We start from the raw sequence: 243,793 nt of genomic DNA on the forward strand, positions 1-243,793 counted from the left end.
CTCGGCGTGCCGAGCACCTTCTCAACAACTGACTTGACAGCCGGTGAATAGTAGCTTGTTTCTTGGGTTTCTGAAAACAATAAAAGCCCTCCTGCGTGTAAGAGCAGTACTGATTGATTTGTGAAGTGCCCGAGATGAGGGCGCCTTGTAGCTAGCCAGCCTGTGGGCCAGATCCTTCTCATGCTTACACCAGTCTAGCTCCTATGCAGCTACTCCTGACGTATAGCAGGGAAGAAAAATGGAAGAGAATCAGACTCCACACTCCTGCAGCAGTATACCAAAGTAAATAGCATAATATTTATTCATAATATATTCAGCATATGATGATGAAAACACAGAAAAATAAAGTGAGAAGGGAAGATATAGTCCCTGGAGTGAATTACTGACTGCTCTGAGCCAGGGAGCGAATAATTTAAGTGGGGAATTTCCTTGGCTTCCCCTCAAAATAAATCACGCAGGTAGAGCAAGGGAAACCAGCACTGTAAATTCCAAGCCAGGGAAGACGTAGCCTGCAAGCAGCAAAAACGGCATCGCTGTCTTTTCCAGCCTGAGATTGCTCCTGCATTTTGATGGGTTCAAGCCCGGCCTGTCTGTGGTCCTCATTCAAATGCCACATGAAGTGGTCTTTGGGGAACTGCATTAACCTAGATCCTTCCTTCCTTCCTTCATGCCTCTCTCTTCCGTAGGGTGTTTGCCTCTGTCTTCAGCTGTTTATTGTGATAGCTTTTGCTTCTTCCCATGGTGATTTTCCTTCCAGTCCTGTTGTACATCTCAGGCCAGGTCTTCAGAGACAGAAATTACACATAAACAGGTATAAGTGACGTGAAACTGGATCAAATCTGTAACAGGACAGAAGTTCAGTGCATGTAAACCACTTTCAAAATGGCTGAAACTGATTTAAGATAAATCTGGGTGATATAGCATCAGACTTAACTGATTTAAGTTAAATCAGTTTATTGAACGCCTGTGCTAGATCTCCATCAGATTCAAGTTAACTCACAATCCCCCAGCATCCCAGGATGCTTTGCAGCTCCCCTGCAAACCCCCCCTTGCAAGGTGGGTGGGCTAGCCTTGGCCCAAGCTGTCTGCTCCAACCGAGCAGGGAGGTGTGCTCTAGGACCCCCTGGCTTCTGACCTGGGCCACTGCAGGCATGTGGCTACATTTCTTGAATCAGAAGTGAATGTCTGTGCACTTGCTTATTGGTTCAATCTGCACATCTTAGACTAACCTGCAAAGATTGAATCGCTTCAGCCTCAGGCTCTTTGACTGTCTGTCCTTAACCTAGGCCATGTAAACCCATGTGTCCCCACTGAAATGCATGGTGCTTTACTGACGTAATACCAAGTAAGAATCTGGCAGACTGATTTGGGTTTGCACTGGTGCTTATGGATGGGCACGCAGAAGTGTGGAGACTAGAAGGAATCAACTATAGAGCTTCCTCCTTGCCTACAGAACCAAAACAGAGCTGGCAAAGAAAGTTGAAACGAGTCAGGTCTTCCTGGCACACAAGCCTCTTCAGTCCCACTTTGCAAAATGTTTATTTGGCCTGAAATTTCGGCTGGTGTATCTGCATTGCTTGGAAACACGTTCATTGCTGCTGGTTTCCTGCAGAACTCCTGGCTTGAGCAGGGGCTTCATGCTGCTTCAACTTTCACCAGTGCTCCCTCTGCCAAGACAAATAGACCTTAATCCAGTGATTCAGGCTGCAAGCAAAGCGCTTGCTTTCTACACAACAGACGTCCTACTGTTTTTCATACATATGGGAGAACATGAGTCTTCTCTAGCTTCCTCAAAAGTGAGGAACAGAAGCCCGTCTCAAAAAATGAGTTTGCCTATGTAAGCGTATACTACCCTGGGCTCTGGGATACCTGCATTCAAACTGACCCAGGTTTTTATCTTGGGTACCAGCACAAGTCCAGAGGAGCTATACTGAAATGAATGGAGATACTCCCAAATTTACACTGACGTGGCCTAGGTCAGAGTCTCTCCGGCTGTGTTTTTGGGGTACATCTTGTCTACACAGGAAGAATCCACCAAGCAACACACAGTGCTGTTATTTAATAAATGCTTCTCCAGTTCTTCAGTGCTTGTTTGTGTAGAAGCACCTCAGGATCTCAATTTAGGAGAGGGTTTCATTGTGCTAGGGGCTGTACGAAGGCAGTCCTGGCCCTATAGAGCACCTTTAAGATTAACTCAGCCGAGAGCTATTGCTGACCTGCAGAACAGATGACCTGTGCCACTGCAAAGCAAGCATTAATGATGGATTAATTCCTGCCGTGATTAAATATGCAATAGATATTTTGTTTCCCATTTAATGGATCTTAAAACAGCTTTCAGGTTATTGAACACTAGTTAATTATGGCTGCAGGAACACAACAGTTAATTAAAACATGGCAAATCTATAGTGTAAATGAACAGGATTTTTTTTTTGCAAGTCACATGCCAGGGTAGATTGTGGTCCCTCTCCTAAGTGTGTAAGTAGACTTCGGTGGCTAAGTGTGATTCTTTTCCACCTTGCTCAAGTTCCTGGGAAAACTCTTCATATAAAAAGTAGATAGGTCCTCCTCACTTTTTTTTGTGACTAAATTTTAAATGTCAGATGACATTGTCTTACAAAAGATGCATTAAGGGATTTTTCAGGGCATGAGCAGGATGGACTAGGATGGCACTTAGATGCCTAAGGCCACATGCCGTAGTGGAGAAGGAAGTTCTTGTAAGGAGCCCTGGCCTTCAGGCTGCTGGTCATCATAGCAGGCAACACGAGAGGAAATGTCTGCAGAAGGAGGAAGAAAGGGAAAGGTGTAAAGCTCTCCTTCTGCATGCGGTGTAGAAAGAAGGAGCCTGTGATCTGGCCTCTCATGCCAGTCTCTTTAAGGCTTTAGGCTAATTTTTTTCAGTGGTATTTTTTCATGTTCCTGTGTTGGCTTGTCAGGTACACGCTAAAAAAACGTTTTCTGGCTGGGATCTTTGTGACAATGGGCCAGATTCCTAGCTGATGTAAACTGAGAGTCTTGAATTACACCAGGGTCTGGTCAATGAATGCGTAGCTCATACTGGAGTATCTCAGCCGGTGACTCTACTGACCGAGGATACTTGGTGAAGTAATTGAGGGGGGCATTTCAACCAGCGATTGCATTTGAGGAATGGTTTCTTTGACACAAGCAGAAAAAGTGGCAGCGTTTCTGAGATCATCTGCTGGGGATTTTTCACCCAGCTGGAGCAACAGAAACCCAGCCTTTTCCTTAATTGCATCTGTTCAAATTCAATTGGTGGTGATTTGATATTAAATATGAAATTAGCAGAGAAGAAACTGCCAATGCCCAGGGGTATTTTTGTTTCTATATTAATGTGGCAAGAAAAGATGAAGCCAGCCTCTTGCATCGCACTGCAATTTGCAGCAAATTTTTCCAAAAAGGGCTGATCAATCATCATTCCAAATAAATCAAAATGCCACAGACTAAGCATGCTAATCCATTTTGAAAATCTGCATGAATCCCCTGATTAATATTTAATAACATGAAAGGATCACTTTCCTTCGTGGTGCCCTCTCCACTGTGTTTGGTAGCCAGGGCAACTCAAGGAGATGCCTTAGGGGGTGAGAGAAATCCTGGCTTTGACTAATTAGGGTGTTTCTCCCTGTATGCTTAGAAGATGGCAATTTAAAGAAATTAAAAAGTGGTGCAGAGTGAGTGCGTAGCATTTATGTCATTGCTCATTCAGAGGAATAATTGAGCTAAGCTCCCTGTACATGTGGGAGAGCTTTACTGCTGCTGTGGCATTCTCCTCTGCTGCAAGCCACTTCTCACCTTACCAATTAGGAGACCCCATGGCTGTCCTGAGAGTACAAATGTTGCCCTGTGGGGTCAGGCCAACTCTCAGGATCTCAATATTGCGCTGTTAGACAGGAGGGTGTGACACAATTGCACATATACAAACACACAAATCAATTAGGTGCATACACACGCACACTACCAGCTCTGGCACATGCATACCTACCACCAATTCAAGCACATACACTATACACCCCAAAAGTTAGACATAGATCACTAATTTGTATATCATGCACACAATGCCTTATATGTATATACACACACATACAACCCACCTACACATACACACAGGTAAGTTCCTAACCTGGATGGTACAGTGTGTGTGCGTGCTTGGGGTACCTGGGACACTTGGGGGAAGGTTCAGGTGAGAGAGAGAGAGTTAAAAGTGTAGGGAGTGAAAGTTGCCAGAACCGGTGGACTACAGAGAAACTGGCTGAGGAGCTGAGGCTTGGGTTTACTTAAGGTAGACTGGGGCTGGAAACTGAGGCAGACAGCTGAGATATTGGGAGGGAGGGCAGATAAGTGGTGGCAAGGAGGAGACAGCCAGGAAAGAAACTGAGGCAGAACCCTGGTTGCTCAGGGGAAAAGGAAAGGGCAGTGGGAATAAGACAGTGGCAAAGAAACAGGGGTTTGGCGGCAGAGAGGAGCTCAGGAGAGGTGCTGGAGGTGGCGGTGAGCCAGAAGCAGGAGAGGGAGAAATGACACAGAAGTTAGAGGGGTGAGGAGCAGAGATTGGAGCTGGGCCAAACCATAGTAAAGCAAAACCCAACTTAGGGGTCCAAATAACAGTTTTATTACACAGACAACACACTACACAGCCCCATTAAGTTATCGGTTCACACACACACACACACACACACACACACACACACATTCACAATGGCAGCAGGAGAAAGAGACTCAGTGGAAGGGTTGGAGTTCAGGTAGGGAAGAGAAGCAGAGTCCAAGTCCTTGGGTGAAGAGGGGGTGATAGCTACCTATCCAGGCTGGAAAGAGGTCCTTGCCCAGTAGATGTTGTCCAGAGGGGGGTCACCAGCAGGGCCCCCGGGTGGATAGGTGGTGTGGCATGGCACTGGTCCAGATGGAGAGGGGGTCCCATTGGGTCTGTCTTCACTGACCCTTTTTATAGGGGCAGACCTTGTGTGACCCTAGTGACAGGAGGCATGCCCAGGCAAGGGTCACCCTCTGGCGTACTGAGCATGTGTGCTCCATGCAGAGACATGCAGTTTCAGGTGTCTGTAATGGTGGGGTACAATGGTAGAGTTGCTGGTTCTGCAGGGTCTTTTGTCTTTCAAATGCTGGTCTTGTCTCTGTTCCTGGGTGAGGTCCACAGTTCCTGGATGAATCCATGTGAGGTGATGGCCCAGTCGTTACAGGCCATTCAGTAGAGGCCTGCTACCATTGTATTTCAATCATTTCCAATCACTCTCATTCATCTGGAATTAATTTACAAGGGAGGTGGGGTACGTGACTCCTACAGTTGCAACACAGGGGATACTCGGGCAGAGGACACAAGATGGAGACTTGACATATAAAATGGAAACTTGACATTACTTTGGTTCACTTACAAACACAGGCCTAAACCATACAATATCCATATGAAACAAAAATCAATATGAAAATGATAATACAATATACAACAGTAAGAATCAATACAAACCTAATAATAATATAATATAAAGCAGTGCATATCCAAAACCAAAAACTTGCTACCAAAATAAAAAATGTTAAAGCTTTTCCTAAGTCTGAACTTGCTTATGCTGGTCTATAGGGAATAGAAAGGGAGAGAAAGAAAAGCCAAAAATAATTGGGGAAGGGAAGGGAATGCATATCTATCTCATTTATATACACACACACATATATATGTGTGTGTGTATTAAAAAAGAAAAACGGTGGGTTTTGCTACACAAGCAGAGGTGAAACTCAACAGCTGCCACCATTAAATGCAACAGAGGTGTCAAGTGATGCCACAGTGTCAAGTCCATGCTTTGTGTCTTGGACAGGGGGGTTTGACCCTCCTAAGGTCTTTCGTGATTCTGTCCTCATGAAAAATGGAAGCCACCCTTTAAAGGCAAGGTAGTGGCATTGTGAAATGTTAAGTGAATTAGCTCTGGACTGAGTAGCGAACCCACGGTGTCTTCTGCAGCAAAACACCTGCAAAAGTGTGTGCTTGGCTTCTGGAACCAGAGAAGCTGTCCAGCAGCCAGCATGGCCAGGCTGCACAGCTTTCCCCATGTAAGCCCAACCCAAACATAAGCTTAAGGCACATGCCTACGTGAGACTTTAGCTCTCACAGATTGTGTCCATGCAGTTAACTTGCTGTCCCCAGAGGTAAATAGACTGCTCTAACTTTTATCTGAGCCTAATTTGCACAAAATGAACTTCTCCAACCAGGAGATCTTACAACACCTTTTGGCTCTCCTGTGAAATACGAATTTACATTTCCACCCAGGGCAAATGTTTACAGTCTTTGCACTCTCCTATGCCTGAGGAAGGGTATGTGCACCCAAAAGTTTACAAATAAAGATTTTTTTTTATTGCAAATATCTAGTTGTTCTAATACAAGATATTGCCTCTATCAAGAGTTCGGATGCCTTCCTGCTGTCTCCAGAGGCATTGCTCTCAAGCAGGTTGCACTTCTCCAAGCAGGCTGCTTCCTAAACAGAAATAAGGGAAATGGTTAGCAAGCTAACTGGCTTGTGGGCAGGCTAATTGGTAGTCATTCAGCAGTGTTAATGAGTCTGCCCCGTGTACTGCTTCCAGTTAAGAGGCAGCCTGCCTGGAACAGCACAGTCTGGTGATATTGTACCTAAGGGTGGTAAGGTGAGTTCACTGTGTAGATGCAGCTTGTCCTCTTTGAAGATCACTGTGGAGGCAAAGGCCTTGATTCAGCTGAGCACGTAAGAGAGAACTAACCCTTAGGCATGTGTTCACACTGCAGCCACAGCATCTCCTTCACTGGGGCTTTTTTAGTTAACTTTTTTTTTTAAGAACCCGATGGATCAATTTATTCTTGCATTTGCTGTGTTCTGAATCCAGCAGAGCTCCAGGTAAGCCAGGGGAGTTGTTCCAGCACTAGTGTACTGTGAAAGGAAGTGGACTTCTGCTTTTGTATTTTCCTATACTTACCTTTCCTCTTCCATAGTGTAAAAAACCAAAGCTAGACCAATCTCCCCATCTCAACAAAGTTTGCAGCTCAGGTTCTGAGTAACAGTAATACAGTAATAATAGCTTGGTTTTGGTTTTTTTATTCTTTGGGTGGGTCTGATGCTTCTCATCAGTAAGTCTCAAAGCACTTCATGGAGGAGGCTGGTTTCACTAGCCCTGTTGTATGGACAGGGAAACTAAAACAGGGAGAGAAACTTGTCAGAGGTCACCCAACGGCAGAGCCAGGAAGAGAAGTCTGGTGTCCTGACCCATCCACTTCTTTTTTTCCACCAAGCCCTGCTCTCTTTCCTCTCATTTCACAGCAGCTTTACCTTGTGCTGGCCCATTAATTGCACAGGAAGACCATTTAGGTTTTTTAAATTAAAATGATGGGCCACTTAATTTTGATTTTCTTTAAAGAAAGAAAATGGGACTCTGATTATACCATTATAAAGACAGACTACTTTGAAAATAACAATGCGGGAGTGGGTGAAATGGACTCAGCGTGATTTGCTATTTGCAATTTTGAGACTATAAAAAACCCTTCTGCTTTTATCATTATTTCAGCATAAGTTTTTAGTAAAGCATTAATCTTGCTTGTCAGTAATAACATGCAAATTAAACACCTGCTCTAGGATCTGTGAAGTTTTGTTCAGTCGGATGGTATTGACATGTTGGATATTGGGACTTTAATTCAGAAGCATGGTGCCATTTTCATTTATCTCTTCTAATGAAGAATGAAAGCATGAGCTGATACAGAGCTGCCCAGAGCAATGCAAATAAAAGTGAAGAACAATACTTAGGCTAGCCACTAAATTATATGTGACATCTCATTTAAAGATAAACAGCCCACAGGCAGATGTCCAAGTGTATTCTTAAATGTTCTTTTCCCCATGCTTAAGTGGTATTTCATGGTATTCTTAAATGTTCTTTTGAATTCTCATTTAACCAGCAATTTGGCAGCTTGGGTGCTGGTTGTGAGATGGAAGCCACCACGTCCAGAGAGGAAAAACCAAGGAACCAGAAGTAGAAGGAAGCTAGACCCAACGAGAACCGCCAGCAAATGTTGGCTTGTGTTTCCCTCTGCGTATGTGAGAAGGTAGGAGCCAAATTGGGTAGAAGGTAGCCAAGATGGGAAATGATGGAGCGCTGGTTCACACTACAGCTCACCTGCCCTCTCCCTGTAAAGTCTGGTTTCTGAGGGTCTAATGGGAAGTGTGGGGTGGAGGTCTAGGAGGACCCGTGCCTCTCCCACTCCCTGACCTCCTGTAGGTCCTTTTGCAAGTGATGGTGTCAACTCTTGTATTCCCCAGAACGAAATGCTCTGTAAAAGTCAGAGCTCCTAGAAATCCCCACTTCTGGTTGGAAAGTCTCACCCCCGAGTGGGGATTTGAGGACAGATGTTGGTGAGAGGGCCATCGTACTGTAGGAAAGGCTGTCCCCCACTGCTCTCCAGGGGCTGTCTGCCCTGTCCAGCGCAGATCTGCTTCACTGCGGTGATCTTGTTATAAGATCCACCAGAGTCTTCCGCGGATATCGGGATTCCCTCTCGTTAGCTGTCTCTGGCTGTGCAAATCCCCCCCCGATAGTACAGTCTGCAGGAGGCACAGCATTGTAACTGGACCCCGCGTGACTACTTCACTTTTGTAGAAAGTTTGGGTCATTGCAGAAAGACTTCTTAGGATATCCATATACTTAGGACCAAGTTGTGCTACTCTTACAAACCTCACATAGTGCCTTACTGTTTGAGCAGTCCCACAGGACTGCTCATGAGTTAAATTACCATACTGTGTGGGCAAGTTATCAAGATCTGGCTGTTGATGCATTTTACTCTGAAAACCAATATTGGTCTTGTACTAGTTGCTAGAGCAGACTTCTCTAGGATACAATTTTCTCTTTGCAATAGTGACGTCTCAGCTGACTGATTTATGCCCCTCTGTAATGAGTAAACATTTTGTGCCCAGAAACAGAGGCTTATAAATCAGCCCCCAAAATGAATTATGCAAATGTAATTTTTTTTTTAATATATTCCCTGAGAAGAACCTGCGGCAGTCTGACAATTTTGTATTTTTCTCACAGCCAGGATCTTGCCCTTTGCATTTTCATTTCAGAATAAGGTGTGAAGGGTTTGCTTTTTGGACTATTGTGCATCTGAGAGATCAAACAAATATTTGGACGGGTGGGGAATTAATCAAACACTGTCACTTCCCAGCGGTTTGCTGTGGGGGACTCTGTGCATCTTCTTTTTCACTAGCGACAGGTGAAGTATAACCTGCCAAAGGGTTGATGGCTCTCTGCAGACAGCCATGTTTGCTATCTATTGCAGGGGTGTCAAACTAACCTCCCCAGGTCTACTCTGAGCCGCGCAAGGGGAAACCCTGCCAAAGTCAGGCTGGTCCAGTCCGTGTAGCACTGTGATCCAACATCAATTCAGTTGTAGTTTAACTTGGCTTTTAAAGAAGCTTTAATTCTGGAGTGCGTCTGTGGTAAGGGCCACAGGAATAAATCCATGCAGAAGGCAGGAGTCTTCCTAACCCCTTTGAATATCTGAGTCTAAAATGTGGAGCCATATGAGAAATTAATTCTGTGTAGAAGGCAAACTCCAGGTATTAGTGAAAAATTCCCACCTAGCTTGCTTGCTTAGTGGATTTTAAAGGGATTTCTTCAATCGTACAAGTCTACAAACAGATCGCAGCTGGTCAGCATTCTTCACTGTCACTTATTACTCCCCAACTTGTTCCTCAAATGCCTCTTTGCTGCTACTTCTGCGATGTCGGGCACAATCGACACTGGAGCAGCATTGTTCTCAGCGCTTCCTGCCATGGGATACTTGGAATTCGGCACTCGAGCCATCACGTATTTCTTGTGCTTGTTCGGTCTTGATGTTGATCAAGAGAACAGTTGATGTCTTTACAACATTCCTAAGGCTCCCGCTCCCTGTTTTAAAGGAGAGTAGAGGCTGCTAGCGCTGAGACTTTTTTTAGTTTTGCGTCCCGTGATGTGACAGTACCCATAATAAAAAACTGGCTGGCTTCTCTAAGGCAGACGATAAAATCAGTCTTTGAATAAAGTGAATTTTAACTTTGTTTTGTATTAAATTTGCCTTTTTATATTCAAAATAAGAGCCAAAAAGCAATTTAAATGTTTCCTTTGCTATAAAATATTAAGCAGCATTTTTAGGTCTCCCTCCAGCCTGACTGCTTTACAGTCCGTTCTTGCAAATGGCATTGCACCGTGCCTCTGGCGCAGGGAGTTCTAATTAAGTTAGTGCGGGTGGAAGATGTGCAGTTGTCAGCCTCTCAGTTCTTTAATCCCAGCTGGCACCAGCCTCTCCGCACTGCCTTTCACCTTGCAGGGAAGACGGAGGCATTTTTACGATCACAAGTTCCTCTACGGAGTTAGCCATTAGACAACAGTGTATTAGAAACGGCACTAAAATTAACCCACATTGTCAGATGGCTCTTGGTTACTGTTGAAAAGAACCAAGTGCTAGTCTCTTCGGCACTTGTACTTGGCTGCTTTACAGCCTTTAATGCATTTATCCATATAGTACCTCAGGGACACAGAGGTGTATTGTGCTCTCTGGTTTACAAATGAGAATGGGATTAGGTGACTTGACCATGGCAACATAGGAAGTCTGTGGCAGACCAGGGAGCTGACCTCTAACTTTCTTGAGGTCTAGGTGAACTTATTAACCACTGATATCTAGCCTTTTTTCCCCCCCCCCACTTAACAGCTCTATTTCTTACTATCAGTCCGGTCCATGTGCTTGCCACCTGATATTAAAAATATTTTGTTTTGAAGATTTATCAGTCCTGTCGATAAAGGGTGTCAGACTTGTTATGAGCATAGGTCTGTCAGAGTCCCAGGAACATACCCTCAACTATGTCCAGTATTGGATCCCTCTCGGTGGGCAGGTTCAGTGCCGGACAAGACAACGTGAGCTTAGATTATTCCAAAGATGCTGGTCTCTGACTTCCGTGGCTCCAGCTCCTCTCACCAGAGGGACTATAAAAACACAAGCAGAATAACCTACACATTGAGGGGATTTGCTTCATAGTGTATGCCAGGACCCTCCCAGCCAGAAAATGAAGCCGTCGCCCCGTGGCTCATCCACCGCAAGATTCTGCTTGGGAAAACTTAGCTCTCGGTACAAGGTACAGTATAAAGAATTGAGCTTTGCGTGGTGACAAATTGGGGCCCCGACCCTGCAAATATGCTGGTCCTTGGCTCGCACTTGTCAAAACTCTGCACTAGCCAGCCACGTTTTAATTCAGTCTTAAACCAAAGCACCTTGAATGAAAAGAGAATTTTATAAACGTCGAGCTAAGGCAAGCTGCTGTCTCCAACTGCTTAAACCGGCATAATGGGATAGTGGAGGTGTCCTGTTACAGCAGGACATGAAAGAAAAATGGCAGGAGGGAATAGAGTCTTAATTTAAATAATGAGCTGCTCTTGCTGCATGACAGATGGTCATTTTCTCCAAAATGCAAAGCCTCTTTGGAGGGGTCAGATCACTTGTATAGACGTGGAATAATGAGAGTGAGGCATGGGCCCAACACATGCCGTGTTTTTTGCATTTCTGTAATGGTATTCCCAGCTGTCTCTTCTCTGTCTCTTATTTTGATCCTTTCCAAAGCCTTGTGCGAGTTAAACTTTGCTCTACCGAAGGAAGAAAGCAAACATGAACGGGAGCGTGTCTAATATTCCAACGGGCATTGCTGTGCCCCTTCAGTGTCTTCACTGGTTTAAAATAAGCTTGGTGATGATGCCAGAAAACATCTTCAGGCATGAATGTGCCTTTACATCCCCAGAGCTGGCTGCAGACCAGCTTCCAGTTATCTATACTCCAGTGGCGTCTCCTGGACTTAACATGTGGGAAGCCAGATGGGATGGCAAAGAATTCACTAATGGGGTAGGGCACCTTCCTACATGCTTCTCCACTCGCTGCATCCATTTTTAATTGTAAGCACCAAGGATTATGCATTTTAATACTGTGTTTTAACCCCCTAATTATCCTGTCCACGCAGATGACAGATGAAAGCATTTCCAGCACATGCAGTGGTGGGGTCTCTCCCTGCAGCTGGCTGAAGATCTCCCTGCTGCTTTGCAATCCCTTAGCGAGGGGTGGAGAGACGCTGCTCTGGAGTGGTAGCCGCCAGCTCAGCTGCTCCAGCAGACATGTCTCTGCTTCCCCCTGCTCTGTGAAACCTGATTCTGCTTGTTGCTATCCGTGCTGCGATTGCGAGGCCGTGTTAAAGAAGCCCTGTCTGCCTCGCGCCAAGAAACAGGGTAGAACAATGTCCTTGTGTTGGGGAAGTTGCTACCTCCTGCTACACAGCTGCAAGGTATTCTGTTAAGGCTTGTCTACACAAGGAAGTAAATCTGAATTAATGTTCAAAGTGGAGTAGTTAAGCTGCTTCAAACCCCTGCATGAATGCTTTTAGCTCATAGTTAAAGTGGCTTGGCTTTGATTTAGTCGACCTGAGATGCTAAATCAAAGTAAAGGCATTTAATTCTGAGTAACTGTGGCTACACAGGACTTGAAGGCAACTTAAACAGCCCACTTCAATCTCATCTTCTAGTTAATTAAGATTTAACTTTTTTCTAGGTGGCCCTGTATGGACAAGTCCTTATTTTTTGATCAACTTTTTCAAAGCTTGAGGGAGGAACCCTAGCCTTGACTCTCGGGCCAGAAAGGCAGAGACCATCTCTTCCTCTTCCCAACTGCTGGCCACATCTTCCATTGCTCTGTCCCTCACAGAGTTAATTATGCCAGTGCAAAGTGGGTGCGAACTATTTGACTTTGGTAACATCATGAGCACACAATAATGGCACAGACTGAAGGGCAGTGCAGAACTGAACCCAGAGATATGAAGATCAGCCATTGTCGGGGCTCTTGCTGAGTATGGGGTTAGACTTTCTTTTTTATCGTTGCTATTTTTAAACCATGCAAACTTGAGACTGCGTCAAACATTGGAGCAGTTTGAAAACTAATACAAGCAGCTTCCTCTATTCTCTGCGATTTAGGAAGCCGAGACACGCTTCTGTAAAATTCAGCGCGTTCTCCTAAATCCGTGCCGCATGCTCTTTAATCTCTGGGTAGCAATCTGTTAGAAAGAAGCCAGATCAATCAACACCAGCCTTTCACAGTGAATCAACAACTGGTGTCAAATTTTTGTCTGCTTCTGGTGCCAGAAAGAGGCTTGTTGCCACTTAAAATGAGAGAGTGCCTATCAGGCAGGGAAATCATTCATTTCCTGTGATGTGGTCTTAAATTACATATTCGCTGTCAGGTTTGGAAGATTAAAAACAAAGTGATCTTGTGACGCACACTTTTTTTTCTTTTAGTTAATTGCTTGTTAACGTACCCCACGTTTGATTGCCTGCTGTTTTGAGCGTTGCCCTGCTCAGACTGACATAGTAACAGAGACTGGGGTGCTGTAACACCTCTGACAGCACCTGACCCTTCTGCGCCCTGCAGGGTTTTAGAGCTTGTGGTAGAGGTGGTATCTTTTATTAGACCAACTAGATTGTCTATGGTCTAATAAGATAACACCTTTATCACGATTTCCGATTCCTTTTGCTTCTAGACCTAGGCGATTTTGTGCTTTGAATCTGCTTGAGCTAGATCATCTATTAGATTGAAGCACCAGAAAAGTCCCACTAAAGCACCCGACCTTCACAGACGCTGCAGAGCTGGGTTGAAGTAACGTGCTGCCTCCTCTGGGCACGCGCGGGGCTCAGCGCAGGAATGCGTCGAGTTTGAAGTGCCACTTTGTTTTGGGGTTTTTTTTGTTTTTCATGTCTGCAAGCTCCCACTGGCAAAAACCAAAGTCGGCACCTAAGGTTGTAGCAGAGGCTTCTCCTACTTCCCCATCACCCTGCCCGTCAGGACTGCGGGTGCAGGGCCAGGCTTCACAGCCAGGCTCTGCTTTGGGGAGCTCCACAGCTTCCAGAGGGAGATCCGTGTGGGCCAGAGACTTTCTTTCCTCTGGCACTTATTTCTCTCCTATTAGAAGACCTGCCATTGCTTTGATCTTTTCAGTTTAAAGGAGCTAGGGCAACCAAAACAATGATGGGGCAGATGCCCACAGTTCCTGGTGCCTGTTGGCTGTGGGTGCTCAGCCATCCAGCCCCAGGAACCCCAGTTAGTGGACTGACTCTCAAAGTGCAGTCCTCCGGTGGTGTGCAGCCATATTCGTTCTTCTCCAGCTTGTGTCCACTGTCACCGTTTATAAAAAACGTGCCTTTTTATGTACTGGCTTTTAGCAGGTTTAGCTGCTGCAAAGCAGTCAGAGAGACATTTTGCAGAGGCATCAGTCTGGAGGTGAAGGCATCTGCACGGTTGGGGGAGGAAGGTGAGAACAGTGACAGCCTGTAGCCTTGACAGGAGAGAGACTCATAGTAAAAGGAAAAAAGGTTTTTAAAGGTTAAGACTCTAAATTTAGACCCAGAGCTTGCTGACTTTTTGTAGGAGGTCAGCCGATGGGCCTGCATTGTCAGTCGCTGCAAAAAAAAAAAAAAAAAGGCATCTGGACTAAACCCTTGTTCTTCGCAGTGGGGAAGTCTTTCTGGGGCAGGACTACTGTTAATTATACGTATAGGCAGCGCCTGGCATAATGGGAGCTTTTAGATGCAGTATAAATATTTAAATAGTCAGGAGCATAACTAAGGTGGGGCAGGCAAGGCACAGCCCTGGGCACTGATTTAGAAGGGATGCTGTATGGCCCCTTCTCCCAGGAGCCTTTGCCATGGCAGCCCTCCCAGCAGCGTCTGGGATGGGGCATCATCCCAGGGGCAGCCCAGCCCCGCACCTGGGGGTCAGAGGGGGAAAAACCCAGACACCAGGAGGGGCTCCCAGGGAGCCCATGCTGATGCCTGTTTCTTCTTGGTGAGAAAAGACCTGCCCCACCACCTTAATGAGGAAAAACTACTTCCTTTCCTCCCTTCTTCCCACCGCCCACCCCCACCTCACTGTCCAGTGCTCAGCGTCCCCCCAGGCGCCGGAAGTGCTCTTTATGCCTCTAAACAGTCATAAAAATACCAACCTACTGATGTCTCATATGAGACATTCCCCCAGAGCCAGGCAAGCTCCCACATACCAAACAGTGTATGGCATATCCTTGTCTACAGTCCTCCTTTCACCTCCAGTATAAAGGGAAATCTTTATTTGTGCCCAAAGAATTGGAGACTAGAAAATGAGTATCAGTAAAATTACTCACTACAAGAACTAGTGCTGTGAAGGATAAAGAGTCTCTGGCATCGAGCCCTAACCGGGGGGATGCTGACATGCTTTCAGTTGTTAATAGGAGTCTCTCCTCAGTGCTGTAGCCTCCAGTTTATTCATTCCAATGGTATGATGATAATGTACTGGGGCATTCATAGCACAGACTGATGCTTTGTCTCCTGATACATTTTTTTTTTGGTTGCGCTAAAAATCTGCCCTGCAGCTCTCCAATTAATTAAATCCTGACAGTCGACTAGAATAGGAGAGGGGAATATCTTTTTGCCCTTTATATATGTTAGACAGACTCAAGAACATAGTGCCCCTAGGAAATGAACATGTTCCATTAGGCAAAATCAATAAGGCAGAAATCTCTATGAAGTTCTCCTATAATATTACAAATAGAGTAAAACCATGGTGCCTTGTGTGAATGATGGTTGTTCCAGCATCCAGGGTGGATGCTTACTGGGGACGCTATGCAATCAATAAAGCATATGGAACTTGTTTTGTAGCCCACTGCCTTTTATGTGATTAGTAGCAATTCGTTTTAATTATTTGGACTGTTATAACGAATCCTAATTTTTCCCATTTGTAACTATGCACTTTATGTATCTAAGAATCAGCCACTCCGTAAAATATTTGGTCTACCTTAAGTAAACCGCTCCTTATTTTTGCCCATTGCATTTTTCCCCTGTGTTGTGTCATTTTCTTGTTCTTATTAAGTTCAGCCTCAAGCCCCTCCAAAATGTGCTTAGAGCTTTTAATGGTTTGTAGCAGTAGCCCACGTTTCTCAGTCTCGCACATGCAGCGTCTTGGCTTCGCTTAGTCTTGCACATCCTTTGAGAGCTCTCTCCTAGGACGTGGATCCCTGCAGGGAAAGCAGCTGGCATGGCTGCGGCAGAATCTAAGAGTGACCCCGACAATCTGGCAGCGACAAAGACTGATGCCAATACAGTTCATAAGAGTCAGGTGGGGGTAAATCGGCCATTCAGTCGTATCTCTCTCTCAGGAGCCTGTTGCAGTGAAGCCTGACTAGGTGTGTGACTTGTTCATCTAGTTTCTTTTTTCACAGTGTAGAAACCTGAGGACTTCCTGCGGTGGTCTGTGCAGTTTGGTCTGATGCACCAGGAAGATCCATGTCTCCCCAGGAAATGGGGCCAGACAGAGGCATGGGTGAACTGGACAGAAGCGGGGTTTGAAAATGGTGAAAATTGTCATCATCTCTGGCGAAGGTGGGCCTGATACGAAAAGTTCACCCAGGGCCACCAGGAGCCTCGGTACGGTGCTGCCAGGACATGGATATTCATAACGTTAGGCCAGGTTCTACCATCCTCCCTTACGAAATGCACTCTCTATACCTACAACCCTCCTAAAACCAACAAGAATTCTCCTGTAGGAAAGTATAGCTCAATGGGAGCAGGTGATGAAGGCCCTGAGGACATATTTGTACCCATCCCCATAGCTGAGATCTTGTTTTTATGAGTATTAGTTGTACATGTCTATATAGCCTTATAGATAAATGGCAATGTGTCCATGAAAAGTGGCAGTAATGAGTATAGGAAATATCTATGGAGGGTGTATATGGCCTGATGAGAAGCTAGGAAGATGAGTGTTTGTGTTAATGGATGAATGTCGTACCCGCTCCTTTCTGTCTTTTATTTTACTTGGAGAGAATTAGCCCTGGTTGTGCATCTTGGCTTGAATTCAGGCATCCCAGGGTTTGGCTGGTGCTCTCCATGGCACGTAGCACTTGCAGATACCTTGACCATCACGGCATTGTCTCCAGCATAAGAGGACATCTACTTCTCTTGCACAGACCCTTGGCCTTGCAGAGCACCTCCCTCTACTGCCAGGGGATGGGGCAGATGCAGCCATGGAGCTGTTTTTTGCAGGGAGACGGACATTTATTTAGAAACTCTTCTCTTTGTGTTTACAGGGACATTCATAAATCCATCCAGAAACGGTTACAGCCCCCATCTGGGGTGGGAGACCAAGGCAAACTGGTTAGTGTTGGCAAAAGAGGGAGCGTGACTAGGATGCTGAGTTTGAAGTCTCTAACAACAGGGCTCCTATGGACAAAACTAGTTGAGCTGGCTTGGCAGTGGGCCTCTGCCAGAACAGAGAGGATCAACTTGTGTCTCCCTGCGCTGCGGGTGTACAGCCAGCCTCTTCTGTTTATCCCAAAACTGTTTATCCCAAAGCATAGGATAAAGGTGCATCTTGGATGAAGTCAAAATAAATTCATTTTTAAAAACAAAAATGGTCACCCAGTGCAATATTCGCAAATGTGGCGGATCGGTATAGCTCTGCTGAAGTCATTGGCCCTGTGCTGATTTGTATCGACTGAAGACGTGGTCTGTGAAGCTGAATATTCGTGCCACTTCGTTGGATCTCCGAGTAGGGCAGGAAAGGCAGAATTCTGCCTGGTTTTATTTTCCCTTTCTTTCGGTGTCATGCTAATGATCTGTGAAAGCAATGTCACAGGGACTTATTCTCTTGGGAAATACAGGGAGGCAAAATTTTGCTGGGAGATGATCCTCCTTATTAGTGCCGTCATTGCACGCAACTAGAGACCCCGTTGCTTCTCTGTTAGGTGGAGAGCCGCAGCCCCCAAACCTTTAGATGGCGAATGTTTAAGTCCATGATGGCGAGTGCTGTGGACCGTAGTGGAGCCGGGCAGTGCGGGAAGTTGCTCCCTCACTCCATGTTTGCCAGATTGGGGCCCAACTTACAGTTCCAGGAAACCTGTTTTTTGGGAATTCCTTTTTGTTTTTTAATCAGAGGGCCAAATGTTAATAATGTCCTTCTCCAGACTCAATAGCAACTGAGCTCCCAACTTCTAGGAAACCTTTAATCCCACCTTAAACACTTTCTGAGTATTTTCCAGGGATCTTCTCTTTCCTCTCCCACTCCAGGCTGCTAAATATTCTGTCTCTGGACCAATTTCCCCCCCCACACACACACTTTAATTTGTGTCCAATGTCCTATCATTTTCCTTTCCTTGATGACAGAACAGGGTCAAAGATGAAGTTCCTGCTCTCCAACAACCTCTCCACTTCCCCTGCCGTGGGGAGGCCTTGGGCTTAGCAGCAATATGGCTGAGAGAGCCTCTGTCTAACGGGGCAGGGGGAGTTAACATGAGAGGGAAGGTACAAATTCTGCTGGAAAAAGGTATCCGTTCTCTTTAACAAAGTAAAAATATAACCCTGCTGTGTTTAAGTGACTGAACAATCCCAAATCCTTTAGTTTAGAAACAAAGAGTAGTGCCTTGATCAGAACTGGCAGTGGGAATAAGGATTGCTGGTGCTGGGTACTAAGCTTTGCCACTAACCTACTTAACCCCACTCTGCCTCAGTTTATCTGTGCCTAAAATGGGGGTGATCACTCTTACAGAACTATGCATTAATATTTGGAGAGCACTTTTAGGTTTTTTAGATTAAAAAAAAAAAAGGCTCTGCTGACGCACGGAGCGCGCGGCAGGAAACGATGGATGCCTGCTCTTCCTCCGCTTACCTGGCTGAGTTTTGGAGCACTCCACTGGTTATGAGTCAACCCCATTTGATGAGCTGCAGCAGCATCTGCCCATGGTTTAGATTGCTTTATTGGGAATAGTAGAAATGGGGTCTGTGTGTAATACCTGGATGGATATTTTATTTTTTGTGCCGATACTTTTGCCTCCCAGGTCTGGCTAAGATCACCAAAAATATGCAATGGAGAGTGTATCCTTTGGTGTGCACTTGGAGATGATTATGGTTTGAGATCTCCTCCTTAATTTGCAAGCATTGAATGAATTAAGATGATATCACTCTACTTGACCTTGATATGGAAATCTGCCTTTTAGCTAATGTATGTAGGTCTCCTGGGTCAAATCCGAGTTTCTGTGGTGCAAAACCATGGGTAAGGCAATGATTGTGTCATGAGAGCTGACAGTGCCCTGCTTCCCAGCTTTGCTGTGAGCAAATAAAAATAAATCTCAGTCCTGTTCAACAACTAGCCACAGCCCTGTGGAAATGGTGGCTACGGCTCAGGAATAATTGTGTTGCAAACAAATACAGGCTGAACACATGGCAAACCTCAGCTCCACTGGGATAACATTAGTCCTGTCATTCTTGTAGCTCTCTCTGCTAACTATCGTGCAGCACATCAGTATTGGGAACTCCACGTTTTTTTTCCCTCCGCCCCCGGGGTCAGATACTTTGATAGCGTTGGAGATAAGTACGAGATTCGGTGAACAATGTTAGTGGTCTCGCTGCGGCGAGAAGAAAGATTCAAGCCCAGATTCTATTACTGTAGAAGTAAAATCCTTAATAATGCGCGTCCGGATTTCAATACAGAAACGTTGCACTGCTGTAGGATGAGGGGTTTTTTTTTTGTCAGGACAAAAGCAGGTGAAAGGGTTAAAGATGAAGCCAATACTTATTCCTTCATGGCATTATCTGTATGATTGCTTTTCATATCTTGTTTACTGTGGTTAGCAGAGCAGCTATAATATAGAGCGGTAGGTGCAATAAATCTTGTCATTGTGCACAGCACACTTTTCATCAGCTCAAGGAACTGCAAGGTAAGCACTTGGAGGCAATCTATGTAATTAGATATAAAGCCTAACAGCCAATAGATTTTGAAAGAAAATTATAACGCTGAAGATTATGTCGTGTCATAATTTTGGTATTGTGTTTATTAACTTATTTTAGCTCTAAAAAGGGCCACAAAGCTGGCTTCCGCCGATACGCAATCTGTCTGCTGATTGTAGTGCCAGTCTCTCAACAACTTAAAATGATCGGCAATTTAAAGAATGTTTCCCCTTTCACCCGAGATCTATCTAGATTTAAACTTTCAGCAGTTTTTTTCTTTAATAAAAAAAAAAGCTTCTCTGATGAGAATTCTATAATCCAATAAATCCCACCGAGTCCAGGAAATCACCTCTGCATTTACTTAAAAGAGCAGATCAATTTTATTTATTTCTCTGCCCTGTGAAAGGCAGACCTATGGCTGCAAAGCAAAACTCCACATATCAAAACCTCGGATCCAAGCACCAATACCCTTTGCTGTTGCTCTTCAAATCTTGAAGCACAAGCATGAGAGAAGCAGCTAAATTTACTGTCCAAATATGGCTTGATCATACAAGTGTCAAAATACAGGAGTTGGATTTTCTTCTTTCTTTTGGTAAGAGATGGTATGCCTCGTTGTTTAGGATTTTAAAAGTTAAAAGGCTTCAGGTCACTCCTGCATGTACAAATCTCCAGGCTGATGGATGATGAGCAGTTTTAGTGGTGGTATTTCTTGAAAACAGATGCTTGTATTGGACTAGGGCACCATAACAATTGGTTCGCGCTGGGAAGCGGCTGTCGGGTATTAGGGTGCTGTGCGCAGCGTGAAGCTACACTGCTTATTCACCAAGACATCCAGATCAGCTGGGTCTCGTTGGCTCTAAATCTGAAGAGTAAAAAGTCTGTGTTGGGCTTAATGGGGTCCACAATCAAAGGGTGAGATCTAGACCAGCCATTAGTCTTCATACAAATGGAGCGGAAAAGCACCTTGGGGCGTGTCCTGTGTATCTGGGGAGCTAAATAATGGTAGGGTGCTTCTTGCATCTCATCATTTGATTGCTGTTAATTTTCATTTCTTCGTGTCGTGTATGATATAAATAACAAAGAGTCTTTCCCCTAAGGGGTGGAAGGGAAAAAAACCAAATTTCAGTCTTGCACTGGATGAAATTCAGAGCTGATGGTCATGGGTGAAGCTCTCTTGCAGTCCATGGGATAATCCCTGCTTATATCAGCTCTCTCTGGCCAACTCTGTATGCCAGACAATATGCATTTGGGTTAAAAATGCAAAAAATTTGTTGTAGGAGAAGGGCCAATAAATGTAAAAGAAACACCATAGTAAAATGACGGCATATAGGTATGCAGTTCTAACAAAGCAGGTGACGTGGATCAGACTGACCACCACGTGCTTGCAAAACATCATGAAAAATCTGTGTATGAGAGCTTGAGCAGAAGCTGCGGTACATGGGAGTTTTCTTTTCGTGCTTACTTATGCCATTAGGGTGGTTTTCTGTGGTGTGTGACCTTCAGTCTGTGCTTATGGAAGAGTCTTTCCTGGCACTCCAGGAAGGTCAAATTTTCGCTGGGGTTTGGTCCTGCATATGGTACTGCTCCGGGGGAAGGTGGAACTAGCTTTTAACTGGACTCTCCTACCTGTGCCATCCTCAGCTGCTGTAGGTAGGAATGAAACGGGAGCTGGAGCTGAACCATTGGCACCAAAGCCCAGCCTCGTACAGCCCACTTCTAGTTTGGTTCTGAGCACTGTGACGATGAGGTACCACTGGTTGTTAAATCCCCCGTCCCTTTTTTGATTTCATTTTATTTTATTTTTTTTAGAGAGAGCCGGGTATGGACCTGCTCTTTGTGCCTTTGGTGATTCTCCTGCATCACTCTTAAGTTGGAGCTCAGCTGCTCACCAAACAATTGATGCATTAATTCCCAGAGCCTGGGAAATCGGTATGATGTGTAGGCTTAGTGCAAGACACTCTTTAACATGTCTGTCTTGTCTCTTATTTGCTAGGGGGATGTTTGGGATGAATATTTACTGTCGGCAATTTCATGCGCCTTTTGGAGTTACTGCCAGGTTCGAATATATTAACAGTATGGAAAACACGTTGAAGTTGGCGGTAAGCAATCGGTTGTCTGTCGTAGCAAACATAAAACCATCAGCAATACAAAGAGAGCCTGAGGGGACTGGAGATTTAGGAAACTGAGAAGGAGATGCAGATTTTTTTCATCTCCATGTCATTGCTTCAGATTCTGGCCTGGTCAGCAATGATTAGGGATGAGCAATGTCTCAAACTTTTTTTAGGCTTACAAAGTGTGTTCAAGTTCACAGGCCTGTTCCTATAATTTATAGGAGAAAATTAATTTTTGTGCCATAGACAGTTCCATTAAAACTGCTGTTTTGTTAAATCTCTGCTTGTTCAGGGGATGGAGCTACTTCCTACATCCCCCTGCCACAACTGGCGTGCCGTTTATGTGCTGTCCGCAGGGCAAACAATACCTGCGTGCCTAACTGTTTCTCCCACATCCCCTCTGCTCTTTGTCTGTCTCCTGCAAAGCAGAACACAAATTCAACCCTTTGACTTTTGAGGAAAACTTTCAAAGCAAGTGCTATAAGAGCTCCTATGGGAGCTGCTACCTCCCATAGAACTGGTCATGTCTTCACTTTGAGGGACCTGGGCTGATTTAGTCTGGAGAAGAGAAGACCCAGGGGGGATTGAAGAGCAGCCTTCACCTCCCTGCAGGGGGGTTCAAAGAGGATGGAGCTGGGCTGGTCTCAGTGGGGGCAGATGACAGAACAAGGAGCAATGGGCTCAAGTTGCAGCAAGGGAAACTGAGGTTGGGCATTAGGAAAAACTTTTTCATTAGGAGGATGGTGAAGCACTGGAACAGGTTACCCAGAGAGGTGGTAGAGGTTTTGAAGACCCAGCTAGAATAATCCTTGGCTGGGATGATCTACTTGGAGATGGTCCTCCTTTGAGCAGGAGGGTTGGGCTGGCAGACCTCCTAAGGTCCCTTTCCACCCGGATTAATATAACTTAGATTAATGCACCAAATTGATGTAAATTACTCTGCGTTTAAAGTGTTATGTTCAGAAATAGATGGACAGTGATAAAGTGAATTTCTTCCCATCCCACCAGCATAACTAGTAAACAGGCATTGTTCAGGGTACCTGATTAGAAATTTGAAGGCGTCTTAACATTTTTGAACAAAACAAAAAATCATGTATTTAATTAAAAACATAGAATTTATTACTCCTGCACAAGTCCCTGGCACCGAGGAGTGTCATAACCCTGGAGACTGTATGGATCAGTAGCTAGGGAGTTTACACTCTCCTTGAGAGATTCTTGCAGGATCTACTGAGTAACAGAAACAGTAGATTAGATCTTGCACAATTAAGTTGCTGAACAGTGCAAATTAAAAAAAAAACGAAAAGGAAATCTGTAACCCAAACAATGATTGAGTGTTGAGTAATTACGTTAGTTTATACATGGTGATAAGTGTGTCAAATGACAGAAATCCCTCTCTCAGATGCAGGGCAGGCAATACAGCAGAGCACAGTACGTTATCCAAGGTCTCATTCACAGTGCGCTTATCTGCAGAAAGGTCGTTGCTGCGATCAGAGGGTGGGAGTTAAGGACACCTTCCTGGAGAAATTTCAGCTGTGCAGCTATCCTCATAACCATGTTTTATTTTTGAAGTCAGAGATGCTTTCCCTCATGCAGAGATCTGGAGTGTCAGCATAATCCCAGACATCAGTGTTTTAAAGGATATGCATGCTGGTAAGGATCAAACCCCCCAGTTCCCTGCAGGGCCTACATTTTAGGTTAACATGGAGGTAGACAGTGGAACCGCGGCCTCATCCTTTCTATTCCTGTGTCCTTCTGACAAAGCATTTAGCAGAATTTGCAGATTTGTTGGAAACGAAGGCCATACCATGAGCACTTCTGCTGTAGCCTCAGACTTGTTACCTCTGGGCTGCCAGCCGTGGAGCCTGCACCACCCCAGCCCCTCTTGGCACGTGGAAGTCCATGAGAGTGCTTTTCACCGACAGGGTTTAGTTTTATTTATTTTTTTCCTCTTAATTGCTGTTACCGATCGGATCAATAGAGCTGAGCAACAGTCGCAGAGAACAAGTCTACTACCAGTGATTACAGTCATTTAAATGCAGCACGCTAACACCATGTAACCAGATTGCTTTGTTTGTCTGAGACTCTCCCAGGACCTCTTCTAGCCAGCTTTCAAAACCACCTTGCTTGTCCCTCTGCTTCTTCAGGTCTCACTGCCTTGTGTCCCCTCCAACTGCCTTGCTAGGACCACAGCTCTCCACCCTGCTGGTTAGATGATCCTCTCTGCCCCAGTCATCTCTCCGTTTCATTTCCAGTCTTTGTTGGAAACCTACTTCTCTGTCCTCTGACCTGATCTCCTCTCGGGTAGCAGAGGGTTCTGGGACAGCACTTGTATAATAGACACTGGAGGAAGAATTTAGACTTTCCTGATTAAGCGACTGGGTAAATTATTCCTAACGTGTAACGTAATTATGATCCAAACTGAAGGGGCAGGAAAAATGGCATCTGCTGTAGGTTAATTTGGACAAACTGTAGGAGACAAAGAGACTTATATGTTAACAGTTTCTGGGGAAGCCAGGATATTAAAAGGATGACTTTTTTTTTTCCTTCTCAGATGGTGCTTTTTCTGTCCTCCCTTGTTAAAGTGAAGTTTCCTTTCTCTTGATGCAATCACTATGACATCTTGCAATCTGTGCTGTGAAAGGAAGCCCCCTCCTTCCCCCTTCACCTACCCTCATCTCCAATATGGAAGATAGACCCCTGCAGTTATGATGGATGTCTCCCTCCATCTCTACTTGTTACAGCTGCCAGCGATGGCACTCAGCACAGGAGATGATACTATAAGTTGCAAATGCCTAATGGCCTTCCTTGTGGAGTGGGAGGAAAAGACGTGCACCCCTTCAAATACACGCACTTTCTCACTTGCATTTACTTCCCTGTGTGTGCAGTGTGCATTAAGCACAGAAGAGAAACTGTCCTCTGGAGAGCATTTACCTGGTGGTTATCATATTTTCCAGCTCATGATGGTCACTTCAGAGTCGTGCTCTGGGTCTGACTGTGTTCATAAACACGAAGGAATGGACCTCAGTGAATGAGTACAAGATGCAGGCCAGATGCTCCGTCGAAGTAGATCACCACTGAGGATGTAGCTCGCTCTGCTTCAGAAGCTTTGTTTGGGCGGATCTGGGGGGCGAGGTGTGCACTGGTGTACTTGCACACCCCTTGGGCTCCTGGTCCACACTGAGTTTAAAACCAACTTCCTGACAGTGGCAGCAGCATTTCCAGTTGGTTCATGCTGAGGAAGTCACTTGACTAAATGGTTTATCGTAATCTGCCCGACTCCTTCTAAACTCGTTGTTCCACAGGGGTTGTCTCTCTCTTCTTTTTAATGGTCTTGGTCCACCAGTCAAGCTAGCTTTTGTTCTGCAATTCTGCTGCCTGTTTGCTGCTCCTGTTTCACAGCCCTGAAGATTGCTTTTAACTCCTGCCACTGAAGTTGCGCGTGTTTCTGCTTCAATCTTCAACTGAACAATACAACCCTGGGCTCTTAGAGTATTAGCAAAGCATCTAATTTATTTTTAATTGGAGAAGAAAAATGTGTTTCATCTGTGATGATGCACGTCACCATCTGCACCCACCTTTTCAAGATGTTAGATCTGCCCATGGTTCAGAAAAATGTGCCTTAGAAAAGGAGGGGGACAAAGAGCTAGCCACGGTGCTAGGAAACTTCATCTACAACCGCAGAGTGCCAAAGAAGGAAGCAGGAAGCCGCATCTCCTGGAAAAGGGAAGCTGTTTGTTACTAGGGAACAAATTGCACCACTTAGCCTAGGGAAGTTGTGTCCTGTCAGGTGCAGAGCACCCTCTTCGCACGTTCTCACTTGTTTCCTGTTGGCTGTAAGGGAGTTGAGAGTCTTGGCACCTCCTAGGACCTGGCTCGACGGCAATAGGAACGGGGCTGCCTCTGTGTACCAGTACTGAGTATGCAACTCAGATGGGGAAGATTGCTTTTTCTCACTGAGCACTCAGCTCTTTGATTGGATTGAGTGACAAATTGGAGCAATCATTGTCTGTATTCAGGATAGACTGTGGAGCACGGGTCTGTAAACTGAACGCCTTGTTCATGTGAAAGGAGATGGATAAAGATTAATGGCTCCTTAGACGTTTGTTATTTCTCACTTATGTTTATCAAATAATAATAACCTGATACAAAATAGCGCAAGACTGGGAAGAGTCATCACAAATTTGCCTGGGATTACGTGAGAGCCGGTACAAGCTGTCGGGAGCAGCGCCGAGTGAACCTCCAGCAAAAAAAAAAAAGCAGTCTTAAGAGCATGGACGTGGTCCATGAATTCCTCCTGGCCTCACCAACCTGTTTGGGTTAAGAATAAAATAAGAAAAAGGAGAAGTTGAACTGTTTTGTCTCCATGGTCTGCAGTGGAACGTGTTGGTTTCCTCGTACAGAACAATTGCTTTGAAACTGCCTTCAAGTTCAGGTTTAAAAATGTTAATTTCAAGTCCAAGAAAATGTTCTGGTTGAACTCAATGTTTAAATGTTTTTGATCGATCAATACCTTTGGGGGAAAAAAATGCTGGTTTTGGCTGACCCCAAAGAGATTTCCCCTGCCCACCATCAAATTGCAGTGAATTATTGGCTGTAGTCCTGAGAGTAGTGATAGCAACCTTTCTTTCTTCTTTATTGGCATGACAGCCCTTTGACTGTGTGTGCTACAACCACTGACCATTGGGGACACTTTGACTTTTGCTGTCTCCGACAAACATCATAAAACTATTTTAGGCCAGTCCTTGGGAGGGCAATATTGCCACCAGACAGGGGTTACTATGATGATGGGTCCCAATGGGGGCCTGGCCCTCAGTGAGCGGCGGGTTGTCTACAGCATGCTCACTTCCCATGTTCAGAGTCAAGTTCACAAACTGATCCAGCAGCAGAGCCTCCCACTGGAAATACTAGGTTCTGGCACTCTACCCTCAGCCCAGATTGTCTTCTCAGCACTCATTTGTGCAATATCTTCACTACAGTTGCATCTGGAGCGGTGATTCTCAGGGTGCTCCGGCACCCCAGAGTGCTGAGAGAGCCTTTTAAGCGTGTTGTAGGGTAGTGGGCAATATTAGCACTGGTAGGTGTGCAAACACCTACGCGTGATTCATAAGATAAACCCAGAGATAGCGAATAAAAATCCGTAGTGCCAAAACCATTCTGACCTGCTGTGGGCTTTCTGATGTCTTTGCAATAAAAGAATAGGTCTGTTTTTTTGCAGTCAAGAAACAAATGCAAGCTGAAAGCTGGCATTTTCTACCAGATGCCCTGAGCCTCACGAGCGGCACCTCCAGTCTAGCAAGGTTGAAAACCACTGGTCCAGAAGGATGATCAGGATCAGGGCCTCATTTGGGGCTACGCTGTTTTGGACAGCACTCCGTTTTGTACAATACTAACACAGAGTTCCTGCCTCTAAAATATTACTGAATTAGTTACGTAATTATCCAAGTAATTTAGCGGGACAAGTTTAACAACAAGGAGCAGGTAGTATTTTTATAGCTATGGGATTTTGGCACTTTGGTTCCATTGCAACTGGTAAAGTGACCACTGGAAATTAATACCAGTTAGGCATTCGTTAGACTCCACAGCAAAGCCACACAGGGTACCAAATCATTCGTGCCTTGTTCTTTTGTCCTTTACACATAATGCGCTACTCCTAAATATGCAGCAGTGTTTCTTAGAGATGCAGTTGTGCAGCTGCCTTTGCATAGGGTAAAGTCCAGTGGACAAGACAGCACCGTGGAATTGCTTTTGCTGTGAATTTATAGAAAGCTTTGACCTTAATAAGAAGAATATCTCGGCTCTGCTCTCTCTGTTTGTGCTTTGCATAGCTCAGTGATGTTTCTAGCTCTCAGCCACGCTATTCCATTCCCGCATACGCTTCTAATAATCATGCGACTCAATGCTTCAGTCCCTTCTATATTTTCTCTCTTTTTCTCCTCCAAAGCTTCATATTCCTGGCAGTTGCAATAGGTCAGTCTCTCTGAGAGTTGATAGACATAACAATCATGAATTTCTGGCTATCTTCATCCATCGAAAACATGATCTTTTTTTTTCTTAGAGAAGCAGTTTTGTTGCTCTAGCTTAGGCAGCATTCACCTTTTGCTTGCCTGGGAAACGTGCTGTTTGCCCCCTGAAAGTGGTAGAGGGAGAAGCTCTCTGTAATGGGCCAACAGACAATAACTTATCAGCAAATATTCATTTAAATAACCCCTGCTTTTCCTTTCACTCTTCCTTCTTCCCCAGCCAGCTGTGATGTAAATAGTAGTTTGGCCTGAAAACCCATGCTGATCTGTATCACGTGGGTGATTAAAATGCCAAAAACTGCCAGGACCCATTAAGCCTTACACTCGCAGCTTTTTCCACTCACAGCTAAGGACTTGATTCTCTTTTATACTATGCCACTTAGAGGTTGAGTCGCTAACATCCGTATGTATGGGAGCTGCTTTTCCGCTCTTCACAGCTCTGCCCATGTATGAGGGGTAGGGCAAAGCCCTGAGCACTTATGCAGCTAATACCAAGTACATCCACTCTGCCGTTGCAGCTTGCTAGCTTGACATACCAGTAGGTAGCTGGAGTACTAACAGCCCTGTAGTCACGTGGACTGATGAAGCTCACCCCACTGCTGCTGTTGGGACCTGAGCTATCTAGTTAAAGCTAGTCACGCCACTTAGTGCAGTGTAGACATCCCCCTGCCTACCTGGCATAATGAAATATTGCAGCCTCGGGGCTTGTCTACCTGGGAGAAGTCTGGAAAGGTTAAGGAGGAAAAATTGAATGGGTGAAGTTAAAGTACTGCATGATAACCCTCCTCTCGTGCACAACTAAAATGACCTTTATTTCCTGTAGCCTTATCTACTTCTTGGAGGGATGGAGATCTTTAAGCAGCAGTGAAGGGAGTGGGGGTGCCTCTGGCATGTCCTCCACGCTTTTATTTCTGGGTTTGGAGGTGTGGAAGCAGTACAGGTGGCCAGGATGTGGGGGGTTTTCAGCACCCTCCTGAAGAATGGCACAGAGCCAGCTTAGGCATACCCTCACCCAGAGCTGCTCACCAAGGGGAGGCTGAGGTTGCCCTGCTTCATTACAGCCGAATAAAACAGTGACCACAGAATAAATGTTTGAGTAATGGCCTCGGAGGTGCCTGTTCTAGGCTCCAGCCGGTGCATGTGACGGGCATGCAAAGCAAGCCTGAAAACCCATGCTGATCTGCCCGTGCCCCTGAAATCATTACTGACACTTTTGGGTGGTTGGGTAGGTTGCATCTACCTCCAACCCAATTAAAACATGATCCGAGGTCAAGCAGATGGCTCTTGCTGTGAAAGGGTAGCTTTCATCCTGACCTTTGAATACCGTAATTGCTGTGGGTGCAGGTCAGATGCAAGGGAGAGATTCAGATCCTCAGGAGGTTTTGGCCATCTCTCTGCCGTGGACATCTTTGGGGTAACAAGAGAAACTGCAGCTCCTGGCACAAGTTGTAGCCCTCCACGGATGATCCAGCAGCTTGTTACTGCTGGTCTATGGCACAACACAGCCACCCCACTTCTTGCTCTGATCCCCTCCCACTCCAGTGTTACCCTATACTGTAACAGGCAGTAGAGAACCAGGTACCCTGGTTGTGTGCTTCCTGATGATTTCCTTTGCCTGGGGACCGCCCGCCCTCCCCTGCTCACTGTGCAGAGTGGTTAGAGCAGTGATCAGTTCTCTGCATTATATGGAGTATCACCGATATTTTTGTTCAATGTGCGGTTTAGTCGGTAAAACTATAAATGATTTTCCTTTGGCAGTTGTGGCTTTCTTGTTAAATGAGTGCCCATCAAATAGTACAACCTGTGGACCAGCAGCCACAGCCGCTAGCATAGTGCTACTAATATGGAGTACAAATATGCCTGCCTTTGGAATAGGGGCTAGAGGCCTGCCGCGTTTTCCTTGTAAATATTGGGGACTGATGTGAAGTTGCTGCCATCCAGGAATTCCCGACATAGAGTCTTTGAGCGCGCAGCCTTCTGCACATCCTCGGTTCAGTGAGATGTTGCTACAGGGTCCCACATGCAACCTCTGGCCAGGGATCAGCTTTGTTGCCTTCCTGAGGGGAGGAGACCTGGTCCAGAGGAGTTTCTCGGGGTAGGTCTGGCAGTACACCTTTCCTGGGAGCCTGCAGTGGGACGGCACGTGGGTCAGCATCCCAAGCGATGGCATCCAAGGGGGTCGGCTGCTGGGAGGTCCGGGCGGGCTGGTCGAGTCCATTCTGTTCAGCCCCCCTTGGCACTGTTACATGGCCAGCACCGGCTCTGGTAAGTACCTGCTTGCAGGTGTGCACGTCCTCTGTCGGTGCTGCTAGGAAGAAAACCTCCCTGGACCTCACTTGAGTGGCAATTTAACTAGAGGGAACAGCTGCTTGCTACTAGCATAAGCAGTGACTAATTGTACCTCCCTAATGTGCTGCGATTCTCCGTTAGCTGATGTTCTGTGGGTGCTCATTTCTTGTTAAATGAGCACCCATCAAATTATACAGCCTCTGGTCCAGCGACTGCAACTGCTAGCATAGTGTTTCTGATGTGGGAGTGCTAATGTGCCTGTTGTTGGGATAGGGCAGAGACCTTGGCCAGAAACCTGCTATGCTTTCTTGCTAGCAGCGCCCCTCACCTTTGGCCTTGCTCCTGTTCTTGAGAGAGCAGCCAGTCTCCATGGCCTCTTCAGGACTTCTCTTCTCACTGTGGAGACGGAGAGTGAAGCCAATGTCTAATGCCAATTTTGATGGCTCTTTGGATCATGAAAATACCTGTGCCCAAGAAACTGCTGTGAACTTCCCAGTTCATTTTTGCAGCAACCAAGTGGTTAACAATATTTGGTTATTTCTGACGTCAAATTTGCAAAAAGGCTCTGATTCTCCAGAGTGTGGAAATCACAGTATCAAACTGATTTTTACCTTCATCATCACCATAAGCAAGTTTTATTTATTTAGATTATATCACACACAAAAAACCTGTCTGGGAAAGTCCTGCCATGTTTCACCTGGCTGCGACCTGCGGTGTTGAACATTATAGTACACAAAACAGAGCAATACTTTTGCATCATCTGCACCTTCTGAAATGCTAACAAATGATAGCATTAATTTTGTCTGGTCCTGAAGTGCAAATATCACCTGACAGAATCAGATCTTCATGCCTTAGAGGTGGGAGACTGCATTTACATTTTCCCTTCTCTTTCTTGTTCTTTTTTTATTTGTTCAATGCTGGAGCAGGCCAAAATTTGGGATTTCTGACTTCTGGGAAACTGATACTTCAACATTGGTTTTGGTCCATATTGGAACAAAAAAGTTGAAGCACAGAAATTGTGAAAAAATTCAGTTCAGAAACTGGAAACATTTTTGTTTTGACATTTTAAATGAAACATTTCAACCATTGTGAAATCAAAATGCTCTCCTTCCATGTACTGGGCCTGTACAATGCTTCATTTTTGGCAGACTGCATCTCTTCGTAGCGGTGCCTTGTTTCATGGGAGCTGAAATACAGGCCCCTCGTGCGTTTTGTCAGCTTATATACTATCCCACACACTTATGTCTCTTTTCCCTCCTCAGTACAGTTCTGCTACTCCAGTGTTGTACCCAGAGAGTAAGCTTTTCCCATTGGCAGCAATCTGCAAAAAAGGTTTGGGAATGACAGTAACATCTGCTCAAGCAGATGTCCAAGTTTAAAAAAAAAATACCATGGAGAGGGAAAAGCTTTGGCTGTCCTGGCCATTTTCATTTCCCTATCTTCTTCCTACTGCCAACAGCTCCCTGACTTCCTTTTACAGATCTCTAATACTCAAGAAAACCATCTTGATTGCTTTTTAAATACTGATGGTCATGTTTGCAGACAGGACTCCTGGGCTCTCTTCTCTATTTGTCATTGGCTCTGTGGCCTTGGACAAAACTCTTACCTGTTAAGGGCCTCAAGTTGCCTGTCTTTAAAGTGCCTGTAATTATACCATTTCACAGGTGTACCATGGGTATCTTTGGATTGAAGCCAAGTGCAAGCTATTATTGCCTAAGCACATACTGCAAATTTTCTGCTAGGGCTCAACAGAGAGCACAACATCTTTTGTACTCGGTAAGTAAATAATTCCTTAAATACCGGCTTCATTAAGATCAATGACTGTACTAAAATGTTTTGAAGAGTTTGGGCAAAATGTTCAACAGTACCTGAAAAGTATTTCCAAAGGCGACCTGGGCACTTAAGAGTGAAACTGAGGTCCCTAAGGTCAGGATCCGCAGGTATGGAGGGACTAGGGGTGTGGGCCCTATTCGATTTGGATTCAGCCCGAATCAGGGACAGTGATTCAATTTGTCGATTCGGCTCACTGTCCCCGATTTTGATTTGGCCGAATCGAAATCTGAAGATTTGATGCTGATTCAGAGAATCAGCAATTCGAACATAGACACAGCTGTAAATGTTTTTTCTACATCCCTCCAGGTACCAGGCACAGCTTGTGAACGCTGCAATGCCAGGGCGGATGGAGTGTCCCACAGGAGTACGGGGGTGCTTCTGGTGGTACTTCTGTCCACTTTCAGGTCTGCTGCTGAGTGCGCTGGGGAGCCCCCCGTGCTCCTGTGGGACACTCCATGGGCCCCAGCATCGCAGCATTCACGAGCTGCCCGGCACCCAGAGGTATGTAGAAAACACATGTAAAGCTGTGTCTATGTCCGAATCACCGCATCTTTCTGAATCTCTCTGAATTGATTTGGAGGGTTCTGATTTGATTCGGAGAGATTCAAGGGTCCTCGGATTCGATTCGGATTTGGAGATTTGACTACCGAATTGGGCCGAATCTCTGCCGAATTGAATCAGGGTCCAAAGCTTCATACAGCCCCAGTAGGCACCTAATTCGTAATGATTTGAGGCTCTGGGTGGAAGTGCCTAAATCACTTCTTTGAAAAGGAAGCTTGGATGCCTACGTCACTTATGCACAGTTGACAGTTTTGCCCGATAGCTAATTGCCCTAATTTGTGCAACTGTAGCAACATCTCTAAAAGATTTTAACTTGTTCAGCATATTTGTTTTAAGGCCTATTGGAAGATTGCACTCCTAAACTTGAAATGTTCTTACTTTTGTGTACACTGCTGCCCTATTTAGGTTTTGGTTGGGGGACACTACCTGTTAAGGAGCACTTGGATGAGCCAGTTAGAACAGGGGTGGGCAATTATTTCAGGCAGAGGGCCGCTTACCGAGTTTTAGCAAGCCATTGAGGACCACAAGGGTAGCCCCGCGCCTTGATGGGTGCCCCACCCCCTGGTCACCATCTTGGGACCAGAAGTCCCACTCCCTAACCCCTGACCTTTGTCCCCAGAAGTGCCTCCCCTTACCCCCTGGAAGTATTTCTTTCAGCAAGGGGGGTTGCCATCTCGGAACCAGAAAAATACCAAATTATATTCTAAAAATCAAATGTGTACTACAACATTCATTAATTTCATTTCAAAAAATATTTTTGCCTTGATTTGCATGTGTTTGTGCAGTGTACATAGAGGTGATGGTATAATAGCTTAAAATGAAGTCTTACTCTTGTATATTGTGGGTGGGGGGGTATAGGTTTGTGGGGTGTGGGGGATGGTATGGCTGTGTGTGGGGCTTGTGGGGGGTGGATAGGCATGGGGATATGGATGTGTGGGGTGTGGGTGGGCATGGGGTTTGTGGGGAGCTGTGTGTGGGGAGAGAGTGGCTGGGGAGGGTTGTGGTGTGTGTGGAGGGGGAGGGTTTGCCCACAGCCCCCCACTCATGGCAGGCAGAGCCTCCTCCAGCACTCCTCCAATCCTGAGCTCCATGCTTCTGGCGCTGGGGCACTGGTGTGGGCCCCATGCTTCCACTCGCCACCACTTCTTCCTCCCATCTGCCAATGCTGGCCTTCTCATGCTGCTCCAGCGCCATGCCCCAGCCGCACAGCCAAGACCACAGGATACAGCAGGAACCGAACCAGCCCAGCCAGCACTGCCTGGAGCCAGGCGAGAATCTGCAGGCCGGACTGATTCCTTCTGAGTCCTGCAGCCTGGTGCTACATCTGGGAACCATGTGGTGCCAGAGCGGTAGGCAGGAAAGCAGGGAAATGGGAGTGGCACTGAGTAGGCACGCAGAGCACAGCAACAGCTGGGCAGGAGTGTGGGACCCACACTGGTGTGCCGGGGCCAGTGCTGGCGAGGGCCTAGGGTGGGGCACGGACTGGCAGGGGCTCTATGGAGCCAGGCTGGGCTGCACCAGGAGGAGAGGGGGGAACCGGCCCAGCTCCATAGAGCCCCTGCCAGACTGGGCCCTGTGCTCCTGCTGCACTGCTCTGGGCCCCCACTGGCACCGGTCCCGGCTCACCGGCATGTGCTCCCACCCAACTGTTGCTACACTTCATGCACCTGCTCACTGCCACTCTCCCCTGCTTTCTGCAGCCATTTCCCTGCTCCCCGGTGCCCGCCCGCCAGCCAGCTGTTCCAGCACCATGTGGTTCCTGGCTCCAACACCTGGACTGCAGGAGCCAGCCTGGCCCTGAGGACTGGGGTGATCGCCTGTGGTCCTCCTGCCTCCTTTCCTTCCCCCTTCTTATCTGAAGTTCCCTCTGGGGCAGGGAAGCAGGAACAGCCACAGGGTCCCGAGCCAAAAGCGTCTGCTAGACACAGGCTTCTGCTGTGCCTGAAGCTGCTGCTTCGGCTGCTTAGTCCTGCCACTGGCTCCCCCTCTATCCTACTGCTGCTGGCTCCTGTCATCTTTGAGGGGCAGCCAAGGGCAGATAAATATTAATTTTCTAAGTTTTTTTAGGGGCCCCATGAGCTGAATAGAATGGCCTGTGGCCCACAGGCCATATTTTGGCTACCCTGAGTTAGAAGCTGGTGTGTTGTGCAGAGGCTTGGGTTACCCCGAGCCATGACTGTACCATCTCTCTGCCAAGCCCAGAACTGCTGCAGACAAACTGCTTCCACTTGTGCTATTCCACTAGTGTCCAAACCCACCATTAGGCAGTGTAGATGGGTTAGAGGGGTCCCAAATGTGCACTACAGTGCATCACTGCTGGGGCAGGGGCAGGTCAAGCAGGCATAAGTGGGTGATGCTTCTTGTTCAGTAGATATAGATTTGGCCTTTGAGCACAGACCTCCTTGGCTCTGAATGATCACTGAACACCACACCAGCACCTTCTGCAGTAAGAGTCAGCGAAGTGATTTACAGGCTCAAAAGGCTTCATACTAGCTACAGCACTCCCCTCTCCTATGCCTCTACCTGATGGGCTCTGTGGCAGGGTGAGTGCCTGGCTATCTATTATAGCAGCTTTGCTGCTGCTGGGTGCTATAACAGCAACTTGAACTAGCTGGTGTGGGTGAACATGTCAGAAAAACCTTTGTAAAAATATAGAATGATTCCTCCTAAGGCTGAGAGAAGGCATGAAGATGTAAGACGTGCATGTCATCTGCCAAGCTGAACAGCCCAGTAGAGAAACTTTAAAGTAGGACTGCTCTTCGTATCCTCGGAACAGGTTCGTTTTCTGTTAACGTGTTTGTAACTTCAAAGGAGTGAAGTGAGAGGTTTTTCCAGAGCCTGGGCTTTGTTCATCTTATCCGATGCTCATAAATTATCAACAAACAGTCTCTGCTATCGAGTTGGTAAGGGGGATGGGGTAATTATGTTTGCGGTTGAAAATGAGAGTTGTCAATTTTAATTAGGCAAAGCTGAGGGCACAGGGAATTTTTAATGTTATTACCTGAACTCCTGACTTCGGAGAGAAAAGTAATTGTCAATGAAAAATGAATCACAGCCAGGTAAGGCATGCAGGCAATGGCATTCATTTTTCTCCTATTTAGCTTCTCTTTGTGGTGCATTTGCTGAATGACTGGTCCAGTTGGCAATGGGATTGCTTTTAATGTTGGAGAGACAAAATAGGTGGGCGCATATAAGCTATGAGCTGGGACTTTAGGGATTAATCAGCTTTAACAAACCCAGGAAAGAACCGTTTAGTTGTAAAAAGCACTTTAGGCCGGGAAGAGATTGTGAGCAGGAAATTCAGAGTAATAAGGAGTAGCATCCAGTCCTGCACACCTGTATGTGCGGTGACTAAAGCCGTACGTGTGAGGCTGCAGGAGCAGGCATCCTGAGCTAATTTCTGGGAGGCTGATCTGAACGTTTCTTCCTTCATTCCTGCTGAGCCCACGGCTGTGCGCGCTTTGCAAACTAAAGCAAGGTTGTACCGTGGCAATCTCCCCTTGACCCAGCGGCCGCTTTGCTGTGCAAGGAGCTGATCCAGGACTGAATCTGACACAGTGACACATTTCCTCCCCTGTTTCCAGTTGCTGCAGTGGGAGTGATTTACTTATTTGCTGTAGTGGGAGCATCAGGCCTTTCACGGAGCTGCTGCAGTAGATGAGCAGGGAATTTGAAACCAGTGCTCTTCCCTGCCCTGCTGCGTGTGCTCGCAGGAGGGGAGGCACTGGGAAAGCATCCCTTGTCCCAGGACTGTCTGACTTCTAAGCAGCTAGGGGCTGCACCAGTGTGGGCCACGGGCCTTCAGCTGTATCATGCGGGCACACCCCACTTGCAGCACCCCTGCTGGGGGCTTCCCTGGCACTGCCGGCTATGCCGTGCCATGCTGCTCTGCCCTTTCCCACCCCATCTCCTGCGGTGGAGGAGGAAGAGGGAGCCCAGAGCCCCCCACAGCTGCTATTGCAGGCAGAGTGATGGCGGAGAAAAGTGGCCTGAAGAATACGTGTTGACCCCTTCAGAGCTGCGTGTGGCCCTCAAGCCACCAGTTGGACAGTCCTGCCTTTCCCCTTCCTCTGGTGCAGGGGGGCTGGACTCGATGATCTCCTGAGGTCCCTTCCAGCCTCACAATCTATGAATCTACAGTTACAGCAGGAGATAATTAGAGTCCAGATAAAATAATTCCAAAATTCAATTATTTCTGTGCCTGGGTGAGTAAGGACAATGGCCATCTTGTCCTTTGCATCTCCTCCAGCTGCTGTCCGTGGGACAGAACAACTCTTTGACATCAGTAGCAGCAGAAGCAGGGCTGTGGTCACTACGGATGTCTGGGCTTTAATCAAACTGATCCATTACAGCCATTTCCAGGAAGAATAGATCGTCTTTTAAGTCAGCAGGTTAATGAGGTGTTGTCTTCTCGTTACTTACTTTGTTTAATTCCCATACTTTTCTATTTGATTGTATGGGATCTTGTGAATATTTTTACTGTCTTTGCCTCTCCTGATTACTTCAATGATTAAACACATTAATACCAAGAAGGACATGCAAAATGAAGGTTAAATCTTTAACAGGCCAAATTCATTCCAACTGTAGTTCTTCCACCATTAATGGAATTGCACCAGACATGAATTTAGTCCAGCATATACATTTTTGACAGAAAGAATTTTTGGCTTAAGAGAGAAAAATTACAGCTCCGGCTCTGCCTGGAACTGAAGAAGCTCGATCCAAAATACAGTGACAACAGTGGCAAGACTCCCACTGACTTCAAAGGGCTTTAAATCGGGCCCCAAATAAGCATGTTGTAGCAAATGAACTTCTGTCCTCTAATACAATTTTATATCAGTAAAGCCACAGACAAGTATTTGGCAGCAGCAGTTGTTATATTAAATCATAAAAAATAATCCCAAAGTGCAATTACTTTTTTAATACCATGCGCTTTCAGTAGGGTAGGAATATGCTAAATCTCTGATCGTAAATACTTCTTGTCACTGAACTGCTGCTAGTAGGGAAGGTCAGGTCAGTTGTAGCAAATTAAAACATATAGGAGCAGATTTACTACAATGCTCCACTCTGATAATGGAAAGTAGTCATAAACTTGGATTAGTTGGTAAATTAAACCAGGTTCACAATTGCATTACAGTGCCAGAGCAGCCTAAAGCAATCTCAAGTACCAGCCTGTCAGGCACATAAAGATCTGGGTCTGATCTCACCCAGAGCAGTGGAAATAATTCCCCTGGAATTAGCTGAGCTCCAGGCCAGGCCTGTACGGATCCATTTCCAAGGATTCATCAGGTCCCTAAAGCTCGGTATGATCCCTTGGTGATCGTGTGTTCGGTGCTCCAGTTTCAGCTCATCGCTAAAGTGCCTGCCTCATAGGTAAAGGCTCCTTCTTTCAGCCGTGAAGGTTATTGGTCCAGTCCCCAGCGCGGCCAAAACACCGGAGCACCCAAGCAACCTCCTCGTGCCGAGTCTTCAGGAAGTTGGACCGAAGAGTTCAAAATTCATTGCCGCACACAATCTGAAGATAGGGCAGGAGCCAAAAGCTGCATTCCCAAATTTTCTACCCACTGAGACTTCAACAGAAGCGTAGAGCTCTTTCATAATTTTGAAGTTTGAGTTGAAAACCCCTTCTGCAAGTCTAAAGGCTGAATATTCTTCTTGGTCTAGGAGTAACATTTTCCTTGTCATCCAAGGGACCGAGATATCAATAGGATTGTGTGAATCTATAGCAGGGCGGGCAATTATTTTGGGCAGAGGGCTGCTTACTGAGTTTTGGCAAACCATCGAGGGCCATACGACAGGCAGCCAGGGGCAGATAAATATTAATTTTCTAAATTTTTAAGAGACCCCGCGGGCTGGACAGAATGGCCTGGTGGGCCGCATCTGGGCCGCGAGCTGCATTTTGCCCACCGTTGATCTGTAGCAAGGGCAGTACGGCCAGGAGTGTTAACACTTTATCGTCTTTGGTGTGGCACCAGTTTACATTAATAGACCTCGGAGCCTCACCTTCTAGCACAAATACGCGTTTCCCTCACTACTGCTCACTTGATTTACAAGTACAACTGAACCCTGATAAATGAGCAAATATGCATATCAAAGCCATCTCAAACAACGGTTAGCTGCTGTGAAGCTTGTTAAGTGTGCTAAGTTCTGACTGGCGTCTTAACTGCTCTGTCACTCAAAAAGCCCTTTAAAAAAAGTGCATATCTGAGTTGCCCTCTTAGGTGAGGTTCAGATCTGAATTTTTTCCTCGTTATGCTTATGCAATTGATTGTGCCTACTGGTTTTGTGTATGCAAAGCACCATGGAAACAGGACACCCCCCTGCTTTCATTTACAAGTGTAAAACGAGGTTAGGAAGCAGCGGTTTGGGGCTGAAACAGTTTGGCACTTCATTATGTGGGTTTTGTTTGGCTGTTAGGCTGACGCACAGTGGTGGGGGAAGAGATTGAGGCAATGCTCCCGCGTGGGAAGCACACGCAGGGTCAAGGCATATCTGCAGTCCAGCTCGGTGACTCTTCCAGGACCGTCTCTCCAGATGTTGGGAGGGGATTACGGGCCTTCTCTCACACCACTGGCATAAATCGTCATCACTATTGATTCCAGTTCACAGCAGCGTGTGCATGTGTGTTATATGATTTTATAGTGCTGTTGTTATGTGTATTGCCATAGGGTCAATGGTCCATAGCCCTGGGCCGCGAGCCCACCGTGCGCTAAGTGTGATACGAATGCAGAACCAGAAGATGGGAGCTTGAGCAGTCGCGCTCGGTGGTGTAAAGCTGCAGATTAAACATCCATGTAAGGCCAGATCCTCACTGTCCGCAGGTTAGGAGCACTTGGTGCGGCTATGCCGGTTACAGGAGCAAAGCATCTGGCCGATTAATGAATTTACTCTGCACTGACAGCCGGAGGACATGGCCTTGTAAATTGTTTGCAGTCCACAATTATTTTCTCCCAGGAAAATTCTTAGTTCAGGTCTGCTTCCTCATGGAGAAGGCTCTCGACCTCTGGAGGGCAAAACAAATAACAGCCTTCCTGCATGCCCCAGCAGAGAGTTATAAACCGCTACATTAGCTTTTGGCCGCAGATGGAAAAAAAGGGACAGTAATTAAGGGATACTCGATGAGTACGGAAGAAGGCGGCAGACAAACATTTTTCAGCTCCTCTCCTCTGCCTCCAACAGGTTATGGAAATACCAGAGCATGCTTTAATTAACAGCTTCATTAAACAGTGCTCCAATTTTAACTTTGCCTATGAAATGGTTGGCTTAATGCCTTTAAATCGTGGTGTATGAGAGGGATGAGCAAGGAGACTCCTACACCCAGGCTGCTGGCAAAAATGAACAGAAAGCAAAGGAGGCAAGTGTGAGCTGAGCGATGCAGTCTAGTGGAGGGCGCGCTGGCCTGGGCGATGAGCAGCCTGATTCAAGTCCCTGCAAGAGGTTTGGGGCAAATCTCTTCCCTTCTCAAAAGTCTTTTTTTGGGTCTGTGGAATGGGTATAATGGTACGGGACATGTTTGTAAAGTTGTTTGAGGGCTGTGACAGAAAGGTGCTAGGGATTATCATTTTGCTGGAGAGAAGATGCCTATTCAGACACAGGATCCATCTTGATGATCCTTATTTCACCGAGTACCCTTACGGTAGTTGTATTGAGTGTTTGAGGGTCATAAGTACTGCAGGCCAGGGCAGGGCTGGTCCTAACATGGCAGTGAGGGAACATAAGGGGATCGCCCCGGCCTGCATGACTTCTGCATGAGAGCTGGAGCAGCCAGATCCTCGATGTCTGGCTTTCCTCCAACCCTGGCCAGCAGCAAGGGAGTAAGTAAGTCATCTCATCCTGGTAAAAGATCATAACAGATCGCTGCCATGCGGCGCAGAATCCAGCCCTCCAGACGGATCCGGACTCGGTGAATCGCAGTGCGATTCCCTCCAGGTTTCAGGCAAGCGAAGGCAGCACCCAGCTTCCTCGGCAATATTTGAAAAATGAAAACGAGCCACAAATTGAGGCTGCCTTGTTTTTGTACTCGCAGAAACGCCTTGCGGTACCTTTTTGTTAGGCGCATTTAATGGACTCCAAGGACATGGTATAAAACCCCCTCTAAAAAGCTATGTCTAATACCTCCGAACAAAGAGCTTTGGTAAAACAAAATTAAGGGTCTGACCTCAATTCACAAAGTACAATGCAGCGTGTTTCTTTCTGAACCTTTCATAGGAGCGACAAAGGCTCGATAGCAGGCGGTGCGCGCAAGGACGGTGTTGTGGTTGTGATGGGTGGTGGTGTTCGCGGGAGGCTCCCCAGACAGTGAATCACTACCTTTGCTAAGAAACCTTTCTTGGCTGCAGCCTCCAGAAGGCTTTCCGGTCCTGGTTATAGCCTGCTGCTATTTTCCTCTCTCCTGTCCGTTTGCATTTGTAGGACCTGACCTACTTTTTGCCATTTGTGGCACAAAAAAACTTCCCACGTTTTCTGATGTACAAAAAGCTTTTAAATGACAGGGAAACCTACTTTAAATGCAAAGACTGTGGCCAGGGCAAACACTTTTTGGGAGGACAGGGTTGCAGATGCTAGTTGATAGATATGCTGCACTTCCATTGCCCCCCTTTCCCCCTGCTGCTGGTCTGCTGAGTCTCTCTAGACTCCCACTTCTTCCAAGCAGGCCTGAACTATTGCCCTATTGTTTGTACAGTGCCTGGTGCAGCAGGGTCCTGGTTTTGGTTGGTCCCTTTACATTTGCTGGGTGCACATAAAAAAGACCCCTTGCCCACATGCATCCTGCAGCCAAACCTATCTCAGCACACAAGAAGGCGTAGCTGTTGCAGAGATATTAGTCATGGTTGTACAATTGCTTATTTAGCCCTATATAGTTTTGGCTCTCTGTTCAAAAGCCATGTACTTGAGATTTCTAGATGGAGAGTTTAGTCTCAGAGCAAAAGGGCAGAGAGAGACTGACTTCCCTTGACAGCACCGTGTGAGATCCTGCACCCAACACTGCAGTGTTGTCAGACCTTTCACTTTTTCCACCAGCAACAATCCTACAATCAACGCCCCCCCCCCCCCCCCCCCCCCCCCCCCCCCCGACCACTTTCTGAAAGAAACAGCTTTTCTGAACCAGGGAGGAGGAAAGCAAGATACTTGGATAGCTTTGGAGTAATTGCACTCCAGCATCAATGAAACGCTAATGTGCATTATTTCCACTTAAACATTTTTTCAAAAGGTATGGTAGCTCCCTGGGATGCTCTTACAAAACAGCAGGCCATAAACAAGGACTTTCTCTGAGCAGTCTGGACTGGAAGCTAAATTAAATACATTAAATTAACTGTCAAAATAATCTTGCAGGACTTGATGAGCCTGAAGATTAAATGGCATGTTATTTCTTCAGCATTTTTTTTATCTCAGCACAAAGGGATTTACTGTAGATTTCAAAATCCATATTTTAGATGAATTGCAAATAGTCCCTTGTAGATTCAGCCCACATGAAAAGGATTATTACACAAGACAATCCCTTTGTCTGAGGAAATGTAGGTTAAACAATGGAAATGTAAATACATATAAAGGTTTTACGGTGGATTCTGCAATATATGTGTCTCCTTTCTCTTTCAAAGTTAACACTACAGCTGCCTGTGCTATTAAAGGACCCAGATATGCATTATAAAGCAGAGGATCATTTCTTTCTGCTGTTGTCAGTAACTGTTTGGGCTGAAACGGTTCAAATGTAAGTTTTAAGTAGCCTCTGCTTTGGTTTTTCCCTATCTTTGGCCTAGTTCTTGCTCAGATTTCTGCAGTGCTGCTTGTGATGGTTTGGAGGAGGGAGAGGATCATGCTCACTTCGCTGCTCATCTCTTCATAGCAAAGATGAAATCTTTCTTTGATTGACTTTGAACTTCAGACCACTTCAATGATGACATGAAATGAAGCAAAGGTTTATTGTTCTTACCTGCACCTCTTCAGGATAAGTCCATCGTTGTGTAAATATAAATTAGATTTACATCTGATCAACATGAGCATAAAATTAAGATGTGGAGCCAAGTGTTTAATTCTGTGTCCTGGATCAAAATGCCCCGCTATAACATGGGTGCAAAAGATGTGCTTGCGTTCTGAACGGGCTGGTAAAAGTTGCCGACTTGGTAGATGCACAGATGCGGTGGGAACAAGACAAAAGAGCTACAGGGGGGATTTTAGGAGATCCATTGTGGGGTCACCATCTAGCAGCCTAACGCCAGGCCAGGATCAGTGCCTCTGTCAGTGCGATGCACGCTCAAAAGGTGTCGTAGTACTGCGTGATAGCAAGTACGTCTGGGCTGGAGGTGGAGAGCAGTGCCAGTGCCTGAGAGAGGAAGGGTGCTGCACAGGCTACTGAGGTACAAATGCTGAAGCATGAGAAATGCAGCCTTGATATCGGGTTTCTTAGCCGCTGGGCAGTTAAGTCTCATCTGGAGCGCTGTTTGGGGATAGGCATGGGTGATGTGTCTAATTTTCTGTAACTAAAGGAAAAGAGCAGCAAGAAGAAAAGGGAGGCAGAGCTCCAGAAGTAGTTCCCGGGTGTCTCAATATTCATGCCCAATGTAGAAAGCACTGTTAATTGGAGGCATCCAAGGAAGAGACACCCCTGTCTATCAGCAAAGGCGACAGACTGACATCTCCTGTTTTGCGTGACCACTTGTGATCTCGAGCGCGCAGGCTAACGTGGTAAACTAGTTCTGACAATCCCTGTACATGAACTCGACGTTTTTTGATGTGTGAGAAGGGGTGTATCGCAGTGCAGGTAAATGCTCCGCTCCTCCATGGACAAAGAGCAAAGAGAAGTTTTCGCCGCTTCTTGTTTAGATAAAGAGAAACCACAGCGGAAGAAGAAGGAGCCTTTCCACAGTGCTTGTCCTGCGGGAGCGCTTACGGGATCCAGAGCACACTGCGCTAGGCACCCCGTGCACACGAAGAGAAGGTAGTCTTTGGCTCAGAGACTTACACACTAGATCAGGGCTGCCAAGCTTACTCGGCCCTGTGGCCTGGACCTGAACCATGGGGCTTCTCACGGGCCAAGGGACCCATCTCCGGCAACGGGGCAATATCTTGGTGCGGCCGATGGAGCTGCTGCATTGACATGGCTCTGGAGCCCTTTGAGCTGCCAATTTGAGCTGCCAGCAACAACTAGAGATGCCAAATTCAGTAGTGGGCAAAGTGGTACACGGGGGAGGGCAGTCCTGTGGGCAACCAGTCCCAGTCTAAGCTACAGGTGGCAACTCCTCTGCCTCTCAGATGAATGCTTTTCTTTACGTAGCAGAGCTCTTAGAGTCTGGACCGTGCAGAAAACGGGCATGACCATTCAATCAAGCACAAAGCAGTGTCTTTAGTTAGTATTCCTAGTTTCAGGTGCACTAAATGACCTCGTTAGCAGGGGGCATGATGATAATCCTGCCTTGAGCAGAGGGCTGGACTAGAGGACACCTTTGGGGTCCCTTCTATTCCTGTTCTTCTATGATGCTAAGCCCGTAGGGTTATTGTTTGGTGATGACACCGTGGCTTAACTGAAAGTAATTGGTGGTCTAGTTCCTAGCAGGCCAGCATCGCATCACGGGTCACAGCGCAGACAAGGTAATTCCCTTGCTCTGCTTTTCGAAGGAAACGTGTGTGAAAGCAGCAGGCACTGAGTGCCTGCATCTATTTTGACTGGGAATATCTTGTCTTAAAAGTGCCAAGCCAGAATGCAATGCATCATTGTACTTGGCATATTCATGGGCTTGAGTCAGCCTGTTGTTTTGAATTCATTATGACCACTGTGGTTTTGGTCAGAACTGCCCAGTTCCACGTTCCCTTTTCGGTGATTGATATTGTATTACTCGAGGTGAGAGGTACTTGCCTATGGACCTAGTTAACAGTCTCTTGCAGTGCTAATAGCCAGAAACAAAGAAAAAAGTGAAGGGTGAAAGAAAGAAGACAAGAAGAAACTCTAAAAAGGCGAGATAAATAATGTAAGCAGCATCTCCTGTGATCATCTCACTCTGTCTAAGATCAATAGGAATATCAGAACGAAGCCAGGAGGATGGCTTGGAGCCCAGACCTTTGCAATACTGACAGTATTCATAGCCCACATCATAGTTTACTGCACAAATGCTTTCCCTGTATACCGCAGCCTTCCTTGGCTAGACAATGTAAAAAATCTGTTTTCAGAATAAATACTCTTCTTAGGCTTTTGCTAGCAGGGGGAGAAGGAGTAACCCTTCGCTGTCACTGAAAGAGCAAAGATGATGCTGGCTCTTAGATCAGACTTAAAATGACACCTTTGAATGCTTGTGTGAAGGGCAGCCTGGACTTGCCTTGCCCCTTGACTGGATGTGTACTGCATAGTCTATTGCAGTGGCTTCAACCTGTGGTCCATGGGCCCATGGGGGTCCACAGACTGTCAAAGAGGTCCGCGAAAGATGACTACAATCCATTGGAAGTGCATGAATGGCAGCAGAAGTACTATTTATACTTAGCGATAGAGAGAGCGTGCTCGCCTTAGGGATTTACAATGATTATTGCATAGAGTAATGTGTCTGGACCTCCTCTTCTGACTTCGCTGAGTGGTTCATGTCCCCAGAGTTGCTGTATTCCAGAGTTCGTCCAGAGCCCCATTCACAAGCCAGTCGTTTATGTGTGACGGGAAGTTCAGCGCTCACATCTGATAATGCTATTCCAGCCCAATCTGCCTCAGTTTAAACAGGAGTCTTTGATTAGGGAGAGCCTTGCAGCACGGTCTCTCATTTCTATGCAACATTGACATTTTAATATTGTTTCAACTGTAAAAGGATTATTGCAGCTGTGTGAAGTTCCCTGCCAGGTCCTCCCCCAGTATCAAAGCCATTCTCGCTGCTCCCAGCTTGGATTACCCCAGTAGGTGAAGTCACTGGGCGTTCCCAACCTGTTTCATGCACTTCCAGAAGCAAGAAGGACTTCATTCTTGAAATGTGGTCTTTCGTTGCTGTTGCTGGCTTAAAACCTTTCCAGTTCCTGTCTCAAGACGTACAGAAATAACAGTTCTTTGTCTTGCTACTTATTGCACAGTGGGCGGCATTGAAGGTTAACATGATTTATCATCTAAAGAGCCCCCAAATGTAAACAGTGCATGGGATGAGAGAGCCCCTTAAAGCGAGACTTTTGGCAGAAGATTAAAGTCCAGAAATGATCTTGGGTGCTGATTTGGTGCAGGGATTAGAGTGAAAGCCGTCCAGCTAAGGTACTTTGTTCTCTTTTGGGTGGCGTCATTAGAGGACTTTGGGAAAGGTTAATGGATTTCATTGAACCTCAGTTATTCCAGCTGGAAGCTGGGTTACAAGAAAAGCCCCAGCAGAAAACATGTACTGCAACTAACCTTAGCGGTCCAGGGTAAATAAAAGGGTGCAGCGGGGGGGAAATGCTTTTCATTTGTCTGAGCAGCTGCTGCACTTGCTGAATCTTTCCCTTCATCATTTTATAAAGACAAATTGGCCAAGTGACTTTAAATACCTAATGTGATATTTAAAGTTTAAATATATTTAAAATGCATGTGTCTCTGCATTGAGCTATTAAATGCTGCACTTTGATGGTGCTATCAAAAGGGTTACGAATATGAAGAGAGGAAGCCCAAGGCAGATCTCCGTACTCTGAAACCCCATTGAGTATCCTTGGAGATCTAGACTCCTCTTTCGAGACATGCAAAAAAGACATGTGGTGAACTAAGGGGCAGGGGACCTGAACATTTCTATGTTATGAAGTATGCCTGCTATGTCATTTCATTCTCCCAGTTTCTGCCCCAACATTTCTAGTCGTGAGATGATAAGAGCTGTAAAGATGTGTTTTGATAAGCTGCTGGAGATGCAGACTCGGTACAGACTTACGTGCGCAGAACGTCTTATAGCCTAGAGTCTTGCAAGGGAAACGGCCTCAGGTAAAAAGCAGAAAGAAACCGCTGCTTTAGCACTTACGATCTGTAAATGGGATTACATGACACAGTTGTCCTTGATAGCAGAGGCTGGATTTATTTATTCAGGTGGTCCCTCTCATCCTTGCATTCGTACCTGGGGATCTCCATGGGACTTGCTGGGTTTGTAAGTGATAGCATGCATGCACGTGCGACTGAAGACCATTAGCTTCATTTTGCAGTGTGCAGGGAGGGTGAATACTGACCTCCGAGAAGGCGTTGTCCAAAGTCAGTGACAGAGCTGAGAATAGAGACCAGATCCCCTGGCTCAAAGGCCTCCATCCCAGCCACTGTCACACGCAGCAGCCCCCAGTGTGACAGTGGGTTGACACTGTGTGCTTGGTACAAGGATTGACACCTGTATGGTTGGTATTCTTGGGTGATGCTATGTTTGCTTGGTGCTTAGCCCCAAAAGCAAGCTCATTCCTTAATTAAGGCTTTGCTGATTTCTTTCCTGATTTATGGTTCTCCCATTTAGATAATTCTCATCATATCCAGTCACCGTGGCACTGCAGGCTTTTACAAATGCAATCCAACGGATGAATAAATAATAATAAGCTCATGCTGAAAAGCATTCAGGAAGCACTTTTATGGGAACTAATTTATTGTACTTTATTATTTAGTGAGCCAATATGTAAACTTGTCTAACACAACAATAGATTAGCTAAAGCACTTACTGTCTATGAGTTTTCATTTGTCCTTCCTGAAAACTCTGGATATGTTTTTTGCAGGGGATGGGACCCGAGGAAAACCAGGCTGTTTTAAATAAGAAAGCATATAGGTAATTTTCAAATGTTTGTAGGGTCAAGTCATATGGAAATGGCTGAACCACCACGTGTTGTGTGGAGTGGCTGTAACTAAGGATTCAACCCCTGCTAATTGTTGTGCATTTTGAAACTGTAGAAATGCTTCGGCAAGAGGCAATGCAATAATGCACATGGCTGATATCACCATAGGTGACAACTCGCAAGTACAGTGCTGTAAATTGGCATCCAAGGAGTTCCTTAAAAGTGAACGTTACTAGTACATATGATTCCTCCTTAGGCGAGTGATCGTTAAAGGAATAGCCTGTATTTAGTAACAGCTGTGCTTCTTTCTCTTATGACAATGTGCAATACCAAATTTAAACATCTGATCAGAGAAACCTATCACAAGTCTACTGTGGACCCTAAAAAATAGGAAAACTGAAACAGTTCAGCTGTCGTTCCTTCAAGAGCAAGTCAGTCCTCCATTGCATTGACAGTGGGGCAATAACAGGCTCCTGGTAGTTTTAGGGAAACTACTGTTTTAACTGACACTAAGACTTTTCCATTTTGCCTACTGTGAACCTTGTTTTAGATGACCAATGTTTAATTATACTTTATAAAAGATAAGGACTATAGGTCTCGTATATATGTAAAAACAGGTGCCTGTAACAGTGATCTCTTCCGACAGAAATGCTGCATGTGTGTTCAGTTCCTGGATAATTAAAATGATTAAGATCCCAGTACCATCCAGTACTGGATGATACTAACTAATGGTATGTTTGTGACAATATCAGACTAGTTTAATAGGTCGGTATTCCCAACAGTATCTGAAAAGGAAAACATACCTCCAGTAACATATTATCCAATGTGGCTTTTTTCCCCCTCTTTAAGATTGTTTAGGATGATTTACTAGCTGGGCAAAAGAAATGGCTCAAAATACTTAAGTTTCCAATCCTGCAGAAACATTTGTATGTACTTGAAACCAATGGGACAACTCAATGCATTGGGTTAGGTATGTACAAAAGTCTCTTTGCAGGATCAGAAATATTATGCAAGACTCTGAATATTGGGTGTCTTTATGCCAAGTTGAGTACCCAAAAACTGAGGCTTGCAAAATCTTTCTAAAAATCATATGCTGTATGAACAGAGGAAAAAAACATAAATTGAAAGACATCTATCATATACAGGGAGGCTGTGAAAGCTGAACATATTGTACACTCGAGCTATTTTATTTGTGTAGTGATTTGTTTAGCCATCATTCGTCTGGGGTTTTTTCTACCCACTCAAATTTCTGAATGTGTTGAAAATGACACTAGTTTTATTGCAAAGCTTTGCATGGTTATATGGAAATTAGATTCTCCATTACTTGGAGAGAGCACAACATGTAAGGAATTTATTGATACATTTAAAGACTTGAAGGGTTTTCAGTTTAATGTTAGATCCCTTTGAAAAAAAACTAAGGCATTTATTTAGTTCATCCAAAATAATATGCATAGAGCCAGTAATCTGTATCTGGTAGGTTATTAAAGGTAGATCCAGAATTACTGGAAAGAAGAAATTTGAGGAGGAAATAACAACCTAATGAGAATGACGTGTCAGTGTGAGTGATTATGGTAATGGGATACTTGAGAAGGCAGATGAATGGGTGGGGTTGGCCACTGTGTCGAGCACGTACAGAAAGCACATAGGCTGCTTTTAAGAGATGGAATGATAAGCGGTCCTCAACATTGCTGGTATCCTTGTGGTTCACTGGGATGTAGCAAAGAGATAAAACACAATCAAATAAAATAGTCTATTCTGTGCATTATGAAGAGCTGGCTGCAATTAATTTCCACTTTTGATGTTAACGCAAAGCAGCATGGTGTAGGATCACGCTGTGTGGGGAAGTTCACTGGAGTAGGTGAAGAACATACTCCAGGAAAACACGGTGTCAGTGCATGGGAATTCAGTCTTTCCCAAAGTCTTTCACTGGTCCCAAAGTGCCACCTGTGACTGTCACACATCTTTCCGTAACAATGCAATTAGTATGTGTGCGTGGGTGTGCTTGTGTGTGTGTGTGCGCGCGCGCACATGTGCAGGCGATATACAGGCAATGGTGTTCTGATATATCCTGCTAAGGTTTTGAAAACCTGTGCCTTCCTTACCGAATATAAAATGGCTTCTTTTATTTCTGCCAGTCATGAAGAGCTAGTCTGTTGTATGAGTGGTTTTAATGTATTTTTTAATTCAGCTGATTAACTTAACTTTTTAAAATAATCAACCACCCACTTTCAGTCCCTAAAGTTGAGGCTGTATATCTGCATCCCTCTAACTCACCTGCCAAGATGGTTGATCCCCACTGTGCCACAAATTAGCCCTACACCCTGCCTAAGTGCCACTCACTCCAATCCCCTTCCCCTGCCGGATCTGCTGCTCTACTTTCTGCTCCCGGCTCTGTGCTTCCTGCCTGATCTGCTGCTCTGCTTCCCGTTTCCTTCGCTGTGCATCAATGTCCCTCAGTGCAAATAATTTTCTGGAAGGGTTTTCATTGCTTGACTTAAAATGACCCTCCTGAGGGTTTTCCTGAACTGCTATTAACAGTATCAGAGCCATAATGAGTGGGGTTTATGCCTGGGCAAATCCCGTGGGAGAGAGTAGAGGGAGGTGCCATTGAGCACAGGACAGCTGGGGGTCCTGAAAGTGGGAGGGGGTGGGAAAAGGGGGGAGGCAGGAGTTTTACCTATGCCAGGGAATCAAAAATAGTCCCTGGCTGCTGCTGCCACAGCCGCAGCATGGTATGCCCACCCCAGGTGCTGCTCTCACAGCTGCGGTGTGCTGTCTTCGGACCTCGCTGCTGCTGCAAGAGCAATGCCCTGGGGCTGCTTTTGCTGTGGGGGCATGGACTCTGCAGGGCAGGGGGGGCAGTTCTGGTGCCCCTACTAAGTTGGCACCCAGGTCTGGTGTCCCAAGTAGCGCTACTGAGCAGTACATTGGAAGACGGTTTCTTCAGCACTGGAAAAGGACTAGGGTCAAAAGACTACAATACCGGGACACTGGTACTTTTTAATCTTAAATTCTCCATTTAAAGTGCTTTGGAGATGGGCCTGAAATGCCCTTTGTTGGCTAACCACAAACATAATTGTGGGACCTTTCGGCATAGCTAAAGTTCTGCAATTGTGTCCCCTCGTGGAGGTAAGCAGACAGCCTTGCTAAGCACCTTTGGAAGAAGGTATCAGCTCATGAAACACATCGTACCAGGCTGTTTTCATGGAGACATTTGGCTGCCATTTCATTATGTCATTGCTTATCTAACCATTGTGCCCATTTCCAAGACCAACTTAGCTAGATATCAAGGCTGAACCTCCAGTGTTACCCAGATGTTTGGAAGACCTGTTTGTGGGCATAAGGGAAGTTAAAATAGATGGCATGAGACAAGTATAGAAAAGATCGTGTCTATTAAAGCTGCTAGTGTTTTGTGAACAGATATTTCCCTTCCTGTTTGTTTTCTTGTTTCACAGTCCAAGAAGCTCAAAGCTGTCGCATGGGCCATTATATCTGCTTTCTTCTTGTGTCTGCTTCCCTTCCTCATTTAGAGCACCATGCCTTTGTGTATCAAATGCATCCTTAAAAATACCTGTGCTAACAGTTTGCCGATTTAACGGTAAAATCAGGTACCATTTGCAGCCATTTAAGCCCATCCAATGTTGGGTGTAAAAGCTGCCCCATCACAATGGCACAGCACAGTCAAGAACCAGGCTGGAGAGCTTCTTTGTGCTTCTGAAAATTGCCTGGTATAAATAATGGAGCCATTTATTTGGCTTTCAACAGCCCTCTGTTGGGGAGCTTCCCAAACAAAATTAACATCCTTAAATCCAAAAATCAATTCCGCTCCCAGATCTCCCCATGATTAAGTGCCACTTTCTTATTTTATTTAATCCTCTTTGGAAACATCAAGAGCTGCTGTAAACAGAGAAGCCACGTTTATTTTCAGGCACTTCGCATTCATCACACTCCTGTACTTATGGAAACATAAAGGGAAGATTTATCCTCTCAATACTGTGAAACCCATTTAGAATATACCTGCTGAGAGAAAACACAGGCATCCAACATACAAATCAAATGCAATCCATGAAACTCTAAGATACCTCCAACTCTTTCTCTAGAATACAAGCTGCCATGGAGGCTGCCGTTCCCAGCATGTCATGGCCCACCTGGAGCTCCTTGTACCAACGTGGAGGATGGCACATTGGGACGATTCATTGCTGCAGGCTAAACCGTGATGGGCAAGAGCATCATGACCACAGTCCCCTCCACTTTCATAAAACCAAAAATAGTTACAGCTGGCAGGCTTCTGGGAAGCTATCGTCGTGGCCTTCAGGCAACCAAAGTGTGGATGGGGGGTGGAACAGCTGCTGGTGCATAAGAATAGGGGACCCTTCATGCATACAGATGTGGGGTGCATGGTCAATACAGATATGAGTATTTTTATCGTCTCTGAAACAAAATTAAATGAACAACAGGAGAAAGCTGCCACAGGAGAACGTTACCAGTGTACGTTCATCAGGGAGAAAATGTCTTTTGCAGCCAAATAAAATTTGTGAAGGTGCAGAACAAAAGCATTTGTACACCGCGCTCACTACAAAGATGCTCTCTTCCACAGAAGTCCAATCGAATGTTTCACCTGGTGAATGAATATATTAGCAGCACACTGTGGTAATACCCAATAAGATGGGATTTATCATACTTACGATGATTCTCACAGGACTGTGGAAAGCCACAAATGGAGGGCTCCACAGATAGTGATAAGCATTTAATGCTGAATTAGTGCCGCATTTACAGTAAGACCTAGGAAACAGCCATCTCCATATACTTAGATGTTTGTGATGGCTCCCACGAGGTACGCCAATATTGTTCCCCAACTTCCCATTCTGGTATGGTTGGGTTATTACTTCCCAGAATAGTGCAGTATTCGGATACGCATGAAACTACAACTGAGAGTCAACAGGAGGTTCCTTGTCAGAGCAAAAACCGTGTTGCTTAGTAGCTACAACAGAGACCGAGACCTAGCAAGAGCAGTGTTCATTAGACTTTTATTGCCATGTCTGAAGGACCATTATGGCTAGTGCCATCAAAACCACACTGCTTCCTGTGCTTCACATTTCTCTTACTTTAAAGACCCAGTACTGACACGGTAAAATCTTCTGAAAACTTAGAGAACGCTAATTGCCAAAGGCTAAAATGTGACTTGCCATCTGCTAGGAGCAAAGGGTAGCAAAGGAAGGCCAGCATAATATAGACAAACCAGTTTTTGTTCCCATTCTCCTTAAGCCTCTAGAGCTGGTGGAAAAGTCACTGGCTGTGTTGCAAGGACAACCATTTGGCTACAACCCTATGTGTCCAGGCGTGGAAACCCTGCAGTGCTTTCTTCCCTCCATTGTTGCTATCCATGATGTAGGTAATTGGTGCAAAGGAGCATGGAAAAAATTTCTGCTTTCGCTGATGCTCTAGCACATAAACCAGCCCAGGGCTGGCCCCCATGAGCCTTACCGGAGAGTACAGCTGTGGTTAGAAAAAGCTGAATGATGGGCTGATCCAAAGCCCATTGAGGTCAATGGACATCTTTCCGTTGGGTCCAGGAAAAGGTTTTGGGGTCCAGGAGAAGGAGGGAAGAATAGACAGCCAGGACGAAAGACATCGACTGCGGGACAAGCCTTGGGAGGCGTTTGTGGAACGAACAGGAACTGGTGGAGGGTTTTCAGTCTCGGATAAGGTGTTCCTGTTGCAGGTATTCCAGGTAAGGGTCTACGGTGGGGTCTAAGATGTACAGCGCAGAACTTGGAGCCAGGTGGGCTGGGGACTGTAGTGACCTGAAGCATCTTTCCCCTCTCTCAGGGAGTTAGCCAGCCATAGACTGGAGAGCCCCAAGGGCCTCTTTAGTTTACTGCAGCCTCCTTGGGCTTCTCTACAGAAGGGCTGCCCGCTTACCTTTACCGTACTGGGGTTGGGCTACGTCCTTCCTATCCCAGCACGCTCCCTGTGTCCGAGCTTACCCAGCAGTGCTGGAAGAGAGACTCATCACTGTCCTCGGCGGCACCCGTGTCAGGAGAATCTTTCCCAAATTGGATTAAGGGGATTATCTGGGTGATGGACCAGACATAAGGAGCTCACCCCACATCCGAACTGACGAGGGCTATGAATTTACTTGAAATGCAGAAGTCCTTCATGCTGTATTCCTCCCCTGTTCTGCGACGGATGGTTGATGCGCAGCTAAAGTCTGCTGGGGACAGCTCTGCTTCCCGCTTCTCCTCTTCTTGTCCTTTGCTGCTACTCATTAGACAATGGCAGGATTTTTTTATTTTAGGATTTTCTATTGAGGTAAGGAGATATGGTTGCCTAAGTCCTGTTGAACTCCACTGGGAACTGGGCATGTAATTCCTGGAGGCTTTCTAGAAAATCCCATCCTTAACTTTCTAAGGAGGAAAGATGCACACACACCAGCCCAGCCTCTGGCGTCTTTACTATTCATTCCCTCCAGGAAGAACAACTGCAGAGGCTTCCTCAGCCTGACGAAGGCCTTTCAAACCCGAGAGCTTGCTAAACATTTTTTTCCAACTATTTAAGTTGGTCTAATAAAAGAGATGAGATTCACCCAAAGAACCTTGTCTGCCTAAGGAGGAAAGATGTGGTTTTTTTGTTTTAAAAGCCTGTCCCTGGAGACTCGAGAGCAGAGGCCTGAGCAAACCTTTCAGGAAAGCAAGGGGGGAGAGGGCATAGGTGGAGAGAGCACCAAAGGGGTGCGGGTCCTGAGCAGGAGGGAGGTGCCGCAGGAGTCTTACCTGTGGCAGGGACACAAAACCAGTCCCTGGCTGCTGCTCCTGCTCCTGCTCCTGCTCCTGCTGCTGGTGCTGGTGCTGGTGCCGCTGTCGTGTGGTCTGCCTGACCCAGATGTTGCTTTTACAGCGGCAGGGGGTCTGTGAAGCCGGCTGCTGCTGCAAGAGCAATGCTGGGGGGCTAATTTTGCTACCTCTGCACGGGCTTTTGCATCCCTCCTGAGTTGGTGCAGGGGGCTGGTTCCCCACTCGTGCACCTCTCATCCTGCTGCTGCACGAGAGGATGTGTCCTGGTGAAATGCACGGGGCTCGCTGCTGCTGAAGGCGGGATATTGCTGTAGAGTTAATTATTTCGAGCAAACTCAGTTAAACGGAGCTCTGGCAAATTTTCGTCAGCCAGTATTGTTGGCCAGTATTGTTACAGCGCTCCCAGAGGAGCAGTCGGCTCTGATGGCGTGATCTAGACTCTGTTAGACTTCAGGGAAGAGAAGAGACCCGTTTTCCTGAGCGGACTTCAGAAGCTGAGGGATCGTTTTAGGTCTTGCTAATCTGACAGCTCCTTCCTCGGCTACAATTTTTCAGGATAAACAAGTATTGGAGGAGGAGATTGATTCATATTCTCGAGAGTTAATTATGGGACCAATGTCGATGAACTGGGCCGACGCTACAATCTATAAGGACTTTTTAAAATGTATTTATCGTAATACATATTCTGTTATCGATCACAGCAGTCGTCAGCATGCAGGACGTTTGTTCTCTATTGATTCATTTAGATACGTTAACGATGCATGTACTCTAAATTGCGCTGCAAGCACCATTTTTCCCCATTATCTGAGATTTCCCTAATTTTTCTCTTATCACAGTAATTTGCATGGAAATGCTGGGTTTTTTTACAATATAAAATATGGAAGCAGATAAAAAATGTCTTAGGATCTAACTGCTCGGATCAGAATAACAAGCATGCTGTTTTGATTCATGGGCCAAAAAAATACATCCCAAGGCTTCTTTCTAGCCTGCTGACAAAATATATAATTAGTCCTGTGCCAGCCTGGAACCACACATTGCTCACAGCACAATGCAGTGATCCAGTCTTGCCTAACAAAGTTACTGGATCAGCCTTCTGTAGGATGTAGCAAATCATTATTCTTCTAGCAAATATTGTAACTGCAGCCTTTGCACTGAGGTCTTTGGGGAATCCAGTAAGTAACTGCGTCTAAATTCAATTATAACTTAGCATTAATTTGTGCCTGCTCCTTACAGAGCACGTCCTTGCACAGCATGGGGTGATGAAGTGAGAGTCTGCTCATGAAAGCTTGTGGTATATACACATGTGTATATGTATGTGTATATAGTATATGTGCACGTGTGTGTGTATCTATGTATATTATATATATATAGATATATATAATGTGTGTGTGTGCATGTGTGTATACATATATATATATAATGTTTGTGTTTGTGCATGGAGAGGGAGACTAAGGCCTGGGTCTCCAGGGGTGCATCAACATGATGACGACAGAGTAATTTACCCTAGATTGTGCTCCACAATATAGATGGGGCATCTACCTGACCAGCTCTCCGAAACGGTGCCTGGCTGTAAGGTTGTTGGGGGAGGCTGGTTTTCATTGAGCACGTGGCTGCCCTGGGATGAAGCTGAGTTAGGCGATGGACATGTTTTATTCAACATAGTAATGCTACTATATGTTTGTCATGGGGGGCACGGTTAGGGATGTTTCTTTTTATGACTGCCTGCTAAATATCGCTTTTGTTCCTAAGGGGCAGGAGATGAACTTTATTGTAATAAAAGCTATAAATAGGGATAAATCCCAGATAAATAGGAATCAAATAAGAGGGATTTCTATGGGAGCCCCTTTGAAGAGCAAGAGAGCTTTATTTAAGTAACTAAAACTGGTTTTGGATGCCTTATTTCAGGCCCCTGTGTTTGAAAACACTCTAGGCCTCTGCTTCCCTGTCCATACACTGAGGACAATGCCGTCCTTGCCCGTGTGGTACTCTTGCAAGTCCAACTGAGAATCAGATTGGCCCAAAAGCAGAGAAAACGTCCAGTGTGACCTGTGTGCCTAAGCTCCTGGAGACACTTTAGAAACCCCCCTCCCCTTGAATGTCTGCTGGGGACATTAGGATTCTCAGTGGAAGGTGCTGCATAGGCTCCAATCATTCATATTACTGTGTGGCTCCTGTATCTGAAAGACAAAGGTGGTCTTTAAATGCCGCTTGAAAATGGAAATCTCCCCTGGAGAGACCTGCCTTGTGTTTCCAGGAGTCCAGCATTCACAGTTATCGGAGGGAGTCTTTTGTTCGTGTTTCATTTTTCTTACTGAGATTGAAAGAAAACCTCCCAGAGGACTGCGGTTGCTGTCGTGCTTGTGCTTTAATTCTGCATGTGTGCGCTGCCCTGTAGCTCCAGCGAATGTGTTGCTGTCGATAAAATAGTGAGGATCAGCGTGGTGTTGAAAACCAAGTCATCTGCTGTCTCAGTTTTAGCCAGGCTAATTGCTCCATAGCGCAGCAAGATGCACCCGATGTTTCGAAGAGGTTTGCCACTGGCATTGGACCCTCTGCTCCGGATTTCTAGAGCTAAATGTGACCACGCTTGGCTCCTCCTTATAGCTCTTAAACATACCCAGCCAGTCTTTTAGGCTGACACTGCTCAGTCTCCTCTGACAGCAGCACTCAGTAAGGTGCGACGCTTTGTCACCTGACTAATAGTCCAGCACCACTGTCAGCTACTCTGTTTCTCTCCCTGTTCTTCATCCTTTTGCTCATGACTTCCCAGAGGATGCTATATAAGGTGCAATAGGCATCCATAAAACAAGGGGAAAGCATCTCATTCGGTGCTTGTTTTGTTTTTCCCCTCTTCTGTGATGATGTTGTTTTAGGCTTTTATGATGCTCCATTGCAACCCGAATATTTCTTAGCTCTCAGGTAAAAAGTGACCTGTCGGTTAAGTTAATGCTGAATGTTCCCATTGCCAATGTTTTGTTTCAAAGTAGGTTGGGCAGGAGATGAGGCAAAAGTGGGTTATTTGCACTCAGGTTGCTCTAGGACACAGGGGAGTACTCTACTGGGGTACCCTCTTCCTGCCAATGCTGGGAATTCATGCTGCGTTGGTCTTTTTTGGCTTTCCACTTATGGGCTAAGTACAGACAGTACAGACAGTCAAAAAGCTCAAATTGATTCCGTCTCGGCAGGTTAGTCTAAGCTGCAAAGATTGAACCAATAAGCAAATGAACAGATGTTCATTTTTGATTCAGGAAATGCAGCTACATGCCTGCAGCTGGAAGGTGCTACAGCACAGCTCTCTGGCATGTAGCAAACATGGGTTGTGTGTTTGCTTCCTGTTCCTGCTGCCCCTGAAGTCTCTGGGATTTGCAGTCCAGACTCACAGTATCAGGACTCTGCAGGGTTGCTTATCACTTCCTCTTCCTGCTTCCAGGTGCCTCTGGGATTTGCAGTCCACAGTCGCAGCCAGCACTAAGCAAGCAGGGCAGGGCAGCTCCATACTTGAGAGAAGAGAATCTTCACCCTCTCCTTAGCCTCAGACCCCAGCGGGGGTTTGCCGGGGGGGAGGGGGGGAGTGAACAAGGCAGTGAGACTAGTGAGCCAGCCCTAGCTCTCACTTCTCCAACTAGAGAGCAGAGGGGCAGGGCCATCCCTGTTCTCTGGGGCAGACGGCACAGCCTGCATGCTGGGATGCTGGGGGACTCTGATTTAACTTAAACCAGGAAGGGGTCTGGGACAGTAGTTTCATAAACCGGTTTGACCTAAATCAGTTCAGTCTGATACTACATTCGACCAGGTTTATCTTAAACCAGGTTCAACCATTTTGAAACTGGTTTATGTGCACTGACCTTCTATCCTGTTACAGGTTAAACCAGTTTCTGATCACTTAAACCGGTTTATGTGTAACTTCTGTCCTTAGCCAGGATGAATTGCACCCTTGGAGTATAGGGAATGAGGAAAGAAGTGTCTCAAGATGGAGGCTCAGCCTTTTTATTATTTCAGATGTAGCCCTTGGGCACAATCAAGGGACGATATCATGTTGTCTGAGCAAGGCTTGAACTTTTGTCCCAAACTCTTCACAGAATGTTATGATATACGATCTGAGTTCGATTAGCATGTATTTATGATTACATACTGCGTTCTGTGATAGTGGCAGACAAAAGAGTTTCTCTTGTTTTAATGCATGTAGAAAGAGGCTTGGGGATAAATAGTGAGGCTAATCGAATTTACTCCTGGAAAATACTTTCCACTCTTCCTACCTAGGTTAATTACCCAGACAAATTATATGTTGTGTCAGCAGGCTAGAAAGAAGAAAAATTAGCCTGATCTTGGGGTTGTTCCTCCTGTGAGTTTTCTGTTGCACTTGCTGGGCGCTCAGCACTTTTGCAATACTAGCCCAGCAACTCCAAGTGGGATGTACGTGCCCAGATTCTCCAAAGGGTCTGGCATTTAGGGTACTGAGCTCTTCTGAAGGAGATACTGCGTACGGGAAGACACTCGGGTGTGAAAGACAAATGACTCTTAGACTCTGCCTCCTTATTCCTTTTAGCCCATCATTGCCTGTAAGGGGTGGGGTATCACTTTTTAAAAAGGGGATACTTTATACCTTAGATTAGAAGCTGTATGAAGGCCAATCTCTTGGCCTCTTTTTCAATAATCCTAAATTAAATCTCTAACCGTAGCTGCTGAGTCCTCATCTATATATTACAAAGCGTCTTTTACCTTGATTTGGCTCCCCTGGAGCTGCTCGTGACTTACATTGATGTCAGAAGAGGACTAGGCCATAGCACCTGGACTTTGAGGCTAACTGCAGACACTCAAAAAGCCTAGGTTGAATTGATTCAGTCTTCACAGGTCAGTCTAAGCTGTGTAGATTGAACTGATAAGTCAGTGAACAGACATTCACTTTTGATTCTGGAAATGTAGCCACATGCCTGCAGTGGCCCAGGTCAGAAGCTGGAGGTGGGGGTGGTCTAGAGCATGCTCTCTGCTTGGCTGGAGCAGACAGCTTGGGCCAAGGCTAGCCCACCCACCCTGCGAGGGGGATGACGGAGGAGCTGCAAAGCCTCCTGGGATGCTGGGGGACTGTGAGTTAATTTGCATCCGGAGGGGATCTGGGACAGAAGTTCAATAAACTGATTTAACCTAAATCAGTTCAGTCTGATACTACATCATCCAGGTTTATCTGAAACCTGGTTTGGCCTTTTTGAAAGTGGTTTATGTGCACTGAACTTCTGTGGTGTTGTAGATTTGAACCAGTTCCCAATCACTTCTACTGGTTTATGTTTAAATTCTGTCCGTAGCCTGGGTGTTGGGGGAGGGGAAAGAGATGAGCGAGGAGGAGCAAACTTTTCCCCGTACACAGTGTGGCATGGTGTGTTTTATTTGCCCCAGGAAATTGCTTCAATCCAGTTCTAGAACAACCCAGGGTAGTGGCTAAACTAAGTCTGTACATCCAGGTCCCTCTTAGACAATCCTTTTCTGAGCGCTGTGTCTAGAGTTAAGAACAGGGCTCAGTCTCGCTGAGCAGAGGTTTTTCTCTGCTTTCAGGAGCTCCAGTGATACGACAGCCAGAAAGATACCATGTCTAACACTCTCTCAACAGGTCCCTTCCTTGCAGAGCTGTAGGGGCGATACTCTGCTCGTGAACCATTTACCCCCTTATGAAGAGGGAGGAGGAATAATGACTTCCTCATTAGCATACTCGTTCCACAGTGGTGGTGCAAAGCAAGCCAAAGCAATGACCTGGACTTGTGCAACTTCACACACTAGTAGCAGGCCTGGTCTTGAACTGTATAGTCCTGGTCTGATTCCTCCACTGGGGGCTGTGTCCCAGTCACAAAACAAGTTGGAATTAGCATTTGTGCAGCGCCAGGCATTTTGTATAGTGTTCTAAAAATACCGTGCCTCTATGCAGCCATTAGACTGGTTAAACATTGAAATGTCAAAATATCAGTAGATCACCCGGGGTCAAAATGTCTCTGCTGAAGAAGCAGCCAAACAGTATAAATTGAGGCATTTGTTGCACCTTCAAAGTGTGGCTTATTAGGCCTTCCATGTGGCCTGATCTCACTTACATGAGTGCAAGTTTACTGACTTACGATTTACACTAGCATCAGTAAGAAAATAAACAGGCTCTTGGCTTCTGATAATTGCATTTTGTAAAAGACTCCAGCCAGCCCAATTACCATCTTGTCTATTATGTTTCCAATTATTAGACACTTGTGTAGTGCAAGAAGGAATCGTATTACCCCTTAATAAGAGCCAGTCCCAATAAAGTAATCCCTGTTTCAATACATTATAAATGTCTTGCCGTGCTGCTTGCTATTACTGTGCCTTTTTGTCATGGAAAATGACTGTATGCCGTATTACCAACCATTGAGCTGTTGCACAGTTACAGCATTATAGCTTCCACTAAAAGCAGAAGTGACAGTTGAGGTGGGAGAACAGTTTCCATTATCACAGCCTGATTCCAGGTGCTTGCAACTAGCCTTGGGGTGAAAATCATCTCCAAGCGAACAATAGCAATTGCAGAAGTGAGAACTCTGCCTTCTGCAGTCACTTTACTGAGGAGCTGACTGAAGTCTGACTTCTAATAAACACAGATAATAAAAAAAAATAGCAAAGGAAGCATTGCAAACTGTTAATTCAACATTTAAATCTGTGCAATGGCAATTAATTAGGAAATGTTAAAGCCACAACAGCTTCAGAGCTAAAGACAGAGTGGATTTGCTGCTGCTTGCTGTCTCTGAGACTGGATGTCTTCCTACAAAAATATTTCTGAGCTCAACAAAAGTTATAGACTCAGTGCAGGAGTGAGTTGGTGATGTCCGGTGGCCTGTGCTAGGCAGGAAGTTGGACTCAACGATCATCAATTTAACAGATACTAAGCTCAGAAAAGGCCATCGATCTTCCATGTATATTTTATGGCATATCTTAAACCTAACAATTGCCTTGTTAAAAACACTTGCCAGGAGAGACAGGGATAGGAATTACATGAAGAAAAGCAATAAGGGAAGGGGAAGAGTGAGCGAGGTAGCAGGGGATAAAGGCGCACGAGGAAGGTGTCCTCGTGTCGCCACTGGACGGGGATTTGAGATCTGGGTTCATTTCCCAGCTCTTCTGAAGTTTGGTTGTCTGACCTTGGGCGGGTCTCCTCATCTCTGTTTCAGTTCTTCATCTGTAAAATGAGGTGCTAATCCTTCTTTACCCCAGGATATATTTAGTGTCTGTGAGGGACTTGCATCCTACAATTTCTGTTGTCTTGTTACTCTAAGCTCCATTTTGTTGGGGCATTAAAAAGTCTCTTTTCTGAGCCTAGCAGGGGTCTGTCAGATTTTTTCAATGTTCATATTACAGGGAGGAGAACGTGTCCCCTGAAGGGAAAAAATGTCTCCACTGATATAATCTTGCCTGGTTCAGAACAGGCTCTGGTAGCAGAGCTGCAGTGAAATGGTCGGTAGTCCAGCCTGCTTGAAATGTAGTGTCTGTATTGCTCTTTTAATAAAGGCCTAATTTTTTAAGCTGTCTTGTTGGGCAAGTTGATCCAATGTAATTGGAATCTTGCTGATCCAACGTGTCGTTTGCACTGTCGTGTATTAAATTTTCATGTGCTAAAATGACATTCGGCTTTATTGTCTTGGCATTTATAACTGGAAGATGCTTGTCATTCAGGACACTCGGAGGCTTTGGTCCTGGTCCTGCTATGAGCAGCGTGTGGGCTGATCTCTGCATTTCTATGAAACCAGTAGAGATCTGATCGGGAGCTGGGACACACCAACCTGTATGTAACTCCTTGTGGCTCGGGGCCTTGTTTGACTGGGCGTTTGTCACGAGAACCAGGCAGTTGCAGGAAACGGGTCCATCTCTTCTTTTCCCTTGAGTTTTCATTGCTGTCACGTTTCAGACGAATGCGCCTTTCCTGTACTTCGACTGTCAGCCTTCATGGCCGGCAGAACCAGGGGGTCATTGTTCCCGATGTCATTGCATCCAAAACTGTGCAGATTTAAATACAGACAAAACCATGAGAAAACTCCATCGTGGAAGACTTAAGCCAACAGTCCTGAGAGCACTTCTCTCACTGACATCCCTGCTATGGAGCCAAACCCAAAGGCCCTTTTTGTCACTAAGTCATAGCCCCCTTTGTGGAGACCGCCGAGTCTGCTTTTCAAGAGATGGGTTCAATGGCTAAGGCATTTGTCAATGATTCAGGGCACCCAGCTCTCTTCCTTCCTTTGCTCTGTATCCTTCCCTATTCTTCCTGTGTCACTGTTTCTCCTCTTTAGGGCAGGGACCATTTCATGTTGTGTGTGCAGCACCTAGCACACTGGGGCCTATTGCACGTGCTGTAACAAAAATAGCAGTAATTGTCTCAGAGACTTTTAATTGGCCTCGTCAGAGGTTTTCCACCCTTGCTTTTAATTCCAAATCTTACTTGCTGTCTCTCTCATTTCAGTTCTTGGCTGATGCCGGGAGTATTCAGGTAGTCTTAGTTCCTTCTCGCACAGGAAGGCAGCACATAACCTACTCTAAAAAACGTAAGTAGGACCTGAGCGCCCCATAAATCTGGTGCTGGCCTTGAACACCTGTGAGGCGAGTGTCTCCCATGGGGTCCAGCCCATTTAATGGTCTGAGACTAGTCACCCTCATGCACAGTCGGGGGATATTATTGTGCCATCTGAACAAGGCCCACACTCTTATCCAACACTCCCTACACAATTCAACACACCTAAAATCTGGATTGTACTTGCACGCAGTTAAGATTGCAAGCCATACCCTGCAGTGGTAGCAGCAGACATAATTTCCCCTGTTCCAGTGTATTCAAAAAGAGGGTCAGCGATAAATAACCAAGCCAAGTCAACTATTCCAGCAATATATTTTTTTCTACTCTTACATTTGCTTTCTACTCACGATGGTAATACCTGGTCTTGGTGATCTTGTCACATCTGTGATATTTCCTTTGTTCTTCCTGCACCAGAGATGGAAAATGCTCAGTTCCCAGCAACATTTCTTGCTAAAAACCCAGATTTTTAAGAAAGATTTCACATCCAGCCCACTGACCTGTTTTGGAAATCTGGATACTTAAATTGGTGCCAAAGTAGAGATCTCTTGAAACTTCTGGTTCTGAGGCCCAGTCCCATGCAATGTCTATGGGTATGTCATCTTGCTTGGATGAAATTTATCCTTTGCAGAAGGCTCATTGACCTGTATGCCACTTAAAGACAGGGCTAGAGAAATAGTGATTAGGCCCTTTGCCAAAGGGTGAATCTTATTTTTAATTACAACAAGCCATCTAGGTCATTTAACACAAACTAGAAAGCCCCTGTCCTTAACTAACTCCATGGAGGACAAACTCTCAGCTCCTGTTAAATTGGCATAGCACCACTGAAGTCAGTTTAGCCCATCATGTTGAGTCACCTCTTAATTTTGGGCCCATTGCAGAATGTGAAAATTAAAATGCGATTCCCAGGCTACATAATTGCAGAATCCCCATCATTACTACAAAGCGTAAATTAAGAGCAAAGAAGCTAAAATTGCTTTTCACTCCTGGAAGTATTTCAATTGCCTCATTGAAGAGTTAGATTTTTTTAAAGCTAAATAGTGTTTTTATGCTAATGTTCAATGTGTAATTGACTGTTGTACGTGCCGTGTTTATTGATACACGCTTTCCAGTGCTGTAGCTATCCTGATGTCACTTGGTCACACATTAAATAATGTCCTGCTACTGTACTTTGGGTAAAAAGAACAGATTTGAAGTGGGTCAACTGACAGAGGAAGAGACGGTGTGAGACTTCAGCCTAGAAGCTAGCTTCAGGCAATGCAGATCAGTAGGAGACAGAACAGTAGCAGATGGTCTTTGTTTGATTAGTCAAATTAAAACCTAAATGCAAAAACATAGGTTAAATTAAATAAAACCAGGTTCAAATTTAAATGGTTTCCCTGTTCCCCTCCTTTTGTTAATCTAAGATAACCAAAAGTTGAAAGATTGATTGCTGCCCTGACAAATAGCCAGCTGGCTGGACTCTTAGAAAGGCACCTTAGGGTATTATAAACCCTTTGATGAGAAATCTCTTATTTTCCCTTAATTTTTAAACTCTCCTGGGACACATACTCTTCTCTTGCACCTGTGCATTCTCTGGAAAGGCAATGGGACAGCCCTGCTGTAACTGAAGGGACAATTTGGATTCATGTATATTATTTTTTTTGCAATATTGTCAGAATTAGATATGTTGGAGGAAATGCAGCACATGATGGAGAATAGGTATGGCTTCAGCCCTCCTGCTAAGTGTATGATCCTGGATTTGCAGCAGTGAAGTTGAGCTCTGAATCTAGTCTTCAGAACAGACTCCGATTCAGAGCTAAAGTCTGTCCTAGTTTGGCACTGAAAAGGACCTGAAAAATTGCTCTATAGGCAGAGATGGCTTTTTCCTCATATGGGATGGAGGCATCTCGGTCACCTTTCTGCTTTGACACACATCCTATGCAAGTGGGGCATGATGGGCTCAGCAGGGACATGATGGGCTAGGAAATGTCCAAGGAGAGGAAAGGTAGGACCACAGTACGCTGACTCCACTCACTCTCTAACAAATGGAGTGGTCTTTAGGGCTAAGGACAGATAGTCAAAAAGCCCAAGGCTGAATTGTTTCAGTCTTTGCAGATTAGTCTAAAATGTGTAGATTGAACCAATAGGCAAGTGAACAGACATTCACTTTTGATTCTGGAAATGCAGCCTCATGCCTGAAGTGGTCAAGGCCAGAAACTGGAGGGGGCATTAGAGCACACCTTCCTGCTGGGCTGTAGCAGACAGCTTGGGCCAAGGCTAGCCTGCCCACCTTGCAAGGGGGGGGCTTGCAAGGGAGGTTCAAAGCATCCTGGGATGCTGGGGGACTGTGAGTTAACTTGAGCCATGGGGCTCTTTAGCCTGGAAAAGCGCAGGCTCAGGGGTGATCTGATGGCCACCTATAAGTTTCCCAGGGGTGACCACCAGGATCTGGGGGAACGTCTGTTCACCACAGCGCCCCAAGGGATGACGAGGTCGAACGGTCACAAACTCCTGCAAGACCGTTTCAGGCTGGACATAAGGAAGAATTTCTTTCCTGTCCGAGCCCCCAAGGTCTGGAGCAGTCTGCCAGCGGAGGTGGTTCAAGCACCTACATTGAACACCTTCAAGAGTAAATTGGATGCTTATCTTGCCGGGATCCTATGACCCCAGCTGACTTCCTGCCCTTCAGGCAGGAGGCTGGACTCGATGATTTTCTGAGGTCCCTTCCAGCCCTAATGTCTATGAAATCTATTAAATCTGTGAATCCGGAGGGGATCTAGGACAGAAGTTTAATAAACCTATTTAACCTAAATCAGTTAAGTCTGAAACTACATCCATCCAGATTTATCTTGAACCAGTTTGGCCATTTTGAAAGTGGTTTATGTGCACTGAACTTCTGTTGGGTTTCCGGTCTGATTTGAGCCGGTTTCTAATCACGTATACCAGTTTGTGTGTAATTTCTGTCCCTAGCCCAAGGGACGGCTATAGCCAGCATCACTCAGACTATCGCCTAGGCTATTTCAGCCCCAGAAGTTCTGATCCTGAGGGAGTTGGCCAAGTAGTTTGCTCACCCACTTCTCTTGCTGACACCACTGAGGATTTTGAGCTTAAAACACAATTTCACTTGTAAAGGGGCACATCAACACGTGTCTCTATGGCGCTTTTGTTACTGTGTCGTGATTTAGTACGTACTTTTGGAAGTACTAAATCACGGCACAGTAACAGCTCGTTCTGTGCTGTGCGTGGTATGCACAGTTATTTTTAGCGACTACTTTGCCATAGCATCGCACTATAGCGGTGGAGTGCGCCATGATAGCAAAGTAGCTGCTACTCACGCGTAGACATGTGTGGATGCTACATCGCCATAGTGCACCGCTACGGTGTTGTAGCATCACGTGTAGACGCCTCAGGTATAAATCAGGCCTTGGTTCCCCAGGCCTATGAGACGGCTTGATTCATGTTTTTAAATCTCACGTAGTATTTCTTGTGACAAGAACTGGGAATATACAACATCGTCTTTAGCTTGGGTTGCTTATGCCTCAAATAACTTAAGATGCCGACCAGTGTGGAAGAACAAACTCCAGACTGGAATTAAAACAGGCTATTGATCACAGCTCCAATTGGGTCTGAGCCAAGAGCGAAATGATTCATTTGACACAAATTAATCTATGCAAATTTACACATTGATTTAATGAAGAGACAGACCTACAATAGTTTCATTATTTCTCAGGTTTTCAATTAGATTGAAGTCAGTAGCTGGCTACCATCACAGCCGCTGAGTTTTGCTAAAAGGTTATTTGATGAATATTTATGATTTCAGGACTTGGAGCTGCAGCTGGGCTTAATAGCAAATATGATACTTTTTAAGTGTATGCAAATGATTGTTCAAATACCCTAATATAGTGATTGATTTACCTTTATTTTATCTTGACTGCTTTATCTTTAATCTCAGTTATTACCCTAGCGTTCCGGCCTGAGATAAATGACTTGCTAAGGGGTAAGTGACTGTTTTATTTTATTGCAAACACTTTCTTCATTATTTTGTGGCCATTTCAGTGTGAGAAGTGAGGCTCTGAGCAGCTGGAAATCTGACAAACCTCACCCACAGAATGGAAAAAGATAAATAAAAATCAGACAGAACCAGACAAGCCTAATGTTGCCCTGGAAAAGTGACACTGCTGGTGCAGTCCCCTGAGATGGAAAGGCCTCCTTCTCCTCTCTGACGCAGCTCCAGTGGTGTTCATTTTTATGGGCAGCACTTGAGTACAGCGTGTACTTAGTTTTAAGCATGTGCTTCCATCCCGTTGACTTCAGTGGACTTCAAGCATGGTGTTTCGAGCTATACATATGCTTAGGCACTGTCCTTACTAGGCATCCTTTCTGCATTGATGCCATACGGCCTTATCCAGCTTCCACTGAAGCTAGTGACAGTCTGGCATTTGCTGTCAGTTGGAGTTGCATCAAGCTCTTCTAGTGATTTAAATGAGAGCAGAATCTGGCCCAACACATTTCATTTGTTCCATTTAGTTATTTTACGTTTCCCTTGTTCCAGGGATTCGTAGCAAAAATCCAACCTGCTGAACATGCCTGATGGCCTGTAAATGAAAATTAAAACAGTCTTAAAATTGATGCACAGCACAGCACAGCAGGGCTCACAGCTGGTCTTTTAGGATTATTAGTCATCCTATTTCACACAACTTGGGGCATCCTCTTGCTTTTATCTGTTAGGAGCACTGGGTCTCTTGCATATCCAGTATTCCAGTGTTTCAGGTGAAGTTTGGCAATGAAGACTTCAATCCCATTTCTTACTAACCCAATGTTAAGGGAGATACTTTCTCTTTCAAATGACGCCTGGCTTTTTCCCTACGTGCTTATCTAGTCATCCATGGAAAATCTTGATTTTGACAACCCAGGACACATCCACCCTCCCTCTCCAGCCAATTCCCCATATTGTTTGGAGACTTCTCTCTGTATCTTCCAGCCTGCTTGCTCTAGGGACGCACACTTCCAGATGGGCTGGATCTGATTTGGAAAATAGTTGCATCTGAAAAGGCAAAGGTCCTGAAACATGCTGGCTGCCCTCCCTTGGCCTTTCAATTCCATTCTATAGACAAAGTGCTGGAAACTTATTCACTGGAACAAATTGATTTTATGCCAAATTAAAACAGGAACAGCAGCAAGAAGTGACTGCTTTATTTCAAAGGACAGTGCTGCTGACTCTTTTCTGCTTTTCTCTTTTCTCTTCTGTTCCACATATGTTCTTGTACTGCCCTTTTGGTCCTCCCTAAGCCACATACCAAGTGTGCTAAAAGTAAGGTATCTAACACTTGTCTGGTGCAGTTCGTTCTCTCTCTGTCTCTTTTGGAGAAGCTTTGTGTGCATCATGAAGAGTTTTGCTGTGGTAGGGTTATCTTTTGGCTTTAAGCATCTGTGCGATGCCTGTTGCAGAAGGCGGGCTGGCGATACGCACCTAGTGCGTGGAGCAAAATCGGGGAGCTTTGTGATGCTCCAAGTTCCCGGGGGATTTTAGTTTATTCCACAGTCTTAGACCACCCCCTGTACAGAGGGGCTCGATTGTTACCTTTGATCTTGCGGTGGGGTTTTCCCTGGAGGAAGTGAGGGAAGAATATGGTTTTGTCACCACACCACTTTGCAGCGGTGTATGGGATTGCCCAAAGTAAAAGGCAACGAGGGATCACACACCGCCTGTTGTTCCTTCAGATCCTGTTGTCTAGTTGGTAATACTGAAATCCAAGGAATCCGACAGAGTTGTGACCAGCTGCTGGAGACGGTGATCCTACGGTCAGAGCCAAACCCAAACTGGTACAATACGCACCTTTGCCTAGTCCCCTCGGTACACAGGTTGCACCAAGTTAGACTCTCTTTGATTCACACCCATGCACTGAGCTACAATTGCACTTCTTCGGGCATCTCTGCAGGGCTGATTCAGTGCATCTGAGCTGGTGAATTTTTACACGCTGAGGGGCTGCAAGAGTGGGATGCAGCAGGGAAAGCGAGCGGGAATCTTGGCAAGAAAGCATCAGTTTAAGTAGGAATAAGAACGAATGGCTCCACTTGCTCTCCAGGCACTTGCCGTGAAAATTGAGAGGATGTACCTAGCTTACATATTATATGATAGCCCCTGAGCACGGTAATGTCAGAAGGGTACGGAGACAGGTTTGCTTCTTCCATTGCAGTCCATGTCTCCTGCGTTGAAGGAGCGTGTGCAGGGTGGAGCAGACAGGTTGTCATCCCTGTGTGGGAAGGGCCTTGGCATCAGGGTGAGGTTGCGTGGACAAGAAGCTACTTGGATGTACATTGGTAAAAAGCTTCCACCCATTTCTCTGGAAGGTGCTTGGAGACCCCCTTTCATCTTGAGCTACTGGGGCAGGGAATCTCTGAGCCGTACAAAGCCACCGATGTGGGAGAGTTTTCTAAGTTGCTCATACTTAGGGACCTACCTTAGCCGCGGCGAGAAAAAGGGTTTTTCAGGGCCAACTGGCAGCGCACAGAGCCATTTTGCAGTGGCTCTGCTCCTCGCCGCTGATCAGCCGGGGGGCCCCGGCAGCCCTGCCCCTTGCTGCTGATCGGTGGAGGGCACCTGCCCTCAGGCCATGTCACTGCCACTTTTTTTTTGGTTTTGGCTGATGTTGCAGGAAATCGTGGCCGATGCCAGATTTCCTGGTGCTTGCAGCGATCGTGGACTGCGCTGTTTTTTGCGGTTTCCGTGAGCTGGGGCCAACTCCTTAGTAGGAGCAAGGAGTCAGTCTGTTTTCGGAGGCTCGCAATTTGCTCCCAGCGTGTTTGCATCATCTCTCCGTGATTTAAGTTTCTAATCCCTTCCTGCCTATTCATCCTCCCCTTTGTTGGACCATGCCCTCCATGAACTTTCCTCCAGAAAGGGAGGTTGCGTTCAGTACGCGGAGCCAGAGTCCTGGAGCTGTCGAACTCGAGGTGCTTAACGGTGCCTCCGTGCGACGGTGAGCCCTTGCATGGAACTGGAAAGCTTGTCACATGCCTCATTGGGTTCCTAAAAATTGCACTTAGCCAAGGCAGCACTGACGGATGGCCACAGGGCCCAGGGGCAGGAGAGGAAACTGCAAAACTCAATGGGAATTAATTGGCTGAAGTAACCGCCTAAAGCCCACATCTGGGTGGCATAACATGCATCAGCCCCTGCCAGTGCTGCTGCTTCAGTTCAGAAATGGGGTGCTGCCTTGCCCCAGACTGATCCTGGAGCTTCTGCTCTCTCCTTTCACGTCCCAGAGGAATTGTCTGTAATTGGGACAAGTCCAGCCTACCAAACAGCGAGACATTTGCTTAAACTTTCTTCCCAGGATTAAGTAAACAGCATTGTGATTCCAGGTCTGCATGGCATGGTGCAGCGGAGGTGTAGAGCGGCCTCTTCTTTTAAGGCTCCTAAGGGATGAACTTCTCCCGTTCCTAGCACTACGATACCCCCCAGTGCTTTGCTTAATGCCTAGTCCTGGCTGCAAAGCAGCCCACTGTGTTGGGGAGGTCCCCACCTCCAGTAGAGGAGCACGATCTCCTAATTGATGCTGAGCTTCAAGATCACTCAGTGTGTTGTCTCCCAATATTAGGGCGTTCAACAATACTGCAAATAAACCTTGGAGAAGAATCAATAATGGCTACCCACGCAGCATTGATTTACACGGTGTTGCGAAGGAAAACTCCTCTAACAAATGGAAAGGGAATTTTGAAGAGTTTTGTCTGGATGCAAATGTTCCCCATGTGAAAGGACAATAAGGCAGAGGGGAGAAAGAGTTGGAAATACAAAACCCCGAAGGGGGAAGGTATATTCATGCGGCACTGGTGCGCACGCGTGCGTGTGTGTGCACCGAAATACAATTTTTAGCCTGTGAACAAAAAGCAAGGCAGTGGGATGCTGCCTCAGCGTGTGGCTTAAAACCGTATCTGAAGATGTATCAGACATGCACAAGGACAATAGAAAATAAAGTTAGCAACAAGGCTTCGGGCTTACTGTTTTCTTTGGGAACGGCACTTGGAGAGAGCAATGTAGTTAAACAAAGAAGGGGCCCATGACCCGCAGCACTTTGCTGAGCCTGCATTAGATGGATGCCTTAAATCTATGCATATATCGAAAGCCTCAGTCAGACAGTTACAGTGACAAAATACTAGCCTTTCAGCTGAAAGGCCGGCAATGAAATTCCCTGCTTGATGCCTGCAGGGGACATGTGCCAAGACCCCCTGAGCTGGAGAGTCTGATGAATGGGAGGGATATGCAGGAAGAATAATTACTGCAAAGACTGGGGATGGGCAGCGCTGGGAGTTTCGGGCCATGGAAACAACGTGTTGGTGTCAGGGTAACACGTCAGATCCTGCAATGATCCAGAGACCGTGGGGCTGCAGGCCGTAGCTGCCTCTCTGGGTTTCTGTATAGGAAAAACATTGCTTGTCAAGACCAGAAACAGAAAAAAAAAATCTTGTTAGGAGTTGTATTAAGTCCCAGCAATGATGGTGGGTGTGGCAGCTGCCCTTCATGGGGGAGAAATGTAAGAGTCAGTTAATCTCCTTTCTGAACCCAGGTGCCTGGAAGAAGAGCAGTCTCCTGCCGCAATAAAATGCATGTGGGTGGAGGGATTTTGCTTTGGGAAGATGCATCTCCCTGTAAAAGAGAGGCTGAAAGCTCAGATATGTCAGAGGAGAAAACAGCCCATCAGACATAGCCACAAAAGCCTGGGGAGAGTGGCCTTGTGAGAAATGATCATCCTTCCTTTGCTAGAAAGGGGCTCGGAGGGGTGAGCAGAGGGACTGTTCCTGTTGTGGGTACTCTGTCGGCTGAGACGTCTTCCCTTGTTTGAGACGCTAGACTTTGTCTCTAGTTTTCCCTCCTTGTTGGAATAATCTGCAAGAGCCTGGATTTTGGCTCACTGCTCAGGGCAAAAATGTCACATTCTTACCTGGTGCAAAGGGGCCTCGCTTTGTTGGCCTGGACGCTATCTGATGTATGCCAGTTGTGCTAGGCACAGTGCCCGTCTGTCAAAGGTGCGACTGGCAGAAAGAAAAAGAAGTCCTCCAGCTTCCTGCTGGAGGTGAACTGAGCAGCACGTGAAACCGCTCTGAGTCTACTGCTGGGTATATCAAGTCCTGCACTTTTCTACCCCATTACTTCTACTGTAAAACAGCTACCATTTGAGGACTCTGAATTCAAGCCTGTAAAATGCTTTTCCATCTTTTACAGATCCCATCAAACTGATTCGTAGCTTCAAGAAACAAGGGTGGTGGTTTGTAGCTTTGAAGTAGGTATCATGCAGTCTTCTTCACTACCGTGCTTGACATAATGGGGGTGGGAGGTGGCAGCCTTCACGTGCCCGCTCGGTGACCAGACATCTATCAGTGATCTCCCGGTCTTTCAGAGCAGCAGCCCGATGGCTCTTTGCAGGGCAAGCAACATGCGTTGACATAATGGAGTTGTCCCCGATCGTTGTGCGGCGAGATCAAAACTAAGCTAATCGCGCAGATGCTCAACTCGTTCAAACTTTTCAATAGCAACTGTTGATTTCAAGGGTACTAACAGAGACGGGCCCAAGTCCTAGAGCCTGGATGCAGGCCTGAACTTTCGCCTCGACTCCTGATTCCAGCCATTCCCTGCTGCCGAGTGAGGGTGGTCCTCCCAGGCTGAAGCACCACTAAGTCCCTAGGCCTGCTCTATGCCACCTACCAATTCTTCCTCACTAGGATTAAATAGAAGGTCCCTCAAAATCAGGACCTTTCGTATTTGCAGGGCATCATTGTAGCTTTTTGATTCATGGCATAGTGCAGTTCTTCCTGGAAGAAAGCATGTTATTTAAATATCTCAGGGGCTGCATGTGTGTGGTCTGCCACCTCTGATCTGCTGAGCAGGTAGCTACCCTGCTATTCACTCGTATAAAATCAACACCTGAGCATCTTGGACTCTAATACCCGCTTCAGTCCCTTACATGTGCGTTGTATAGCCAAATTATCTTCCAGTTACCAGAGAAACACAACATGTTTACAAGGCATCTCTCCAGGCACAGGTGGAGAGAATGAATCTGCATGTTCCTTGCTTTCTCGTTAACCTGTGTCTTGTGTTTGAGGATTGCATATTCCAGCCACCATCTCATTTTTGCATTTAAAAAAAAGCTGGAATTTCTCCGGCGAGGAGTGCAGCTTCACCAGGAATAACTGCTGTGCAGCGGCCTGTCTTCCAGATTTGACACAAGACGTTTCAGCCCTCGTGTCCTGGAGCTTCGCTCACAGCCCCGGTAAATGCAATACTTAAAATAGAACGGTTGTGTGTGCGCATCAATCCAGACTAATTATATTTATAGGCTCTTGCAGCTCTGGGCATGCGTGAGGGCACGAGGCTGGCACAGAAAAGCAGAGTGAAATGCCAAGAAGGCTTTTATACTTGCAGACACATGGTGGGGGGCACAGGACCTTTCTGCTATGAGCTGTAATGTGTGTTTCTAGGAAACAGGGTTTATATGGCACTGTCCTCTCCCTCCGTTCAGGGCCTGGAGACCCTCCGTCCCGTTGCAGTCCATTTGGAGAATGCATTTAGGAACTGAAGGAGGAGGCCTTCCTTTATCATGCCCCTTCATGTTCATTATGTTCCTAGTTAGGATAATCCATGGTCATACATATGCCTGCAAGACTTCCCCAACCTATCTCCTTCTAAACCCTTAGCACTAAGAGAACCGGGGCCCAGATCACAAAGGGCATTCATATATTTGCTCCAGAGGTGGGGTGGAGAGGCACTTTAATTAGAGTGGCTCTGAGATGTGCTGTAATTAAAGCACCCAGAGCATCACGTGTATCGGCGTCCCTGTGTTGAACCATAGCAGTAGGGGTGCTTTAACAAAAGCTCATCAAATGAATTTTAGTTAAAGCACCCCTGCCATTTTTTTCAGCTCAGGGTTGCCATGTTTTTCAGTGCACTGGAGCCTGCTGGAGCATGGTAATTGCCACGCTCCAGCAGACTTGATTAATCGAGTCTGCTCTGATGCACTGTAATTACAGCATGTCGGAGCAGCCTTGCTGCACGTGTATAGGCCCCCATGGGTATCAGCGGGAATTAGGCACCTGCTTGCTTGACCCCGGTGACGGGGAAGCACTGTCCTCTGTTGCACAGATGAGACCAAGTGACCCGCCCAAAGCCCTTGCCTGAGTTGGGAATTTGATGGTGTCCCAAAGCGGTGCTCCATCCACTCGAGTGACCTTCCTGCCCCGGAGGGTGAGGGGGGCATAACAGTCCTTACGGGAACGCCGTACCGCGAGGATTGTTCTGCACTGGCAGGGTCCTCCTCTGCCCAGCCACCTTGGCTTTCTGCTGCCTTGGTAATACGTAACAGCTATAGCGAGGCTTTATATCTGACCCTTTGCCTTCCAAGAATGTCAGGAATATAAACCAGGAGACAGAGGGAAGGGAATTGCTGACAGCACTGGGCACTTGAGTTGGAGGTGGGTCTCTGAAATACTTCAGTGCTAAGCAACAGGCAAAGGTTTTGACAGCGTAGGAGAGATGGAGGATGCCAGATCCTTCCATGCTGCACGCTGACGTATGTTGAGGCCTGGGTTGTGTTGTTACCTGACCGTGCGATGGCCCCGAGTTGCTCCAGACTGGGTTTCAGACTTTCAGCGTGAAGTGACATTCTTCCAGTTGTCTAATTAACGTGGCTTCATTTTGATCATGCTCTCTGTGGATAATTCATGCTGGCCTACTCTGAAGGGCGAGGGAAATGCACGTCCTCGTTCTGCGTAGAGAGAGAGAAGGGCAAAGGGGGAAATTAGATGCGCTTTGAATGGCGCTGCTTAACACAGCATCCTAACTAGAGCATTTGCACAGTTCAGTACTCAAAGGTCGGTCTGTCGTCTTCTTAAACGTTCAGCTGTTTTGACATTTTTGTAAGTTGCCCTCCTACGCCACCAAGGGAAGAGTGGAAGGGGATTTCGTTCTCCGTTTGTTTCTAATTAAAGACAAATTGATTTTATGGCCATTGTTCCGCACCCTGAGTGCTCCCGTTGTCTATTCTTCTGGGATACGGCTGAGATCCCCAAGGCCTGTGGTGCCAGGCTCAGTACAAAGATGGTCCATCAACCAAAGCTTATAGTCAGAAGCCCCAACCTGTTCCAGTACACGCTTAGATTGATGCACTGTGAGTAGTCACACTTGAATTTGGGGGATTAATGACTGCATCATGTCTGTAAGCTGTTGCAGTGACTGGGATCTAAGTAATCTGAGAGCATCTCCATGGTGCAAGGCAGTGCTGTGCAGACGTACCACTTCTGGTTCTGGAGCAAACTCGGGTATCTTTGCATGGCTCTGTCTTGCATATGCTAAAGTGATTTCTTTTTTTTGAGAAGGGGAGCCTGATCCATGCACAACGACATCGGCCCCAGTCTCCCCAGTGTGCTCCATCCTTCTGTGCAGAGAGACCCCTCTGAAAACGGTGCTTCTTCCTGTCACTCTAAGACAGCGGTAGCAGGTTGGGGTGCTGACCCTACACTGCATCTCCATGTGCAGAGTCCTACCCCAAGTCAGTTGGGCTCTGCACATGTGCAAGACTCTGATTATGAGGGTCTCATTTCTGCATCAGGTCCTCAGCTTGCCACGGTCTGCACAAACCCTCTGCCAGAGCAAACATTCGCTGCCAGCTCCGAGTGGTATTTTGTATTTTATTGTCCTGTGATTGGCTGAATGCCAAGCATTTTCATTCAATCAGAGCAGCAAACTTACCTGACCTCGGGGCTGCACAGAGCACAATGAGTTAGCATCATCCTAGACATTCCTAGCAAGCAAACTGCATATTCATTTCTGTGCATAATTTGGGGACAAAAATTACTAGGTGCAGCATTAATCATTTTCCTGGCATGCCCTTCACCATTACTTCCCATCAACCTCTTTAGGCTGGAAGCTGTTGTTTGCTCAGTGAGAAGGGCAAGAAGTTGATCTGTAATTATGAATAGTGGGAGGGGGGGCTAGGTAAAACGACAGGGAGCAAACAATGGAAGCCATCGCTCAGCCTCAACAAGAGGTTTCTTTTACTCCTCTTGGAATTGTTAATTTAAAATTGTCCAAATGGGAAGGTGGGTGGTAACATTTGACAGCATGCAGGAAGCTCTCCTTTCCACCAAGAAAGAGACCCTTCTCTTGCATGCCTGTCCACCCGTGTCCGCTCTCTGTCCATGTCTTCCCTGGAAAGGAAGCAGTGAAGACATCCTGGGGGCACCCAAAGCACAGTGCTGAAGACTTGGGTTCCTGGGTTCAAGTGCAGCGGCTCGGGGCACCTTCTGGTTCTCTTTGCCACCCCGTTTGGGGGTTAACATGCCCATGGGAGTGAGTGGATGGGGCTTATTTCCTTATTGTGACTGAGCCCTCTGCTGCCATTGCATGGACGTAGCCACCGAGGCAAGCTCCATTTGTGATGACCGCTGTGTGCTTGTCATGCACCTGCGTTACTCACAAGCGCTCAATTCCTTTTGGCCCAGAGAAAGGGATCCGCGTGCTGCCTATAAATACATGCCAAAGAGGCAGAGGAGATATTTAAGTGAAGGGGCAACACTGGTACAAGAACGAATGAAGTTAAACTGGGAGAGAATAAAATGAAACTGGTTTCAAAACACCAGGGCCTGGATCAGCAGGGATGGTGGTGGCAAAACCCCTAATTCCTGCTACAAAAGTCGCTGCGCCCATTGTACGTAGTTGGAACCGGTAGGTGCCGGCGTCTCAAAAACCTGGCCCTAAAACCTTCTAGTTTTCTAATTAGGCAATAATAATGTCTGTCTGTCTTTGTGCAGACCTCCTTGATGTGCGCAAACCCATCCTGTGTTCAGTCACCTCTGCGGAAAGGGACACCTCTCTTGGTAATGATTTGTCTCACTGAGGCACCATCATTTCCATGGGTGCAGAAACAACTGTGGCATTCAGAAATGTTTCAGGGGAAAAGGTTGACCTCCTAGCATCAAGAAACAAACTCTCATATATGAACTGAGCTGCTGATCTGTGCGGTCCAGTTGTAAGGCAGGAGACTATCTCTGACGAAGGGATGGGATGAGAAACCAAGATTAGGCATTTATCTTTCTCTTCGTTATGCAGGTGCTGCGTAAACGCTGTAGGATCTTGGAACAGGATGGGGCTTAACAGTGCAGCTGCAATACAAATGATGAATTAAAAAGAGCAAGTAAGAAGAAGGAATGAAAACCTAAGTAAGTAGCTGGGTTGCATTGCATTACTAACCTGCATGAGATGAGGAATTAAGGAAAAGCCATTTTCATGCAAACAGAAGCATGGCTAGTTTTCCTACTGAGCACATACGCACATGTATTCAGGACCAAATACAGTAACACTAATTCTTATGAAGCAGCATGTACTTGTGCAAAAAGTCCTACTTGCATCTTTACGGGAAATCAGAGAATAAGAAAGCGACTTTTAGCAAATTGCTGGACTCCAGGCTCGATAGGCAAGTTTAAACCATTCAGTCACCAGTGATTTCATGAAACCCCATTTTAACAGTTGCATGAAACCCCTGCAGGGAGATTGTGATGGAATGGGCGGTGAAAAGGGGCTCTTGGAGCGTGGCAAATCTTATCTTGGAAACAAGGAGAAGAGAAGCACATGCCTACCACGCATGCGTTCCCAAATTGTGGACGCACCTCTCCCTTGGCTCTCGGAGATCGCTGGTGAGTAATGCACCGAGAAACAAAGAAAAGAAATCTTCCACAAAACTGTAGTGTCAGATTTGGGAGCATATTATACATTACCTTCAGTGAGCTCCATATTGGGCCCTGTTGATGAATGCTTATTCACAATCTTTGTCCCACTGACTTCTGTGGGATCACTTCTATGAGTAACTACCTACCAAGATGAGGATGGGATCCATAGCAAACAACTGGGTAAGTACTCGTCAGGCTAATCTCTATGCTGTCCCTAGTTATCATTCGTTTCCTGTTGTAAATTCATCTGAAGGGCATGATTTCCATTTAGACTACATGGTAGAAACAGGTCAAACATGAGGGATTCATTTTTTCCCCTGACTGGGAACCTGACATATCATATAGTTCAGTTCTTGTGAATTATCTAACTAGACACATCGCTCTTTGAGAGCAGAGAATTAGGAACTATTTCAACCAAGAGGCAGGCAGGTGTATTCAAACACAGAGCGACATGACCAAGCTCTTCCTTGGTATCCTTACAGGGAAAAATTAAATTAATGGGGAAAGCATTACTTGTTTGACTGTTAGTGTGGGAATTATTACTAATTGCAAGAGTAATTCCCTGATAATGATGCTGTAATGATTCCTCCTATTACAAGCTGTAAGGCTGTCATTACTGCATTACTCAAACACAAATCTATGGGGGAACGCAGTAGGGTGAACAGTGATTGAAAGTTTCACATTAAAGTAATTACCCTCAATCTTAAATTTAAAAATGTGCCTGATGTGTAGCTAATGTTCCCTGGATTTTGTAAAGCTCTTCTTCCACAAATATAATTCTCTTATCTGTATTAAGCTATGGCCATTTTTTGTACACTAGTTGACTGTTCACAGCAGGCGTAAGAGTGATAGTCGGGGATAAAACTGTTTTAGCAGTTACTACAGCAGTGGTCAACTAAAAAGAAGCCACAAATTTATCTAGAAAGTTGTGCAGGAAAAGATGTACTGCTCTTTCATCAGGGATCCTGCATTTCAGTTATCTCTTGTGCTTAGAGTTGCAGCTTTGCAGTTGAAGCGTACTACAGCAGTGTAAGAAATGTTCCCGGCTACATGCCATAGACCTTCACAGAAGCAGTCTTTTATTCTTGGTTTTGCTTTTCCAAGGCAGTAGCCAGGAAGGGGAAGGTCAGTGATTACAGCTGGGGAATCAGTCGAGGCAGCAGGGTGGTAGGCAGACTTCCTGCCCAGTCTTGGGCAAACCCGTGGACTGCAAGACGGAAGAATTTGTGCCAGAAAAGTTGTTAAGCGGGTAGGCTAGATGATAATGCATCATATCCCACAAAGCTGCACTCATTCCAATTCTCCCAGGGGTGAACAGAGTCCCTTTAGTCAGACATTTTACCAAGTTTCCGCCTTGTTGGTTCCAAATTGATAGATTCCTACTTTTTAAGGCCAGGCAAAAACATTAGCTCATGTAAGGTTAAGCTGACCTCTTCTATAACCAGTTTTTCCTGCAGTGCACCACCATGAGAAAATGACATGCAAGTCCCTTTCCCAATGGCTTTTATCTCCAGAGTCAGAGGCAATGACCAGGGATCGACCAGAGGCAGTGACCAGGGAGGACCATTTATATGCCCTCCCTTTGACTTGTCCTTGATTATTGAATGTCTGGACAGAAATTTTCTAATGGACATCTGCTCTGACATGTGCCACCTAGTTGAATACCCATGACATTGGATTGTTTGTGCCTAGTACCTGCAATTTTTAAGAGGTGGCTTTTTTAGGATGGTGTGAGCAGAAGGGAAACATCAAATCTAATCTCAGGCTGGTCTTAAAGATCCAGGCTCATGTGAAGGACTGATCCGTTGGTTTTCCTCAGAAACTTTTTGAAATCTAAGATTTTTCCTTGGATTGCAGTCCCACACTCCTTCAGTGGTATTTTTGCCTGAGACCTTGGCTCTTGAAATACTCCTCTAGATGTGATCCCTGTCGTGACTGTGAGTTTGATTTGCGGTCTCCCACTGAAACCAGTTGTTCAAAGGAGGATCATTGTTGCTGTTGTTGGCGGTACATCAGGAACTTGGGCAGCTCTGACACTTTATGAAATTAATGGCAGTTCTGGCCACACACGGACTGGATGATGAAAAGGGGGCAAAGCAGCCAGGGTTACTGGGGCACTATGCATAGGTACCTCTTCCAGGGGTCTCTTGCATGTGTATTAACAACCTTTTATAGGAGCAGAGCATTTGCTGCCGTGGATCCCCTGCTTTACCTGGGGTAGGTGCGGGTGTTGGGTTGTGTTGTGTTGTGTTAGGGTTGACAGCAATTTTGCATAGTTTAGATGATGGATCTGCAGAAGATGGTTTGTATAAGGATGATCCTGCCTCGGGAAGGGGTTGGACCAGATGCCCTCTGGAGAGGTCCCTTCCAGCCCTACCTCGCTATGATTCACTGTGAAAATCCTGGGGTGTCAAGTGCTCCCAGAGTACTCCCTGGGTTTGTGTGAGCTAATTGCAACCCCCCACACTCTGCTGAATTGGTATGCCCAACCTATTAATTTGCCCAGAAATCACAATATACCATGGCACTTTGGTAAAGTACCAGGAAAGCATTTATTACAAGGAATTAAAAATGATAGAAAAAAAGCAGAAGTGATCAAATGCCTTGACAGCAGAGTACGGTAAAACAAAACAGACAAAATCCTTCCCCTACATTCAGGCTACCATCTCGTTCTGATAAAAATGCCTGCAAAAATCTCCCGGAGTCAACCTCCCCAGCGTCACAGCTAGCTCTCTCAACCAGGGGCCTCCATTTCTCCTCTCTACACAGGGAGCCCCCTCTTTTGCCACCCCCGAATGGTCCCTTCATGTTTCCTTTATCTAAAAGAAAATTATATGCTTCGCAAAAAAAAATTTATGGTATTGGAGATAACTCAGAGAAAAACACACAATCGATGGTTGCTGATCTGCTCAAGACAGCGTATTTTTTTTTTATATATGGTCTTATTTCTGCTTGGAATTTATTGCCTGAGGCAAGGTGGTGGCTTCTGCAGTATTATTCCTAACAATTGTGCCATGCATTTATTTTCTCATTAGCATCTATTTTCTATTGTATATTTTGAACAAAGGTAACCTTGGAGGGGAAACACATTCCTCCCTGTCAGGAAGAGCTTGTGATGCTGTTTCAAAGATGCATGCATGATTGAGCAGCAATACATCACAAGGAGCATTGCGAAGAAGGTAATTCTCTGTGGGCTATAGTAGAAGAAAAAGTCTAATTTCTTTTTTCTTTGGCTTAATGTACTCTCTGACTATGGGGGGGGCGTTAATTTATGTATGTTGTGACAAGCGCTCTCAGATATCGAGCAGACTGCTCGCCAACTTCTACCTATCATTCTCCAAAACAGCAAAGATTCAACAATTTGTGTTTTCTAGGCTTTGATAAAAATGATATCCTTTTTAGATGAGAGTCATTGCTGTTGTGGGAAATCAATGTTCAGCAAACATCCACCTGATATTAGCAGTGCATGAGAGCAGTTTGGGATGCTAAGGTTAAATTTCCCATTGAGACATCCATTATGTGCTATCGCATGCCACATGTTTTGTAAGATTTCATAGACATCAGGGCTGGAAGGGACCTGAGGAGATCATCGAGTCCAGCCCCCTGCCCAAAGGGCAGGAAGTCAGCTGGGGTCATAGGATCCCAGCAAGATAAGCATCCAATTTGCTCTTGAAGGTGTTCAATGTAGGTGCTTGAACCACCTCCGCTGGCAGGCTGTTCCAGACCTTGGGGGCTCGGACAGTAAAGAAATTCTTCCTTATGTCCAGCCTGAAACGGTCTTGCAGGAGTTTGTGACCGTTCGACCTCGTCATCCCTTGGGGCGCTCTGGTGAACAGACGTTCCCCCAGATCCTGGTGGGCACCCCTGATAAACTTATAGGTGGCCATCAGATCACCCCTGAGCCTGCGCTTTTCCAGGCTAAAGAGTCCCATGGCTCTCAGCCTGTCATCAAAACGTCTGTTTTCCTGACCTCTGATCATGCGCGTGGCTCTCCTCTGGACTCTCTCAAGCTTCTCCACATCCTTTTTGAATTGTGGAGCCCAAAACTGGACGCAGTACTCCAGCTGTGGCCTCACCAGGGCCGAGTACAAGGGGAGAATGACGTCCCAGGATTTGCTCAAGACGCATCTATGGATGCAAGTCAGCGTTTTGGTCGCTTTACTAGCCGCAGCATCGCATTGCAGGCTCATGGTTCATCGTGTGGTCAATGATGACCCCCAAGTCTCTTTCTTCTGTAGTGCTATCCAACGTAGCACTGCCGAGCCTATAAGGAAGCTGCAGGTTTTTCCTCCCAAGGTGGAGAACCTTGCACTTTTCAGTGTTAAACACCATCAGGTTCTTGTCCGCCCACTTGCTGAGCCTGTCCAGGTCAGCCTGGATCACCCGCCTATCTTCTGGCATGGATGCTTTGCCCCAAAGTATGGTGTCATCTGCGAACTTGGCCAGTCCACTCCTGACTCCAATGTCCACATCATTAATGAAGATGTTGAACAATACGGGTCCCAGGACAGAGCCTTGAGGGACCCCACTGGTCACAGGGCACCACAATGAGTGACTGCTATCAGTTACAACCCTCTGGGTCCGACCACGGAGCCAGTTTCCCAGCCAGCGGATCGTGATGGACCCAAGGCCACAACTGGCCAGTTTGGCCAAGAGGTGATCATGGGATACCAGATCAAAGGCTTTTTTGAAGTCAAGATATATGACATCAATCTCTTCTCCCTTGTCCAGGTGATAGGTCACCTGGTCATAGAAGGAAATGAGATTGGTCAGGCAAGACCTACCAGCAACAAACCCATGCTGGCAATCCCTCAGGATGTAGGGATAGATGTGGCCTTCAAGCTCTCCCTTGAAGAGCTTGGAGGCCACATCTACACCATCCCTGGACCATTCAAAGGAGTGCCACAGTGAAGGATGGTGCATCTGATGCAACGTAGATACCTTATTAGCATGCCCAGCATTGCTTTTGGGTGGCTACACATCCATCTCGGTTTAGGCACACTACAGCGGTGATGTAGACAGGCCCTTGGTATCTCACCCTCTGTGGGAAGCAGATGAGGTTCATCTAACTCTGCAGAAGTAGGCAGGCAAGAGAAGGAAGCGTGGGTAGTCTCATGATTAAATACCGCACCAGGACTTGGAAGAAATAGCTTCAGTTCCCAACTCTGCTACCGACTTCCTGTGACCCTAGGCAAGTCAGTTAATGACCGGTGCCTCCATTTGTCACTTGTGCATTGAAAACAATGTTTTCTGTCTGCAACTCTTTGCCGCCTTGTCTGCCTACACTGCAGGTTTTCTGCGACAGGGACTGTTTCTTGGTTACTGCATATGGGTGCACCAATTTGTCCACCAATGTTTGGATAGTGTTTGTAAAGCACGTAGCTCAACAGGGCTCCAGTGCCAGTTGAATCCTCTCAGGGCTACTGTAGGACAGATAATCAGTTGTAACCAGGGCTTGATGAACACATTAGTGGGCCCTAGGCAAACAAACTTGTGGCCCTCTTCTTTTTTTTTTTCACTCAATAATTATAATATGTAAAATAAGCACAACTGGGCCCCTTCCTCACTTGGGGCCCTAGGCATGTGCCTAGTTTGCCTATGCGTTAATCCGGCCCTGGTTGTAATGTGTCCATTACCAAAGCAGAACTTGGCAGGAGAGCTGGATTTAGACTTGCAGGGGATCCTTACTCCTAGTCCCACAGCTGGGAATAATTGGCAGTCTGTATCCACCCGACACATCACCGGATAATACAGGACCAGCCCCGCTCTTAATTTTGACCAGGTCTGTGAAGAATGGGCCATGCTTAATAGCTTCATACTGGAAACAAAGCAACACGTCACAGCCACTGAATCTGCGAGGGGCACAGTGAGCAGGTGTGAAGAAGGAAGCGGATGGAGCTGGAATTTGGCCAGCAGTGGGGGCATTAATACCCTTGTCTTATGAGAAATGCTTTGAGACCTTCAGGGGCTGCATTTCATGTGAAAGTGCTCACCTCCAGCCGCACAGAGATCCCGCATCGTAGTCAGTACTGATCTGGAGGCGAAAGTGATACCTATGATTTATCACCGCTCCTTGTAGTGCATTTTTCTGATGTCTGAGAGAGGAAAGGGAATGGATGTAGCAAAGGCTTTCTCTTTGTCTGGTCTCTGTCTAGGCCAGTGAACCACCAGGCTCCAATGCTGCATCTAACCTGCCTCCATGTGCAGCCCGTGAGCATCCCTTGTCCCCACTCGGCGCATGGCCCGGCCCGAAGTGAGGCTGGTTTAGTGCAGCTCTGTGCGCGTGCCCGCAAACACGTCTGAGGCTGTGGACCTGAGTGTGGCTCGGGAGTGCGAGCATAGAGCTGCACTCGACTGGCTACTCTGATTAACCTCTAGGTTTCACACGTCCTAAGCAGCAGCAAGGGGACACGCTGTGCTTCTCTGCGGCGCACCCGGGCTTGCTTTGGAGGCAATGCGTAGACTTACTCCAGCATGCTGGGGTCTCAGAGTCATAAGCACACACTTCAGTGGAAGTTGTGGGCATTCAGCACTGTGCAGGACTGGCTCTTAAAGTGCAGACCTGTCTCAGGAGCATGACTGTGCCCAGTCGGTATTACAGTAGCCACCTTGTAGCACCAGACGCGGTGCAAACACATAACAAAAAGACGGTTCCTATCTAAAGAGCTTTAGTTCGGAAAAGCAACCGTCATAGCTGGATGTCATCAAATGCCATCTGTCTGTTTTACTCTTCTAAAACTTGGTAGGTTTTTTCTCTAATGTATAAACTGTAATTTATGTGGAAGCATCTTAAAGCTGTCTGTAATGATGAAAGGTGATGAATCACTTAGGATAAGTATGGTTAGCATAGTAGCACAATTAAACAACTTCATTCAAGAATTCTGACAGGAGACTTTCAAGATTTTAAATTGTAACATGAATCTATGCATGGCTTGGAAAAGAATTAGCTTGCAAAGCAGGCAGATAGTTAAACTGCATTACAGGCACTTTATTATGTAAATGATCATAGGATCATACGGAAGAAAGGCTAGACGGGACCTCACAAGGTCCTCCAATCCTTGCTGGAGATCCCTTTCCCTCCAAACAAAATCTCTTCCAGCTGCCGTATTCATACTTTAAAAATTGTATTATTCAGTTCAGATGGACTTTCACAATAGAGGTAAGTGGAGGGAGAAAATTAAAGTGTACCAAAAAAAGAGCGTGCTTGCCCAGCATTTCAGAGACCTGCAATTTTGAAAAATCTTCCTGTGTGTTTGTATTTTAGGAATAGATCGCTCCACTGGCAATGATCCAGCTGCTCCATTCGGTCCTACATTGACATTGGAACCGCAGTTATGCGGGACACCAGCCCATTTGCACTGAAGTGAATGAATCCACATTAGTGTTGGATTTGGTGCACAACTGAATACAAAGAAATAAGAGGGAACAAGAGAGAAAGTGGGTCGGCTGATGAGGATGATGATGGTCAAAAACTCTGAGGTCAAGAGAAAGGAATGAGCTTTGGCGCAGTAGAAGGTAGCATTGTGACATACATACGAAGGGGTAGGGTTTTTTTCCCAATCCAGCTGTGGCCAGTAGATGGTAGAAATTAGGTAAAACCCTTATTAGATGGTAATTTGGGGCAGCTCCCGGGACTTAACCCCTGGATTGTCTGCACGATAACACCTTTAAGTGGCTTAAAGTGCTCGTTATGTGGCTCAAAGTTACGCCACTCCAAGGCTGGATTATCTCTTGATCTGCGCAACCCAGCTCCTAGTCCATTAAGGTGTGGCCACTCCCTATGGATGTGCCACTCAAGTTGAAGTCCTCCAGTATCCCCGGCTGCAGTGGCCCCCTCCCCACCCTCCTGTCCTGTGGGCTCTCATGCTGCCAGCTGCTTAGTGCATCAGCCCAGGGACTGGTACTGCAGCTTTTCTGTTTCCCGCAGCCTCCAGCCCCCGGTGCAGGAACAGCGACCCAGGGCACCTTTCCTCACCAGCCATGAGCCTGTCTGGGCAGACAGCCACCACTGGACCCCATGCCTGCCTCCCTCCTCTGCCAAGCCCTGGGGAGCAGAAAAGAGTGCTGCCCCGGAGAGCCCCCAGACCCAGCCAGATTGTGGCAAGCCCCAGGTGCCAGCAGCACCCTGCTGGGCCAGGGAGCACCACGGAGGGGTGGAGGCAGGGTGGATATGGGGCCGAGCCAAGGGGGGAGGAGAGGAAGGGGAGCAGCTGAGCCTCCCTCAGGCAGGACACAGGTCCAGTAGGGTGGCCATTGGTCCTGTTTTATACCAGACTGGCGTGTTTTTAAACCCTTTGTCCCCTGTCTATTTCTAAATGAGGAGTGGACTGCAAAAAGTCCTGTTTTTCAGTTCATTGGTGGGTAAGCATGTCAATCATTTGTCATAATGATTCTATTGGCTGTGCCTAGAGGTAGAGCAGTGCACAGCCCGGAGGAGCAGGCTTCCAAGCCAGCCAGGGAGAGAGGGAGGTGGCCTTTTTTGTGGTGGCCCCGCCCCTTGCTGCTGACTGGCTGAGGAGGTGGCGGCTCCACCCCTTACCTCTGATTGGCTGAGGGCACGAGGGTGGTTGTCCCCCCTCACCAAAGGGGGGTGTCCTGTATTCTGGAGATGGGTCAGTGGCCACCACAATGCCCAGGCTTGTGAGATCGAACCCGGAGCATGTGAGTGCCGGGAGGGCAGCGACCCCCCCTGCTGCCCCCCAAAAAACCCCTCAGCCTCACTCTTGAGAGACCCCATGGGCGACTGGTGCCTCCCGAGTCTGGGAGGGCAGAGATCGCCAGCCGGGGGGTGGGCCCTCCGTGGCCAATCGCCGAGCCAGTGGCGACACCGGAAGTGCACTTCCAGTTTTGCAGCTGGTGCTTCCAGGGGGTGCACCGTCGATCTTAGGGGGTGCATGTGCACCCATGTGCACCCCCTACGTGTCACCAGTGAGAGATCCCCATCATCTTCCTCCCCTTCCAGCGGTCTAGGACGCTGCTGCAAAGGATGGGCGAAGCTTAGAGAAGCATAGAGAAGCAGGGTTGGAAGGAACCTCCCCGGTCACCAGGCCTCTAGTGGGAAGTCCCACGGTGCAGGTGGGGCACAGTCAGAGAAGGTTTCTAGGGCTAGGTGTGACTGCTCCGGACTCCAAGATAGCACTAAGCCGATCAATATTTGTGTGGCTCAAATTATAACATGTAACATTCGACACGTTACAGGATCTTTTTAATAGTTAGCATGCGTGGGAAGAAGTAGTATAGAACCAGTTTCAGACATTCAAATATGCATTTGCAGATTATTCAGATGTTTTAAGGCTCACTGTCTCCCTCCAAGACCTTTCAGTGCCGTCGTGCCGAACTCAAGAGTGCCAGTCTTCAGTGCTCGTTCTCTTCCTTACAAGTGGCCTTCACCACTAGCAGCCAACAGACCTTGGGGAACGGAGCAGGCCGGCAGGCAAGAATCTAGTGAGATTTGTAGTTGTGCAAAATGACTGTCTATCAGGTCTATGAGCCCTAAGAAAGTCTGTCACAAGGTCTAAACTTCTTTGAAAACTGTCATCTGCCAAAAGTGACAGGTCAGGATGCGTTGGTTGGTTTTCTTCTGCTTGTACAGTGGTCCAGGCCGAGACGTGCCATCGTCATTCTTTGCCATTACGCTAGTCAAGCCAGGGTCCCTCTCTGCTTCTCTTGCACTGACACCAAGCACCACAGTGATCAAACTAACTCATCTTGTTATAGGATTAGGAAGGTTAAACCTGACATTTAGTGGCTCTCTGAATGCTGGCGATTCATAGCTGTCAGACGCCAAATCCTCCAGAGTGAATTCAGTAATTTGTATTTGTGTTGACCATCAAATCAATCACGCAAAGCAATAAATTTGGAGAGTAAAAAAAATTCTCAGCTAGAGTAAATGTTTCCTTTTATCTCTTAGGCCTTAAAAGTTATTTTGTCCCCTTAAACAGGAACCCTTTCAAAGGAGTTTGTTGCAATCACACGTTTAAGTCAGAGAGGAAGAAGAGCATGTTGAAGGCATATTTTACATTGCTTCCTGAAAGCATCCTACAAAAAGCGAAACTAGCCAAATCAGGCCAACGTATTGTAATGAAGTGCTCCCTCCGTAGTAACTCATTTCTGTTGTTTGAGCATAAGTGTAGTGTGCATGAACACAACATGATGGCACACATGTCCCGGAGTGGTTTAACTCTCATTTAAAGTCCAACCACCATTTTTAAAAGACGAAAGTGTGAGCAAAAAAAGCAGAATTTCTTTGGCTTTCTACCTACACAGTGAAGGCTTCATAGCATGGACTCCCCATGGTGGGAACTCCTGATGCGCCCTGGATTTAAGAAGTAAATCCTTCCCTTTCCTTTGGTTTGGCATGGATTAACTGGTTTAATGAATGATAACTAACTTAACCTCTTTCTCCCACCTTAGTAAAGATGCATAACGTGCATTTTCTCACTGTGCTCCTAGAGATGGTTTCTAATCCCCGCTGATTCCTAAGGAGTGCCAAGTGTGCTTTGCTGGACCATTTGAAATTCAAAAGTTCAGCCACGGTTTGCAATACTGATGTAAAGATGGGTTGCCTGAACTAGTACACCCTTTCCGTAAAAATCTGAGATACAGATTGGTTGTCATTAGAGATTAGCTCAATGCAGCTGCAACTCTGTGCTGTTTGTAACCTACATCGTGCTCCAATTCAGTCTACTCCTAATTATTGCAAACAGCAATGGAAAAGAGGGCGACTTGTTAGCTGAAGGCTGCAAGGTTTAATTCAGGATGAGTTTGGTCCCTTTCCTCTTGGAACAAGACCCTGTACTAAGGATGATTTGTTTGTGTGCACTGAACTGTGTATGACATCTCCTTGCCCAACCACCTAAACAATCAAAGTCTTCTGAATGCATTGTAGTTGCAAGTGCTCCTTGTGATTCATCCTACCTCCTCACTTGTTCATCAACTGCATATTTCTAGACCATTTACATTTATGCCTTCGTTCAAATGATTTTATGGTCAAGACGTGCATCTCGGCTCCAGCAGAAAAGCACAAGCCTTGTTTCCTTTTATTTACGTTGGACCCATCACGGCTTTTTCCAGCTGTGCCATCACTTGTTAGGTGCATTTTACCTGCCGTGCTCTTATCCTGCATCAAAGATGTACATGGGATACAGAGAAGATACAGGACATGCACTGGCATATCCTGGGGCCAAATCCTCTGCTTAGACTGCATCCAGGGTTCGTCTTTGTTCTGACAGGAGCCGTGTGTGCACATCCCTCGGGGAGGACTTTGGCTTCAGCGAGCGGAGGCGTTTTCAAGTACGGGCAGTGGAATCACCGGTGGTACAAATGAGACAAGCAGCTGTTGTCAAAGGGGCTTTTCTTATTCCATAGTACAAGACTTACCTAATAAAGTAGGCATTCCTAGTAATATGCTACTTTTTAGTACCTAGCCCATATCTATCTCCAGGCTCTATCATGGATGAATACAGACAGTTTCTGCCTTTAAAGAGTTTGTAGTCAGTGCTGGCTGGATGGAAGTCCTTTGCGGAGGGTGGTATTGAATTTGATTTTTGAAAAGTCAATCCTCATCCTTTAACTATCAGACTGTCCTTTGTCTCTGTCACTTGGTATGTTCTCATTTAGGCTCGCTTACTGATACCCAAGACCTGATCAGAGGGAAGCTCTGAAATGACTGCAGTGCTGGTAAATTATTAATATTAATCACTCTAAGCAAAGTCTCATTGCTTTAGAAGGATGGGCAAGAAAAGTACTTTTCAAAGGAATAAAGTTTGCATCAGTTCAGCTGCTCAATCACCAGGCTTCGGGGAATAATTTTCCATGAAAGCTTCTTTGACTCAGAGTAAGAGTCCTTCACCTATAATTTGCTAATGAATTTCAACTCAAGTGCAGTTATAAAATGTAAGAGTTTGACTAGGGAATGGATTGAAAGTAATCATTTTCCTTCTTCCTCTTCCGTCTCTTGGCACTTGTTAAAAAGCGTTTGAAGGCAGCAAAGTGTTGTGAGGCTGAAAGCTTGTTAAAAGAGCAAAGGGGCTGCAGTTTGAGGAGCCAGGCAAAGAAGAAAGTGAGGCAGGAATCTGAAGAAAGCTCCTTTCTGAAGAAGATGAAAAGTATTTTGATATGAAAAAAAAAATCTGCTCTCAGATGGATCCCCCCCACCCCCTACTTTGAAATCAAATGGGCTGGGGAAAAAATTTGTTTGACTTCATCTCACTAGCATCTGTCTCCATCTACGCTCTAAATCCAAAGGTAGTTTAAATGATACCCAGGCCAGTTTAAAATGAACTGGTTTGCATGCTAGTGGTCATGGAGCTGCAGCCGCATGAAGGTGCAGGTTGCAAACCTAGCCAAGGACCCTGGGTAGCACCAGAGCAGCTGCCCCACCTTGGACACGCTCCGCTGCCAGTCCTCCAAGCTCATGTGTTCAACACAGGCTCTGATATAGCTATACAACCTGCATCAAACATTTTATACTGCAATGTCAATCTCTCTTTGTGGAGCAGGACAAATGACGGTTGAACATACTGTTACAAAGCTAAGTTTTAGATCTGGCTTAGGGTAGAGTCTGTAGTCAGGGGCTTGTTCAAACGGGATCCAGACAACCATGTGCCTACGATCTCAATTGTGTGCCGATTGCCTGGGATGTTCTCTGCAAACGCTGACGATTTTGCCACAGATCCTCTCTCCTCCCTTCTTGCAGAAGGCAGCTAGAATGACGGAAAAGCAATTTCAGTGCCAGGGAGCCCTGAGAGTTTCTTAATCCCATGTGTCCTGGTTTTAGATCTGGCTAGAGGATGGGGGATGGTCTGGTGGTTGGTCTTCAAGTGATATACAAAGGTTCAATAATGACTTGAATAGAAGAAACATTTTTGTTTAAATGTTGAGATAAGTGACCTGGGAAGATCTTCCACATGCATAGTTTTCATTATTCTACAAGCGTAGCCTTCATTAGTTCTTCTATGAGGATTTATCAATAAGGGGCTAGGTCTGCTCCGTTAGCTTGGAAAACAGATGTGAAAAATAGGTTCAAGGATAAAGATGGTGGGTTTATTTCCTCCATTTTTGAAGGGCAATAGTTAACTTCTAATAAACCCTGCCTTGCCTGTTAGCAAGTACCAGATCATAAATCTGAGCATGCATAATCACACAAATTTCAGCTTGAAGCACAACATTGCCATTCATTTTCCACTATCCTCCGTTTTAAAAAGTTTCGGCCACCTGCTTGGGGGAAGAAGCTATGAGACAATGCAACTTAGGTGAGTGAGCCCACTTCACAAGCACTGGGCAATGAATAGTTAAGTGAAGAGTTCTTGATTTGAAGAGTTATTACTCGTTGACTGAAATTTGTGTGCATGGAAAATTAAAATATTTGGGAAAATGGATGCATTCATAAGAACCAGAACTGGTTTGTGAACAGAAAAAGATGCTAAATTCTTTGAATAACTTATCTGTAGTCAGTGATTCATCCAGTTCTGGTAGCAGTATTTGCATGAAAATGGCATTAAATAAAAAAACACAAAGCAAAACAAAGCAGCTTCTGCTCTTATTCTTCAACTCTTGTTAGGAATCTTTAGAGCCATATTCTGCCATTGTGACTGATATTTAATACTTTGAATCACAAACAGTCTTGTTGCTTGCTGTTGCTGAGACTGCAGGTGTGAAATAAGAAGATATAACACAGTATAAATACGAAAGAAGAGAGGTTACCAGGTAGCATCTTGCTCTAAAACATCTGTCGTTGCATTTGCCTAGTTCTACTTGCTGCTTGGCAGGGAGGGTGAATTTGTGCCATATATCTTCAGAAGCGTGCAACCGGGACCCACAATGCATGGTCCGAGGGCATATTGTGGTGATCTGGAAGCCTGTAGCTGGTGTATCATTTTAATGGCAAGGCTAAGGACAAAGATCAACTGCAGGTTTTCACCGCCGATCATCCCAAGACAACAAGCAATTTCTATTCCTCTGTCAAGGAGGATGGAAATACAAGCAATTGCTGCAGCTTGGAGCATCTGGTTTTTCATTCTAAAATGACAGGGCCAGGCTCACCATACTTGGCAAAGAGCCTTGCCCTTTGTGTCATATGAAGCGTAGCAAGCACGGCTTGTGCTGCCATTTGCCTGTGGATCGAAACGCTCGGGTTGCACGTAGGAGCTCAGCTGGGGGGTTCTAGCTCATGCTGGTGCTGCATTACAACAGTCCTCTGCTGCTCCATCCATGACGTCTCTCCTTTCAGCTCATCCTGCGTTTCAAACTTCATTTGTTTCCCCAGAGGTAGGGAGTCTGGCACAGTTAATTAGGAATAGGATTCAGCTATCTCGCACTGTCACCTTGGCTAAATCCGCAGTCCACGTGAGTGCCATTTGGCTTTTTGGTTATAAAGTACTTCAAAACATTAGCAATGGTAGGCTGTGTAGAGGCTAGATGTGACCTGGGCTCCTAGGAAGATCATGGTGTAGTCCTCAGTGCTGCAAAGGCGACATTGCATGTGCAAAGGTGCATGTGACTCATGGTACTTACTGCATGTTACATCTTCTTGGGGGAATGGAAGCAAAATACATCCGGATTTAATGTAATTAAGTTGTTTCCTTTGGTTGTGGAGCAGTTTTTAAAAAGGGTTGATAGCCCTTGGATGGGACTCATGGATGACTAAGTGCATATCTTACATGTAAAACCTATTGTGCCAATGGTAAATGTGCTAACCTAACACCAAAGAGACGGACCTGTTCTACCACTGCCATCCTGCGTGACCTTGAGCAAGTTGCCTAGTCCGCCTTGGTGGACCCCATGGAGGACGCATACGTATTGTGAGTCCAGTCTGTTTCTTTGTCATCCGCAGTTCCCTATCACCAACATCGCATTGGTGTGATGGACACGAGATGAATGAAGGATGCTACAAAGCAAAGTTTCATTGTAGAACAGCAGTGAGAAAATCCTTTTACAAATGTGCTGTGTTCAGAGGAAAACATTTCAAAGGAAGCTTTTATTGGGCCTTGTGCTGTATTTGCATTTTCTTCTATTTTTTATTTTGTACTTGTTTGTGACAAACCTGTCTACTTTTAACAGTGTTGTGCCTGAGCACATGGCACTCGTGGACATGCCTGGACCCCACAGCAGCTGTGGTTTAGGGAAGGGCTAGTCCATTTATGGGTGAGCTATGTCTACACTACAGAACTGGGAGTGGCGCAAGGAGGTATGATGCCTGACCAACCTATCTGTGCCAGCAAAAGCTCCTAGTGGTTTGTGCGGAGATGGGAGAAAGGCCTGGAAAGCTAGGAGTTGCATCCAAACTCAAAGCATTTTCCCTAGACAGTATGTTTGTCTGCTTGTACCAGTAAAGAGACATGGCCTGGGCCACTGCGTGAAACGGCTTGTCCTGAGTCACGCAGAGGTTCAGCGGCTGCGTCAGGAAATGAGCCTGAGAGCTCCTAAGTCCCAGTCCAGGGCTTTAAATGCAGGATCTACCATCTTCAAATGGAGGCAGGACAGGAGCCCTCTGAATGAGAAGCTTTGAAGCAAATATTTAGAGACATCTGCCTATAGAGTTCAGAGTCTGTAATAATTGTGAGAGAGATGCTCAGATAGAGAGTTTGGAAGCTATCAAATGATACTGGGGTTTAAAGACCCTGATGCCTCCGAGGAATTTATAAGGGAAGCACTAATGACAGTTTCCCCCCAAAAAGCAAGCCTGTTGAGGGTCAGCTTCTTCACAGCACAAGCCCTGTTAGAAGGCATGGCCTTGCAGAAAGCAAATTGTAGGAATGGGGAAGAATATTCCCTTTGGGTAAAACTTGCCTTTAAATACTCCTGATTCCACCATTGGCTAGAGAGAGAGTAAAGTTTACAGGTGTGGGGCACTGTGGATCCCGTGGAGCTGAATGGGGACTTATATGGTGCAAGAGAACGCAGAGGGAGCGAGACCCTAACTTCTTGTGCACCTCCTTGATTCACAAACACCTGAAAATATGCAAAAATGGCCTCTGGTTCCTCCCTGTAAAGGAAAACTAGTCCAGAAGAGCTGGAAGGAGGAGATGCTGGGTGTCAAAAAATCTTGGTCACTTGTCTTATAGAACCATTCCTGGTCAAATTGCCAAAAAATCCAACTTGATTATATGTTGGTGTTGCACTTGCAGGTTAAAACTGGCACCACCTGGCATAAAAATCGGTTGTAAATTTCCAGGTAGAAAAAAGTCTGTTCAGATCATCTAGCTGCCCTATAACATGGGACATGTGCTTGCACAGAGACTTCTGCCTCATGCCCTTAACTTCTGACTGTACATCCATCTGAAAGATAAGCTCGAGGCCCAACACTTATTTAAAAACTTCAAGTAATACAGAACCCTTTCTGCCTTTATGTAAATTGTTCTAAGAAGTACTTACCCTGGCTCTTAAAAATGTGTGTGATGCAGTTAACATTCCTAGGTCACTTAGACACATTTGAAAAACCCTTTTTTCCAACTACTCAGTTGGCCTAATAAAACATAGCACATCTGCTCAAAGCACCTTGCCTGCCCATGAAGGAGGCTTTTGTATGCCGTTCTGAGCACCCAGTGTAAGGATCTGTCTTCCCCAGGTAGGTGCTGCTGTTTGAAAATTGGCTTCCTGTCACTGAAGGGTGTTCTCTTCGCTTGGACAATGGAAGGCTTGCACTCCCAGCCATGTCTTTTCTTTAATGCTCTTCACGTAATTGCTATAATATTCAACATGCAAAAGTGTGTATTTGTGGGAATAATCTGACTACTTCTGCTACTGACTATTGCTACTACTGCTACCATAGTGCTGGTCAGCGTACAAGTAAAAGCATTTTCGAATGTAAATGAAATGCATCTCCAAAAAGGTTTTGTTTTTTGTTTGTTTTTTTTTTTTAAAAAAAAGTCATGGATTTTAAACACTGCTTTGTTGCAAAACTCTTTGGCTTTGTTTTCCAGCTCGTTAAAAATCCCCAATCCTGAGTTTGCCTAGTCCCAAAGGACAATGCAAAACCTATAGGGTTTTAATGAAGCTGTAGCAGTGTCAGGAGCGTCTCAAATATTTTCCCAGCATTGTTTTGCGTCCTTGTGGCTCTGGGGAACATAGTCTGCACAGCACACGATTAAGCATTATCATCATGATTTCAGATGCAGTAATAATTCATTTTCCACCGTGCACATTGATCTCATTGAATGAACTATAAACTGCATCCTGGAACTGACCCAAGGAAGGAGCCCATAAACTAGCAATAACTATTGTGTACATTTTTTTCATACATTGCTTATATGCTTAATAGAGCCAAACAAACCCACAAACTGGCATTATAATCCTGGTATAATCATGGGAACATGGTAAAGAAGAGCTTGTTCCATTACTCTGAGGTGTTGTCTTTTATGCAGACTGTCCAGGGATGGCTTTGCACAAGATCATAATGATATGCAGTGGGACACTGAATGCATGGAGTATTAGGTTTGCCTGGAAGCACCATTTTTAATTTCAGGGCAAATTGATCTCTGTGTTGGATTAATTTATTTCATCATGAGGCTTGCATGGATAATAGTTGCTCTTTGTCAATAAAATAACATATATAAAACAACCCCCTCCCCCCCTTCGAGTCATATGGCTGCCTATAGACATGCTTATTCACATTGTAATTAGAATGCATTGGAGCAGACTCGCTTAATACCATATCACCTCATTGACACATGTTAATCCTCACCACATTTCAAAATGGCCACAGGGCGCTTTAATTAAACCTCATTGAATGAGCTTCAGTTAAAGCACCCCTGCAGCCATTTTGAAACATGGGGGGGAGGGGGGGTAGTATACATGACAGTGAGCTGTTTTAGTTAGAGTGGCTGTCTGGGAACCACCCTAATTAAAACACTACCCCCCCTCAAGCCCCCATCTCTGAGCATGTGTATAGGCAGCCAATAAGAGCAGTGTTTCCCAATGGTGGGAGTAACTTGGGATGGGTCCTGGGGCAGGGGAGGCGAGTGGAGTAGTGGATGTCAGTAGAGGTTCATGGTTTTTTAATCTTGGCTGCAAAGCTCATCTGGGGAAACATGCCCTGTTGTTGTCACACTCGCGTTGCATCCTTCCCCACGGTAGCTGCAATGGCTGCTGCAACGTCCTCTACTTGAATATTATAAGTGGCCTCCGCAGCCTATAATCCCCAGTCACAAAATGGGAGGCTCAGCCCCCTGTTTCTCAAATGTGGTAGAGTGTTTTCGTTTTCCGCTTTAATTAAATTTGTCCTATAATAGCAATACTTTAATTGCTCCTTGGTTTTCCTCAGGCACAATCCAATTCCCTTTGGCCTCCTAGTTTACCCACACACTAATTGGGTTATTGCCTTGTAAAACAGAGAAGCAATGATTTTGCTTAAACCTTATCACAGGCAATTAATAAGTAAGGCAGGGATTTTTTAAGGAGCCTAAGGAAGAGAGGTGCCAGTTCCCACAATTCCCAAAGAGACTTGGGCACCTACCTTAAAACCTATTTGAAAAATCCCAACCCACTTCAATAAAACAATAGTTCTGTGCTGTATTTCAAGCATTTCAGAATCTGTCCTTTTTATCTCGAATTCCTGATCCTGCAGCCTTCCATCTGGTAAAACTTCCTTTGACTTAATCTGGTAAAATTTCTTTTGATTGCCTCATAGTTTCATAGTTTCATAGTTTGTAGGGTCGGAAGGGACCTGAGCAGATCATCTAGTCCGACCCCCTGCCAGGGCAGGAAAGAGTACTGGGGTCAAATGACCCCGGCAAGGTGTTCATCCAGCCTCCTCTTAAAGCCCCCCAGGGTAGGAGCCTGCACCACTTCTCTTGGAAGTTGGCTCACCGCCCCGACGGTGAAGTCGCGCCTCCTGATATCTAACCTAACCCTACCCTCTGCCAGCTTGTGACCATTATTCCTGGTCACTCCTGGCGGTGCTTGGGGAAACAGTGACTTCCCCAGTGCCTGCTGATCCCCCCTGACTAGTTTATAACAGGCCACTAGATCCCCCCTCAGCCTTCTCTTATGGAGGCTGAACATAGATTTCATAGACATTAGGGCTGGAAGGGACCTCGGGAGATCATCAAGTCCAGCCCCCTGCCCAAAGGGCAGGAAGTCAGCTGGGGCCATAGGATCCCAGCAAGATAAGCATCCAATTTACTCTTGAAGGTGTTCAATGTAGGTGCTTGAACCACCTCCGCTGGCAGACTGCTCCAGACCTTGGGGGCTCGGCCAGTAAAGAAATTCTTCCTTATGTCCAGCCTGAAACGGTGTTGCAGGAGTTTGTGACCGTTCGACCTCGTCATCCCTTGGGGCGCTCTGGTGAACAGACGTTCCCCCAGATCCTGGTGGTCACCCCTGAGAAACTTACAGGTGGCCATCAGGTCACCCCTGAGCCTGCGCTTTTCCAGGCTAAAGAGTCCCATGGCTCTCAGCCTGTCGTCGTAAGGTCTGTTTTCCTGACCTCTGATCATGCGCGTGGCTCTCCTCTGGACTCTCTCAAGCTTCTCCACGTCCTTTTTGAATTGTGGAGCCCAAAACTGGACGCAGTACTCCAGCTGCGGCCTCACCAAGGCCGAGTACAAGGGGAGAATGACGTCCCAGGATTTGCTCGAGAAGCATCTATGGATGCAAGCCAGCATTTTGGTCGCTTTACTAGCCGCAGCATCGCATTGCAGGCTCATGTTCATCTTGTGGTCAATGATGACCCCCAAGTCTTTTTCTTCTGTAGTGCTAACCAACGTAGCACTGCCAAGCCTATAAGGGTGCTGCAGGTTTTTCCTCCCAAGGTGGAGGTCCCGCAGCCTCTCCTTGTAGGGCCTGCCCTGTTGCCCCCTGATCATACAAGTGGCCTCCTCTGGACCCTCTCCATGCTGTCGACATCCCTCTTGAAGTGCGGTGTCCAGAACTGGACGCAGTACTCCAGCTGCAGCCTGACCAGTGCCGCATAGAGGGGGAGGATCACCTCCTTGGACCTGTTCGAGATGCATCTGCGGATGCATGCCAAGGTGCGGTTGGCCTTCCTGACCGCATCCCCACACTGCCGGCCCATGTTCATCTTGGAGTCAATGATGACCCCCGGATCCCTTTCCGCCTCCGTGCTGATAAGAGGGGAGTTCCTCAACTTGTAGGTATGGTGCCGGTTGTTCCTCCCGAGGTGCATCACCTTGCACTTGCCTCGATTAAGGACTGAAAGATCAAAGCCTTTGAAGTGCAATCTATAGCATCAAAGTATGAAGGACGTGAAGATGAGGACTTATGGGGCTGGTAACAGGACATGGAGATTTTCTCCTTTAGGTCTCCAGTCCAGGTCAGTAATTACTTAATGCCTCTTTCATCTAGCTCCTACTGGGCCGGTATCGCCATCTCGAAGGAGGGCCATGTCTGCTAACTCTGGTTAGCATCCTTACTAACCAGAGCCTGGCAATCATGTGGCATAGACGCTGCACTGCATGATTCACTCTTGGAGTTGATCCCTTCTGATCTAGGTTTGCAGCACAGAGGAAACCTACTATTGCTAATGGCTGTGGGTGCACCAAAGACAGTCTCCAGAGTGGTTGGTCCATCACTTGTTATATTCTCAGGAGGGCTTTCGGTCAGTTGTATCAATGAGCGTTGTGTAGTTCTTATAGCATTTCCATCTCTGTCACTTCAGAAGCTCTTGGAAGTTGGGATGACATCCTCTTCGTTTCTGTTGCTGTGGAAACTGCTAGGGAGCAGGGTAAGCTATAACTTTTGCATGACCATCCATACGAGTGAAAGGCTTAGCCTCATTAGTCCGTTTTATCAGTAAAGGCTCTGGAGCATATAACAAACATGCAATTAGTTTGACAGAACTGTGACTTCAATTCAAGGTGACCCTGTAAGAAAGGACGGTTCCAGCCAGGATGCTGACATTGTCTTTGGGCAAATTGCCCGACAGTGTTGGGAAATGTGTGTGTTCAAAGGAAAACGTGACACATTTCAAAGCACAGATAATCACGTTATTGCTCCGTCATGGCTGCGGATACAGCATGGGACCCTGCCAGGGTATATTGCCAATAATGGAGTCAAAATAAAGCTTGAAAGACCCATTGTAGTCAAATTCCTCTTTTAAAACCCGTATCTAATTAGGTTTGAAAATATTGTTTACATCTTAAAATTCTCTTGTTTAGCCTTACAACGGCCATAACGTTTTACATTCGAATATGGAAAGTAAATCCTCCATGCAAATCTCGAGTTATTCAGCTCTGAAAAGTTCAGATTATATCAGCGACATCAAGCTCATTTGGGACTCATTAATTCAGAAACAGCTTAGTTTTGTAACGTCCTTCCTTCTTGTGCCCTGGATCTTCCAGGAGCACTGGTGAACAGGTCGGATTGAATAAAGTCTGATAGCAAAAAAGGCAACCAGGGTAAAAAGAGAAAATCCCTGGCACAGAGGCACTGGTAGACTGTCAATAACATCTCAAGAAGCAGATATTTCCATTGCAGTTCCACTCCTTTATCCCATCAACCCGTCGAACCTACCCTTTCAGCATGATCTTGGATCTCACTCCAGTTACTTCACATGCAAAATAGCCCCCAGGCCCCTTTTCCTGTTGAGAAGTGGTGCTTGGCCAATGCCGTGAGTAGAAGAGCTTCTCAAGTTGTCAAGGGGTTTTAGTAAATCCTTCTTCCCACCTAAATATCATAGAAAAAGACCTTCTTGACGTCCTTGGATGTTTAGCATTCAGGGCCATGCCCCTCGGCCTGTGTGCTGTGCCGATGACTTTCCAGCAAAAGGCAAACGTTTGTGGCCGCATGCAGAGGACACCACAGCTTGTCAGCAACTGGGCAGAATCCTGTAGGGTCCATGTTGAGCTGCACTGGACTTCCTCAGAGATACTGGCCTGACCCCAAATGCACGATTGAGAAGAAAGACCCCAGTGTACCTCGGGTACCTTCCAGGAAATGGGTAAGGTAAGTCCCTAGTGGATAAATGTCAAGCCCCGAAGGAGTGTCCTAAACCCATAAGAAAGAAGCACATGTTGTTACCAAGGAGTGCCTGGTCGTACCCGCCGTTGCTATTTGATAGGCAGCTGTTTTACGCTGGCAACAGGTCACAGGGCCCCGAAACGCCTCCCTACCATGCAAGACCAACTTGCTGAGCTCATTTTCAGTTGAAAGCAGGGCAAGACGACAGCACAAAAACACAGGAAGGGAAATGCCGCACGAAAAACACCTCCCCACTCTCCTATGAAGAGGGGGAGATGGTTTCCACAGAAATTCTCTTGCTGTTATTTAGAAGAGGGAGGTCTGTGATGGGGGAGCAAGGAAAGAGCTGACTTCAAGACCACCCACTGTTTTATCAGGACGGAAATGCTCTTGGGGTTATAGATAAAAGGAGCAAAGCAGTCGAGAAGGTTGTTTGGCTGGAAGCCAGCTAGCTCAAGGACCAAACACATCACTGGGAAGGCCATCCAGCCCTCAGAGCCTGAAGTTATAGGGCAGCTTCAAAGGACAACTTGGACTTGGAGACTGATGAAGAATTATATGTCAGTAAGGACTTTATAAATTGACCCCAGGTAAGGGACTGTCAGGTCAGGTACCATGTGTTTGGTGTGAGGAGGTGGAAGTCACTGCCCTCCCAGTCATCTCCCAACAGTTCCTCGTGTGAGAGCTTACAGCACTGAGCAGCGATAGCAACTTCGCCACGTCCGTGCCCACGCGGGGAGTGTGCGTGTTGAGCCAAACTCTTTCTATAGGGTTTTTGTAGCATATGACTCAACGGGCATAAAAATGAAACTGCATGATCAAAGGGTGAATGCTAATGATAAGAAAATGAAGCTGTTGGTTGTCTTTTCATACCAGCCACGGAGTGATAATCTCGTCCTACCCACATCCTATTTGTACAGTGGCAATGATCGATTTCCTGTGTACTACATGGGAGGAAATGTGAAAAGCACATAGCTGGCACATGCTTTGTACTCTCACTTCCCATAAACCATACGGTGAGTAATGTTGACAAGGATCATTTTGCACCCTTAAATACTGTAGGTATCGTAATAGCTGTGAAAAAGCACCTGGATTTATAGGCCATGTTTGAAGTTTTCTACTTGAAAAGGCAGATTAGAAAAAAATGATGAGATGTGTATTACTGTAGAATAAGTGAAGTAATAGGGATTTCTGTAATTTGTAGTTTATTTTATGTACGCTCCCAAAGTTCATGCTTCAGGGCATCAGCTTGTCTCTAATCATTAGGAGGAGGCTCGTCTGGAGTATAAAATATTCTGCATAACTTCCTCTGAAGCATCTGGTACAGTCTGCTTCTGGGGACAGGACACTGGGCCAGTTGGACCATAGGCCAGTCTCCAATTCCTCTCTCGGAAGAGAAACAAGCATGCAAACTAAAAAAAGCTCTTTTTCCTGAGCTATTTGCTAGAATCCCTCTAACCTTTCAGAAACTTGAATGAAGCATTTTAGTGGAGTTTTGGCGACATAGTGGTGAAACCTACCCGGGTGCTGCACGCAGGGCATGGCAACCTCCTGTACTGCGCCATACTCTACTACTTCCAAAAGGAAGTACTATAGTATGGCGCTATAGCAATGTCGCCGTACAGAAATGTGGAGAAGTGCCCATGGAATAGGTAGAACAGCTTATTCTCGGCTAGAGTTTCCTGTTCTTCCCATGTACACATTTTTCTAATATGGTGAACTAAATCATGATAGAAGGTCAGCCTGATCTGCCTTGAAGGTGAGGTGCAGAAGTTTCTTACTTGGGAATTTGGAGGTATTTCATACTGCTGGGCCCTAAAACATGACCTAGGGAGGTGCTAGTCCTTTAAGCCAAGGCTGAGAGTCTTTCTAAAAGATGGACCCTCACTCGCACAGAAGTTACGGTGTTCATGCAAAAATTGTTGAGTGAGGATCTTTGGTCTCTGCTACGCAGGTGATTGGATGTTTTTTTGTAAAAGCCCCATCTGGTATATTGCTGCTAGACTTTGGTGTTCTCCATTTCCAAGAAGTAATTCCTACACTGAATGAAAAAGACCATTTAGTGAAATACAATATGTTGCTCTAAAGAACATGTGGCCTTTGCCATCAGGTATATCGTTATGAAAACTTACTTAGTTTTCCTTTCTTTCTGGTGGACCATCTGGAGCAATTCCGTGCTGTCACTTAAACCAGACTATACCTAAAGCAACAATATTGAATTAAATGGATTTCTGCCTTTATAACAAGAAGTAAAATGTTATTGTTGACTATACTGTAACACTTGATTTGAGGTTTTGCCCCTGTTGCTCCACAAATTAGAGTGAACAAGTGTAAGCGTCAACTTTCTTTCCTTGGGGAAAACTTTCCAGCTGTTTAATTTAAAAGGAAAGTGTTGTTGAGATTTTCTGTATAGTGTCTCTCTCAAAGAGAAGGAAATGACTTTCAGCATCACAGTATGGTGTTAAGATATTACCAGTTTTACAGGTCCAGCCATGGCTTGGGATTTGAGCTCCTTTTTTTTACATGGTTCCTTGTATTTGCATCCAGGGTTTGGATTCATTGCATTATTAGGTGCAGTAAAAGGATTATCACTGCACTGTTGGCCACAAGGTTTTGGGTTGCTACATACATTGGAAATTGGCTAAACATCTGGTCAAGCTGTGCGTCACAATGAACCTTGGTGCAGCATTGCGTGAATGCAGCTGCGCTGTTTCCGATTCCCAAGGTTGCGTCCAGACCAGCAGCATGATAGCTATGTTGCCCAGAGTCTCTAGCTGCCCCCACGCTGAGTTTACAGTTCAGGTCAATAGTAAAATAGCATGTGGATGCAACAGAGGAGTGGTTGGGACTAGCAAGGAAAGAGGAAATAGTAATGCGGCAGGTGGCTGGGAGTACGCTGCTGCTTGCTCTCTTCACTTGCACGTGTTGTTTTTTATAAGCTGGTAATCTCCTGCTGGCACCGTAGCAGAGGGGGGTGTTGGAAGGTGGATAACGCCTCCTCCTGTGCCCAAGGAGCAGTGTGCAAGGAGGCACGCGAGCTTTCCCCACTGCACAGCGCCTTTATCCAAAAGTCGGCGGTCGTGCTAAACTCAGTCGTTTCTTTTCTGTACCTTCGTAAAGTGAAGTCTGTTCCCTCTTTATAGCTTTCTTTGTAAGGCAAAGAAAGACTCTTTAACCCTGAGAGAGCCATTTCACGGGAGCCTCTGCAACTCCCACGTACCCAGGCCTGACTCTGGACGTGTCACCTTCACAGGCCAGATCCCGAGCTGGATTGTGCTGGTACAATCACCTTTTTTGTGTTCCAGTTGTGCACAAAGGGGACGCGAAGTTCGAAGCAGCTCTGTGCTGTGGAGCCAGCAAAACCATGGTCCTCATAAGGTGGTGGGGTCAAGGTTTCCACTCCCCTTTTATGTTTTCAGTTTAACCTGTTTTCTATTAGCAAGGCAGTGTCTTAGCATCTCCTAGAGCATTGTTTCTCAACCTGTGGTATGTGAGACACAGGCCGGGGGTACGCGGGTACCCCGACACTCTCTTTCTCTCACCCCTTCCTCCTCTCAAAACTATGGCAAAAGATTTGGTGCACTGCACGTTGCGTGGCACTTTAAATTCCCCAGGAATAATTTGGTTTGCCGCGCAAAGCCCTCCTAGCTTTGGCCAACCCTTGGTTGGTCCAGTCCTCCTAGCTTTGGCCAACATCACCTCTGGCCCAGGTACATACTTGAGTTGTGCATCCCTGGTGTAAAAGGTGGTGACCTTACCCACACCAGATCAGACATCTGTCATATCACGGCCTTGTACACCCAGCCCTTCTTCCAGCATGTGGCACATATGTCTGTAAATGTAAAGTCCCCTGGAAAATTGAGTGTTGGGGTACTTAGTCAAATGTTCAGAAGTTAGGGGGTACTTGCTGCTTAAAAGGTTGAGGAACACTGTCCTAGAGGGGCTCAGTACACTTTGCTCCCATCTGAAGGTACTTTTTCATCTTCTTCCAAAACTGCGGTGGTATCCAGCCTGATCCAAGAAGCATCCCTTTCATGCTGAATCAACAACTCTAATTAAGCATGATGACAAAATATGAGGACTTCTATGTAATTATGGCAACTACACCATCTGCCTCTAATTAAGCTGCCAAAACATTTGGTCTAAAATGGCATAATGATTAAAAAAAGAGAGAGAGCGCCAACATTTTGGCAGCTCAACAGGAGGCTGGCTTTCCCCACATAATTAACATTAACAAAGAGTCGTTAATCTGATTTCTGATTAATAGACTACTTAATCTTGCAGCCCTTTGACAAGGCTGAGCTACCTTCTGTTTTAGTGTCTGCCAAAGAAGCTGGGACATGGGACAGTTGTGGGCATATTATTTATATGAAAAATATTAGTTTTGTCGTACTACTGCCATTATTCCCCACTGTTGTCCTGAAGGCTGAATTCTTAGGGCACGATTAACTTTTAAAACTTCTCATTAAAGGGGCAGCCATCATAGAGGCTAATTTTCAGCTCTTCTGGTCTTTGTGCAGAGAAATCACTGACAAAACCGGTGAAGAAATTTCACCAAATTTCCACCAGAACTTAGCCGCATGCATTACGCACCAGATTCTCGGCTGATGTGAATCAGGAAAGGATCAGCGACTGCAGTGAAGCCATGCTGATTTGCAGGGCTGATGGGCTGACCCCCCTCTGCTTCCAGGGTTGGATTTAATAACAAAAGAGAAAAGGAAAGTCTGTCCCAACTCCAAAGCAAACTCACTAATTGTTTGGGACCTGTGTGGCCTTTTGGTGATGGACTTGTTAATGTAACCTGGCATGTTAAATCAGACATAATCAAAACTGTAAAGAGAGCCAAGCATACCAATAGTACAGATGGCTGGCGGATAATGGAAGTAGCTATGGTTGAGTGAAGAATTGGAACTGCTGCTCAAAGCCGGTTAACATGTGGGAGTAAATTCCCCCAAGTCCTCACAGTAGTGCCAGGATGCAAACAGGTAACTGCCGCTTGAGTGCCAAGCTCTCAAAGTGATGGCTTGGGCTGCATGAGCTTTAAGCACATGGTTCTTCAGCAGCTTGTTGTGTCTTGTATGGCCGGCTGCTTCATTTCCTCCTGCTCTGGGTAGCTAATAGTATCCACACCTGTGCAAAGTGTATTCGGGTGCTACCGGATAGGAATTGTCCACTAAGGCTGGCTCTAGCGCTCTGCCCCTATGTTACGTTCTGCGTGAGGTTCAATGATCCTTGGTGACAGGAGGTGGAGAAGACACTAACGCTGGAGGCCCGGGGCATCCCACGCAATGTTGCATGGATGTGGCTGAGCTGGTACCTGGTGAGAGCACGTAGGATGCAGCAGCCTGGGATAGACGGGCACCAGCAAGGATGGTCAGAGGTATCTCTCCGCTTGCAGAGTTTAGTGGTGGGGAGCAGATATGTAGGGAGTGGGAGAAGGGCTGTTTATCCCAGGAAGGAGGGGAGGAGATGGAAGAGCTTTCTTTCACAGAAATAAAGCCCCTGAGGGGAGGGTGGGAGACACCCTCCACTTACAGCTGCTTTGTCCTGTTTCCTCCAAGAATAAATTTACCAGCTGCTCCAGCCCCTTCCCACCTGACCCCTCGCCCCCCAAAACACTCCACCGTCTACCCCAAGACCTAGCAATTTCCTCTCTCCCCTCTTCCATGCCTGGGCCCCATTTCCCCTTCCAGGGTTCATTATAAACAGCCCTTGCTTTCCTGATCAGTTTATCTTTATCCCTCCAGTCCCTCAAGCATCATATACCACGACCCTTTCCCTTCCTTCTCAAAGTCCCCATTCTCCACCCCTGGCCCCCTTTTTGGTTTCCCCATCCTCTAAGACTTTCTCTTATGCCTGCTTGACTCCAGGCTATAAACCTCCCCATCCCCCAGATGTTTCCTCTGGTGGCAGTAGGGGGTTGCCATTCTCAGTCTATTTTCCCTGTCATCAGCATTTTCTAGCTTGCTGATCATTTTTTTCACCAAAATCAATCCCCTTCTTACCACTGATGCCACAGAGCTCTCCCGGAAAGTCTGAAAGCGATTGGATGCAGTGCTCCAGATTTTGCCGGGGGGTTTCTGTATGGCATGCGACCGGTTGCACAGAGGGCGTCTTTTCACTTGCCCAAGAAGAGCGAATAATACTGCGAGCGTTGTGCAGGCGCGCAGGGGTCGTAGCACTCTCTTCATTAATGTGCACATGTACTTGAGCTGCCTGAAAATTAGCTAACTGAAGGGATATTGCCATTGAAAAAAAATGCTGATCTCAGTGAATTAAGATGATTCAGGGGAATGCATTGATTTTTGTCAAGGTTCTCTTCACGCCAGAAAATCATGCTTTCTTCTAACCTTTTTCTCTTGTACTACCAGAATTGAAATCTGAGAGTCAAAACCTGTGATAAGGCTGTTTTAGGAATTATTTAAAAAAAAAAAAAATTTCGTGGTCAATTTTCAAATTTCAAATTTTCGCTCTGCAACGGAAAGAAAGGCAACGTGTTGGATCTCTCAAGGAGTAGAAACACCAGGTTTTCAGCCAGCTCTGATGCTGTAGCAGTCTCATATTGGTCTTGCAACTTTGCATTTGTGCACCGTTAAAGATAACTCTGTTCATTCAAAGGAATCGGTTTCATGGTTCAAAGCATAAAAAAAAAAATCGCTTTGCAAGAGGAGATGGCCCTTCATGGGTGATGCTGGATGGGGGTCTTTTGCATGTAAGAGAATGCTTCCAGGCTGTATTTCCCCTCTCCTATCACGCAGGACTTTCTGATAGCACTCACGAAATCCCCCTCCTAAGTAAACAGCCTTTTTGTCCTTGTTCTCAGCCTTTCCTTTCCTCATGCACTGTTCCATTTATGAGTCACATTTGTTATCTCAGACTCCCTTTGTGCAATGATAGGTACATTATGGTGTAAACCTTAATGGATTTTCTAAATACAAACCTGAATCGGGTGGTTAGTATCTGCTTCCTAGTAGGTCACGGTGCACTGTAAGAAGTAATTTTCAGATCCCTCCTATTACTGACCTCTGAGTCACGGACTATATCTTCAAAGACAATAAATGTTAAATGTGCAACTACACCGTAGTGAAATGAGAGGAGGGTCACAGGGCTAGTTTCATAGCAATAAAGTGCAGGGATCAAAATACTGATGTAGGTAAGAACTGCATAGCCCTGGATAAGCCAACTAGATTATTAAATTACTCATCGTCTTCAAGCAGAATGAGGAATGCTTGGATCTTGAGTCAGTCTAGAAACAGGTCAAAACTTCTCTCTTACCCTCCAAAACAGCAACAAATTAAAATGACCCTATCCCAGCAACACACCGAGCAGGCAAAAGAAAATGTCTGCGCCTCTCCCTTTGCCCCTCTGGCTGGTTTTATTAAATATGTGGGTTTTTGGTGCAGCGGTCAGAAAATCTAAGTGTACTCCTAAGTGTGCTTTGTAGGCTTTATTCTCTTAAAGGCTGATCCAAGAGCTAAACAAATAAGCTCCTTACCCAGAACGAGCGCGTTGATTAGGGTTGGTTTAATGTTTTGCCATGATTAAAGTACGTGCTGCTGAGTAGATGGGGGTGGGGGGGAGTACATTTTATTTCCTGAGCTGCTAATTTTAGTTAGCTACTCCCAAATTGTTCTATTTCTTTCCTTTAAAAACCACTAAAAGCTGAATTGATCAGATCTTTGATATTAAGCTTTTATTGAAGAAAGTGGGTTTTGAAAATAAGCCAAATGTTACCGGCAGATTTTGTTGCTGTTATTATTATTGTTAAAACCTCGGTTAGACCATTTTGAAGCTCACTTGACAAGAACAGCATTCTGCAAATTTGAAGTGATCTGGAAAAGATTTTTTTTTAAGAACTGGGCCTGTTGCTGTTTTAGTCTGTATATTTTAAAAGGTACTTTTTTGAATCTTTAGCTTGATATCTATAAAGCTGTGTCACGTACAAAAATGGGATAAGACACCAAACAAAGATGCTTATGCTGAAAAAAAACCCTAAAGATACGCTGAAACATGGTGTCAACGGGGCCTGTGAAGTATCAGCAGGAGTGTCAACTCCGGTCTTCCTTGACCTTTCCTGAGACGCTTCTTGTGCATCTCAGAGCACAGATGTTAATGCTTGCATTTTAATGGCACATTTTTTTTTAAGGGTAATTTAACTAATTGGAGTTCAGTGTTAGGAAGAGCAATCATAAAACAGAGCTATGGACAATGAGACTAAGCATGCCTTCTCAGCTGCTCAGATTTCTTGCGCGTGGCTCCTGGGATATTGTACTGATGGAAGAGCTATGAAATCAATTTTTTTATGGTAGATGGGATATGCTTTCTAGTGTGGAAACAAGCAGGGGAAATGCATTCTTGGAAATCTAAACCTTCCAGGCTTTCTTTACATATTATGAAGCGGCACAAGAAAGATAATGCTTTCTCCCCCAAGTCTTTTGGAAGTCACCCTCGCGTGTACCTCTTCTTGTGATATACCTTGAAAATAGGCTCTTTTTCTTTTTTAATCCCAGGATCTCAAAGTTCTGTACAAACTTCATTCATTAAACAGTCAGAGTATGTTTTATTGTATGCAGCAAAGGGAAAACAAATCCAGACTGATTTAAAAACGGCATGTGGCACATTAGGAAATGCTATACTCTTGTTAGCACGTGAACCCTGATAGGCACCAACGAGGTGCAGGAAAACCATTTATTAGCAAAGAGTTTTTGTCTGATCCTATGCTTGGATCACTCTTTGCAAATGCTAATTTCAAATGAAAAATGGCTACAATGTAGAAATTCAGCGCAGGTAGACAGGTTTCCAGGTTCTCATTGATGAATCCATTTAGAGGGCCTGTAACAAGATGCATAAAAATTATCTGCCTTGGCTTCTTAGGGCCGTATGTCTTAATAGTCATGTGGTCAGGTCAGGATTGAAAACCTGCTACTGCTGTGACCATAGTGGTATGACCTGTCCTGGTCAACACCGGGTGCTGGGTGGTGGTTAATTAACCTGGTAACCTCAGGAAGCTTTGGGCAAATGAGCGCCTGAGGAGTGTAGTGGAGCCCTTCATGGAGGAAGTGCTACCAAAAGATGGATGAACGTAATCGCTCACTGATTTTGCCAATGGCACCCGCACAGGGCAAGTTGGGTTCTTCAGCCATGGCTTGCAACCAGTCTAGGAGTGGAGCCCCAAAAGGCTGGCAGGTGGGAGACCTCCTCTGGACTGGCAACTCCTGCAGTGTAGCTGGTTCCCAACTTATCGACTCCCGCCTTCCTTTGGACCTGTTTCTGGACTGAACCCAGCATAGCCAAGAGGGAAACGCTGATACATGGGCAAAGCAGCATCCCCATATCGACCGACCGTCCAGGCTGTTGCAGCCGCAATGCCATAGGCTGCAATAGCCACCGTCTTTTGCAGATGGAAGGATCCCAATCAATCATGTGAAGAAAATTCAGTGCCTACCACCTGTTCCCATTGCACAGATATGTAATTCTGGGGCACAGAAAGGTTAAGTGCCTAGCCTGGGGTCTCATGCAAAGCTACACAGCAGAGGTGAATGGGGCATACAGTCTGCGCCCCCACGGTGCCACAGCAGAGCTGTTGTTGTTCCAGCTCCTACAGTTGGGTGGGAAAAGGTTTCATAGTTTCATAGTCAGTAGGGTCGGAAGGGACCTGCACAGATCATCAAGTCTGGCCCCCTGCCATGGCAGGGAAGAGTCCTGTGGTCAAACGACCCCAGCAAGGTGATTGTCTAGCCTCCTCTTGAAGACTTCATCTTGGCATCAGTGATGACTCCAAGGTCCTTTTCTGTCTCTGCCCTGACGAGAAGGGAGTTCCCAGCCTGTAGGTACGGTGCCGGTTCTTCCTCCCCAGGTGCAGCACCTTGCACTTGTTGGTGTTGAATCCCATCTTGTTCTCATCAGCCCACCTCTGTAACCTGTCTAGGTCTGATTGCAGCCTATTCCTCCCTTCTAGCGTGCCCACATCCCCCCACATATTGGTGTCATCAGCAAATTTGAACAGGGTGCTTTTTACCCCCTTGTCCAAGTCACTGATGACTTGCAACGGCATCTAACATTTGATCTAGCCTGTATGACTGGAAAATTCATGTGGTGTCTGTCCCGCATGACTTGCCATCTGAGTAACTTGTTTTGCCATTTATCACTGCCAAAATGTTTGTTGTTCTGCCTCAGTCACTTGGTTCACCACTTGTTTGACTCCCTGTATAATTAATTTTGCCAGGCAATTGACTCTTTGTATAATTACCTTTGCCAGCCACTTTGTTCTCTGCATATTAATCATGTCCAGCCTGACTCATAGCAGGTCTAGCTAGTACCATTCAGTACCAGCAACACATGCTAGCCTGCCTATATAAGCATCTACCCTTGCTGCACTCTTCTGGTGCGGCAATGGGACATCTGGAACAGAAGCTAATGTAGACATGGGCTTGCTGTTGCTGCAGGCGTAACCAGTCAACCTCTCTCTTCGCTCACCTCATTCTCTAATGCTGTCAGCAGCAGCATCCGCCCTTGCACTCAACATTGTCATCACGGGGTTACCTTTACATTTTTCTTTGCCCCACTTGTTTCTACCAAAGCACTCCTGCTGATCTAGAGTTTTCTTCTCATGTTTTAGATATCTATATTTTTACATCAATTTAAATGAGTCTTCATGTGAAACTCTACTTTGTCTGTTTTTACACCCCGGGCCCAAGTACCTTGGGTATCCCTCATTCACGTTAATGCTCAGCCTGGGAACACAGTGTGGCACAAATCAATTTAATAGAAAATGAAGGTTGGACGGGACCTCGGGAGGTCACATCTAGTCCAGCCCCCTGCTCAAAGCAGGACCAGCCCCAACTACATCATCCCAGCCAGGGCTTTGTCGAGCTGGGCCTTAAAAACTTCCACGGATGGAGACTGCGCCACCTCTCTGGGGAGCCTGTTCCAGTGCTTCACCGCCCTCCTAGGGAGAAAGTTTTTCCTAATATCCAGCCTAAATTTCCCTTGCTGCAACTGGGGACCATTGCTGCCATCTGAAAAGGATCAGTCAGTTCCACAAAGCATGGGCAGAGGTTTCTGCTATAAGTCGACTCGGCGAGAGCACCAGAAGGAGCAAGAAGTGAACCCAAGAACTCAGACACTTGAGACTTAAGACAACGAGGTGTAATGACTTTGGAAGCTATTGTGTTAGGGTTTTTTTCTAGTAAGCAAAGTGACTATCTCTGCAGGGCCAGCAGAGAGAGAAGGGAGATGCTGGAGGATGATACTATTGCCCCCAGAGGTACGTGGATGCTAGTCGATTGGCAGCTAGAATGAGGGGGCAGGAGCTTGCATTTGGCAGTCAGCTGGAAGCTGCCCTTCCGGAGACCTATGAGAGATGTAAGAGGAAGAGAATGGGAAAAACAGACATCTCAGGAATCTCTTGGCTAAATATGAAGTGTACTTGGTAGCTGTGTTGGTCTGAGACAAGAAGACCTACAAAAAACTAGAACCCTTTGTTCTAAAATGATACCTTTTATTTAGACCCACTGGGAAATTGCAAGAAAATTGTCCTTTTCTTGCCTAGAAATGAGCTTTGCTGGCTAATGGGACATTGGATGTGGGAGGTATTAAATGTACCTGAGAATGACACTAATTTTTATGTTCTTCTCTCTATCTGCCGATCAAAGGCAGTGTTACCCATTGCCTGGACTGGCATCTTAGGATATTAAATAAACCACAGCGCCTGTGACACAGTAGAAGAAAGTGAATTCAACTCTTCTGGGAGAGACTACAGCATAGAGCGAGCCAGTAATAGCTTGGAGAGCGCTCCTCTTTTTTCAAGTTCTGTATTTCACAGCCACCTCCTACATGCAGATAACAATGTTTACTATCACTTTGTAAGTATAATTCGCTGGCTAACTAAATCAGAAAGTAATAGAGTGAAGCTGTCTGTTCTGCTCCTCTTTGCTGCTGCATTTATCCCTCACCCTGCGGGAGTTCAATAAGGGAGGAAATAAAAGGGATTATAAATGGATAGATACACCTGTTGGCGAAGGTAAAATAAAGCATCAAACATAAGTCTTACTTCTCCTTAGGGTTGCCTCACTGGCTCTTGCACAGCTCTAGTTACTATTTTGCATTTCACAGGAAATTCCAGAGTTTCAAGACGTATTTTAATTCTGTATTGGAGGAAAAGCAAAGTAGCTTGATGTTTCCAGCAAAAATTAAGTCCTTGCAAAAGAACTTCTTTTTGGGGTCTGCTGACGTGTGTGTGTGTGTGTGTGTGTGTGTGTTTAAAATTTTTTTGTTTGAAAGAGAGACAATGGGACAATTTTAAAAGCAAATAGAGTGCCGAACATCCTGTGATATCTGCTGTTGGCCTGTTCAGCTGTGAACCAACGACCTCCCTTCTAAGTAATTATTAGGGCAATCATTTCTTCTTTTTGGCCTCTATAGCCCTGTCTCAGATCTCCCATGCAATAAGCAATGGATTTGGGCTCTTCTTCTCCTTTTCCCTTATCACAACCAGTGTCATCAACCTTCATATCACATCACAAATCTTGCAGTATTTGTCCATTTTTTCCCCATTTTCCTGAGAGCCCCAGCTCCCCAAGTCATGCCACTCTGTGAGAATCGTGGCTTTCATTTAAAAAGAGAAGTGAGAGAAAGTCAGGCTGCAGGAGACGAGGGCAGGGTGTAACCAAAAAGGCTGCATGCCAAGAATTGATTGCATCCAGGTTGTACAACAGGTGTGGTGCAGCTCTCTGCCCTCCTTGCACAACAAGGAAGTAAGCTATCAGCTGTGGTCTAGGAATTTCCCTTTTCCAAGGCAAAGAAAATAGTTGCTGCTTTCAAAGCAAAATCTCCATGTCCCACTGCCCAAGACAAGAATAAACCTTTTTTATGAACTGTTTGGTTGTATTTCATAGAGCTCCCTGCTGAATGGACGTGCAGGGAGGTGCTCAGGTGAAGGATCTGATATGCATCAGAAAGGGAAGCAGAGGCACCAAGACAGAAACTGGAGTATCAGTGATTGCAGAGGTGGGTGGGAGTCTTGCACTTGGATGGGACAAAGGTGGCGTGTGGTGGCGTTTCATGGACTGGCACTCCCGAGTCATGGCCCTGAATGGGAGGAGGAATAGACAGAAATGAAGGTGAGACATATGAGCTCAAACATTGCTCCCTTGGTAAGGAGTCTGGGTTATGAGACTCCCTGCTGCAGGTGCCAGCGAATTTTGACTCTTTCACAATGCAGCAGAAGTCCCATCTCTTTTCAAAAGCTTTCCCATAGTAGCAACGAACTCCCAGGAGTGAAGGGAAAGTACGAGGCAATCATGAAGAAAATAGGGTTAAAAGGAGGAGGAGGTTGGGAAGGAGAGAACGGGAAAATGATGTGCGTTAGATCTTGTTGGCTTTCTGACACCTTTTTGTTCGGCTCCGCTCTAGTAACGAGCGTTGTAAATGGGAAGGGGCTGAGATGGGGATGAATAGGACATGCATTGATTTTCTGTTAAAACTATCTCCCTCCTTTTTGAGTACCAGGATTATGGAGTTGATCTTTCAAATTGTGCTCCAGTAAAAAAAAGAAGGTGTTCATAAAGGAACACGGCAAAGGAATCGTACGTATTCAATTCCAAGGGGCAGACAGTGCTGCCATGCTGGTGCTGAAGTCAAAGTCCTTTCCGCTTTCAGTTGCTGTGTGTAAGTGCCTGCTTTCCAGAAACAGAAACCACTTAGGAAATGTCTTTGGCCTCTGGGGGCCACGTGACGCGGTCACCAGTCCGAGTGGACGTCTCCGTTTTCCAGACCAGTCTTTGCACAGCTGGGCAGCAGCCGCATGCTAGTCCTCTGCGCATAGTTCTTCTTGTCGTGTTTCTCTGGGCAGTAGCTGCTCTCTGAGCTCATAAGTGTGAAACGAATGTGCGTTTACCTCATTTGAACTGGTTAAAACTAAAACAAATTGTCACCTTCCAGTGTGGGCTGGAATGGAAAATAGGATGTGCCCCACCGCACGCTCACCCCCGCACACGTGTGCACACGCTCCCTCTGCCACATTGCTAGATTAAATGCCAGCCAATCAAAGTGTTAGTTCATCTCAAGCTGCACTAATAAGGGATTTGACCTTATGTGAATCGTTGCCATTCAGCAAGATCTCAGTGTGCGCTTGGACCCAATTTACAAAATGCATCTTTGCTATTTCAAACCTGGCTTCATATTTGCTGCTAGATACTTTAGAGGGGTATCTCCGGGAGGGTCGCCTGACTCAGCATCCATTACCATTATAGGTTAAGCACTTGATCGTTATTTCATATTTCCCTTCCTGCCAATGGTGATCATATAATTGCAATGGATTATTTCCTTTCCTTCACATTAAATGTGATCTGCCCATGTCAGCTCTGTGTAATGGTTCCTGCATTGGCAATACACTTCTGCTTTTAAGATCTCAAACTGAAAGTGTGCTGTGGTGACTCCCATTGAAATATTTATATTCCTACTTTTAAAACAAGAATTATAGAGTCTCCCTTCATGGTCCATAGCTAGTTAGAGAATCAAGGTAAGGATAATGTTAAATCTGCAGTTAGCAAATCTAAATTACTTTTTGCCTTGCGTGCTATTTGCCTTTGGCATTGCACTTCACCAGTCCCCGGGACATGAATCCTGATTTCTTTTGTGGTCTTATGGACAGGCGGCATTTTTGCTGTAGAGCTCAGCTGCTCTGAATCCACAAAGTCGTCAATGGAGTTATGCTGCTTTACACCAATGGGAAATACCTCTGTTGATTGTTCTGCCAGGAGAAAATCCTTTTTTCCTCCATAAATCCAATTAAAAGCCTCCTTCTGTTGTAACAAAGCACCTGACCTTCAAGCAGCCCTGCCAGTCTTCTTCCCCCTGTTAAGCGTTTGCATTTAGAGGTTTCTTCCTCTCTTAGGAACGCAAACTTTGGGAGCTGGATGCGGGCCTGATACAGGAGGAGGACCCTTCAGCAAGGGAACATTTATCATTCGGGGTTAGAGCTTACTGCCTCATCATGAATTAAATACATCTTTATGGTTCTCTTATAGCTCTCACCTGATTAAGTAGCGGATCCCACGTTTCACCAAGTCTATCTTTATCTTCTCGACTAATGACTGCCTGTCTGAAATGGTCTCATTTACATCCGTTTCCATCCGCTGTGACTCAGGTTGGTTCTTCAAGCTGTAGTTACACCCGTGAAACAGAGCCAGCTTTGGCCCAATCCCTTGCCAATTTATCTCCATTATCTACCTACGGACAGCACATCACCAAACCTCATATTCTGTCACAGAAGCACTCCCTGCAGCTCCTAATCAGCATGGAGCAGGAGCTGAAATGAAACATTTAAGGATAGCAAGTTCCTCCATAGCAGGCTCTCCAATTAACTGCTAATTTGCGTTCCTTATCAACAAATTAGGTTGCTGTAAAAACTTTCTGCACTTGTACTGCCTCTTGAATGGCAGAACAATATTTGGTGCTGTCACCTTGTTAGAAGGCTGGCAAGGGAAGAGACGTGCTCGTTCCAAATATCTGCTGAAGTCAGGAATGTTTTGCAGATGTTTTTAATCTCTAATGAGTGACTCTGCTGGCATTATTCCTTTGAAACCAATGGGATTGCACCAATAGATAATTTGGCCCGTAATCCTGATTAGGTGGCATAATCATCCGTTCCATAAATAGGAGACGCAAAGAAACAAGGTACCAAATAAAGGCCTGCAGCAAATCCCTCTGGCTAATTGAGCTGCAACAGCGTGTAGAAACCAGGGCCATATTACATGTGGGTACAACGTCACACACGCTGGGCAGCTCCTGTCCCGAAGAGCTCATGATCTGAGAGCCGGGACCGCAGGTGAATACAAGAAACAGGAAGGGGAAGAATTGGATGAGCGGGTCGATACTGAGAAGCACGCCCACGGCCTCAACACCCCCAAGGGGCTTTTCGTATTGTGACCGTGATGGCAAAGGGGGAACATCAAGCACTGAAGCGCAGTTAAGCACGTTTTAAATGCTTTGCTGAATCGGTGCCTCATCACTGTCCCCAACCGCGTTTAATCCTAGACCAGACTGGGTTTTGCAAAGCGACCCTACGACTCGCAGATGAGAGCGCCGCGGGGGCTCAGTTGTCTCCGTCACCCGTGTTCCCGGGAGGTCACAACTTGGGGACGTCGTGTTCGGCCAGAGGGACTGAAGCTCCCTTCTGTCCTGCGATTTCCAACTTGGATTCAAGCGTCTCGACACGAATGCCAGCGGTCGGTGATGTCAGAGATTCCTTCTCGAGAAAACATTCTCCGGACAGCGAGATTGTCAGGAAACGCAGCCCCTCGCTCTTGATGCCAGTATTTATTGTAAGTACCCTGACTGAAGTCTTTTGTGTAGCGGGCTGAGAAACTTGTTGTCGCCTGTCTCCGCCGTGTCCTCGTCTGAGCTGAGAGAGAAACTGGAATCTGGTCTGCGACCAAACAGTCCATCGTGGAACAAGAGAGCTTTCTCAGAGAGAGGAGGGATGAAAATAGCATTGGTTTTCATGGTAGCTTTGTCAAAATAACGATCAACAAAGAGCCATTTGGTGTTACAAGGCTGTGGTTTCTCCCAGATGCCAGGTTAGCATTCACGTGTCCTGAAAAGTGCCCTCCATGGTCACAGCAAACTGTGACCTTCTCTGCATCCATATGAACGTGGCAGTCATTCTTCTCCCAGGGAAAGGCACCCTGCCTCCTGGGTCTGGCCACGGCAGTGGGAGGTCTGAGACCCCTGCCGACACAGACCAAAGCTATTTCCATCCGTACTTCATGATAAAGGTCTCGTATGCTGAGATGGAGCGTTTCATTACAGTCCAGATCTCCATTTCTCCCCAGGCTCGGGCAAGGACACTGTTGAGACGGAGACGGCAATGAGCTTCTCAGAGCACCGTGCAAAAAACCCATCAGTCGGGGTATTTACCATAAATAGAGGCATCACGCGTGGGGGGCTCAATTTGGGCTCAGCCTGGTCTAGCCCGGCACTGCCCTGTTTCTCAGGACCTGTCTTGCTTGAACGGGCAAGCACCTTATCTGCTACCTGAAGGAGCAAAGTCCTTGCAGTTGCCCAGCTCCTTCGGTCATATGAAAACAAACACACCGTACCACGGTGCAGCAACCTGTGCGAGGCTTCAATATAGGTGACCGAGCATTTGCAATTTAGGCGCCTTGTGCATGAACAGGAAAACACATTAAACCTAAAAACCGTCCCTAAAAAAGAAAGAGAAAAAGTCAATGGGCAAGCTTGGCCAACATAGAGGTAATTATACTGAAATCCTATTACCTCGCTCTCTCCCTGTGTGGGTTCCCTCTTATCCCGCCCCCTGGTAGGACCTTGATCCCATGCACGTGTTCAAGTCAGAGAAGCCCACCTGCATGGAGCAGCTACGCAGTAGGGACGCAACCTTGCTATGCTAAAAAGCAGGAGGCCTGGTAGAGCAAGAGGTCCTGACTGGGAGAAGGGCTGTAGGCCCGATGGGGTTGTGTATGAAAGACATGGGTGATTCTTGCAGAGGGAAGGAATATGGAGATGGTTTTGCAAATCTGGAATATTTTACCCAGGGAACATTACGTGTCTCATTGACTGTGACTTTCAATTGTTGATGGATCCCCTTGTTAAAAATTTGGCAGGACATCACTGTAAGTATCCATCTAATTAGTAAAGAATATATCAGACCTATTTTTCAATGTCCTCTCCTCTTTGCTCCCGGGTACAATTATAGTTGCTGAGTTTGATCTATGGACTCCTGACATGGTCTGTTAATGGCTGTCTCAGAGCTCGCTTCTCGCCCTTCGTGACATCACAGCAGTGAAGATGAAATGGGCACCGTCGCTGTGAGACTGGGACGCGGGCAGTGCCAGGCAGAGTTGGCGGTGCAGGGTCCTGCATGGAATTCATTCTCCGTCTTGGCCCAACTGAGAGCAAGGGCCACAGTGTAAAGCCCAGCGTTTTCCTTCCTCCTTTGCCTCAGGAGGAGGAGGAAGATGCCCTGAAGTAATGTAGAAGGAGCTTCATCAAACTTTCAGGGGTCAGACTATTCTGACCTACAAAGAAAGTCTGGACAGGTCCTGTGATGGAGCCCAGCTTACACATTCATAAAACAAACGTAATACTGTAACTTGATGTGCCACAAAGGGAAAAACAGTCTTTGTTTTTCAGAGAATGGCAGAGGGATTAATCCAGCTCTTCTTCCTGGCCCTGCCTCATGGAGAAGCCATAAGGGCAGGGGGGCCAGTCTGCATTAGCTTCTTCCTTGGCAGCTCATGGGGGGCATTGCAGAGAAGAGGCACCAAGTACTACTAATGCATAGATTCTCCCATTTTCTTCTTGTATCTCACAGGGAAGCAGGGGGAGAAGGGAAGTGTGTGTCTACGATATGGAGAAGAACAGTGTTGTCTCAGAGATGTGCAGCTCTGTAGAACTGAGCTATGCTAATCCCACCAAGCCCTGCTTTTAAAATGTAAAACTAAAAAACTAGCTAGAGAGCAATGCTGATGTTGTGCTTCCTATTTTATTTCTGTCTCCCAGGTATGTAATTCTGAAACATTTTTGATGAGGCACATGGAGAAGCATGCACCAAGACCCTCAGCTTCACAATTCGATGCCTGCATTGCAGATGCATACACGCATACATACACATACACACACATGTATATATGTATGTGTATATATGTACGTATGTGTATGTACATACATACACACATGTATATGTGTGCGTGTGTGTGTATATATATATATGTAGAGAGAGAGAGTCGGGACTATAGCTAAGAGATGCCTGAACTCATCTCAGGAGGGATATATGCTCACTTTCCCCCTTGACCCCGTACTTTGTGATTGCCCTTCAACAACTGGTAGTTAAGTTCTGTCCCCTGCGAGGATCTGCAGTAACTAGTCTGCAAGTCAGAGAAGGTCTATGAAAAAAAATTAAATCTGGGCAGCTCGTGGGTGACACCCAAACAGCAGTATTGCCTGTAGCCATTGCATTCCCACTCTATAGGGAGGAATGCATGGTGAATTCCCATTGTTGGCCACTGTGTCTCTGCAAATCCCCTCTTATGATAACAGTGTGGTCTAATGCACAACAGTCTGGACTCCATGGATTCTCTTAATCTTTCTGTGTGTCTTCATTCACTCCATGGATGAGGCTAGCATTGCTGTTGCTTCCTGCTGTGCGATTCCTTGTCTCTGGCGGCCAGGATTTCTCCACTGGGTAAGGAAAAGGAGAGAAGTAGACAAGTATAAGGGTGGGAAGAGAGATCAGAGGATGGAAGGAAAGGGGAATGTGAGACCAAGAGACCCTTTTAATTCTTGCAAAAAAAGAAAAAGAAGAACGTTTCCATTTTTCACAATCTTCAACTTTTGTTTGAAATGTAACGATTCCAGGTTTTGCAGCAATGTGTTCTGCTTGGGGAAATGTCACCTGAAAAGAAAGCACTTCATTTCACTGCTGAGATTCTGCAGTTGTCTCGATGGTGACGCGACAGCTCGGTAGCTGACTTCAAGTACACCAATTACAGTAAATTCAGTTTGGTAAGTTTACACTTAATTTGAACAAACTAAGAGCAGATACAAATTAATGCATAACAGATGAGTTACACGAAGCACTCATAGATAATGCGATGATGTATGTCATGATGTTTCCTGAACGTATTAATGTGTCAGAGTGCACACGTTCAGTCCATCAATCACAGTGCGCAGCCCAGAAGCATACCACATTCATTATGCGAGCTTCAACACACTGTTAACAGTTCATACAACGACGGCTGTTTAAAAACCGATCAGAACGCGGAAAGGTTTGACCATTTGCTTGCTTACTGTACCAGTCTGCTAACAGTATTTTCTTTCTGCAAGAAATTCTTCTTGCTCCCCAGCTGAGTGAACTGAATGTCAAGCAACTGAAGATCTTTGGACCTACGTAGATGCTTTATGCAACTGAATGGTCATGAATGAGACTGGATAAGTGCCTCCTCTACAAAAAAAAAAAAAAAAAGTCCTTTTTTTTTCTTCTTTCAATAGTAACTTTTTAAAAGAGGATCTAAAAGAAAAGGAAACAAATAAGAACAAAATCTGACCAACATGTTACATCCATTTATAGAAGTCTGAAGTTAAAGCAAGTTTCCCTGCCACCTGCTTCCAGAAGAATACATGAGAAAACTCATAGCACCTTTTAAGGGGTAGCTCAATAAGTTGGTATTCAGGTAGATAAGACCTGACAAAATTCACTCTCAAGTGCTCCGGCTACTTCCTAAAGTAATCTCTGAACCAGTAGTTATCTTCAGCAATTCACGGAGGACAAGTGAGGGATCGGGGGAGTGGGGAAGGCAAGCTTAGTACATCTCAGAGACCCCAGGGAACTAAACCAAATTACTAAACAATCCGTCTTGGTGCAGCAGAATGACTAGATGATCCCTTGTGATCCTTGTCAGGCTTATATTTCTATGATAATGATCGGCCAGAGTAGAAGAGAGACCAAATGAAAGTATGTGTGGGAACTGTAGGTGTCTTGTGTCTTATCCATATGCTTATCAAGGCCAGAGTGACTTTTTCTAGCCCATGGTGTACGTGTGAAATGCTCGTCTCAGGGCACAGGTGTCTTCTTGTTAACAGCAGTATACGTGGTGGACTTCCTGCGAGTGAGATTTGTGCTCTATTCAGTCTTCAGGGGGTTACAATCACTGTTATTTAAAATGAAAGAAAGTACAAGAACACTGATGACTGGGATGAGTGTGCCACTATGAGACACAACAGCTGTAGTGACTCGTGCAGCCCTTGATGTAAAGCAGATCAGCCAGGAGACACTGGTGAAGGCAGCCTTGCTTCCTGGGTCACTTCTGGACAGCTCAGTCTTCATTTGCAGAATTTCTGCAGCCAGATGCACCGTTGCAGGCCGTGCCCGTCTCCTATGCTGCTATTTGCAAAGGGTCGTGCAAGGGCTGCCTGCAGCTCTCTTATGCACTATCGTGTGCAGGGAGAATTCTCCTTGGTTCAAGTTTTTTATGGTCCGGTACGTCCAAGAGCAGCAGGACTTGGGGAGGATGCGAAATGCAAGTCCTTTGCCAGCTGCTGGAGACTGAGAGTACTATAGCTGTTAAAGTTAGACAAGAAGTGTGTCCCTTTTACGACTACCGAGCCCCGGACAACAGCGTGCGGAAACCACAACCAGCAGTTATTCTCCGTGAAACACACTTGTGGGATCAGTTCCTTCCTAAGCAGGTGCCACGACACCACCACCGCTCGCTGCCACCCTTGTCCCCAGTCTCCAAAGAGAAACCGGTCGCATGTGGAGACTCTGAACAACCATTGGCAGTGTCCCCCCCGACTCAGGGTGCGGGCAGACTGATGAAGCAGCCTGGGGCACTGTTTCACGGGTGGCCTTTCCTCTTGCCACAGGTCAGTCCCCAGGGCTGTCGAGATGGTCCCTGTTCCCCGGTGCTATCCCCCCTTGAAATATTGCCTCTTGTGGGCAGATGCCGCAACCTCCTGACTTGCACAACTGAAGTGCACCTAAAACCATAAATAAAACCTGCTCGTTTTCCCGTGCCCTCGGGTACCAGGTCTCTGGCTGTTGAGCTGAGCTCTAACCCGCGGGGGTGGGTGAACGGGACCGAGGGGCAAGGAGACCTGAGGACAATCCCTCCCCTGCACACACACCTGTCCCGTGCACACTGCCTTCTGTGTGCGTGTGTGTATGTACGTGCGTGTCTATTGTACCTGTCCCTGCAAAGTGCCTTGTGTGTGCAAGTGTGTGTGTGTGTGTGCATCTGTCGTACCCTTGCACAGAGTTTTGTGCGTGTCTGTCACCTCCCCTTGCAAAGTGCCTTGTGTGTATGTGTGTGCATGTGCCTCTTGCACCTGTCCCTTACAAACTGCCTTGTGTGTGTACGTCTATCACACCTGCCCCTTGCCAAGTGCCGTGAGCGTGTGTGCGCCTGCGTGTCCCTCGGCTTGCTCCTGGCCTTGAAGCGTGCCCCGGGCGTGTGACCCTCGCCCCTGTCCTTGCAAAGCCCTGTGTGCCCCCCGCCCCTCCCCCGCCGCCTGCGTCGGGGGGGTGTCTGTGCCCGCCTTGCACCTGTCCCTTGAGCAGAGCGCCGTGTGCCGGTGCGTGTGCAAGCGCGCCCCGCCCCGCCCTTGCACACGTGTGTGTGTGTGTGTGTGTGTGTGTGTGTCGGCGGGCGGGGCGGGGCGGGGCGGGGCTCCCCCGCCTCCTCTCTCCCTCCCGCCCGCCCGCGCGGGAGGCGGCGGCGGCGGCGGCTCCGCTCGGGGCGCGGGCGATGGAGCGCGGCGGCGGCGGCGGCGGTTGCTGAGGCGGCGGCTGAGGCGCGGGGTGAGCGCGGGCGGGCGGCGCGCGGGGCCGGGAAAGTTGGCGCGCGGGGCCGGGGCCCGAGGCGGCACCCGGCGGCGGGCCCGTCCTGCCCGGCCTCGTGCTCTGCGCGGCAGTGCCCCCCGCAGCCTCCAGCTGCCGGGGCCGCTCGAAGGCCCCTTGTGCGTGGCAGGGGCCTCAGGGGCCAGGAGCGGGTTTCATTCCCGGGCGCAGCGCAGCAGCTTGCCGGGCCTGACCCATGCCCGCTTCCCCCCCAAAAGCCCAGGGTGCAGGTGCCTCCGCTCCAGCCCTGGCACTTGTTTCAGGCGAAGACCCGGCCCAGACCGTGTCCGTCGCAGCGTCCTCTCGGGCGAGCGAGACTGGCCCTGGGGGGACAGGCAAAGGTGTGGGAAGGATGCGCCGCTGGGGGGCAGACGCACCTGGCCGCGTGGCACTAGGGTGATTTCAGGTGAGGGCTGTGGAAGAGGCTCAAGGCGCTGTTGGCGTTTGCAAGCGTCCAAACTGCGCTGGTTGCGAGGGCGCGACAGTCCGGCGCTGGTTGCGTGGCTCGAACCCTGTGTGTCCGGCTGCATGTCCCTCTGAACTGCGAAATGCTCCCAGCCTCCGGATTCGCCTTGATCCTGTACGTTTCTGGGGCTCTGAAGAAACTCTCCCGCTCCACGGTGTCAACGATGCACTGGCTGCATGGATGGTGTCTGTCGTACTAATTAGCGCAACACGGGAACAGCTGCAGTGGCCCCCGCCAGTGATCGGTTCAATGCCGTGTACTCCTGATTGACACGACATAGCCACGGATGTAATGTCGCCCGGCGTGAGACATCTAATTGGCGTAGCGGTGCTTCAGAGAGGCCCTGGCATAAGGCGTCTGCTCGGGAACCAGAGGTGCGCGGGGGCCATTTCTACCTGCTCTGTATTTCTCTAACTCATTTCAAGTCTGTGCGGGTTTAAGCCACTTGATGTTAATTCAGTACATACAGTCTTTGTAGTGCCGCTGTCTGAAACGGTGGATGGGAGATACTTGCAGACATGCTTTCTGTGCCGAGTGGTTTTTATTGAGTACTAAAATTGGAAAAGTGCATTGCAGGGAAGAAAGCTCCCAGGCAGGTGTGTGGCGTAGTGAGTATTTTCTTCCCTTTAGTGGCATTGGGGGATATGTATTTTGGGCCAGATACTTGCATTTATGTTGCTGTAAATCTGTAGTGACTGTGATTGTCTGGGAATTGCTCTGGATTTACTGGGTGTAACAGAGGAAAATCTGACTAGTTCAGCCACGCTGTCTTACTCCCAGTACAATGTGAGAGGTCTGGTTAGGCAGTCTCTATTCAGGCAGGATTCCCATTGATTGCAAATTATACGCGTAGGCTCAAATTGTTGAAGAATTCACGCTCCCGCGGTCCAGGTGCCCCGGGTCGCCTCTCTTTAACACAAAAGGAGGTGTTGTGTGTTCATGGTGCATCTCCACTTGCCAAGACCCTTTGGAGGGTGTTCATTTTGAATGGCACCTGCACAGTGGAAAGGGTTTGTTGGTTTGCTTGCCAGGTGCTGGATGGGGGAGAGCGTCGAGGGTATTCATTCTTGACGCTCCGGCTTCATGGAGGTTACGAGAAGAAGAACTATAGCAATGTGGGAAGTTGGGGACAACTGCACATGGGTTGTGCACTTTATAATGTGGTCCATGAGAGCCATGCTGCTGGAGAGGCGGTGGGCACGGTGGGAGGGAGCCACGGATACAGCACCCGTGTGAAGGGAGGGGAATCCCAAACGGATTGCCTTGGCCCTTTGCTGTTGTCTGGGACTGGCGTAGACACCTGAATTTCATACAGGTTCAGCACTTCTCCCTGCGGCTTGTCCCATCTTCCAGAGGAGGATGAAGAGGAGCATCATCTTGGAGATTTCTTTTCTGAAGTCCTGGCTGAGGGCTTCACCAAGGGAGGGGTGATCTGCTTTGAAATGATGAACATTTTCTCTTGTATTGCAGTATAGTATTTTCTTAATTCTTTTCAGTGGGAGAGAGACACACAACAAGGGTGGAGGAAATACAGCGTCCTCTTTTTTACTGAGGCGTCAGCTTGTCTTTGAGCTTTTGTAGCCTTTTAGGATGATGCCATTTCACATCCCCCTCTCCCCCCCACTCGCTTTTCCATTTATAGCAGCTCCGGATCGGAGAGTATTTTTCCGGGAGCCTGCTGTCCTCCTAAAGCACACTCTCCAAGAGTCTTAATCTGATGAGGAAAAGGAGGATCATTTCCCAGTTTAGCTCTCGCTGGGTCTGAGTGACACGGCTCCCCCTTTATTAGGTTAAAAGCAGCAGGCGATGCTGAGGGATAGCACATCCTATCAAAGACCCATTAGTTGAGGTGGGGGAAAGAAAACATTTTTATTGTGCCATCAGGCCAGCCTTCCCTAATGAGACTCAGCTGAAAGGATTTAGAGTGGTGGGTAATCAAATTTAGGGCCGGTCATATTAAAGGAAGGGTTTGGGGTTATTTTAAACACATCCTTAGAAATAATTAGCAGCCCTATTTAGAGTCTGGGGTAATTTTGCCTGGTAAGTGTGATTCATGCTTCTCACATCAGCGACTCAGTGCTGTGGGTAATCTGGATAATGTTTACAGATCTGTTGCAGCAGCCGGGCTCTGGGTAGTGGTCGCGCAGCTGCCTTGGGCTTTGCTTGCTGTATATGAGCTTGTTTGACAGTTTTGAAAATCATTCCTGGAAGCCGGCGATTCATTTAGACTAAAGGTGCTTATCTGACAAGCAGCACATCTGCCCTGCAGCTGCAGCATCGCAGCGCCTTCCCCGAGCCGGCATGGGCAGGAGCAGTGTAGACGGGGCAGCGCACAGCTCAGCATGGGCTCGTTTTTTCTCAGGCAGGTTTGGCATGCCACACTGAGCTCGCCGCAGTGCTGATGTACTCGTTAGGCATTTCTGCACGGCCTTGGTACCAAGCAAAGGGAGCGGGGCAAGCCGAGCTCGCTACGCACGCTGCCTCCCCAAACGGGAGCGGTGTCCCTGCTGTAGCGTGGCACTGGATATGGGCCAGTGAACTCTCCCGCTTGGACTAAGGGACTTCTGTTATGGGTAGAGATCTGCTTAAGTCGCAGTGAGACAAAGGGATCTTTGCAGCCAGTTCACGGTGTGCAGAGCTGATTTCGCGGGCATTTCTGATTGGCAGAGAGGCTTTGATGGGAGGAGGGGGCAGCTGCCCTTCATGCTGTGCTGCCCCACCGGCCAGTGCTTTCCCCTCCCGGCAGCAAGGATCGCTGGCTTCCACTGGGGAGGCAGCATTGTATCGTATTTTATTTTATTGTTGTTGATTTTTGCGGGCTATCCCAGATTTCGCAGTTTCTGCAAAATCCAGAAAACCGTGTATTAAGTAGGTCCCTAGCGATGGGCTGTAGTTTATGTGCAGTGCCTCGCCGTGTTGCTCCCTGGCACAGTCCCAGGTCCTCCGAAAACTAATCGGCCAGCTGGGAGGCTGATCGGAGGCACGAGGAAGGACATCGTCACCCGTTGCACATGGAACTCCTTGCCACAAGATGTCACGGAGACCAAGTGTAGCAGGATCCAAAAAAAGGCCCAAGACGAACTAGAGAGAGATCTGTTAATATTCAGTAATAAACAGGAGCTGTGAAGGGGCTCTCGGACCCCCTTACACAGGGTTGAAGCCCATCCCTAACACTGCTTGGGGAGGGGCTTCCCTCCTTCCACGTTGTGGGAAGGCAAATTGAGTCTATAATTGCTAACAGCACCTGTTGGGAGGCATGTGGACTTACCCCCATTGGTGACTGGATGGAGGAGTAGATGCAGAATGGCAATGCCTGTCTTCTTTTAAAGGAGTTTTTCCTGCTGCTCAAACTAGCGAGGGATGTTTCATAGCTCCCAGCATGATGGGCAAATTAAATCTGCATCGTGAGGTTCCTTGGGGACTTCACTGCGATGTCTAGTCCATTCCTGTCTTGGGACAAGGGACCTCGATTTGTATAATAATACTATAAATATCACCTTGCCACCTGTGGTGGAACATGTTGTTGGAGTCAAGTCACCCCAGAGCTTCTCTTGCACCCGTGGACTGCTTTTGGGATGCAGAAATGTCGCGGGCTAGGAACATTGTGATGACGCAGCGTTAACCCGTATACCTGCCGAGGAAAGATGGGCTTTCCCTTGTGCTTCCGTACAGGTTTGCTGCCTCCTATAGAGAGTTCACGTGTTTAGTTCTGCAAAATGCTCAGCGCTCTGGTTCTGATCCAGCATCAAAGCACATGCATAATATTAAACATGTGAGTAATACTGTGTACCCTCCATGGAAAGCAATAAGCCTATGAACTTCTGCCCATCCTGGCTTTTATTGTGGACCAATGCAGTTGCAGTCCCTGATACAGACTGATACGGTTGCAGTCCCTGATACAGGGTTTCCCAGCTCCAGAGCAAGGTAAAGTGGGAAGGGTTTTGCTCCTGCGTTCTGCTGCAGGTGTAAGGTAGGTCCCTGGAGATCAGACATAGCAGAGCTCAGCTCAGCCATGCCCCCCAGACCGTGCTATACCTGGAGGACATGCCTCTGCTTGGAAGTCAGCTCTGGGTATAGCAGCAGTTGTATGCTGGCAGAGACTTCCCCTGCACAAAGGGCATCCTCAGAGGCCATCCCTGCCTGGGTTAGGTGCACTTCGTGCTGCTTGCAGAGTGGACTGTGAAGCTGGCCCTGGTTTTCTATGTCTATATTAGGCACTTACGAGACGGAGCGTGTGTGTGTGTGCGCATGCACATGCGTGTTAAGGGTTGATAAGCAAAGCAGAGTTGTTTTCCAGTTCTCCATTCACCTAATGGCATTTGTGGCTCCGAGTTGCCTCTCGGCATGGTTCTTCTCTGCTTTATTTCAGCACATTCCAGGGATGTATGCAAAGAGAATGGCTGGCTGAACTCTGAACACCAAAGAATTTGCTTGCATTGTTCATGCATTGCAGTCCTCGTACTTAGCATTTAGAGCGTGACAGGCATGGCGCCTGCGCCCATCGCCAACGGGTTGCCCGCCCTTTCTCCTTCAGGGTCATAGCTTTTAGGTCCTTGACGCTGCTCAGCTGATCCTGGAATGCTAGGAAGCTATTGTGGCCAGAAGTGCCTTTCTCTGTCGGCATTTGACATGCAGATTATAACGAGGGCAAGTCTCGGAGTTTTCTGATGTTTTCTGTTGGAAAGTGCTGATTAGACCAAACCAAAGTGTTTCGCAGGAATGAATTGATTTGGGTGACATTCCTGATAGTAAATTATAAAACCCTTGCATTCTGATGGGGCTGAAACAATTTGTTTTGACTTTTTAGGTGACGTTATAAATTACGTTCTAAATAACTGTGGAGAAGTCGATATACAAAACGATGACATTGAAATGAAATGTTGCAACCCTATCAAAGAGGGGGATTTCAGAATTTAGCCTTTCGTAACAAATACCAACTTTTCTGTTTTTTCTCCTCTGAATTGGAGTGAAACTAGATTTTAACATCTTGGGTTTTCTCGTGACGCCTTGGCGTAATGACTTACTTCCCAAATGAATGCTGACTGCCATGCTACATAGCATGGACATAGAATGACAGCCTTCCACCTCTTCTTGCTCTCCTTTGCTCTCTAATATAGAGCCTGCACCCATCTAAATTAACACTCCAGTTATGCAAATGACCCAATCATTGCATATTGCTTTCATTGCCACCTATTAGATGATAAACTCCATCAGCTAATGGCACTTTTGGGGGCAGCGGGAGGGGGGTTGTGTGTGTCATTACTGCTTCTGTGCTCCTGGCATTTATGGGTAGACATGTTAGTAATTCATACTCTTCTTATTTTCCATCTTTTTCCTTCAAATAAGAAGCCCTTTCATCTTTTGACTCATTTTTTCAGAAGCAGATATCAGAATCTTTTGGACTGACAAGAGCCATTCCTGCCTCCTCCATTGCCGTCTTACAAGCTCCAAATAATTTCCCTGACTAATTAGGTCCTTTCCCATTTGGCAAACATCGATTTATTTATTTATTTATTGCCTCTTCCGCTGCCTCCTCCTTAGGCACACGTGAAATTTTAGCATTTACTTTCAGTTTATCTTTTTGGTTATGCCTCAGCAGCTCAATGATGTTGGCAAGGAAAACAGTATTTCTTCATTAGCTGGTGCTGTATACAGCCTATTTCAGGAGATGCTCGAAATACTGAATTTGTGATTCTTATGGTGGTCCAAACCAGGGGGAAAAGATGTGCTGAAAGTCACAGAAGAGTTGAGCTTTATGTGTGCTCCTAAAGACATTTTTGTAAGGGAGCCAAAAGTAGCGATTATTGTTGTGATGGGTCTTAAGATGTCTTCAGATTCTTGCTCTCCCCCTCTCTCTTTCTTAAATTAGATATGCAGGAGTCTATTTTAGCTCTGATTGCATCAGTTGGAAAGTCCCTGAGCAAATGACAGTAAATGTATCCACAACATTTGCAGAATATCTCCCGTTCTTCCTCAAATTATGCCACTTACAGGCAGTCCTATTCTCTGTAAGGATATATTAGACTTAATGCATCTGCAGTGCCTTCTAAAATGCAGACCCTTTAGGCTTAACTTGTAATCTTCATAATCATATGGACTCTTGCTGCACGTTTCCCAAAAGCGTTGGGCTAGGGCTGTGTGTTTTTGGTATTACTTAACTATAAAATCGATCGAGGTGCAAGAAACGTCTCTGACATGTGCCAGGAGCTGATATCCATTCTGATCAGGTTCCCCAGCTCTTGGCACTGGCGCACTCTGTATCGGAGCGTGATCATTAAGTGTGATTACTCTGTTTTGACCTATTTAAAAGTCTCTGACTGCAAAATTCCAAGATTCTGATTTAAGCTATAAAACAGATTATTAACGTGTCATCATTCGCACACTTCACGGCTCATTTCCCGATTACAACAGTTTTGAATGTGAACACATATTCTGTTTTAATGCATATGTGTTTGTATAGCTGTGATAGAGTGTAAACCTTGCGGTCGGGAGTTTTGGGGGGCAAACATCCCTGTGACTCTATCTTACACGAATCAAAGTGGGTGGAAGAGAAATCTGTAGGTGCAGGCTACTGTCAGGTTCCCCAGTGCTGCAGATTAAAGCCCTGGTGCTTCCTTAGGTAGCTGTAAGCTGCACATAGAGAAAGGAATGTACATATGGATGGATGTACATAAGGAGTTTCCTTCTAGGTCTTCAGTGTAGGGACTTTGCTCACGTCTTGGCCTGGTGCCCTTTGGAGGTATATAAATACTAGGATGTGGAACCAATCTCCTCATGCTACTGGTCTGTGTGGGACTCCTGTTGATATCACGGATGGTTTTGTAGTCAGTTGGGTAGCAGGACTGGGAGGCCAGATCCACCTCTTCTTCCTTTGGAGTCTTAAATACAATAGAAGTGCCACAGTGCGGTTTGTAAGATGGAAAAGATAGTGAGGAGGGCATGCTGCCTACCTTTTGAGCGATAGCCTGAGGAGCAACGTGCTGGAGCATTTTTCTACTCTGCAGTAGGGAGAGGAGTCTTAGGGGAGAAGACAGATGTGTGACCAGTGACCCATGTCAGCATGGCTCCCCTGGCCAAAAACCCTGGAGTCGCAGCATCTGATGAAGTGAACTTGGCTTCACGAAAACTTGTGTTCTTTGTATATATGGTAGTGAAGAGTGACTCTGTAGCCATGAAGGTCCAGAAATGATATGAGAGGCAATGATTTCAAACTGTGTAATTGGGATAAAGTTGCACAAGCTTTCAAATGCAAGACAGTCTTCATCAGTACTTGCATCCATCCGGTCTTGCATTCAAAAGCTTGTTTTAACTCTATCCCAAAGACATAGTTGGTCCAATAAAAGATACTGCCCTAAGAAATCCTTCCCTCTCCTTGCCTAATATATATATATATATATATATATATATATATATATATATATATATATATATATATGTGTGTACATGTATATGCATGTGTATGTGTGTGTATATATAATATCTTATTTAGTTAGTCTATAAAGGTGCATATCTATCCTGCCTTCTGTCTCTGTTACAGCCATGCTGGCACTCTGAGGCTTATAGGGAAAAACCTTCAAGGAAGCTACCTGCCCAAAGGGCAGACCAAGCATCAAAGGTAATGCATGGATGCATTAAACAGCATTTAGGAGCTTCAGAAAATCTTGGTCTTCTGAGGTATTCCTCTTAAGCCTGTGTCGCTCAGTGATAACTTGATTAAAAGATACTAATGCAATCTTTCTAATGCCAGATACAGGGTATTTCCTTATTTCATTTCTAGAACGACTAACTAATTATAAGACTAACCAAAGTTTTTTGTAAGATATGATTACATAATATGTATATACAGTGAGGAAGTCATCATCATCTTATTTTCAATTTTGTTTTTATCAATATTGCACATTAAATGGCCAATGCATGTAATCGTCTACCTACAGTACACTCTGTTTATACACTGCAGTGCTACAGTATGTATTTTAAATAGCCTTTTTAACAATAAAGGTCCATTTAATGATGTCCAGAACCTGTCAACAAGGGACAGATCTCACGAGTCCATTAGCGATCCCTGTGGATGAAAATAACTTGGATCTTTTTTCCACGGACAATTTTTGTGGTGGTGTTTTTTCTATGAATGCCGTGCTTGTTAGGTAATTTAAAGGGGGGAATAAGTTGCAAACTGATATGCTTGGAGAGCTTGGTAGAGTTTACCGCATTGTCATATAAGTTAGTATGAATATTCAAAAGTGTGGACTCCACTGTAAAAATGTTCATGTTTCAAAGGCAGTTGTTACAAAATGTCACCGATTGCTTCAGTCGGATGGAGCTGTCTCTTAGGATGTAACCGTGTTGTTGAGAGCTAGCAGTTCTTGTGTTATAGCCTAAAAATGGGATTGTAAATGAAATGGTAGTATGACCAAGGGCAATCTGTATTGTAGGAGTGCCCTAGATGAAACACAAATCTAGCAACCATTTGGAGAATAGGTCCATGTAATAAACAGCCTAATTCAGTATATTATTTTAATATAGAAATGAAGTAGTCAACATGGTGAAGTATGCTGTGGACCCCATTTTCCTTTTACCTCAATTTTATACCCTTGGGGCTGCATCAGCTTTACGACAGATGCTTCTGAATTGCACCTGTGTGAATGAGAAAAGACCTGAGCCTGTAGGTGAGAACTGAATCCTAAACCAACAGCATATTCAAAGCTTTCTGACCTTTGAATGGAGTGTTACTGTAAGATGAACTATAATGGGGTAATTGGCTTGGATTTTATATTTTCCATGGCTAGGTACTAAGATCTATTCCAAAGGACCTACAGCTTTGCCCAGCTTCCATTAAATATAATGGGAGTCTTTCCGTTGTTAATGGGAGTTGGCTCAGGCATTAAAATCCAATTTCAGCAGAGATACCAGCAAGCACTAAAGGCTTGATCCAAAGCCCTTTTACAACTGATCAATCAGGAAAAATATTATCAATGCATCAACAACCCTAGCAGGGATGAGAGCAGGAACGCAAACACTATAGCTTTGTGGGGCTCTTTTTCTTGCAAGGTCTCTGAACTCTTGTTAGATCAGTGTAAATTGGAGAAAGCCCAGTAACTCACATCATAGGAGTGGACTGAATTTACACTAGCAGCACTGAGAATCTGGCCTCCTGTGCTCTGATCAATGAAAACAGTAATCCCCTTTCTCTGCTCCCCAACAAATAACCCTTTGAATGCTCGGGTATAACACCACAAAGCTTCACTGAGCACCACTGATTTCAAGGTTATTTCTAAAGCACTTTAAAATAGCATCTTCTTTCTAACAGTTCCAGGTAATAATACCTGGGCTTCATTTTTACTAAGCTTAATTTTCATGCACTCTGTTCCTTACCCTTGCCACGTATCAGTACCTGTGCCCTTCTCATCTAGAGACACTTTCCAGTGGCACGTAGTGAAAAGCACAGCCCCTCTTGTACAGCAATGTTCACATACATTTGGGGAGTTTAAAAGAAGAATCCTAAGGTGCTGGCTCAAGAACCACTGCGATTCGGATGTTTTCACAGGGTTCATTGAAAGGAAAAAAAAAAAAGCCACGTGGCAAGTGATTTTTATGAGCACATGCAGCGAGTGGTGTGCTGAGGGTGTCAAGTGGCTGGGATCAGGGAAACGCATGATGACGGCTTTGTGAAAGATGATACGCATTATAAGGAGCAAATGGTGCACTTCAGATGACAAATGGATCAGCGTAGGTGCAGCTGGGTTATGCCAGTGGTTTGAGAGTGAATGTACCATTGAGCAGCTTGATGTCGGGGTTTTGAAACATTGCCAGTCATAAAAATGTAGTTGTGCTTTACAGCCAGGAAGTGATGGGAAGCAATTAGGGAGGCAAGTCAGTATAAACACTTACTCTGGGTTGAGCCTGGTCCCATTTCAATCAGTGGGCAATTTCCATTGGGAGGAGACGCAGGATATCAACTTGCCAGGCTTTAAATCTGAAAGTTTCCAAGTTGACTTCTGTCATGACCGCAAAGGGAATGTTATGGCTTCTGAGGTTCCTGGCATGGCCCCGGTGACCAGAGGAAATTATTGAGATGCTTTCAGTGCCTCCCCAGAAAGGTCCTACAGGACAATATTTTCTCATCCTCACTTATGCTTTTCTTGTGCATGTGAAGCCGCCTTCCAGTTCATAAGCATTGGTGTGACATTTAAAGCCCACATTCGCCTGCTCCATTTCTTCTGTGCTTCCACAGTGTGTGAGCAGTGATGCCACCGTGGAGGCCGCCTGGCCGAGTCGTGCCAGTGCCAGGGGTCTGCTGGACAGCTGGTGTGTCGACACAATGACTATTTAGTAAGTAGTGTGCTTTGCCGTTGTTGCTTCTGGCCATTGGACTCACTGGACTCCAGCACTGAGGTGTTGGTTTCTTGCCCTACCAGGTCATGCAAAATTACACTTTAAGTCTCACATTGATCTCATGATGGTTTTGCTTTTTCTCACTTGGTTTTGAATCTGAATCATGGACATCTTGTCTGATCAGCTAGGACTTAATTCTCTGTGGTTATCAGTGGTTCCTAAGGTATCAGCAACTAAAATCATGATAAAGCCAATGGAATAAAGTTAGCACAATGGTAATCAGAAAGACATGACTTCTGTGTCTGAAAACCTACTATCTTCCGGGGCTGGAAGCGTGTTGGCATATTAGTACAAGGACTGACTTCTTAAAGCATTAGGCCTGCACCAGTAAGCAGAAACAATTGCTTCCTAAAGAAGTGCTCAATGTAGAAATATAAAAAAAACTTCAAGAAGATATCTTTCAGGTCATGAGAACTGCAGAAAAGCCATTTCACAATTTGGATGTGCTTTCTAAATAATGTGTGTGGGTTAAGCACCTGTATCTTCCCATGTATCACTGAAAAATTAGACTGTGTTGAGTGACTGGTTTAAAGAGCTACATTTAAGGGACAAATAGATGGAAATTTGTTGAGAGAAACCATTCTTGCCTTTTTTTTTTTTTGTTTGGAAAGATCACTGAAATCCGAGTTCCCAAGTTAAGGTAGCAAACCCCTCATATCCATATCCCTTTTTCAAAGGCAGAAGAAGAGGCAATCAGTAAAGTCATCCTTTCAGCAAAAGGATTCCTTACCATTTATAAAGAAACTAAATAAAGAGCTATGGCCAAATTCCCTGCACTCCAGGGCTGTGTGGTGGGGGGCTGAACTATGCCACGCTTGTTGTTTGCGCAGACCCACGTCTTGCATCACCACTTGAAAAGTGCGGCACTTCCATATGAATGACATAAAACCATTGACCTAACAAGAGCAAACACGGCGTTTGAGGGGAGCGTTATCAGGCAAACAGGAGAGAAAAGCAAACATTGCCAAGTGTGTGCTGGAGCGGGAGCTGTAAGTCCACTTGTTTTTCAGTCCTTATAGTATCTCTGCTAGGGCTCAATGCTTAGATCGATGTGCCAATAACTGCACACTCCTACCAGGCCTCCGAACAGGAGTATTGGGAATCAAGACAGAGAAGAACCTAAGAAATTGCACGTTCAGGAACTTTTTAAGGGCCTGATGCTTTCCACTGTAGCCTGCCTGCCTGCGTGGGTCCCGTTCTCGGTGACGGTGTCACCAGGTTCCCAAAGGGGCAAACCAAGGCACCTCTTTAAGGGCGGGGAGCGGTGAGGTTTTTGGGTGGGCATCAGTGTGCCTAGGACTGCCCTGACCGCCGAGGGAAAGCAGAAGAGGATACGCATCCTCTCTCCACCACGTGAGGTGGCCTCCTCTCCCCATCCAAAAAACCAGGGGGTATGTGACAGTACTGTCGGTACTCCCTTCGCACTCCCTGCTGGTCCCAAAACCTTCACTGTGTGTTTTCTTGAAATCGGTGCCTGTAGTAAAATCAATCACGTTGTGATTGCCAGCCATGGGGTTGCCTGGGAGGGTTTTCAGTAGGGATTTCTGCAATACAGTCTCACCAACCTGCTTACCTCAAAACAGCCCCTTTCTTGCCTTTCTGGCTTGTGTCAGTGTTGTGGAGGAAATCCAGAGGTTGAAGCCCTGTTTTCCTGGCAGTGCTCTACCCCCTCTGCCTCCCCTGCATTTTTATTTTTATTTCTCCAAAGCTATTTCCATTGCCTGGTGTTGAAATTGGGGTCTGAAAAAGCACTGTCCTTCAGGCCAGACCTGGAGCAGCCTGGGGTGTGTCTGAACATGCACATGCATGTGCATGTGCACCCCCCCTCCCCCCATCCTGCAGCCCAGGGGTCACTGCTGTTGATTTGTACCACTGACAGCCGGAGAGGGACTTGCTTCTTGTTAATGAATATTGAACTCCTCCCGTCTGGTGGCAAGTCACAGCCTGCTCTACAAATGAGCAGCTTTGTGACTGGCAGAGCTGCCGACAGCAGGACAGCTTGCGGATTCATTATTCATTCACATCCGCCGTCCATGCCGCTCTCTGAACTGCTCGCTCCTAATCATTCAACAGTTGGTGTCACTCAATATCATTACTTGGGGGTTTGGGGTTTTTTCAATATCTTCTGTTGAGTTCTGGGGTTTTTGGGGTTTTTTTCTTCTTTTACAAAGCGCAGAGTCTCTTATCATGGTTGGCAGCTTTGCTCTGACTGTACACATTGTATTTATGACATGTCAATATTCTGCTATGAAAGGAATCGAAGTAATAAATTAAAGCGTAGTTCAATCCTCAAATGCAACCCTGTTTAGAGCGTGGCTTTCCGATACGTCGTAAGCGTCTCATGAAAGGGTAATTCTCATATGTTTGGTTCATTTTGATGGGTTATAGTAAAATGATGCTGATGTTTCAAGGAGGGGGTAAAGCAAACATGCCCTGTCTCTTTCAATACGGAGCGAGAGCCCAGGATCTTACGTTTGTCTCTCTCAGACCATTGTATCGTGAGTTGTGGGTGTCTTTAAAGTGTCCAGTCACCACTGCAGCTAGATAAAAAAAAAAAAAGCCTTATCTATGCTTTTAACTAGCCACCTGGGGAAAGGCGTTTTTGTTGAAATGGCACAATGTGAATCAGGGATGCTCTGTATTTTTAACGGGATTCAGAAACAAGTAACAGTCCTAATTTCTGGCACTCATATTTCTCCGACATCATAAGGGCAAGGCTAGCATGCCTACGAATGGTTTTCCAAACAGGCTGCAGGTGATTTCTATTTTAGAAACCACTGACAGAATAACAGTCTGCTTCCCAAAAAGGTTGCGTGGGAAGGTGGAGGTATAAGGTCTACTGGCCAGGACTATTTTGGTTCTCTTATCCCTCTGCCTGTGGCGACTGATTTCTTTCCAAGGTGCCGTGAAAGTGAGAATAGCTTTGTGAGAGCGATTGTAAATCGGTCTTTGTTAAATGCCCAGGGGCTTGATTCGCTGTTACACCTCTCCGATAGGTGTAAAATGTAGTGGAAGATCAGGCTCTAGGTATACCTTCAGCCATCCTCTGCCTGTGACAGATTCATTTTCCACCAGTCTTTTCAGCAAGATGCCCAAGTCCGTGTATCTCTGCATTATAAGGCTGGTGATGGAGTAAGTGAAGCCAGGCATGGAATTGGAAACTAGTTCTCTTCCCAATTTCTACCTGGAGGGTGCCTGTTGTGAGAAATAGAGGGTGGTGTTTGTCACGGCGATTCCAGTTGCTGTTTCCTACTGTGGTTTTGGATGGCTGTGCTGATAACCAGGTAGCAATGCCCAAGGCGGTGTGAGATGCACTGATTATTCGGATATCATGCCTAAAGATCCCATCTAAACTAGCCCAACAGTCATGTTTAAACAGGCTTCTCTGTACCAGGGGTTTTGTTGCTCTTGTAGACAGGGAAAAAAGCTTAGTTGCTGTTATAAACAGGTCAGGGAATCCTATTCTAACACCAGCAGATAAGAAGGTTAAAGAATGGCTCTTAAAGGTAGATGTGACATGGTTTCTCCCCACCTTCTCCATAAAGAAAAAAGAACTGCTATAACATTAATGTATGCCAGTAATGTTTCAGCATGGTTGTTCTTGTAACATAGATGGCACCACAGGGAAAAGGAAGATGGCTTTGGAAAGAGACTCTAAAACTCAGATGTATCCTATTTTGGTCCTTTAGGATGAGGAGGGACAGTTGTGCCTACTCCGAAATGCAAAGCCTTTGAACTGAGAAAAGCACACTTAAATTCCAAATTGGATTTCCTTCAAACACCTATTTAAAAAGGCAGCATATTAGAGGAGGAAGAAAATGGACTTGAGGGGTATTCACTTTTGCATTAATGTATAGGCAGAGGGGTATAGCTTTGGCCTTCTGGCAGGAAGAGGGAATTGAGAAGGGAGAAAACCCAGAGAAAATATTCTAAGGGATATATAATGACACTTCTTCTTGAAGTTCAAGAGCGGAAGGTTCTGATGAGTATTGCCTTTTGGTTTGATGGGATGGATCTATTCCTCCAGGCCATCTCTTTCTGTCTCTTGATGGGGAACAGGGAGGAGATCAGCATGGGACAAAGGCCAAAAAGAATGAGAGAAGCAAAATAATAATTTTGCAGCCTGAAAATGAGGTTGACTCAGTGCTGTATAAACTCACATTTCTGACGTGGATAATTTACCATAATGAAAGTACAAGTGCAGGGCTGCTATGAGGGATGGCATTGAAACTGGATCCAAACAGAGCTGTGTCCTTCATAAGGAAGGAGAGCGTGGCTGACAAGCATGATAATCATTACATTAGATGATGAGGATCTTTATCATTGCATTTCAATAGTGCCTAGAGTTTCCCAATAAGAAACAAGCCCTCATTGAGTTAAGAAGCATGCAGATAACTGACACCTTGACACTGTTGTAATCTTCCTTTACCCCATATATATGGGAAACAGGCACGTGACATATAGTACTGCACTCTCCACTCTGGGGTAAACCTACCCCTGAGATAGCCAGGAGTAACTGTACACCAGTATAAACTGCAGCAGCAGACGGGTCGTGTGCCCACAGCTCTAGGCAGTCCCATCTCAGGTGGGCTAGACTAGAGGCATGTATCCAGAGGTCTGTGGGAGGCAGGAGGGGATGGTGCTCAGGGCAGGCAAGGGTAAATCCAAAGGAGTGCAGCGGTACGATTGTGCCACCTCTTCAGGTCATGCCATGGGAGCAGCAGGTGGGACTTTTTTAAGTCCCCAAAGCATTTCAGAATCCACCAGTCTCGGCATGACCTCCTTTCCCCTCCGTGCTCAGTGGCACTTCCCTTCCTCTTCCATCCCCCCCCCTACTGCTCGCTGCTGCCACTGTCCCTGGCTGCCCCAGGGCTTGGGGACCTCCAGAATTACTCCTGCCCCACTCCAGTGGGCCAGTCGGGGCTCGGCTCTGGACAGAAAAAGCAGCAGTGTTGGCAGGCAAGTTCCCCCTTCCTTCTTGGCCTCCCTGGGTAGCACATACAGTGAGGGGGAGCCCACCCATCACCAGTGCTGTCCCCGGCCGAGCCCAGCTCCCCATGCAACTGCTCCCTGCAGCTCCAGCTGGAGCAGACGGGAGCAGCTGGATCAGCGACAGCAATGTGCAGATCTTTTCTTCCCATGCTCAGAGGTATAAACAGAGAGGGCAAGGCAGGGAGTGGGAGGGGAGGAGATGGGAGGTGCTCCTGACAATGGAGGGGAAAGGAGGGGGTGCTGAGAGTGGGGGGAGGGATTCTTGCCCAATTTGGGGGCATAAAGAAAGGCCCTAATTGCTGTTCCCACAGCATGGTCTGCCTGCCCCAGAACATCTATTCCAGAGTAGTTATATCAGTATAAACCCTTACGTACATAGTCTCCTCTTCCAGAGCAAGAGGGCTTTTTCTGAATTGGTTCAATCCCCTTTGGAAGTGGAAGCCTCTACGCAGCTGCACAGGCAGTGTGCTCACTTCTCAAACCTCATTAATTAACAGGTACATAGTTAAGTGGGCTCCTTTGTGTGTTCAGCACTGCGCCGGCTCTCGATGAAACAAGGCTCCTTGCTTGGATCGTGCTTGGATCTGACAGCAGCATTGTACGCAGAGACAGAGAGCTCTTCACCTTTGCTTTGACTTTGTGGCACGGCATCCAAAATTACAGTTGAAGCCGCTACACGCAGACCTGTGCTTTCCGTCAGGGAGCCTCTACTGTGCCTTTCTCTCATTTGATGTAATATCTTACGTGATGGAAAAACTGAAGCAGTTCGTTTCCGTGCACGGCCCCTGCCTCTTCCAAATAGGCATGAGATGAATCTGGCTGCCAGTCTGCAGAGCTGCTGCCCATGCTGAGGGCTCTGCTGCGCTGCTCGCCTGCCCTTGCCAACCCCAGGTGAATCCTCCCCCGTGGCAGCCCCATCTTTTGCTCTGTGCCTGGTGTCATTTCCAGGTCTCTACCTTTCTCCCTTTCAGCATGTTGAATATTGCCTCGGGTGCCATAATTGCCACCACCGTCCCCAGGAACATGGCTCTGCATGTGAACTACCCTTGTGGGACCGCGTTTTGCAATAGCCTGTTCAGAAGCAAATTTAACCAGAGGGCAGAATAAAAAGTGAGTCCGAGCCTTGCTCGGCAATGCACTGAACTATGCGCTCAGTCTGAGCAGCTGAGCAGGCCCGCTGACAGCTGCGTGTCAAAGCACGCGCGTAAATGGGTTGCTGAACAGGGGCCTCTGTGCAGGTGCAAGCAATTAAAAAAGGGGTTGGGCAGCCATCCTGCGTGTGAGAGATGGAAGCAACCTGGAGGATCGAAAGAAGATGGATGGGAGTTATGTGCCTTCATTTTGTTTTTAAAAAAATGTACATTTCTCACCCTTGAGGTTGCAAGCAGGAACCAGGAAATCTCAAAAATCTCAAGGGGGCACAGAAAAAGAACCTAAAATCTATGAGTGGTTGATTTCTTTTTTTTCCTTTTAGTTTCATCATTTTTAGGCCAATCTCATGATTTGCTCTGAGGCTGGCCTACAGCTTTTGAGGGCTGATGACTGGCCATACTGTGCCCACGGCCTGGAAAATCTTCTGCCCATGCGTAGACTGGAGGGACATTTCCAAGGACGGGGCCAAGTTTGGTGTATTTGTAATAGGCATTGCAGTTAAACTGCCTTTTTTTTTTGTTTCTGCAAAGTACTTACAATTATTCCCAGCTTCTCTCATCCCTTAATGCCATAAACCGTCTTTAATGGAGCTCTCGGGATTCCACAGCTATACAGCACATAAAAATTACATTTACTATCCGGAGAGCTGCTCTGTTTTTGGAGGCAAAACCATGTTTTCCTTCAACTCTGTCTTTTGTGCTTAGGCATTAGTGCTCGAGGCAGAGCCTTTCATTAAAGATTTATGTAAAGCAGGGGCTGTTCTCTGAGGCAGGAAGATAAAGTTATGCTTCGGCATGCTAATGCTGAGTGGAGCCGAAGCATTTTGTTCAACATGCATAATGCAGCACAGGTTGGCACAGCCCAGGGTTTCATCTAGGAGAAGGGGATGTACACCACCATCTTCGCTGGCGTTTCTTAACCTTTACGTTCATTCACATTTACTCCTACAAGACAGGAGGAAATGTTGACAACGAATGATTATTCACACACATACGAGGATGGCCCGGCGGGGGCAGGGGGAGGATGCTACATAGTACAGAAATGCCTGTGAGTACCCAGGAGACAGATGGGATGCAAGAAACCAAGCGGAGGTGCTGGCTCTCGTTCCAGGGATGATAATTACCACCGTGGGCAGAGTGTGATCATGGAATGAGTCCTGTGCCCCTTTCCATCCATCCTGGTTGAAGAGCACCGGTAGGAAGGGGAGGTCAGTCCTGACTGATCGTAGCAGAGTAGGAAGGGGAGGTCAATCCCGACCGATTATTTGAAGACCACGCTACCTTATAAACCACTGCATTACACAGTAGTAGACAGCATTCCCATTTTCTGTCTTTAATGAGTACCATCTGGTATACTTTGTACAGGGCTTCTGGTTTGGGAATCCATAGAGCTACTTACCAAGTACGGAAATGCATGTAAATCCATGTACAGTACCTTGGAGCATAGAAAGACATGTAATTTTAATGCATGTTATCCGAGCGCAGTGGCAGCTTTTGTATCGCGAGTAGGAAGACCTGACCTTTAAAAGTGCACTCGCATTCAGCGTATGGCACTGGGTAAAGATCATGTTGTCTCTCATTCGAAGCAGGTTGTGCGATGCCTGGGGAACCTCCACTGGCAGAAGTAAATAGAGATTTAACAGCATGTGGAGCTTCCCCCAGGCCTGTTAATTGCATACATTAACCTGCGCATACCTTCGCAGCAGCGTGTATTTGCTTCCTGTGACAGAGCACCCTACTGGTCTCTGATCTGCTTGTAATGTTTCTTATCAGCACACAAAGCTCCTGCTCCCAGTCATTGTGCCCACTTCCCATTGTTCATGCATATTGGCTAATTTATCACTGAGCTGCTTGTTTGAATATGAAGACATCACAGGTAATACGGAAATGCCGTTAGTATTAACCTATAATTTGCATAGGTTTAGTATTAACCTATACATTTACATACTAACTCATACAGTGAAACACTTTGACGAACTCAAACCAGGATACGATTTCAACACTGACCAACTTAAACAATGGTGGTGGTCGTAGTTTACTTGCTGATACCTCTGCTTTCCTATTAGATAGTCAGTATTGTTGAAGTGTGGACCGTAGTCCATCAACTTCTGTGAACATCTGGATATTCTCTGGATGCTCCGTGTAGGGACCTGTGCTTTTAGTGTAGGAGGATCCGAGTCCTGTCTGAATTGCTGGTCCACAAAGTTCCTGCAACCATAGCATCAAAATAATGGGACAGCACAGAAGTCCTACTTGGCCATGTATATATTCCAGTTTTAATAAACTAACTAGTTGCCATCTGGAACCGTTCAAAGGGAAACAAAATGTGGAGATGTGGATGGAAGAGCAAACCTCGGATAGCAACAGCACTAGAAATATAGGGTGAACTGCCTTGCGCAGGAAGGAGGAGGAGATTTTGCTTCATGTGCACACAGTGACTGCAGGGAGCAAACTGAAGAGCAAGCATAAGAGTCAGAGTCATAAGAGAGCCAGCCTAAGGGGCCGGAGCCCGAGTGGTCCCCAGCAGCCTGAAAAGACATTTTTCCTGGCAGGGAAAAGAAAACAGTAGCAGTGTATCTGTGTCAGTTTTGTACCTGCCTGGGGAAAACCGTGATTGATTGTCTGGTTTTGCTGTAGAAGCCTAGGACCTCCTGGCTGTATTTGTCTTGCTTTCTCCACCCACAGTAGCGAAGTAATGGAGCAGATTGTGAAAATCACTGCTGTCATCTAAGGTTTGTCAATACCTGTTAGCAGAGCACACGTTAGCAAGGCTCAAACCCATGCCCTTTTGATGTTAGTCAGCAGCAGTGCCAACTGGTTTTGGGTTTTTGTTTTTTTTATAAGAACATCTATCTGGAGGAACCGGTATAGCTGACTGCTCACCCTGCGCGTGCCAGAGGCATTGTCAGAAACAAGCTGCCGGCTCCGAGAAGGCACAGCCGAGGATATTTGCATGCACATGCCGGTGCAAACTGGGGAAAGGCCAGTTGGCTGCTGGGTGATTAAAGAGACACGAGAGCAATCCTGACAAGAATGGAAGGCTGTCTTTTCAGTCGAGCGTGCATTTTGCCATGGGACTCGAAGCATCGAAATTCAGCTCTTCGTCTAGCTAAAGAAAACCCGACCTCAGCCCATGGCCTTTGGCAGAAGGCACGGTCTAGGGAAGCTCAGAAGTGCTAGCCTCGGCTTTGCTTCTTCACGGAGGAAGGCAGGTAACCATCAGCTTCCACCTGTTTATAGCGATTCAGTACAACTGGCAATGGAAACTGCTGAGATATGCTTTAGGCAACCTGGGGTCCAGAAATAACATGTTGGCAGCGATAAGTTGGTGCTTTCCAGCTGCTTCAGAGGACAGAGGCGCCTGGAGATAAATCTATCGAGGAGGGATCCGAATCAGCTCGGGCCTGCACACCACACTTTTTTGAGCTTATTTATGACCTTGCGTTGAGGAAACGGGACTGAGAAATGTCTAGTACTTTCAACACAAGTCAGCACAATTTAATGCCCCACTTGCTTTGCAGGTCTTCTTGGGTTAATGCCAGGAGGCTTATTATGAGAACAAAGTTAATATACATCATGGGTAGTAAATGGTTTTTTCCCTGGACAACTGCAATTAAATTGAAAACAAGATTAATTCGTATTCTTCTGTTTCACTCCCTCAGGCCGCAACGTATTTTATATCCCTAAATACTTTTTCTAGCAGGCATAAAAATAATGTAGGGCTACCTGGCTTACCCAGGGAGAAGGCTAACTTGGACATCTTCATTTTTCACAGGCGTGTGGACAGATCCAGAGGGGAGTCTGTCTCCATGCCTGCAGCGGTGTAACGTGAACGCCCCCAATCTAGCTCAGGCAGCCATGGTAGCATTTTTACCCAGGATCATTTATTTTGCTGTGAAGCACAGATTCTTACCTGAGTCTTCAGACATGTGAGCCGAGTCATACAAGAGGGGTACAAGACAAAGCCCTAATTTATGGCAGTTGTGCCGGGAAGCTTTTCTAGCCTTTCATAGGCATCATGACCTCCAGCCTGATCCAAGCCTTTTTGTGGTGGGTTTTTTTCCCTGCACAGGCAGTGAGTGGGGTCCCCGCAGAGCATCTGTGTGGCAGAGTGAGAAGCGGGGCCTGGTGAAGGATGGACGCTACTCTTATCGTCCCAGGTCCCTTCGCAAGCACGGGGAGCTTGGCTGGCCATGTAAGAACTCATTTATCTCCTCAGGGGAAGGTATTGGACAAGAAGCAAAGTGACCAGGACCTGAGCCTGCTGGAAGATCGTAGGGAATGGGAACTGGTGCTTTGTAAGGAAAAGGAGAAAGCGGGGAGATAGGCAGGAGCGAGGGGGGAAGGGGCTGGTTGGGTTTAGTAGCGATCCCTGCACTAACAACCCGCAGGAGCGGGTGAGAGTGAGGATGAATTCTTCCCAAACGCAAGTGCCGTGAAGCAGTGAATGCCCTGGGGAGTGAGGGGGGAGAACAAGAAACTGGGAGTAGGATGCAAGTCTGAACTGGTGAATGGGACAGAGCCTGGGAGTGAAACATGTGTTTGCACATGTCTGTGTGCTTCTGCATTTTAGTTGCCCAAAAAGAAATGGCCTGCCGTTGGCTAGGACAAGCCACTTCCAAAATCTAACAAAACTGAAGCGTGGGGAAGGGGGGAGCTGAGACCATGGCGAATCTGCCGTCCAATGGAGCAGGCGTTACTGCTCATGTTGGACAGGTCCTTCTCCTTGAGGAAATTGGCCTTGGGCAAAAGAGGCAGAAAAACTCATCTCAGCTTGGGAAGAAGGGTGTAGATGATGGGCCCTGGGTTGACACGAATGTTTTGTGCCATTGGACTTTATTTCTGTTGCGTTCCTGAGCCTCACTCAGTCACTGCAGCGCTCTTAGCGAGCAAATTGTCCGCTCTGTTTGGCTGGCCTTGATCACACTAGCCGGTCAAATGTCCAGTATGCTTAAGAGACCAGCTGGGCACATTTGCTACCTGGGATGGACATTTGCATCGAGCAAGCTAGTTGTTTGCATTGCACTGCATATATCCCAAGCCTAGAAGTTTGGAGATGCTAGGATAGGTGGTTTGATAAATGCAAGTATTGTCAATAGACCTCTGGTATGTAGAGATGACAGCTTCATTCATAATCATGGAGCTAGTAGAATCTGTTCTGAAAAATGTGCGTCTCCACATACATGTAGTATTTGTCCTTAGTATTTAGCAAAGCTTTACCAGGTGTCTGCAGTATAACGAAGCATGGCAGTTTCTCTTTAAGAGGAATAAAACCCCCTACTGTAAGGTAATAGGATGAACTCCCAGAAAGTAGATAAATTAAAGAGAACTTTGAAACAAATCCCAAAAGGTACCTTGAGGGATCTTGCAGTAAAATACCCTTGCCTACTTGCTTTCAATTTATGAACAAACAAGTTCATCCATGATTGATTGTCTGCCCCAGGTGTACATAACAAGGCAATTAAGAAAAAGGCGCAGTCAATGCAATATGAGTTTTACCTCCTTTTATTTATTTCACTGAAGTCGTGTACATTTTCTCCAATGCCAGCCTGCCCTAGCTTGCAGCTAATTATTGGGAGAACTGCAAATCTTCTATTAAAACTGGAGCTTCTGTAGAATAGCGTTCTCATGAAAGGCCCCCAGCATCGCTCAGCGTAACTCCTCATGCTAAGCGTCTGAAATAAAGGCGCCATGACAAATACAGGCCTGTGAATTCTGTGCGCCAGAGGAAATGATGATTTTTGATGCTGGGCTCTGGTCTTGGTTTTGGAGAGAGGGTAACTAAAGTGTTTGATGGTGCGTGCTAGAAATTTAGCTATGGCTATAAATCCAAGTCTAGCCCAGGTTCCTAGAAACCATGGCAGTGTATTTGGGTAACTCTACAGTCACCCAAATTTAAATTAGTCTGTGACCTCTGTTTCCTGGCCTGCATAGGACATTAGGGCTGGAAGGGACCTCACAAGGTCATCGGGCCCAGCCGCCTGCCCAAGGGGCAGGAAGACTGCTGGGGTCAAATAATCCCAGCAAGGTAAGCATCCAAGTGTTTCTTGAAAGAGTCCAGAGTAGGTGCTTGCGCCACTTCTGGGGGCAGTTTGTTCCGGGCCTTGGGGACTCGGATGGCAAAGAAGTTTTTCCTTATGTCCGGCCTAAAACAATCTTCCTGGAGTTTGTGACTGTTGGACCTTTTCTTCCTTTGGAGTGCCCTGATGTGCAGACCTTCTCCCAGTTCCTGGTACACACCCCTGCCTTGCAAATCACCCTCCCCAGTACTGGTTTGTGCATTGGATGTTAGACTCTGGAACAGGGATGAGAAGTGCTGACTGAAGCTCTTCCACATGCCTACTAAAAATGAGAACCCATTGCTTCCTGTTCTGTATGTAACTATAAATGTCTGATGTCTTAGGTTATGAATTTGGCTGAGCTAGTCACCCTTTAACTGTTCAAAAAAAAAAAAGACAAGGAGGCAATTGAAGCAATAAATGTAAATAGCAGGCAACTCTAATTAATGATGTAGATAATATCCGATTCACTGGGGATGTGTTTGACTTAATGAAGAAACAAGCTTTTAGTCCTTGTGGCTTGGTGCCATTGCCTTGTACTTCGTATAGTCATTCACATCTGCGTATTGGAAGTCGGTTGTTCACAGCCTTTTTAGAGTCGAGGCGCACCCTCAGAAAATGCCAGCTCTTAGTTTTTGCTCACTTTTTGCCTATTGAAAATAGCAGTTTTTCGGTTGGAAAGAACTCAGGAAGACTGGAACAGAGCAGAATGATTTTTACGCTACGGATTCCTGCTTGAAATCTCTGGGTTCATCATATTTGCACACCTCACAATGCTAACAATATGGTGTAGCACCCTAGATAGGATCTCAAGGCACCCCAAGGTGCCGCAGCACCCTGGTTGAGAATCACTGTTCTCAGTATTTAGGAGAGTGAGCCTTTGCTGCATCCGATTCCTTTGTGTAATGGAAGGATCAAACCATCCTTTCCTCTACTTGAACTGTTAAAAATCTTAAAAAGCTTACATTATTCAATTCTTCCGGCTAGTAAACAACCCCAAGCATTATGTAATTTGTAGGTAGATTGTAATATGAATAAAATGACCTGCCACTTGCCAAAGAGAGAATGAATGTTCATATTTTTTTGGATATTTTACTAGAGAAGATATTACACCTTAAATTGGATTTTTAATAAGCTACATAATTCCTGTGAAAATGTAATCAATTTGATTGAGTTGTATCAAGAGGAGACTTCATATAGGATTTACTCTGCGTTTAAGATTGCTCCACAAATACAGCAGAGCTTTAGAATAAATGAGGGCACCGGCATTAGAGGTGTGATATCCTGCTTCAGAAGAGACCTTGCCTGTTGGAGCTGGCAGCCCATCCTGCAAACACCATGCTTGTCCAGGAGTCGCTAAATTGGTGTTGGCACAGTAAGCTGGAACGACTCAGCTCTTATGTTATATTGTGTCAAATATAAGTTTCCAGTCACCTAATAAATAGCAGTGTGTTACAACTCCCAAGTGGGAGCGCTGTTGTATGTCTACATATAGCAATGCAGAAAACTGAAACCTCTGCTTTCAGGAAGGGCTTGATGAGAGGGCACAGCGTATGTGGAAGGGAGAGGAGAGGTGGGGAGTGGAGCCTGAAAGTTGTTTTATCGCAGGCCTCTCTCGTCCCGATTCACATGCCTTGCAAGGCCTCTATCGGATCTGTGCTCTGGCAACGATCAGCATTTTGCAGAGATGCAGAGTTTTGACGGACAGCTTGGCCTGAAACTATTTTTCCAATCTACAGGAGCAGGACTTGATTCACGGCACATTGACCTCGGTGGGCTTTGGAGGGGAATCCTTATTCATTGCTTGGTAGACCTGGGACAAAGGAAACACGTTCAAATGATTTTTCTATTGGAATAAATTGGAATTAGCTATAAAAGCAGATAGACATTGTCCTCTTGCTCAGGCCCTGACTCCGTGAAGCATGGTGATATATGTTCCCATAGACCATCTAGTGACGGTGTGCTCACGTTATCAGTTTATCACAAAGCTCTGCAAATTATCCCGACCCTTTGAATGATTGCTCACCTGCTTGCTGCTCACTCGTCCATTCCTGCTGGGTTTACTTCTAGCATTACAAACCTACTGGTGGCGTTTGGATTCCCAATGGTTTGGGGGTTTTTTTTGATAAAAAGAGCTTTAAAACCGTATTTCATGGAAATGTTTCCATATGGCTGTCAAGAAAAGCTAGGCAACAAATCAAACACTCATGCCTATCACTGTGCCCCAACTCAAAAGCCCAGGTCGTACTTATTCCAACGCTGAAAATTGCGTCCTGCAGTAGCCTGTGGGAAATCTCTCAGGATGAAATTTGATGCATGCGACTTTAGCAGGCTGATAAAGCGGAGTTGTCAAAAATCAAACTGTTGGCAATAAGTAAATTAAGTGCCATATTTAAGGCTTGTAGGCCCAAACAATATGATGCAAACTTCAGGCTGCTCTGAATGATGACTGGGTGTTTGACTAGGATGAGGCTAATCCAGAATCTTTACTGAAGGATAACTGCATAATAGGCCGTATTCACCCTGGTGACTTAGTGCAGTTACTATAATTATAACCTACAATTACTTTCTAGTCCAAATGATGAGCACAATCTAGGTGTCATTGTGTGTGGACAGCACATAGCACAATGTGTTCTGATGGGTTTTTAAAAATTGAAATGCAGTACATTTTTATTCTAAAAATAATTGAGTTTAAGATTAAATTTCAAATGATGACAGTTTATCTTGAGGCCTAACATGACTGTAATCTATTACAATTGTTCACATTAAAGCAGTACTATTTAAGCTGTGCATATGTGCTGCCAAATTTTTAAAAAGTCAAACCACTGAACTGGTGGGCTGAGCATCTGGAGCCAGAATTTGCAGAAGTAAATAAACCAGCTTGCAGCAGCTGTAGCTTTCTCTGCAGGTGCAGAGAGAGTATTTGCTTCTGTTCAGTTCACTTTATTAATTAGCTCATTCAGAGTTAAGAAACTGCTTAGGAATCAAGAAAAAAAGGCAAGTGTGTTTCTCCTCTTCCAGTCTATGAATTAAAACTAAGAGGCTGAGAGAGTTCTAAAATCTTGCAAAAGGTGATTACCGGAACCAAATAGTTTAATTAATTACACATACTCCTTTATTTAATAAATATCCAATCAAGTTGAATCCCCTACTCAGATGTTAAAGGCAGAGGTCGGTCATCGTTAACCAATCCTATCCTGGGCCTTAAATTTGTCACTTAAATTTATTTAAGTTGTTGATTTGTAAGGGTCATTACTGTGCTGGGAAGGGTCCCTCTAGGTTGACTGCTCTGTCTTTTACTTTAGTATTGCTAAAACAGGACTTGTTTAGGAACCCCATTCTCCAATAGTCTCAAAACAAGGACAAGGTAAGTCTACCTTCTCCTCCAGTACTATTCGTGCCCTATGGACGTGCCTAATCCACGATTGTGACATTTTAAAAAATTCAACTTGATCATTTTATTCTGAATATCTGGTGCAGGCATCTACACCAAAAGCTGTTTGATTGCCACTGTATACATTTGCTGCTGACGCTGTTAACCTTGCACATAGAGGGAGACCTTCTGAAAAGGAGCACTTGCTTTGCCCATTTGTCAGTATGTTTTAGAAATAGTTGGTTTTAATTGCAAGCTCTTCTGATAAACTCTTTTTTCATGTATATCTGGCACATTTAACTCGGTTCTGTTTTAAAATGCTGGGGGGGGGTTGCATTGTAATTGGATTTCAGTAGCCTTCTGAAAACAGCTTGCCACTAATCTTCTAGTAAATAAGAAGTGCCCTTCATCATTTTCTGAGAGAGATTTTTCTAAAATAAACATTGTTTTAATTTGCATAATTGTGTGTTAAATGTGCACCTCGCACATCTTACTGGGTAGCAAAAAAGTACCAGTACAAAGTAAAATGCATCACTTCCTACCAGTGAGAATTAGTACTTCTTTAAGAAAAGAAAAAGTATTAATGTAACGCAAAATTTAAAATTGGTTATTTAAGGTAAGGTTTAATGCCACTGGATTAATGATTAACATCAGTGATTTAAATCTATTCAAGCCAGTTTTCAGCCCAGAGCTCTAGCCATTTGTTTCGATGCTGTGGGGCAGCTTAAGAAACAAGGACTGACTCTTTAGGCAGCTTTGGCATCGGTGGGGTGGTCAGATCGGGCAAAGGACAGGTAGACTGGTGTCTGGTCTGCATATTCCCGGTGATGGTTTGACCGGATCACCTGATACTGCCGATAGATTTTGGTCAAAATCAGAGAGAGACCTAATCCTTATGGGACTCTTCAAGTGAAGTGAAGGTGCGGCTCCCCATCACTCTTAGTTGCATGCTGTCTTCCAGGAAACATTTTACCGTGTTCCCCTAGACTACTACTACCCGTTTCGGGCAAGATGGCAGTAACTTGTAGGTGGCAGGTTTGGGTGCTGCAAGAAGATCCCGGAGAATGAGAAGGGTTGTGCGTCCTGTACACATCGATAGCACCAGATCGCCCATCCCTGCCGCTGTTTTGCTCTGGCCTGCATCCAGGATGCTGTGCCAAGGATATTATTAGCATCAGCTGTGCTATATTTTCTGCTATACCTGATTCTTGTATTGCGTCTCTTAAGGCTTTCTCCAGTCCAGGCTGAAAAAACTCAAGTGCTGAGGATTTCATCACATTCTCAGGGAAAGGACTTATTTAATACGGGTGTGTGGTCCCGACTGGTATTTTAATTGGGTATTGTAACTTAGTATGTATTGACTATTTTGACATAGCAGTGTGCCCCTAAAACGCACGGCGACATTATAAGTTATTGTTGCAAAATGATCCCTGTGGATTTGCATTAATGCTGTCATGATGACAGTGTCCTTTAAGTCACAAGATCCTCTAAGTCACACATTTTAATGGAGGCCGTTCAATAATTGAAAACAGCCTGCTTTCAAACTCTTGTCCTCACGTTCCAAGCCAGCTTGCCAAATTATCAGAAGATAACTCATTTTAAAGACTGACTTGAGATGCTGCTATTTAAAATGGGCTTGTATTGGACTTGGCAATAGTAGGCAACTGTCGATCCTCTGCCTCATTGTGCGCATGTAAAGGTCTAGTCAGATGCTTGATGAATCCATTTGTGGCTGACACGCCCAAGTTGAGAGCGACACAGCTTGTTACAAGTTTCATCGATCCGTGTGCTGTCCGAGTTGGAGTCCAAGTTTACAGTACACCGCTTTTCTATTTCTTGCTTTGCTTGCATCGTCTGGATCAAAGCTGCTTCGCGTTGAGCTGCACCAAGCACCAGATGTTCCCTCCGTTTCGGATGGGATTCTGCGCGCTCCTCCCAGCTTCCTACGTTGACGTGGAATGACGTCATATCATTTTTTGCACACATTGTGGTACCGCCATAGAGGGAGACCCCATTTTCTAGAGCCGTCTCGAATCTCACTATACAAAATATTCTTGGGGATACGGTGTTCTGCCATAAGTGACAACAAAAAGTTCACACCTGGTCCCTTAACATTCAAGCTTAAGTGATTTGAAACAAATGTGGCTCTTCACTTGTTCTGGTAAAGGTTGTGAATTTCCCTTAAGTTTCTTTCTTTCCTTCTTTTTTTTTTTTAAAAAAAGAGAGGCTTTTCATGACGCGTAAACGTGTAGAAGACCCGATCCATATTTGCATCATTTGCGCTGATATTCCAGTGGCTTGTGGTCACTTTAAAAAAATGTTGTACAGCAGCAACACCTCCGAACGGAAGAGTTACAGCAGCATTTGAAGATAAATTAGAATTTGTCTGGGGACCAGCTACTCATGCTTCTTCTCTGCACTGATTTGACTTCCTTGCTTTGCTTTCTGGACTGATGGTGGCTGCTAGTGCAATTATAATGCCCACTGTGATAGTGTCGCCATTCTTCTCCTGGATGTCAAGGCCTAAAGGGGCTTTAAAACTATTTTTGCCCTTTATTCTGTGTTAGCGCTGCCTTGGGAGCAAGAGGTTTCTTGTCTCCTGTGATGAACGTGTAACACTGGAAAGAAATGAGCTATGTATTTAGCTACAGTGTTGTGATTTAATAGAAAACTGCATTGCCTTTTGGAGTAATATTGAAAAAACAAAGTTAACCTAAACAGCAATCTGGTTTTTAGGCTACTAAAAATGATTTCTACTTAATAAGGTCTGATTCTCACCCAGTTTCTCATGGTGAATAGTACTCTGAGTTGTCTCATACACTTCACTGCAGCTACTCAAGGAGTATGCTGCTGAGCATGAGGACAACAGTTTGGCTCATTTCCCCAGATAGTTAAGGACTGGATAAGATCAGAAAAATTACTAGAACTGGAGCTTTCTTATTGTCTCTCTTTCTCCTCTCTTTGTGCTCAGTGTGCTGTTTGGGGGGACCTACATGATTTGATTGCTGCAATGCTGATATAGCTATGGAAGAGCAAGCTGTATTTTAATCAGCCTCATGAATCGTCAAAAAAATTTGCCAGCGTAGGTTTGGTTACTGAATCCTCATTGTTGCTGATGTTTGATGTATGAAGTCAAGAGAACATAACATGGTATTCAGCTCTGAGGCTAGACTTGGGATGCTGACGGTCAGGAAGACCTTGGTTTTGACTTTTAATTTAAATTTTAATATGGCAGTCGTCGAGGGAGAACAAGTATGTCACACCATGATGCCGTTCTCACAGAGGCACTTTTCCATCGGTGCCTGCAGCTCAGCAAAAAATGGGGTCTGAATACAAAGGCTCCTTTAAAATTATTGGAGGTCTGCTCTTTGGAAGCAGGCCGAGACTAACATGTTAGCGAAATGCAGATAGTGAAACTACTCATCCAGGAAAACTCCTGCCGTAACTTGCTTGCAAATCAAAAGTGTCATTGAACTGTCTGGAAAAGGTGAAAACTTATCAAAGATTTTCGGAGAAGAAAGAGAGAGCGATTGTAGGGTTGTAGAGATTATGGAAATGAGACAACACAGCACAAACGTGTAGCCTAATATAGATCTGAAACGAGAAGCTCCTGGTGTTTTTGTAGGTGGGCAGTAAATGATAGTTGACCAAGTTCAGGATAGTCTTTTGACTGGCTTTTCGTGGCTTGCCATTGTAACATAAAAAGTAATTTTAGTAAAGCAGAGGATTTTGGGATTTCTCAGGTGTATTCCCCATGCCCCTCCCTCCCCCAGCCCCCCATCTTAACAAGTGACTCTGCTTCTGGAAGAAAGCGTACTGTAGTTTTGTGACTGTTGGTAATTTGGGCCACCTATCTAAAGTAAGACTTTTTCCCAAGCAGTTAATTATGCAGCATCTTTGTGGCTATCCAGTGTGCTAAAAAAAATCAGTAATGTGCAAAAAGAAAAGAAAGGTTTCTAACAGCAGCACGTCAGAAATTGTGTGACAATGAAAGAGTACATTGATCACTACCCTTGATTGACGTGTCTTGTTTAGATAACTTACAGAGGTTGAATGCTTTATTTCCTGCTTATTTCTGGGATTGGTCAAGGTGGAAGATCCTGTGGGATTTGCCAAAATCAGGATGACACAATCCAGGCCAATAATGTAATGTTTAATAGAACCGTTTCTTGTAATGGATATTTGTACCATAGAGCTGCTGCAGGCTATAGAGACACCCAAGCTAACTTTAAATGAGCTAGCTTGGGTATCAGAAGTAGCTTGGCTGCAGTAGCATTGAGTGCTGTTTGGGCTTATTTATCCTGTCACTTGTCGGGCAATTAAGCCTGCACTAAGCTCCGTATTGTAGCAAACAGGTTACATCCAGCACCTTAGCTAGTTCCTTTAGTTAGCTTCTCTAGACTACAAGGTGGACTGCAGGGCAGTCTGCAGAATCAGTATATCCAGTAAGACCTTACAAAAGTAGCTGCTGAAAGTTGCCACCTTTTGGGGTAGAAAATGCCAGCTGGTTAATAGTCTGTGGCAACATTATAGAACAGTTTAGGGCAGAAAGAAAACATGATTATTAAATTGACTGGAATCTAAAGAGAAGACAGTGGTGGGAACAGGTCATGTGTAGCAGTGCACGGTTTGTGCCTCCACTTCAAGAACATCAGGCAGGCTGTGGGGAATTTAGGCCCAAACAGGTGGTCACCTGACTGCAGACAGCTGCCTGATTGGAGGAGGCCTGGGCAGGGAGTGTATAAGCCCAGACTCTGGGAGCAGGGCCCGCAGTTGCATCTGGGGAGCTGTAGGAGCAACATCCATCAGCCTGAAGACTGCAGCTCCCAGAACACCGGGAGGCTTGGGTAGGAACTGTGGGGATGGAGGAGGTTTCTTCTGGTCTTGGGAAAGACCTGAAACTGCACCCTGCTGGGGTTGGTTAGTGTGGTGGGGCAGTCTCCAGACAATGCTACACGTGTGCCATTCCGGTGAGGCGGGGGCGCCATAAAGCCTCAGCCTCCACTGCCTTCTGGGTCACCCCATAGTGGGGGAAGGCTTGGGAACAAGGTCCACCAGGAGGGAGCTGAGGCCTAAGGGATGAAAGACCCAGACAGTGAGTGTGTGACCCAGTAAGGGGGCAGGGTGAGTGTGTGGCCCAGAGATGGGTCAGAGCACGGTCCAGTGAGGGGCCGGGGGAGTGGTCCAGTAAGGCTCCAAGGTCCACCTAGAGGGATCTGAGGCCTGTGTGGGCCAGAGGCCGAATGAAGCCCAATGAGGGGTCAGGGGAGTAGCAGTGGATTTAGATGCTATCGGTGAGGCATGGGACACAGTGTAGGGATGGTTTGGAGCCATGTAATTGGGCTAGAACACCAGGGCCAGAAATGGGCAGCCTCCTACATTTTTACATCAATTCATTTGACATCAAATGCATGACAGGTGAGAGCAGGTAGACTGCCTTAAATGGGGGGGAGGGGACTTCGACCTCTTAGGGTGCCCAGGGATTCCCACCCCCGTGCCAGACCAGGGTACATGGGCCTGCACCTATACTCTTGCAAAATTGCCATGGGATTGTTATTAGTTGTAAACTGAGTGAGATCCTGAAAGAAATGGAAGATTTGCTGTCAAGTACAGTGGGGCCAGGTTTCATCCTTGGTTTAGGTCTCATTGGACGTGCAGTGTTCCAGGGTTTGCTAATGTCGGGAAGGAGGTTGGATAGGCAAAGAGAAGTGCTACAATTCCAGCCTTGGTTCCTGTATTTCCCCGGTAGATAGAGCTCTTGGTGGTATGGCTGCCAGGCCACCCAAGGCTGCAAATGAGGTTTTATAACATTAGCACATCACGTCTGCTGCATTTGTTAAATTGGTCACTGCAGCATCCGTATATAATTACATACATTGAAACACTGTGAAGAACTGCTCCAGACTGTCTAATCCCAGATTCTGTTCAATCATGTTTCCATGATACTTTGGCAGATTTTCTTTTAAGCACTGAATCACAGTCGTAAAGATAGAAGGGCCTACTGGATGACCCCCTGAGGTCCAACCCCCGCTCAAGGCAGGAACATTTGTCTAAGCCATCCCCGACAAGAGTTTGTCTAAACTGCTCTTAAAATTTGCCAGTGGGGGATTCCACTGCTTCTTTAGGCAGTCAGTTCCAGCCCCCCGTGGTTAGAAGGTGCTTTCTAATATTCACCCTAAATTTCACTTATTGTTATTTAAGCCCACTATTTCTTGGTCTCTCCCCTCTAGACACAGACCACTGTTGATCACCACCTTCTTAAAACGCATGAAAGGTGGTTTTAAAGAAAGTTATCAAATACTAGAGGCCAAATACCCATTTTTCTCTTCCCCAGACTGATTAATCACAGTTCGTCTGACCATTCCTTGTGTGTCATACTTTCTAGACATCGACTTCAGTTTCTTTCTGTTTGCTCTTAAAATCTACCCAGCTCAGCTGGGCTGCATGAGACATTCCCTGATTATTTCGAGTGGCGATTGCGGTCCATGGAGTCTCCAAAAACAGGTTGTTTCTCTGAGCCCTGGGAGAGTACACTGAAAACAGAAAAGCTTCCATCGGAAATGATTTCATGGCACAAGCTGTTCAAATTGGTGTTGTTTAGCAAATAGCTGCCAAGCTGAATCCTAGGAAGATTGTGTTTTCACATACAAAGAAATTATCAGTTTTACAGATAAGCATATTTTCATAGGCTGCACTTGGCTGTTACATATTCCACTGAATTTTCTTGATATGCAAATGATATGTAACAGCCATACTGTGGTTATTCCCTATGAGCTGATATCCCTGGAGAGCTGTTGATTATCTTACCATGAGCTTTCGCTCTTCCTTTCTCTCCTCTGGGGAACTGGCAAGTATTCTTTTCATCAGGAATTTCTAGTTGGTTAGCTCCCTAGTTTTCTTTGAAATGGAGTCCCTTGTTACTTTTGTGTATGTTCAGGGAAATCCTCACTACGAAATATCAGTACCATTCAAGAGTCCAGAGAAAAGTTGGAAAAAGAAGTGTTTGAAATTATGCATGAGAAGAGAAGCATGCCAGATCTTCAAGTGCCCTCCTGAAGGCTGAAATAAGTTGCAAGAAAGCAAAATCACTGCTCATGGACATGTGTCATTTTAATACTTGGTAAGGTATTTATCCATAGGGATATTAAGCCTTTATTACAGTGATCAACAACCTGTTTCCTTTAGTGCTGTTCCCTATTTATTCTTTCTGTTATCAGATTTTTATGCCAGCAGGCCCATCACTACCATTTTAGAGGACTTTCCAGGGAAGATCTAGTCTGCATCTCCCCTATAGCCTTCCTTCTGACATCTTCTGCCCAGGAAAAGCACGTGTCTGCAATATGGTCTGAATTTATGAAGGCAAGGTCAAAGAAATGCATGGATGCTTGGATGAAAAAGCAAATAGGAATAGTCATTAACAGAAGGATAGCACCTAGCTCCTGCATAATAAATGGAGAATGTGCTTTGCAGAAGTACATACACAGTGCATACATATGTACTGCCATAGTAAATGGAGAATTAACTTTGTCATTAGCGTACATTGAAATCAAAAGGCCACTATTTGCACACATTTATTCATCTCCCTTTGAAGCAGGGAATAGACCCAATTCTCAGTAGATCGATTAAATAACAATTTGAACAAATAAATGTTTCAAGGAGAATCTTATCACTGCCTCTGGTACTAGTGCTTTTGAAGAATTTGGGGATATCATGAACTTTGCAAGTGCTTATGTGAGCAATTTTTTCATGTCCCCAGAGCCATGTTCTAACACGTACTTTGAATGGCACCTCACTCCACGAAGCGTTGTACTGATTTCAGTGGGAAAGCATCTTGCTCTTCAAGAGCAAGCTGATCCGAATCTAGCCCTACTTGTGTGTCTGCGTATCGGGCGCTAACGTGGGCACGTGTACAAATCCAAGTTGCTTTGCAAGAACGAAGAGTCTGAAAGGAGGGACAGGCTCTGCTTCCTTAGACACCATAACCACGTGTGTGCACGGAGGATTGGACTTTGGTCAGTCGTGCCTTTGAAGTGCCGACATTCAGCTTGTGCATTCGTGGGTGCGAGATCCGGCCTTTAGAAGAACGACCGAGGTTGAGAGCCTACAATTTCACTACACCATATTTAACTACAAGGTAATCATTTGGCTGTTAATTTGAGTTCTTCATCGAGCGGTTCAAGCCCCAGACAAGGGAGCAGAATGGATTCGGATTCATGTTGTTGTTCATGGTCTATTTTAGGAAAAAAACAATTGTCCAAGAAACAAGCAGAATGAGCAAGCACAGTACTATATGCGGGTCCTAGGCATCAATAAAGCTTTACCCTTGCACTGTATTTTTTTTGATAGCACTCTGCTTTGTTTAGGATGTGTTGTGGTGGATGGAGGCTGGAGGACTAGTAAGTCATTCTTCCTACACGCAGGCACACACGCTATCTATAAACTGGTTCTCCTACAGACTGGGAAGGGAGAATAATGAGAGCGCATTGTTTGCTTTAAAAAAAAAAAAAATAGCTGGCATAAAACAGTGACTGGGGACTAGATTGCTCTTGTACTTAGATCAGTTAAATGTCATCATGCTTTCTGGATCACATTCCCTAGTATGAATTTTGAGTGATTTCACAGCATCTCTTAAGGAGCACTTAAAAAAACAAGCTAGTATGGTATGAATGAAGACTGCGTGGGAAATATCTTTGTGGTATGCTCACACAGCCTGAATAGCTCCGGTCTCTCCCTGTTAACTGGACTTGTCCTTTACAGAAATTGGCTGAAGATAACCCACACCATGACTGCTGGGAGAGTTATGAGGTCAACAGTTACAGGTCGAGATTTAGTTCATCCTGTTTATACTCTGGAACAGATTCATTCCTGGTTTTCACGCCACTGAAGTTACGGCAGGGAGGACTTTGGCCCATCATCACCATCTCTTGTCAGGTTCGTTTCACCAGGGTCGCTGAGATCAAGGAGGGCTGGTGCTTTTCCAACTCAGAAGGGGTTTTTGTAAGGGGCTGCGGGGGTAGTGAGAATAGCCATATGTCAGAGCTAGTGTTGATACAGCTTTTAGAGGTGGTCTTAATCCCCGTGTTTTGAGGCTCACACCAGAGCAGGCACTGAGGCTGGTTTTAGGAGTCAGACGCAGTGACACCTGCCTTCTCGGGTGTGTCGTGATACCGAGCAAAGGATGGGTGTTGGGCGCCCCTTCTGGAACATCGTGCAAAAGTGGCTCGTCTGGTTTGTTTCTGCTAGCTCCATACCTCACTCTTTTTAGAGAGGAGCTGCGTGGGGACCATAAGAGTCTGGTATGAGTTAAGAGGCTGACCGGTGCTAGGCTGGGCAAAGACCCAAGAGTCATAGGCTGAGTCCCTGAATGCACTCCAACCCCGCTGCACCTTGTGGGGAAAACCCAACCTGGATTCAGAGGTGGAAGTCTTCCAAAAGTGAGACTGTTCACAGCACGTTCACTTTGGATGAATCTACCCTAGATTTACTTCACAATAAACTTGTTCTGTAAGCTGCTGTCTGAAGTAGGAGCTAGAATAGGACAAAGGATGGGTGTTGGACGCCCCTTCTGGAACATCGTGCAAAAGTGGCTCGTCTGGTTTGGTACTAGCTTGTTTTTTTAAGTGCTCCTTAAGAGATGCTGTGAAATCATTCAAAATTCGTACTAGGGAATGTGATCCAGAAAGCCACATGGTTATGGTGTCTAAGGAAACATGTTCATGAAGCCACTGTTTTATGCCACAAACCAGATGAGCTAGAATAGGACCTGGCTGTACGTGGCAGAGGAGTCGGCTTGCATTGAACTAATGGCTGCTCTGAGGTGAATTGGGCAGTGCTAACATGCACCGGAGTCATTTTCTCCAAAGTAAACTTGCTGCTGGCTTCTTCAGAAGCCCCATTTATACCGGAGAGCAGTGTTCCCTTTGAAGGAAACCCTGTGCATTGTGTCTGCTACACTTTTCCAGATTAATCTCAATGTACTCTGTGGCTACATCCCCACATGTGGGCATGTGCGGTTTGTGGCTCCGCAAACCGCACGTATGGAACGTTAAAATGTAAATTTGCAGCGCAGGGCACAACATTAGGGCAAAATTTACTACTAGGATTTCCCAGTAGCAACCCTCCTCCCCTCTTCCCCTCCCCCCCCCCCCCAAAAAAAAAAAAAAAAAAGGTGGTATGGCACGCTACAATAGCGCGTGCCGGAACAAGTAGCGGCTTGGTCCTCCAGGGAGACTCTCTGGTTGCTGACTCTCTGGACGTGCCCCGGCTGCTCCAGCATGCCAGAAGAAGCTGGGCAGGGGCGGTTTGCCCAAAGCAGGACACCGTGTCCCACAACAAAGTGGACATGCAGGGTTGTGCAGGCGTGCTCCCCGCATGTGTGGACACGTGTAGGGATAAACACGGCATGTGTCCACTTCCAAAAGTAGTTAATGTGGTTTTGACTTGGACCCACTTCCAGTTGGTCATATATTGTTGAATAATGGTGCTACCAGTGGAGGAAGCTGTCATTGTTTGGGCTGCAATTAAGATTTCCTGCTTTTGAGGTTAGTGGCTTATTTTTCAGTTAAAGGCTTGCTACATTATCTTAAATGCCAGCAGAAGAGCCTCGAACTCGTGTGGGCTGAGCATATTACAGAAGTAAGGCTTTGAAAGCTGTGATTGCAGATGACGTTACTCTTGCTAGCTGTTCCTCAGAAGAGCAGCGAGTTAGCGCCTGCCTTCCTCCCCGATGCATGGAGGCATGCCACGATAACAGGTGGCTGCATTGAAAACCGCTGCAGATGGCACTCCAGAAGGCTACATATGACCAGAAGCTCAGGAGCATATTTTTGTTACAGAGACGATCCATACGGCATCCCTACAGCAAAGAGAAACTTCTCTCCCATTTGAACTGATCTGGGGAACAAGAAAAGAAAACAAATGCTGCTGGCTGGGGCAGGGTCTGATGGCGTAGACTCAAGAGTTGCCTTTTGGCACTGTCATTCGTGCATGGAGGGAGCCAAGATGAGAATTTGCAGCTCAGTTTTGGCCTAGGCCAGGGCACCCATGTGTTCTCGAGCTTGAGCATTGGTTGCAGAGCCAACACAGCAGAGTCCTCCCAGATTGCCTGCTGCTCTGCTCATGTGCATTTGACCAGGTCCCTTAACCTCTTGGTTCTCCTACCTGTAAAAATGTCCTGTGAAGTGTGGTGACAGCTGAGAAGGAGATGACATGATTTCCCAGCAATGAAATAAGTGCCCTGGGCTGCTGTTCTATCCATCTCCCTAACCTAAGACAATCTACATCTACCCATGCAAATAAATTCAGTGGGGCTGCTGACCTGATGAGCAAATCCTGATCAGAGTCCATAAATCCAAAGGATTCCTCGAGCCCCCCAGACTTGCAGAAATGAAGATGTATATGACACTCGTGCTAATCCGGTAGCTGTTCATTACTAATTGCAGGATGGCATAATTAACAATAGGGCACATTGTACCTCCCAGTGTCTGTGCTGCTCTTCCACGGCTATTGATGTTTGCAGGTTGTAGGGTTGAACTTTCTTCCTTGGATAGAATAATTTAGAAATCTTTTCAACTAACTACAAATAGCTTTTTTTTTTTTGCTCTGTAAAGTGTGTCTTTTGTCTTCCCACATGCCTATTGGGATGTTTGAATGGAGAGAGCGTATGTGTGTGTGTGTGTACAGGTATGCATGCGTGCCATACCTCTGCACGTGCAGGCACACGTGTATTTAAATATGATGCTTTTTTTTTTTTTAATCTCTCTGCCAGATCCCAGGAGACCTATTTACAAATGCTTGCCAAGGTCTTTGGTGTGTGTGTGTGCGCGACTAAGACAGGTAACAGTAGGTGCTAATAAATGAAAGAACTGAGTGAAATGTTGTGACATGCAACTCTCTGAGCAACCCGCAGAGCCATGACAGAATCATCAAACCAAGCTGAAAGTAATCAGCGGGGACTGATAAAGCTGCACTTGTAATTATTTGTTTGATATACAGCTTTCTTTTCTCCTTCCGCATAAATAGTAGAATTGCTTTGCTTAGTGTGGGACAGGTTTGGGGTCCTTCTTGTCAGGGCCTGTGTATCTGGGATGACATGAGAATAAGGACCTAGGACTACAATTTTTGTTTAATTTATGGGCTTTCACTGGTAATTCTTAAAGTTTCAGGTTGAGCCAGCCTTCATTTACATGCGTGACATCGGCACGGATCCGAAGCTGATGGCGTTCAGGGGCAAGGGGGCCTACTCAGTGTCTAGGTTATACCTATGTTGGCTGAATAAGGCGCGTGTATTTGTGCCCCATCCATAGTATCATAGTAGCTAGAGTCGGAAGGGACCTAGGTAGATCATCTAGTCCGTTCCCCTGCCTTGGCAGGAAAGAGCACCGGGGTCAGATGACCCCGGCAAGGTGCTTATCTAACTTCCTTTTAAAAATCCCCAGGCTAGGAGCCTGCACCACTTCCCCTGGAAGCCGGTTCCAGGCCCTAGCCGCCCTGACTGTGAAGTAGCGCCTCCTAATATCTAATCTAAACTTACCCTCCGCCAGCTTGTGACCTTTATTCCTGGTCACTCCTGGCAGCGCACGGGGGAACAGGGACTCCCCCAATACCCGCTGATCCCCCCTGACCAGTTTGTAGCACGCCACAAGGTCCCCCCTTAACCTTCTCTTGTGGAGGCTAAACAGGTTCAGGTCCCGTAGCCTCTCCTCATAAGGCCTGCCCTGCTGACCCCTGATCATACGAGTGGCCCTCCTCTGGACTCTTTCCATATCGTCCACGTCCCTCTTGAAGTGTGGCGCCCAGAACTGGACGCAGTACTCCAGCTGCGGCCTGACCAGTGCCGCATAGAAGGGGAGGATCACCTCCCTGGACCTGCTCGAGATGCATCTGTGGATGCATGACAGGGTACGGTTGGCCTTCTTGACTGCCTCCCCACACTGCCGGCCCATGTTCATCGTGGAGTCAATGACGACTCCAAGATCCTTTTCCGTCTCCGTGCTGGCAAGAGGGGAGTTCCCCAACCTGTAAGTGTGGTGCCGGTTCTTCCTCCCCATGTGCAACACCTTGCACTTATCAGTGTTAAACCCCATCCTATTCTCATCCGCCCACCGTTGCAACCTGTCAAGGTCAGCTTGTAGCCTATTGCACCCTTCTAGTGCACCCACATCCCCCCACATCTTAGTGTCATCAGCAAACTTGAACAGGGTGCTTTCTACCCCCTCATCCAAGTCACTGATGAAGATGTTGAACAGTGCGGGCCCGAGGACCGAGCCCTGCGGAACCCCACTGCCCACGTCCTTCCAGGTCGAGAAGAACCCATCCACTACCACCCTCTGGGTGCGGCCCTCTAACCAGTTGGCGACCCATTTGACCGTGTGGGCATCGACACCACAGTCTCCCAGCTTTTTGATGAGGACAGGGTGAGAGACAGTGTCGAAAGCCTTCCGGAAGTCCAGAAAGACTACATCCACAGCAACCCCTGCGTCTAATGATTTGGTGACCTGATCGTAAAATGCCACCAGGTTGGTCTGACAAGACCTGCCACTGATGAACCCACGTTGGTTGCCCCTGAGCATGCATTCCCCTGCAAGGCCCTCCTGGATGTGTGCCAGGAGAATTTTTTCAAAGAGCTTACCCGGGATTGAGGTAAGACTAACTGGCCTGTAATTTCCCGGGTCCTCTTTTTTTCCCTTTTTGAAGATAGGGACCACATTGGCCCTCTTCCAGTCCTCCGGCACCTCGCCAGAGCACCACGGGTGCTCATAGAGCCGCGCCAGGGGTCCCGCAATGACCTCGGCCAGTTCCTGTAGAACCCTAGGGTGAAGATCGTCCGGACCAGCGGACTTGAACACATCCAGCCTCTCCAGAAGTACCCTAACTAGCTCCTCGCTAACCCCTGGCCTAGGCGTGTCTCTCCCGGGGCCCGAGGGGGGCCCAGCAGGGAGGTGGCTGAACTGGTCCCTACTTAGGAAGACAGAGGCAAAGAAATCGTTAAATATGTTAGCTTTGTCATCTGGCGTGATGACTAAGTTGCCCATCGTGTCCTGCAGGGGCCCCACATTACCCGGGACCCTCTTTTTACCCCCTATGTATTTGAAGAAGGACTTCTTATTGTCCCCAATCCGGGAAGCTAGTCCTATCTCCATCTCTGCCTTGGCCTTCCTGACTGCCCCCCTACATCCTCGGGCGACTGTAACATAGTCCTTCTTGGTGATGACCCCATCTCTCCATTGGGTGTATGCCTCCCTTTTAGCAAGGAGACATTCCCGGATGCTCTTAGTGAGCCATGGGGGTTTATGTGCCCTCCTGCTCCCTTTGACCCTTGTTGGGATTACCTCCCTTTGGGCATGGAGGATCGTCTCCTTAAGGAGCAACCACTCCCCTTCGACATCTGATTCCCTTCCCCTCTGGGTCCTCAGCGCTTCCCCAACGATCCTCCTTAGCTTGTTGAAGTCAGCCCTCCTAAAGTCTAGGGCTGTTGCCTTGCTGCAGCCCTTTGCCACCTTACGCTGGATGGTGAATTCCAGCAAGCGATGATCACTGTCTCCCAGGTGGCCCATCACCCGCAGCCCCCTCACCAGGTCATCACCCGTGGCCAGCACCAGGTCCAACAAGGCGTCTCCCCTGGTGGGGCTGTGCACCTCCTGGGTTAGATGGAGGTCCTGCACTCTGGCTAAGAACCGACGTGAGTGATCAGACTTGGCTGACTGCTCCTCCCAACAGATGATCCAGTCCATGCTGGCCATGCACTTGACCTGACCTCAAGCACATTGCTCTCCGGGGCAGCTCCAGCTCCACTCCACTCCAGGGCGACTTGGCCCCACCAAATTCAGGGAAGTTCCCCTGCTATAACTCCAACCCAAGGGCCTGGTTCATTTTTGCTTCACGTGGCCACTTTCACATGGTACAAACTGCTGCCGCTCATACCCACTTTGCTTTGGTCCAGGTGGAAGGGGGTCGAAAGCCTGGTGTCAAAGATGAACACCGAGGATAAACTAACAAGGGCAAATCCCAAGCAAAATGAGAAGAAACTCCTTACCAGCTAAGACTGGAGCTTAACTAGGAGGGGGATTTGGAGGTGGAGAGAGAATTTGTCACTCCAGTAAAGTAATATCTATTGGGCTGTTAAACCATGAATGGCCCAGCTGTGCTCAGGGACATGTGTGATATGAGGCATTTCTGTCCCTGTAAGTGAACGATGCTGTTAAGACTTGGATACATCTTTTCTATCATCATCTATTTCCTATGAATCGGCACAGATTCCAACTGCAAATGTTCAAATAATAAAACAATAGGACTGGACACGTTCACGATCCCCCTTTTTCTTTTTAAAAACACCCATACACACTTTTTAATTCAGTTGAGTTTTTTAATGGATGGTGCAAGCTGCAGGGTACTGAATGGAGAAATGTCAGAGCAACAGCAAATCCAGTGATTTTCTTGGCAGAGGGAAGCTGCTGAAGGCTATAGGTGCGTCATACACATTTATTGAGTGTATGGAATACACTTCTAAAATCCACGTGCTGGATTTAAGGGCAATAGGGATGACTGAAATCCAAGAAAATATTGTTGCACAAGTCACAAGATGATTTTGATATAGAGCTATTTTTCATCCTTAAATCCCTTTATTAAAATATTCTTCCACAATTCTAATAAGCCACTGTGTGTTAGTTCAACATAATGTCATCCCCGTTTTCATTAGTGTGATGATCATATAGATTCAAAGTTAGGGTTGGGAGGGACCTCAGGAGGTCACATCGAGTCCAACCCCCTGCTCAAAACAGGACCAGCCCCAACTACATCGTTCCAGCCAAGGCTTTGTATAGCTGGGTTTTGAAAACGTCCAAGAATGGAGAGTCCACCACCTCCCTGGGTCACCTGGTCCAGTGCTTTATTACCCTCCTGGTGAGAGAGTTTTTCCTAATATCTAACCTCAACCTTCCTTGCTGCAACTTGAGCCCATTGCTCCTTGTTCTGTCATCTTCTACCACTGAGAACAGCCCAGCTCCGTCCTCTTTTGGACCCCCTTCCAGGTAGTTGAAGGCTGCTATTAAATCCTCTCTGTCTCCTCTTCTCTAAACTAAATAAGCCCAGCTCTCTTGGTCTTTCCTCACACGTCCTGTCCCCCAGCCCCTGAACCATTTTCAATGCCCTCCACTCGACTCTTTTCAACTTGTCCATATCCTTTCACTGGAGGAGAGGGGCAGAACTGGACTCCAGATGTGGCCTCCCCAGTGCTGAATAGAGGAGAAGAATTGCTGCCCTTTACCTGCTGGCACCACTCCTGCCAATGCAGCCCAGGATGCCTCAGTTAGCCTTCTCGGTGCCAAGGGCACACTGCTGGCTCCTGTTCAGATATTGTCCACTGTTACCCCCAGGCCCTTTTCTGCAGAGCTGTTGCCCAGCCAGTCCCCAGGCTGTAGTAGTGCATGGGATTGTTGTCCTAAGCACAGGACGTTGCTCTTGTTCTTGTTGAACCTTATGAGATTTCTTTTGGCCCAGTCCTCCAATTTGTCTAGGTCCCTCTGAATCCTGACCCTGCCCTCCAGTGTATCCACTACTCCCATCAGCGTGGCATCATCTGCAACTTGCTGAGGGTGTGCTCTGCCATCTTCCAGGTCATTGATGAAGATATTGAACAAAACCGGGCCAGGACTGACCATGGGGCACTCTACTTGATACTGGCTGCCAACTAGACATTGAGCCATTGATTACTACTCTCTGAGCCTGAGACTCCAGCCAGTTTTCTATCCACCTTACAGTCCATTCACCCAGCCCGGTACTTCTTTAGCTTGCCTGCGAGAATGTTGTTGCAGACCATATTAAAAGCCTTGTTAAAATCAAGGTATACCACATCCACCGGTCTCCCTGCATCCACAGAGCAGTCACCTCGTTGAAGAAGGCAATCAGGTTGGTCAGGCATGACTTGCCCCTGGTGAATCCATGCCGACTGCTCCTGATCACCTTTTATTCCTCCAAGTGATTAGAAATGGATTCCTGGAGGATCTGCTCCAGGATTTTTCCAGGGACTGAGGTGAGGCTGACCAGTCTGTAGTTCCCTGGATCCTCCTTTTTCCTTTTCTTAAATATGAGCACTATGCTTGCCCTTTTCCAATCATCCAGGACCCCTCCTGCTCTCCATGAGTTTTCAAAGATGATAGCAAGTAGCTAATCACATCAGCCAAATCCCTCATCACCCTTGGGTGCATCCCATCCAGCCCCATGGACTTGTACATGTCCACCTTTTCTGAATAGTCCCTAACCTGTTCTTTCACCACTGTTGGCTGCTCCCCTCCTCCCCAAAATGTGGTGCCCGGTGCAGTAGTCTGGGAGCTGACCTCGCCTGTGAAGACAGAGGCAAAAAAGGCATTAAGCTCTTCAGCCTTTTCTGCATCCTCTGTCACCAGGTTGCCTTCCCCATTCAAGAAGGGACCCACACTTTCCCTGATCATCCTCTTACTACTGACATACTTGTAGAAACCCTTCTTGTTACCCTTCACATCCCTTGCTAGCTGCAACTCCAGTTGTGCTTTGGCCTTCCTGACTTCATCCCTGCGCACCCAAGCAATGCTCTTGTATTCTTTCCGACTTATTTGTGAGGTTTCTTTTGGGTGGGTTGTCCAAAATCTATTGAAGTCCATTGAATTCTTCTCATTGACTTCAGTGGTTCTTGAATGGGGTCTTTAGCTTATACATTCCTTGGATCCGGGTCTATCTGTGAGTCTTATGGCATGGTTTTGGCACTTAGTGAATCACATACAATTTTTAAAGTCTGATATGTTTCTATTCTATTCACCATTATTTCAGATGCACCAAAAATAGTTTTGTATATAATCTGTGACTCTTTGCCAGGTATTTTAGAATGGCAGGGAACTGTAAGAGGTGAAGAAGTAAGGTTTGAGAAGAAGATGCATTGAAGACAGTAAGTTGCCCAACTCTCATTGGTAACAGGGTAACTTGTAGTATGCAGCAGAGATATCTGATGGATTGGTACCTTTTTTAGTATTCCTGTAACCATAGTAGTAGTAATTTTGTCACAATATACAGCGGGGCCCTGTCCACTTTTCCTCAGACATGCCAAAGCTGTTGTTGAGAGTAGCATGGGATCACGTTACCAATTTATAGACCTCAGGGGCTGGATTCTGATCCTGCCCCTGGTGATAATCCTAAAAATGTCTGTCCACAGAGACTTGAGTTTGAATTAATCTGATGAGGAGCAAATTTAGTCCCAGGCTGCGAGAGAAGCTTTGTACCCGATGTGAATTCAGACAGAGTGGTTTTTCAGTGATTACACTTCATGGCTTTGGTTCATTCTTATTCCAAATGATGGCATTTTAAGATGAATGATGTGTTTGCTGCTCTGCTTGTTATTGAAGGGCTTTTATTATTGCTGATGTTACATGAAAAGGCAAGTTATTAGAAAAAATGTGGCGCTAACAAATTGAAGCCCCCGGGGAACTGTTGCCTGGATGGGATTTTGATTGGAATTCAATTTAATTGGCCATAAATCTTCCCATTTCTGATTTACATTCTGCTTGGGACTGTCTACCAAATTCATGCTAATCAGTTTTTCGTTTTTCCCCATCAAACAAAATTTACAGACATGAGCGTAAACAAAACCGTTCCCCCAACAAGGTGACTTTGTCCTTGCATGCAGCATACCGGTAATTGAGTTAGCGCCACCTCCTCGCCTATAAATCGGGCCTCTTTCAATAGCAACCTTATCATCAGATTTTTAGGTAATTGGTAGGCCTCATTGGTTTTCCAGAGTAATATTTTGATTGCAAAATATCTGACACAAAGCTGAAATACAGCAGCAGCTATGATTGTGCTCGTCATCATTTCGTTGACCTGCTAGAACAAATGCTGCTGTTTCGATACTGACTTCCAGTGTAGGAGCAGGAAGCAAAAATAGGCTTTGTCTTTTCACGGCAACATCATGGGCCAAAGGGAGTCAAAGCCCCTTGAAATCATGGGAGAGACTCGCACTGATTTCTGGGGGTTTGGGATGAAATGTCCAGGTCAGGAAGGGAAAGGCCAGCGGGCAGTTACTGCTGGTAACATTGCACACGCGTGAGTCAGGGTCTTTGGGAAAGAGGGTCCGCAGATGGGAGCAGGGGCGTCCCCCCTCTGCCATGCCTGCACCGTACCCGTTGGGGACCTGGAAGTCGGTGCAATAGCCCTTTGCTTGGGTCTGTGCTGTAACAGATACGCGAGCTGGGAGCTCCTGGGTTACGTGTCTTGACTAAAGCTGGTTAAATGTTTTCTGTCAACTTTCTAGTGGAAAAATGCCTGCTCTGGACAGAAAAATGTTGGTGTCTTTCTTTGAGAAACGGAAGGCCTGAACATCACACATTTTTTTTTCAATTGACTTGCGTCCACATTGTGTCATGGGCCTCAGGATTCATGGCTTTATATCCTCATTCCCTTGTCTCTGGGCTGATGGACTGCTCCCGCTCTCCAAGAGTGAGACCATCCAAGGAGCAAGATTGAAACTCCAGCTCCCATGAAGCACCAGGCTGATATTTCTGGATTGAAACATTGGTTTTGGCCAAAATAGTTTGGTTTCCATTTTTTTTTTTGCCAAAAAAATACATTTTCCAAATATGAAAGACAGCTCAAGAGCTCAGCCCTTAGGAGTAAGTCCCCCTTCAGGTTGATGGATCTTGTCCAGTTGACAGTATATCCCACCCAAATTCTTATAGTGGTCTTCTCACTTTTATTACCCAAGTCCAATTTTGTACCACAGATGTGTGTCTTGTTATCAGTGTCAGTGGCCAAGTGGAAACTCAGAACAGCACGACTAAAGGCATACGTCTTGTGATTTTTTGGGGGGCGTCTGATGCTCAGACACCTTTTCTGGCATCTTAGATTTGATGCCCTAAATTTGAGTCACCCCAAATCACCTGCTATGCTTGTAAAATCTGGGTCACGGACATCTCTGTTGCATTGCAGCATCCAGTCTACGTGAGGAATGAGCAGGAGCACAGGGAGGATCCTACGTACTACTGAATTGAATCACTTATTTATACTTAGAATTTTGCAATCACATTTTCCCACCTTCTCATTCCCCCAGTGCTTATCCCTTGCGATTACTGTGCGTTTGTACTTGCATGGCTTCATTATATCCCTCATTTAAACATCCCCGGTGTTAGCGGGATTGACAGGTTGAGTTTTGTGCAATTTTACAACTTCACGGACTGTAAATTGAATGTTTTATGGCCTGTTGAAAAAGGTGAAAAGAAAGCAACATCTGCCACCAGCTTCCTAATTACATCAGCATCAAATACATAATGATGTTCTTAACACCACCCACATGCACTGAAAAATCATTTATAACCCCAGCCCTGACAGCCAGAAAGTTAGTGCAGTATGGGACTTACTGTCCTCCGGCTTCCTAAAACACCAGTGATCTCTCCCTCTCAATCTCCCCTGTTCCCCTCCTGCTAAAACCATGGGAGAAAGATCGGGATGTTTATGACTTAATAACTGTGAATGTGTTTCTCTGCAAAAATGAATAGCTTTACAAAGGCACGAAATTAGTGTGGAAAATGTACCTCCCAGAAAGTAGCCGGTGATAGGTAGGGTCCCCCTGGCTCTCCTGTTTTTGTTACTTGTGTAATAGTGGTGATCTCAACTGAGATCACGGCCCCTTTGGGCTAAGTGGTATGCAAACACAGAGCAAGAGACTGTCCTCGCTCCGAAGAGATTACAGTCCAAACCAGACAAAGGGGGAAAGAAAAGGGAATGGTGTTATCTCCACCTTGCAGAAGAGACGCGGAAGGATGGAGCAAGTAAGCGCCTTGCTCACAGCAGTGGAGGTCTGTGCCAGGGCAGGGAGCGGATGCCAATTTTTGCCATCTCAGCCCAGGATGTCAACCAGCAGGTTTTGCTCTTCTATTCCTTTCTCTTAATCTGTTGCTGACTCTTGCATGCAGTGGATTGTGAGAAGGGTGAATTGCTCCGGCACAACCAAGCTGCATCCTTCCACCGTCACTTATATAGAGCTGGATTTGCACGGAGACCTGAACCGGCTCCATTAGTCAAGTGGCTCCGAGGCCCAGCAGCTCCTCTGGCAGACGTGCAGTCATGAAATAATGATGTGGTGAAGCTTTCCTAGATAAGCAAGCTCGATCCCAGCATGCCATTAGCACAAAGCCTAGAGCTTTAGAGACCTTGGCTTGGAGAATGAGGAAGAAGATGAAAGTGCTGCTCTGAGCTGGAGTTTTTATGGCATCCTCAAAACGGAGCTTCCCCAGTCCTTCCTACTCTATCGTCCCTCCAAGGAGAGCCTAGACATCAGCTACGTGTAGCATTGCGCAGTAAGCGTGCCCAAATCCTCAGGTCTTTACTTACTGAGCTTTCAAACGAATGCCCATTCCTGTGGGGGGCTTACACCAGGAAAGAATGAGGTTGAACCCCTGGATTCACCCCCCGCAGTTTAAACGCGTCACCTTTATCAAAAACAAAAAGCTTTGATCATGTCGACCATTATGGCATGGAGCCCTGCCCTGTTTAAGCTTTTCCCTGAGACAATATAGATACCATATCGGAAATGTGGGCATCTCGGCGTGGCTTTCCTAGCTCTCCAGAGTGCGGCGCGGAGGAGCAGCAAGCCGTCGTTGTTAGCCCAAAGGGGTTGGACTCTCATGCTGTGGCTCTCGTATCCAGAGCATCCTGAAAGCACTTCGAGTGCCCGAGGGAGTGGGTGGGCCGTGGTCACGGTGGCGATGATTAGCCACCCTGCCATCTTCAGTAACTCGGAGCAGGGTAAGGGCAGCTAAAATGCATCTGTGGAGAGGAGCAAGTCAGACTTCAAGGAAGAAAGGCAGCAAGGAAAGAGGTGACAAGATGGGAATAAATCCTACGGAAAGGTAAGCACTGACCAGACAAGATAGCGCTTTCCTAGCTTTTGGAGCAGTCCCAGTATTATTCCCTCCACCCTGCGTGGACACACGCAACCGCTGCTTCACAGTGCAATGGGAGAAAGCAGATTAGGCGGGCGGTGGATTTGTTTGAATGCTTGCAACAGGCCTTCACCATAAAGACCCAGCTGATTACCAATAAACACTTGGAGAGGGAAGCGCTGTAAATCCAGAACGTTAATACTGGCCTATTAATCTGATGCTTACAGGCCCCTAAACACTGCTCCTCGCAAACAGGCATGATTACTCAGACAAAAGCAGCACACGCTTCATGTTAAAATGCCTGGTGTCTTCAGCCAGCGTTGCTGAGAGGTCTTGCTGCCAAACACTGCTTGCTAACAGAGGAAGAGTCCTGGCACGAGCTGTTGCCTTCGAGCAGTCTGTCAAGTTCAGGACAAAGGATGGTCCCACCAAAATAAGCCTTGGCTGGGTGACCTGTTCTGCTCTGTTTCTACCAAACACCAGTTGCTAAACCCTGCAGGCGAAGCAATGACAGCGCCAGCCCTGTGGGATGACTAGAGATACTGTAGGCTGGCACTCGGCAGTCTTGTCTCCTCTTCCTCGCTGCGGCATTAGCTCACAGCGTGACCCAGCCACTTCCTTGCTTCCTTTTCTCATTTCATCATTAATCTGCGTCTTCTTACACTGGGAGCTTCTAGGGGCAGAGCCTGCCCTGACTGTCCATAAACTTGCACCCTGCTGCAGTGAAATAAAATAGATGGCAGGAGGATCGGAGGTGAACCTGCACAGGATTTTCTGTGCTCTGTGCAGATCCCTGTAGCTGATCTGCACTTTGTCGGCTTATACCCTGCTGCTCTCGGGCTTTGCTGGTGCGGTCCTGGCCCAACAGAGCGGGCAGCTGGGAGACCGAAGGGAGCGGAAGATCCCGTCTCTTAGCCCCGGGGGCAATTGCATACGAGCAAACCCTTTCACTCGGCTCTTCCCAAAGGTCGCGTTGTGCAGCCACGGCAGCTGGTTGGTGCGATCGAGTGGACTGGAAAAAGCATCCCATCAAAAAAAGTCATCCAAAAATGCTGAATTGTCAAAAGTGAGGATGTTCCTGGGAACATCATGGTTTTGATAGACTTTTTTGGATTACATTTCCATCAGTGTCAGGTGGGAATTGAGAGGGAAGTCACTGCCCAGGCCAGAACAGCAAGGACCCTTGGAGCTGCGGCATTCAGTGGGGATGTGGGATACTCAGGATCAAGTCGATGCTCTGCCTGGTGGTTAGAGCACTCCTGGGACATGGAAGCATGGCAGAGCCAGACTCGACTCTGGGACCCTGGACCCTGCAGGCTCTTGTTAATTCTGCAGAGGGGTGGGTTTCTTTCTCGCTCTTGTGGGAAAACCAGTCAGAAGGGCGTCTGTTGAAGCACAAACGTTGCAATCCTTGAAATTTGTGGCCAGGAAAAGCAATTTCCCACCAGCTCTACTTGGCGCATGATGCTGACTTTCCTCCTTGCTTCTCCCCGGGAGAGATGGAACAGATGGAAGGGAGAGATGAATTCAAGATCAGAAGTAAACAGCATGATTAGCTTTTTGATACGAGGATGAAACACTTATCACATCAAAGCCGGCAAAAATAGATTAAACGCTTCTCTCGTATTACTTATTGTGTCCGCGTTAGCTGGAGTGGCCACAGGGGCAGTTTTACAGCAGCTCCTGGAGCCCGTAAGGACTGGACCTAGTAAGGTGCTGTCTGGCTCTTTCTACCCTGGGTCGTGTGACTGGTGCCGAGAAGTAAAGTAGCAGTTCGTACGTCAGGACCATTTGAAATGCTCTGCGGCTGTGTAGTAGGAGAGAGCGTCCATGCAGGGGGAAGGAGACCAGTCTCCCTGATGAGGTCCCAGCTGTGAAGCCTTAGCGGCTTCTTCTCCAGTACCCGCTCTGCTCACTCTCCTCCTAGGTTGAAAGATATTTTGGTGCCTAAAGATGCATTGAGGTGCTGAAAGGGATTTTTTTTTTTTCTAAGCACCTGAAGTTTCAACTCTAAGTCAGTGGGAGGTGAGTGCCCAGCTTGCTTGGGCACTTCTGCAAGTCCTGGAGGTGCCTGTCCATCTTCAGATGCTTAAAGACCACTGGAAATCTGGTTCATTGTATCCACCTAATACAAGGAGGTTTGAAGTTAGTCCCCTTGCTCACAGGCGTGTGTGTGCTAAGTTCCTTTCACCCCTGCTTAACACACAACCTTGGACACTGACTTTGGCAGCCTTAGCCTGCAACCCGGACCTGGTAAGGTGGTATCTGACTCCTGCTGCCCTGGGTCGTGTGACTGGTGCCAGCAAGTAAAGTCGCAGACCGAGGCTTTGTCTCCGGTGCCTGGTTTCTGCTACCAGAGTGAACACACAGCCAAGTGCTTCTGGAAATGCAGTCTTGCTTCTGCCAGCACCTTTTGACTCCACGCGCCATGATGGGCACGGGGCGAGGGGCACTTCTGGGAAGTGCCCGCTGCTGCTGGGGTGGTAGCAGACAACAGACAGCTTACGAGCGCTCACACGCCTCCTGCCCGCTGCTGGACATCCGCAGAAGCTTTCCATCGGTCAGAGAGGAGGTGCAAGTCTGCCAGCAGGGAGGAGGGGTTCTCTTGCTCCGGGCAAAAACATGTGCCCAGAAACTCAACCCTGCTGGATACCCGCTGTCTGGTACGAGCACTGTTAGACTGACCCCGAGCAAGCCACGAGTAGAAACGTTCTGTGCAAGGGGCTGACCACGAGCGTTGCAGCTGCTAGTGCACAGGCCTGTGCACGCCTTTTGGCATTTGATGGGAAGTCCTCCTTCCTGCCCACCGAACGCTATCACGCAGGCTGTCTGGCACAGCACCAGTCAGAGTTTTAGTTCTTTCTGGCGCAATGGATCAAATCCTCAAATCCTTCCTTTGGCCTCTGCTGAATCCCGAGGTGGGTAAAACGTCTCTCTGTGAGTTTTTACAAAAAGAAAACACATAATTTCTTTTTAGCATTGTGTCATTTATTACACATCGGAGACTTCTAAAGCCTCGCACAGTAGAAATCATTGAGTTGGAATATCATGCTGACCCAGTTGGGAAAGCCAAAAAGCAGTGTATTGACGTAATTCTCCTGTTTCTCTTTTACATAGCTTAGTTAATTTTTAAATGGCTGTAATATAGTGAAACAAAGTCATAGAAGAACGACAATATAAAAGCTATAGAGTTTAATGAATATGTAAGACAGGAAGGGAGGGAAAAGAGCAAGAGGAATAAAAGAACAGTTATGTCAGCTATCTTTGTTATGAATATAATATTGAAATGGTCACCCTTTTTCTGCAGTGGAAATATGCTATTTAGGGTTGTAATATATGCAGTGTAAGTTTTCAGGTCCGGCAAGCTGCATTTTGATTATCTAATATAAGTGTCTTTGAAGAGTGGATATTGCCTGAGCTTTGCATCTCATTATCCTTGGCCGACTATATCATAGCTCCCATTTAAAAATCTTAAATAAGCACAGCAGGACGCAGCAGAGTCTGTTGCTGCTTGCATGTCTGGAGGTCACTGGTTTACTGAGCTGTAAACTAGGTAATGGCACAAAAAGAGCTTTCTTGATTAGCACCAGTTGTATCGGCCAGATTTGTCCGCTGCCCTGTGCCCTTGTCTGCTCAGTTTTTCCTCCTATGAAGTGGATACAACGCACCGGAAGTGTCATTTGACGCTCCCTCTGCATTGGTGTAGAGGCACAAAGCCTGAGATCTGGCCTGTTTGTTCCAGGATATGCCCTGTTCAGGAGCCTGCTGGTCCGACTGTCCCCGATGCAAGGGCTGCCGAAGATGCTATTGTATTTCCTCTCTCCCCTAGGGTGCTTTCAGAAACCCCCACCAAAAGAAAAGGATCTTTGCCTGGACTTTCTTAAGGAGCATGTCAATGGTTTGAACGCTGGAATATGCTGGATCTCTCGTGCCTTTTCTTTCTGGGGGAATGCTTCCACTTGCCCAGACCACCTGCCAATAACCCCCTCGATGCCCACCAGCAACAAGGGGGCTGGAGAGGTAGATGTATTTAACTGCCATCGCTCCTTCTAGAGCACTTAGCAATGGCCTTTTTCAGTTTTGGGCCTTTGTGCCGAGTAGCCCGGGCTGGTCGGGCACTAAGGAGGTTTGTGGCCTAGCACGGTTGTGTAAAGATACAGCCAGGTAGATTGTGGTAACATTTGCAAGGTTTGAAGTTAAAAAGGAAGCCTTCACCTTCTCACCTGACATCAGCGTATCACAGTAGCGTATGCAGGGGATGGGACAAGATTGCAACGCATGGAGAAAAAGGCGCGGGCTCCCATTATTAACATCCATCACCGCAGACAAATATCCCTTGGTTTTTTGTGTTCGGTGCACTTAGTGTTTTCATTTTCTGTATTATGGTGATTGATCGCATAAGTCCATGCACAGCTTCTTCCAGAAACAGAGCTGCATTAAAGGGGATCCGTCTTTGCACATAGTTCAAAAGGACAGCAAGAACAGTTTGACTTTCGGTTGCAGCTTCGTAAAGAGCCGGCGTGCAGCACGCTGCCTTCCTGCTTAACATATTACTGTCCTTGTTGGAATGAACTTCAGTCCAGGGCTCGATGGTGCAAAAGCTTTACTTTTCACTCAAGTTTCTTAGTCTGGTCCAGTCGTCCTTCACTATATGCAAGACTCTCTGCCGGCATGATGGTGCTCACCGGGATTTGAACTCGAGACCTTCCATACTGCAGCACGAGCCTCTTTCCCAGCAGCGTCTTAAGTTGGGAGTTGTACGAGGCTATTATCTGCCTGTGAAGCGACTCCCGTGGAGGCCGTGAGCGTCTGCCAGTGGATTTTTGGAGTCTGATTCAGCAGAGCATGGTGGGAGGTGGAATTTTTTATTTCTTACCGAAAGCAGCACCGATGACAGCTGCACATGCCCTGCTTATTTAGCTTGAAAAACCCCAGTGATTTTTGGAAGTAGCATACATTGCATTGTTCCCCAAATTTCCCTCATAATGAGACGCAGAGGTTCAGGCAGCAGCCTCTTCAGACGTATTACTGTTGGATAATAAAAATGGTGCTGACAATGAGGAATTACACGGCACAAATTATATCCCTGAAATCTGTATTTTGCATTGATGCAAGAAAATGTCCTATAAATTTACAGCTTTTTAACTCTATTCCTGGCTCAGGCAACACGATAGTCAGGAGATTTATTTTGCGATCTATATGAACATGTAATCTTTCTTGGGATTATTGCCATAGAAACAAGAGGTAACAGAGAGAGTGTTAGAAATAACAAATGGGATTTGGCAGTCTTTTCTCCATTTAATGCCTGGGGTCTGAACAGGGTACAAAAAGCAGCAATTATTTGCTATTGGAGCCTTATTAACAAGCACATCTGCACACTCTTTAAAATTAGAGGCTGCAGCTCCCATTCGTACAAGAGTGACATGTATGCAATTACCTTAACAGAGATTTTGTTCTTAAAAATAAAATAAAAGGGCCCCTGCAGTCTATTTTGGTTTTCTGTCAAAGCTGGATTTTTGTTTTTAAGCCGTGGGCTGCCAATATTAACAGTGTCGGCAGACCTCTTTGGATGGGGGGAGAGTCCTCCGTATCCAGGCTGCATGCATCCTGAGCAGCGTACCCGTCTTTGAAGGGTGAAGTAATGAGACCTTTGATGATAAAGCCGAGTCTCCCGTGGCGCTTGGGTTCAGCTCATAGCCGCTTTCATGTGTTCATGCAGGCGTCTTGATCTGTGGCCTGGAGGAGCTCTCCGAATTGGCAAGACTTAAGCAATAGTGTAAGCTGGGGGGAATGTGAGGGTTGTGACAGGGTGAGGGACACGCGCTAAACGCCAGCTTTGTAGTCACAAAAGTGTCCTGTTGTACGGGCAGCAAAAGCAGAGCTCGCTAGCGCGTTGCCCTGGAGGTCACGAAATGGGAGCGCAGGCAATGGATGTGCAGGGCCGGGTTGCAGGCAGCAGCATGTAAGGTGTGGGGCAGCAAAACCCTGTGCAGGGGAGGGCGGACGGACAGCAGGAGGGAGACAGGCCAGAAGCCTCTCTTCCCCCGTGAACAGATGAGCGAGCATGTCTCTGCATGAGCACGCAGCCCTGGCAGGGCTCGCTCTGCTTTGCAGCCTTGCGTGCTTCCACGTGGGAGGTCTGGGGCCGGAGGCTGCAGGACGCGGCTCGTTCGTCAGTCGGCGAGAGATTACGCTTTCAGCAAGAGCTGGAGCCTTGGCTGACCTGAGGCTTGGAAAATGCCTCTCTCTTGAACTCCTAGTGCTCGTCCCAGCTTAAACCTCCCAGATGCGAGTGGGCCAGTGTCTTGTCTGATGTACCTGTTGCCCCCCTCCCCCTGCTGGGAGCAGAGCAGTGTCTGCAGGTGATTTCGGGGCCAGCTGGATGCGTGTTGCAGCCCGAAGTCGAACCATCCTCTATATCCACAAGTCAGACCGAAATGATTGGGCTGACGGGGTAAACGCTAAAAGCAGCCCGTAAATCCCAGCACGAGCGGCTGCTGCAACAGAGACAGCAGGAGTGCAGCTAATGCCTGGGCTTTCAAGGCCTGGGGTCTGAAATCGTGCACTTGGGTTCCCACGTAGACATCTAACTACGTAGCTTGGTAGTCAATGTTCGGAGCGCCCAGTGGCTCATACCACGGTCAGCGGGTGCTGAGCACCTGCTAAAATGAGAAGATTTATTGAAGCGTGCTTGTATAGTGCTAGGAGACCAGTTTCAGGCTCCGGGGATTAACAGGCTCTGCCAAAAAAAATTACTGATGTTCTTGGCTTTTTCGCGCTTTTCTATTATTCCTTCTGTCTCCTTTGTCCTTCCTCTGGTTCTCTTGCTGCCTTCTCCTTTCCAAGTCCCACGCACGGCCACCCTCCCAGCACCCGTTCCCGTCTTTCCTCCTCCTCGACTCTCACTATTCCCATATTCTTCCTTCTCCTTCTCCTTCTCCTCTCTCCGCAATCCCTCGCGCCCCCTCCCTCATCTCCTGGGAGGCACGGGATCTTCAGCCTGGGTCCCGAGCCACAGCTGAAACCCACCCTCTGTCTCCCGGCCTGTGCTTCAGTTATAGCTCCATGGGTATGGTGGTGCCTGCTTCAAGGGGCTCGTGGATTCAGGTCTGTGGCTTCCACATTGTCCTGAGAAGCTGCTACGCGTCAAGGCCAAGCGTGTCCTCTGTGCGGCAATCTCCCGGGCCAGGAGCAGGATGGAGGTGGGAGAATGCTGCTTCTGTTACTCTCTCTGGCAGGGGTGCCATGGGCAGCTGCTTTCCTCCTCCAGAAACAAGTCTCCTGTTTTCTTGCAGCAGGTTTCCCAGAGCAGGGGTGGTCAAGAGGCAGCACTGCGTGTCAGTGAGGGCATTGCATAGCCAAGATGGCTCGCTTGTCCTACAAACGGGAAGTCCTGCTTGTGGTCTGTCTTAACCACCAGGTTGTTCCTGTGCCCCAGGGGTTCGGGGCCTCTGAGCTGTCTCCTGAAAGGTACCTCTTTCTCTTGCAGGAAGGCATGCCCCAGACGCTGAGCTCAACCAGCATGTTTGCTCCCTGCGCCTTCAGTCCCCATCTACACTCGTCGAAAGAAGATGACCAAGGTGGACTGATCTTCCAGGATGGAAACCTCACCTCAGCCTCTCTAGACGCTTTAATCCAGCATCTCATACCTACTGCTGATTACTACCCAGAAGTAAGCAGGGTTTCAGCTTAGCTTTGATGAATTGGGGCACTTTATGCCAAAATGCAAATGTGCCCATTTAAGAAGTAAGAGGGATCATTTGAAAACTGATATAGTTCAAGTTTGGTAAATCGATGCCTTGCTTTAAATGTCGTCGCGCTGCTCTGGTAATTGTTCCCATGCAAGAGCCTCCAGTTCGGGATCCGCTGCCTGGTTAAATAAGACAACAGGAAATAAAATGCTGGTGATGAGGAGTTTGCAGTTTAGCAGGCAGGGGGACACTTAAAAATAGCAGTACATCCCAGAGAGGCTTAGTTGTTGGCTGAAGCAAAATAGCTTTGAATCTGAACTAGCAGTAAACGAGCTGAACTTCAGAGGCTGCTATGATCACCCAGACCGCTCTGTGTGCGTGCAGCTTTCCCTGAGTGAACATCGAGCCACGGCTTATGGCAGCTCATAATGTGCCTAGGATATCCCAGCCACACTCGTAGAGCTTCTGCACATGAGCACAAACCCTGATCTTTGTTTCACCGGTGTAAATGCAGAATAACTCTACTGACAGAATGAGAATCAAATCCAAGAGGTCAAATTCTCCTCTTACACTCACGCAGCCCTTTTGACTTTGGTGGATTTGCCATGTCTCAGTGGAATTGAGGGCAGAGTTTGATGGGAAGACTTTTAAGTGTTAATGTGTCCCAGTGCAATGGCCTGTATTATGAAGTAGCAAAGAGGGTGACTGAATTTGGGGCAGTTTAAGGGCCCAGGAAAGGTATCAATGCAGAATGCTCAGTGAGTCTTAAATTAGCAAGAGCTCATTTTCTGATCAGCTGAAAATAAATGATAAAAAAGAAAGGAGAAAAGCAATAAAAAATAGGTAATGGCCAAATTAGACTGTCAGATTTGTTAGTAGGCAGTGTGTGGGATGTGAAAGATTTTACTTGCTCTTCGGGGGCAGGAGTGAGTCTGTGGGAAGGAGTCTGAAGGTTAGGACACAAAATGACTTTGCATGCTATTTAAAGATTCACCCTGGACATTCATGCATATATTTCAAACTCCCTGGAAAAATACCTTTTGAATAAACATTTATTCTGTGGACCTGACATTTCAAAGCTGCAGTGACTTTTAGGTCTGTGTATGACTTTCCTAGGGCCTGTGAGTAGAACTGCTCACAAGGAAAAATGTGTGTTCACGTGTTTATAATTTAATAAGTGCAACATCATCTTCTGCTTGTGAACCTCCAGGTAGACACGCCGGGGCCCCTTGGGCAGCCAGAAATCAATCAATCCGGCGTCAGTGTTTACAGATGTGCTGTACCCACGTGTGTGTAAGCTCAAGGCGAGTGAGTGCCTAAATGCCTGTGTCCCTTTATAAATGGGGGAGCAGAAGCAGCTGTATCTTGTAAGAAGGGCAGGTCTAGAGATAACATTCAAGGCATTTCCTGGCAAATGTTGCATGCTCTCCAGCCCTCTGAGAATAGGTTTGCCTCTTTGGCTCCGCAGAAGGCCTACATCTTCACATTCCTGCTGAGCTCAAGACTCTTCATTGAACCTCACGAACTTCTGTCCCGGGTTTGCCACAAGTGCATCGAGCAGCAGCGCCTTGATGACCCCGTGCTGGATAAGGTGAGTTGTATTGCACTGGGAAGGCTCAAAGCCCTTGCAAGGGGCTGCAAGGGCAGGGCTGATGGAGAGCGTTGCTGGGGTTGTCCTGAACACATCTGTGTTCACCTCTTCTCTGTCTGTACAAAACCGTTCCCAGAAAGGTTCTGGTCGTCCCTGGGAACCTGGCATAATTGCATCCTACTAATGTCATTGCTATCCAAGGGCAGAGCTCCAGGTGCTAGTCACTCCAAATCCTCTTCTAACTTCCCTTTCCCCCATCTCAGTCTTCCCAGGTGATTTCCCTTCTCACTTATTTAAGGCTCTGATCAAGCCTCCCAGCTGCAAGAAGGGAGGATTTAAACCTCACGCTGCCGATTGCAGTTGTCAGCCCACCTCGCTCCTTCCCATTTGTACTTAATGTGTCTGCCCTTTTGCTGTCTTGCTTCTGGTACGGTATGTAACAATTCCCTTCGGCCTTACCTGTCACTGTGAACTCCACGTAATAGCATGCAACTACCTATTAACCTCCCCTTGTCCGTACTGACGGATCGTTCCTGTGTAGCAGTGCCGGGAAGCGTTGCTTCCTCTGCCACACAAGGAATTGTGTTCCCCGCCTTGGCCCTGGGTCCCCTGCACAGCCCTGGTTGGGCAGCATCCCCAGGCCTAGCCCCTGCCCCACTCCCTCCCTCACCACGGGTGCCTCAATCTGTCCCCCCCAACCCCATTGACCTACCTGCAGGCAGCTGGGGGAGCTGCTCTCCACTGCTGCTGTGGCTGTATTCCTGGCCAAGTGCATGTGTGCACACACGTATAAATGTGGTCCCCCCGTGTCCGACTCCCTGCAGGCCCTTGTAACTGCCAGCCTGCAAGGGGGACCCTGCCAAGTCCCACATTTTTCTGCAGTGAACGGAAAACCCGGATCCTGCGCAATACTGAGAAACCAGGACAAATGCTGTCCTGGCCGCATGCAGCCTGGGACTGGATGTTCTCATTTCAGGACTGCCTCTCCCCAAGGCGGGCCAGGGCCCTTGGGCCCCCATGTACTCTGCACCTATGCGTGATGCCCTAGTTCTGTCCCAGCTGGTGTATCCTCTCGTGATTGCTAAGCATGGTGACGCGGAGAAGATCGTGCATCGGTCTTGTCATATTCTTGTTACTGAAGTATCTGACTTATAAAACTGTTGTCAGTAGCAAGGCCTGTTCCTTCCACGCTCAGGGTTGAACAGACCTGAAGCCAGCTAAGTCTCAGGTTATGTGCCAGATGCCTTTTTAATGAACATTTATTCTACAGACCTGACATTTCAAAGCTGCGGTGACTTTTAGGTCTGTGTATGACTTTCCTAGGGCTTGGCAGTGTAACTGCTCACAAGGAAAGATGTGTGTTCATGTGTTTATAATTTAATAAGTGCAACATCATCTTCTGCTTGTGAACCTCCAGGTAGACATGCCGGGGCCCCTTGGGCAGCCATAAATAAATCCGGTGTCACTGGATTCAGGAAGAGCACAAAACAACTGCAGAAGGGTGTTTGTACCCAAAAGCTTGCAAAAGAGGAATTTTCCAACTATTTTGTTGGTCTAATAAAAGAGATGAGAATTACCCAAAGAACCTTGTCTGCCATGGTTGGGCTAAGCTTTTAAACACTGGAAAGCCCTCCTCGTGCGCATCCTTTCTACCCAGACTCAGCAGCATTCGATGCCTTGAATCGTGTCCCGTGACGGCACGCAATTCCCTCCTCCAGTGCATAAACTGAAATTCGCGCGGCTGGATAAAAAGACCCTCCCCGCTTGCAGTCCCAGCAGAGCCTTTTCCTTAGGAGCCACCTGCAATGTCCGAGCATGTGCTTGGGGCAGGCTGGCACTAGCTATTTTTAGAGCTGTGGTACTTTGAAACCTGTTGTTGGTGGAAAGCTGAACTATGCATTTTAACCGACTTTGTTGAAAAGCAGGGAGCTGTGGAGCAGAACGGTATCATTTTTCTTGATTACAGGGTGCTCGTTAGCTACGGGTTGGAGGATACACCAGGAAGCTGCTTATTTTCATCTGCATTTTCTGTAAATAAAAATGCCATTGTTTGCTGGTGTTTTGGAGTGATTTGCCCTGCCTTCCTCCCCCCGCTTGTCGTTCCTCCCTTGGACAATGGAAAATGAGCACTTTGGAAGAAGCATAAACTGGGCATGCATTGAGTTACGTACTGCTGCACAGAGAAGGGTCTGCCCCACATTCTCCTCGCCATCCCACAACATCTCCAGACTTATTCAACACTTGCATAAGGAGAAGAAGGCAGTATAATCAGTAGTCAGCGTTGGGGGAGGGACGTTACTAACATGGCTCACTTCTATGTCTGTTCTTCCCCGCAGGATTGCAGACAGTGTCCACTAAGTGGTAGATCCTGCCTGCCAGAAAGCAAAGCAGCAAGAGAGTCCTCTCCTTGCTGCCCAAGAAAGATTTAGTTTGCAACCAGTAACCAATGGAAGTGTGCACAGGACTTGAACAGGAGGAAGATTGTCTGTTTTGGATTGGACAAGGCCAAATCTTTTAAACAAGGGCAGCAAAGTCGCCCCAACAAAATGTGTCCCTCTACTCAGAAACAGGCAATTGAGTGTGCAAAATGCATGCATCTGAATGTACAACAGCACACAGGCACTCTGAGTTTGCTTGCAGAAACATGCCATTTGTGCCCAGGTGATTTGTTTGCAGGTGTGCCGATTCTGCGGACATGACCTTAAATGCCTTCTTTAGAAATTTGGCCCCAACTGCCAGCCAGGCATTCTTCATGACTTTGCCGAATGGATTTTCAGCCCATCTTTAGCTGTCTTGTTTCTGTTTCAGGCCCGGATCAGAAAATTTGGACCCAAAATCCTGCAGCTGTTGACAGAGTGGACAGAAACATTCCCCTATGATTTCCAGGAAGAGCAGATGATTGGCCACTTGAAAGACATGATTGACAGGATTGCTCCCTGTGACGAGGTGAGGCTGCTGGTGTTTCGAGGTGCTGAAGAATGCTATGCTCAACCAGTTTTCCTTTTTCCCTATTATGTTTTATACAATGGGTCCCCGTCCTATTGCTGAACCCTTTCATGAGTGAACCCAGGTTTCATGAATGAAAGCCATCATAGTTCCACCGAAAGCGACAGTGGTCATCTTGGTGCTGATATGGCTGTAGTATTTGGGTAACTTGGATCATTACTAAGTCTTACTCCCCTCTTTCCTCCACCTCCCCATGCCTGTCTGCAGAAGGGAAATGTTCTCTTTTGCAGATGAGGAGGTGAGGCACAGAGCGGGTGCCATGATTTTCCCATGGTTTAGGCCAAAGCCTGGGGAATGAAACCCCCGACCCCCACTGAGGCTCCGAGTCCAGTGTGCTAAACCCCCGTACCCAAGCAGTGATGGATGCAACCTGCCAGTGGGGTAACTGTAGCCTATGTAGGGCAGGACAAGTAGCCAGATTCCTCTCAGTTTTAGAGAGAAGTCCTGGCTTGATTGAAGATACAGAAGTAATGCTGCTTATCCTGGAAAAGATACCCTCCAAGGGCATTTGCAGTGCTCTCTGTCTCCTGACATGAAGCCTCACTTTCCCAGTTCATCCCCGCCTCTCCTCATCCTTGTTTCCTTGCATTCTCTTCCACCTGCATCCCTCATTTTCTATCCTTGCTGTTTTCCTTCTGGTCCCTCCCAGCTGCCCCCGAAAACTGCCCTTTCACTCCCCCTCCGGTCACTAGCAAGCCCTATAGGGGCCGGACTCAGTCCAGTGTGAAACAGTCTTCACAGATCTCATCTCTGAGTGTTGTGGAGGCAGGATCCAGAAGCTGAACAGACCCCGAACATCGCATTCAAAGCCTGGCTTGACTAATACCCCTGGGATTCATGTTAAAGACCTCGAGAGCAATGGGCCAGAACATTAGCTCATTTTGTATCCCGTTAACTTTTGGCCATAAACACTAAGGCTGGGGATGAAGGCGTCAGGGACTGACAGTGTTTTAGGCATCCTGTGTCATAGGGTGGCTTTGGGGAGAGTTTAAACACTGAAAAATTAGCTGTGGGTTTCTCCGAGGGGCTCTGCTGGATGTGACAAAATTAGGATGGCATCTGCTGTCATTTTTCCCGGGCCGGATTCATCCCTGAGTTACACCAGCAGAGGCTGGGATGAACCAGGGCACAAAACGTGCATTTTAAGCCCCTCTTGTGGTAGAGGCAGGTAGGCAAGAAGCAACATGACCACTGGACCTCCTGGCCCAGGAGAGACCTAGTGCCCAGGAAAGGACCCTGAGTATTAACGTGCTCTGGCGCTGGTGCCGCCTCCACACTGACTCACTACATTCCCCAGTGAATTAAGGAATAGTCCTGTGATGACAGCTGTCAAAGTGCCACGTGCACATTCAGTCTTGCACAGCTACAGGCCCCACGCTTCCTCTCTGCCCCGTCGTGGGCCCATTGTGTTCCCTCCGCATCTATCAAATGCCACCAGGAGAAGTCATGTGTGAAGAATGTAGGGGCAGGCTCTTTCTTGGCCCCTGTGAAGTCCCTTGCAGGCACTGCTGTTCACCAAACACTGCTCCTCTTGAGCTTCATCGCTTCCATATCACTCGCGCGACGTCACCAGCACTGCCGTGCTAATTGCAAAACTGTAGGTATTCAGCGCGATGCCCTGACTGTGGCTGGCTGTTGAAATGAAGGGGAGTCATGCTCTGAGGTCCACTTCTCTGTGGCTGTAAGTGTTAATTGCGTGACCAAACCTCTGCATCGCACTGAATATTCATCAAATATGTCAAGTGAAGAGGTCCTCACAGAGTCGGATGCTGGCTGCGAACAGAGGCAGCATTGATTTTGGGATTGCATCTGCAAATAGAAGTTGTTTTCTTACGTGGTGTTTCCAACGAGCTGCAACTGCATGCACTCCTGGGACAAAACTTACAACAGAAAAAGTAATGTCCTTTACAAATGGTGCATCATAGACCCTGGAATATGTACAAGAGTGACAGGCGATACAACAGCAGTGTCTCAGCAGAAAGCTGTGTCTCGTAGCTTATTTATACTCCATGATCGCACTGGTTGCCTCTTGGCCTTAAAATATGTTTACTCTTTGTGCACCCAAGTAGGAAAGCAGGAGTGGATGGGATGTTAGCGGGACGTATATTCAGATTCAGCCTTTGGGAACACGGAGGTATTAAAAATAGCACGAAGCCCATGAAGATAATAAAGAGAAGGGCAGATAGTGCACTGCAAGTCTCTAATTACTTGTGGGTTAGCCACGGGTCATGAAAGAATCCTGTTTCCATTGACGACGTCAAGGCTCAGCCTGGGTTTGAGGCCACAGATGTGTGTAATCCAGTAGGAAAAAAAATAATTGGCACGATTGAAGCGGAAAGGAAGTGAGCCGGGACCCACCCATCCACATGAAAAACGAGAGAAATGGAAGCAGCTGCGATCGGGCTGGGCTGGCACAGCTGCTGGCGTGGTGATCATGGGCAACAGGCTGGCATTGCGGCGCCGGGGTTTGGCTGGCCAGGCAGGGCGGCCAACATAAAATAATGCAGGGAGAAAGGGCAGGAGGGCTCTGTGGGATTGCTGGGTGGGGCTGTGCTGCAGCAGAACAAGACAAGAGGGCCACGCTGACTTTGCTGCCCTGCAGTGGCTGTGGACTGGTCCTCTGGGTCGGGAATGCTGTGGGTAGGGGGACAGGGATTTTCCCCTCGGTTCTGGCCTCCAGATAGGCACAGTACATCTTCCACAGCAGTTCTTCTCCCCCTGGGGTAGAAGTCAGTGCTAGAGTCACAAATCACTACCTGACAGCCGGGAGGGGAGTCTCTGGCCCTGGCACCCCCATTCATCCCAGCAGCCTCCTGCCTCCAACCCCACAGGCTTTGGGAAACCAGATGAGGCTGAGCAGTATAGGGGTGATCAATAAGTTCATCAGGGTGCTCACCAGGATCTGGGGGAACGTCTGCTCACCAGAGCACCCCAAGGGGTGACAAGGTTGAACGGTCACAAACTCCTCCGTGACGTTTCAGGCTGGACATAAGGCTGTCCGAGCCCCCAAGGTTTGCAATAGACTGCCACCAGAGGTGGTTCAAGCACCTACATTGAACGCCTTCAAGACACATTTGGATGCTTATCTTGCTGGGATCCTACGACCCCAGCTGAGTTCCTGCCCCAGGGCGGAGGGCTGGACTCGATGATCCTCCGGGGTCCCTTCCAGCCCTGATGTCTATGAATCTATGTGGTGAAGCCACTGCTGCACTGGGTTGGCCATTACTGTTGTCAGTGGTTGTATGTATTGCGGTCACATCTGGATGACCACATCCAAAGAGGGTCCCTGCCACAAAAGCTCAGTTTGATCCTAAGATTGTAAGTTGGTAGAAAACAAGGCAACAGGTGGATGCAACCACATGGCGAACATCAGAAGCAGCGTGCGGTTGACCTCCAGAGTAGTCCTGCATATCCCAGTAGTTGTGGCTTGACAAGGGATGGATGACGAGAAGAAAATAATTGGTGTTGGCAAGTGTCCTTTAACGGCAGTCCGGGTCCTGTGCTTTACCAAGCGCTTGTCAGAAGTGGCCACCAGGCCTCTGGCACTTCTGACCTCAGAAAGAAATAACCAAATAGCCTCCCCGCTTGCAGGTCCGGTTTGTATGGAGTAGGAGCTGCACGACCCTTGTCCTTTCCAGTGGAAAAGATGCATCTAAAATCCAGGCTGCTCTCGTGTGGGGAAGAGCATTGTGTGGGGATTGCGATGTTGTACTGTGCAGCTCCCCTGAGAGTTGTGCCTCTCTGACCAAGGGAAGGAAGAGAGCTCTTAGTTCAGGGGGTGAAGAGCTTCCTCTGCCTTCCTGCTGGCTGAGCCAGAAGGGTCCTTGGCACCTCTGGGATTACCTGAAGCCAGATAATCTGTGCTTGCAGCAGAAGGAACAGGAGACCGCAAGCACAGGGGAGTTACCAACGCAAATAAGAAACCTAATTCAAGATAGCTACTTTATTTTAAGCCGCTGCACTGGAGAAGAGCTCAAATGCTTGAGATCAGTCTTCTGCATACAAAGCAACTGCTTATTTGCCAGGTGCTGCTGGGATGTCTGATACATACAGCAAGCGCTCAGGATTCAACCTCCGAGCACCTGCAGCTCCCATTGCCTTTGCTGGGTCCTCTGAGGGAACTCAGTGCATCTTTGGATCAGGCTCAAAGAGTTGTTCTTCAAATATTAATATGAGCTGTAATTGCAATAGCTTATGCCAGAGCAGAAGCAATAATTAATTTAGGAGGAACTCATCTCCTGCACGTGCAAATTTCCTTTGTGAGGAACAGCAGTTGGGCTGCATGAGTTGCTTGGGGAAAGGTTGCCACTGTTGTGAATCTCGGAGGCTACTGCTGGGGAAGAGGCATTTGGTCCAGGCTGCCTAGGGCAATATTAATTTCCCCAGCGGTATATTCTTCTGCCCTTGGCCAGCAGTTTGCAAAGGCTCTGAGCTGTGCTTAGCAAGGTATGCATTATTGCTGAGAAGCATTTCTTGCCAACTGCTGTGATTTGCACTTAGGGAAGTTTTTCAGGCAAAACTTTGAACTTTTGAGCAACCTGCTGGGGTCTGCCATCTTCTGAAGAGCTTTCCTGGGTGAAACTTAACTCTTTTGCGTAACCACTAAGCAAGAGCGCTCTTCTTCTGCCTGTTAGTGATGTAGAAGGGGGCAGCGTGCGAGCTGGTGTGGAGCTTTCAGAGCATCATTTTGCAATGAGATAATTGCTAGCAGATGGGCCTAGAAGAACAGTGCATCTAATTGAAGGTGCTATTTTCATTTGCTGGCCACAATTTAAACAAGGCAGGGAATACCTCTGTAATGGGAAAAGTCAATAAAACTGCTTTAAAATACATGGAAATGCTTCTTGGAGGATGTGCTCAGCAAAATGAGTCTTTTCAAAGCGCTTCTTGGAGAATTTCACTTTATAAATAATTCTGCTTCTGTATGTTTGGTGTTTCTCTTAGTACTCTTCAGTATGTAGTAGGTTTATGTGCATCTTTGTTTCCCCTGGCCTGTGTTAGATGCATGTGAAACGTTCACCAGGAAGTCAAGTGAAGCTGGATATTTAGACCAAAGTTTGCCAAAAGGGTTGATAATGCTCTTGAATCATTCAGGAAATCTTGGGCTGATTTTTGGTCTTGCATCCGAACAATGAAGAATGTTGTCACTCCACAGATAAGACTCACTGAAACGTTACATGGAAATGTGGGGTCTGGATTTTAAAACTGTTTGTAAAAACGGTCTACTTTGGGTAGAAAATGGAGATTTCTTTCTTTGCTCAAGAAAAAAGAAACTTCCTCAATCCCCAACGTATTTTAGCGAACCCCCCCCTCCCCCCCCCCCAAAAAAAAAACTGAAATATTTTGGAATTTTGACAGTATTTTTTGGTATAATAATTTTTATTGGGGGGGAAAAAATCAATGTTTTTCCCACGATAAAAAATCAGTGTGACGGGATTTGTTCATAGGGATGCTCAGCCACAGCTGAAACATGAAAACCAGCATGGATGCAAACCAAAGATACTGCTGACTGGTTTAGATCTAGCCCAAAAGCTAGGAAACTCTGTTCGAAGAATGACCCACGTGAATCGAGTCTGGTGATTTCTCTTGTGTCCGAGTCAATGAGGCGTAGATGAAAGCTGAACCATGTATCTGCTTTCATAGCAATCGCTGTAATGACAGAGAGCAAATCCTGTTCCTCTCCCCCTCGGTGCAGCCCTGCTGAAGTGACGTGCAGAGGAGGTGGAGTTTGGCCCAGCACCTCATTTCTTCTGGTAGGAAAGCCAAAGCTGCAGAAGGAATAATGGAAGCAGCACATGTGGCATTGAAGTGACCGTGATGAAACCAGGGTGGATGTCAGCATCTTTTTTAAATCTGTGAATTCATGGGAGAAACCCAGGTTTGGGACACAGCTGGGCATGCCACATATTGAGGGAAGCATGGGGTCCCACTCCTCATGATCTGGGCATGTAGCACGGGAGTGTCACCAACACAAACCACTGATCAGTCCTCTTCCAAGAGACAGTTGCTGCAGCGTGTGTCCCTACCGTCTGCCAGAGGCTTTCCTAACATTTCAGGTAATGTTGCTGTGAAGCTGAAAAGAAGCTGCCATGCGCTACATAAGCTCCCAAGTCATTCGTGTGCAGTGATTCCCGTAGCCGGCCATCTGCAGAATTGAACCTAGGGCCCATGTCTACAAACACGAGCTTCTAAAATACCAGAGCTCAGGAGGCAGCAACAGACTCGCACTTCTATATCCAGTGTAGCCGGTGGGAGGAGACAGAGTCATTGCTTGGTTGGCTTGAGTTGCATACTGATTTGTAATCATTCCTATTAATGATACCACAGGGCTAAATCGCATCCATTTGAATGAGAGTTAAGGAGTTTTCCTCTTTGCTAGCAGTAAGACTACCTGTGCTGAGAAGTATAGTTGCTAGTGCACCCTGCTGCAACCAGCATTCCCAAATAACTGTGGCTTATCTACTCCCTGCCTTGCTTGGCTAAAACAGACAGTGCCGTGGGCAGCAAACCCCGCACACACAGCTCAGCAAGGTGAGCGTGTGTGCAGCACTGATCTGCCCGCTTAGAGGATGCAAGACTTCAAGCCACCCCATGCACATGACCTGCTGAAGGTTTCTTAGCCACCGCTGTGGATTTGGCCCAAGCATTAATTCACAGGGCCCTAAAATGTTGCCCTGCATTGTGGGTAGGTTTTATTAAATAGAAATCTCTGCTTACTGAGGCCTTTTCCCCGTCTCCCAGTTGTCAGTTTTATGACATTAGCATCTGCCTATCGTGAAAGGTGACAAGAGCACTTCAGCCTGTTCCTTGGGACTTGTTGCTCCTGTTACCAAGTGGAATCCAATTCCAAAGTCAGCCACGGCTGCTCGGTGATGATGGTGCCTCCTGCGCGTGCCACAATGACTGGGATACTCGATAGGCTCCACTTCACAGAAACCAGCATCTTGTACAGTAAATGGTCCCAGCCCCACAGTGCTCTTACCCCTGGCAGGGCCCGCTGCTTGAAAGCCCCGGCATGCTACAGCAGGGTGCAAGGCAGACAGATGGAGGGAAGTGCAAGTACTAGGGGCCAAGCTCATTATTGCAAACATCACTAATATGTACAGCCACTCAATCAAAATTAAAGAGTTGGGACCAGAACCAGCTCCAAGGCACATTAGTATAAATGTCGAGCAACTTGCTGGAGGAGCTGTATCTCTCCTTCCTAATCTCTTCGGTCTGGCCCTGGCAGAGCTCGTTTAGTGCTGGTCCGCGGGTTGGGCTGGCGCAGCGTGGAGCCGGTTTCTGTGGTGCGGAGCCAAGGGTGGACCTGTAATTATGTCAGCCAGTCATTCCAAAACGAACGTGTCAAGAATAAGGTGGTAGGTAACCTGTCGGTGGCTTGGGGATGTTTTGGACTAGAAAAGTGCAGTCAAACGCTCCGTTGTGGAGTCCTGGAGGGTTGCGTAGGTTCATCTTCTGCTCGGCTCTGTTTTTCTCCAGGCCTATTGGAAAAAGATGAATCAGCTTTTGCAAACCCTGGATCAGAAGCTTGCAACCCTTAGCCCTGGGCAGGACAGCATAGTCAAGATCAGCGCGGCTGTCTCTGACAAGCTGGTTGCTTTTAAAAGTAAACCCCCCTCAATTCAGAGAGAAATCCTGAGTGTCTGCAGCGACCCCTACACGCTGGCTCAACAGCTGACGCATGTGGAATTGGTAAGTAGAGCTGCCGTCCAGCTTCTGCATTCAGAGGTAATATTTGACCGGCCTGGCACCTGCTGCAGTTGAACACCACTAAAATGCACACGCTATTTGGGAGACTCTGAGCTTTGCAGGAGGAGGCATGGTTCAGCGGATCAAAGCAAATGACAGAATCAGGGTAGGTGCCATGATGTTGTGGTCTGACAGGGCAGGTCCTTTAGCATCTTTGCCTGCCCTGGCTGGTTCATCTGTGAAGTGAGGGTGTTTCCTTGCTTGATGCGGGGGTCACAAGGTTTAGTTCATTCACACCTGGAGAAAGCTGAAAGCCCCTCAAACAGGAGGTGATGGGGAACGGCTGACTTCTGCTCTTGGTTGTGTTTGATACTGAAAATTTCTCAGTTCTCATCCAAGGCTGATGCAGGAGGCGTTTCCGTGCCTTGATCCTTTTCTGTCTGTGGTTTCACAGGCCTGAAATGTGAGCTCTGGCCGCGCTCACACACAAGTCTTGGTTGTTTTCCCCCCTCTTGATGTAGTCAGCTCCCAAGCCAGTGTTTAACTCTCGCTCTCTCTTGTGGCTGTAGCGGTGGGGTCTTCCCCAGCATGGGGCGATCAGCCTTTTCTCCTAGCCAGCGACCCCTATGCACGTGGACACCACATGTCCTTGACTGCAAAGATGTGGTGACCTGCGTACACCACTACTCTACCCTGCTCCGTCTGTTTTCACTCTGGAAGCCCGTGGTGGAGGTACGCTCACTTAGCCTCTCTGAGCACGTGACTAGGACTTCGAGCTTTCGACAGCTTGAAGTGAACAGCATTACAGACTAGAGAAGCGTTTTGTGGCAGGGGCTTGTTTGTTTTTTCCCACCCCATGGGAGAGCGTCACCCTAAGAGAAGTAAGGCCCCTTCTAACTGGATTGCAGTCTGCAAATTGCAATGCATTGGAGCAACCTGGGGCCTTCACTCCACTTCACCACCAGCATTGTTCCACTGCACCAGAAGGGGTTAGATACCAGTTTCCTATTGAAAAGCCATTAGGATTCAGGGCCCAACTTAATACCCGCTTGAAAATGCCACCCATAACACACAGTAGTACCCAGCTGCTGTGTACTGCTGCTTATCAACAGATCTCCGTGTGCTTGATCCTGCATCCTCAGGATTATCCCCATTTTATAGATGTGAAAACTAAGGCATGGACCTGCAATGTGACTTGCCCATGGTCACTACGAAGGCTGAGCTGAGAACGGAAGGTGGCTCCCCAGGTTTCCAGTTTGGGGCACTATCTGGTAGGCCACAGCGGCATAATCGTATTTCCCCCTCTAGCAACCAGAAGTCATTGCTCTTGTTTACAGAAACACATAACTAATGTTCTCTCCTGCTTCTGTCTTTTGAACCAAATTGTGCCCTGGGGGTACGTGAGGAAGTCAGTGGGAGTTACACGAGTGTCTGAGTTCAAAACATGGCCCCTCGGGCTCTGTTCAGTAAGTAATAGATTCGCTTGCCTTGGTAGTATCCAGCACAACTTAATTGTGATGCTGATGCAAACTGTTGTAAACTATCGTGCCTCACTTCTAGTGAGGCATCATGGTCTAGTGCACTTGAGATCCTTTGATAGACATCAAATCCCAGGGAGGCAGTTTTGGGTGCAGAGGGAAGCAGCTCCCTCCAGTGTACAAGGGGAAGCTCTGTTAGCTGTGTAAGGCATGAGGACGAGTCATGTACCATGAAAATTCGTTTGAGAAACACTGTGCAGGTCAGCCAAATGCATACCGCTCATATCAAGCAGACCTTTCCTTAAAGGTTACAGCTCACAGCCTCTGGTCTCCTGTCAGGGCAGCTGATTGTTCAGGAAATGGAGCTGAGATCCTGCGGGGGTAGGATCACAAACACTAGTTTCTTTTTAACATGCAACTCCTCTTGGGATTTGCTTGTGATGTGGAAAAATATGGTAGCTGTCCCGCTAGCCAGTGGCGATCAACACGTTGCAGGTGTGCTCAGGGACCAGCAATTGGCATCCTAGTCCCTTAGACAGTGGGGAGCTGAGCCCATTACTTTGTGATATCTAAGCACTTGCACCTTCAACACCAGACTTCCCCTGTGCACAGACAGCGAGCAGCCCTGGAGCCCAGCTGACCACTACTCCTTTTCAACCCGGGCAGGGCTGGGACAGTGATACTGTTGGGCCCTCGCGTGTCACTGCTCATTGGTAGATCCACAAACCCTGTTATCCCTCTTCACAACACAGGGCATGGAGATAGTGGGCACACCTACACAAGACGCTACGTCTCACGTGATGCGCTACTGCACAGTAGTAGCAAGCTAAAGCAAGTACTAAATATCTGCACGCTACCAACTGCACGGTCAGGGGCACATGTGGACGTACCCACCGAGAGAGAGTGTGGCTAGGCCAGGGTTATAAAGTAGATCGGTGAAAGCCAAGAAAAGCCTCCAGGTCTCCTGACCCCCAGCCTGGTGCCTTCTCGACTGGAGCAGGATGCCTTCTCTTTGAGAGGATTTCTGTTGGAGTGAAAAGCTACCTGCATAGCATTTCATTAATCCCTGGTTAAGCTGACAACAAAAAACTTGACTAGCAACTCTAAAATCTGACAAAGCTGATAATAAGGAGTCTAGGTGCGTATTTTCATTCTCACTCTCTTTCCCCTCCAAAGGAAAGGCTGAGTCGCATTGGGCCTGAAGAATTTGTGCAGGCATTTGTGCATAAAGATCCTCTGGATGGGACCAAGGTAGGATGTGGCAAATGTTTCCTGCAATTGCTTTCTTCCAGATGGATGTTTGCGGTGAGATGAGGCACAAAGCTAACAGTGAGTGTGGTACAAGAGCCATTGCAAAGGTGCTGGGTGCACTAACATTTTCATGCAGTGAAGATAAGCTGATGGTTGAGCTTTCTCACTGGCAGGGCATTGCCTTGGATTTCTGTCTTGCTGAAAATGTTCACACCTGAGACTGGCCACCCATTGAACCCACTAAAGGCTTTGTGTAGACTACCTTTGTGCCACCCCAAGAGGACAAATCCAGTTCTCTTAGGTGACTAGGCCTGATCCTATTTCACTGTCTTGAGTCCTGGAATAGCTAGTGCCTACTTCTATAGGTCGCCATCATTTTAGCTTTCAGTTTGAGCCATGAAAAGCTGTGTGGAGGAGGAGGAAGACCCACCTCGCGTTACCCCTAGTAATGTTTCCTCTTATCAGGGCAGTTGGTTTATGGATGTGCAGAACCATCTGTTTGCAATGTTGAAGGCGTGAAGGTTTTGTATGTAACGTTGCCTAACGTGTGCCCAGACCCAGAATGGGCCTGTTACAAATCAGTGTGTAAATCATCTGTAGCTTCCCATTACATAACATCTTTAATTTCTAAGGCTCCTAAATGGGATCAGGACCTTAGAACTAGGCCCAAAGCCCATCCAGCCAATGGGAGTCTTCCTGCTGGCTCCCGTCAGCTTGGGTGCAAAGCCTCAACGGGTGCAAAGCCTCAACAGGAGTGATGTCGCAACACATTTTGAATTCTTTTTATATATTCCCCCCAAACAGAGATGAGAGCAAATCCTGCCCTGAGGATGTGTCCTTCCTACTGAATTCATAAGCATTACCGTCTTTGACACTGGAAAGAGCAAGAGAAAATCTGTTGGCCAGAGCCTGTGCATTGTAATAGTTTCTGATGCAGAAACAATATAGACAAATAAAAGTGGGGGAGCGTGGCCCCCTTCCGCTTTCACTGCAAAATTCCCCTGGCTTTCATCTGGTTTTATTGGGACAAAGCCATGGCTTCAAAGCCCATGAGCACTAATAGCATCCTTTGTAAAAGAGCTTTGATGTTGAAGGGTTGTTGGAGCTCTCTGAGAGCTCCATGTGCTGCAAGTAAAAGAGCCCTGCAAAAATATGTATATATACTGAGGAAGGTGCTGCCTTGGGCTTACAAGGAGCTTAGAGACTGTTTTAATGGGAAAGGCTTTTGCTTGTTGGGAAAATAACTTCTGTTATCTAAATGAGGTTGGATAACAAAGGCAAACCTGGAGCTAGTCATACTTTATTCCAGACCCTTGGGGCAAGGTGGGGAGCAAGGGGAGGGTCTTTCCTGTTCTTGCTAACTTTTCTAATTTTCCAGCCTTTCTGGGAGTTGTGCCGCCACATGGTGGAGTGGGGGGTGGCGGGGTGGAATTTAGGCCTGATATTAATCTTCTGAGGGGCAGTTTCTGTTCATAATTCATGACAGCACATTGCCTTTCTGTCAAGTCCCTCAACCTCCATGGATTACAGTGGGAGTCCAGGTGCTCGGCATTTCCTGGTTCAGGCCCTAAACATTAGGGGTAGCTAAAGACCAACTCTTTTTTACTTTGTAGGGCTGCTGCTTGTTTTAGCATTTTCTGCCTCCCCCAGCAGGGCTGTTTGTTTTGCCGAGCCCAACTGAGAAGTTGAGCTGAACCAGCCCCTTACCCAGTGGAAGTACCAGCATAGACTAAGAAGGATGGGAAGAAAGTCCCATGCCTAGTGCAGGGCTGAATTTGGCCTCCCATCTTTTCAGATATGGTTCTCAGAATCTCAAAATCAGTTGCTGTTATGGACTTAATCCTTCAGTCATTCTGCAGGCACTGCTCCTGTTGACTCCATGGATGACTTGAAGCACAGTTTGTCCATAGGTAGAGTGTAGGAGAGTGGGATTTGCAAAACTAGAGGGGCTGGATGCAAGCTTCATTTGAGGGTGTCAATGTGTGGACAGCATCTGAACACCGAACTTTCTTTAGGCACCACTGAAAATCCCAGCGCAAGTCTAAGGTCAGCAGGTTCCACCCTAGGGGCTGGCCATTCTGCTCTCTGCTTTAGGGGATTGCCAAAGAATTGGGAGACTGTGACCAAAATACAAACTAAGATATCAGCAACCTACCTTTTTCCTGCATTAGAGCCACCAAATTGAAACAGAAAGCCTGTGGAAGAACAGCAAGATACAAAGAGTAATTAAGGATGAGAAGCAAATCCAAAGCAACATCAGGTACAGAGGGCAGGAGCGATTCCAGAATAAAGACTAGAGAGAGTGTGAGAGTAATGGCAGAGGCGGGAAACCCAAGGATGTTGACTCCAGAGGTCACAGTAAATCAGAGATGTTTCAACCTAAGACAGGAGCATAGCGGTCATTGTGATGCATGCTCTTTAAACACTTCTTTAAACACTGATACAGTGCGTTTTGTGCTGGAGTCCATTGCTCCTGGGCGCTGCATTTGAACATGTGCTTGGGACCGCAAGTTGAGCCAGGTCAGAGCAGCTCCAGTTGGCAGGGGGCCCTGGGGGTCAGCCTGCCAGCCCAGGACTACTCCGACTCTGCTCACTGTGATGCAGAGGGGCCGGCTGGGGCATGAGGGGGCTCCAGTGTGGGGCTAACCAGCAGGTACACCCTGCCCTGAAGCACCCCTGTGCCCCAGCCAGCCAAGTTAGCGTCTACACGTGCGTTGCTGCTCACTAAAAAAACTCCACAGCAGGATAGTAGTTGTATGTACAAGTACTAACCTGCGGCAGAGTTTATTAATTTATTGTGGCCTAATAGGGCCGCATGTGTAAACACTAAGATGTTAACTGCACAGCTAATTAGGCAGCTCCACATTAAACATCTTGTGTAGATGCACCGGGAACAGCTCTAAGATACACCAGCTCCGGTAGTCTGTGGGGTCCAGCAGAGAACCATATTGCCCATCTGTCCTTTTCCCTCCTGCATAGCTGCTTGCTAAAGGTGAAGCCTAGGAAGAGCCCCATACCACATACAGCCGTCTGCTCCTGATCCCACACCAATGGTGCAGTTTACACCCAGCCATGCACCAAGGTAACAGCATTGAGTTACAAACGCTGAGGGGGTACACCTGTCCCCAAACCGTAAATATGTTCTCATTGACTTCTTATAATTAATTAACAACAACACTTTGATTAGCAGCCATGTTCAGCAAAATGTTGTTTTAAAATTAAAATATGCGATTTGTTGCGAAGCTGCCCGATGTGATTTGTTCCTAGCCCAGAGGTGGGTATGCTCAGAGGGTTCTCGACAAAGGGCCCAATTTTTCAGAGACTTGTTACGGTGACCACAGAAGTAAAAGCAATGTGTGTAAGCAGTTTTTACAGGCTTCTGCCACTGACTGACTGGGGATTTCTCTTTTAAAAGATGGCTTTTCATTTTTTTTTTCTTCTGTTGATTTGCTGTTTATAATCTTCTTTTAAAACAAAGAGATTTATTCTGCAGAAATTCTTTGCAATGCTAACAGCAATGCACTTTTTGCTTCTATAAAACCTTACCCACCCACAGCTGTAAATCAGCATTTCTCTAGGCTTATGCCTCTTGAGCCTTAGATAGTTGCTCAGCTTACATGGTATCATGATTTATTTTCCCGTAGATAAGCTCTGCCTGTTTACTCTCTTAATGATATTTGCCTAAGGTTTCACTGGGATGGGAAATTATCACCTTTTAATAAAATGAAAATTCAGTATCACTGATTCCCTCTAGTGGATGCTAATAGATGTGTAAATACATTAGGGAAGCAGATAGCCACAAGCCCTAGATTGGAGGTCCTCAAAATTCATCAAAGTTGGAACTTTTAAAGGAGGTTTGAATTGTGGAAACCCCAGGGACACCTTCTCAGCTCAGGTAAACTAACTCCACTGAAGTCAATGGAGCTGTGATGATCACTGATACCAGTCAACAATCTGTCCCCACACCTATTACCCTGCGCTGTCAAACCCCGGGAAGGGATTTATTGTAAGACATCTTGTCACTGAAGTTTGCCTTGTATCTGAGTGACCTGTTTCAAAGCAACCTATGAGACAGAATCAGGTCAGCCAGGAAAATACTATCCCAAAGGAAAGAAAGAAACAATCTATTTTTCCAAAAAGAAGCAAGTGCAACTGCCTTCTGTTGTAGTTGCCATCCTTTTTCTTAACCACATTAGCAATTCTTTCATCCAGGAAAATGCCATGGGCAATCGCTTCTGCTAAACTACAGTAAGTCATTGAGTCAAAGAGATGCACTGAATGTGTTAGGGAATATTGTGCTTGTCTTGTATTTCCATGCATATTGTTGCTCTTTGAATATTGCAGTAGTCAATCAGGCTGTTAATATTCCAGGGAACAAAGATCAACATAAATTGCACTGGTGAACATTTGCTATAGGCAAAACGGGGCTGTTCTTCATACGCTGCTTTGACTTGTATAAACTGACAGACAGAGTCAGACCCCACCTACTCACCCACTGACATCTGTAACTTCATCCGTAACGCAAAGTCCACTGTGCGTGTGAGAAGGGGAGATTTGTGACAAAATTATATGAAAAATAATCGCCCTTTGGTAGCACGTATCTTAAAGCTGACACACCTCTGTGAAATACACTGATATGACATTCTCTGTTGGGGGTTTTTTTTCTCTCAGACTTGTTTCAGTGAACAGAAGAAGACTAATAACCTAGAGGCCTATGTGAAATGGTTCAATAGACTCTGCTATCTGGTAGCAACAGAAATTTGCATGGTAAGTGAAACGTGATTGATGTGCCAGTGAGAGACGGGACATTAATAAACAAACCTTGAGATTTAATTTTCATGACCCAACTAAATCTCTTACATAGGTTTTAATGATATTATCCTCATAGGTACACGACGGGAAATGACAAACATTACCAAACTGAGCTTTAGGGGGGAAGCCGCATTTTATTGCTGCAGACTGTGCAGAGCAGGGAGCTGTGAAATGATGGGCTCTGCTGGGGGAAATAATCTTATTGGATGAGTCAGTCTGGGGGTTTATTTTTCCTCTCCAAAATATTACAGTGGAGAATTAGAAGTAGAGAGATCCTTGTACTATCGGTCTTCCCAATGCTGTGAATCCATTCCTCAAGTCCAAATGGGCCTGCTCCCATCTCTCCTTTGCCATAAACTAAAAACTATGAAAACAGGTAGCTCAGGGAGGTAAGAGAAATGAGGGCTGCTCCAAACTTGCCTTGTCCCTTCCCCATGCCATCTCTCTCAGCCTCCAGCCCTTCCCACTCCAGCCCTATTTCCTCCTCCATGCCACTCGCCTTGTTTGAATTCCCTCCGCTCTCACCCCTCTACCTGGACTCCTCTCTCTTCTCTTTCGGCTCATTCCCCACTCGATACAAGCACAGCCTAGTGTCCTTCGTTCTTAAACACCCCCCCTCCACGTCTTTGACCTTTCCAGTTAGGCTGAATACTGGCCTGTCTCCCTTCTCCCTTCACCTCACACCTCGTTGAATGTTCTGCCTTGTGTCCCGGATCCCCTCCTGCACTCCACTTTACTAAACCTCCTATTTCCTCCTAGCCTGGTTTCAGATCTGCTCTATTCATACCCTCCGAGATCCCCCTTCTGCCCGTAGATCTGTAGACCAGGCACCCTTCCCTGTAATCTCAGCTTGTGTGAACCTGTCTTCACTGGGTTCGTCTTCCAGGCCTTTGGCCATTCCTGTTGCATCTCCTTCCATCACATTCACTGTCTGTGAAGATCCCACGGGGACATCTGCTAACACCTTTCTTCTTCCGCCTCTATGATGCATCTCAGATCAACCTCATCCCAAATGACCAGGGGCAGTATGAAAGTGCCCTAAGCTCCAAGACTCGCTGTTGTCATTATGTCCCTGTTGGCACCCATCATAGGGCTCTTAGACATGTTGCTCATGTCTCTACATCTAGATATGTTTGGATTCTGTAAATGTAAGAAATGTTTTACCTGCTTTAAAAATGTAATACGAAGACTAGGAACAGTAAGTGGATATGGAATCTCTAAGTTCCTACGCTCAAGTTTGCTAATGACTGCTCAAGTTTGCTATAGTCTGCTCAAGTTTGCTCAATAAAGTCTGCTCAAGTTTGCTAATGACTCCATATTGTAGCCATTTGGTGGTGGTTTGGTGACCCATCTGAAAAGAACATGGGGGTCTGAGTTCATGCAGTTATAAACTGCAGCTGCCACCCAAATGATTCAGGGGAGCACGCTACTAAAAGTAGCCAAAGAAAGGCCACACCAGATGAGAATGTGGTTGACTGGCTCATGCTGGGATGTTCTCCTATGTGGAGGCAGATGCAGGTGCTCAGGTCACGATGGCTGTGGCATAAAACTTGGATAGAGGAGAGTGAAGGAAGCAGTAAGCATAAGCAAGCATATATTTTGGGGAAGCTTCTATCCCTTTGATTGGTGCCATACTGCAGCTGTGCATTAAGGAAGAAATTCACCACCCTGAGTGATTACTTTGGAGATTTCTATTGGCAATACATTTCCCTTTGCAGGAAACAGTTTTTTTAAATGGATGATGATGTCATGTAAGGGATGAAACCCTGGCCTCAGTGAAGTCTGTGGTAACATTTTTATTGACTTCAGTGTGGTCAAGAGTTCACCCATGGCATTGGGTATTTTTGTATATATTTGATGGCTTTAGAGCCATTTGGAAAGACTCTCCCTGTAGTCAAAAATCTTCTGGAGTCTGGCGCTCTATCTCAGTCCTAGCGCAGTGGTTGAGTGTGCCTTAACATGCAGCAGCTTTTGTCATCATCTGCAGAGAAAGCTTCGATGCTGGAGACTGGAAGGCAAAAATGTCCATTAGTCTCAACAGGATTAGGAAGTGGTTGGGGCTTTCTAGAATCTGCTGAGTGAGCTGGAAATGTCGTTTTCCCCAAGCAGGGCACAAGTAGTATTTTGTGTGTGCTTCCCTTACCCTATTTTGTTTCCATGGTTTTCAGCCTGCAAAAAAGAAGCAGCGAGCACAAGTCATAGAGTTTTTCATTGACGTCGCCCGAGAGTGCTTTAACATCGGGAACTTCAATTCCCTCATGGCAATCATCTGTAAGTAAATACTTCGATGTGGCTATTTTGGCTTCATACAGTGGATGTGAAAAGAGCACCTGACTCTTAACTCTCTCCTTCCTTCCTCATAGCTGGGATGAACATGAGCCCAGTTTCAAGGCTAAAGAAGACCTGGTCAAAAGTGAAAACAGCTAAATTTTTCATTCTTGAGGTAAAAAAAAAAGAGAAGTTTCACTATTCCTGTTTGTTTTTGGACTTGATGGTTGTTGAATGTTCACAGCAAACATGTTCTTGCATGATTTATGAAGCGGAAGCTCTTTATAGACCAGGAGTGAAGTTCTGGCTGGTGATGCACTTGTACAAAAAGCCGCTGTCCTGGCCCTGAGGAATTGAAACACCCCAATTGTACTACTACAGGAAAAGAGAGGCCTGAGTCATTCCTGCACAGGGCACTCATCAGATGACAGCGTTGTGTGGCTTGGATGGAGTTTGTCAAAACACGGGCATGTTTTGCATTAAATCCCTTACAGGGGACTGATGAAGCCTGATGCTTTTCTAAACAAGCCAATGGTAAAACCTCCCACTGATTTCAGTGGTGCACAAGCATTGCCATGGTGCACGGGGTACTGCTCCCCAGCAAACTCCTCCACATCAAAGAGGAGTAAGAAAGGCACCCTGGACCGCTTAGCTGACATAAGGTGCTGTTTTATTAGGACACAACTGTACGCTCTTGCAGATGATCCATCCTGATGCCAGCCAGAATTTGGCCTTATATAAGCCGTGATTACAGTGCCTTTTTTAGCAAGAGTTTGGCTTGATATCTACAGCATATTGGCAGTAATGCTGTGATATTTTCCCAGTATACAACATTATTCTAGTTCTTCAAATGAATTTGTAATAAGATTTCATATAAACACTGACAATACAAACCACCTAGATTGATACAAAGAGATCAGTAGCCAACACTGAGGATGTTGGGTGTCATTATTTGTGTTCTGAGGATGTAGGCCAGGCTCCTGACAAGGACCTCAAGATTGTCATCCAAGAATCTCACTTGGGTTTTATATTGAGAAGACTGATGGGATTTGGGGGGTGTGAATGAGTCCTCTTGTATTACAGTAATACCTGTGAACCTCACTATTATGTCTTAACACCTTGATAAATAAGCTTCAAACCAAACTTCTTGAAAAGAAAATGAGGATGAGTTGGGCATTCCCAGATTCCTATCATATTGACATCTTCAGTGTTAAAAATTAGTTTTATATCCTGACAAGATAAAAAAGAATCCAAGTGTTTTCTGATCTAATACATAGAAATTGTCTCGTTTTGTGTCTAGCATCAGATGGACCCTACCGGGAATTTCTATAACTACAGAACTGCGTTGCGAGGGGCTGCCCATCGATCCCTCACTGCACACAGCAACAGGGAGAAGGTAGGTCCACCATCTTGGACAGATTCATGTATTTCTACGTGGTTGAGGAAAATTTAAAGCTGAGAGTTAAAACGCTGGTGTAGCCAAGATGTGTGCCACTTCAGGTGAACTGCCTTGGCCCATTGCAGCACCAGCACAAAGTCAGTGCACCACTAGAATTGAAAAACGGCGCTTAAGTGAATCTGAACCACTCCATGCATTTTTTCCTGAACTCCTGCCCAGAAAGGAGGGACTTTATTGTTGCATGCATCTCTCTACCTCTTGAAAATCCACATGGGGCTCCTCTGCATGGGGAAACAGACTGGCTTTGAAGCAGAGTAATTATTCTGGAATAAAGTCGCTTTTATTCTGGAACAAAATTTCCATGCAGAGTTTTCCATGCTGGCACTGGCATGTCGGTAGTGGAATGGCTGTCCTGCTCTAACTATGCCAATCATCTTCTTCGTGAAGGCGATGCCTGAAGGCGTAATTACTGACCTGAACTACAGAGTTGTAGTGTTGCTGCAGCTGTAACAGCCCAGGAAATGTCTGAGGACACAGGGCCACCTTGAGGGTTTGGCCTCCTAGGAGTCATCACTTTTGCAGGGAGAAGATGCCACTGAAATCAGTGTTGTGGTGTCCCTGTGGTGATGAGATTTGGCAGCACTGGGCAATGGCAGTGACAAGGAGGCACAGTTTCCTGGGCACAGCAAAGCCAAGATAAAGTAGATGTTGCATCCCCAAACACAATGAGGTGCTGAATTTTAGTTCACTAGGAAAACTAACCCAGAATCTAATCTTGAACAAGAGTAAATCTGATGCAAGACCCCTGGCCTTAGTAGTCAAGTGGGTTTTGTAAGGAGCTGGGGTGAGAACCTGGTCCCCAGGCTGCCTCTGCTGCAAGAGGAATACGTGGAGTGGTTTTGAAAATCCCCTGCTGTGGAAGGAGGTGATGAATTGCATGTTAGTGAGGCGCAAAGAAATTCCTTTAACAAACTCTCATATCGTTCAGCTAGAGCCTGTCATTGTGCAGGGCTTCTGCAATCTGTTGTTTTTGTGACGACTGCTCAGACTCGAGCCTGCTGCTGTTTTACCTGAGCTTGTTTCCTGTGGAAGTTGCCCATCTCTGTCACATCTGTAACTATAACTGCTTCACTGTTTAAAACCAAGGACAAGGAGGTTGGTATATTGACAGGCATCTATTACATGAGGAGAAACCCATGTTATTCTGTTTCTTCTGTATTAGCTGAACAAGTATTTATGCTAAGGTTTAGTGGCTAATCATTGCTGGGAATAGATGCATAGCACATTCTTCAAACTCCAGGATTTGAAGATTTTGTACCTTATTATAAGCCAGCTCCCTGATCATTTGTTTAATTTTCTTGCCACTGAGTTAGGACCATCCCTGAATTCAGGAGACTGGCTGCAACAGGTGAAAGTCCATAAAAGTGACTGCTGCGCATGGAAAATGTGACCTTTTTTTTCCAGTTTTATTTAGCAGACGTACCTCTTGGAGCCACAGAAAAATACTGATTTCCAAATTGAACCATATTTATATTTTTTTCCTTCCAAATTCAGTCAGTCCTTCCAAATTTACCAAACAAAAGAGGGCAGGGGGTGATGTTTCCTACATCTATTCTCTAATTTAAATCTAGAAATTCTGCTTTGCCCTGGCACCAAGAATAAGACGTGCCAGAGCACTCAACTGAAATAGCTTCAATAACCACATTGTTTTTCTCCGAGCTCCATTGTTTTTCTCTGAGCATTTAAGGATGGGTCACTTAAATGCCATTTGAGCTGGACTCTGCTCACAGCCATGTTCAGCACCTGGTTCTTTGCCACACCTAAACAAGCGGCTGGTCCAAACATGGTGCAGATTAGAGCTGCAAGACTTGGACTGTGTGGGACCATGCATGAGTTGGGGGTAAATTGGGTAATTAATCCCATGTGTCCATTCCATCCTCCTGTCCTGGGACTGGGGGCTTCCTACACAGGAAATCATAAAGCAGAACCCCATTTTTCCATCCACCTTCTGCTGCCGCAGGAAGACCCCAGAAAGTGTAGACAGATGCCAAGACAGTGGTCTTTGGTGTTGGCAACTACAGCCCGCCTGACAGCTGGCAACTCTTGGGCATGAGGGTATGCCCTGTCAACAGAGGGGCCGAGTGGGGGTGTGCTCCAGCACCTCTTTTTGTGGCAGTGGCAGAAGGCAGGTAGTACAGAGGAGCCAAGAAGCAGGGCCTGGCCCTGGGGAGCGAGGGGTCAGGTGGGATGCAGCAGGTGGCTGAAACAAGCCAGGTGGGGTTGTAGCTGGGGAGTGAGGCCACAATACAAGAAAGAGGGTTTGGCATGCAAGCAGTCATCACCTGCTTAAGCGGTGTCAGTTTTGCAGTCATCAGGGCAGAGGCAGGCTGCTGGGAAGGATTTAAGAGGAATGGTACTGCATTTACAGGTTCTGGTAGGCAGGTTTGCCAACACATGGAGAGCAGCCTGGGAACAGGGGCTGAGGTGTCTGCGGGAAATGGGAGGGATCAAGCCCTGGAAGACGAGAGGTTTGATAGATAGGGAAAGCTGAAATGAGGAAGGGTTTTAAAGGTAAAGATGAGGAGCTTGTGTTGGTATGGTGGAGGAAGAGGAGCTATTGTAGGGGAAGGGAGTGCTGGCTGCTCTGCCTGCATCAGACAGGGTTGGCCAAGATGATCCTGTCATATAGAAATATAACCCTGTCATCAGCAGTCCTTGCCTCTCTGTTTTAGTATCATTGCATCATACTTCAATCTCATTTGCCTTCTTCACGTGAATGGTCTCACATCTCTGTGATGACTCACGTGAGTAAGCGGAGCAGGACTTAGGCCCCTTTGCTCTGGCTGTACAGTAGTGACTATTATGCAGTGATGTATTCTGAAAAGTGAATGCTGGGAACAGTTTAACAAATAACAAAATCCTCAAAAATCCAAGAGCAACTTGCTTGATCTGTTGAGTTTGCGGTTTCGTGTTTCGCTTTGTTCTTTCCTGAACGTCAAAAGTGGAACGAAAGGTTAAAAAAAAATCACAGCATAGATTTTCACTGCTGAGCATCAGGGATTCGTAACTTGAAAACTTTCATTGAAAGCCTGCTTTGCCTTGCAGATCCTCAGTGTGTTGGAATGAGCACGTGGGCTGCTCATGTTCGAGTGCATGCTGAATGTGCCGTGCCTTCTGAAAGCACGTTGGCACAGAGCAGAAATCTGGCATTAAGAGCTTAACCTGGGACGGCAAGAGCTGTTGATGTGCATTCTTAGTTTTTCCCTATCTTCATCTTTAAACATTTTTGGCAGCATCCCACGCTTAGCCCCCTGCCTCGGGGAGAGAGAGGGCATAGCAGAAAGAGCTGAGCAAAGGGGCCAGGAGATGACATCCTGCCAGTGCATATTGCACTGCCTGAAGAGGACGGCTCAGGGGTGTTTGCCAGACTCTTCTACCCATCTCTCAAGTTGACGGTGGATGGGAACACTGCCCAGCTATTGTAGGAGTGCGGCAGCTGTGCCCTTGCAATGCATTAGTGCCAGCCTGCCAGACAAAGCAGGATTTGTTCCATGCTCTCTGTTTTCCCAGGTCACTGTGCTCTTGACATGGTGGGCGCCAAAGGTACAAAGAATCACTGTGGAAGGGAGAGCTATTGACTGGGACCAGCAGCTTGTTTTTCGCCTCCTGACATTTTTCTTCACTGTCAATGGGCTCCAGCAAGACCTGGCTCTGTGGGATGTTACCCGGCTGTAGGGAAGATCTTTGGCTGTCTAGCATAGCCCCATCACTGTGGCATCTGAGCTGCTCAAGCTGGTAGTGGATTTCCCCTCAAGAGTCGGGACTGTACAGCTGTGGAGCTGAGGTACAGCACGCCCCGTCTAAAAAGGAGATGTGCGGCAGGGCTGAGAGGGTCCCCGTTCTCTCCAGCTTTGGGTGCTATTCGGTTTATTCTGGGGCATTATACCAGGAGGGTTTTTTGTTCTGGTTCCTGCAGCTCACTGCAGAAGCTAAGGGTTCCTCCATCTATGAGCTTCCTGCTCTTTGCTCATTCACATGCCGTCTTGCCCTTAATCATTTGCCAATACACTTCATGCCAAACCTGCGTACGTGTTGCACAGCTTCCAGCTAAGGGAGCAGCATGTCTCTGCGGCACCCTGGAAAGCAGTGGAAGGAGAAGTGGATTATGCAGTGTAGCCAGGCTGTAGAAGACATCATGCCTTATGCTCAGAGGAGCTGATACTGAACCGCCTGCTTCCTGGGAAGTTCTTCCTCCTTATTGCCTTGGGGTTGGTGTCTCAGCTGCTGAGTTTGTTCCTTAATTTGCTTGTAGGGTGGTTTAACCGAAGTGAAGTGGGAGGTATCCTTGGGGTGGGAGTAACTGGATCAATCAGCAGTGCTCTGAGGCACTCTCCTGCTCAAGTGTAGACCTTCCCCATGCCTGCACCCCAGCTAAGCCAGACTCCTCCATGGCAAGGGGCACCCTAGGACACCTTGCTTCTAGGGAGGGCTAGCTGCCAGCATTTTGCCTGGCTCTGCTGTGTATGCCATGCGGGGAAGGGACACTGGCACTCTACTGCCTTCGTTCCCTCTGCACCCAAGATGGTGAATTTAACTTAGTGTCTGGTAGCTCTGGTTCAGCTGTCCTCTCTGCATGCAGGTGGTTTATTTGCAGTAATCCTTATTTGCTCAAGAACGAGCGGGCTTTAACAATGTGTTTGGTAAGGCGGGCCTTAAAGCCACAAGTTAGACTATGGCTAATTCCACAGTTCATAGGAATAAACCTACTCCAGCACAGGGAAACCGGTCTTGTGGTGATAAAGGGATTGTATTCCATGCAAAGGGGGTTTTCTGCTAGGAATGAACTCATCCCCTCTTCTGTGTCACCTCCAAAATTCAGTCATTCCACAGGGAAACACCGCTTGGTACAAATGACATTTGTCTGAGTGGCTTTGAAGTGTCAGGATGCACAGTGTGATGCTGTGTATGTCCTGCCACAGGGAAATATTGTCTGATTTCATTAACTTAGTTCTTTCTGCGAGAGGCAGCTGTTGATTTCTGTGTGGGTGGATTGGATGGTTTGGGGGAGAATCAAACGAAAATGAAATGCGAATTCCTGGCTGTAGCCCAAATTTTTTGCTGGTGAAGAGGCTGGATAAAAGCCTGCCTTTAAAATCCACATGCATTTTATTTGCTTTTACTGAAGAAATTCTGAAAGTAAAACAGTGTGGGACACACTCATGCTAGGAAATTGCTCAAAGACAAAAATTCCCAACAAATATCCCACACAAAGACAACCTGGATTCTCAGTCATTTCCTGGTGCTGACCTCAGTGAGTCACTCATTTCTAATTGCTGTCCCTTCATCACAGTGGGCCCTAAATTGCATCCTTTTCAGTAGACTCAGACGCCAGGCCAAGGCTAATCCCCTTCAAGCAGGTTTCAAATCAGGGACAGATCCTGAAAGTGAATTCATGTTTGCCTGGAAGTCGCTCCTGCTTGATAGGAGATGCACTCAGTACCTTGCTGAATCAGACCCAGCAAGTGTGCACTGCCCAGCTTCATACCTTCATCCCTCCTGCAACTTAGTACCTGCATCTTCTGGGCTGTCAATCTGGCCTTTTCTGAGCATGACACAGGTGAAATAAATCCTCAATGACCATTCACTGAACCACTGCTGTGGTTCAGTGGTAGAATCCTTGTCTGCCACGTGGGTTTGATTCCAGATCTGCGTACAACTGTAGCCATTAGAAGCACCAAACCCCAGGACTCAGTCTAATGGTCTAAAGTGGGGATAGTAGGTCTGGGCAGCCTCCACTCTTCCACTCCGTCTGGGTGTGTTTGCTTAAGGTCATGGTGACCTCACGCGTACACCATGATGCAAAAGGATTGATGGTTGCCCACTAATGACCATTACAGAAGGAAGCTGAGGCCACGTCTAGACAGTAGATTTGCCAGGCTGCAGGTAGCCTGCTTCCCAAACCAAAAGCCATGTTGTCACATCATACTGCTGCAGCAAGCTAATTAGCAAGGAGGTGGGCTAATTAGCATTGCCACTCACCTGGACTGATTTACTCTGGACCGAACAGCAGTAATGTGGTTGCACTGCTTCCAATTTAGCAGTAACACACCCAGTACAGCACAGCTCTCCTGAAGATGCTGCTCTGGAGCCCAGTAATTTTACCATGTAGACTTGGCTTAGAGGAATACGTATGTTCAGCCATTCGTTAGCTGTTGAACTTCAGTTGGACTGGAAAGTGGTTTCCATTCTTTAGACAAGAGCAGCATTATGGTTTGGGGGGCTCCTGCCTCCATTGTCTCTTTTAGCATCTGTGATTTGCTCCAATTCCTTCTCAGTGTATTGTGAAGGCTGTAGACTGGAAAACTGCAGCTGACATTTTACCCTAGTTTCACTTCAGATACCATTTCAGCTTCTGTTCAGCAACAGAATGAATAACTGTAGAACATGAACTACTTAACTACATGATTGCTTTATTGTCATCAGTTCCCATTGCCTTACATGTCCTCAGGGCTCTTATATTTTGGTGCACACTTAAGAAGTTATGATTCAGTTTGTTTAAAAATAGGCCAGTAGAAATACTTAGATATTTTACCCATATGACTGTGCTCTCATATCCATTCTCAGTGTGTAAGCCCAGTCCCATCCATGCAAAGTACAGACGTGATGGCTACAAAGGGGTGCTCAAAAGACAAGCACTACTTCAGTGCCCCAAACTCTCTGCATGGTCCTTCTCTAGCCTGGTGCCCCTGCACAGCAAATCTGATCACTGGTTGGTCTTCTCTGCTGCTCTCAGCAGTTGGGTTGGGCCTTTGGGTCATGAGAAGATAGACCCACTGAGATCCATCATCCTCCAGGCATGCTTCACAGAAGGACTTTTTTCCTAGTCTCAATTTCAGAATGTCAAACCCCAGAGTCACCCCTTATGTAATTATTGGATTCCTTTGCTTTACTATAAGGCTGGATTAGGCCTGTACTATGCAGAATAGACCTGTTCCTCAGGAGGACCCAGCAAGTGTGCACTGCTGGGAGGAGAGGCATTGTATCTCTGACTGCGCCTTCCAGGTTGCCCTGGACAAGACCCGGTGTTTGTTCTGAGTGCTCCAGAGCTCTGTGTGACTACTAACAATATTTTTTTTGTTCGTTGAGCCTTTAGTTTCGCCTAAGCCGCTGGGAATAAGGCACTTCTATTCCACAATGAGACTCTCCACACACATTTTAGAGGTAGCTGTTCTTGAACAACTCCATGCACAAACAAGCCCTCAACGGGAAGTTTTTAAATGATTCCATGTTTGCTCATGTCATCTACAACCATGTCTGGAGCAAGGATTTCCTATCTTCATGGTAGGATGTCCTGGCTAACTCAGTATTGCTGTTACCTAAATCTGTCTGTACATAAAACATGTCTGTTGACAGAAGAAAGCTTTGAGGACAGATGAAAGGACTGGGGTGGATTCAGCCCACCCTTTGCTTGCCCAGGGAAATGATCACTGAACTATTACAAGATAATAACCTGCAGTTAAAGGGCAGTTTTAATTATTGTTCCGAGTGGTGTGGCCATGCCCCAGATAATGCCCCCTTTGCTAAGTTGTCACTGTACTGCTTTGACACTGGGAAGTGAATTGTTTTTCCTCCCTCTCTCTCCTGACTGAGCTCTTCTTTCGTATATACAAAATAGGAACCACAAAGGTAATAGTTATATCATTCTCTTCACAGATTGTCATCCCTTTCTTCAGCCTGTTGATCAAAGACATTTACTTTTTGAATGAAGGATGTGCTAATCGCCTTCCGAACGGACATGTCAACTTTGAAGTAAGATCTGCAAAAGTGTTTCTCTCTTCCGTTCTGATAGCAGTATCTGAGATCTTGTGCCCTTCCTTTTCAGTGAACTCCAACAAAGCCTGGCTAGTACAAAAAGGGGTGACCTTATGTAACCCTACTGCAAGGTCAAGCCAATCCCAGAGTGTCTTTTTATAAAGAAATCATTTATATTGAAATTATTCCAATATGTTGGAAATTTTTTGAAAAATAGTAAATTTTATTCCAATATTGAAGTTTTTGATCGTCTGCTCAGAGATCAAAAAACCCAAAGAGAGAGACATGGTAATTCTTTCTTGTTCATCCCGTTGGTTACCTGGTGTATGTGCTGGGTCAGCACTAGGAATGGTTATATATACAAACAGCTTGAAGAAGAAGATGCAACTTTTCCAAGAGGAGGAGGAGAAATGTATTTACCATGTATCCACAGATAAGTAAGGCAATCTGAATATCTGATACTTGTTCACAAATATTTTGGCTTTTTTTTCTTTTAAGCCTTTCTGAACTACAGGAGGCTCCTTTACAAGCTACCAGCCTGTAGTTTATATAAGAACCTACAGCTTTTGTTTAAACCTGATCATTTCAGTAACATGATGTGCATGCAACTACATTGATTTTTTTTTTTTTTAATTTTTGCAGAAGTTTTTGGAATTAGCCAAGCAAGTGGGAGAGTTCATGACGTGGAAGCAAGTGGAGTGTCCCTTTGAGCAAGACCATAACATCATCCACTACTTGCACACAGCTCCCATTTTTACTGAGGATGGTAAGAAATCCCTCCATCATCTCTGATCAACCAAAATATGTACCTTTGAATGGGTCTGTTCATCACCACCAGCTGAAACCTATGCCCTACCTAAGCTGGGGGTATTTTCTCCCTTTGACCACTTCTGGTCCATCTCCCTGCCTCTTCACTTCTTCTTATCTCTGCCCCATGCAAAAACCCTTTTGTAAAGATGATCTTCTGGCTCGTTATGTCACTCTGCAATCATTTTTCTCCTTTCTGTTCCCCTGCCATCAGGCACTCTGTAGTCGGTCACTACAATGGTCCTTTCCCTTGAACCAGGAAAAGAGACCAGGCAGCCATCTCATGGATTGCTGTGAATGTCAGTCATCCCTGTTCCAGTACGGAAGTAATCAGGGCATCTCTTCCCTACAAACTAGCAATGTCAATTCTCCAAAAGGGAGCTCTCAGGCTGTGGGAGTTCAGCTCATGTTGTAGAGATGTAGTCAGCTGGACTCCTGTTGTGACAGTACTGCCCGTCTCTCCTTCTCCCCTCCCCCTTGCAGTTTGAATCCCACATGTCAGTCTGCTTCACTTCATATAGGTCTCCTTCAGTCACATCCTGTTGCATCATGTCAGATATAACAAACTAAAGCTACATCCCTACAAGCTAATTTAGAGTTCTTTTTGGGGGGGTTTGTTCTTTTGATACTATGGATCATTTTCCACACCCATCCAAGCTAATCAGAGCAGGCAGTTGTTATTTCAGAGGCTACCCCAGAAATCAGGACAGAGCAAGGAAAATCAGCAGTGACTGCTGAAAAGGAATAATTAAAGTAATTAAAGCAATGTGTAGAAACAGGAGACAAGATGCAGGCATTTGTCTTGTTCTCAGGGTGTTGAGTACTGAGGACCTGGGGTCAAGGATATTTCTGGAACGGCGTTTCAGGCAGTAGGGTGAAGCAGGGTGATGTCTGCCTCTTTAGTTGCTTGCAGATCATCTGTCCCATGCACTGGGTCACGTTCATGCTGGCGTCATTAGATGCCCTGAGTAGAAAGCAGGAATGCAGCTGGCCTTCCCTGCTGCCAAAGGTAAGGTGCAAAGCAGAGGCTCACCATGACTGATTGAGAAAGAGATGAGTGAATTAGAGAGAGATACAGCAGTGGTCTGTAAAGTAACACCAATACACTCCACCTGTCACCACCCAGAGTCATAGTGATTAAATGTATTGAATATTAAAATATTCTTGAATTATTTCACAGACTAAAGTACAAAGGCGACTGTGGAGCTCCAGACTAAAGCATAACTAAGCAGTGTAATGAGAATATGCCCACAAATAGAAATTGCGACCTAGTTATAAAGTCTGTGAAGCAGGTGAAACAGGAGTTCACACGGAGAGGAATCTCGAATGCATTGGCTTCGTTTTGTACCATAAAATGCATCCTGTAGTGCAGGCTCTTGCAGAAGAGGGCCTGTTCGTATGTTAAAATAAAAAGCTTACTTAATACTTTTCACAGCCAATGCTTTAACTATATTTGTTTCCTCTTCTGTATCTTTAAGACTGGAAGTCCACCAGAGGACCCAGCAAGCCAGAGCATTTTTGCTGAAAATCCCAAGCCAAGTTTAACTCCTTAATGCTGCAGTCTGACAGGCTCCTGTTGAAATCTTGATTCTGGGCCAATGTATTGTTCCATTGACATCATCACAGCAGCAGATTTTCAAAGGGATAAATTGGTGCCAAGCTCCCGTGCCCTAGTGGCTTTCATTGAAAATAGGGCACCTGACTGCATTTGTTTGTGTGGTTTTTTTTAAAAAACCACCTTTGGTCTCCATGCAGTTGACAGTGATAACAAAGAAGATAACAGGTGAAACCAAAATGTATAGGATGCAGCTGTAGTGTAAGACAGCAAACAGATAAAAGGCTGCTGATGCTATTTGACTGATCGATCTTTATCTTTCCTAGGTTTGTATCTGGCTTCCTATGAAAGTGAAAGCCCAGAAAATCAAATTGAAAAGGAGAGGTGGAAATCTTTAAGGTAGAAGTTTATTTTTTGAAGCTTTAGTCACAGTACTGGTGTTGGATTGATGGCCAAAATTTAGCTTAATGGGGCCTGAAGTTTGAAGCCTTTTTTAATAATACTGGCACCTAACGTGACCTGGTGACCGGGATGGAGTTTTTTTCAGCCTAACCCTGTAGTCTGCAAAACTAGAATTTGACTGATACAAATATTATAAAAATATAATATAAAAATAAATTTAAAGTTGCAAACATTAAGCCTAGCCTCTTTTACACTGTTCTGGAAATAAAGTGCCATCAGAGCACTGTAAAAGGAGCTTTTACAGGCATTTTAAGGCCCCTCTAAAACTACACACCTTCTACAAGGGAACTTCAGGGAAAATGGAAATTGGGCCCTAGAAATCATTCTGAATCCATCCTAAAGAAAAGCAGTGATTTCACTTCTCTGTTTTTGTTTCATCTTCTTCACTATGGTGTTTCAAATTTGCAGGTCAACTATTTTAGGGAAGACTTGAAGACTACGAGATTATTGCAGCGGGTCAAGAAAACAAATCAGCAAACTATTTTGCACTACTGATTCCAAAGATGCCTGTTTGGGATTTAGATGATTTCCCCCCACTTCTATTTGTTGGGGGTTTTTTGTTGTTTTGTTTTTCCTTTGACTGCCTAAAGTGGGGTAAACTGGATTCATCCCCCAAAATCAACAGGACTGACATACTGGACGCACAATTACGCTTTCCTGCCTCTTCCAAAGGCGGGGCGGACTCTCTGGGGCTGATGCCATGTCAGTATTGCTGTAACTTTGTCTCTCAAGGAAAACAAAGCAAAACGAGAGCGAAGAGAGCCATGGTGCTGCAAAAAGAAAGGTCTCCCCTGGAAAACTAAAGGCACAGGTGCATGTTTCGGAAGCAGGTGCTTCTGACAGCAGCTCTTCCTGAGGACTGCAGGCTTAAATTATTTCAAGCCCAGCAGCAATCTGGCTAATTGCTGAAATAAAAGAAAGAGGAACTGTATTGGTCATTGGCAGTCTCCAGCCTTGTTGAACAATGCACTGACTGCAACCAGCATAAGCTTGTGGTGGCTAAAAACTCTTGTAAACCACATAAGCAGGCAAAAGTCGCTCAAACCCTGTGGATTCTTATTTCACGAATTCAGCTTGAACTGTGAACATCTGGTTAGTTCGTCTTTCCCTGCTTTTCTTCCTTTGAATCTTGGCAGATTTTTCTGAGTCATGAAATGAAGATGGTATGGCATGTAGATCTCCTGACTACACGTAAAGCTGTGCTGAAGAAGCAAGCGGCTGCTTGGCTTACCTCTCTTTTAAAGCGTGAAGTGTACCCCTTCGTTCTGTGGATGTTGAGGGTTGAGTCTTTCTGAGGCCATACCTCACTGTCAAATGACAGGAGATGGTGTGAGGGAATGTGTCACGTTGCAGTTGATTTAGCTTTGTATAGTCATTTTGTTCCAGTGCAACCCAACATTAAGGAAAGAGAGGAATCGCTCTATATCTGGGGGCTCCACGGCGCACTGAAGAGGAGGCTAAGGGCTTTTGCTCTTTGCACAAATGCTTTGGGGTAAAGAATGAGCAACCTGCCATTTGTCCATCAGTCCATGCAAGTATTTTTGCATTCTGTATATTGAACCATGCTCACCAGCTTCCTTCCATGGCAACCGTGTGCTGTTAGAAGAGGGGACCATGCCGTGTTTGTGTTTGCACAGATTTCAGAGCAGCATTCAATATTAAATGATGAATTATTATACGTATACCAAACGCAAGACTGAAGTAGAGCAAACAGAAGGATCCTCCCAGTCTTTGCTCATGTGAGCAGAGCCACTGAAACCAGTGGAGCTGTTTGTGTGCTTAAAGACTGCTCCAGGGCTCAGATGGGCTCTTTTCATAGGCCTGACAGAAGAAAAAAGGCTATGTGATATGGAACTGGTGATGTTATTGTAGGCTCGGTGTTGGCGTTTTGGCTATTCTACTCTTTTCTGGCCATAGTCAAAAGATTCAGTTTTCTGCTGAACTCAGTGGTAGCTTTCCCTTAGTAAAGAGTGAAGGATCCTTTGCACAGCATGTCTGAACACTACAGTACTTAAATTTAAAAAAAAAAAAAGCAGCTCCATAGAAACTTTTCTGTGTCCATGTCTGAATTTAGCCAGGAAACCCCACCAGTCCAGCTGTGGGTAAGCCCACCTAGGTTTTCAGGCCCACGTACATTGTAATGCACACTCTCACCCTTTGACCACTTGGATGCACCCTAGACTTTATGGTTTATGGTCAGTCATGCCATATATATAATAGCATTTCTTCCCATGAAACTCACCGGCTTGTAAGATGCAAGTCATGGGATTGAATATGGTCAGTAAAGGCTGGGTCATGGATACCTGAGAAATCACTGTGGTCTGTTGTGACATACAAGATCAAGCGGGCTGCTTTTTCTAACACAGAGTCTGTCGCTCAAGTGAGAAGCAGGTAATTCTCAATGGAGGATCCTTGATTTCTGTTTCCACTTGGTTTGGCAGTGCCTGAGTTTGTTGATCTGTTTGTACTATAGAGAGTTTGTCTGTTTACTCAAGCTTTGGTCTAGAGGGGCTAATTGCAAAGAGGATGCAGAATTATTTCAGCAAGGAAGCTGGTGGTTTTGGAGGCTGCCAAGATGTTAATTTTTGCACCTGTGCTTAGACTACGCAGAGAGAATCATTTTACAAATAACATTTAAAAAATGACAACCATTCAGGTGGAACTGTTTCCAGAGTGACCATGTTACAAGCCTGTTAAATTCCAATCAAATCCAGGGTGATAACCATAAACATATCCATAACAATTGTAGGGCCTTTGTGTAATCTCTGAGTGGTCATTTTCCTTAATGCTTGTATCTCTTTAACAAGCCTATTATGTCTTCATTGTGGAAATGGTCTCCTTTAATTGTCTCAAACCCCAACGTAGTTGGATCTGCTTTTGAAAGTGTCCATTCTTATTTGTGCTCTAATGATCCAAAGGTGCTCGGGACCGCTGGGATTCTGCTACCCTGAAAATGAACTACCCTGTCACTTTTCTCAAGATCAGTATTTTGCACTTCTGGGGCACTTTCCAAGAATTCAAAGAACTTTTTCAGCATCCATTGGATTTAGTCTCCGGAGACCCCACTGGTGAGTTCAGCAATTTTAACAATAGACCCAATGCTTTCAAACATGGTTGCTAAAAGTTAGTTCTTAAAGAGCCAGATTTCCCAAGGTATTTAAGTACATAAAGATGCAGTAAGTGCCTAGTAAAATTTTACAAAGCCCCCAGGGTTCTGTCTCCTATGAAAGTAATGGCAATTTGGTGCTTATGTACTTATCTGCTCCTAGATATCTACGTACCTCGATCTAGACATGTTTAAGCAGTCTTTTTTTTGGAGACAGTGGGCATGAATGCACTTTTGCTAATGCACATTAAATTTAGTACCTCCGTTGTAAGGTTACTAGAAAATGGCTCATTAGTTTATTTTACTGTGCATTAGTGAAAGTGCAGTTTTTTGCGATGCTTTAATGTGCATTAAAATAGGTTAGTGCGCATTGAAGGGGCAACTGGTTTTTCATGACGCACACATAGCACTTCAGTCTCAAGGTTTGTTTCTCCTTGATGTTGATTTGTGACTTAAGGCTGCTTCCAGACTTTAAAAAAAAAACAAAAAAAAAGCACAGTTTACTGAAAGAAGCAGTTGGACCCAGCTCTGCAGCATCCATATAGATTGGACGCTTCAGCAGGGCTTTTTGGTGCTTTTATCTAATAGCTGATTCAATCAGCTATTAGGTAAAAGCACCAAAAAAGCCCACAAAAGCACCCAATCTATACAGACATTAGGTGAGCTGGCTCCAATGCCTCTTTTTGGCACATGCTGGGCTTGGCAGGAGAGCACACCGAGTTTAAAGTAAAGTGCCATTTGAGGTTTGTTTGTTTTTTTAAACTGTAAGCAGCCTCAGTGGCAGAGGAAGCACTTGGCAACAGGAAAAAACTGGTATTTTTTTTAAACAAGCTTTTAGGATCGTGCCCTGCCTTCATTGAATCATTGTTGATTTAATCAGAACAGGGTCAGTTTCTAAATTTGTCAATGACATTTGTGATTTATGCATGACTCCACTACGGGGAGAAAAAAAACAGAAAAATGAGACCATTATGGCCTTGTGTCATCCACAGGTTTAATAGGTAAGATGACAACAACAACAGATTGTGTTAACAGTTTGGGGAAGGGACTTATCTCCAGGACTACATTTTTAAATGTCATTTTATAGAAAAGATAAAAAGACAAACAAAAGCCTCTGAAATAGTGTCCCATTACTAATACTGAGGAACCCTACACTAGACCTTAAAGAAAGCAACAGCATTTAGCACTGAGCCCTGGGCTGTTGCAGAGTTTGCAGGGGTTGGATTAGCCTCTAAATGACTTATTTAGAGTAGCTGTCATGCTTTCTAATTCCATTATTTTCAGTGGGTTTGTCTTTGTGACATGCTTAAGCTAATGCTGCACTGAAGAAAAAAGCAAAGCTCGAGGTGTGGTTCTGCAGCGTTGTGCTTGTGTTTGAAAAACAAACGTGCTTCTTGGTAAAATGTGATATATCATGTAAACCTTTTAGGAAAATTAGCAGGACTCTTCTGCCCTGTGCACACAGTTATGTTCTAAAAAAGGAGGCAAACCCAAACCAATCTTCCTTACCTCCTCTAGAATGATCATAGTGATAGCAGAAGTCATCTCTTTACTTCCTACAGATCCAGCCCTGCAACCTTGGGTCTAAGCCCAGTAAAATCAATGGGCATATACTGAGTACCTTCAGCTTGAGCTGAATTCCATGGGATAAGGCTACACAGGGCTTGTAACGTGTCACCAAATCACGGCCTAAATTCCACATCAATATCAGTCATGTTATCGGACTAAAACAGAGGGCTGATGCTAATGCAAACTGAGGTGCTAATGCTATGCTTCAAACTGAGAAGCAATTTAAAATGTCCAAGCATTTTTCTCAAGTTCAAAGTACCTTTTGGCATGATTGCTAATACGATAATCACCCATGTAAAATTAGTCCAATCCCGTACTGATCCCCCTGTACCTTTATCAGTTTTTTTGTTGTAAATAGATTGTTGTACTAATCCTGAGCACTGGTCTGCTCACAATTGTAAACCCAGTTTGAAATGGAGGTCGGATCATTAAATATATAGTTTTAATGGACATAAAGAAAACCGGTCGGCAGTGAAGGCAGTGATTATTGGATTGCTATGCATATCACCGTAAAAGTGGTAATAAGCTAGCCTTATAATTACTTTGTTTTAAATTGCTGCTCCAAAGTGCAGTGAAATGCCAAAGGAAAGCCTCTAATTGATTTTGACAGGCTTTGGGTCAGACCTGCAATTATTAACAGTAGTGCTGCTTAAAGTTGTTGATAGAGATAAAATCACAGTTGAGATTGGTCGGTTGTGGTTATCCGCTGTTAGCCTCTCTGATGCGCAGGTTGACTTACCAAAGCTGGTATCTAGCTTGGGCAGAAGCTATCATTGACATTACCTGAGTCCTAGTAGCTTATGCTGGCACTGACTTTGTTTGACTCAACAAGTTTATTTGTACACTGAGAAGAGAATTTGGCCTCTGGGCTTTTGGCGCTTTTATCCATTTTCCTACTGAAAGAAACTCTCAGTGCTCTCTGAGAAGTCTCTCTCTCTCTCTCTCTCTCATAGGAAAACACAAAGGTTTGATTCTAAATGGATTGTTTCTGCTGTTTTTAGTCTCCTGGCAGGTTTAGGAAATGAGAAGGAGCAATGTGAAAGGCCATTTAGGAGCATTTATTGGTTCAAAACTGGGACAAAAGCTTTTCCTGAGTTCATGCTTCATATGACCCTGATTCTGCCTTCAGATGTGGATACATAAGCTTCCATTGACACCAGATCAAGCCTCCTAAACGTATCCCAGGAAAGGATTTGCTCTTAAAAACTTTGGGGTGTGGAAAGAAAAGGTTTCAGTGCTGAACAAGAGCTCTTCCAAAACACCATTGGGAAGAATTTCTAGTTCCTTGGCATGTGCAGGCCCTAAAAACATAGTTCAATGCAAGAGTTCAAGGGTAGATCTCCCTTTGCTGCATCACCTGCCATCTGCAAACAGTCAGCCCAGGTTACTGTTGTAGTAACATGATGAAACCTTCTTCTGGCTTGTTTTCAGCTCTGTGTGTGTTCCTATTCAGTGTACTTTACTCCAGGAATTTCTGGAGTACTTGTATTTCCCAGAGGGATGGGATCTTGTCTGCTAATTGGACAATACTATGTCTCTGGACAATACTGTGTCACCCTGGACAATGTTATGTCACCCCTTTAAAGTACCATCTTTTAAATTTCCACTCTTCCTGGACCATGTGATAGCTCTTTGCTGTTTGATGTACTAAGTCAGAGTTTAGAGAAGCAGTGTTATAACCTGGGTCATGGAGGAGTTGGGGAGATGGGTATTTTCATAGCCACCCAAACCTAGTTAAAGTTTACAGTCTGTCTTCACTTTGTACTGGAAGAAATTGCTATAGTACAGTATTTTTTTTTAACTAATCTGGCTAATTCTTAAAACTCCATGGAAGATACAAGCACACAGCTGTTACATTTAAGTATGCTTTTAAAGATCTGATTCTTACAAGTATGCAATTACTAACTTCCCTGAGGAGATAGTCTGTAAAAAGAAATAAAATTGCTAGTTTGTAATAATGATGGAAAATAAATCTGCTTCTAGGTTGTAGAACACTGGGGCTCATGCCCTGAATCTTCAAAGGATTCCTCTGCCATGAATATTTAGTTTACATAGGACAAGAATCTGAATTAAGATTCGTTGCACTTTTAGCTAGTTTTATTAAATGTGGCAGCCTCCACAACTGCTGTCTTGTCCCTGTACTCAAAAATCATGGCTGTACATTCCAAATGTCTAACAAATGTTATGCGTGGTATTATCAGACTGTTTTTACACCTTTGCTATTTGACTTTTTGTACAACTATACTTATAAATACTGAAAATGTGTTGTGACAAAGACTTTTTAAAAGAAAGAAACAAACTGGGCACTGAAAGAAGTATGAAATTGAAGTCTCAAGTGTCTCTTGATCATGTGAGCAATCATAATGAGTAGCTATGTTTTTCCTGTACTATTTTTTAAACGGAGTTACTTCATATTATGACTAGCATTTTCAGGTCAAGCAGAAATCACTATAGCATCCATTACACTCGAACAATGAAGCTTTGTTAAATAGGAGTTTTCAAATTAATATTGACACTTTATTAACTGCACAGGCAGGAAGCTGTCAGGTTACTTGAAAATGGCTATTGTGATTTTGTGACTGTACATAGATCTTACAGATTGTTAATGGTAATACGCTCCCTGCATAAACACTGCAAGAATAGCATGGTCATTGTTCGGCTTTATAACTGTTTGTGGAAAATGTCTTAACCTGCATTCATGACTATAGTGTCCAACCCATTCCCATGCCTTTTTATACAGCTGTGGTGAGATTGCTATGAAACCCATTTGTCAGTCATGTTCAAGCTACTTTATCCTTGTATAGAATTTGTATATTAAAACCTTAATTTATACTGTGTTTTAACAGTTTGCCTGAACTGTCTCTGGTTTCTAAATTTTGTAACGTGGGTGTCAAATAAAAAAAGAATTAGCTGATTGTTGCTGGTCCAGCTGTTCAGATTTTTACGCGTGTGAAGTTTTATTCTTGGGCCAGATTTAGATTAACTGTGAATCTTCAGAACAGACTACAAATAAATCCTGGCTGCTCCTAAACAGCCTCTAAAAATATACAGACATAAGTGATTGCACCAGGCAGTTCTCAAGAGAGACAGATAAATTCAGAGGCATCTCAGAATTTCTGCTCTTCCTTTCACTCCACTGTGGTATTTTCCCCTGTATACACTTGAGATTCATTGTAACGGAAAGTGTAATTCAAAAGGAAGCTCTGGTTTTTATTTTTTCTTGATTATCAGTTGCCACCCCTGAAAAATAAATGAGAGGAAGGCTGCAGATTTTAGTCTTGTCATATAATATTCCAGAGGTGTCAGTACACCAGGGTCAGTACACTGGATGGTGGCAGGGGCTACGTTGGTTGTTTCAGAGAAAAGAAAAGATTACGGTGCCACCAATACCCTAGACCTGCACTGCATGGAATAGGTCAGGTGAGATTTATCCAGCTGATCCCAGCGTGCTACAGAGGAAAGGCAACAGCCAAACATGGGGGGAGGAAAAACATCCTTCCTGATATTATGAATGAGGCAATTACTTATGACAACCTTAAGTCCTTCACTGACTTATGCTTCTCACATAAGAAGTCCCAGCATTTTCAACTAATGATTGTGGTGAGTAAGATTATGGTTTCCAGCCCACAGTCACAAGAAGAATTAGTCGGTAGAGAGGTAGCTTTGCAGTGCTCCATCCTCAGCCTGTCCCTGCTGGGGAGGCTGGGAGTTTTGCTCTCATCTCTAGTCATGATCTGTCCTGAAGTATCTGAAATGGAAATCCCATAAACAAATTTGCTCCTTCACATATATATGTGTGTAAATGTGTGTGTGTGTGTGTGTGTGTGTGTGTGTGTGTATATATATCGTGTGTGTGTGTGGGTGTGGGTGTAACACATGCAGATGTTCTTGGGAATGTTATCTTCAGCAGATAATCCTTTTGGCCTTTTGCTAAACAGTTTCACCCTATTTCTTTATCCTACAATTCCCTGCTCTTAGATGTGCCATGGCAACTTAAGACATCCCCATCTCTGTGTCATTAATTAGCAATGATTTCCCCTCCCCTCCCCCTATTCGAGGACTGACTGATTTCTCTATAAACCCTAGAAATGCTCCCTGTACCCTTTTTTTCCAAGTTCATCCATCACATTCCAGCTCCTTTTTCAAACATGGCACTTGGTTAGAGTCATTACTGTATTACATTCCCAAAAATACAGCCCAGTTCCTGCTACTGACCAGCTGAGCTGGCATATGATCTCCATCTGCTCCTGAAGAAACTACAGTGCAAACAATGGGAATCCTTTACATAAGCAATAAGGCAAGGCAAAACTACTAATCAACCAACCTCTAACACTGACCTGCGAAAACCAAACCAAGCCTTAATTAAGAGAAGCTGACTGGTCTTTGTACAGAACAGGGAGCCAGGAACTTCTTGTTCTGACATGGACTCTTGCTGTGGCTTTGGGCAAGGCATGTAACTTCAGCCTTTAATTTCCCCCCTGTAAAATGGGAGGACTAAATAATATCTACTTCTCCAACATGGTTGTTACAGGATGGATCAGTGAATGTTGTACGGCGCTTTGACAATGAAAAGTCTACTGTGAAGGCTGTACATTGTTGATGCCAAAAATTAAAGAAATTTGTTTGGAAAATTGCACTCTGAAGCAAACAATATTGACACCGTCTCAAACATGCAAACGTGCCATGGCAAGGCTAAAAAGAGGAAGAGAATAGGTACATTACTTTTGTCAAAGGGCATAATCTAAAAGGTAGCTTTATTTTTTTTGTTACCTCCTAGGACAGCGTAGACATTTGATGTTACGTAGTCTCCCTACATAAACACTGTAATACCTAAAATACACATACATGGGCATGGTAATGATTGACATGCATATAATACATTCAAAAGGCTGGATATAATAATTTTCTTATCAAACTGCTGCCGGTAGCATTAGTTCCTTATTACATGAAACCACTCACCCTCCTCCATGTTGTCACGACTAGAGCTCCTCTGCTTTTATTTAGATCACAACCCCCTCTGAGATGGCCATTTTTAGATGAGCTATTTCTGCTTTTGGACTATATAAGGATGCTATGGGAATACCAGCATCCTCGTGTCCTCTACTGCTGTGCCACCATCGCCATCTGCTGAACAAAAAGGAAAAGGAAACATTAATAATCTTTAATATTCCTGTGCTGTGTTAACTGGTCCTGTGCAAGCATTATGTTCTGCCCACTGTCAACTGGAAAAATGTTTGAAGCTTTGCTCTGTAACTCATCTGTCCACTGAATGAGCAACTATCTTTGTTTTTGAAACTGCATGTATATAAATACCAAACCAGGTATCAGATGGAAAACCCAGTAGTGTGGTACAGAACATAAAGTACTAGATAGAGGAAGAAAAAGCAGATCATTTGTCTCGGTTACTTGTTGCTCTCTGTTCTGCCAGTGATATTGGCTACTTATTCGCCTCTCCCTTAAGTGCCCTTGGTTTTTTTTGCCGTACCTACAAGAGACCTAGTCTATAAGGCCATTTCCCTTTCCTCTTCTACATCTTCTCCAGACCCACTTGCAAAATGATGTCCAAGATTACAACCAATATTGCCTAGGTAGCTGGCCAAATGATATATGCAATATAGGCATAAAGTGTCTTACCCCCTGTTCCCTGCATTTTCTGCTGCTGTTTGTTTTCTGAGAGAGTGAGTTCCTTGAAGCCTGGAGCAATAGAAATGGTATAGATTCAATAGTAAAAACCTCAAGGTTATTAATATAAGGACTAATAAAAAGGCCATTGGCTATATGTTGGGAGGTCTTCATCTGGAAATTACAGATGAGGAGAAGAACCAGGATATACCTGTGGAAAGCTATGATCCAACAATGTGAGGTAGTCGTGAACTGGTAAAGTATGATCCTAGGCTACATCAGGTGAGGTATTTTCAGTAAAGATAAGAAAGTAGGCTGGAACTTGATAAATTTATAAAAGGTTTTATATAAATTGATTGATCACAGTGATGAGAAACTAGATGTAATGTTTCTGGTGGTCCCTCCTTCTCCTATATGCCCGTGCTTAAAATTTTCTAGTGTTTTGTCAGGTGCCTTTATTAGGTGTTTTCTTATCTCTGGGGCATCAAGTGCCCATCACTGCTGAAAGGAACTCACTTGATCTATTTTTTCTACAGGTCTCATTTCCTTATTGGTCAATATCCATTATATATCATATTTTATGAATTTACAATCTGCCATCCTCATTGATTTTACTGAAATTTATTGCTGAAGTCCCACTGAAATTAATTGCGTGGCCAACAAGTTTGGGCTCCATCTGGAATAAAAAATGTGTGGTTTCATTGATTCACTTTCAGTGCCTGATGCATATATTCCTTCTCTTTTAATAGTTTACTCAGTTGGTATTCACTAAAAGTGGCACAGAGGACAGGTAGTAGTTGCAGCCTGATGGTTTAGACAGGAAATCAATTGTTTTAGATTTTACTGCTGGGCTTTTTGGCGTCATGTAAAAGAGAAGCCTGGAGGACAAATTGTGAGCTAGTAGTTTTAAGTATGACCATGGAGTCTGGCATAATAATGTCAACTTAGACACTAAATTGCTACAGCAGAATTTTAAAAGCAGAAAAAAACTCGGAGGCTGGCAGAGAATATAAATCACCCAGGGGACACAGTAGTAGAATGCAACAGTTAGTGAGTTCATTATGAGGAATTAATTGATCAATGCATTTCATTTGGCACCATGAAACTTGACAAAGATGGTGTCTAATTGACTGCTGATGCCAGGTGAAAAGTAAGGGAAGGGAAGCAAGCCACATTTAGTACTGTTTTGCTATAGGGAGAGTGTAGCAGGGTGTGAAGGTAGAAGCCCCAGAGAGGGGCTGTAAACCCTGGCACCAGTGAGGTGCGATCTTAAAAGCCGGGGAGCTCTAGTGTGCCTGTGGTGCAGCTTTGTTTCAGATTTTGTTTTTTTGTGGCCTGAGAGGCTGCAGGCTCAGGGTCATCCCCTGGTTTTGGGTTTGCAGCCCTCTGGGTGTAGGGTTGGTGCCCAGGCCTCTGGACTAGGCTCCAGACTGGAGCAGGAAAAGGGGCCCTGGGCCTTAAGACAATGGAAAAGGCTAGAGTCTCCAAGTCAAACCCTGTTTAGTGGGTTTAGACAGGGAGGCCTAACTAGAGAAAATCAGGGGTCAGTCCCACATAGGGGAAAGGCCCCAACATACCCAATACAATAGGCAGCCTCCTGCTTGCAAGAACATCATCCTAATTTCCATCAAGGCGTGGTAGGCAAGTACAGGGTGGGACATAAGAACCCCAAAGAAGAATCCAAGGGCGCTCCATGCAAGGCACGGAGTACTAGGAGGATGGTGCTGGGAAGGGCGACCTGTTACAGAGCGATTAGTTCAAAACCTAAAACTAGTGCAAATTGTGGGAATCTACTCCTTCAGCAGCAAAGCTCACTGTCAGCAGGTCACTATTACTCCAGGGTCTATGCTACCAACTTGTTGCTTTTGGGATACAATTTGAGATGTTGGGGTTCTGACTTATAAACTCAGAATGATGCAGGATCTGTCTGTCTGAGAGACCATCTACGTGATAGAAACTCTCAACCCTGCCAGTATTAAGGCACAGCTGAGATGGGGCAATGGAAAGGGCATTTTCTTTCCTTGATTTTTGATTCACACTGTCATAATCTAATGCTGATATGGCAAGGCGTGGCTGATGGCAAAACCGACCTCTCAGCAGTAGCATTATGATTGTTGACAAGGGTCTGGGAGCTCTGAGGCACCTAGCTAACTTGCTCCAGAACCTTAGACAAAATTTGGAAGATGAGACGCAGATAAATATGAAGCAGTGTCTCAGCACAGATCCATAGATGTTAGGGGCTGGAAGGGACCTCAGAAGATCATTGGGTCCAGTCCCCTGCACCAAGCAGGAAAAATAACTGGGGTCAGATGACCCCAGCAAGGTGACTCTAGTCTCCTCTTGAAGATTTTGAGGGTGGAGAGAGCGTATTCCAGAGTCTGGATACCCTGACTGTCAAGAAGTTTTTCCTAATGTTGAGCCTGAATTGATCTAGGAGTTTGTAGCCATTACTCCTGGTTTTCCTCTTGGGTGCCCTGGTGAACAGTTGCTCACCAAGCTCTTGCTGTGCTCCCCTAGTGTAGCGGTAAGCTGCTACCAGGTCCCCTCAGCCTTTTCCTCAGGCTGAAGAGTCCCAGGTCCCTCAGCCTTTCCTCGTAGCCTTCTGAGACGCCGATCATACGGGTGGCTCTTCTTTGGACTCTCTCAAGTTTGTCCACATCCTTGTTCAAGTGCAGCACACAGAAACTGGACACAGCAATCCAGCTGAGGTCTCACCAGTGCGGAGTAGAGCAGAAGAATCACATTTCTGTCTTAGCTGGAGATGCATCAGTTGATGCACGCCAGAGTATTATCTGCCGTATTGGCTACAACATCACACTGATGGCTCACATTCATATTGTGGTCTGTTATTACCCCCAGGTCCGTTTCAGTGGTGGTCCTGGTCAGTTCGGTGCCGCTGAGTCTGTACGTGTGCTGGGGGTTGCTTGTCCCGAGGTGGGGCACTTCACATTTCTCAGTGCTGAACTTCATCAGGTTCTGACCCACCTATCTAGGCCCGCCTGTATCTGCGGCCTATCTTCCGGTGTGCCTACACTCCCCCTAACCTGGCGTCCTCTGTGAACTCGGCCAGCAGCAATCAAGCAATGGTTTCTCCAGCAAAGGCTGCGTGCACAGAGTACACTACTCCCTGCTCTCCTCAGAGGAGTTGGCTAGCGAGCACCAGAGCCAGAAAAGGACCGAGGTGCTGAAGCTGCCTAGTGGTGATCATGGTCTGCAATGACACAGATGCTGAGGCTCTGAGGAAAGCAAGGCCCAAAACCAGCAGCCTGGGCCTTCAGAGGGACTTGAGGACTTGCCTTCACCATGCCCCTGCCCTGATATGGCCCTTTGGTACAAGGCCTGGGGGGGGGGGTCCCAAGCACTATAGCAGCCACCTCCCTCGCCCCAGACTACCCTCCGCTTGCCAGGAGGAGAGGAGACTCACTCGGGGGACCACAACCACCCCAACGGCCCAGACCGCTTAGCCCCGCCCACAGCAGGGGGCGGAGCTGGTCCCTGCCCGCCCCTATCAAGGAGACTGAGTCTTCCCCGGCGGCGGTGGATGGGATTGTGCACGATGTGTGCGTGTGGCGTCACTCCGCAGGGCGGGCGGTGGTAGAGGGGCCACGCACGGCGCGTGTGTGTGACGTCAGCACGCAGAGCAGAAGGCGGTGGAGGAGGAAGCCAGGTAGGGTCTTGGCTGCCATTTTGTGCGGGTACGTGAGGCGGGAAGGGACGGCTCTCTTTGCGGCTTCCCGACAGCCGTAAGTGTCGGGAGCGTGTCGGGGAGCCTGGGCCCGCGGGGGTGGGTGCGGGATGCAGGGCCCTTCCCTCAGCCGCCAGCGCGGGTTTAGGCCTTGCCTCGTAGCCGCGGTCTGGTGGGGGCGGGGACCCTCCGCGGGCGTTTGACGTTACAGCCCAGGGGTGTGAATCAAGAGAAACCAGACGGGCAGAGGGGATCTCTTATTGTCCCAACACTGTTTTTTGAAAAAAATGAATAAAAATAGTATTCTTTAATGGCAAGTGCTCGGGTCTCCGAAATAAAGAGAAATCGGGTTTCAGGTGGTGGGACAAGCAGAGAAAACTCGAGGCTGGAGAAAGGGGAAATGTTTTCAAGTACATAGGCTTGGCACGCATCGTCGGAACTGTGTTTCCTGCCGAGCTGGTGATTTTTAGGCTGGCTTTTTGCACCTTTCAGACACTGAGTTGTAGTGTCCCGTAGCGCTGTCTTACAGGTGGGAAATGCCACCGAGGGGTCCATCTGTTTGGTAAGAAATTGGGCCTGGAAGGATATTTTTACTGCATTAAGTGCCATAAATTTTAGAGTTAAATCGATCCTGTGTCTGCGTTCATTTGGTCTGTCTGTAGGACAGCTAACTACCTGGCATGGTTTTGGGGTTAGTTTCTGAAACGAAAGATGCTTTGCTTCTGCAGTACGCTCTTGCTGTTTTTCAACTCGTTCTTTACTTAAACTTCAGTTTGTTTACCTGTTGAACGTACTAATTACAGCATGTATTTTAGTTTATCCATGTTTTTAAATATCTCTTCTGAAGAAATTTACAGGTGTTTGAAGGCAGCGGTTCCCAACCTTTTTAGACCGCGGACCGGCAAACGACGGGCCAGCAAACTGCAGACCGGGCATGTTGTGGACCGGCAGCCAACCTGTTTTAATACTGACTATAAAAATACTGCAGACTGGCAGCCAACCCTTTTTTATGTTGAGTATAAAAACCATTGCAGATTTTATGCTAAGTATAAAAAAGGGTTGGCTGCCAGTCTCCGCAGTATGCTGGTCACTTTGGGCTTCTGGTTAGGCAGCCAACCATTCGTGGCCTGGGCCTTGGGAATCTCTATTTTTAAGGGGTTTCGTTTTATTCTACCACAGTGCTTAAGAGCAGTAATTCAGTCTACTGCTGTCCTCATTTTGGGCAGAGCAGCCAAATTGTAAAGCATTTGCTTAATTGCATGCTTAGCGGGATCTCAGACTGATCACCCATCATGCTTCTGCAGAGCTCTGTAATCAGGCTCTGTGTGCACAGTGTGATTCTTAGGAGAACTCGATTCTGACTGTTGACTTGAGATTTGCAAAGTAAATCTGTAATAGTTAAAGTTACTAAACTGCAATAGTTTAAGGTAGTGTTCAGATAAAGCAAGTATAGTGTTTGCATCAGAGAGAAATAGATTCAGCTTCTGGTGAAATGACACTTGCTGTGAGAGAATTTGGGAGCCCTCAAGACTTCTAGTAAGAGAAGCTGCATAAGCCATAATATGTTCCTAAAAGAATTACAGCAATAGGTTGTGCTGCCACCGTCCCTTGTGTTGCCTCATCCTTGGTCATTGGCAGAGTGATCGTTTGCAAACTCTTCTCATGTACAGTGAGTCTTTGTTCAGTTGGATTTCTGGAGTCTGACTGGAAGCATCCTCACAGGATTTCCCCATTTTTAGTGAGCAGACACCTTCAGTAATCACATGGGCTTTTTTCAGTTTGAGGTGTCACTTGAGACAAATTTCCCTGTAACTTTAGGATGCAATGAGATTTTGAAGACGGTTAAGTTAGAATGCTAATTCCTAATTTATGTTCCCTTGTAACAAAATGAAGCAAAGATGGGGTGAGAGAGGTTCTACCATGTAGTTAAATTTGAAGAAATAAGGGAATATCGAGGAGAGAGAAAACAGAACAGTAACTTGCAGAAATGCTTATTTTATATTTTACGTTTATTCAATCCAGAGGATGTTGCAGCTAAATATAACCCTCCCCCTCCCCACCTTCTCCACCCCCAAATTAATTTCTACTGATTCTGATTCTCAAAAGTACAGTGCTTTCACAGCCTCTTATGTTATGGGTAAATACCATTTTCTTTTGATGCTGAATATTTTCTGTCAGTTCAAACTTCAGAGGAATATCAGACTTGCAGCACTGGCCCTCATTCCTTCATCCAGTATTTAAAACAAGACTGGCTAAAATCTAATCAGTCTGGAAATTGTTGCATCTTAAATATCTATGTTAACACACCTGCTGTGTAGTGAAGCCATTTTCTATAGGATTCCTTTATATGTCAGATGTCAGCTTATCTGTTACTCAGTATTCTGTTAATAGTTTTCTGCCTGCAGTTTTGCAGATAGTGAGTATTACAAATTTGGTTTTCCATGGGGGCTTCACTATTCACTGTTTTGCATAAGAGATGTAGAGTATTAGACTTGTTTAAATAATGTATTAATATTCTAAATTGTCATTTAGGAGCTTCCTATAGTAACAGTGCCTTTATTGTATACCTGAAATCTCTTAGTATTACATGCATGAAAAAGAGCCCAGTTTTATTTAAAGGTGTTTTGCCATATCTGTTGTATAAACATTTTGGTTTCTCTAGTACCTAGTGGTACATACGTGGAGTCACAGAAACCAGTGGGGGCTTTCTGGAGCAGCAGGCACGCGCACTAACAAATCTCAGTACATTGTACCATTAGTCTGAAACAGTTTTTATACCTTAACAGCACTGTGAATGGTTACTGTAATCAGCTTTTCTTCATTTACTAACGCTGACATGGGTGGGATGTGTAAAATATTTTCAAAAGGACAAACGAGAGTTACTAACTTCACCTTAGTGTGTACTATAGTAGCGAGGGGGTCCAGCCTTTTTGGCGGGTGTGCTGCAAATTAGTCCTGCCCCCTGCCCCCCACAAGTGCCAGTGATCTGTCCTCTGCCCAGTCTGCCGCCTGCTTTCTGCTACCTATTCTGTGCTCCCTGCCTGATCTCCACCCCCGCTTTCTGTTTCCTGTCCTGTGATCCCTGCCTGATCTTTGCTCTGCTTTCTGCTTCTTGCCCTATCTGTGGCTCTGCTGCCTATTCTTTCCATTGTCTATTGTACCCCATGCCACAAAGAGGGTGCCTGTGCCACTTGTGACACGCTTGCTATGGATTGACCACCCCTGTACTAGAGCGTAAAACTTTTTTCCCTATTATGTTTTCCAATAGATGCGGCACTCGAAACGAGCTCACTGTCCTGAATGGGATAATGAAAGGAGCTGGGAGGAAGGAAAGCACAGCAGCAGCCATAAACGAAGGAGGAGGTCCCGCAGCAGTGCACAAGAAAGCAAACATTATAAATCACACGAAACTTCAGACAGGTAAAAGGCTCTACATTGAAAGCACTGATATCTCTAGTTGTGAATTAAAATAGTTTTTTATTTAATTTTAAATTTCAGATTTGAACATGTGATACAGCTTTCTGCAAGAGAATGTTTCGATGCATCTCCTTCAAGTGGGAAACCAAACTCAGTTCTTTTTAAGATTGTGTTGTTTCTCATCTAAAATGTCAGAGAGACAGGTGTACAGTTGCATGAAGGTGGTTATCTGCTCCCTCTGTAGCGTTCATGGCTCTTTGCTGGGAAAAAGTCTTGAAACAGAAATTTAATTTTGTGTTACTGGTGTGTTAATGCAGGCATTAATACAGGCCTAATTCCCTTCCAGTTTTCAAGGTGGAAAATTGGCTTGCAGCTTTTTTTTCTCTTCTTTTAAATAATTGTCTGTTTAAGGAAGGGTGGGGGGGTCAAGGACCATGTAATTTCTGTATGTTTTGGAGAGAACTTGAGCTAAAGTAGTGTTATGAAAGATAGTTGTATTGGGAAATAGTTCTCACTTTTGGGTCTTTATCTCGTATTATTTGTTCAGGTTACTGTGCTGTTACAGTTTGTATTAACAGTAATGCATCTGAGATGTACTATTTAAATATCTCCACTGTGTAAGCTTGCTTGTAAATGCCTACCTATTTCTTTGTGGAGAAGTGTGTCAAGACAGGATTGTCAGTGTAAAGAAAGATGCCATATCATTTACAGTTAGCCTTAGTAGTGCAGACCAAATCAGTTGTCTTGTTGGCACGCAGGTATTTTTAAAGTGGAGACAATTCACTTTAAATATATTTTCAGTCATTATTTGGACGATAGATCCATAAATGAGAGAGACCGTCATGACCGGAAATACATTGAGGAATACAGAAATGACTTCTGTGAAGTATATGACCACAGGCGTTATCACAGAGACAATGAAAAGAGTCACCATCATCACTATAGCAAATCCTCTGGCCGGAGCAGAAAAAGTAGTCATAAAAAGAAGCATAAGAGACATCATTGCTCCAGTCACCATTCGCATTCGGTATGAGTAATTTTTAACTTTATTATTACCAGGCTAGTGGTAATAGACCACTATTGAGTGCTAGAACTTCAATTCATGAGTGTAAGAGCCTAAGGAAATTTGTCTTTTGTAAATAAAAGATTCCTAGCATTCTCCTGTGTGTGTGTGTGTGTGTGTGTGTGTGTGTGTGTATATATAGATGTTTCTAGATAAAACTTTAGAATACTATACTAGGGGGGAAAATTATAATTGGAACTGCTTATTTTATAGTGTTTCACTGGACAGTGTAAGGTAGTTGGTAATTAAATCACTGACATTATCCTTTTAAATTATTGCCTGGAAGTACATGTCTGTTGACCATTATTCTGTGTGACAGCGCAACTATCCCAGCTGTTTCACCATGTTAATAAATTAAGTTTCATAGCTAGCTAGAGTTGCCACCCAAATCCATTGCTAATGATAATTAAAAATATTTAGCTTTTTTATTTAAATGTAAATGCTTATACATGAGCATGTAATTTGAGGTCTGTCATGTGTTGACAGCGAGACACTTCAGTTCCACACAGCTCTCTGCAAATATCTGATCATTGATAATGGCAGCTGAATGTTTTATTGAAGATCAGATGAGCTTCCTGTCTGCATACTAGCAGGGCATACCATCTGAAATTTTCTCTACCAGCATGATGCCTGATGAAATTTAGTTGTATTTATATACAAAGTAATGCAAATTTACCCCAGTCATTCAGTAGAAGTAGAATGATGCATTAGATTAGACATTGCTGTTCAAGAACTTTTTTGAGTAACTTCTTTGCTCTAAATATGAAGGAAGTAATATTGCTTGATAAATTCTTTTACTTAGATGACTTCAGTTATTTAAAAACTTTGGTCAGTCAAGAAATTCTCACCTGGCTATAAGATTTATATATATGAATAAACATTAACTTTTGCTATTTTATATTAAGTTATTAGAAAATAATGATATTGCAGTCTTAATATCAGTCTTCAGCTAAACCAGTGTTTGAGAGACAAAATTGTGTTGTTTTTTCTGTTGCCTTATCACTTTCAGTATTTATCTGAAAATCTGTTCCTTGCCATGTTTTTCTTCTGTAACATAAACTGTGCCCTGTGAATTTCTGGGGACTGAATTTGAAATTGCTCCTGCCAACTGTTCGTGGCCTGGTGCGTAACTGAATGCCTGAATATCTCCCTGCTGAATGAATTGCGTATTCTGCCCTGAATTCACTCTGATATATTGATTGGCTGGACGATCTTGGTGCCGTTTCCAGAAGAGTCACCGAAGGAAAAGATCCAGGAGTGTAGAGGATGATGAGGAGGGTCACCTGATCTGTGAAAGTGGAGACGTACTAAGAGCAAGATGTATAGAACATTTTTCAACACTTTTTTTAAAAAAACTTTTCAGCAAAAAAATCTGTTTAGAATAGTATGTCAGGAGGGGGGCTAAGGAAATCTTCATTGCTCTTTTTGTTCTGTTTTTTGTGCTTTTTTTGTTCTTTTGCATATCTTCTTTTCTGTAGAATTTAAATACTGTTGTTCCAAAGTAGTAAATGAAGTTTGAGATTAGAACAAGAGATAGTTGTTAGCTAATTTTTTCATGACACCTGTCCAATAAAATAACACATTCAGATGTTGAGATTTAAAGTAATTATGCTTTTAAAATGGCACATTTTTTAAAAACCTACTTTGATAGCATTCATCACTATTTGAGTAAAGCAGTAACTAATCTGACTTTTTTCTTTGTTCTTTTTAGATGAAATTGTTGATACTTTAGGGGAAGGAGCATTTGGCAAAGTAGTGGAGTGCATTGATCACCATATGTAAGTATACTTATCATCTTTGTAAGCATACTGTTACAGTAAAACTTTTTTATTTGGAATATGAAAAGATAGGCCAGGTATTATTTCTTTCCTGTAATACAGGACTTCAGATAAAATATAAGCTGTTGCGGTATATAAGTAGAAAAAAATCATTGCACTTTTCAATGTTGAGAAGACATAATAAACTTGGATGTGTGTTTTATTGTTTCAAAATAATGTAACTTCAAGTACTGCATCTGTTTGTCAGATTCCCGTATCAGTTTGTAAGGTTCTTCATCCATATAGGCCTATCTTTCAGTATTTTTCTTTCTCCTGTTGCTGTATAAAAACCCATGCAAACAGGGCACTGTCAACAGGTGGGAAACAGTGATACTATACAGATATTTAACTACATGATAGCCCAACGTTAATTGTTGGGTAGCTGGTATTATTGCCTCTTTGTTGATGGCACAGCTACAGTGTGTGAGGGGTCCAATCCTCTATTTGGCCCCTACAATTCATGTTGAAGTCTTTAGGAGTTCATGGGTATAGAGAGAATACAAAACTGTACGTGGAGAAATTTACTTACAGAAGACCACACACTGAATCATTGGCAGAGCGAATTTAAAGCTACTGCTTGGAATTAGAAATTGACGCTTCGGGCTTTTAATAATTTTCTTCTGTCTACTTGACTCCTTTTTAACTTTTGTATTTTTAAAAGGCCTATTTTGAATGAACAGCAATCCATTATACGTTTTTTTACATATGTAGATCTGTCGGTTCACAAGAGTGGGGAAATATTAAAAATCTAAGGGTAAGCTGTGTTTGAAATTGTAAAAAATATTTTCCTTGGTTCCAGCAGGAATGTTGGAAACACAGCAAAATAGTAGTGTGAGGTGCTGAGAAATTTGCCATTTTTGTAGTACTTGTGTGCTCTTTTCAGTGAGGGCCCTGTTAACTGTTGTTGAAGACTAACCTATCCTGTGCCTTACAGGGGATATGGCCTTGCCTCCAACTGAAAACTGCAGTTAATGGAAAACACAGCTGCTGGTCTTTTAATGGCATCTGGTTAATACATTTATAATGCCAGTCGGTCCCTTAACAAGTACTAAAATCAAATGCCCCTAAAACCTAACTTGCAGTTCTCTTGTGCCTGCTGTTTTTGAAAGTGCCTTTGAATCAAAGTGCATTAGAATTTTACAGGAGTATAGAGTGTATACTTTTGAGAACTAATACAGTACAGTTGTAATGTTTCACTTTTTATTTTCAAGGAGAGGAATGCATGTAGCTGTTAAAATTGTGAAAAATGTTAGTAGATACCGTGAAGCAGCCCGCTCAGAAATACAGGTGTTGGAACATTTAAACAGCATGGATCCAAGCAGCACATTGTAAGTGTAAAAGTGGACTACAAGTCACTGTCTTAAGTATTTGAAGAAAGAGACTATTTTACACGTTAACTGTGTTTCACTGTTTTTTCTTTATTTAAGCCGCTGTGTCCAGATGCTTGAATGGTTTGATCATCACGGTCATGTTTGCATTGTTTTTGAGCTGCTGGGACTTAGTACCTATGACTTTATTAAAGAAAACAGCTTTTTGCCATTTCGTATTGATGACATAAGACATATGGCATATCAGATATGTCAATCTATAAATTGTAAGTAAACTGATATCTTCATAATGCGTGCTCTAAAATTTTGAGAAAATAGTTTATTAAATCAAGATTTCTGTTTTGTTTTTAGTTTTACATCATAATAAGTTGACTCACACAGATCTGAAGCCTGAAAATATTTTGTTTGTGCATTCAGATTATATAGTAAAGTACAACGCTAAGATGGTAAGTTTACATATTTTTTGGCAGCTCCTATTGGCCTGTTCTTATACTGTTTATTTTTATTTGGTCTGTCTTAAATGGTAGCTTGTCAAATATGAAAATATGTGATAAAGAGTTGTCTTACCTAGGTTAGTCAGCTGTTCCTCAAGCTGCATTATTCTTTTGCTGACCTTATAAAATTGCTTGGATTTTAAATGACTGGTCTTCAAGGCAGAACTATATCACACAGTAGTAGAACAGGGCCTGTGTTGCTTTCCTAAGTTTTGGCATTTCATAGAAAGTTTAAGTTGACCCTGTGAGTCTTCTGAAATTCCAACAAATGAAGCCAAACCATAGAAATATAGTTTGGATTTGTGTACTTCATAAACCATATCAAGCAATCATCCTGCACTAAATCTAACTAAGAGTCCAGTCCTAATACCAAGATATTGTTAGCTGAAGCAAAATATTCTCAATAAAAATACTTGAGACATCCGTGTGCATGTGGACGTGCACATATAAGCTCAGGACAGAACAGCTTGCATTTTCTGTTTTTTCCCTCAGGGTTGGTCATTATTTCATGATATCTTGCAGGTATTTTAAAATGATATATGTATATCCTATGTTTTTTCTGAACATCAGCTGCTTCCTCTGATTTTATTTTATTTTTATTTATTTTTTTTTTTTACAGAAGCGAGATGAACGAACACTAAAAAATACAGATATCAAAGTTGTTGATTTTGGAAGTGCAACTTTTGACGATGAGCATCACAGTACATTAGTGTCTACGAGACATTACAGAGCTCCTGAGGTTATTTTAGGTCAGTAGTCTTTGATGCATCCTGATAGATAGGACTTTGTGTGTTAATTACCATTCAGTTGAAAGCTCCATCACACTTCATAATATGCACTGATTACTTTCTGATAGTCATGGTAATTCAGTGCACAGTTCTTTCTGCTATTACTAGACAGTTTGTGATGCTGAGTTATGGATGGGAACCTACACAAAGTTTGTTCTGTGTATGCTTTATTAAAAACGTCACTAAAATATTTAGAAAATAAAATCTTATATTTATTTTTTATATCATAAAATGGCTTCAGAGGGGAGAGAAGTTTTAGAGACAGATGAATTGGAATTAAGCAAACAACTAGTGGTGGCTGATTGGTGAATTATCAACTTTCAGCTTAAGCTAAAATATTTTAAATATACTGTGGTTTTCTTTTTGTCTTTGTAGCATTGGGATGGTCCCAGCCCTGTGATGTTTGGAGTATAGGTTGCATTCTAATTGAATATTACCTGGGTTTTACAGTATTCCAGGTAGGTATCTAGAGCCAAGTAGACCATTTTGTTACTGACTCCTGACTTGATCTTCCTAATCTTCCTAAGACTCCTACTTACAAGACGGTAACAGTTAAAAGCAAACTGTTTGTGATTTTAAATATTATAGTTGATATTGTAAATGGAATACATTTTATCTAAGGTAACATGCTTTCCTTATAAGTCTTTAAAACTCGTAGAATTTAGCTAAGAAAATGATACAAGCTGTTACCTAACTTATTTATAGTTTTTGGCAGTCTGAAGGCAGGGATAGAGCAGAAATAAGTTCTGGTAGTCTATTTAGCAGAAATAGGTACTGCTAAACATGCAGAAACGAATGAGTGAATTTAACATGCTGAGTTGTATGAAAAAGTTGGCCTTTCATTGACCAAAGAGTGTTGTACAACTGAATTGGCATTTATATGAAAAAGTTTCCTGTCCTTTTAAGGAACATTGGGTGGTCCCTGTGGCTGAGAAGAATGCATTAATGGCTAGAAAATGAGTTGAATGAATATGTCCATTGTTAAAATCACAATTTTGAAGGATTTTTGGCAAGTTGCTTCTTCTGTTTGTCTCTGAAAATACGGTAAACTGATTGTTAGTAAAGCTATTTGAGCTCCTTAGATTAGCTGCTTTCAGAGTTGCTTAGTGCAGTTTTTTTTTTTTAAAAGTTGCTGTCTATCTTTAAAATCTTGCTGCTGTAAGTAAGTGTACATGAGCAATTTTATAAACCATAAGTTTGTCTAGAAAAAATACTGAAAACTAAAAATCACGTCATGTTCTTAAGAACTGGCCCTGTCATTTTTTTTTTGAGGAGAGCATTCCTGCCCTGGGAAGTATAGTATATTCCCAGCATGGTTTTGTTTTTGCTTATTATTCATAATAGTAGTAATAGCAATATAGAGGAGTAATTTTTTAAGATTCTGTATGCCTCTTACAATGTAGACTAAATATCATTAATGGATGTACAGGGCAAACAGCATGTAAGTCTCAATAAGTCTTTCTTTTTGCAGACACATGATAGTAAAGAACACCTAGCAATGATGGAGCGAATATTAGGGCCTCTACCTACTCACATGATCAAGAAATCAAGGTAAAGTCTTTATAGGGAGAGCTAATAGCAACCCCTGTCTAGTTTTCCTAATGTTTCTGTTGTTAAAAAAATAAATCGTGCATCTCGGAACTCTAAAATGTCTTTTGTTTGTCTTTGAAAATTGGCTAGGGAGACATCATAGGGTTCTTCCTGAAGAGTTTGCATGAACAGGTTTGTTACGTAATTACTCAACAGTTGTGTAGTTCCCATCGCCTTCATATTTCCAGACTTGAAAACTTCTTTGCACTTTAATGGTAGAGTTATACAGTAGTTTTAAATAGCTGGCTACACCTGAAGTCTCAGCAGTACTGTAAATGAGCCTGCTATCTGCTAAATCAGTACTTTCAGATGGTTTCTGTGCAGTTTGGGAATTCTTGAAATTGTGGCCAGAGATAGTTTCATAGTTTCTAGGGTTGGAAGGGACCTGAGTAGATCATCTAGTCCGACCCCCCCCGCCATGGCAGGAAGTAATACTGGGGTCAAATGACCCTAGCAAGATGTTCATCCAACCTCCTCTTAAAAACCCCCAGGGTAGGAGCCTTCACCACTTCTCTTGGAAGTTGGTTCCAGATCCTAGCTGCCCTGACTGTGAAGTAGCACCTCCTGATATTTAGCCTGAACCTGCCCTCTGCCAGCTTGTGACCATTATTCCTGGTCACTCCTGGCAGTGCACGGGGGAATAGTGATTTCCCCCAATGCCTGCTGATTCCCCCCCCCCGCCCCGACTAATTTATAACAGGCCACTAGATCCCCCCTCATCCTTCTCTTTTGGAGGCTGAACAGGTTCAGGTCCCGTAGCCTCTCCTCGTAGGGCCTGCCCTGCTGTCCCCTGATCATACGAGTGGCCCTCCTCTGGACCCTCTCCATGCTGTCGACATCCCTCTTGAAGTGCAGCACCCAGAACTGGACGCAGTCCTCCAGCTGCGGCCTGACCTGCTTGAGATTCATCTGTGGATGCCTGACAAGGTACGGTTGGCCTTCCTGACTGCCTCCCCACACTGCCGGCCCATGTTCATCTTGGAGTCAATGATGACTCCAAGATCCCTTTCTGCCTCCGTGCTGACAAGAGGGGAGTTCCCCAACTGGTAGGTATGGTGCCGGTTGTTCTTCCCCAGGTGCATCAACTTGCACTTGTCTGTGTTGAATCCCATCCTATTCATATCCGCCCACCCTTGTAGCCTGTCTAGGTCTGATTGAAGCCTGATGCTTCCTTCTAGTGTGCCCACATCCCCCCACATCTTAGTGTCATCAGCAAATTTGAACAGGGTGGTTTTTACCCCCTCATCCAAATCACTGATGAAGATGTTGAACAGTGCGGGCCCGAGGACCGAGCCCTGCGGAACCCCACTGCTCACATCCCTCCAGGCTGAGAGGGACCCGTCCGCCACCACCCTCTGGGTGCGGCCCTCCAGCCAGCTGGCGACCCAATTGACTGCGTAGGTGTCGACACCACAGCCCCCCAGTTTCTTAATGAGAATGGGGTGAGAGACCGTGTCGAAGGCCTTCCGAAAGTCCAGGAAGACTATGTCCACTGCTACCCCTGCATCTAATGATCTGGTAATCTGATCATAGAAGGCCACCAGGTTGGTCTGACAGGACCTGCCACTGATGAACCCATGTTGGTTGCCCCTAAGCATGCAGTCCCCCACTGGCCCCTCATGGATGTGTGCCAGCATAATTTTCTCAAACAGCTTGCCTAGGATCGAGGTAAGTCTAACTGGCCTATAGTTTCCTGGGTCTTCTTTCCTCCCCTTTTTGAAGATGGGAACCACATTGGCCCTCTTCCAGTTCTGGGACCACACCAGAGCATGAGTGCTCATAAAGCCGTGCCAGGGGTCCTGCAATGGCCTCGGCCAATTCCTTTAGGACTCTAGGATGGAGATCGTCCGGGCTGGCTGACTTGAACAAGTCCAGGCCCTCCAGAAGCTCCCTAACTAGTTCCACGCGAACCTTTGGCCCAGGTGTGCCTCCCCTGGGGCCCGAGGGGGGCCCAGCAGGGTGGTGACTGTTCCGGTCCCTGCTTAGGAAGACGGAGGCAAAGAAATCGTTAAACCATGTTAGCTTTGTCGTCTGGTGCGACGACCAAATTTTCCAACGTGTCCTGTAAGGGCCCCACGTTGCCTGGGACTTCTTTTTGCCCCCTATGTATTTAAAAAAGGACTTCTTATTGTCCTTAATCTGAGAAGCTAGTCCTAATTCCATCTTTGCCTTGGCCTTCCTAATTGCCCCCCTACAGCCCCGAGCAACTGCAGAATAGTCATCCCTGGTGATGACCCCTTCTTTCCATTGGATATACATGGCCAACATGGGGCAGCATGACCACTTGAACCCAGCCTCTGCCCAGGCAGTCAACCAGGGCACAACCAGAGACAGGGAACCAGCTGTGTGGGACATGTACCAGTGACCTGGGACAGTGCTCTGTACAGTGTCTGTACTCCGCCAGGATGGCATGGGTCTGAGAAGTGAGCCTGCTAGGACCTGATGTTTCACTGCACTGTACTCCCTGATAGAGCTTAGGACAGCTACAGCTGTTCCAGCAAAGCAACTTTATCCCTCGAGTTTCTGGCATGTTACAAAGCAACACCGAGCAAGAAAAGTGTGAGAATTATACGCAAAGCTCTCAAGTTTAGGGCCTAGAGTGAAGACAGTGGTAAATAAGATGTCTTCCCACTACTGTTGCCCATTCCTAGATAAAGGGCTTTTAAGGATAATCTGCCTGTCCTGGACCCTCCAGGATGGAGTTTGGCCCTGTTGGATCCCATTTTGCTAAAGTTTAAGGTGTACTTGGTTCCCACAAGAAAACATCCTTCATTTCTAGACTAATAGTAAAAAAAAAAAAAAGTAAGCAAAATTGTGGTGTCCTACACACATTTTACATTAAATCAAATAATCTTGGCCAGTATAACATTTTATACCCCAAATTAGTCGCTTTCCATGGGGTTTTTTGCTTCATCTATGCTGACCCAGCATCTGGAAGGAATACGTTGTTTTCTTTAATTTCAGGGCCTCTCTTTTGTCTTATTTGTTCTTAATCAGAGAGATGTCTCCTTTTAAAGAGTATTTCTGTTAAAAATTCCAGAGCATTAAAGCCCAGTTTTTTAACATCTGAATTATACAAATGATTGTCATAATTCTGACCAGTCCCTGACCAGTTCTTTATTAAATCACTGAACAAAAGATTAATTCAATTTGTCAGTAATGTTCAAAGCACATGCAAAGAATTGGTAGCAAGAAGAGGCAATACTTCCACTCCCCGCCCCCACCCCCTCCCATGTTTTGATACTTAGTAGTGTTGAAATCAAAACCCAAAGATGAGCATGCATTTGTTTTAATAGTTTTAAGTTTCTTTGAGATCAGAGGAATCCTTTCATACTTCTGGAAGGGGCAAATCCTTTGTGCCTGTGAAGGACACTTGCAACTGGGGTTATTCTGTTGTATTGTGGTTGCAGAATTTGAGAGGAGCGTCCATGAGGTGTAGAGGATCAGTGCATTGCAAGTTCTGGATCTTTATAGGCCCATACACGGCAAGACTTGGGGTGGAATTAGTGAAGACTGCATTTACTGCTGTCTCCGGGAGGAATGGAGTGCTGGACAAGCACATGAAACTTATTCTCAGTTCTGAAACTAGAAGAACAGACAATGGGCTATTTTTAACTTCAACAATTTTTGTAAAATTAAAAAATTTGGGGGAAACAAAAGTTGTGACAGAAAGCTAATGAGTTTTTATAAACTTGACTGTCTATTTTTGTCTTGGAACAGTCTGATTTAAGTTTCAATCATTCTTTAAAAAGAGTTTCTAACTTAGAGAGAATATAAATATAACCTCAAGTACAAGTGTTAACTCAATAACATCAGTTTGGAATGTACATGTAGAAGGATATGCAATGCATATCATTAAAAATATATATTTTTAATGCAGCAAACATTATTTTCATCATGACCAGTTGGACTGGGATGAACATAGTTCTGCAGGCCGGTATGTAAGGAGACGCTGTAAGCCATTAAAGGTGAGCAAAAACGTCCGCTTCCTTCTTGGAGAGATTCCTATTTGTGATGGACCTGTCTAAATGTGTGCATGTTCTTGTTTTGTGTGTTTGTTTTTTTCAGGAATTCATGCACTGTCAGGATGCAGATCATCAGATTCTGTTTGATCTTGTTCGCAAAATGTTGGAGTATGATCCATCTGATAGAATTACTCTTGATGAAGCCTTGCAACATCCTTTTTTTGACCCACTAAAAAGGAAATAAATTCAGATACCTTATATGCTTCTCCAAGGAGATTACATAGACTGTGTCAGTCAGCAGAGATAGCATGAGACTTTTGTAAAATTTAAGTTATTTTGTACAGGTAAGCCTCTAAATATTTCCATATGTTTTTGTATCACTGCCATATTTACCTTGTTAACGGTTCTGGTCTTGATCATAGATATGAAAATAAAAGTAATTTTTGAAACTGGTTGTTGAAACTCATTGGTATACTTAAAAGCTGGTCCAGGTAGGCTCTAGCAAAGTTAACCCTTACCCAGTTTTGTCTTAATTTTAGAAGACAACACAGAAATACAAGGTTTGAATTTTTTTTAATTGGTATCTGAAAAATATTGTATATGGACTCTGCATTAAGGTGTGTACCTGTAAATGCCCATATTGAGACAGAAGAATGTAAACTGTTTTGGTTTAGAGACTGCATACATTACATAACACGTTGCATTTAAAAGACCTTAATTGGTTGCTTGTAAATTCATCAGATAATTACCATAATCTTTGTTTAATGCTCAGTAGTAATGTGAACTAAGATCAGTGACACGAGTGTTTATGCAAAGGGAGGTTACATTTGTTATGTGGGCTTGCTGACTTCCTAAATGTTCAGTGCAGTGCGTGTGCAAAGATGGAACTCCTTGGTCGGGTAGATGTTTTGCTGAGAGTCCCAACTGATTTACTTTGACTTGCTAACTTCTAGTAGCTTCCTTACTTGGATGCCCCATTGTGAATTGTTTTGTGGGACACTAATGCAAAACAAATGGAACCAAAAACTTCATTCACAAGGAGACGGTGAGCAGTATTTACTCATGCATTTCAGGATGAAGTGACCTGAATCTTTAGTACTTGAGCCTTTGACTGCAGAAAGCACTTGCGTTCTGGCAGGTTTGGTGGTGGTTCTACTATATTTGACCTGGTTAGTCCAACCCTATCCACTTGCGTCAGCTGCTTAAGGCAGAGGTCAGTTGATACCAAGCACTTCTTTGCTGGACAAGTCCTTCAGTCTGCTCCTGTTGATAACTTCCGAGGTTGTTGCTTTGGTCCTTAACATGGTACAAAGGATCCCTCGGGATGAACCTCCTTTCCTTTGGTCTTGGAGTTGCCAAAATAGGATTTGTTTGTGAAGCCTGTTACCTGATTTGGTTGGTTTTGTTGAGATATAGGGACACAACTCTGCATGGCACCCCAACTCAGATAAATCTGTTGCTAAGTGGCTGAGCTGTATGCAGCTCATGAGCCACAGTTTGGCCACCTCCAGTACAAGGGATTCCAGCTGCAGGTAGAAAAACATATTTCCAAGCTCCCCCCACATGCTATAGAAGAGTGTAGGGTTGTGCTTGCAGCTGGAGAGAAAGGAGCTGCCAGGGTTTGGTTTTTTGTTGCGCTTTTTTTTTTTTTTTTCCCCCCCTCTCTCCTCATGCTCTTTGGCCTCCCACAGTGGTCTTTCCTACTTTTTTCCAATGAAGATATTTTTATACCCCTGTTGGCTGGACTGGATCGTGTTAAATGTTAGGCTCCTGCTTGTGCTTACCTCAGTTTTTTAATATATATGATAACTAGAATACATATTTGCCCACATTAGAATTTTAGCATGGGAGCTAGTGGGGCAACAACATTTTTTTTTTTCCCCTCTTGTGTTGCTGTAAACAGTGTCTCTCTTGCTTGTACAGTAACATGCAGGCCAGAAACTTTGTTACTCCTTTGGATCTCTCTGAGTAGGCAGCAGTTGAAGCAGAACAGGGAAGCCACAAACATAAGAGGAAAAAGGAAGGAGGGGGGAATTCACATCACTTTCTTCCAGTTTGCTGCTCATTCATTTTTCTCATGATGTTGAGAGAGGATAAAAACCCAGAAAAATGGAGAAGAAACTGGTGGAGGAAAAGGACTTGAAGGAAGGTTAAAAAGATGTGATCACAAGTAATGGCCACATATAGACTCATGGTGCAAGAAAGGGCTATGCATCCATTTGAGAGACTAGGTTACATCTCTGCCCTACAGCAAGGGTTCTCAACCAGCATGTCGCCACACCCTGGGCTGCCATGACACCCTTTTAAGTGGACAGGGAGTTGCTGTGTAATATTTGCTGTAAGTGTGCAGAACCTTACACATAATTCACAAGATAAACTCAGATTTCAATCAGGAATCCATAGCATCAAAAACTTTCAGACCTGTTGTGGTCTTTCTGAATTCTTTAACACAGAAGAATTATTCTTATTTTTCCACAATCAAAAAATAAGTGGAAACTAAGAGCTGCCTGGAGTCTAAAGTGGTTGAGAACCACTGCTCTCTGCATGTTAGAGTCAGTTGCCTCTGTGAAAAGATGAGGATATTCAGGGAGGAAATAGCGAGAAACAAATCTATGCAATAACTAATCGTGGCACAGATGTTTAAGACACCAGTGCCTTCTCTGCTGTTCTGTATTATGATCTTGTCTGAGTCCTTAATAAGCCCCTCCAGAGCTGTGAGCCTCCACAGTTTGGAGCACTCCTGGGTTATTATGTATGCTGCTGAAGGAAAATGGAATTGGGATGCATCATCAATTCAAGGAGAAGCCATCAAAGAAGCCCTTACGATCTGATCCATCTTTATTTGCACCGTAAGTGGTGGTGATTAGGGATTGTTCTTAATAGTGTCTTTCTGGCTCCCCTCCTCTGTCTTTGTGAATGAGGGATCTGTTATAAATTTTACAAACAACAGCTGCCTGGACGATGGAAAAAAATAAAGCTTTCTTTTAAGTAAACAAAACCAGACTTTATTTGCTTTTAAAGTGCAAATCCACAAAAGAACTCAAACAGTGCGAACTGGGTGGCAGGGTTGAATTGGGAAGTAACTGAACTTTAAAAAAGTAGAATTCTGTTCAGGAAGCCTCCCTGCCATGGTGCAGAGCCCTTTGTCCTTGCGTGCTTGTGTCGTGTGGTTCTGTGACCCGGAAGCGGGGAACACAGGGAAACAGGACTACTGGTTTGGAAAAAAGAAGGAAAGCAGTGAGAGGAGCTGGCATGAAGACCCTCAGAATGCACCAAGACGCTCGGGGTGTGTACGTGTGACCAGTAGCCTGAAGTTACTTGCACTGTGCCAGAATTGCAGCCTGACTTAACAGGAGTAAAACGGCTGGATTTACCTCAATGCGAGGGATTTACCACTTCGGCATAGTTTTTGCTTTGTGGATGGGGTTTGTCTTAGGGTAAATCACGTGTTTAGACAAGACTAAAGATTAATTTAATCATCCTCTCTCAACCCATTATTGACTGAGTGTTCCCATGGCTCCTACTGAAGGGCTCAAGTTTAAAAGGCTCAAAC

At 45.8% G+C, this 243,793-nt stretch overlaps 2 protein-coding genes across 8 annotated transcripts; both read left to right on the forward strand.

Moving 5' to 3' along the window:
- Nucleotides 1-121,468: 121,468 nt before the first annotated feature.
- Nucleotides 121,469-219,386, forward strand: RASGEF1C (RasGEF domain family member 1C). Of its 4 annotated transcripts, none has more exons than XM_090020797.1 (15): nt 121,469-121,598; nt 177,462-177,644; nt 179,132-179,254; nt 182,063-182,200; nt 189,743-189,955; nt 192,607-192,681; nt 197,353-197,448; nt 199,662-199,764; nt 199,857-199,936; nt 201,062-201,157; nt 208,874-208,969; nt 209,615-209,738; nt 211,661-211,733; nt 214,715-214,864; nt 217,473-219,386. In XM_090020797.1, exons 2-15 carry the CDS (start codon nt 177,468-177,470, stop codon nt 217,612-217,614), a joined length of 1,686 nt encoding a protein of 561 aa, XP_089876923.1. In that variant the 5' UTR covers nt 121,469-121,598; nt 177,462-177,467; the 3' UTR covers nt 217,615-219,386. The 4 variants fall into 4 exon arrangements, with proteins under 4 accessions (XP_089876923.1, XP_089876926.1, XP_089876924.1 ...); XM_090020798.1 differs by lacking the exon at nt 121,469-121,598 and adding an exon at nt 121,641-122,477; XM_090020799.1 differs by lacking the exon at nt 121,469-121,598 and adding an exon at nt 141,812-141,850.
- Nucleotides 214,748-240,689, forward strand: CLK4 (CDC like kinase 4). Of its 4 annotated transcripts, none has more exons than XM_090020802.1 (13): nt 214,748-214,864; nt 229,047-229,198; nt 229,997-230,222; nt 231,488-231,578; nt 231,970-232,036; nt 233,287-233,403; nt 233,503-233,669; nt 233,755-233,849; nt 234,517-234,646; nt 235,061-235,143; nt 236,157-236,236; nt 240,156-240,243; nt 240,344-240,689. In XM_090020802.1, exons 2-13 carry the CDS (start codon nt 229,047-229,049, stop codon nt 240,482-240,484), a joined length of 1,437 nt encoding a protein of 478 aa, XP_089876928.1. In that variant the 5' UTR covers nt 214,748-214,864; the 3' UTR covers nt 240,485-240,689. The 4 variants fall into 4 exon arrangements, with proteins under 4 accessions (XP_089876928.1, XP_089876929.1, XP_089876931.1 ...); XM_090020803.1 differs by lacking the exon at nt 214,748-214,864 and adding an exon at nt 225,612-225,760; XM_090020805.1 differs by lacking the exon at nt 214,748-214,864 and adding an exon at nt 225,742-225,788.
- Nucleotides 240,690-243,793: the final 3,104 nt, after the last annotated feature.

Source organism: Crocodylus siamensis, chromosome 10 (genome assembly GCF_052110815.1).
Source record: "Crocodylus siamensis isolate JL-2025a chromosome 10, ASM5211081v1, whole genome shotgun sequence".
NCBI lineage: Eukaryota > Metazoa > Chordata > Crocodylia > Crocodylidae > Crocodylus > Crocodylus siamensis.

What these genes read in the sequence shown, in the direction of transcription:
- CLK4 (XM_090020802.1), top strand. Translation starts at nt 229,047, where the DNA reads ATGCGGCACTCGAAACGAGCTCACTGTCCTGAATGGGATAATGAAAGG. An exon ending in TCACACGAAACTTCAGACAG is followed by an intron (nt 229,199 to 229,996) that starts GTAAAAGGCTCT and finishes ATATATTTTCAG; the next exon opens with TCATTATTTGGACGATAGAT. An exon ending in GATATGTCAATCTATAAATT is followed by an intron (nt 233,670 to 233,754) that starts GTAAGTAAACTG and finishes TTTTGTTTTTAG; the next exon opens with TTTTACATCATAATAAGTTG.
- RASGEF1C (XM_090020797.1), top strand. Translation starts at nt 177,468, where the DNA reads ATGCCCCAGACGCTGAGCTCAACCAGCATGTTTGCTCCCTGCGCCTTC. An exon ending in ATGACCCCGTGCTGGATAAG is followed by an intron (nt 179,255 to 182,062) that starts GTGAGTTGTATT and finishes TTTCTGTTTCAG; the next exon opens with GCCCGGATCAGAAAATTTGG. An exon ending in TTCCCTCATGGCAATCATCT is followed by an intron (nt 199,765 to 199,856) that starts GTAAGTAAATAC and finishes CCTTCCTCATAG; the next exon opens with CTGGGATGAACATGAGCCCA.